A 288,358-nucleotide genomic window follows, 5' to 3' on the forward strand; every position below is an offset into this window, starting at 1 on the left:
AAAATAAATACAGTAAACTACAAAGGAAATCAATATTAGTGAGCTGAAAATTACCATTATTATAGATAACTCATCAGAAAAATTAGCATATGTACATAACAGAAGCAAAAGTGAGTGGATACAGAGAGAAATAATTACCCAAGGTAAAACACATAGATTTTGAGAGATTAGCAGTGTTCTAATTGATGGCAAAAATGATCAAGCATGCATTAGTAGGAACATCTGAAGGAAAAGGGAGAGAACAGGGCAGAGAAAACATTTTGAAGAAACAACCTGTAAATATTTCCTAGATGTTAAAAAACAACAATCATGAACACAAAGAAGGCTAACACCTAACATAAGAAATTGTTGAAAGGAAAAAACAGTGGATCTTGAAAACTGACATTTTAAATATAATGAAAAACCACTAGTAACCATGAGAAACCAGGAAAGGTATAAGAGAGGGCAATCATTATTTTGAAAACAAAGACAAAAAAATAGTTATCTCCAAAATTCTATATACAGTGACAATTTTACTTAAGAAAAAGCCCTACTTGTATTGGACTTAACACTCTCTCAGACCACTTATGCAGTGCAGCACCTTAGTGTTAGAGTCAGGGACCTTTTCAGGAATACGGTAGGATACCCTCAAACACACCGGAAGCTTTTTAATTCCTCTGTATATTCTATTTATTGGGATCATCATGGGTGACAGACAAAAATACACTCTCTAAAAGAAGAATACAAAAATACAGAAGATAATAATACAGAAAGAAATAATGCATGAAAAAAAGGAATGTACCAGAATTGCAACCAAGGCCCTCAGAATGACAGGAGGAAGTCACACGAAAAACTCAATAGTTAAGGAATCACATAGAATAGATACAGGGGGAAAAATGCATGCTGAAATTCTAAGTAGAAGATAAATGAACTGGTCTGGGCTGCTGCCTGTCTTGGTTCTTGCACTCAACTGCAGGAACTACATCCTAACAGGAGTTCCCCAAGCTCCTCCATCAGAACCTCTTCCAGTGCCAGATCTCACACACTGGATGGCCCATGGCCAGCGTGACTTAGTACTCCACCTGTCCTAGCAGGAATAATGGCCATTATTGACCAGCCCTCATCCATTCTGGTTCTTACTGTTGAGTGCTACAGCCCAGCCAAGCCTGGTCCACACCCAGACATAGCTCATACGTGGCTCAGCAGGGGTAAAGACCTAACCTTGCCCATCTTGCACCCTCCCTAGTTCTCACAAGCACCAGTGGGTGCTAGAGTCTAGCCCAGACTGGTACACCCCAGACACAATCCACACCCATGCCAAGGGACACTGTAGTCATTCCCAGGCCAGACCACAGCCTGCATTATAGCCCTTGCAGTCACAAGTGAGAAGCACAGCTCAGCCGGGGTGTTCCCTTAGCTTCCAAACCAAGTCTGTTCTCAGCCACATATATTGCACATGAGAGTGGTTGCTCTGACCCAGATGGCATAGACCCTCACTTGTCTTGTTCTTTGCTTTTGGATGCTGTATCCTGGTCTGACCAGGCTGGTCCCTAGTCCTAACTCTCACTGGCAGGCCCTGCTCAGTTTGCTCCCATCCCTGGCTTATGTAAACCAATAGCTGTGGTTACCTAGCTCAGCATGATCTGCACTCCACCCTGACTTTGCCTTTGCCAGTAGGCTAAGGTTTGCTCAGCCCTGCCTAGTCCACCTCCTTCCAAAACTGACCCATACACTTGCCAATGGGTGCAGTTACATTGCCCAGCCTGCCCAACACCCAGGCCTGGACCATGTGCTTACCAGCAGGAGCTATGATCCACTAGGGGAGTTTCCCAAATTTCCCCACTAGGCCCATTCCCAGTTCCAGATCTCACATGCCAGCAGGTGCTGGGCCCTTGATCGGCATAGCCTTTTTGCTCCATCCTGGGCTTTGTATGGCCTGGTGAACGTTGCAGCCTAGTCCGCCCCACACCTGTTTTAGGGTGCACATGTGGGTGCTGCAGCCTGGACCTGCCCAACCTGTTCCCAGCCCCAGTACCTGTGAGTGTCAGTGGGTTCCATGGTCATGCCTAGCTCAGTCCTTTGCTACCCCACTCTTAAGCTAACCAGTGGGATTTGCAATTCCACAGGGTTAGGCCCACATATCCCCCACAGAATCTACACCAGACCTGGTCCTCTTGCATGCTAGTTAGTGTCATGGTCTAGCCTAATGTGACTCATCCCCTGTTCCCATAGTCACTGTCAGGTACTGGGATCTAGCCGTGCCAGACAGGCCCTCAGCCCTAGCTTTCATGTGGGCTGGTGTGGTCAGCAGTGTTCCATGCTAACAAGTCAGGCTCAGTTCTGCCATGTGGGCTGGTGCATTGGTCTAATCCATAAAGGTCTTCTGGCTTCTCCCCTCGAACTGCCAGGTCTCAGTCCCATCACTACCTGCAAGTACAGTGGCCTTGTCATTGGTAGTCCCTCAGGAGTCATTCTTCCCCTGCAACATACTTCCATGGTGGTCCTCCTTACCCCATATCCCCTTGCTCCTTTTCCAAATCAATCCACAATCCTTGTACGCAAGAGTACATGGGTTCTCCAGCCAAGTCTTTAGAAACCCAGTGGGTGCTGTGCTGATCTGGAGCTCTGCCGCCAATCAGAGTCCCAAGCTTCTGGCATATGTCTTGACCTGGTGCCTTAACCTTCCACACACCCAATATAAAGGCCTATTGAAGTTCTCCAGGCCTGGTCCACCAGCACACCAGGACAGTGTGCTAACCTGGGATCTCTCCCCTCCCCTCTCCTCACCTTGCCCAGGGCCAACCGTAGGGGAAATCCCCAGGTTCACTCTATCTGCCTAAAGGTGAGCTCCCAGGTCCCCACATGCCCCACCGGTGCTATGCCGCAGCCCTTGCTCCACCCAAGCCTACATCCTCAGACCCACAGGCCACCACAATTGATGGCAGTTGACCTCTTCCAAGATGGCTTGGCATGGGAATGACAGCAGTAACAGTCAATATTTTATAAACAAAATTTGTCATCTGGAATGTCAGGTTGTCTCGATGATATCAACATTTCATATTGGAGCTACAATTTAAATCCCAGTTACACTGCTTCCCATCCTGCTAGTGCCTGGGAAGACAGTGGAAGATGATCCAAGTATTTGGGTTCCTGTCACACATGGGAGACTCTGAATAGAGTCCCTAACTCCTGGTTTCAATTTGGCCAATTCTTGACTGTTGTGGCCACTGGGGGAGTACACCAGTGGAGGATGATCTCTCTCCTTCTTTTTAAATAAATCTCAAATCCAACAATTTAATTCTTACCTCAAGAAATGAAGTTCTTGGTGGGGTAGTCTAGTGGCTAAATTCCAGCCTTGCATTAACCAGTATCCCATATGGATGCCGATTCTAATTCCAACAGCCCAGCTTCTCATCCAGCTCCCTGCTTGTGGCCTGGAAAAGCAGTCAAGGATGGCCCAAAGCCCTGGGACCCAGCACCCGTGTGGGAGACCTAGAAGAAGCTCTGGGCTCCTAACTTTAGATCAGCTCAGCTCCAGCCACTGCGGCTGCTTGAGGAATGAATCATCAGGCGGAAGATCTTCCCCTCTGTCTCTCTTCCACTCTGTATTTCTGACTTTGCAATAAAGATAAAACAAATCTTTAAAAAAAAAAGATGAAAACATATCTCTACACAAAGATGTATACAAATGTTTAAAACAGATTATTTACAATAGCAAAAACTGGAAGCAGCACATTACCCATCAATTGATAAGTGGATGAAACAGACTTTGTTATATCCAAGTAGTATTTTGGTAGCATGAACTCACAAAATAACAATGGACCTCAGCAGAATGTACTTAAATGAAGGAAGTTAGAGATAATGAATTAATATGCTAGTAACTACATATATATTAAATTCTGGAGGAAGCCAAACTAGTTCACCAGTGTTTGACGGGGTTGGGGAAGACAGTGATGGTTACGAAAGAGAAAGAGAACATCTTCAAGATGATAAATATTTAAATTTCATCTGCATGGTGTTTACACAGTTGTATAGTTACCAAATTTCAGCAAAATGTACATTTAATTATGGAGAATGCACCTTAACCTAAAAAAAGGTTGGCAAAAATTTTGGCAAACAAATAAACTAAAGCTGTTTTGTTTACTGTATTTTCAACAATAACAATATTTAGCATAAGTGGTTATATGCATAAAGGCAAGTCACTCTTACTATGATAGGATGTAACTACTCAGAAAGAATTACATTTTATGCAGTAAGAATCATTAAACTGACATAGATGCATACTATAGATGGTAAAAATTTTAAAGGTACAATTTCTGAAATACTTGTTCATTGATAAGATCCGATTTCCAAGAAGACCTCTCCAGAGAAACCCACGAAATTTTCCCTCCAACATACCCAGGTGTATGTGCATCTATTCCAGGGATTCGAAGTCACAGCTGATTAATATAAGAAAGTTCCAGGTTAAATCGCACTTGGAAGTTGAATCTTAAATTTGAACACATGCTGCTCAGTTGAATACCAGTGATGGAGAAAAAGTGGGTTGAAATTATAGTATTTCCCCACCTGCTACGTGTTTTGCTAATAACAATCACTGAGAAAAAATAAAAATGAGAGAAGCAAAGCTTATATTTATTCATGTAATTATATTTATAACTCACAGCTTTTTCCATAAATATAGTGCAATCCTATGAAGTCATCATGAGACACCATGGTCTATGTAGAAAAACAATTTCTTCACTGTGATTGATTACTTATTGTCATTCCAACTCATTACTATGTGTATCACAGCACTCTCCTCCTTTACTTTCTACCCCAGCATCCAAATACTGATTTTGTTCAGAGTGTGACAGTTTTTCATTTATGGAACTATCATTAAAGTACTGTAGGTAAGGCTTCTACCTGTGACCCAAGTGCTGGTTCAAGTATTGGCTGATCCATTTCCCGTCCACTTCCGTGCTAATTCACCTGGGAAAGCAACAGAAGTTGATCTGAGTGCTTGGACCCCCATGACCCATGTGGGAGACCTAGATGGAGTTTCAACTCATGGTTTTAGCCTGGAACCACTTGAAGTGTAAACCAGCAGATGAAATACGTATCTGTCTGTCTGTGTGCCTTTCTTTCTTTTTCTCTTTCACCTCCTTTCTCTGTCCTTCTGCCATTCAAATAAGAAATCTTTAAAAAATGGTTGTACTTTAGGAGACAGATGTTAATGCCTCATGGTTGATATTCCTGGCCCATACTGGAGTGCTTGTTTCAGTCCTGACTCTTCCTCATTCCAGCTCCCTCTCTGTGCAATGCAGATGGCAACAGATAATGACTCAAGTACACATCTTTATCACCCACATGGAGGTTTCAGGCTGAATTCTAGATCCCTGGCTTTGGCATCTCCTAGCTTTGTAGGTGTTTAAGGGAAAGAGGGATCCCCGTGTCTGTCAAATAAATACATAAATATTTAATATTTCGCACTTAAATATTTCTGTTTACCACCTTTTAGCCCATTTTGGACAATGAGAGACAAGTGAAACTATTTGCGTCTCCTTGGCATTCCTGGAACAGGCATTTTTTCTGATGAAATAATGGTATATTCAGATGAAACCTGCTTTTTGTATTATGCTTTCATTGTGTGCTGAGAAAAATGCACAATGCTTATAAGAGGAATAGATTCCTCAATCATGGGAATGAAAGCCACATTCTGAGAATTGGAAGGGAATTCGAATATATAGGAATTAGAAACTGATTTAAAAAAAAAAAAAGAAAACTATGACCAGCAAAAGGTCATGATATCTGCAAGCTCTGTTAAGAGATTCTTAGACATGGTTGCTTAAGATGATGAGTTTTGACATCATGACAGTGTTGAGAAGTTCACAGTTCAAGGATCACCACCCGGAAGAGAAGAAAGGCAGGGGAACTTCCAGAAGAGGATGAAGCTGGAATTGGAGTTGCATGTCTAGGAGATGTCATCAGGGAGCACACTCTTCAGGGAGTCTCTGGATCAGAAAATGCCAATGTTTATTACAATTTGAGATCCAGTAACCATAAGTCTTATATTCCCTTTTGTAAGCAGATTTGGGATGAGGTTTTTGGAGTATGAAAATTAGGCAGCTGGGTCCTACGCGGTAGGGGAGTAAATGTCCATGCCCATACTGGAGGCTAAATCCTCACCTTGATCCTCTAGGATCCCATATGGGTGCTGATTCATGTTCTGGCTGCCTCACTTCATTTGAGCAAATTTCCAGGAATGGAATGACTGGGTTACATGGTCAATCTATTTTCAGATCTCTATGGAACCTCTGTTCTACCTTCCACAATAGCTGTATTAGTTTATATTCCACCAACAGTGGATTAGGAGACTTTTTTGACCACATCCTCATCAGCACATATATTTTTTTAAATTTTTTGGATGATTGCCATCTTAACTGAGAAGAGGTGAAACCTCATTGTGATTTTTATATGCATTTCTCTGATGGTTGGTCATCCGAAGCATTTTTTTCATGTGTCTTTTGGCCATTTGCATTTCATCCCTTGAAAACTGGTGGATTGTTTCATCTGCCGATTTCTTAACTGAGTTGTTTTAGTAAGTTTCCTGAGCTCTTTATAGGTCCTGTATATTCCTCATCAGTTGCATAATTTGCAAATATATTTCTCCCATTCTTTTGGTTACCTTTTCATTTCCATTGCAGCATAGAAGCTTTTTAGCTTGATGTAACCCTATTTATCTATTTTGTTGTTGTTTCCTGGCTTCTGGAGTCTTTTCCAAGATGTCTGTCTATACCAATGTCTTGCAGTTTGTGATGCTTTCCTGCAGTAATCTGACGGTATCAGGTTTAGACCCTTGATTCTTTTTGACTTGATTTTTGTATTAGTGGTAAGGCAGGGGTCTTGTTTCATACTTTTACATGCATCAATCCAATTTTCCCAACACAATTTGCTTAAGAGACTGCCCTTCCAGCAAAGGTTGATTTTACCTCATTTGTCAAAGATCAATGGATATATTCTGTTTTATTTGTGGAAGTGTATCTATTTCTATGGATATTTCTGTATCTGTTTCTGAAATACAATGTATTTGAATCATGTCAGAATAACAAACTACTGACATTATTCAGGTAATGTAAGATACATGGCTTCATAAGCTGACTTAATATATGGGCTTCACTGAAAAAAAAGTTGTGTTTATTCTTAGAGACTGCAACTGAAATGTGTGTTTTTTTTCTAATGATGAGAAGTTATCAAGATTTGAAATCATTTCCATACTTCAATCTCAGCAGCTTCCTCATATGTCCCCTCTATTTATGTATCTTAGTCAAGGATAAACTTCTCAAAATTATTTCAGTTAAGCCACATAGAGAGTAGACACTTTGAAATTTGTGAGTAGGCTCCAATCTACTTCATCTGGGGGTAGACTCTGCAGGATGCGCTGGGGAGAGTGCTCTGCCAGTGACGCTGCTGCAGCCAGTCCAAGGTGAACCAGATTTCCAGCAGGGAACTAGAGAGAAACCCCTTGTACAAGAGCAGAACAGCTGCCTCTATGTGCTTTTCTGGTTCTGTTTATAGCTTGATCCTGCAAGAGGAAAGTGACCCAGGAAACTCTGTGGTAACACAGCTGTAGATATGTTTCTCTGCTTGAAGGGAAATTCTTTACTATGTATGTGTGTATGCAAGTAATACATGTAATATATAATACATGTATGTGTGTTTTATGTATGCAATACATATAATTTAGACTCTTATGGATGCATATTTTAATTATGCATTGGCCTAAATCAATTCAAGTTGTTACAATATACCAAGACTTAATAAGTGCCAGTCAATATTCTAGTACTTTGTTGGTGGGTACTACAAAAAAAAAAATCATGGAAAATGGAATCAATCTATTTGGGTGCAAGAAACTTGATAGGTGAATATGGAATTTTGAAATATGCATTTTCACATATTTTATGAAGTACCTTTGTACGAATTAGCTTATTCAACCCTCACACTAGCCATAAGGCATTAATGCCCACTTACAGATGAAAACATTGAATGGCAAGCTAATAAACAACTTAAACCAAACCACAGAGATGATCGTTTATTATTCCAGCATTTGAAACCTGGCAGTTTCATTCCAAGCCTTCACTCTTAACTCTTAATGGATTATATGCAGTAATTTATTTAATTTTATAGTCCTCTGACCTACCCTTCCCGCCACCACCTTTTCCCCACCTATCCTCAAGCATGAAAATAAAAGAAAGACAAACAAGGAAATACGGAAGGCCCCAACCCGATAGACAGGTGATGTATATGGACAACTAGGTTCTAAATTGAGGTCCAAAGCCAAAGAACAGGACCAAGCAGCAGCTGGAAGTGTAGATCTGGATGCTGGACTGATTTTTCTGTAGAACCAACAAGGCTTCCACCAAGACCTCCTTTGGGAATGACGTCAGGTTTAGAAAAACAGGCAGAAAAATATTTAGCTACCAAAACTAAAGATAAAGTTGAAGTTGGAATACTGTTTTAAACTCTAAGATGAGGGAGGAAGAGGATAGAAGAAGTAAGTCTAAGAAGATACTGGATGCAGGAATGTGGGTGAGCTCATTGATTTACATTTCATGCTCCATAGAGTGAGTGGCCAGCATGTTTGAGCACCTTACTCAGTGTGACCCAGTGAGTACGTGTGGAGCCAGTGCTGTGTCCTAAAGTCCCTTCTCTACTGCCCACTGGTGTCCTTTCCATGAAGCCTGCTTGCTTCCTGACTAGGCAGATGATCAGGCTCCATGAATACTGAGGATCGTACATGAAAAAGTACCCTTGTGACGTGGGAAGTTGCCTGTAGAACTGTACTATCACATGAAAATGCATTTCAAACCTATGGAGCAAAACAATATCAGTGTTAAAATTCACTTCTCTCCTTGGAGCCCGTGACTAGACTAGGTGCTGATATGGACTGTTGTCATTTTGTTGCATTGCCAGTCATCCTGTGGAAAGTGAGCCCTGCTCAGAGCCTAGTTGTTGGGATATCTGATTCAGGTTGGGCCAAAGAGATATCTGATACAGTCAGTGTTCTTCACTAAGAATTTTGTAACCAGAAGAGGTAAAGAGGGTCGCTCTCTGATGGGAGAAGCTATGCAATATGAGATGTGGAAGCCAGAAGTAGCCATGATTTCTACACATGGTGGAATTCAATCTTTGGGGGAAAGATGATGATGATGATGATGTGGTGTGTGTGTGTACCTCTATGAGAGGAGAGAGAGGAAGAGATAGAGGGAGAGATAAAGACAGAGATAGAGACAGAGAGAGAGAGAGAGAGATTCAAGCTCAGCCAAGATTCTGCAGTCCCTTCATTGTGAAACCCGGATATGTGTCTGCATGCTCATAAGTTGGTCTTACTATTTACCCAGTGCATTTCTTTAATTACACAAGAAACTGAAATGGTTGCTTTTTGGCAAATTCTTTTTTTTGCCAAGCTATTATGTCACTTGGTGTCTATATTGAATTGTATTTTATTAAAACATCTTCACTTCTCCTTCAAGATTTTTCTTAAATTTTTTATTGGAAAGTTAGATTTACAGAGAGAAGGAGAGACAGATATGTCTGCTGGTTCACTCCCCAAGTTGCCACAATGGCTGTGGCTGAGCAAATCCAAAGCCAGGAGCCAGAAGTTTCTGCTGGGTCTCCCATGTAAGTACAGGCTCTCAGGGCTTTGGGCTGTCCTATATTGCTTTACCAGGCCACAAGCAGGGAGCTGGATGGGAAGTAGAGCAGTGGGAACACAAACCAGCACTTATGTGGGATATCAATGCAAGTTAGTTGAAGATTTAGCTGGTATGCTAACTGCACCGGGCCCCATTGCTTTTTTTAAACAAAATATCCACCTATGCCCTTTTCCATGGACTTGCCCTCATTTGGTGTGGCAGACTTGTAAGTTTACCCCTGCTCTATTCATTTCAAGGATTGGCCTTGTGACCCTCTCAGGTTGCATTGACAAAATGACAAGGTGGCAGCTGAGGCAGAACCTTCAAGAGTTGGATGTACATCACCGTGCTTAAGAGTCTGCCTTCCACCATGGGAACCAAGGGAATACAGGCCTCTGTTCCATCTTAACCCCCAAGAATAAACAAACAGGTGAAGCATACCAATTCCTATCTAATGTATCAACACAGACCCCAAACCACAAGACACAAGACTGTAATCAGCCAACTCTGGAGGTGGGATATGTGTGACAAACACACTTTCAATTTTGTAAGTCTGAAACTTTATGATTGTTACAGATATTACTTCTGCAAAAGCTGTTATGTTAGAATAATAGTCTTGAGCAATTTTCTTTGAGCATAATAATTTACTTGCTACTAGTATTTGAGAATTGGCCTACCCCTAATTTTGTAGTTAAGAGACTGAGTCTAGGAAGGCATAAATAACTTCCCCGAAGCTCTGAAAGAGCTAGGAGTTAACACAAGGTGTCTTCCAAGAGTTTATAAAATGCATATTATGAGAAAACTACACGTGGATATCAAAATTTCTTGCACTCAGGAAGCATATGTAATTCTATTTTCCATGTTTCTAGAAACCATGCTCTTATACACGGCCTCGAAGATGGATCAAATTTCTGCAACCCACATGCATAGCATGTTCAGCTTCTATGCCTGGGGAAATATGACCTGACTTAGAACATATCTAAATTGTTGCTTTATTATGAACTTTAATACTCATAATTGACAATGTTCTATACATAGTACTCCTTACAAAGTTATCCTGTTCTGTAAAGGTGCAAATACATTTCTGAAAGTCAATTTAAACTATTGAGTAAATAAAGTAGATAGTATTTATTTGGGTTGTTAAATATTTTGTTCCCCTTTGAAATAGCGATTATTGAATCATTTTTCTTTTCTCAGACATTTCCTAGAATATTAAAATCATATTAAATTTACAAAATTAGGTTTGTATGCATTTTTTCCTGGAAATTATGTAAAAGTGAATTATATCTATGTAATAATTTGAATAATAGCAACAAACTATGTCAGCAGGGGAGCTTTTCTGGCAATTAACAGATGATTTTAAATAACAACTGATGATTCAGTGGCATTCCTAAGTATTATTTTTGAAAAGTGTTAGATGTTTTACTGAACAGTTTCAGGACTAATTGTTATCATTGCTACTTTTAGAAACATAGCACAGTATTAAGTGACAGTTTGTTCTGCTATCATCATACTTGCTTAATTTATGCAAGTGAGGGAATTATCTGTCCTTAGTGAAATTGTTCATTGGTGGCCCACTGGGATACAAGAAAGGAGGAGGAGGGAAAGAGAAAACCTTGCCCGTGAGGGGATCCCCTTGATGCCTTAGTGCATGGCTCACTGGGTGCCCATGCATTAGCACCTTGGAATGAAAGTATAAAACAATTTGTGGAACAATTTTATATTATGTTGATAAAAGGGGAAAATTCTGGAAACATATTTAAACTCTCCCCTCTTAACCTATTCCCCAACATAAGTATCCTTTTTGGGAGGGTATCTCAAGAGAATTTGGAGGTTCCCCCACTTGAGTTCTTCCTTATTATCAGTAGGAGGTTGACCCCAAACAGTAGATGGTATTGTTAAATATGTAAAGCCTTAACTACCTGTTGGTTAGGTTGATGATTTTTGACTTCCTAAACTCTTCAACCTATTAGAGACAATATTTTCATAATCTGCATGGAAAGAATTAGGATTTGGTTATTAACACAGCATGCAACTGGAGGTATGGAGGCAAAAATCAGAAGCACCCTGCCTGAGATGGTAGAAATACTTAAGGATTTCTGATGTATTTCTCTCTCTTCTCTGTCTCTCTCTGCCTGTCTCTCTCCTCTCTTCTTCTCTCTCTCCCTACTCTCTCTTCACGTTCTCCTCCCCCTTCTCTCTTTTGCCTTTCTCTCCCCATTCTCTGTCTCTCCTTCCCTGCCTCTCTCCCCTCCTCCTCACTCTCTCTCACTTTATCCTAGACACAGCTGCTAGCGCAGTTGGATCAGAGAAAGCCCTCTCAGATGCTGCTGCTGCACAGTCGTTGTAACTTACTGTGGTTTGTAATCAGACTTTAGGTAAATACCCTAGGCAATGCAATGAGTGCCGACGTGACTTATGATCTCTGTGGGTTCCAGAATCAAGGAGGCTGCCATTTGGTTAAGAACTGGAGGAATCTAGTTGCAACCACAAACAGTGGCAGGTGAAAGATATTAGCAAAGCCTGCATGAATTTGAATACGATGTAGTTGAAAGATGGAACTTAAGCACTAACACAAAGCCTTTCTTATTCTTTCTGGCATCCCCATTTGGGTCACTTTAGGACGGTGCCAATTTTTCTCAATGGAGCTTTTTAGGATTACACAAAATTTTTAGTTCAAACAACAGAATAAGCTGTTGTTTACCATTTTCAAGGTCACCTATAGAAGGTGTTCTCTCTTGGTTGAAATGGGATCTGTATCTCTGTTAACTGTTTCATAAGATTTAACTAGTATATAGAGTTGTGTTTTGGAAAAAGTATAAAGAGATTTCAAAAAATATTCTCTATTAATAGGAATAGATTGAAGACACATTGTACATATTTTTGAGGGACATTTCCCCCCCAAATCACTTATAAATTTATTTTCCCCAAAATAAGGAAATGTGCTATTATTATCATGCCTAAGCACTATCTTTTTATCTAAAAAGAAGCCAACACAATCCTGCACCTACTCCTCTGGTCTGGAGCTTATTAAATGTGTTCTCCAATGTTTTCTGTGAGGCTTTGTTTGAATCCATGTTTATTTCTAAGTAAGCTGTGATCTCACATATCATTAGTGTTTTATCGACAACACTAGGCTCCAGCAAAAGTGATCATCCATCATAAACACAGCATAACAGTTTAACTGAAGCCAACATAGAATATTTGCAAGGAAACTAGTTAGCGTACATACAAGTCCATGCCTGTTCTGTTAATGGGTGACATTTTGAACAAAAGAGCTGTCAGACCCTCCTGTGAATAAAGGGGCTTAATCATGGCAAGAATTAGTGCACAGGACAGGTGATTATGTGTTGGAAATGTGCCAGAAACGGGACCAGCTGCACTGCTGAGCATTATTTGTAATCTCGGTAATTACAGCTTTGGAAGAAAAATGATTTGGGATTAGAAAACCCAGGGTTGGAAAGAGAAGTAAACAAAACCCACATACAAACCATTTATTTCCACAATAGAGGTCTCAACAAATGGTAGAAGTTCAACCCCATTATGAATTTAAGTTCATCCCGCTTCTCCCCAGTTCAACAATGCAGGAATATAATCACGCCTTTTCTTCTTTTCCCAAAGTCCAATTATAGTGTCTCCTTGCAAATAAAATAAGCCTTCAACCATCTACTTACTAATTTGAGATAAGAATTACTTCTAAAATTATTTAGCTATAATATCTAAAGCCACTCAAGAAAGTTGGGACCCAGTAGAAAAGACTTTTCTCATGTCAGATATTTGACTATCTGTGGTATATATTTGATTACTTTCTGTTGGAGTCTATAAGAAGAGATAATTCTTTCAAATCTGGGACCACTTGTACAGAGAGATTCAGTTAAAACTTTGGAGAATTCTAGACACCAGAGAATGGAAAGCGATGCAGAAAAATGAAAAAAAAATTAACAAAGTTTTACATTTTACAGTCAGTGAACTATATTCTATTCTCCACTTTGACTTAGATTTCAATAATAGTGGAACAGAATGGAAGAAACAACTTTGTCTCTGGTGTTCAAAATATTACTTCAAGTCTTTCTGTATTCTTACCATCCATATGGTTATTAAAACAAAACATAATCATAGCATCATAGCTTTCCTTATGTGTTTTAATTTTGTTATGATTAATTTTGCAATAATTTCAAACTTTCAAAAAGATACAAAAATATCATTAGCTGTTTTAAGCACATTCACAGTTGTTTACAATTTGCTATATTTGACTCAGCATTCCCTCAATAAATATTTATTGATATAGCATATTTTTCTAAAATTTTTGAGAGTATGTGGAACCATTGGACCCATTTATTTCTAGATACTGCATAGTATATTTTCTAAGGCTGTTTCTTCTTAAATCAACCACAGGACAGTGTTTGCAATTGGAAATTTAACATTAATACAGTATTATCTGAGTTGCACAAATTTTGTAATATCATAGTTCAGCCATATGTAGGTAATTATATTTTTAAAATATTTATTTATTTTTATTGGAAAGGCGGATATACAGAGAGGAGGAGAGACAGAGAGGAAGATCTTCTGTCCAATGGTTCACTGCCCAAGTGAGCGCAACAGCTGGAGCTGAGTCAATCCAAAGTCAGGAGGCAGGAGCTTCTTCCACATGGGTGCAGGGTCCCAATGCATTGGGTTGTCCTTTACTGCTTTCCCTGGCCACAAGCAGGGAACTGGATGGGAAGCAGGGCTGCTGGGATTAGAACTGGTGCCCATATGGGATCCTGGTTCTTGCAAGGTGAGGACTTTAACCACTACGCTATCACGCTGGGCCCAGGTAATTATATTTTATCATGAAAGATCTAATCCAATATTACAAATTATGCTTTATTCTCCTTTATTCTCCTTTAGTTCACTTTCCTTTATATCAAAGCACTTGACCACATATTTTGCAGATGGCTATTTTTTAAAAAGATTTATTTTATTTTTTATTGGAAAGGCGGATATACAGAGAGGAAGATCTTCCGTCTGATGATTCACTCCCCAAGTGAGCGCAATGGCTGATACTATGCCAAACCAAAGCCAGGAGCCTCTTCCGGGTCTCCCAATCGGGTGCAGGGTCCCAAAGCTTTGGGCCGTCCTCAACTGCTTTCCTGGGCCACAGGCAGGGAGCTTGAAGGGAAGCAGGGCTGCCGGGATTAGAACTGGTGCCCATATGGGATCTCGGGCGTGCAAGGCGAGGACTTTAACCATTGTGCCATTGCGCCGGGCCCACAGATGGCTATTTTGAAAAACAATGAGCATTTATTTTATAGAATGCTTCTCATTTAAGGCATGCCTATTTCCTCATGATTAGAGTCATTATGAACATTATCAGGTTTACCACTAAAATGGTATTGTATCTGTCAGTGCATTGTTCAAGGAGGCAAATGGATTGGTGTGTTCAAATTGATGATTTTAGCTTTGGTTTCTTAATAAGGATAGTGTGGTCCATAATATTGTGTGATAAAGTTGCTGTTTTTCTTCTGGCTAACAATGTGTGAAGAGATACTTGGAGATAATGTAAAAATCTTGATTCTCACCAAATTTTTCATGATTTAACATCCACTGATGGCTTTCCTAACTGTACCATTACTTCTACATTAGTTGATATTCTACCTTAAGGAAGGAAATCCCATCTTCCTTCGGTCCATAGGTTCATACTATAGTCATTATGATCCATTATTTATTTTGATGACCTAAACTCTCACACTGAGTAAGTAGAAATCTCTTTAAACTAGCATCTCTTTTTGACTTGATGATGTCATTTTTACTTCCTTATCATTTTATTAGGGGTCCAGCATTGAAATAGAAACTATAGGAGATCGACACGTGGACAAATAGACAGATATCTAGAAAACCAACCAGCTAGCTAGATATAAAAAAGACTCATTGCCCAAAATTGGCATATGTGACTGTGGCACTGTCTGGGAAACCTGGAGGGTACTTCAGCAGGCTGGCAATGCTCAAGCTGAAGCTGAGGCTTAGGGTGCAAAGGCGATTGCCTTTCTCTTGAGGAAAGCATTAGTTATACTCCTAAGGCATTTTCACTGGTCAGAACTTTTAGAATACCCCTTGTACTCAAAGACAATTGATTGTAGATGTTAATCACATCTGCACAAACCTGCAGCATAAAAAGTAAATACATGCATGGTTGAGTAACTTGAATTACAGCATAGCTGAGCAGACACATGAAATGGTCATACTTCTAGCATGCGATCTTTCAATTTCAGCTTACGCTTTCCTTTCCAGTCTTGGAATCACGTTTTTCTCTTTGAAAATCTGGCTTCTGTAACTGGGCCATCATGGTAAAAACCAAGATCTGATTACCAGGTGCTCATTGTATTTGTGTTGCAATTTATTTAAGCCACATGGAATATCATTTTTCTCTAGTGTAAGTTCATGAATTAAAACTTCTCCTCCCTTTTTTTTTGCCTGATAATTACTTCATTTCAACATTAATTTTTTAAAAAAATTTTGTGAGATATTTTATTCTGACCATTGTTGCTGATGTAAAAGAAACCATCATTAGTATTATTACAGATTTATACAACATATCATTTTTCTTTGGCTGATTTCCCGAGTTTTTTTTAAGTGTCCAGCAATTTAACCATGATACATTGAATATTTCTCTCTCTCTCTCTTCCCTGCTCCTCTCTTTCTCTCTCTTCCTCTCCTACCTTCATCCCTCATTCCCTTCTTTCTTTTTTAAAAAGTTCTTTCTTGGGATGTAACGTCATTTTCTTTCACTACATATGAAAACTTGTTGATCATTTTTTTCTCAAAATTGCGTTATTTGTCATTTTCTTCCTTCTTTCTTCTTGGAGCTGCAATTACAAATTTTATAATGACTTTGATTTTACACAACAAGGCTCAGTTTATTTTTCCCCATATTTTTTCTCTTTACACATTTGATTTCTCTTAAAATCCACAAAGACTTTCTTTCACTATATCCCCAAAAGTTGACAAACCCACTCAGTAACTATTTTTATATGTCTTACTTTTTATCGTTTAGAGTTTCCACTTGGTTCTTTTTCTGTTGTTTCCATTAGTCTGCACAATCTCCTCCTCCCAGTTCTGTCCAATTTTGCTGATCATCTCTTCTCTTAGGTTATTGATATTAATTTAAAGTTCTTTTCCTTCAAATTCTGACATCTTTGTTTTCTTGGAATCTGTTACTATGTACTGTTTTTCCCTTCACCATTGTTCTTTATTTCTTATTTCATGCCCTATCCAGCAACTTTTTTGTTATGGAGTTGGCATTTTTATTGATTCACTCATTTTTAAAGACAGACTATGTTATTTTTCTTATCTCTGTAGATTTTTATTCTAGCAGGAACTAACTCTATTGAAATTAACCTCCAAGCTCTTCTGGGATGAACAGCAGCTAGAAAAGCTCAATTCTTTGCCTTCCATTTATTGCTATTCACTAGGAACATGGGTGTGTCTTCAGTGCATGCAAAATTTAGGCTTTAGCCAAGGGTAAGAAAAGTCAGATAAAATTTTTAAAGTTTCTGTTCTGTGAGTCTCTAGTTTCTGGTAATTCTCATTTACCCTCTGTGTGTTTTCAGCATCTCAAAATTCCATCCCCTAACTCCTCAAGTCAATGAAAGAAAAATCCTGCTATAGTTCAATCTCATTCCATGTAGAGTGTGATAGAGCAATGAACAAAAAAGTTCTGTTAATTCAGTCTATCACAGTCTCATCTTCTGGGGATAGGGTTTTCCCAGTTTCTATGTGTTTCAGTTGCTCTACCTTGCCTACATATAATTTTTTAATACTTTAAAATATTTTGAACAAAGTTTCTCTTTGTTATTTGCAGGTAGTGTTTCAATATAAAATAATGTACTTACTAACATTGTAATATTCACTACATAATTTTATCTTTTATAATTTTTACTTTTTAAAAGGATTTATTTACTTATTTGAAAAACAAAGTTATAGGGAAAGAGGTGGTGGGGTTGGGGTGACTTTCATTCGTTGATTCACTTCTCAAACAGCCTAACATCTAGGACTGAACCAGGCCCAAGACAGGAGCTTCATCTGGGTCCTCCATGTGGTGACAAGGGCACAAAGTCATCATCTGCTGCTTACCCAGGTTATTAGTATGCAGCTGGATCAGAAGTGCAGCAGACAGGACATTAACTGGTGCCCATATTGAAAGCTGGCTTTGCAAATGGAAGCTTGACTTGCTTGGCTGTAATGGTGCCCCTCACTACAAACGTTTGAAGATGGCACCTTTGAAATGTAAACAGTATATTTAGTTATATAAGTATACTGAATATTGTGCTACTATCTTCTAATGATAGGTATTACCTGTCTAATTACATTAAGTTTCTCTGTCCTGTATTTCTCTGTGGTCCAAAAGTCTTTATAATGAGGAATGTTTATATCCTGCCATAAACCCGTTCAAGTGTGTTTATTAGAAGTTATGAATCATTAAAGAGCCAACAAGCAGAATGTCACCCACCTGGTATTTCCATAAAAACTTCATTGACATGCAAACAAGTTCATTTATTTACATACCATTGGTATCTGATTTCACATCACAGTGGAAGAATTGAGTAGTTGTAACAGACTGTATCTTTAGCAAATGTTGTTAACTTAAAAGAGTGAAGGGAGCCATGAGCCAAGGAATGCCAGCCAAGGAAAAGCGTTCCCCTTTTTAGCCTCTGCAAGGAATATATATATACACCAGTACCCATATGTTATGAGGACTATGTAAAACTTCCATGTTATATGTTACCTCATAGCTATGAGGTAACATATTTGTACTAATTTAAGACACCAAGTTTATGATGATTTATTATATAGCGGCAATAGAAAACAAATTTATTCACATGCTCATATACTGTACCATCATGTTCACTAGGAAAGATTCATTTCCAAATTACTTAAGAATTTCACAATGAATTAGCTAAGCACAGGGCAGAGCAGAGTATGTCTCGCTGAATCAGCTTTATTTTTGTAGCAACACATTTGCAGCAGGTACTTTTCTCTCTGTTTCTGCCATCTGTGATGCCTGAATCATTATGAAAAAATCATTATGAAAAAAATTCGTGTGTGAAAGGCAATTCTAAAGATGTTCACTGGTTATGGTTGCCAAGGAAACCATTTTACTTGGTAATCAGTGTATTTAGTATGTCTCTGTTACTTAGCTCCTAAAGATGCCAGTGCAGATAGAATGCATGGAAAACACAAGAGAGGAAAAATTAAGAATGAAATATTGGCTTCAGCAAAAGTAAACCTGAATAATTTATTTCCCAGGTAGCTGAAAAAAATTAAAGTAATAAATGATTTTTTTTTTTTGGTGCAAATTGATGGAGTGAGATCAATTCTTCAATAGCAGACTGGAAGGACTATGCAAGGGCCTGCGGATTCTCTTACAATGCCTTGAGGTTCAGGGCACAGCTTGCCCAGTAGCAGGCCAAGGTTCTCTTTTCAAAAGCTCCCTCACCTTCCCCTTTCTGCTTCCCTGTCTCTCTCTCTCTCCAGACCAGCATTTTTCCTTCTCAGAATGCCTTTTCAATCCTAAGTGTTAGGTTCCATTGACTGTCACATTGAATCACAGCTTTTTTTTTTAATACAACTGAGGGAATGGATCCCTGGGGAGACTGAGTAACTTACTACCACTTGGAAATAAAGGAAATGAAAGAAATCAGCAGGAAAGGGTGGGGTACCAGGGAACAGTTTGGTGGGCTGTGTTTTGAGACCTTTGGGATAATTTTTCTTAGACAACACAAAGTTGACTCCATGGCTTGATCATTTTAAAAGATGGCCATTTGAATTATGCTAGAGTGAAACAACGGCCCTTAGTGTGCTGTTATATTTCTCAAATTATCAAGGGCTAGTTCCTGTGATATGTTTTTGTTTTAGGGTCATTCATGCTGGTTCCAAGTGTCAGAACCTCAGGGATTTCACATTTGCACATCAATGCAGTTGCGTTCATTTCCTGCATTGTAATAATCTTGAAGTGCATGGTCTTGAAAATGATTAAATCTGAAATCTTGTTGGTTAGAGAGATAGTCATGCAAAACTGACACAAAATAACAAAAAGAAGAGCAAACCAAGAGATTTTAATTCTTTTTGGGGAAGTAGAGAAATACAGTTGGACAAATAAGTGTAATGCGCTCTTGTGTATATTCCATTCAATGTGAATTTTACTTTCACATCACTTTTTGAACATGCAGTGCCTGAGCTCTATTGTTACAAAACAAGAAGTGCAAGGCAGGATCTATCATCTAGTTTGCTTTTCAATAGCTAATAAAAGTAAAAACAAATTTGATTTTGAAGATTTGTTATAAAATCCTTAAAATTTATAAATAAGGGTACACCAGCAATAAAACTTGTGGAAGGTTTATAATAGAGAAGATAAAGGCCCAGTTCTGGGTACTAGGCTGCTATGGACAAGTGCAAAGTGAGCTGCCACATGTATCAATGTCTGTCATCTGTCTCTGTCATTCAACGGATGAAACTAAATCAATAAACATTTTTTAAAGTTACTAGAGAGATGTATGACTATATCTTTTCTTACGGTAATTATATCTGAGTTAGAAATGAGGGTTTCCTGATAATGTTTCATGATTCTCAATGGGTTGATGTTTGAGGCAGTTTAAGTAACTTGAAGATATGGATCTAATTATCACAAACATATCCATCTTTTTAGAGAAGTTGAGGTTTTCCTGAGAGGTATAGGAGGTACTTCAACAAGCTCACAGAAAATGGAATTACAGGGAAACTACCTGTTAAGGTAGCTGTGGATCTTTCCATCTGCTGGTTCACTCCCCAGGCAGCCACAACAGCCAGAGCTGATCTGATCAGGAAATGGAGCAGCTGGGGCCCATGCTGTGCGCGAGGTGAGGACTTTGGCCACTAGGCTGGCACGCCCGGTCCAGGTACCTATGTCTTATATCAGAGGTTTTAGTTTGACACCAACATTGACTCCTGTCTCGTGTTCCCTGCTAACACAGACTTTGGGAGGCAGCGCTGTTAGCTTGGGTAATCTGGTTCCTGCTACAAATGTGAGAGACATAGAATGAGTTCTCGTCACTTGACTTCACCTTCTAGCTGCTGTGGGCAATTGGAGAATAACCCGGTGGCTGAGAAGTGTTTCAATCTCTCTGTTTCTGTACCTCGGCCTCCCAAACAGATAAATTTTTATATAACACGTGTTTATTTTGTTGGTAAATATTTCAAACCCATGCACTTCCTCAACTTCAAAATTTACACTTCATACATTAACTATCCCATACTATCTTTCACATTTAACACAATAATACCAATAAATACAAAACCTTAATACCACAACCCACATAAAACACTTAATATCTCTAATTAATAAAATCAATATATTATTATAACAAAAAATCTAAATACCTATATTTAAAGTTTGAGCTTCTGGCTGTGGCATTGACCAGGAATAGCCCTGGTGATTGCAGGCATTTTGGAAGCGAACTGGTGGATTTTAGTAACTTCTCTTTGTATCTCTGTTTCTATGTCACTTGGCCTTCAAATAGTAAAAATTGAAGGGAATCCGTGCCCTCTGCTTCACCCTGGCTAATTATTCTCCATCAGTTTAAGCAGGTTTCATCTTGCTTTCCACCCCCCCCCCCCAAAAAAGTTTTCACTTTAAGGCTCTCAAATCTGACAGGGAAAGGACATACACCTGAGAATGCACATATATCCATGAATAATTTTATATATTATCATAGGTATTTAGATTAAACCAAGTGTAAATTCACTGTCTCCCACTCTAACATCCATTACCAAATATACTGTTCATCTACAACCTCTCAGTGTTGTTTATCTGTGAATTTCTGTTGCAACAATGAGACTCTTCTTTCTACCAATCACTAGTTATTCACTTACTTAAACATCAAATTCCACTACACATTCTGACAGCAGTATCAGAATTATAAACCTGCTATTGAAAGCCTGTGGTTATCAAGTAAAGCATAGTGCTTAGGTACAACAGCCTTTCCATTATTTGTTTCTTTTAATGTTCAGTTTTAACTGAATATATTCATTTGCAATATTACTAAATTCAGTACTACCAGAACTCCTCCCCAATTTCTTAGTGAGGTTGTTTCACACATCTTAAATACTATTATGTTATTTTGTCATATTCCACCTTCCATCAAGAATTCCATTCCAGAATTCTTGACTGCTTACATAATTTTCTCAAAACTTGTGTTGGAGGTCAGCACAATAGCTCAATTGTTTGATCCTCCCCTCACAAGCACCAGTTCATTTCTTGGCTCCTTGATTTCCCATCCAGCTCCTTACTTATGACCTGGGAAAGTAGTGTATGATGGCCCAAAGCCTTGGGACCCTGCATCCATTTAGGAGACCGCGAAGAGGCTCCTGGCTCATGGATTTGGATCCACTAAGCTCTGGCCTTGTGGCCATTTGGGGAGTGAATCAGTGGATAGAAAATGTTTCTCCTTGTCTTTGTCTCTGTAAATCTGCCTTTGCAACAAAAATAAATACACCTTGAAAGAACACTTGTGTGTATTAAGGTTCACTTTTTGTTTTAGAAACGCTTACTGATTGTGACAAAGGCATAATATCATACCTCTGTCATTACAATATCAAAAGAATATTTTACTACCCCCAAATCCCCTGTGTTTTGTCGATTCACCCTCCCCACCTTTCTATTTCTTCTCTGCCAATTGCTTATCTTTTCCTTGCTGAGATGCTGATGTCTTTTCTAGCATGTGGGGTAATTGAAAGTGTTCAGTATATAACCTCCAAGACTGTCTTGAAGTAAACATATTTAGCAATATACATTTAAATTTTACTCATATTCTTTTTTGGCTTGATAGTTCCTTTTTACCATTAAATAAATTGATGTTATTAAGATATACCACACTTTATATTTCTATTGTCTTTCTGTCATATATTATAAAATTATATTCCTGTGCCACTGGTGCTTCGTAATATAATATCAACCGCTGATATCAGCCTACTCCTGCTCTTGGGGCTTTTAGTTCACACACACAGACACACACACACACACACACACACACACACACACACACACATCAAAAACTCATGCAGACATTTGGCTCAGTGGTTAAGAAATATTAGGGCTTGCCAACATTTAACTGGGAATGTTTATATTTGAGTCCCACCTTGCTTTTGATTTGGTTTCCTGCCATTGTGCACCCTGGGAGGCAGTAAGTGATGTCTTAGTACTTGAGTTACTGAACCCACATGGGTGACCCAGATTGGGTTCCTGGCTCCTTCTGGCCCACTCCAGTTTTGCAGGCATTTGGGAAGTGGACCACAGATGGAAAGTCATTGTCTCCATGCTTCTTAAATAAATAAATAGATAATTTTTAATCTCATGGAAATGTTGAAGCAAAAGATAATATATTTTCTATCAACTCTTAGAACAATCTGTGCACACATGTGTGAATCCATGTTTATTATATGTTTTTCATCTTAGGACTCCTACATTTCCTTGAAAAACTAGGTTCTTAATAAATATGCAATAGTTATCTTAATTTCTGATCATTTTTGTTGCTCTGATCTCATTGTTGTGTGAAATCACAGTTATTTCATTAAAAATTAGTATCCTAATACTATATAGCTCTCTGTCATCATCCTCTGGAGCTGTGATATGTTGAGGTGTGGGGGAAAGGGAATATTTCATAGCCTTGTGATGACTTCTCTGACATTGGCTGTGTCTATTATCATGGGCTGATACTTTGCATGTGTCTCGTACAATTTTAATTTTGGATTTCCTTTGGGAACACAAGAAAACAGGTTATTGTATTTCTTTTGCACAATGAGACAGGGTTCTGGCCAACTCTTTTCTACCAAAGAGTAGACTTTGTTATAAACAAGTCTGACTTGATAGTGGCCATGAGTCCTGTCCCAGAGAGGACCTTATTGAATCTTTACCAGGATACCTGATAGTTCCTGAAATTAAAGGAATCCAAGTGTAAGCCACCCCTAACATTGTAACCCCCAGGAATCTCACTCTCACAGTACTCACTACTCAGCCTGCAACTCTGGACTACCTGTTCAATGCTCTTACTGATGTACAGCTCTTGTGGCTTCTCCTGCAGCTTAGCCAATCTCAGATGGACTCCTTGGATTCTCCTAGTCTTCAGATTGTGAGATGTTGGTTTGATTTTCAGCCCTTGGATGGATTCAGGTGAAGTCATTTCTTATTAGACCATCTCCAGTTTGCTTAGTTTTGGAGAGAAAACATGACTTCTAAATTCTTTCCATATCAGAACTTAAATCACAAGTAGTTCCCTTTTTGTTTTGTCTTGGTTTATCTTTAGTTGAAGTCTGTTTCTGAAGCTGGAAGATTAAAAAAAAAAAGATCATTACAAAGAAATTAGAAGCTATTTTTAGCAACATTTTTCTGGACAAGAACTAAGTCTCAAGTCACATTTTTTTATCTTCTTTATGGAAACCACTTACAAAATGAACTCAAAATGGTGATTTTGAATATGTATGTCCCCCTTTTCTTTTGCTTTTATATTCACCACAATGTGAGTCTCTTGTTTAGAGTTCACTGGGTTTGATTTACAAAATTTATATGTTTCTACATTTTTTTCCTAGTACTTATAGATTGCCAAAGAATATCCAGGCCATCTACAAGCTTTTTCCTATCATTATTTATCCCTGCTTTCTCTAAAATTCTATCTCAAGAATCATCATCTTTAAAAGGCCCTATTTCCATTTCTGTTCACAGAAACTTTACCTTTGTGTTGCTGATGGAGGTTGGTGCTCTTACATTTGGATGGGAACTTTTTAATAGTGAGCTAGCTAGGAATGACATGGTTGGCTTTGATGGAAAAGGTCTCGAATCTTCACTCCCATGATGAGATTTTTTTCTTTGACAAATGAAATCTATTTTTTTTTGAGAAATTGTGATTTTTCATGAAAAAGAAAATGTCTAGAAAGGTTGTCTGTTCATGAAAGAGCTTCAGTGTGATCTAGCTTTCCATTATGTAACACAATGTTGTGCACTGCTTGACAGATTTCATAGCTTGGACAAAATCCTCCCTTTGCCTTTTCCCTCTCTTGCTTGGTCTGGTCTGGGCTTCTGAGACACTCTCAGGATCTCTAATCTGAAATGATCCCAAACTTTATTTTTGATAGCTAATTATAAATATAAAGAGACAAAGGGAGATGGTAAAAGTGAAAGAGAGAGGATGAATGGGGGAAGGAAAGAATGAGTAAGAGAGAAACGGCTGCAGTCCTGAAATGCCTACAATTCTGCAATGGCCAGGACTTGGATGGACCAAAGCCAGGAGCCAGGATCTCAATACAGAGCTTCCAAGTGATAAACAATGGTGCAATTACTTCCACTTTCATCTACTGCCTCCAAGAGTCTGCATAAGCAGGAAGCTTCAGTCATGACTGGAACTGGGACTTGAAACCAGGCACTCTGAAATGAAATCCAGATGTCAATATCCCAAGTGGTCACATATCTGTCTCTGCAAACTGCAACTTTTTGATGATATGGTTTTGGGACCTGATGCCATAAGTAAATAACTATGCCTGATCTCATGGAATGGGTCACAATTAAAACACACAGACATTAGAAATGTTGCTTTAAGTTTCCTTCAGGCAATTTACACAAAGTATGTATGAAACATAAATGAGTTTCATGTTTGAACTTCAGTTACCATGCCTAGATGTGTTATGATACATACAACCTCCCCCTCCCCTGCAATATTTTAGATAATGTATATTCAGTTTGCCCCTTGTAGAATAACTGGCTCATTATATATGCAATGAGGCAAAAGAGAACTGATTGTGATGCAGTCCACTTTTGCTTCTGGTCAAGGTGATCAAATGAATTTTGTATTCATATTGGTAAGAAACTTGATACTGGAGTGCTTACTATGAGAAATCCTTTAAAAAGCACAAATTTATTCAGGAAAGGCATTTTCCTTTAAATGTAATAGTCTGCATAATTTTCTAAAGCTGCCAGAAGCACACCAAACAATGAAACTTTCTAGAGGGCACTTTATATTTTCAGAGCAAAGCCCTGGGTAAGAGACTTCAAGGTGTAGTGAGGCTTGAGAACTCAAAGTTTAAGAAGATAAAAGGCAATGAAAAAGAGGGCTGAGGGGAAAAGCAGGTTGTACTTTGTTGCGATTACTGAACAAGACATTTTCAAAGGGAATTTCTGCACAGCAAAAGAACACAGAAGGTAAATATGGCTGTTCTGGCCGTGAGAAAAAGGATCACGTTTTACTAAAAAATTTCTTTCTCCCTGTGTTTAAGCCACACACGAACTACTAAATGCATATTGCTTGCATTTCTGAGTCAAATGGGAGCACGTTTTCTTCCCAGTTTGCAACTGGAGAAGTGGTTGGTTTGCTTATCAACCTATATTTTGGCTTTCACAATTTAAACTTTTACGGCTCTGTATTTCCTAATCCCTGGCTTGTTGGCAGCACTAGTCTAAGTTTCGACAAGTCCCTGAACAAAAAAAGAGAGTTTTCATTCATACAAATCCATTTAATTTGTAAGTTTGACTTCCAAATTGTACTTCTGTCCTTCCTGTAACTTCAGTTCTCAGAAACTGTTTTGTCTTGTTCAGCAGAGTTTTGAAAAACCTGGCTCTAGCATTTTTATTTTTATTATTAAAATGATGAACTAACTGTGAAATGTGAACAACTATTTGTTTTATCCTTAATTCCAAAATTGTAATACTGTTATAACCAGAAGTAGATCATTGAAAAGACAGAAAAACATCCACCTGAATTAATATAGGTAATATTGAGGCCAGTTGTGTGATGCAGGTTAGGCTGCCTCCTGAAGCACTGGCATCCCATTTGGGCTTTGGTTTGAGTCGTGGCTGCTCCACTTCCTATCAAGCTCCCAGCTAACAGGTCTAGGAGTGTAGTGGAAGATGGCCCAAGTCCTTGGGTTCTGCCATCCAAGTGAAAAACCTGGAATGAGCTCCTGGCTCCTTGCTTCTGATTTAACCATGTCTCAGTCCTGGCCATTGCCACCACTTTAGGAGTGAAGCAGTGTATAATATCTCTCTCTTTCTGTGTCTCTTTCTCTACCTCTATAATTATCCCTTCCAAAATAAACAAATAAATCCTTATAGGTAGTACTTTTCTTTTGCTAAGGACTTTATTTATTGTATTATTCTATTGGTTATGGCTACTGGATATTGAACACACTATCTACTGGGTTAATCGCTTAGCATGCATGAGCCCATACTATACATTATAAGAGAAAACCGAAATTACCCTCAATTTACTAGTAAGCAAACCACATGGTTTCTTACTGAGGTAAATGAATGTTGGCTGAACCACATGGAAGTTAAGTCTTGAGAGTTGTAAGCTTTAAGTGGAGAGACAGAATTCAAAAGCAGGAAGACAATAAAGAGAAAAATTCAGAATCTCACATGTAGTTGTATCATTTAAGTTTTTCATGTGGAAAATGTTCTGCGGGTAATAAAACTATTAAGCAACAAGTTCAATTGAGAAAAATTAACTGCGTGTATAACATATCACACATCTTCTCTTGTTTTTATTAGTCTGTCTAGTGTCAACCATGAATGAGTCAGGACGATAGGAACAGTGAACAGAATAGTCCTTAGTTATTGAGTTTATGCTATCTGCTAGGCATCGTGATGTCATTCTCAAATGGGTTGTCTTGCTTTAGTCTCACAACAGGGAATCAACGCTGTGGCACAGCTTGCAACTCCAGCAATTCCACATCAGAACTCCTGTTCGAGTTCCAAGCCTTTGCTGCCCATAGGAGTCCCTGCCAATGCATCTGGGAAAGTAGTGGGAAATGGATCAAGTGCTCAGGTTCCTGTCACTCATTATGGGAGACTCAAATAAAGCTCTGGGCTCCCAGCTTTGAGCTAGACTAGTTTTGTCTGCTATGGCCCCTTGGGGAGTGATGCAATGACTGGAAAAATTTCCCTCCCTCTCTCCCTGTCACCCCCTTTTCAAAAAATAAATAAATATAAACTCTTAAAATTTTTTGCCACACTGCCTGGTGCATAGCCTAGTAGCTAAATATTTGCTTTTTACACCTGGGATCCTATATAGATGTTGTCCTGGCTGCCACTTCCTATCCAGCTGTCTGCTTATAGCCTAGAAAGCAATAGAGGATGGCCCAAGGCCTTGAGACACGGCACCCATATGGGAGACCCAGAGGCGGCTCTTAGCCTCAGTTCAGCCCAGCTGTGGCCATAAAGCCATTTGAGGAGTGAACCAGTGGATGGAGGATCTTTTTCCCAAAACATTGGGACCCTGCACGCACATGGGAGACCTGGAAGAAGCTCCTGACTCAGGCTTCAGACTGGATCAGCTGAGATTCGGCCATTGCAGCCAGTTGAGGAGTGATTGAGTGGACAAAAGATCTTTCTCTCTGTATCTCCTTCTCTCTGTGTATCTGACTTTCCAATAAAGAGAAATAAATCTTTAACAAATTACCAAAAACTGCAGAATAGAATCCTTGATTATCCCTACCTAATGAGAAGGAAAATGAAGCTTTCCAAGAATAGTTTGACCTTAATCCTAGTTAAGAAAATGGGTATAGCACACCCAGTGTGTGTTTCTCATATTTTTGCAGTTTGATTTTTTAGAGCACTAATCTTTGGACATGTGATTAGAACAAGAATTATGGGTCAAATATATATTTAAGGCAAAAAATAGATTTATACAAAGATTGTAATTGGATTCTACTTCTCATTTGTTGTTCTTTTTTAAGTTCACAGTCAAATTGTATAAAAGCAGAATCCCCACTTATCCTTAAGTAAAAATAGAAGTATCCTTACCTAAAGTAATGAGGAATTTTAAATTATATACAGACCTGTCTGATCACAGTCCAGTATAAAGTTACAAGTATTGACTTGGTTCTCCCATCTGAAGACAAATTGTCCTCAGACATTTTAATATGTGCTATATTTAAATCAAGCGTCACACAAGAAAGTATATTACATACCCATTTGTACATAAGCGCTACACTTAGAATAAAAAAGGTGCAGGTGGGGAGAACATATCCTCGTCCATTTTCTTTTCAAGTATTTACTTATATGTCAGGCAAAATGATAAAAAAAGAATGAGAGAGAGAGATCTTCAATCCATTGGTTTGCTCCCCAAATGGTCTCAATAGTTGGGATAGCATGCACACAAGTGCTTGAGTCATTATGCACTGCCTTTTCCGAGTGTACATTAGCAGGAAGCTGGATGGGAAGCATAGGAGCCAGGACTCAAATGTCCATTGTCCTATGGACGCAGGCGTTCCACACAGCACCTTAACCTGATGCACCACAATATCAACCCCTGTTTTTCATATATATATATATATAATGAAAAAATGCAATGATTAACTAAATCCAGCAGCTTTTACCCAATTTAGAACTTGGTAATTAATATGATTGATAGGTGCTCACTAAACTCCACCTGATGGGGTTCATGCCCTGTGGAGTTTTTTTCCCTTGAAGGTGGGCAGCACATGTCATTAGGTCCTAAGCAGTAGAAAATCAGAAAAGTGATGAGATCTCTCTTCCTTCCTAGTCTGGACCTTATGGCCAGAATAATTTGGATTATGACACATGTAAGATTGCCTTTCCTAGAGACATTCTAGTGGAACTCTTTGCAGGCATGGAAGAAGTAGCTGCCATGAGGTAAATGCCAATGCTGAAGAAACTCATTTGTCAAGGAGCGGAACACAGGTTCTAGGAACTGAAGGTGGGCTCCAGGAAGAAACTGAATCCTTCATTTTCTGCAGCCACCAGAACACAAATTCTGCCAAAAATCATACTGCTTAGAAACAAATCTTCCCAGGGCACTTCTGATAAAATCCAATCAAAGCTTGATTGAAACCTCTGGAGACCAGGAACCTGAGGCTGTGGATGAATAGAAACAGGGGGATGACAGATATGCATGTAAACTACTGCATTTGCAGCAATTTGTTAATATAAACACCCAGCCATATACTCACTCCAGATAAATTTTGCCGAGACTAATAGGTGTGATGTTGCAAATGAAATTGTGGCTGAGCTGTCCGTGACCCCCTGGGTGAGGCTAATCCTTCACTATTCCCACTAGATCCAATTCTAACTCGCCTTCTGAGGGATCCTGCCTCATTACTTCTCCCTCTCTGGCCCTATTGTTTTCACTCTCTGTGTTGGGTTATGTCGTTACTATCAGGTTAAGATGCCCAAAAATATCTCCATGCTCTAATCCTATGAAATAATATGTAAGCATTACCTTACAGGAAAAGGTTTCTTTGTAGATGTGATGAAGACTCTTGAGAGGGGAGATGATCTTGAGTTCTTCAGTAATCGCATGTATCCTCATGCAGAACAGGCAAATGGATACTTGCAATGAGATGGCTACAGATAAGCAGCACCAAATACGGAACATGCAGATTGTTCCAAGGGAGCACGACTCTGAAGTCACTTTGATTTTGGTCCTTCAACCTCTAGAATTGTGAGACAATCAGCTTCTCATTTTGTGCTAATTTGCTATAGCAGCTGTAGACACTAACCCAGTTTACAAATGATTGTTTCTCCCATTACACATAGAAAGAAAACTGTCTTAACTATATTGTCCCCTCCAGATACCATATTTTTCCTTGTAGGGGAATTCATCAAAGCATTTCCTGCAATTAATGACTGTAATTTGTCTCCTCTTATCCTCTCTTGAACGTATTTTTCTTCTCACTTTTGCCAGTGACTTTTTAAAAATATATTTATTTTTATTGCAAACTCAGTTATACAGAGACGAAGAGACAGAGGGAAAGATCTTCCATCCGATAATCACTCCCCTAGCATCTGCAACAGGCAGAGCTTAGCCGATCCAAAGCCAGCAGCCTGGAGTTTCATCCAGGTCTCCCATGGGGGTGCAGGAACTCAAGGCTTTGGGCAGTCCTCGACTGCTGTCCCAGGCCACAAGCAGGGAGCTGGATGGAAAGTGGGACTGCCAGAACTAGAACCAGTGCCCATATGGGATCCTGGCTCATGCAAGGTGAGGATGCTATCATGCTGGGCCCTGCCAGTGACTCCTACGTTGCTAAAGGCAACCGTCATGGCTTCTCCGTGTATCCCAAGGATCACTTTCCTCATTATACACACTGAAATGTGGTCTTTATTCAACTCCCAGTTCATGGCACAGACCTGGTTTCCTTACCTGCTTGCTCTTGTTCTTCTATGCTGGTTCTACTTGCTGTATTTACTGATTTGAAATCTCAAAATAAGTTACTTTTTTATTGTTAATAGCATTGTATTATGTGATACAATTTTAATAAGTTACTTTTTAAAAAATACCTGCAACAAATGATCTTTCTGTTCCTGGACCAGGGCAGTCCTGAAGAAGATCTGATTATGGCTTTGATCAGAGAATCCGAGAAATGGCTTGTTCTCCATGACCATGATGCCTCCTTTGATTTTACGATCTATTATTTTACTATGTTGTCTGCACCCCACCCACAGCCTCCTGACCTTCCTACCTGTTCTCCAGTCACATCTTACTGCTCTATCTTCCTGAAAGTCAGTTCCCCTGAGAGTTTCACATTTGAACCGTCATTACTATAGATCTTAATTCAAGTGACACATTCCCAACAACAGTTTTCCTGGCTGCTATCAGTAGCCCCCCTAAAATATTCCCCAGGCACATTCCTTAACACTTATCATCCGGTAACTTGCTTGAAATTTGCTTATTTGTTACCTAGTACCCCCAGTGGAACATTGGTTTCTCTAGGGCAGTAGATTTGATTTATTAGAGTGGTGCCTGACACCCAGTAGCACCCATTAAATACTGTGAAATATATGGGTCTATGTAGCATGTTGCTTGGAAGCATATAAATAACATGAAATCACAGGCAAAATAAATGGATTGTTAACAGACAAATTAAGAGCAAGGTCACTATAAAAACCCACAGAGCTAAGATATAATTATCAGGTTAGCAAAGTGGTGATTACAAGAAAAATTGGGCTCACATTTTCAAAAGCAATGTTTATCTTCCTCTGTGATGCAAAATCTGCACTATGTCTTTCAAATGATTCTGCGAGGTGAAGCAGGGGCTTTTTAATTTTTCTTTCATTTAATTGATATTTCCATCATTCATATTGTGACATTGAATCTTCCTTTTCTTTCTTTTTTGTCATAGAGACAAGCCTAGTTGTTGCAAACATAGTCAGCAGGGACTAACATGATTCTGAGAAATAATGGAGAAAAAACTCCCATTCATGTCTCTGCATTCAGAACATTGGGCTAAGCTGGGAAGCTAAGAACACAGCAGCATATTGTGTTTCCCAATTAAGGCAGCTGCTCCACACCTAGTATAACCTTAGTGGACATTTCTTTGTTGATAGGAACTAGCTTCGATTTCACATATATATATGTGTATATATGTATATATATATATATATATATATATGTATGTATTAATGATGCTATTCTCTGAGATTTCCCTCACCCCCTCCCATATTGCTTTCCCCCCACTGATTTCCCCTATATTGTTACAATAGTATAGTCCTTCAAAAACACCCATGAGTCCATCATCTGTTATTTAAGTGTATCTTGACGCTACAGGTATGAACAATGGCAGAGTCTGGCATCTTATTGTCAAGATACATTTAACAATTTTATTGGGAGTCCATCTTTGAAGTAGAAATGTGTACTGTATTGTATCTTCACATCTGGTTATGATAGTATGTATTACGCAGTTACTGTACATCCCTTTAAGTAAAAAGTCACATGTAAAACAACAGCAAGAAAATAGAAATTTACAGCAAGAAAAATCATGAAATTAAATAACATGCTACTGAATGATGAATATGTTGCTGAAGAAATGAAAAAGGAAATCAAAAACCTTCTTGGAGAAAATGATGCTGTTGTATGACCTATGAGTCAGTGCAGCATTTAATAAGAAAAAAGAAACTATTTGGAAGAATGAAAATAAAAACAAAAATATCAAAACCCAGACTTGTTCTCCAGGTAACACAGTCATTTGATTCCATCCCTTCTTTGTCTGAAAAAGGAGCCAGCGAAGGAGCTGTTTTTTTATTATGAGTTTTCAATTATCACAATCATAGCCCCATAAAAACAAAGATAAGAAGCACTTGGGCTATAATGTGCTACTAAATTGCCATATTTATTCATTACCTGGCATGAGACATGCAAATGACTTTATTGTCCTTTAGAAAGACGGTGAGAATCTTGTTGGTGAGGGGAACAAAAGCAATATTACAGTTTCTGTTCATTCCTTTGTTAAAAAAGATAAACATTAGTAATTTTTCATCAGTGAGGAAGTTTATGATTGATTTTCAGGGGGAACAAAGGGAGAAACTAAGCGAAGCTTCCAATTAGATTCACGAGTTGATGGCTCCCACCTTCTCTAAGGCCTTCAGATGCAACTGACCCTTCTCTGCTCTTGGCTGCCACAGTGGCTTGCAGCAACTATATTGCAATTGCTGATTTCAAAACATAAGTGAAGTTTTGGGTCCCCCAGAAGGAACTGTGAAACCTGATACAGTAAATGAGCCAAAAAGCAGAAAAACTTAAAGAATAATAAAAATATCTTCTTCCAAATCACTAGGGAAGCCTACAAGCCCCCTCAGGAAACAAATGGCTCCCTTTTCCAGCAATATTTCTTGGTAAAGTGTTTTTATAAATACAGCATTTTTCTTCGGAGCAGCTGGAATAACTGATGTCTAGATTTTTGTCTTATTTTAAAGTAAAATGTAAAAGAAGAAGCAAACAATCACAGATAGGTTTTTTTCCCCCTCTACTCACTGGCTATTTAATTAAAATATGAAGGTCGCTTTAAAGAATGAACACTTTGGAGCATTAGAGATTTTCAAGTGATTGGGGCTGTTATATTAGTTATTCCAATTATACAAGGTGAGGCAATGTTCAGTCATTTGAAAAGTAGAAAAAGGTAGGAAAGACAATGATTCCACCTGCATTGACATTACTTGATTGGAATGAAGTAACCGAAAATATGTGGGAATGAGCTCATAAACACTGTTATGTATTCACTGCCCATAAATGGCCAGTGTGACAGCACATTAGCACACCTGCTGAGGGCACAGATGCAGTGCCAGCTCACTTGCCAAATGCACTATACATTCTCAGCCTAACTGTTGTTCTGTGTAAGTTGGTGGAAGGAAGCATGTGTCTAGGAGCCAGAGGGTTAGGATTATCATAGACCTTGCTCAGCTCTGCTTCCAAGGACCCACTTAGGGAATGTGGTCTTCTGGTTCCCACCATTTCGGGTGAAACATTTAGAGAGGCTGGTACTTAAGCATCTCCTCCCCTTTCATCTGAAGGCACAGCAGTGCCCTACTGAATTCTAGACTGCTACCACACTTTGCATACTTGAGACACTCAAGCATTGGACAGCCAAGGAAGGATAACTGGCCTTGATCATCAAGACGAGGGAGGGCTGCTCTCCTACAACAGGAAGAGAAGGTAACGTGTGGCTTCCAGGTGGCCCAGTTGGATACCTCTGTATTCTTTGCTCAATGTGGAGGTGAATAGACAGTCCAGGACAGATGGTATGCAGGATTGAAGGGTTATAGTTGGGTGTTGTGATCATGCCACAGTCAAGTCGATGAGAGCCAAGGTGCTGGAGTATGGTTTGGGGAGCCTAGAAGAAGGAAGAGAGTGAATACCAGTCACAACCTTGGCATCAGCAGTGGCCATCAGAGGCTGTTGTGTGTGACATGGACATTCCTCTTTGAGGTATCCTGAAGAAGACAGTCACTGCAAACTCCTGAAGGAGTTGGTCACTATCAGCTGTAAAATGGTGGGTCCATTTGATGCAAAGCCTATATTACGGTGCACACCAAGGGACCCTGCTCAGTGTATTCCGGGATGAAGGACATATGCCCCATTTACTGGCAGCCAGCCACAAGCTGTCAGCTCCTGAAAGAACAGTTGCAGCCCCAAAGTCCCTCCACCTGGTGGAGGCAGGAGCGTGAACGTCTATACATGGCTTCTTTGGCTGGGCTGTGTGTGCTGCATTACTCTTTGCTGGGCTAGCAAAGGCTCTGTTTTCCTGCCTCGCAGTTTGGCTTTTCCTACACAATTGTGCTTCCTTATTCTCCCATCCATGTTTATTCATCCATAACAAATATCTAATGCTTGTAACTCCATTTTGGTGTTTGCCTCTGGGTAACCTTCTCTGCAACAGTTGCCACCACTGACTTCACAGGTGTTGTTAAGACCATGATGTCGAGTGGGAACTGTGCACAATGCTGCTGTCCAGCATCACCAGATAGGATGCCTCTGCATAGCACCAACCTGGAAAAATATCCAAAGCCAAAACTTCAAGCATGGTTTCAATTGATTGCACATCATTTTGCACCATCCAATTGAACCACTGGATTTCAGAGACTGTAAAGATACCAGAATTTCCAGGTAGATAGATGTAGGACAAAATGAGGATGCTCAACATCAATGATCAAAATTTTGCCATGTTAGGAAGTTTCTGGTTACAAAGCCAACAAAGCTGGATCAAGATATTGGTTGACACAGCTGAAAGCCTAGCACATACGGGAAGATGCTGATTCAGCTGATCAGCAGACATGGTCATGGCACAGATCACTAACATCTTAACCAATTGTGCATCTTTACAACATTTAGTTACCAACACAAATTGCTGGTTCTTATTTCATGGTTTAGGAAAATGGGTCATTGTATTCTAGTAGAAACTGTTGTTGAGATTGGAAAGATGGACTCAGTTCTCTTTGAAGATTTCATAAATGCTGTTGATCATATCAACAAATGCACATATTTTCCTATAGTTACATAGAATTGAAGTATGTGTTTGACCCAATTAAGAGCTTTTAGATCCCTGCTAAAAGAATGCTTGCAATGTAAACTTGGTAATTTTAGGCATAATTTCTCATTAGTATATTCTTTAAAAATATTAACTGAATTCAGAAGTTTTCTACTATATGCCATTTTTAAGATTTATTTATTTGTTTTTATTGGAAAGGCAGATATACTGAGAGAGGGAGAGACAGAAAGATCCATCTGCTGGTTTGTTTCCCAAGTGGCCACACTGGCTTGGGCTGAGCTGATTTGAAGCTAGGAGTCTGGAACTTCTTCCAGGTCTCCCACACAGGTGCAGGGTCCAAGGCTTTGGGCCATCCTCATCTGCCTTCCTAGGCTACAGGCAGGGAGCTTGATGGGAAGTGGAGCAACCATGGCACGAACCGGTGCCCATATGGGATGCCGGTGCAAGCAAGGCGAAGGCTTTAGCCACTAGGCCCTATATGCCATTTTCTGTTTGGTGTTTTCCACATATTTTCCCTGGATTCAAATCCTGATTTTGCCATTTACTGATGACATGACCTTAAAAATGGCATGTCAGTCAATTGCTCTTTGCCTCAGTTTCCCATCTGTAAAGAAAAAATAACCAGTAAATAAGTAAGCAATATATGCCAGGAGCTTCAAATAACACGAGCTCATAAACTCTCCAAGAATGTTATCTGTTGCTGTGTTTGGTGATGAGTTGTGTAGCCTGTTGCTATTCCTTTGTCTCAATGAAGAGTAAACACACTTCTTTATTACTTGTAGGACAATTTGGACAGAAAAAGCAATTTTAAATTTCATGCTTCACTGATGTTCCATTACTCAGGACAGGATACAGATATGAGATAGTTCACATTGTTGAGACAACACAGTGTAAAGGACTTTTATCTCCTGGAAAAACAGAGGCAGGTTTGATGGCACTGCATCAGCAATGCCACTAAGTTCTGACAGAAAACCACAAAGTCCACATTCAATGAATTTCTCCTTCTGTGATTCAAATTCAATGATTTTGCACAATGACACTACAGATCTTCTGAAATTTTAGTAGCAGTAGAAATTAGTCCTCAAATATTACCCAAAGCATTATAAGAAGAAATTGAAACACTGGACTTATTTAATCATCAAAAATAAAAAAAGAATCTCCAACTTAAATATCCTTAAGATAACGTGGCACAATATTATGGTAAGAAGAATTTCAGTTTGATTTTGTTTTTGTGAAATTTTAATTGCTTTATTTGATAAGATGGAAAGGAGAGAGTATATGAAAAAAGTCAATCTGATCACTCCTCAAATACTCTGAATGGCTGTGGCTGGGCCAGGCCAAAGACAGAACCTGGGAAGTCAAATGGAGTGTTCCAGGTGGGTCTTAGGGACCCAAGTATTGGAATCATCACTTCTGTCTCTTTGAATCTGTGTTAGCAGGAAACTGGAGTCCAGACCTGGAGCTGATCACCAAACCCTGACATACAGCACAAGCTTAATTGTCACTAGATCAGATTGCCAGTCATCAGGAGGTAATGCCTGAAGAACTAGACAGGATCCAGGTGATAAACATGAAGAAGTTGAGATTAGGCATAGCACTGATAAGGAATTCTTGAATCTCAGTTACTTCATTGTTTTCCTGTTGAAAATGCTACAATATGTGACAATATAGAAAATCACAGAAATGAAATGAGTTTCCAAGAGTTTCAAGATTTCCTGGGAGCATACACAAATGGCAATGAATTCTATTCTGAATTTACACCCTAGAAAGAAATGGAAGAGACGAAATTACTCTAATTGGATTTTCTTCACAACATTGTTAGACTAAGTCTTGCTTTTGCAAAAATGTGCGTGGATCATTAATCATAACCTAGGAACTGAAAACAGAAAGATCTTTAGCCATGATCAAATGAATATAAAAAAGCATGGAATATTTAGGTTTGGGTTATATGGGTGCTTATTACTGACTCACCTCCAAAATATCCTAAATCAATTCCATTTACCAAGTGGGAAGTCTCATTTCACCCCGAAACATTTTGCCTTTGACATCAATAGCACAATAACTCTCTCAAAACTTCTCAGGAGTTCCTTTGGGATGGAGCATCAGCAGTGTTTCAGGCCTTTTAAGAATGTTCAGGCCACAAGGACCTGAATGTCAAGAGCCCTTGCAAGTCCAGCCATTGCTACATTGCAGTAAGATTTTTCTAAGAATAATCATATTTGTGAAGAGCAGAGTATTGCAATTGAAAAGTGATTTCAAAGAGGTTGAGACAAAGAGAATTTGCAAAAGACAGAATGGAGGAGGATTACATAACCTATTTTGTAACAATAATATTTGGTTAAAACAGTAACGATGAGGGTGTCATCAGTTGAATGTTGATGGGCAGATGTCCTTGCCAAAGAACTTTTTGTTATATTGTGGTTGTCTTTGTGCAATGCGATGGTTCTGGCAGATGCTGTATTACTATCAGGCAATCACGGGAGGACCCTTCTGTGTAAAAGCCCTTGGTTTTACCAATGTATTTCCTGGTTGGGTTGTCATGAGTGACTCCATTTTGATGCTGACAGCTTTTGCACTGGCTTTCATGTCCCAAGTGAAGCCAAGGTGCTTTGAGGGGAGTAGGGCGTGCTTGTTATTTTCTGGGGGCAGGTCTCTGGAATGGGGTGTTTATAAAGTTCTAGAGACAAAAGCAATTTGTCTCAGTACGAAGATGGGTTTAAGGTACAGAATTTAAGTTTTCATTAGCAGCTTTTTTTTTTCTTTTTGATGATGTTTACATAGTTGATCAGGGTGGGAAGGATCAAGGGTTAGGGAAAATTGGGTGTACTCATTTCCAAATTTTCTGAATCTTTGTGTTACTGGGGGAAGATGGGAGATAAAGGGAGAAGCCATACCCATCTTTCCTACCACCCCAATACCTGGTAGTGAGGAACCCATCCTATATCAACCCAGGGTCCCGATGTGGTGCACACAGCATTCTGCCCAAGTGGTTTGGATATTTCTGAAATGCTGGCAATCTGATTGATCCAAGGATCAGGAACCCCCACACTAACCATAATGTCCACTGGCTGACATAGTTGACCTTAGAGCTTCCATTAGCCCAGATTTTTGCTGTCACCATTGAGCTGGGATAGTTGTCCAAATCACTTCATTCTCCTTCCCTTGCTGTGGTACCAGATCTCCTCTGCATGCCCCAGTGGGCTGTCATATTCTCCATGCACTTCAGAGCCTGCCATCTACTGCTCCATCTTTTCCATTGAAGAGGATTGGTTCTCACAGGTGGGCTGAAAGATATGAGCTAAGTGACCTTGGTCCTACTGGATCCCCCACCCCAGAGCTCATGAATCCAGTACCCACCATGCAGGCACACCCAAGGACCCAAGCCAGGGGACCTGGGCCCTGACAGATTCCTCCCCTCAGGGCTCACAGACGTGGCACCCACCACATCAGTGGCCCAGGGATCTAGTGGCCCACCACATCTAGTGACCCAGGTGACCAAGGTTCCGCTAGACGCCCCCCCCCCAATTCCTGGGGTTCACAGACCTGGCACTCACTGTCTCCAGATTGGCATGGCTAGCCTCTCCTTGGCATCCACATGTGCATTGTGTAGCCTGGCTTGGTCAAGCTGCCTGCAGTTCAACTTCCTGCTGGTGGGTGCTACAGCCTAACTCAGCCCAGCCAGCCCCCTGTCCTTACCCTAAGGTGAACTGGCTGCTGTTGTGGCCTGAACCAGACCCTTCTACACCCTGTTCTGGCTCTCAGATCTACCAGGTGATGTTATGAACTGACCCAGCCTGGTCCATCCCCAGACCTGAGCCACATGCATGTCAGTGGGTACTGTAACTTGGCATGTTCTGGGCTTGCTTTTTGGTCTTACACTCACCTGCAGATACTGCATCCTGTCAAAGGAGTTTCCATAGCTCCTCTATCAGGCCTCTTCCTAGTGGCAGATCTCATGCACACCAGTGGGTTCTTGGCCAAGGTTGACTTTGTCCACTTCATGTTCTGGCAGGAACAGTGTCCTTTCTCTTAATGTTGGATATTGCAGCCCAGCCACACTTGGTCCACAACAAGACAGAGTTCTTATGTGGCTCAGCAGGAGTTGAGACATAGTCTAGCCCATTTTATACCCACCCTGGCTCTCATGATTACCAATGGGTGCTGGAGTCTAGTCCAATCTGATCCTTCCCAGATCCAGTCCACACCCATGCCAAGGAAGACTGCAGGCATGTCCAGCCCAGCCCTATGTCCCAATTCTGGCTCTCATGCTCACCAGTGGGAACCCCAACCTTAGCTCCCCAATCAGGCCTGTTCCTAGCCACAACTCTTGCATGTGCCAACAGAGATTGCAGTTACACAGAGGTGAGCCCGCTTACCCCTCACAGATTCTGCCCCCAAACCTGATTCTCTCACATGCTGGTTATTGTCACGGCCCAGCCTGACATTAGTGGTTCCCTGTTCTGACTCTCATCAGTGCGTACTGTGAGATAGGCCCTGCTAGACAGTCCTCCAGCCCTAACTTTAGTGTGAGGCAGTGAGTGGTATTTAGTGATGGTCGATGCTAACTACCCCAGCTCAGGTCTCCCACCTGAGCTGGTAATTCTGTCTGACCCTTAAAAGTTCTCCTATCCCCATGTCCAAACTGCTCAGTCTCAGCCCCCTCACTTACCTGTATGTACAGTGGTTTTGTCTATGGAATTTCCTCAGTAGTAATTCCTCACCTGAACATGAACTGTCAGGTCCCCACTCACCTCTCCGTGGGCAATCCCCCCGAACCCCTGTAAGCCCACCCTCAAGTCTCTAGAGCATGCTGCTGGGCTTCACCTGGTGCCATTGGCACCCAGGAAGCCAGCCTGACAGGTGGGTAGAGGGCCTGACACAGGAGCCATCCTCAGTAGCTGCCTGAGTGATAGGTAGAGAGCCCTAGCCAGGACCAAGGAGCAGCAGATTTTATAGCCATGTTTTATATGTAATTTTTTTACATTTACATTTTTTACATTTCATTATGTAAACCCACGTACTTTTAGCCTGATCCTAATTTTTTTTTATCAAGATGATGCCCTCATACATATAAAATAAGATGTGAAAAACATTATGTTGTGTTTTGAGACTTTTATTCTGTTTTATATTAACAGCAGGAATCTGCTGTACAGTATTTTACTACCTAGAAATTTCTAAAGCTAATTTCAGAATCACAAAGCTTATAATCATCTGAATTCATAATCCTTCATAATTTGTTAGACCCTTTGCATTTTCAAAGATTTATTTATTTATAAGGTGAAGTTACAGAGGCAGACAGATAGAGACAGTGAGATCTTCCATCTGTAGATTCACTCTGCAAAAGGCTGCAGTAGCTGTTGCTGGGCCAGTCTCAAACCAGGAGCCAGGAGCTTCCTCCGGGTCATCTATGGGGTTGAGAGGCTCAAGAACCTGGGTCACCCTCTACTGCTTTCCCAAGCTCATTAAAAGGGAGATGGATCAGAATTGAAATAGCTGTGACAGGAACTTGCACCCATTTGAGATTCTAGCACGATAGGCAGCAGCTTTGCTTGCTAAGCCACAGCACCGGTCCTGGCCTTTTGTATTTGAGGTTGCAGAACCAAAAATATGTGTCTTTGCATGTAGAACAAATTGCAAATATGTTTTGTTCCAAAAATAGAAGCTGTGTCTTTGAGATTTTTATCCTAGAAATTCATTTGGCCCTGCAGGAATATCTCAGCACATGACATTTTCCCACAGTTTCACAATTCTTCTGAGAACTTCTCTTCATCCCCCAAACTGAACTTGCTTACAGATCCATCAGGCAAGCAGTCAAGAGAGAAAATTTCCATATTTCCCATTTATGCTTAAACATTATATCCACAAGGGCCTGTAATCTGTCGTTCAATACAAATCTCTGTGGGGTTCCAGGATGTTTGGAGCACCTGGAGAGTCTCTTGCAGGTATGTGGTGCTTTGCTACGCTGTCTTGAGAAATGAGGCAGAGATGCATTGAGCAACCTTGCCACAGTGAGTTACAGGAAGATGCTGTGCTGTGTCTTTGGAGAGCAGGAAACACCTCGCCCTGCCGTTTGAAAAGTGATGAAATGCTCTTACTCCAGACAAGGATGTGGGTTATGAAATATGCTGTCTGTGCTCAGCAGATTGCCACAGAATGTGCAAAGCAGTGAAATAGGATTCCCCTATCAGTTCCAGACATGCAGAAGTAATCTTTTGCCTTTCTGCTTTGTGGTCTACTTCACATCAGATCACACTTTAGCCTTTCACATTTCACTCCCGATGTTCTTTAGGTATAAGAACGACCAAGTACTTATTTCAAGTCCCAGATGAATGTCACTCTTTCCTCATCCTGATCAAGCGAAGCACTGCATTTTGGAACCCAGTATTACCTGAATGAGCCTGAAATCCTGAGATGTGGGGCCTGATGGGATACGCAAGTGGCTAAATCCTTGATTTGCATCTGTGGGGATCCCACATGAGCACTGGTTCATGTCCCTGTTCCTCCACTTCCCATCCAGCTCCCTGCTTGTGGCTTGGGAAAGCAGTAGAGGATGGCCCAAGCTTAGGACCCTGTATCCACATGGGAGACCCGGAAGCTTATTTGCCTTTCCGATAAAAAATAAAGATTAAATAAATATTTTTAAAAATCCTCAGATGTGCTCCTAATATGGGCCAAGTATCAATTTCCTGGCTTTTGGCTGTGAAAGGCTTTTTCAGGAAAAGCATCAACTCAGCGGTTTGCTCAGCTGAACCTCTTTACATGCTTAAATATGTTGCTTTTGCTGCTGACTGGTGAAAATCAAATAGGATCCTTTGGTCTTTGCAAATCTGCTCGGTGACTGTGGGGGTTTTAGTTCCAAGTGGCAGAGCTGGGAAAATTAAGAGAAAAATGTTAACTTTCATCATGCCAGGGGTCCTGCTCTGTGCTGCCCCCCCATATAGAAGTGTCCCCTAGCTTTGATTGCATTGCAGACTAGCAGGAAGGTGCCTGCAAACCTTCTGTGCATCCCCAACTACATTGTTTCCCACCATTCATATCCAGATGTAGCCAGCTGGGCCAGAATGATCAACTTTTACAGTTTGCCTCAACTGCATCTTCTGGATCATTCAAATATTAGTGCTTAGGGTGCAGAGACGTTGGATAAATATCATTTCGCAACAACAAACAAGAAGTCTGAAACCATTAACATTAGAATGTAAATTGTAAATTCCCCAAGGTCTGAGATGGCTGGAGTTAAGGAGAGTCAGTTATAGTGAGGTGAATACCAGAAGGCTCAATAAACAGCTTATCGTGGAGATCACAATCTTAAAGCACAGATACAAGACCAGTGGTATGCACAGACGGGAGACGGATGGTATTCTCCTAGCAGCCAGTAGCCATGAACCATTCTTCATATCAAGGAAGGACAATACATTTTTCCAAAACACTAGATGAAATTATTGCTGTCTTATGCTGTGTAACTGTCTGGATGTTATCAGGGGCTTTGGGAATTCATTTACCCCGCTTGGCTGAGCACTGACCTAAGATCCTGACTTTCCAACAATGTAAATAGTCCTTCTAGCAGACTGGAGAGGTTCGTTAGCCATTTCTTATTCAAGGGATTGCATGCTTGAGTGCAAAAAACGTCTCCCTCTCACAGTTTTCAACATGAGATTCAGAAAATGCAAGTTCAATCTCGATGATATATAGTCATGCATCGCCTAACAATAGGACATGTGCTCAAAAGTATGCTCTTTTGTGGTTTCCACCTGGATGGAGCAAATCAATTGTTGGCCATGGCATCCTTAAGATAGTCAAGTAACATAGCAAGCATGAGATGTGTGAGTTTGCCACAGCATATAGTTTTATAATAAACTTCTTAAAATAAGTAGGAGTAGATTCTGCATTGAGGATAAAATGTATAATATGATAAATATAAGAACCAGTTATGTATTGCCACGATCAAATGATACACACTACACTTGAGTGTATGTGCTACACTCTCATGATTGGCAGTCACATGTTTGCACCAGCATCACCATCAACATTTGCATTATGGTGCTACCATGGCTACAAGGTCACTGGGCTACAGAAACTTTTTAGTGTTGTTATAATCCTATGGGACCATTGTTTTCCATGCTGTGTATCATTGAGCAAAGCAGGTGATGTGGTGGTATGTGACTGTATATACCCGCAAAACTGAAACAGAGTTCTCTGAGCTTCCTCAAACTTTGCTGCAGGGTTTGACAGCACAATCTGGCACTAATAGTTTGCATGTCTTGTCTTTATCAGAAATACAGCAAGAGCTCGAACATTGGGTTAGTTGCTTTTCATTGACCTAAACAATAACTGTGCTATGAAATTTACTAACAGACATTTATTGAATTGTGAAAAAAAGGGTTACACATTTATTTTAATTCCATAAAGCTCCATGAATTAGGCATTATTCTGATTTATGTAAAAAATAACATTCTTGCCCAAGATCACATGGCTAATTAGCACACAGTCACATTTTTAGAACAGATTAGTTTGATTCCAAAGTGCGGGCACTCAACCTTGAAGCTAAACCTGTGCTGTGTGCTGTCAGAGTCACATGACCATTAGCTACCTGTGACTATTGAGCAGGTGGTATGAGAGACATGGCTGGTCCAAGTTAAAATATATTAAGAGTGTAAAATAATGCCAGATTTCAAATACTTCACAATCAGGAAACAAATAAAATATAATAGCTCAATCTTTTAATGTGTTGGTTAAATGTTGAGATGTTGCTGCTGCAAATATATTGAAATAAACGGAATTTAAAATTTAATTTTTCATTTTAAAAATATGACTGCTAGAAAATTTATACAAATGTATGTGTTCTTCATTTTATTAATTTCCAAGGTACAAAGTTGTGATAACCTGTATCCTATTTATAAGCACATAAATTTACATACAAACATTATTTTGAATTAGGAAACATCTTTTTTCTTTCTTCCAAAAATAATGGTGCTGTTTAAAATAAAGTGTTTAAGGTTAGTTTTTCCCATTTGTCATTTACATAAAGATGAAATACAGTTTTGTGTTTTAGTTTTTTAATTAAATTTTTCTCTTTCAAGACCAGAATGTAATTAGCTTCTATTGCTTTAGTTTTCTTCGAGTCTATGATTTGGCTTTGTCTGGTTTTAAACATGACAGGAAAAGGGTACATAAAACACATCTTCTCCATGAGTACAATGTTTGCTCTTTTAAGTTCTCTTTTGTACTTTACTTATTCATTTTAAAAGTATGCATAGTTCTGCAGAGCCTTTGTGAAATTCTTGCACATGGTGGGAGAAGCCCAGCAAAGAGCCACAACTTTACACACAGTGTTTAAATTTGTGTCACTCAACATGCAGGAGCATGACATTCAGAATGTTACACTTAATACAGTCAAAACAACACTTGCCAGAGAATACAGTGTGTATATGTAACCGTTGAAAATCACATCATTATCTTAGGAAGACCGTGTTATGTTGTCCTAACCTTGAAAGCTCAATTCTGTAGCCAGTGGATCCATTGCGTCTCAAGTCCAGATGCATACTACCTTTCTGGGAATCTGAAGCTCAAACATTATTGTCCATTTTCTTGCTGTCCACAGAGATGAGAATTCAAAACAGAGGCAGACTCTGTTGCACAAGTGAGGGGAGGCCTTCAAGTCAGACAGTGAATACACATTCCTGTGTGAGTGTTACTCACCGTGAGACACTTACCTGAGTTGGCTACCTGGAGAAAGTATGAGAGAAGGCCAAGGAAGGACCAACTACAATGGAAGAAAATCAAAAGGCTAGAATGAGCACTCCCACTTGTTATTTCCATTTACAGTATACAGAGTGGTCATCTAATTGAATATAAAAAATGTGAACTTGGGGCAGGGTTTAGTTTTCTGTGAGCTTATCTGGGAGTCTTATGTTTTCTCCACATGTGGCCATCATGGTTCCCTCTCTTTCTTGTGTAGAAGAAGCAAGTGCATCATGGTAAAATGGGTGTGCTGAGCTAACATGTAAGGAGTAGTTGTAATGCAGGAATGGAGACAGAAATTGTGGCAAAAGTCTTTCAATTCAATTATTCTTACCTAATATTCCTGTTTATGTCTCCCACATTACTACTTTTTCAAAGCATCAGACATTGGAACACTTAAAAATCATAGCAAGGAGCAGTATTTAGCCCAACAATCAAAATGTCTTCATCACACATTGAAATACTTTGACCAATACCTCTATGTGCTTGTTTGCTCTAGATTTCTCATTAATATATAGCCTGGAAGGTTGTGATGATAGTTTGAACACTACTTTTCCTTCCACTCATGGGAGATTTGAATTACTTGGAGGCTCTTGATTTAAGGTCCATACCCAGCCATTGTGGGCAGTTGGGAAGTGTGCTCCCTGGTGGATGAGAGTCCTTTCTGCCAGTCCGTTTGTCAGAGTTAAAATTTCAGCAAAATCCTGTGGCAAATGTATCACATCAATGTCCACCTCAACTCAACAAAACATAACTCTAAACCCACCTTAATGCTACAGGCAAAACAGAAAAATAGAGATTGATGGAGCAAATTCCACTTCTGTCTGAGCTGGAAATTCTGTGTTCAGAAACTAATCTGATCCTAGAAGAATGAAGATTTCAGCAATGGATCTCCCTTCCATAACCAGGTTTTTCTCTTTTAATATTTATTTATTTTAGGGCAAAGGCAGGTACACAGAGAAAATGAGACAGAGAGGAAAATTTCCCATCTGCTGATTCATTCCCCAAATGGCCACAGAAGCCTGAACTGAACTGATCTGAAGCCATGAGCCAGGAACTTCTTCTGGATCTCCCTCACAGTTCAGGGTCCAAGGCTTTGGGCCATCCTCTACCAGGCCACAAGCAGGGAGCTGGAAAAGAAGTGGAGCAGCGAGGACTTGAACTGGTGGCCATTTTGAATTGCAGCATATGCAAGGCAAGGATTTAGTTACAAGGATATCATGCCTGGCCCAATCATCAGGGGATTTTTGTTTTTGTTTTAGCAACTGGGTTATTTTTAGTGACTTGTTTGAAAGACAGAGGGAATGAGAGAGAGAGAGAGACAGAGAGAGAGAGATCCTTCATCCACTAGTTCACTCCCTGAATGCCTATAACAGCTGGAACTGGGCCAGTCCAAAACTCAGAGCCAGGAGTCTCCTCTGGGTCCTCCACTTGGAAACATGGTCACAAACACTTGGGGCCACCCTCTGCTGCTTTTCCAGATGCACCACAGGGAGCTGGATCAGAAGTGGAGCAGCCAAATGCTCACATGAGATGCTGGCACCACAGGCAGAGTTTCAGCCTGGTGCACCACAGCACTGCCCCACTGTCAGATTTTCATGTGAAAGGAATTAGAGTTTCTCTCTTCTTGCAAGGCAACCTTCTTTGTGTTATTTATAGTTGAACAAATGATTTAATCACATGATAGATTCAGAATCTGAGTTCAGTATGTCAGTGATGACAGAGTTCACACATTTCACAATATTTTATTAGTTCTTGGTCAACAAGTAATGTAGAAAAGGCAACTAAGCCTGCTGCAAGTACAAACCAAACCAAAACACAGACTTCTCACCAGAGATGGTACAGTGGACCAAACTGCTGGGTGACTAAGTCTATTCTTAGCAATCATACGATAGCTCAATAGAAAAAGCCATATATAAAATACCATTCAGTTGAATCTCTTTATCCAAGATACTGTGCGTGGTATCATTTCCTTCTCATTATAGAGTATTTATCTCCAAAAGAATGAAATAATGGCTTCATTGGTGCAGAAAAGATGCTTATAAACAATTGGAGAGTTTGCATTGATCTGTTGAATATTCCCTTAATTATTTTCAAGGGAAGATAAGGACACACTGTTTTCAATATGCAACACATTATAAAAGCAGTTTTTGCACTCTCCATTTATATCTAGCAGCATAGCCATTTATTTTCATTTGCAAATACTCTAGAGGACAGAAAATACCTTCGGAGCAGTTAGCTTTCTTTACTTGGAATTTGACAGGATGCCTTTGAGAACTGTTTCCAAATATTTGGGTACTTCAGAGTGTCTGTCTTCTTTACTTGGTAATTGTGTGTGTGTGTCTTTTGAAACAGTAAATATTTACAGAGTAGGTGGGGTAAAGCAACCCCTTGCAGACACTGTGTCTAAATTGAATTATTATTTAGTAAAGTCAGGAATAACCTTGAATTTCTGGGGTTTATGTGATGCAGAAAAATGTGGTTAGCATGACACCTGAATTTCCCACCTTGTACGCATGAGTTACAAGATGTACAAACCCACGTAAAGGTCTCCCTTTGATCCATCCCGCCCCCTTTTGCCCCATGGAAACTAACATTTTAAATGTTCATGGGAGTGGCCTTGACCAGGCACTTAGCAATGAAACTAGCCTTTTGGAGCTAAGATTATCACTGCATCTCCTTATTCTGTGTTTACTGCTTCTTCTCCTAATTTGGTAATAGAAGAATTTGAAACAGAGAAAAATGTAGTTTTTCTGGGCATTTTGTTTTAGCGCTATGATATTAAAAGAGCTTTCAATGTTTGCATGAATACAATGCCCTGCATAAATTATGTCAATAAACTGCCTGTCTTTATTTCTAAGTATTAATATATTAAAATGAGTCCACACAAATGTGCTAGTTATAACATTTAATTTCTGCTGAAACACTGAAACTAATATATATTCTTAATTTGAAAAAAGAAATATTTTTGAGACTATCAGACTTATTAAATCATAGTATATATGAGGGATTTTGGAAAGTTTACATAAAATGTGCATTATGGAAAAACTGGACATGGTCTTTTAAAACTTCTCATCAAAATATATGTATATTTTGCTTCTGGATCTCCATGAACTTTCTAAAGTTTCCTCATATTTGTACTACAGAATTATCTTTCCCCAGAAGATAATTTCTATTAGCTCGTCAAAAAGGTGGATGAATGAAAAGTATAGCAATGAGAGTATTCCCATAGCAATGTAGTTAGAAGCATGGGAAAGAGATCCAGGTTGCTGGCCTCCAAAGACCCATGCTGCTTCTTGCTTACATGGTATATTAAGCATGTGTGCCTCTGTTTCTTCATATGCTATTTGGATATCAAAATAAGACCTACCTCACAGGGTTGGTGAGTAGATTATATTTGTTCATATAAGTAAGAGTTCAGAAAGTAGGTGGTAGCTGCAAGATAAAAAATCCAGAATAATATAGTTGCTATTTTTTGTAAACCTGGTAGTAATGGGAAAATAGTTTGACACCTCCTTAAATGTCATGGCAACTTATCTGCTAAAGTTGGACTTTTAAAAATTAATTATTTGTTGAAAGTCACAAAGGAGAGAAACAGACATCTTCTATCCACTGGTCCACTCCAGAATTGCTCCAAAAGCTGGGTTGGGCCAGGGTAAAACCTGTGTCTTAGACCTTAATCCAGGTCTTCCACATGGACAAAAAGGATACAACTATTCAGGACATCACTACCATCTGGCAGGATGTGCATTTGCAGGAAGCTGGACCCAGGAGCAGAGCTGGAACGGAAACATAGACACTCCAGTTTGGGCTGTATCTTAACCACTACACCAAGTATCCACCCCTACATGTGATCCTAGCTGTTAGAAGACCTATCATGTCACCAAAAACTTTTTCCGCTGATAGTTCAAACCAAATGCAACATCAAAGTATCTGGGTAGCATTAGCTGATATATATATATATTTTTTTTAATTGCAAAGTCAGATATACAGAGAGGAGGAAGGACAGGGAGGCAGATTTTCCATTCGTTGATTCAATCCCCAAGTGCCCGCAATGGCAGGAGCTGAGCCAGTCTGAAGCCAGGAGCCTGGAGCTTCTTCCAGGTCTCCCACGCCGGTGCAGGGTCCAAAGGCTTTGGGCTGTCCTCGACTGCTTTCCCAGGCCACAAACAGGGAGCTGGATGGGAAGAAGGGCCGCTGGGAGTAGAACTGGTTCCCATATGGGATCCTGCAAGGCTATGACTTTAGCTGCTAAGCTGTTGGCTGATGTTCAAAGAAGAGGTGGGAATAAATATGTGGAAAAGTCGGAAAAGCCATCCACCTGAACTACTCAATTTTATATTTTCATCACTTAAACATAGTCCTGTTTAGATTATTAAATTGGGTCACTTATGAATGTCAATGTTTTGGTTAACTTAGAAAATATTAACATTTTTCTAATGATATTTTTCTGGATCCACATTTAATCTGACATGCAGAAACCAATTTTTAGCTCAAGAGTTATGATGCTAATAAGTGAAAGATAAAAAGTTTTTATTGATTAATTGAAACATAAAAATCTGAAGTAATTAAAGTCATAAAAGTTCTCCATTCTACAGTCTAGGAAAGTCTCTAAATCCCAGTTTAATTTTTCTTGTTATCTAGAATATTCAGTTAAAATAAAGAGGAAATATTCTTGACTGGGCTGTTATGTATACAGTTTGTATCCTTTTTTCTACACTTTACATATCATCAATTAAATCAGTGTTTCCAAAGCTGCTTTGTTTTTGCCTTAAGTTCAATAGAGTTTAGATTTAAAATAAGGAACTGAATATATATCAATCAAATATAAAAGAGCAAATAACTATTTCATCAATAAATCTAGCTAGGAAATGAGTTATTATGAAAATAAGACTTCATTAACAACAAAAGTCATTTTTTTTAAGAAGGTGGAACTTTACAATCTTCCTTGTAAAGAAAATCCTAATTGTAAATGGTTAGGAAATTATAGTTACGTATTGTTTGTAAGAATTCATTTATGTTTGTCAATGTGTGAGAACTGAAGTATTTGAATAGAACACATCTGGCATGCACATATTGCAAGAAAAAATGAATATGAGAGTAAAAATTCAAATTTGTTTCTAATGCTCCTAAGTAATATTCACAGCTGGTCCATGACAAATTATGATTGTTTCTTCTTCTCCATCCTCACCATACCCTCCTCCACAAATACAGGGTGAAGGACAGGGAGCTTCCTCTTTGTCAGCTTTCCTCTCATTCTCCCGGATGCCCCCACTGGAGAGCTTTTCCTCCATACTGCATTGTTGTGAATATTTGACCTTGCTTTGTAACATTTCATTATTGCTGGCCAAATCTAATCTTGATGAATGCTACATGTTTCTTGACTATACTAAAATCAGGCCTAAGACAGTTACCAGAATTACAACCATTAAACTTCCATCTACATGCCCATCCTTCAGCTGTCAATGGATCATATTTCTGATCACAATGAAACACATTGCTGGAACTGTGTCTTCAGTTGTCTTCTCTCCCAGGTTTACATCCCTTGACTTGTGTTCAATATTTTCCTACCTTTATCTTCCGGAATGCTTTTATTGAATCAAAATTACCTTGGAATAAACCAAGGTCTACTGAGAAATTTTCCATTCTATTTCTCTCACGTTTTCCTCTACCTCCTCACCTGTCCAATAGCCATCACTGGAAGTTTTATTTATGAGACAGACTTTTCCTGTCGATACTATTTGACTCAGATGACAAATGTCACTGCTTAGAGCTCTGTGATTTTGAAACCCTTAGCTTGCTTCACAAGTGAAGAAAATGGGGAGAAGATATGCCAACTCGGATTACATGCCCCCTTCTAGAACCTCCCACAACACCTTCAAGTTCCTAGGACCCTAGAACAACCTGTTGAACGCTGTTTCCAAGACCTGCCTCATCATCGCACGGAACATATACCCCCAAGGTGGACATTTCCACTCACAGTTAGAAGGGTTATGAACCTTTTGGTCTGAGATAGCCTCAGGCATATGCAGGAGGCTTCTAACACACGGGATGAGGCCAGAGTGGGCAGAGGGAGGTGGAAGAACACAGGCAGCCAGGTGTCCACACAGCCACTTTCATAGAATTATGAGAATTCATGCTGTGAAAATGTCATGCATGGATTTCAATGTTTTTGCACAGAAATAAGCTAGTCTTTTAATTCCATTTTCCATGAACTATCTGAAATACTTTGGTATGGCATTTGGCCGTGCTGGATCCTTTAAAGCTGTCCTGTTCTTACATTTTCTGTTTTATTTCATGGATTCACCTCTTTCTGATACAAGTTTTTCATTTGCTGTCCCTTGTTTCACAATAACCTCAAATGCCAGCTTTTTCTCTATCACTCCTCTCTTACTGCAATGCTCCCTTTCTATCTTCCTTATTCTGGAATCAGTGCTTTATGGCTCTGCTTTCTACCCTGCAGGTCCTGAAATGTTGAGTAAACCAGGCCATCTAACTGTAGAGCTCAAGTCTGATCAAAAACATAGCTTGATCCCTGAGTTGCTCCCAGATCTCTGATCATAGCCCAGTTATACCTCCTCCCTCTACGCCTTCAACAAATAATACAAAAATGTTGGTAGATGGTGACACTTTAGAACAGAATTAATACATTTTTTTCTATAGTGACTTTGTATCTCGACTCACTTTTTTAGCTTTAATAGAGCTTTTGTGAATTCATAAGGATTTTTATAAGAAAACCAACATATCTGGTAACAGATTTGGTTTCACTTCTTCTTTTAGAACCTGAGTACTTTCTATTTTCTATTCTTGCCAACTCTCTCTGGCTGGAATATCCTGTTCAACGAGGCCAGCATTGTTCCTGTGATGTCAGTGATGAGTTTTGCACAGTGCTGTTTAGCAGACTGTGATGGTTCCTTTCAGTTTTAGTCGAGTATTTTTCCCACACGAAGTATTGGGTTTTGTCAAGTATGGTTTTTGTGTCTATTGAACATATCATGTTGTGCATTCTTTTGTCATTTATTATGATAATATCAATATTACACTTATTGGATGACTCACCTTACTTTTCTTGGTTAAATCTCAATTCATTATGGTATATTATTTTTATATACAAGTATCCATCACATAATGATGTTTCAGTCAATGATGAGCAGCATACATAATGATGCTCCCACAAGATTATATCATCTTGTGATGTTATGGCTGTCATAATTCGTGTAAGTACATTCAGGTTGCTCGGAAAATGATAAATAAATGATACATTTCTCAGAACACATTCCTATTAAGTGATACATGGCTGTAACGCTGATTAGTTTGAGATGTTTGTTGAACATTTTTGAGCTTGAATTCATTAGAAACATTTGCTGTAGTTTTTTTAAAAAAATATTTTATTTATTTGAAAAGCAAGTTACAGAGAGAATGAGAAGGGGAGATGGAGAAAGAAAGAGAGAGAGAGAGAGAGAGAGAAAATCCTCCACTTGCTGGTTCACTCTTGAAGTGATTGCAATAGCCACTGCTAGGTCATGGTTGACCACATGGTATCTGGGACCCAAGTACTAGAGCCATTTTCTGTGGTGTTCCCAGGGACATTAGCAGGAAGATGGATTGTTCCTTCAACATTTTGTATATATTTAAAATAACTTATGTAAAGGTTTTCTCTGTGTCCAGTTGACACAGGGATTGTTTATACTGATATGTTTTTTCCTTGTGTGCTTGCCATATTTTCCTATTCTTGGCCAGTCTCAAAATGTTATGTTACGTTTCAAATAATATCATGGAAAAACTGGAAATTAGTTATCTCCCCCCGCCCCCTGCACGTTAAGCCAGTTTATTACCATTGGAGCTATCGTTCTGTGTTTACTGACCTGTTTCTTGATCTGTATTCTGTTTAGACTTTGTAGTTGTGTTGTTGAAGTCTGGTTAGCTCATTTATCAGCTAATGATTAGTCAGCAATTATCTTCCCAATAGGAACCAATTGTCCCAATATTTGCTGAGGGTTCCATGTGTGACTTGGGTGTGTGTTTCCAGCACTCAGACAGCCAGTTTCAACACTGACCTGACTTTCACTTATTGGTGGTACAGAACCATAGGGTTAACCCTAGGGCTTTCTCTCTCTGAGCTGCATACAGGCCTTCACATGTATGTGTCCTTCTACAGTCCCAGGAGTATGTTGTAAGTTTCAAAGCCCACAGTAGATATCTTCTGCTCCACTGTTTCTTATTGAACATTTTGGTCAGGCCTATGTCCCAACTGTAATCTTCTACTTGAGGCAGCTGTGAATGTTCATGTGCCTATAATTGCTTGCACAAATATACCAAGGGAAAAGACTGGTTATATTGACTAAGCTCTGAGTCAAGTCAAATAACGCTGGCTTTCTAATCAGAGTATTCCCAGCAAATCCCAGGCAGGCCAAGTAATGGCAATACCCTGGGAATTGAACTACAGGGGGCTCTGACAGCCCCATTTGTTTCTGCCAGTGGCTGCCGAGCTGCTCTCCACTTCTGACTTCCGTCAATTTTCAAGACCATATCAGAGCTCAGAAAGCAAGAAGGAAATGCAGTCAATGTGAAGGCCACGTTGCTGAGAAGGAGCTACTTTAAAAACCTGAATAGATGGGCCCGGCGCCATGGCCTAGCACCTTGAGCACCCTGGGGATCCCATATGGGCTCCAATTCTAATCCCAGCAGCTCCACTTCCCATCCAGCTCCCTGCTTGCGGCCTGAAAAATCAGTTGAGGACAGCCCAAAGCCTTGGGACCCTGCACCCCTGTGGGAGACCTGGAGGAAGTTCCTGGCTCCAGGTTTTGGATTGACACAGCACTGACCATTACGGCCACTTGGGCAGTGAACCATCGGGCTGTAGAGCTTCCTCTCTGTCTCTCCTCCTCTCTGTATATGTGACTTTCCAAAACAAAATATGTGTGTATGTGTGTGTGTGTATGTGTGTGTGTGTGTGTGTGTGTGTGTGTGTGTGTGTGTGTGTGTGTGTGTGTGTAAACCAGAATAGATTATTATCAGACTGCTGTAGACTTTGAAAAAAGTTGATGCTGACCATCTTCTATTAGTGTTCTTGTTGCTTTTTATGAGTGTGAGTCTTGGGAGAGCCTCGCCTCGCTCTATCTGGTAATATGTCACCCCCCTTTGATTCTGATTGAAACAGTACCTAACTGAAATTCCGTGTTGAATTTATAAGAAAAATCCCTCTTAAGTCTTCCCTGCTTGCTTTTTGTCTTTAGTTAATTATAGTATCCTTTTTAAAAAGCTCCCCATTTTTTTTCAGCTTCTTAATTCTATGTGAAAACTGTTCTTTCTTTCACCTTTCTCTTTTGGTATTTGAAGCCAGGGACACAGGAACTCCACCAGGTAGAGCATTGCCCTTGCTGCTCACTTTGTCCAAAGACTCACCTGCCTCTGGCCTCTGATTTGCAGTTGCTTTGTTTCAGCCTCTGCCCTTCAAGGTGGTCCTCTCTGCTTTTTTTTCTGAAATTCACCTTGCCAGGCAGGGACTACTTCCAGATTGTGTCTGTTTCCAAACCTGCTGCTCTCAAGCTGCTCCTGCAGTTTGCAAGGCTATTTCATTCTTGCACTCTGTATTCAACTTGGTGATTTTTCAAGGGCAAAGGCGTTCACACTGGGATCTGCAGAGCTTGGCTTGTGGAGGGGTATGGGTACTGAGGAGGATGGGAGAGACCATGGGAAGAGCTCCAAGCCCCAGTCACTGCTTGTCATCAGGATCAAATCCACTTAGTTTTATCGGCTTTCTTTGTTTAAGCCTCTCTGTAACACTCCTTTTTAACAAAGTGTTTTCATGATGAAAGGCAAAAAAAAAAATCAGTTTGAAATGGTCCTTGTCTCAGGAAAACAATTCCATTGTTGCCACAAGTAAGACTGACTAAATACACAAAAAGAAAAGCCCTACTAAATAACCTCTAGTTCTTAGGATCATTGTAAGACTGCTGCAGTCTCTAGAGCACCACACATGAAAGTTAAGCCTTTTCTTTTATGGACAAGGAAACTGAAGTCTGTAAAGGATCTACCCAAAATGAAGCAATGGTGCAGCAGGAGCTGGAAGCTGACACAGTGTGTTGGCAGAGGTAGGTCTGTCTCTGACTCCTCCACGTGTTTCTCAGTTCTTAGCATGGAAGTTCTCAGTTCACAGGCTTTGCCCATTTCTGTTGTTAGTAACACAATGCCACAGCCTGAGAAAGTTACAGTTCTGTCCAAGGTCAGGGAGGATTCTGAGTGGAGGATATCATGTGGCAAGAAACAAGGAGAGAGAGAGAGAGAGAGAGAGAGAGAGAGAGAGAGAGAGAGAGAGAGAGGTTCTTGCTATTCTGATAAAGCTGCCAGTGCACAAACTCAGAGGCCCTACATTGAAGATCCTTTCCTACCCTAGTGGCTTCCAAAATAGCCCTCCTCCAAAACCTAGAAGTTGGGCGCACTTTTAATCCTAGACTTCTGTGCCAGCCTAAGCCCTGCCTAGTTCCACTTGCCATGGGCTGTCTTTTGTTGTTTATTTCTGGGGTGTTTGTCATTAGGCAAGCCCTTCTTTTCACAAGGACACTTCTGCTACTATGAAAACTTCACTCACCTCCAGAGAAAGAGAGTAGTTATTACTAATTAGGGAAAGTCATGTTGAAGATCAAATCAACCTCCTTATAAGGAAGGAAGTTGGGGAATCTGTGGAGTTGGGGTAATTGGAATAGAACTGGACAAAAGAAAGTGAAAGACGCCCCCCTCTGACTCCCGGAGGTCAGTCTCCTTCTTCTACTCAGGGCTTCAACTGAGTTGGGAAGTATCTCCCACTTTCTGGAGGGCAATGCGCTTTTTGACAATTCGCCAACTGAAATGGTGATCTCATCCAAAACACCCCACAAGTTGATATATGAAATTAACCATTACACCTAGTTTCTAACATCAAATCCAGAACAATTCGGATACCACAGGGGAAAGTGACTCTGCAGTCTGTTTCAGTGAATAGTTTTAATTCATTTCTACTCAGCCCAAAGCATTCTTGCTCTTCCTGATCTAAACTTTATGAACCTTCACATTTACCTCGCTATCACATAGTACAAAGGGATTGACATTCTAAAGTTTCAGTGTGCTAGCTTACTCAGAGTTGTCTGGTTGTCTGGTTTTAGAGGCAATCCTTGATGAAAGGCTCTCTTGCATTTCTCACCGTTATCCAGTTGTCATCTTTTGACCAAAGGATAACTGATTTATTTTTTTTTTTCAGAGAATTTCAGTACATCTTTTGAGGATGGAAAGTCTTTGATCATTTGATGGCTCTTACATAACCAAGTTTAACAATAATATACAGAGTTTCAACCTCTGTGAGCAGTGAGATTCCTCGCTGCAGAATGCCTCATCCTGAACACAGATCTTTTCCACATTGAGTCAGCACAACTGATCTTCAGTGATAGCAAATCCATCAGTATGGCAGAGATCAGTCAGACTCAGGTCCTTCTTTCAAAGTATATAGGTCCAATCTTTTATGATTGACTCATTTCACTGAGCATAATGATCTCTATTTGGGACCACCTGGTTGTAAATAGTATAATTTCATTCTTTTTAATAGCTGAATAATATTCCATGGAGTAGATGTACCATAGTTTCTTTAACCACTCTTCTTTGAATGCACATCTGGATTGTTTCCTTGTCTTTGCTATTGTAGATTGTGCTGCTGCAAATATAGGATTACAGATCCCCTTCTCATATGTGCATTTAATTTCTTTGTGTTATATTCCTAGGAGTGGGATAGCTGGGTCATATGCCAGGTTTATTTGCAATTTTCCAAGCACTCTTCATACTGATTTCCACAATGGTTGTACTAGCCTACACTCCCACCAGCAGTGAAGGAGGGTGCCTTTCTCCCCACATCCATGCCAGCAGTATTGTTAGTTAGGTTCTAAATGTAAGCCAGTCTCAATGGAGTTAGTGAAATGAATCAATCACAAAAGAACAAATACCATATGTTCTCTCTTATACGAGGAAATCAACATGGAAAGCGTAACCTCAATAATCCAATCCATACTTTTTTTGTTTGCTTTTTTGGCTGTATCCCGTGTGTTTTGATGTTTTTTTTTTTATTTCAGTTTGGTTTATTGCAAATAACTTCTTTTCTCTTGTTTAATTCATCACAGACTCATGGATTATATGATGGCATCATTTTTCCCAAGAGACTTTTGTGTTTCCTTTTTGTCACCCATGTGTTGGTTACTCAGCGGCACATTTTTTCATGATGCTGTGATTTGTTGTTGATTTTATTGTTATTATTGTTGTGGATATTCTAAGTCATACCAGTTGTTGACATTGTTTCTTGGCTTCTCAATTATGGAAATGTATGTGATGGAGTACTGGGGGTCTATCAAATACAGATATGAGGGTATAATGGAAAATGCATCCCTGCTTCCAGAGGAAAGATGGATCCCAATGAAATTGTGTAGACAATGGGATGCTGGACTGTCTGACATTGTCTGAACCAACAATGTTGGGGTACACTTAAATAAGAGACTGATAGAATTATGATTCCTTTTGATGGACTACACTATTGCAACAAATGGGAATAATCTGATGGGGGTAAGGGTTTGTGGGGGAATCCCAGCCTATATGAAATTGTACCACATAATTCAAAATTCAAAATAAAAATATATTAAAACTGAAAAAAACCCAAAGTATATAGGTCTATTCTGTAAGTGCCAGGTGCACTGTCACTGTGAAGAGATTATGAAAGATGTAATTAGAGGTTTCTTCATCCAAAGGAAAAGAAACAAATTCTCCCTGAGAGTGTTCATTTATTTAAGGGTGCATCAAAGCCTTGTTGCAAAAATTGAAACACAACGTTAGTTTAGAGATATGTGTTTAGCTTAGCAATTAGTTTGCCTGAGTCCTACATTGAAGTACCTGAGTTTGACATCCAGCTTTCTCAGGCTATCTCTAGGAGGCAGCAGTGCTGTTATAAGTAATTGTATTCTTGGATTGAATTTCCGACATTTCCAGCCCTGGCCCAGTCTCAGCTACTGTGGGTATTTCAGAAGTAAACCAACACTCCATTTCCCTCCCGAGTGTGGAGACTGCAAGAGGCAAGGAGAAAACCCCACAGGAAGAAGAATGGGCATACGCTCAGCCAAGTACATCTTCATCAAGAACAACAGAAAAAGAAGGGAAAAAACGAAAGAGATCAAAGAAAAATGGCAATGTTTCCTCCCCTAAAAAAAAAGGCAGAGCATAGTGAAAACCCAAAACCTCGGAAGAAGATACCAGTTCCTCCAATACCTATGAATCTGACCTGGTTCACAGAGACATTTTGTGGGCCTGGGGTCAAGAGTTGAGGTTAAGCACTAAAGGGCCCAAAATAAATCTATATAAGTAAGTATGTGAATATGCTTTCCCACACTAGAAGACCTGTTTACAGGATATTCCCACGACAGCAAAGGAGGTCAAGGTCAAAACACCATCACAAATAAAATCAAAGATGGAAAAAGATGAAATTAGAATATCAAGATTTAAAGGACACGGCTTTCTATCTTCATCTCTGGCATCATCTGCTTTCTTGAGGAGTAGGGAGCCCAAGAAATCATAACTGATGTTGATGTAAATCCAAGGCCCATATCCCCCACACACTCGCCTCACCTCTCCAAGAAGTACTGTTCATCTTCCAGCAGTTATGTCACTACAAGCAACTTTTGAAAGGCACCCTTAGAGTCTCCACAGTCCTTAGCAGGGGCCTCTCCGAGTCCAGTACGTTGGCTGTGACTGTTGCCTGCCTGGACATCATCCTGAACCTCCCACTGTCATGGGAAGCCAAAACTGTGCCCTCTTGTGTCTGCACTCCACGCCTGGCAGACAGTTCACAGCTGAAGCAGTGCACCCTGCCCACTCAGCGTGTAGTCCATGAAAGACCAAACTTGTGTGCTCTTCCACAACTTGTAAATATTCAAGTTGTCAGTGTTCTATGATAAAAAGTCACAGATTTACGGTATCACCTATACAAAGGGTCCTTAAAAATTCACAGCAAATGTATTATAAAAAGGAACAAACGTGGGTTTCAGAATTTCCTGAGAGAGAGACAGATCTTTCACCCACTGGTTCACTCTCCAAATGGCCTCAGTTATTCAGGCTGGATCATTTTGAAGCCAAAGCCTGGAATTTCCACCCTGGTCTTTCACATGGGTGGCAGAGACCTTAAATCTTGGAGCATCATCTGGTGCTTTATCAGGTGCATTAGCAGGAAGCTGAATTGAAAATAGTGCTGCCAGTACTCAAAACAGCAGTCCAATAAAGATACCAAAATCATATGTGGTGGCTTAACTGGCAGGAAAATTTTTGGATTACCTTCAAGTTTTCAGACTTCAGAAAAGACCTGTGTTCTATCTGTTCCATATTATTAGAGAGAAGTAGTATGTTTAAAACCCTACTAAGAGGAATTCAGCACAATACTGTGTCTTACCCAATGGTAAATGCATTGCTGAAAGCATATCATGGCTGTCAAGTTGCGCATATAGGAGAAAATGAAAAATAATCAAAGGCGGCTAAAACATTTATTTATTTATTTGTACAAAGGATCCATGTGGCTTCTATTGAAGTAGGTGTATGGGGTAAAAGTACAGACACCACAGTGCCCAAAGTGTCACTGACTGAGAGCAACAGAAACAGCTGGCTTTCTGTGTACAACATCAATTTCTATCTTTGCTTTTGACAGCTTTTTAAAGAAAGACCCTAATTTCATACTTTTCTAACATTACTCCAAAAATCACTTTGATGTTATCCTCATGTATTGTGTGATAAAGAAGTATCTTAGGGAATAAATTACAAGCTGGTTGAAAAACCTACTTTGAAGAACTTAGAATCGCTTGAAGTCTCATGGTGCGATCATTCTTGGTGCCTTAGCTAAGCTATAGTTTAGAACTTTGAAAATGTTGTTGTCTGCATTGCTTACTACGAATTCAAGCTATCAGGTACACTGTTAATAGATAGTATCTCCCTCCATCTGTAATTCTGTTGAATATAAACCAGTCAGAACTCTGTCCAGATCAGTAATAGCTATTGGAGCTGATTCAGTGAGAATTTGTGCTATCTATATACAAGGATAAAGAAGGCTTGATATTCATTCTCAAGACATTACTAAGCTGGTGACAGAGAAAGTCTCATTATGAATATTTGCCACCAGACTCCACGTGTACAGTGACAAGTGTAAATAAAGGAAATGTCTATTTAGAGGAAGGGGCACAAATTGATAAAAATTAAAATTATACAGAACGTAGGCTGTGAGGTTTCACATTTCAGAATCAATCCATTAGTGGCCATTTTATTAATTGAATTGGTTACAATTGACCTTTTGAAAAAGCAATTGTTGGTGGGTCTCAGGACGGGGTGTCTCATGCCTGGATCCCGGACGGCCGCCATGGGCACATGGTGAGCCGTCCTCCCCGGGCCTGCTGGGTTTCGGGGGCCGCTTCCTTCGGGGTGAGTAGACCGAGGGGGGGAGGCCTCCGGGACTGGGCAGGTCCGGGGCCCACCCGCCGCCTTCATGGGGCGGTGAATGGGATTTGGGAGGGGCGCGACCTTGGGCCTGGGTTATTTAAACCTCCAGCTGCCTCCTGGCAGCTGGTGGGTCTCAGGACGGGGCGTCTCATGCCTGGATCCCGGACGGCCGCCATGGGCACATGGTGAGCCGTCCTCCCCGGGCGGCCAGTGCGCCATTGGTGCCAGGCTCCGCCTGCTGGCCGCCCGGCTGGGGAGCTCTGGGGATTTGGTTCTTTGAGTTGCTGCTTAATTAGCTCCAGGTTGAACCCATTGTGCTTCTTGGACCTGAAAGAGGCAGTAACTCTTCCTTAGCAAAACTTGTAATCACTAATAATTCTGAGCACCAAATACCAGTCATGCAGAAGCTATGGCTTGGGGCTTGCCCTGCACAAGTAGCTCCAACAGTTGGCCAATGTGTCAACTGGTAATGGAACAGAGTAGATTAGGCACGACTGAGCAAACCTTAGCCCACAAGTAAAACTAGAAACCAGGAGGGAGCAGAGGTCATGCCGAGCTAGGCTCTTGTACCTGCTGGTCTGTGGGAGCCTGGGACGCTAAGCCACAGTGTCTAAGGCAGAGTTCGGGACAGGGGAGGGGTTGTGCCAAGCTGAGTCAGAGCATCCATTGGCAGGCATGTGATCTATGCCTGGGAACGGACCCGGTTGGGGAGCAAAGGGGACAACCCTAGCTGGGCTGAGGTTCCCACCAAGAGGCGCGTGGCCTGGAAGGGGGCTGCGTTCTGATCTGGAAACAGTTGTAGTCTCCCTTGGCACAAGTGTGGACTGGGATTGGATGCACCGAACCGGGCCGGACCCCGACTCCCCCTGGTGTTCTGGAGGACCAGGGCAGATGTGGGATGGACTAGGCAGGGTCTCAAACCCCTACTGAGCCATGTGTGAGCCATACGTGGGTATGGACAAACCATGGCTGGGCTGGAACATCCAACAGCAAGAACCAGATTGGGTTGAAGGCCAGTCAGGAAAAGCCACAGTTCCTGCTATGACAGGAGGTGGACTGAGTAGGGTTGGCTCATGGACCCACTGGTAAGCGTGAAACCTGGCATTGGGAGAGGTTCTGATGGAGGAGCCTGGGCAACTCCTCTGGCAGGACACAGACCCAGCAGGTAAACGCAAGAAACATGATAGGAAACAGCCCAGAAAAGGCCATGGAAACCTACCCACTGGCATACAGTTGGCAGACGTGGGGGCAAGACCAGGCTGAATCTGTCCACATCATCCACTGGCAAATCCAGGCACCAGTGTGGGTCGACCCAGGTTCGGTCGCAACAAAGACTAGTGCACATTATGGAATGCCGAGGTGAGGTTGCCTGTACCAGAAGGGACCGCAGCGCCCAACCAGCCTGAGAACAAGCAAGGAAGTGGGCAGAGCTGGCAGGGGAATAAGGGAGGGTTCCTTTGCTGGACAGCTACTTCCGCAGGAGAGCATGGGCTGGGATGGGGGCAGACCAGACTAGGCAGAGCTACCACACCTGTGCGCCTCATGTGGACTAGATCAGGGAAAAGCCAGGCTGGGCGGATTATTCCTACTGGTGCAAACAAAATTAAAGTGGGCGAGGTTTGTTTGGGCAGCATCAACTGGAATCTGGGAGTGGGAGAGGCCTGGGAGGGAAATAGTGGGCTCATCCCTCTTGGGTTACCACTTCCACGGGAGGACATAAAACTAAGACAGCGGCTGGGGTGGAATGGGATGTGGGACAGACTGGATTACTGCTACACTTACTGGCAAACCAGGGTAGGGGGTGGGCCTGGTTGGGGTTATTGTGGGTCGCTCCAACCTAGGCTACAGCTCCCGCTGGTTTATGTGAGGGCCAAGTATGTGCTGGGCAGAACCAGACTGGACTGCAACACCCATTGGCTCCAGTGGAAGACGGGAGTGAAAACAGAACCAACCCAGGAATTGCAACCACCAGCTGATTGGAGCGATGGACGGTGCCAGGCCCTGTACTTGTTAGCACATACAAGAAGTTTCTTTGGAGATCTTCCTAATCTAAATGCTGGACTCAGAACCATAACAAAGAAAAGAGAGAAGACAGAACGGGTCAACCAACCATCTAAGCTATGATGGACTATGTCAATCAGTGGATTTTTCAAAGACCTCATAGTGCTTGGAGCGGCAAGATTGACAGCGATTCATAACTGTTGCAATATCAAAACCACTTGAGCAAGAACCTCAGAGCATGCCCTACACCCGGGACTTGGGGAGGGTGGGAAATTGGGTGGGCCTTCTCCCTTAATACCCCCCTTTTAAACATGAAGGTAACAATATGGAAAACATATTAGTATTATCCACTTTCCTGTAGCCCTTGAACCTTCTTACCCTAATTAACTATGTAAAGAATGTCAAAATAAAATTTATTAATTAAAAAAAAAAAAAAAAAAAAAAAAAAAGCAATTGTTGGGCCCAGTGTGATGGCTTCATGGCTAAACCTTGCCTTGCATGCTTCAGGACACCTCATGGGTGCCAGTTCGTGTTGCATTTGCTCCACTTCCAGCTCTCTGCTTGTGGCCTGGGACAGTATTTGGGGATGGCCCAAATCCTTGGGACACTGCACCCATATAGGACACCCACTGTTCTGTTCCTGCTGCTCCACTTACAATCCAGCTCTCTGATAATGTGCCTGGGAAAAAGTAGAAGATGGCCACACATGCCGTAGACCCAGATGCGACTTGGAGCCTGGCTTCCACCTGCCTCAACCATGATCTTTGGGACCATTTGGAGTGAACAGATGGGTGGAAGATTTCTCCCTTTCTTACCCTTTCCCTCGCTCCCTAACTGTGACTTTCAAATAATTAAATAAATCTTATACAAATGTTTAAGTTAAATTGCTCTTTAATGAAGCCAAATAGTTGATGTGTGAGTTGGATCTTATGTTTGGATTCTCCAGAGGGGCAAAACAAATAGACAGAGATTGATAGACACAGATGATAGAGCTGGATAGGTATGTAGATAGACAGACTGATGGAAGTGTGGTACATCACAGGTAACTAGCTCAGATCAATTATGGAAGCTGAGAAGTACAAAGGTTTCCATACTTGTAAGTCTATGGTAGAACTCTGGTTGAGGTCAAAGCGCAGACACTTGGTGGAATTATCAGCTTTGACATGTCAGAGAATCAAGAGTTATAACTTAAAAGGACAAACAAAAAAGGGCGTCCCAGCTGAAAAGGAAACAGAATTCACTTTTCCTCTGCAATTTGTTCTATTTGGGCCCTCAAATAATTGTATGATTCTGAGCTACATGGGCTGATGGTCAGTCTTCTTTATTCAGTCTACTGGTTCAAATGTCAATTTCTTCCAGAAACTTTCAGACACACCCAGAAATAATACTTTACCAGCTATATGGGCATTCCTTAAGCCAGTCAATCAGCTACTGAATCTTAGCCATCATAAATCTCATTTTTATTAAATTTCCCAATGATTTTGATCACGTAATTATCTCCTTTGTTTTCTGTTTCATTTTTCATTCTTCTCTCTGAGATCATGACCATTAATGAATATTCTATAATGATTCTCATAAAATGCTTTTCTCAGTCTTCATTCACTTTAACTACAATTTAAGTTCTCTATGGTTTAATAATCATTCATTTAGAAATCTCCGTCTCTGGTTGGCACCATGGCTTAGCACGTTAATTGGTTCTGGCATCTCATAGGGGCATTGGGCTGAGTCCTGGCTACTCCACTTCTGAACCAGCTCCCGGCTAAAGTGCCCAGAATAGGAGCAGAGGATAACCCAAGTTCCTACAACCACATGGGAGACCCAGAAGTTCCTGACTCTTGACTTCAGACTGATCCATATCACACCATTTGAGTCATTTGAGGAGTGAACCAGATGATTTAAGACTTCTTTATCTCTCGCTCTTGCTCTCAATAATTCTGCCTTTCAAATAAATAATTTTTCAAAAAGCCTTGTCTCTACCAATTTTTTACACATCTTCACAATGATTTCTCCCCTTGAGTTGCTCTCCAGCTTTACCCAGGTATCCAGACTGAAAATGTAATTATCAAGATCGTTGTAGTCAGTACCTCCAGACTGTATGCCATGGGGATCCCTTTTTCCTGCTAAAACGCTTCCTTCTTTCACCATTCAGAACACGTAGTTCTTCTTTACTTCTTATCCCATGTCAGTCTTCATTGCTTGTCCCTCTTCTTTTCAGTTACTAGTTGTAGAAGATTTCAGAGCTCAGGGCTTGGTCTGCACACCTCTTCTTTACACACTGTTATTTGATATAGGAAATTGCCTGGTTCTATGGATTTAAATGCCATATATACTCTGATATTTAGAAAATTTACATCTCCAGCGCACATTTTCCTGAATTCTGTGGCTGCTTCCCTAACAAGCATTTCAAACCTCACAAAGCCACATGAAGCTTCTTGTGTTCTTGCTCTTCCAAAATAACCACTGCATGAGCAAAGCTTATCAATTCTTCCTTTGAAATACACCCAGGCTGGCTCTTTCTTAGCACCAAGGCCTCATTCTCTTGATCTTTTCCTCCCCAACATCTCTGGTCTGGTCTGCTTTGCCTCTAATTTTACCCCTTACCTCTCTTCCTTCACAATTCTACCAATTCATATTTTAAATGCAGGTTAGTTTATGCCCTTTTCATGCTGTAACTATTCAGTAGGCTCCTATGCAGAGAACAGAATCAAAGGTTTTTTCACATGATTGTTGCCCATCATGTTCTGATTTTGATCTTTCTGACTTCACCTTAAAGTTAGTGTCACTTGCTGACTATTGCCTCATCATCAGTTTCAATGCTGTTTTTTTACATTAAATGTCTTCCCCATCACAATGTTGTATGTGCTCTGGCTCCCATGTTTGGCAGTCTTGCAACACTCTAAGTCCAATATCATAGCCTCAGAGAAATCTCTTTTACCTCACATCTTTCTTTATCTAAACCATCCTACATCAACTGCTTTGCCTCATTTTTCTTTATTTTTCACTGCTGCCTTGTCATTACTGTTTAATTTTATTCCCCAAATCCTCCTTTGACTAATTCATGCCTGTGCAATGGGCTAGAACTTAATTTATGTAAGAAACTTACAGTAACTATTATTCGAGTGAGTAAATAAAATTGTTATTATCAAATTTCATGTTATTTATAATTATTACAAGAACATAAGTAAACTCTTGCAAATTTAGCCATCAACAAAAAAAGAGATAGTTGTATTCTATGAAATGTTGCAATGTAGATTTCAATAATGACTTGGATTATTTTAGTGAATCTTTATGCTTCACTTTTAGGTTAACTTTTCTGTGAAGACTTTCTGATGTGGCAAAGATCCCTTGGTCCATTATGTTTGTAGATGCTAGCAGACTTGACCAAGACTTATGTTGGGGAGTTGAAGATTTAAGTGAACTAGAGCAGATACTTAAGTGTTTAAGATGCTGTGTATATTACCCACATCCCACATCAGAGTGCCTGAGCTCAACTTCCAATTCTGCTTCTGACTCCACTTTTTATAGTATGCACTTTAGAAAGGAATAGGTGATGGTCCAAGTACTCAGGTCACTGCTACTCATGTCAGAGATCATAATTGAATCTCTAGCTCTAGGGTTTTGCCAAGCCACCACAAGCCGTTGTGAGCATTTGAGGGTTGAATCAGTGGATGAGAATATCTCTTATTCTCTTTATCTCTTCTTTCCTCTCATTGACTCTCCTTCCTCTCTTCTCCTGCTCTGTGATTTATAAATGTTTTTAAAACTAATAAATAAAAATTAAGAAAATGACTAAGTTATCTGTCTGCACCACATATAGTAGTGGGAAGAGGTAGAAGCTGGTCCTTTGGGGACATGTTTTGCCTGTGTAGGAGATATTTAGTTTTTTGAATTATCTAAGTTATGCACAGTCACCACATGCATCAACAATCTGATAGGAAACATTGTATGTTTGCTCTGAGAAATTCTTAAAGGGGATGAAAACCCTCATGGAAATACTAACTTCTGTGAGCTGCTAACTCAGGGAGGTAAAATTTCCCTTCACTAAAGATCTCTCCAGGTCATACGTTGTCATGTGAAGCTCAGAAACTCTATGTATTCTTTATTTCTGTAGACAAAGTGCGTGAAAAAAAGTAAAATCATAGCTTCAGCACTAATGCGATAAACTGATGTTTTAATATTCGTTGAACTACAATAAAGAAAACTGACATTCAGATGAGAAAATACTAACCATCTGAAAAAAAAACACATGCTAATAATGCATGATTGAGAATTTACTCTCAAAATAGCTTAAGTACCCGCATGTGCATTTGATTATCTCCAATTCCTGTACTCTGTGCTGCCTTTGCTTTTTTCCCCATGGAGACATTTTTCATGATCATAATTCTGATATACCAACAATCTCACATCTTCAATACTTACAGTGTCACAGAGGAAGCTGGCATAAACCCGATAGGAAATGAACTACAGTTCTGATTTTATCCCAACAGGAAAGAAGATATGTTTATAATTTCCCGGTAGGAAATCAGATCTATTTCTCTGCTTAGCTTGACAAGATGATGGTATATCTTTTCCCTCTCTATTAACTTAGCATCAAAATAATGGCAACTCAAATAAACAGTAGCAGACTTCTAATGTCAATCAAAATAGATGCTAATCTCACTTCTGTCAGTTTCTCTGAACTCAAGCTCATTACTGGAAGTATTTCTTTCCTCATTGTGAAAATCAAACAGAAAGAAAATGCTGGGCTGCATATTTTATCATATCATTTCAACTGAAGATTTATAGCCTCACATTTTCCCCCCAAACTGTCTGTATCTAATCCAGCCCTCCAGTGGTAGCTGGAAGGTTATATGTGAAATAAGTGGTGTATTGCTTCTATTTGCCAGTAAACATGAGCATAAATCTATGCAAAAGTGAAACCTAAAATCAAATTTCCAGGCTCAACCTCATTTAATTTGTGGAGGTAGCGTCAGAATAATTTTCCCCTGGGTTACATTCTGTTGCTTTCCAAGTTAAAAAAAAAATGAGCTGGATGATGAAATGATTCAGGACTATTTTTTCCTCAGCAACAAAAATGGACTTTACGAGGGAAGGCACCTGATTTACTAACAGCAGCTCTCTCTCAGTAAGGACCGTTGCCAAGGGCTCCAGATGTGCTGCACTAGAGATGCTCCTTCCAGGAGGGTTTCATCAAAGCACTGTGAACTACAGTGACGCTTCCTGGAAGAGTTTAGGCATGAAGAGGGAACTGCAACTGGCACCCAAGGCCGGTCTAGGCTTTCCAGAGGACATCCCTGGATTCTTCATTGGCAAACTGTCTTCATCCTGGGTGGATGGCATAAGATGGAACTAAAATCTAAGATTTAAAAATATTGTATTTGGCTTTTATTAAAAGAACAAAGAAAGAATAAATTGACAAACCATACAGGGGATGAGAAAATACACAAGAAAAATGGTATCAATTCTGTATTTTCAGGCAAATGGTTCTATATCTGTCCATTTATCTACTGTCCATCTATGTATCCATTTATTCTCTATCATATATCAACTCCAGAGAACACACACTTGTCAGGCAAAATGATTTTAGAGAACACGGTATCTGAAAAAAATTTATCCAACCAATAATTACACTTTTTGAACAATAGCTGTGCAGCAAGTTAGATAATGATGCTACTTAAAGCTTACTGAAACAATTTTATTGAAAACATGTTTGCAAAAGAGGATGACTTGATTTTTCTATAGTTCAAATTATTCTGCTGTTTTCACTGTGTTCTTGTACAAGATCCTTCCAATATTTTCTTAATTTCATGGCCTGCCTATCAGTGAAACCTGAGGAGGATGAGAGTAGATCCTAAGTTTATCCACACTGCTGTGACTGCTTCAGACAAGAGGGGCAGCTAATAATTAAGTTAAATGGAACAATAAAATATTTTCAAGTGTTCTTTGTAGGTATCCTATCAATTACAAATAGTGGCTGTTTTTATTTAATTTCACTTTTAATGTTTTAATTTTTTCAATTTTGAGTTACAATCTAAAGTTTTGGTATATATATATATACTGTAATATACTGGTATATATATATACTGTTTCAATTAGTGTAAACATGCCTAACTCAGTGGCATTATTTAATGTTTTCATTCTTCTTAAATTGTTTTGCATCTTGAATATCTCATGACTTACAAATTAGCTTTCCTTTTGATCTTATGAATATTAACATTAAAAAATGTTAGGGTTGATTGATCAAAATGTACCTTTTATGCTTGCATATCTCTTATATTTCTGCTATTGCAGATAGAAAGAAGAGAAAATTAAATTCTAAACCTTCTCAGGTGTTTCAAGATTATTCAGTGTGATAAAGTCCAAGTGAAATCTACACTAACCTGAAGAACTAACAAATCAAATACCATAAAATCATAACCCAAGCCAACTGCTAAGCAATTCGTTAAGTTTCCATGTGAAGGAATACAGAAAGCCATGGTTTTACTCTCCCAGGCACAATGTCGCACAGGTTACTAACACTTAAACCTGATCCTCATTACTGGTTAGAAAATTTAGAACACGAGTTTAGCTCTGGGTTCATTAATGTGAGATGAGAAAACTACTGGGGTTAGAAACAAGCTACTTTGGTCTTTTGGTACAGTGGTTTGAGCTGACATTTGTGCATATCATATCCTGTATCAGAATACTAATTCAACTCCTTGCTATTCCACTTGCAATCCAGCTTCTGCTTAATGCACCTGGGTAAACTACAGAAGCGCCAAGCTCTTAGGTCTCTGTTGGCCATATGGAAGACCCAGATGTTCCTGGATCCTAGCTTTGGCCTGCAGGCATTGGGAGTCAATTAGTAGATGAAAGATATTTTTTTCTCTTACACTGTCTCATTTTTCTCTTTCAGACAACCTTATTATTTTAAAAGGGAAACAAAGTAAAATGATTTTCCTAAGTAAGCTTTCTCTGTTAGCATGTTTTATCAGGAAAAAAAATCAAGAAAATGGTAAGGTTGTAAACAAAATGAAAAAGTTGTAAAAGCAGGTGAGAATAATCCTCATTATGGGTGCAAAACAAGTAAGTCTACCATGGCACAATTAATTTCTGAAAAAGCCAGCTTCCAGAAAAATTGAAATTGCATTGCTTATGGTCCAGGAATAAAGAATAGAATTCATATTTGCTATTATGCAACAATGTCCAAGCTATGATTTTAGAATCTATGGCACGAATTGTGTTGACTAAAATAAAAATTTCCCAAAGAAATATTTGTTTTAAAAATTGATTTAGTTGGGCCAGTACTGATCTCTGCTGCTAGTATCAATATCGTGTATGGGGGAAGGTTCATGTCCTGGCTGGCCCACTTCTGATCCAGCTCCCTGGTTATGGCCTGGTAAAGCAGTGGAGGATGGCCTAAGTCACTGGGACCCTGCACCTGTGGGAGAGATCTGAAGGAAGCTCCTGACTCCTGACTTTGGATTGGTTCATCTCTGGGCATTATGGTAATGAAGGCAGTGAATCAGCAGATGGAAGACCTCTCTTTCTCTCTCCTCTCTCTGTAAAAAACTGCCTTTCAAATAAAAATAAATAAATCTTCTTTAAAAATGCTGTTAATGTCAATGGTCAAGAAGTGCCTCAACAGTTTTTTGTTTGTTTTGCAATGAATGCTAATGTGATACTGCCACTCTGGAGAGCTTATTCTTTAAAAAGTAGTTATGGGCCCAGCACGGTGGCCTAGTGGCTAAAGTCCTCATTTTGAACACGCCAGGATCCCATGTGGGCACTTGTTCTAATCTCAGCAGCCTCGCTTCCCATTCAGCTCCTTGCCTTTGGCCTGGGAAAGCAGTAGAGGAAAGCCCAAAGCCTTGGGACCCTGCACCCGTGTAGGAGACCTAGAAGAGCTCCTGGCTTCAGATTGGCACAGCTATGGCGTTTGCAGTCACTTGGGGAGTGAATCATCGGATGGAAGATCTTCTTCTCTGTCTCTCCTCTTCTCTGTATATCTGTTTATCTTTCCAATAAAAGAAAAGTAGTCCTAAGAAACATTTAACAATCTGTCTATTTTGATCATTACAAAATACACAAGAGGAAGTGATATTTGCTACTGAGTCAAATAAATATATAATGATCAACTCTTTGGCTTGATGTGGAAATTGTCCTGATTTCTTGCATTTATCTTCATCTTTGGTGGAAATAAATTCACCATGGTCAATTATGACTGCAAAGGTGATGGAGTTTGGAAGAGATGCACAGATAGAAGAACTGCTGTTCTGTATGCTACATGAAAATGTAGTAAAGACGTTAGAAAGTCTTGGGTTATAAATATTCATACCATCTACATATCATAAAGTAATATATCATATAATAACATGTCATGTAATTTTTAATAACACAGTGTTTACCAAGATCAAAACATTTGAAAATTTAATAATTGACTAGTCGGCTTCTTTTTATGCACTTGATCTTAAATCTTTATTTTAACCCCCAAAATGGAAAGACATAAGCGCCCATCACATCAACATGTACACCAAAAAATGTAAGGTACAGGTAATGAAAATGTGGTATTTCTTCACAATAAGACAGAATAAACTATTTGCACAGGCAGCAGCCTATATGAGTTTTATTAAGCTGGGGTGAGAGAAGCTGAATGCAGAGGACTACAGATATATATATGGGCATGATTCTGTTTACATGCAATTCTGGAAAATGCAGACTGATTTAAAGGGATAGCTGGGCCGAGCATCGGGGAGTAGCTTGTCTGTGTCCAAGTGCTTGGGAAACCACTTGAGTCACCTGAGTGCTGTATGTATTTACTGCGCTCAGGGCGTGGGGTCGGGCACAGGAGTCATGGAAGCATATCGTTTGTATGGAGACAGCTTTCTGTGCACAAATTCTGCTTCGGTAAAATTGACACACATAAGGGAGTAATTCCAGACATACAAAACTTTATGAATTGCACCTTGTTATCAATTTGTCATCCTCAGAAATTCCCATTAGACAGTAAAGATCACATTAAAGAGGGAATGGCGTATTTACTTTGTGATTGGTTCCTTGTAATCAATTCTATGGTGCTTGACTGTGATATGGACTTAGTCGTTCCTCAGCTGTCATGCTTTGTATATACCTCATCTAACACATACCTATCTGCAGGTGTACAGACGCTTGGAATTTATGTAGAATAGTGATACATACTAGCCTTACATAGGAACCGTGAAACCAGACACAACTTAGGAAAAACCTAAATGTGCAGTGCAGTGAAGAAATCTGTTTAAAAATATGGAATACTTCACGAGTTTGAGTGTCATCCTTGCGCAGGGGCCATGCTAATCTTCCCTGTATTGTTCCAGTTTTAGTATATGTGCTGCCAAAGTGAGCACGATTTGGCATTTTTTTACATGGGTGAAAAGTGAACTTAAAAATTCTTTTCCCTATTTACTTTCCATTTCTATCTATTTGTTTTTGTTTTATTTGAAAGGGCGAAAGACACAGAGAGGGAGAGACAAGAACAGATCCCTCATCCAATGTTTTACTCTATAATTGCTCATGATAGCTAGATCTGAACCTGGCTAAAGCCAACAGTCTAGTCCTCAGTGATTGCTTCCGACATGGATAATGCTGATTCCCAGGGTGTATATTAGCAGGAAATGGGAATTGGAAACAAAACAGGGATTCAAATACTGGCACCCCATTATGAGACATGAGCTATCCAAATGGTATAACTGCTGAAAATGTCTCCTAACTGCCATTATCTCGCCTATCAAGTTCATTATATGGTTTTGTTAGATCAATGATAGAATAATTCCAATCTCATTATGTTGCTGGTATGTACGATGCATCTGGAATACTATAGGAATACAACAATTTTTTTTGAGTGACAGATAAATAGGCACATATCACAGTAATACTGAACACTGTTTATGCTGAAGATCTATTTTTAAAAACACATTATTTTTAAAAAGATTTATTTATTTTTATTTGAAAGGCTGACTTACACAGATAAGAAGAGACACAGAGAGAAAGATCTTCCATCCACTGATCCATTCCCCAAATGTTTGCAACAGCTAGAGCTAAGCTGATACAATGTTAGGAACCAGGAATTTCTTCTAGGTCTCCCACATGGCTGAAGGTGCCCAAGGACCTGAGCCTCTACTGCTTTCCTAGGACATAAGCAGGGAGCTGGATTGAAAGCGAAGCAGCCAGGACACAAAGTGGTGCCCATTTGGAATGCCAAGCCTGCAAGTTCGGAGGATTAACATATTGAGCCATTGTTGGGTCCCCCAAAATAAAGATTCTTTCATTGGTTCCCTTTCTGCCTGACAGTCAAAGGTCTTCCTTGGCTGCATTGGAGGATTTTGTGTTCTGGCATTATCTTTTGTTCATTGGAACTGGCCACCTCAGCTCCCAGGCCACGAGCTACTGCTATACCAAAATGTGCACTCTTTTTGGTTTGTGCTCCATGCTGATTAACTATGTGCTATTACTCCTAAAATTGCCTTGATACACATCTGCCTCTTCCTTCTTAGCTCCTCTTACTCTAACTTCCTAAATTAAGAGGGTAATTTGTGGCAGAACAAAATATTTTATAGACTTTATTTTTTATGCAGATCACAATGGCTGCTCCTACAATTTGCTGAAGGCATCGTATCTGTGGCTTTACTTTAGGTAATTAGCTGCAAAAAGCAATATTCTTACAAATAGTGCACCTCATCTTTCTAAATTGAAACTAAGTTAAAAATGTGAACCACAACAAGATGATTTGTTATCCAAGAATATCTCACTGTGCAGGGGTTTGCAATGTTAAGATTGATACAAACCATTCCACATAACACATCACATGTAGTTTTAGTGGTTCCATCACTCCAAGCTTCATAATAGATAGATACTATAAAAGGAAAAGTCAGGACCAATATATAGATTTAAGTATTCAACGATAAATCTAACTTTAGGAGACAGGAAAAACTCAAGCTGTCTTTTTTTGTCTTAATTTTGCTGAATCAGGAGCCTTGAGAATTAAAAATTAGGTCGAAACTCAAATTATTATTTTTAGATGTATTTATTTTTATTTATTTGAAAAGCAAAAGGGATGAGAGAAAGCTAGTTCATTCTCAAAATGCCACATTCAGAGCTTAACTAGGTCTGAAACAACCCAGCTTCCACGTAAGTGGCCACAACTCAAGTACTTGAGCCATCATCTGCCACTTCCCAGGATGCACCTTCACAGGAATCTGGATCAGAAGAGGAGCAGTGGCTCCATCAGGCACCCTGAAGCAGGACGCAGGTGTCGTTAACACCAAGACAAGCATTTTCCCTTATGAATGGCTTTTCTAAACAAACTGAATACTAGAAAATCTAACATTACTTTGTGTAACTAATATCTCTATAGAGTTACTTAAGGAAATTTAAATCAATTACTTTGCTCCACTTGTAATTATTTAGCAAAATTTGGAAGACAATGATTTTGTTCCCCTGTGATTTCATTTACAAAAAAAGAAATTTTAATATTTCAGCAGTAGGAATAAAACTGAACTTTGAAGGGGTCAATTGTAGTTCAGAATTTGGAAGAAACATTTAAGTGAGTCTGGAGCTTACCTGGTATAACACATGTGCTTCTTCTATCCACTTTTAGAATAACACCTTAGAGCAAATAAAACCAGCTGTGTAAATGAAAAATTAAAATTGGATGTTTAGAACAGTTCCTTATACTAAAGAATCAGTCACAAATTCATTCTATTCCTGCTGTGTCTAAATGTCAACAAATTGGTACCAACACCCCATGAGTTTCTATCATCAGAACATCTCTGAGGACAAATGCTAATGTGTTTCCAAAATTCTTCCCTAGCAGGGTTATGACACATGAGAAAGTAAGTAGGTTTATAGATGGGTAGAAGATAGGTAGTTAGAAAATAGATAGATATGATATAGATAGATAATATGTATAGATGACAGAACTATAGATATTCAAAGATGAAGAGTAAGTAATATGACTAAAAGCTGCAAATGAAATTTTATCATTGGAAATATAATAAAATATAAAGAATAAACTGACAATGCATTCCATTTCAACCAATTTGTGAACATAGAAAAAATTAACAGCTCATTAAAATTGACTTTGGACTTCTATTGTTTACTAATAAAATCATGCATTTTGTTTACAAATTCTAACTAAATAATCTGAAAATATCAACCAAAAATATGGATAATTTAAGATTAGCACTTCAATGATATCATTTCATATGAAACATAAAACGTTTGAGATCAGTCTATAATCCTATTGTTGAACAAGGCTATGCATAATATAAAATAAATGATGTGTCTTGATCATCTACATCATCCGTGTGTCTCACATGGATGCCATCAGAGTCATAATCATCTCTTTTGCAGCAGCAGTCCATTCTAGTTCACACGATTATATTATGCCAACATCCCTCAAGCCCCAGGTATGAGATAAAAGATGTTGCATTCTCAGAGACTTTCTCTGGGCTCTCTCATCCTTTTTTGGCAGCAAGTTTTACAGTAGCATTTCCACAGAAACAAGGGATCACCCCTGAGCCAGCTCTGTCTTATGATTGATCCTAACAGCCCATGGTGTGTCCACTGGCAACATTGTCACTTGGCAGTCTCACTATCCAATCCTCAAGTGTTCCATCTATTCCAGAACTTTGTGGCACAGGGAAACTTTGATTCTTCCTGCAAAAGGCAGTTCTCTATTGCAGGGTATTGAGGATAAGTACTTCAGCTTTTGAGTTCACGACTGCCACACAACAGATTCTCCAGAACTCTTGGGTCTTCTGAGCTATTGGCCCAAGTAGCAGGGCAGACCTTGAGCAGAGATCTTCATCTCAATATAGGCAGATTTTCAAGCCGTCATTAGAGCAGTAGCCTCAAGTATATTATACTACTTTCACAGCCAACTGGAAGGAATACAACACTTAGTATCGTGACCTTTATCCTCAGAGTGGCTTGTCCAGACTATTGGATCTCTTAACACTCTATAATGAGTACAGAAACTCATCCTATGTTTGTAAAGTTTATTTCACAGTTGTTGTCACCTTGTGTCCTTCTAGAGCACCTTGAGTACTTTCTACTTTTTATTTACTAGGCCCTCTCTCTCTGCAACATTGTCAACGTAGTAGACCAGTTCAGTATCCTCAGAAAATTGGAGTCGCTAGAGGCTGAATTATCTACAACACTATAAGGGCAAACGTGATATCTTCTACTTAATTGTGTATATTATTTATTCCTCATTATTTTAAAAACATTTTTCATGGTATTAAATATTCTTTGAAATACAGATTTTAGGAGTAGATGGTTAGCTTGATGATTAAATAGCCAGATCTGAGATTGGAGTGTCTGGGTTTGATTTTTTGTCTCCAGTTCTTGATTTTGGTTTCTGATCAGCATGTGTTCAAAGCCAACAATGATTTCGCAAGTAGTTGGGTTGCTACCACTCATGTAGGGAGACCTGGATTGTTTGTACTGCCACTGGCTCCAGCCTTAGCCCTGCTCCAGTCATTCAGAGTGTTTCAGACTTGAAATAGAAAATGGGAGCTCATTGCCTGTGTCAGTCAATGTCTTTGTCTCTGTGTCTCTACCTCTTAGGTCTATATATAGTTGAACATTTTCATATGTTTATGGGATATACTTTTTTCTAGAGCTCCATGACAAGTTGCCAACATAATCTCCAACCACACTATTTGCTGTTTTTGTAGACATTAAGTCTTCTCATCTTGAGATTGGCAACACCCTCCAAACAATTTAAGACTCTAATCTCTTATCAGATTTTCATCAGAAATAAGATTTGCTCCCTTCAATTTAACCAGATATTTAAGAAGCCCATTTAATAATTACTCTCTGAGGAGTTTAATTATACTAACACTATAGGGTGAGTCCTTGCACTGTAGGATGAGCCTTGCGCTGTTACCCTTTCTTCTTACTCTCACACCACCAGCCCAGCAAGACCTGCTTGGCTAAATAACATAGACCTAATGCTTACCTCCATTCTTCTAAACTTTGTCCAAGTTTTCACTATATTTCTTTAATCATTACTGGAGATGGGATGAGGGAAGTGGTGTTGTTTACTTGTAACTATACTATTGGAATGCATTAATATAATGTATTAATAATAACGAAATGAAAATTGGATGATGCTATGTGTAACAGCATGGATGAATCTGACATAGTGTTGAGTAAAGGAAGCTGCTCATGTCAGTGTTGTACAAGTATTTTTGCGACTAGCTTCCCCCATACACTATGGATCTCTCTGGTCTTGGATTTCATGTCAGAAGTAAATAGGGGTTGCCTCTGTATAGGAGGATTTTAACTGGAAGGAACTTAAATAAGCCTTTCAGGAGGCTGGAGATATCTTGTTGCTTAATCTAGAGGAGGCTATCATTCAAGATACCCATAGGTATTTTCAAGTGAGACTGCTCAATCTTGCCATATGTATGACATATCTCAATAAAGTTTGACCAAAACAAAAGAATGTGTTCTTACACAAGCCTTCTATGAGAAGACTGCCAAAGAATTAGTGGACTGTTTTTTTTAAACTTGGATGTTTCTGAATGATGATGACATTTCTAATACTGTATAATTTCTTTTGTATAACTTTCATTGTAGGGTTGCTATGCCCTAGTTTAATTTCCAGAAAAATGTGATTTCTAGTTAGAGTCTTCACAATTCATAAACATAAGTTGTCAAGCCAGTATTTTCATAGATTTTTAAATACCAAAAAGCCAATTACATTATAATAAATGTACACTTGTTTTTTTTAAGATTAAATTTTTTTTTTTTTACTGGAAATGAATACTTACAGAGAAAAAGAGAGATAATGGGAAAGAATTTGCATCTGCTGCTTTACTCCACAAATGGCTGTAATGGCAGGAGCTTAGCTGATTGGAAGCCAAGAGCTTCTTCTGGGTCTCCCATATGGGCTCAGGGTCTCAAAGAATTGGGTCATTCTCCACTGCTTTTGCAGGCCATAAGTAGGGAGCTGGATGGGAAGTGGAGCAGCTAGACCATGGACTGGAGATCATATGGGGTGGCAACAGTGGCAAGTGAAGAGCAAGCCCATTGTTCTATGCAACAGCTCATAAATTTCCACCTCTGATGTTTCTTTAGCATCAGTAATTCCAAATATGATATGTCAGAGAACTGTACATTGATTATAACAGACACTAATACAATTAGCAGTATCTGTAACTTTTGAAGTCAGCTCCCATAGGGAAATGCAAAAGTAAGACTGAGAAATTACTCATTTTTCTGAAATTATAAGCATCTAATTTGTAATATTCAAGAATTCTCTATTTTTTAAGTATCTTTTCATCTACTAAATGATATTCTGGGACTGGCATAATGGCTTAACCATCTAATCCTCTGCTTATAAGTACTGGCATTCCATATGGGCTCCAGTTCATGTCCCAGCTCCTTCATTTCTGGTCCAGCTTTCTGTTTATGACAGGCGAACAGTAGAGGATAGCCCAAAGCCTTGGGACCCTGCACCCACATGGGATACCTGGAAATAGCTCCTGGCTCCTGGCTTTGGATTGGCTCAGCACTTGTCATGCCTGCCATTTGGGGAGTGAATCATTGGACAGAAAATCTTTCTCTCTGTCTCTTCTTCTCTCTGTAAATCTGTTTTACAATTAAAATAAATAAATCTTTAAAAATGGATGATACTCTTTTGTGTATATCTTCATTGAGAAGAAAATGTTGTATATTAATGTTTTTATTAGAAAAGTAATTCTAGCCAATGTTAATCAGTTGACATGCTGTAAAACCTTGTAAAATGTGAAATATAAAAGATACTTTACAGGAACAATTTAGGAAATGATGTTTTTTCACTTGAGGGTAATGTTTATACATGATAGAGATACAGGGAAGATGCCCATTGGTACACGAAAAGCTACAAGAAGCATATACTGAAGTAACACCAAGAGAACACATAGCTGAAAGGCAAAAGTTTTATCTCCCATGAAATGCTAACTGGAAGCAAAGCACTGAGTAATGGGGAAAGTAAGAACTATGGACAATTGCATTTTATTGTTTATATATATATTTAAACTATTTTCATTTTCTGTTCTGTGTCTCTGCAGATGTTTATATTTATCTATATGATCATACATCAAAATATTCGTGGAAAATGGAACTAACAGGCTTAGTGAAAAGAATTAAAAGCCATGCGTATGAGGGTTCATCAAAAGGATCATTTGGGACTCAGTGCAATAGTTCAACAGGCTAACCCTCTACCTTCAAGCACCAGCCTCCCATGTGGGTGCCAGTTAGTGTCCTGGATGCTCCACTTCCCATCTAGCTCGGAACACTGTATTCACACGGGAGACCCAGAAGCTCCTGGCTTCCAGTCGGCTAAGCTTCTGCCACTACAGCCGTTTGGGGAGTTAACCAGCAGATGGAAGGTCTGTCTCCTTCTCTCAGTCAATCTGCTTTCCAATAAAAATAAATGAATCTTTTAAGAAAAAAGGTTCATGTGTGTTAAGAACAAGTTATGCATGGATTTTCAAATAATTCTGTACCAAAATAAATTTACCATTTAATTCCATTTCCCATGATCATTTTTAAAAATGTTCATTTATTTTTATTTAAAAGGCAGATTTTACAGAGAGAGAAGAAAACACAAAGGTCTTCCATTTGTTGGTTCACTCCCTAAGTGGCCAAAATGGGTAGAGGTGAGTCAATCTGAAGTCAGGAACCAGGAGCCAGGAGCCAAGAGCCAGGAGCCAGGAGCTTCTTGGTCTCTCACGTGGGTGCAGGTTCCAAAGACTTGAGTCATTTTATGCTGCCATCCTAAGCCATAAGCAGAGAGCTGGATTAGAAGAGAAGCAGCAGGGACACCAATCAACACCCATATAGAATGCCAGCACCGCAGGGTGAATGATTAGCATGCTGTGCCACCTTGCCAGCTCCCATAAACATTTTTCAGTACCCTTCTGTTCTTGAAGTAGTTAACTCTACTGTCTCTTTTATAGGTTATTGAATAAAGTGGAAGGATTGTTGGAGAACAAAAGAAACAACAAACATAACCTTGAATTTTTGGTTCATGATGTCTGTGGTACCAGGTGAGAACACAGGTTGATCACGTTGGGGGAAGTGATGATCACATTTTCTATTAAGAGGGAGTTATTATTATTATTTAAATTTTATTTTTTATGATACAATTCCATAGGCTCTGGGATCCCCTTACTCAATTATCATCATTTTTATTACATTATTATTACATGGTTTCTACTTGCCTGTCTTTAAAAGATCAGCTACAGTGGAAATTAATCTTTATTGCCGTGTCCTGTGTGTGTGTGGTTTGTGTGTGTGTGTGAGAGAGAGAGAGAGAGAAAGTATACACACACACACAGAGGAAAAAATATATATATATATATAGAGGAAATTCCTTATCTTATTGGCTTCAACTAGGCTTCAACCACAGAAGTGGAAAATGTGAGATAGTTGCTTGCAGCTAAAGTTGTGCACATAACAAAAGCCTGTCTGTCATGGATGGAATTGAAAGTTAGTGATGCAAAAACAAAATTCTGTTCTGCTGATGGGTTGTGTGAGAGGCAATTGCTGTATCCACAGTTTCTCATTCTGTGCTATCGTTTCTGGGAGCTATTTGTGGCAGAGGAGTTCCAGTTCTGATTCTTCCACTCTCTGAGTGAACCTGATCTACTCAACACTATTGGTACAAATTTATTTTCTGTCAATCCAAAACTTGCAGCAAAAGCATTCACTAATAAACTACAGAAAGCTGATGACAAACAATAGGTGAAATTGGGGATTTCCTAAAAATTGAAAACAGCCTGATTATGAAGAGTAGAGAGAAAGGGAATTTGCACAGTGAAATGACTAAAAAACTCAGACTAAAGTTTTGGCAGTGATGATTTCTGATTTCTGGGATTATAAGTGGAAATTCTCTTCTTTCTTCTGTCTCTTCCTTCTCATTTTATTTCATCTTTTCAAAACTCCTTCTCTGACATTCTTTTAGCACAAATTAAAGAAGTAAATGCTTTAATGGTTGATGAAATATGAAGCAGGATGAGAATTTAAGTATTTGGAAAAAGAAGAGAGATAAATGGAAAGTGAGAGATTAAGTTAAAAACAAGTTTACTAACTCAAAGTAACACAAGTTCAACTACAGTTAGGGCTATATTATAGATCTTCATTCACTAAAAAATTGAAAAGCTGTGTCAGGCACCTTAGAGGTACTAATGACAAATAAAGGGAATAAGGTGTCTCTATTGCAGCCTAAACAAAAACCAAGTAAAACAACAAATAATTTTAGAAAGCGTTAAATGCCATACACATTACAAAATTATTTGGTATACAGGCATGAAGGACAGGAAGCATGCTTAGCAGGGTTAACGTTGCAGCTGATAGCGGGCTGATAAGGAGCCAGACTCAGGAAGAGCTGATGAATCAAATTTCCGGCATAATGAACCATGTAAGGCCAAAAGCAGACCTGAGCTTGTTACATTCAAGGCAAAGAGGCAAATGATGAGAAGACCACAAGCGTGGTCAGAGATGTAGAAGGGAACATAGTGTGCAATGGCTTTAAAAAATTGAAAGCATAGACTGTGGCCCCACAGGACAGTTTTATTTATAAAAACAACATAGTCAAACACAAAATAAATTTTTAAAAATGTTAGTCTTCTAAATTGCATCCGACACACCAAAGAGACCTTTTATAACACAAGTTGCTGGGCGCCCACCTGCCGAGTTCCTAAACCTTAACTCCAGAATTGGCATGTCTAGCAATTTGCAGCAGTGGCTGCTGCTGCTGTTGGTACAGAAACCACATTTTGAGAACTACTGCTTTAGTATGATACTTTTGGTGATTGACAATAACGTCTTAAGTATACATGGCAGCTATGGACATGGTCAGAAGTAAGATCTCAGATATATTTTGTAGGTAAAGCTAAGTGATTTGAGGTGGGGACAATAAAAAGGAAAGAGTGAATAACTCCAAAATCTGACTTGAATATTCGTGAGGAATGGCAAAGCTTCTTACCAAGATAAAGAAGATTGGGGTATTGTATGTAGAAATTGGGGAATTAAATTAAGAATTTGGTGGTGGTGTAATTTATTTCATCTTTTTGTTTGTTTAAAGTTATGCATATAGTAATAACAAGGGAAAGGCAGGTTTTCGAATGCCATTCATGTGAGATGTTGGAGCTGAATATACAAAGCTCTGGGTAAGTCATCAGCATCTACAGAGAACTGAATGAGGTGAAGAATAAAATCAGGGCAGAGTCATGTTTCCAAAGGAAGCTTTGAAATACTCTGCCATATTTTAAGTTTTGGTAAAACAGTGTAAAGCCATTTGAGAATGAGTAACTAGGAAAGCAAGAGGGATACCAGGAGAGTGTGGGTCAGGCAATGTCAGTAGCAATGTCGTCCTAGTTGCTGTTGTGAACAGAGGAAGATGAGGGCTGAGAAGGCTGAGGGTCATTGTTATCCTCATAAAGGCAGCTGTTTTGTTGACCTGAAAGTGCTGTACGCTTGACTGTAGTGGACTGAGATATGAAAGAGAGAGAGAGAGTAAGATCAGAGATTGTGGGTCATTCATTACAGAAGTTTGGCTCTGATTGGACAGAGGCAAAGGAGTCAGAGTAGTTGGAAGAGGGTATGGGCCACTCTGAGGCAGAGGGCTTGAATGTTGGATGGATATTTTCATATAAGGGATTCCACACCTATCAAGGCCATGCACAGGGAACCTCAGGGATCCATCACAGGAAGAACCAGTTTGCGAGACGGTGAAAGCAAAAGTTGCCTGAGCTTGGAGCTGAGATGCTCCCTGCCTTGCTGCAGAGACTGGCAGCATGTGGTGATGCACACCTGTCTTACTTCCATTGAGAAACATGCTATTTCTCCTTCTCTATCTGAAAACCCCATGAATATAGTAGTTTTTCACTGATGGATAACAGTTTGTCATCAATCTGTGTTTAACAAATTGGGAAGCCACCAGAAGAAATTGACTGGTTGAGAGGTAAATGAAAGGGAATGATAGAAGGAGATGGCTAAAAAAATTTGTGCATTTCGAACAATTTTAAGAACAATAGACAAAGTTGATCTACTGCACACCAAAATATGTTTAATGTCATAGAGGAATACATGTTCCTTTTATAATGTGTTTTACATGAATAACCAAAGTAGAAGGGGTTAGCCAATTTTTTTCTTTCTTTTTAATTTCTTCCATCCTAAGATGTAAATTATTTTCAAAAGACCCTATCACACCTTATTTCAAAACTCATCCATATTTTGTGATTTTATTAGTTAACCTGAGTGCAGAAATTTAGCATCCAATCAAAGCTGCAAGAATTATACACTCAAATTTAAATCATCCCAATACTTAATTTGTTTTTCAAGATAAACCAAATGGCCTGTGATTCAAATGTTTTTAATAAGTTCCATGTTTTTACACTATTAGCCATCTGCTTATGCAGCAGACAAATTGAATACATGTACATTAAATATTCATGAAAATCAAACAAAAATTATTTTCTAGGGGAAGAAAAAACATCTAGACATGCTGCCATACACAAACTTGTAATATTTTGTTGTTAGATGTGTGTCTGTTAAAGGCAAATCAAGTGCTTTGTCCTTTGTTTTAGTAAAAACTACACATGCTGATGATTTTGATTGATTTGTTTAAAATACTGTCTATCTGTTTTTTTTTTTTTTTTTTTTGCAGGAAGCCATGAGGAGCAAAGGTGGCACTTAGAGTTAAACATAATTTTTATTCATGAGTTCTCTTATTCTTTCTTATTCTCTTCTTTTAGATCTTGTGTGTGACAGGTTCGGGGGTTCAATCTCAATAACCATGCAGAAGTTTAGATATTTATTTAAAGCTCTTGCATCTGCAAAATTGCAGCCCAGCTCTTTTGAGAGCTGCCTTTCTTGGAAGCTCGCCAGCACCTCTGGCTTGCTTTTGTATTGGCAGTTCTAGGCAAATTGTCTCTCTTAGGGCATTTTCTCACTTCTGCTTTGAGACCTGGCAGCAAACAAGACAGGCAGGTATTGAGTAAACATTCACATTTTGATAAAGAAAGGAACTGCATTTTCTGCAGTGAGATCAATGGGTTCCACAGACCAGAAAAAAAATATATATATATATAGCTATTTCCAATTAGAAACATTGAACTGTTATAAAATTTGAGTTCTGCAAATGTTTTTAAGTTGTTAGTTTTAATATTCATAAATAACCCTAGTCCTTTGGTTTAAGAATATTTCACATTGTATTATTCTGAGTTGGGAGACATTCTCCATCCAGTTGATCTTCATTGTCTGGTGGAGTGCATTCATGGAAAACTTGCAGTTCCTCTGGGAGCTTCATTTTTCCTCTTTCTACTGAGTCAAAGTTTTGTGTCTGTTTGTTCCTGGGGTACTAGATTCATTATTCAATTGATATTTATTGAACATTTTTTAGGTCTGTAAAACAAACCATCACTTGCCTTCAGTGACACAAACAATAGTTACTCATTCATGTACTGGTCAGATGGATATTTTCTGATCCAAGCAGGCTTTGATAATCTTGGTCTTCAACTATGAAATGGATCCAGGTCAGCTTCATTTGTGTTTCATCTTCCTTAGACCACTGGATCATGTCATGGGTTTGGAGGGTGCACAAAAAAGCAAGTAGATATGTGCAATGTTCCTCCTGCCAAAGAAGGTGCATTGCCTCTGCTGCCTTCAGCCAAGCAACTACAAGCCAAGCAACTCACGTAGCCTCTTTTGCCATCAGCAGCAGGGCACACAATCTGCTTTCTTAGCATTTTGTTGCATAGAAGAGAGTATTTGTTGAGTTGTCATCAGCTTTACACAAGCACCTACCATGTAGCAACCGTTTGTATGCTAAATGAAGAAGCATGTAAATAAACCAAATAAACATGCACCAAGGCATCGAGGGGAAGGATTAAGTGTTTGGTCTCTGCAGTCAGGCAATCAATCAGTTCTGTTTTCCACTTATTAAATCTATAATTATGCAACAATTTTTCATGTCTATAGATTAAATGTGACAATAAAGTACTTATCCTCCAAGGCTTTCATGGGGATTAAACAGATAGTACATCTAAAGTGCTTAATTCAAAATCTCATACAAAATGAACAGAAATACAAGCCATCTTCATCACCAGCAATCCTAAACAGGTTTGTGGTAAATTCTCTCCTAGCACCTATACCATTGCGGTGCTTGCACTGGCTATGCATCTATCTTCCCAACTGAATTTTAGATCTACATGGACTATCATCAGCCTCCCTCCCTAGCTGTAGGCATACTGTTCTCACTCAAAGCCTATTGAGAAAAAAAAAACACTCAAATCCATTTTCCCTCTTGCTATTTACAGTGCTGCTGTTACAACTAGCTGTGGTGAAGGATCTTTTTTTTTTCTCCAGTAATTATTGGTTTATTTCTACTGTGCTGAAGTCCAGTACTTCTTTAATATCTCTTTTCTATTGAGTGAGAAAAGTCTGTTGATACCACTCTTAAGTGACACAGGCATGCCACATAGCTGTCAAAATTTCTAACCGCTTACTGGTTATTTATGAACATATGTCTTTGTGAGCTAGTGATAATCAGTTTGTAGACCAACACCTGTGCATTGACCCACCTTGACTAACACTGCTGCACATTTTGTGTTTCTTCATTATACCATCAGTGAGAAATCGTTATCAAATAAAGTACAGAGATAAGTGGTATGATCTTTTGAACCTACAGATACTCAGAGCCAAAGGAAGTCATACTTTATCATGTCAATGGCTTTTTCTCAGGACATGTGTCTCTTTCTCTCTTTCTAGTCAAATTTACTGTAGGAACAAAATTTCCTGTAGGAACATTATGTCGGGACCAGTGTGATGCCTCAGTTGCCTAATCAACTCCCTTCAAGCACTGGTATCCCAAATGGGCACTGGTTTGTGTCTCTGCTCCTCTGTTTCATCTCCAGCTCCATGTTTATGGCTTGGTATAGCAGTAGAAGGAGGCCCCAAGTCCTTGGGACCCTATAGATGCATGGGAGACCTGGAAGAGCCTCATGGCTCCTGGCTTCAGATAGGTTCATCTCTGGCCATTGCAGCCATTTGGGGAGTGAACCAGTGGATGGAGTATCTTTCTCTATGCCTCTCGTTCTTTCTGTAAATGTGCCTTTCCAATAGAAACAAATAAATCTTTTTAAAAATGAAATAAAGAAAGAAAATAGAAGCTGCTATTGGTATAAGAGTATGAGACTCTCAAATTTTCCCAACTCAAAGGAGTATCCAGCACACTGTTGTGGAAGTCCCCAAGAATACTTGAAATCCTAACATGCCTCCAGCATGGGATTATCAAGCACCAGAAAAAGGTTGTGTCCTTTGTTATGAGGTGTTGATGAGGCTTCCAGTAACATTCATAATGTATACTGTGAACTCAGACAAGAACTATTGCCTGAGCATCAAATATCTATAGGTGTCAAGTAGCTCACTGTGGGACCTAAATGCAGTTCTTCCTAATTAGCCCAGGCACATGCTGTGATGTAGGTCCTACAAGGAACAGGAACAGAGATCCATGATCCAAAAGAGTTGGGAATATGCTGCAGTCCTTGAGTTCACCTTATCTGAACAGCCATTCAGTTGCTTATGTTTGTGATGCCATGACCTTGGCTCTCTTTCTTGTCCAACAACCTTATCTCCTTTGATAGAGAACATCGCAAGTATTCCAATGTTCTTTGGGCAGCATCCTGTAAAGGAACAACTTAAATAATTATTAAAGCATGGATCTAAAGAATTCTTTACACAGAATTCTAGATGGCTCCAAGTCAGAGTTCAAATTCTTTAACCTTATCTACCTTTCTGTGATGTTGCATTCCATTGATAAACACACACAGAGAGGCAATGGGACTGAATGACTGGGGGTTCTTTGTATAAGCTTCATAATTTCATATGTTTGCCTGAAGGGTTCCTGCCTTCATCACTACAGGCACAAAGCTATCCAATCTCCAAATCATATATAATATATGAAATCATGTTGACATCTCAGACCATAATACCTTACACAGAGATCATGGTCATTAACTGTCTACTGAATGAAGATTTCTAGACAAAAGCTTTCTTCTCTTAAAGAACAGACAGTGCCCTTTTGTTATTTATTTCAGCCAATGAGGTCCTAGGTTTCAGGCTGTAGATAAATTCTTACACTAAGTATTTTAAACAAGGTATGGTTTTGGAAATTATGGTTCCAATAAATCATTAAATGAATGGCTACATGATAGATTTTGACCTAATATAAGAGTGGAGGATGGGGCACTTGATGTTTTACATCAGTTTCTGTAAAGATTTATTTTTATTATTTTTTCATTGGAAAGGCGGATATACAGAGAGGAGAGACAGAGAGGAAGATCTTCCATCCGATGATTCACTCCCCAAGTGAGCGCAACGGGCCGATACTATGCCGGTCCGAAGCCAGGAGCCTCTTCCGGGTCTCCCACACGGGTGCAGGTTCCCAAAGCTTTGGGCCGTCCTCAACTGCTTTCCCAGGCCACAGGCAGGGAGCTGGAAGGGAAGTGGGGCTGCCGGGATTAGAACCGGCGCCCATATGGGATCCCGGGCGTGCAAGGCGAGGACCTTTAACCACTTGCGCCACCGCGCCGGGCCCTACATCAGTTTCTAATACACATGGGAGAGTTTTGCCAGTGGAATGAATGTAAGCTTACATTTCTTTGTTCATGTGCCAAATTAAAGATATTGTCATTTCACCCCCACCCCCAAAAATGAAAAGCAAATTTCCAGATCATTCTGTAAACAGATAGTTGCCAGGTGTCTGAAATGGAAGTCTAGGCAGAATACCTCTTTTCTAGAATCACAGAAGTAGCACAATGCTTGGGCAGCTGTGTTACAACTTTCACCAATCACAGACAATGCACTAGAGGTTTGAAGGTCCCTCCCTCCAGTCTGAATGTGAGAAGGGAACCAAGACAGGGTTGGAACTTGAGTCTGTAATCTTTGTCCCCAAGTTCTCACTGCTAGACCTCCCCATATCTGCAGAGGTTATTCCACGTTTGCATTTCTTATATATTTAAGAGAGACACATTGGAGCACTCAGGGAAGACTTGGCTTGGAGCTGAAAGTCTTGGCTGAAGTTTCTGCTTTGATCCTTTTCAATATTAACTGGTGACTAAGTCCCTTAATCTTACTAAACCTGCTTCTGCACTTACAATATGGAATATGGTCTGAATCTCATCTGTATCACAGGGCTCCTATCATGGGGAAAGTCTCTCTGCTCCTTCCTTTCTAATTCCATTACTGACTTGCTAATTACTGACTGAACGTGGTGATACTCTCCTTTCTCTTGCTTAAATCCAGGAGTCCCATGCTGTGGGTTTGTCCTAACACAGCTAATATTAAGTTGGTTCTATTGGTTATGTTAGTATCTGGTTTATGAACTATGTGATTTGTCTTTATTTTTTTTTAAGTTAACTAGTAATTTTTGAGGGGAAAGGATATTGTAAAAGTTTCTATTGCTCATCAAAGATGTATTCACAAATTTTAGCATCCATTAATAACGCTTGCCTGTATCAATAATATCCAAAATACTTCAGACCAGAGATGTTTCAAATTTCAGATTCTTTTTATTTTGTAATATTTTCCTTTATTTAGTGTGATATTTTGGGAAAGGGCACAAAATTTACATGCATTTCATAAACATTGCGTGAATGTCTTTTACTACAATATATTTTTTTTGATGGCCTGTGGCCCATTGCATGAGGAGTACAATTTCCCACTTGTTGGAATCATGTTGTAACTCAACCAGTTTCAGATTTTGTAATATTTTGCATATACAGTTTTTGAGTTAGGAATCTTAAACCTGTACTGTGTTTATGATAAAATGGCAAAATTCTAACTCTATCATTCCTTGACATTCTTGAGTTGCCTCAACTGAATTCCAATTGTAGAGCAATGATTAAAACAAAGGTTTTGTCTTAAGCAACTTATATTGTTTTACACATGCACACATACTTATTTGAGTCACAGAGATCCATAGAGAGAACATGCATCCTCCAATTCCCCGACTCACTCTCCAAATGCAAAAATTGGGATTAGGCAAAGGGCAAAGCCAGGAGCCAGAAAGTTCTTCCAGGCCCTCCATGTGTAGTGCCAAGAGCCCAATTACTTGAGCCATCATTACTTCCTCTCTCAGTCTGCATTAGCAGGAAGCTGGAGACGGGAGCTAGATAGAGGCAGTAATGAAATCTGTGCACTCCTATGTGGGAGATAAGTATCTTAAATAGTAGGCTAAACACATACTTCCTACAAAGCTTCCTATTTATTCAGTGAGTGTTTCTTATTAACTCTGAGCCATGTCCTAGGAAGTATCCAGCACAGGGCAAAATGGGTAACAAAACCTCCTAGTCTCCTTCTTTATGGAGCTCACGTATAAAGTCAAAGATAAGCTACACAGCAGTAAATCAAAAAAGTGTGCAACCACTCGAAGCACCATGGGACCTTAAGCCTGTGGGGTCAGGGAAGGCTGCTTACTGGCCGTAAACAGTGTTTAATCAGAGACTTGCAGATGCAGCAGGGGTTTCATAGTGAGAGGGATTGGAAAGGAAAAGCACATTCTAAGCAAAGGGACTCCTAGAGGTAGAAGTCGGGTACTGCAGCTTTTAGGGAGGCTATCAGCATTGTCCCCTTTTTCCGAGTATACTTGCCTAATAGGGGGGCTTTCCAAAACCGCTCCTGCCATGCACCCATCTTCCTTGGCCCCAAAGAAGGTCTGTAGGCCCCTGTGGATGAATTTTTTTCACAGTGGAAGGAATGTCATGCGTCAGCTTGGTCTTTATGGAGGAAAGATTGCTTGATATTCAGACTCTCATCCGGAGGTAAGCTGTGAAATAGAAATGTGCTTACATCTTGAAGGAAAAGAAAGATCTGTTAGATGTACAGGTTAAGACCTCAACATGAATTTTACTGTAGGAACTCAGGCTTGAAGCTTACACACTGAATTGAGGATGCGCAACTCAAAACCCATAAGAGGTTTCCTAGTTGTGACTATATGTTAGGAATTCTCTTTGAGCGGTTTTCATTATTTTAGTATGTAGACATAGGATATATTTTGTTGACTTTTATTACTATGGTACAAAAAGTACCATAGTAATATTATATTATTATGGTAGAAATATGGTATATACATTACTATGGCATAACATATCAGTCATTATAGTAAGATGGCATCTTCATAAATACATGAAAATGCATATTGTGAATTACATATCAATATGTATTTCAAAATTTCTACACCAAAATTAGTTTATTTTTAAATTTCATTTTTATGAATTGTTTTCAAGCATGCTCATACAGTGTAGGTTAACATAAAATATTACTTTTAATTATAACATATAACAGTATGTTTTAATTATAGTGTAGCATAAAAACTTGGCTTCTACATTCAGTTTTTCATCACAAATAAAAGGTAAGTGGGAGCTGCCTTTGTAAGAGCAGAATAAGCCGCTGACTGCAGAATGCCAGTTTGATTCCTGGCTGCTCTTCTCCACTTTAGATCCAGCTTCTTCCTAATGTACTTGGGAAGGCAACAGAAGATGGCCTAATTACCTGGGCCCCTGCCACTCGGATGGGAGACCCGGATGGAATTCAAGACTTCCAGCTTTGTTCACTCGTAGAGTTGGCTGTTATGGCCAACCAGGGAGTGCAGCAGAGGACGAAATAACTCTGTGTGCATCTCTCCCTCTTCCAGTCATTTGGCCTTTCCAATAAATAAATAAGTAAATAATTATTCTTAAGGGATGTAAAACTATCATGCTCTTTGATTGTAGCTTTATGTTAAAAAAAAAGTGTCTTAAAAGCTAGAGCTTATGCTTGTGTTTAAAGACCAAAAATCATAAAAATTAAAGAATATCTTATTCGTCACTGGCAGTGATAGGGTTGCTGGGCCTCTCATAAAAGCAGATAATACTTTTAAATTGTTCCTCGTAGTTCCTTTAACTCCTTATTCTAGTGGGGTCAAGGGCAAAATTAAACAGAATTATATTGGATATGTGCTTCCAGTGCTTGCTTTGACAATAAATGGATGAGAATTCAAGAGGGCTATAACTCAATACTAACAGTACTTTACGTATTCCCAAACCAGGCAAACTGGGTGTTTTTGAGATGACTGCAGTTGTATGACATTACTACAGGACATGTGTTTTTCAAAAAGCTTGCCGAAATTCGTACATCTCAATGAGGCATACCCTCTGAGTAGTTAGTTATTGAATGAGATGAGACACTCATTCTCACAGAGGTGTGATTTCTTAAAATACTTTGGAGCTGAGTTTTCACATGGGTTCCAAAAATATATTGGGAAACCTCTATAATTATGTCTTATAATAAAAGAAAAATGACATTTGGCAATTCATCTTATCATTCTGTTTGACACAATTCTTTTAAAATATTTGTTCACTTTTATTGGAAAGGCAAATATACACAGAGAAGAGATACAGGGAGAAAGATATTCTGTGCACTGGTTCACTCCCCAATTTGCCGCAATGGTCAGAGCTAAGCTGATCAGAAGTCAAGATCCAAGAGCTCTTCTGGGTATTCCACATGGGTGCAAGTTCCCCAGGCTTTGGGCCATCTCTACTGCTTTCCCAGGTTCCTACAAAGAGCTGTATGGGAAGTGGAGCAGCCAGGACACAAACGAGCACCCAAATAGGATCCTGAGTCATACAAGGCAATTTAGCCACTAGGCTATCACACAGGACCCTGTTTGATATAATTTTAAAATTTGAGGACACTCCATCCAGAGTAGCAATGGACTCCACTAGAGGTCCATGAGTCCTCCAAACTGAAACTCACATAATCTAGGGTCCATGCAAGGACCAAGGAAAGTCATGACAAAGCTGAGCTTTGATGGTGAAAAGAAGAGTTAAGGTGCAAAATTGTATCTAATATTTATTTGTAAGAATGTAAGATTAACAAACCTGTGAGCCAAGACCAAATGCAAGTCTGAATCAAAGCCATCTGCTACTCAGAACAGTTCCTAAAACTGTGTCGTAAGTGGGCCCACAGAAGGGCAGGGATCTGACATCCAGAGATTTCCCTAACTTTGGGCCTCCTGCTGTTTATTGTACCTTTTGATTACATCCCTTTTTCTTCTAATTGATTTCATCTCATGCAGTTTTATTCGTCATGGTCATAGGGACAACAGGCCTTAGGCTGTACCACATATATGTATTGAATGGCCTTGGTGAGTGGTAGACCTTAGGTGTGAGCATCCTGTATGATGTCCACACAGTGACAATTTGCCTAATGATGCTTTTCTCAGGACATATCTCAATTGTTAACTAAGGTATGACTGTCATTCAGTCAGTCATTAATTTTTTCCTTATAATTGCTTATTGTTAGGGAGGCAATGTTTGCTCTTAGAATTATAACAGGAAAAAGGACATAGCCCCATGTGTATGTGACTTCATAGTACAATGGAAAGACACACAAAATTGAGCATTATTTGTGAATTATGGAGAAACCATACTATTTTATTTTTATCATATCAGTTTTTCTTTAACTACTACATTTTGCTGACATGACATAAATGAAGAGGTTAATGTTTCAAAGTGCCCACAGTCTGCCTCGAACAGTTCACCTCTTAATGGAAGGAGACCTGTGACTTGGAAAGGCTGAGTGGTGTTTTGGCTCCAGCCCGGAGCTTTAAACACTGATCCATCATCTCAATGATGCTGCTGGTCCATTCCCTATGGCCTGCAGCAGCACTCTAATGAAGTCTTCCTTTGAGTAGAGTTTCCAAGGAGAACAGGAATCTAAGAAACTGCCTTATACCCTGTGCAATTACTCACTGTCTTCGAACTAACAAACTGCCTTGAAAGCCACCACAGGACTTGGGACAGAACAACTCTGTTAGTTAAAGCAACAGAAAACACAACTGAAGCTAGTGAAAAAATGAGCGTTTTTTTTTTTTTTTCACTAGCCTAGCTGAAAATTGGACATATAAGATTGAGCTGTCAGCCCCTATTCACCCTTGGCTTTTGTGGAAATGGTGGCCCCAGAAACTCTTACTCTTTGTTCCCATAGAGCTTCTCTCTTTTTCTCTTTGGGAGACCTTGGGTAGGGTATAGGGCCCAAAGATGAGACCCTAAATCACAGGCACACCCTCAGTACGTCGGAGAATCAGCTCTTAGCTGAGATGAAGTGGGTGGGTGGAGGGGGAGCTGGAGAAGAGATGACCAAGTAACCTCAGCACCTCATGAAAAGTAGGAGCATGATTTCCGGACATGCCAAGTGCTGGGCACTGCACAGGCAAATCCAATAGTGTCCACAAACATGGCTTCTGAGAATAGAAAGGCATTTCTGAAATTTACATGATTGAAAATTAGTGGTTACCAAGGCAGAGTTGCTGAAGAAAGACCACCTGCACACGGACCTCTCAAATTTAGCTCACTTTTTAATTTTAATTTTATAATTTTTCATTTAAAATTTAGTGAAAGGCAGAGCAACAGAGAGAAAGAGAGAGGGGCAGAAAGAGAGAGCTCACAGCTAGGCCAAGAACAGGAAACTCTCCCCAGGAATGTCACATGGGTGGCAGGAAGCCACTGCTTGAGCAATCACTCCCACTCCCCAGGGTGCATATGAGATGGACGCCAGAATCAGTAGAGTTGCTGAGACTTGAACTCAGGCATTCTAGCATGAGATGTGGACATTCTCATTGGAGTTTAAATGGCTATGTCAAAGTCCACCCCCATACATTCCTATCTATGCAGAGCTTTGCAGTGTAAGGAACCAGGTTTGTATCCTCTGCAGGCTGTTGTGTCCATTCTGCTGAGTTTCCACTGAAGTTGTCACAATCAGAGCCATCAGACCTAGTGAGTGACATTTTTGCTTAAAAAGTATTCAAGAGAGAGGCAAGATGGCAGCATAGGGTACACGACACATTTGGTTTGATGGAGAATCTTTAGACAGGATGAAGCACAAGAAGCAGATTACAGGGGAAAAATAGGGGTCACGCAGTAGGCAGCGGGGGGCGGGGTTACCTGGAGACCCTCTGGACACAGAGAAGTGGCAGCAACAGCAGAGCAGTGCTGCCTTGAACAGAAAAACCCACCAGTGGCCGGAAGACAGTGATCCAGACTCCAGCGCCAGCCAGAAATCTGGAAGTGCCTCGAGTTGGATCTTGTGGCAGCAAGGTGGGAGCTTGGGTACTCACGGGGTCTCAGGAGGAGAATGTAGTCTGAGACCTGCCAATCTTGCTGAATAGTTTGGACCAGCCACAAATGGAGAAAAAGTAGCAGACTCCAGGCACCATCTGGTGTGGAGAAGCAGAGTACAGAGGTGGTGGAATGTCCCAGGAGGGGGTGTTTCTGGCTGATCCCACAAAACTGATCTCGCAGAGAGGGTAGCTCCAGCTTTGCTCCCTGCAGGGTCTATGTGGTCCCCAGAGCTGAAAGTCAGCAGCTCCAAATCAACCTGAACTTAGAAATCAGGCCATTTTCCCAAAATAAGATCCCAACCAATCAGATGGGGCCCAGCTGACCTGAGGTGGCCCGAGAAGGAAGTCAGTAACCCTTATTCCCAATCCTATAAGGAATTTAAGGATCACTCCATTTTCACTGTTTTTGCTTTCTTCAGTCTTTCTGCCTGTGAAATGACCCATACAGCTCAGCTCAGTGGGTCACTTTTTTAAATCTCAAGGTGGAGATTCCAGCATTCTTAAAACATGAATCAAAGCCAATTTGATCTTCAATTATTTTTTTATTATATTTTTGACAATCTTTACATAGTTAATTGGGGTAAAAAGGTTCAAGGCTATAGGAAAGTGGCTAAGACTATTATTTCCATATTGTTTCCTTCATGTTTAAAAGGGGGGAATTAAGGGAGAAGGCCCACCCAATTTCCCACCCTCCCCAGGTCCTGCATGTAGGGTATGCTCCGAGGTTCTTGCTCAAGTGTTTTGATAGTTCACCAGTTATAAATTGCTGCCAATCTTGCCACTCCAAGCACTATGAGGTCTTTGAAGAATCCACCAATTGACATATTCCATCATAGAGTCTCCGTTGCCCTCTATTTCACTGCCAACATATAACTGATATGGTTGATTGACCTGTTTTGTCTTCTCTTTTCTTGGTTAGGGTTCTGAGTCCAGCATTTTGAGTGGGTGCTGGGGACAATAGATGTGATGTTCCAACTAGTTGGGTCTCTGCTAACAACAAGGGAACTCTGCATTATCGATATTTAGCCTGGCCACATCCTGGTTATTGCAGGCATTGAGAAAGTGAACCAGCAAATGGAGATATGTCTTTCTATATATATCTTTCTCTCTGGGCATTTCAGATGAATGAATGAACAAATAAATGAGTTTTAAATAAGCAAACAAACAATGGGATTGTGCAAAAAAATCTTTATTTCCAATAAGTTTACTTCAGTTAGTCAAGTTCAAGAGAGTATCTAGTATACCTGGAATAGCACATGGAAAACTTAAATGAATATTAATTTTGGTAAAAGCATTTTTGAAATCCATGCACAACACTTTTATAATCTGTTTTTTGGGACACTTCATATAAGTACTTAAGGAAATTTCTTTCCTTGACTTCCCACCCTTCTACCCTGCTAAATTCCTTTATGTTTTTATTTCTGCAAAATGAAGAACAATGGAAACCACTGTAGCTGCACATGGCGTTTGACTGTCAGCATTCACAGTGAAAGCAAGAAAGTAGAGTTCAGAACATGGACTGCCCATCCAGCCTTTAATCAAATAACTGTCCATATGCTTTTATCCCACTTGAACAAACATGATTTTTAGAGTAACAATTAATGTACATTAATTTAAAGAACTCAGAAAGTGCTACAAAGTATATCTGTGTTAAACTGAATGCCAGGGTGGGGTATACTGAAAGAGAAAGAAACTGTGTGAATATTTAAATGGTTGAACTTTCCCATTGCTTTCTCAGTGGGACAATTAAACAGAATGATGTGAGGTCTAAACAACATTTTTTTGATAGCAATTAAAAATCAGCAGGCAACAGTCCATCAGGCTGTGAGTGATTAATTGCAGAATGTTCTGCATGATGAGTAATTGTCATACCCTTGCACAGAAGGGCAGGTTAGAAGGAGGGAGCTCTGTGTTGGATGTGGCAGGAAGGCTAGGCAAGGAGCAAGTTTCCATAGGATCTGACCGGGCAGCTGGGACACAGAGATCTAGTTGACTGTGTCATCAGACAGTGAAAGCTATACAATACCTCATCTTTAACTTCATTTCAAAGGAATTTAAGGAGTGAGTTGGAAAATAGCAAACAGTAGGTAGCAAGTGTTTTATTGAGAACACAGAGGCATACACTCCACACACAGCACGAAGTCTACTCAGGTAATAGTAGTCATGTCTGAACTTCGTTTAACTTTATGTGGGGCCAGTGTCATGGCACAAGGGGTAAGTTGTTAGGTAAGCTGTGGGAGGTGACCCATGTACTTGAATCCTCACCACCCACATGTGAGACCCAGACGGATTTCCTGGTTCTTGGCTTCAGCTTGGCCCAGCCTCTGCCATTGCAAACCTTTGGGAAGTCACATAACAGAATGGAGTCTCTCTCTCTCTCTCTCTCTCTCTCTCTCTCTCTGTGTGTGTCTTTCTCTTTCTCTGACGTTCATCTGATTCTTTCACACAAAAAAATATTTGGGGAAATTATTTGAATTGTTTAGTGAAAGGTGAAGTGCATCCTAAGAAAGGGGAGAAATATTCATGGTTTGTCAAGCAAGTATTTCAGGATTTCCTGGAATCCAAATGCTGCTCTTTTTTTGTTACCTGTGTAGACCCAAGAGCTCTGTCATGGAATTTGGTAGATGTGACATTCAGCATGTTAGCTTACTAGAGCAAACATTTCATGAGCTGTTGATGTGCTCCGAATCAGACTTGCTCCCTGAATTGATATGAACTTGGTCCAGGAAGGGGGTTTGTTTATCTTCAGAGAAAGGGAGAGCAAAGTGCCCGGCGCGGTGGCGCAAGTGGTTAAGGTCCTCGCCTTGCACGCCCGGGATCCCATATGGGCACTGGTTCTAATCCAGGCAGCCCCGCTTCCATCCAGCTCCCTGCCTGTGGCCTGGGAAAGCAGTCGAGGACGGCCCAAAGCTTTGGGACCCTGCACCTGCGTGGGAGACCAGGAAGAAGTTCCTAGCATCGGCCGTTGTGCTCACTTGGGGAGTGAATCATCGGACGGAAGATCTTCCTCTCTGTCTCTCCTCTCTGTATATCCGCCTTTCCAATAAAAATAAAATAAATCTTTAAAAAAAAAAAAGAAAGGGAGAGCAAACTCTGTACCTTGTAGATCTTGAGGCCATAGACATTTTTTTCCCCAGATGTGTAAACATTTCCTTTTATCCAAGTCTCAGCAGAATAACCTCAGATTCTATCTTCCCTTGCCTAATAAACTGTCTGATTTCTTCTGATATTCTCAAAACTCAGACACACCTGGCTGGCAGCAGTAATTCTTTAATGAAACAGAGACATATTTGTGTGGCTAATCATTTTCTAAAGCTCAGGGCTCCTCTATGATGATGACAGATTCTGCTGGCAATTGAAATGTCTCTCATGAGAGATAAAGTGCAGCGATGAAGACCCTGACAGCAAGGAGATAATAAGCCTCCCTGCCAGATCACATTTAACTCTCTTGTGAGGACGGACCCATAGAAATGTGGAAGAAATATGGGCATCTCCACTTCAAAGATAACAAAATCGAGGCTTGGGGAATAGGAATGAATTGCTGAATGTGTGCAGCTGGAAGAGTAGGACCTGCAATAACATCCTCTAACCCTCTGTTGCCTTTGGTGCTTGCTAGGAGCAGACAGCTGTGTGAGCTGGGTTTCTAGCTGGATTGCCGAGATGGGATTCTCAGCTCGCAGAAGTTACTGGAAGGGTTTGGTCAAATCCAGTCGCTGTTCTTGGTTTTTTCAGCTCTGGGCAATATTTTCAAAGTTTACTCTATCCACTGTTTTGTTTGTCTCCATCATCTTTTATTCAAAACTGAGCTTTGAGCTTAGAGAGAGTACCAGCTATTGGGAAAATCACTCAAGACAAGAAGCTTGTACTCCATTGTTCCCTTTTGCTTTCTTTTCCCTAAACTTAAAAGTATGAAAAAGCAACCCTATCACCAGTAAATAGGGTTAAGAAAAAATTAGTAGCAGATCAGCCCTACTACCAACTGATTTGAGCAGCATTTCAAATCACCCAAGTAGATAAAAGAGAAAAAGTACAATTTTAATTTTAGAAATAACCATAGTGTAATTCAACCATTCGCGTATTTACGAGCAAAGATTTTCTTAAGAAATCCAACATGTGGCTGCACACAAACACATAATCATTTAAGAGCAGAAAGTACAAAAATCCATCTCAATTATTAAACTGGATTTCTGAAGCATCAGGTGATAAGTGAAATGCAGACAACATTTGGAAACCTGATATACTGTCTAGATCTCATTTCACAGATTTTCTTTAAAGAATTCTCAGCAGATGTAAGCAAGTTTATAAACTCAGAAAGGGGTCTTTGGGTGAGGGTGCAAGTTTGATATCACATATGTTTGAACACTGACATGATCCAAGAAATTCGAAACATGGGTAAAACGCATCAGGCTTTTGTCCAGAGCAAGTGGAGTAATTTTCCTGCAGCCACAGGCATTAGCTCCACATTCCTAAGCCATGTGCAGCTGTCAACTCACTGGGAGAAAATAGGAAAAGCCTTTAGTGGAATAACCACATGCCCCTGAAGTGCCTAAATGAATGCTTCAATGTGTTTCACCAAAATAAAATACTTAGTAGTTTAAATCCTTAAAATTGCCTAGCGCTCTATAGAGGAAACTGATGCGATTGAAACATTTGGAGAGCCTGTCTGCCAGGCTGTACTTATGCTGCACACAAATAACTCACCCAACTGCTGTTCACCATCTATTATGGAAAGGAGGAAACAACCAGAAAATATTATGTAGGCTTGGCTGTCCTCGAAAGCTTCAGCATTACTTACACTAAGGAAGGCAGAACTTGCTAACGCAGGCATTTTAGGAGGTTGTGTGATGTGCGCTTCTTCTTCCATTTAGCCTTTCCCAGTGAAACTTCCATATGTTACTGATTATTAATCACCACACTTGCACTCAGGTGAGGGAGCAATTACATTCACTCATGGCTTGCTCCTACCATCCACCTATCATAGTTGGCAGGTTTCCCAGAGAACAGGATGGTAAATATGTGATTGAAAGGTCAGGGTGCACACACCAAGAGGCTGAGAGGCAACATGTTTCTGAACCAGGTTTGCCCTGAAGATAATCGTCAGGGAGCGCTTTAATGGCTGCTCCCAGTGGAACCACCTTGAAGAAAGGATGGATTCTTATATAAAGGGAAGTTTTAGCATTTTGTAAGGAAAAGTGTTATATTATTCACAGTACCATGGGACAAATATGAGGGCATCAGGATCAAGGTCATGTCTGCAAGTCTTGAGTTATTGACTGTTCTACCTTTCAGAGGCCCTGCTGTGGGCTACAGTAAACACCTAAAGGAATTTCCTCTTTCCCCTTTCTTCTCATGAAGTTAACTGAAAAACAAGTGGGAAACACTTGCTTATAGAAACTCTTTGTACAGAGTCCTCATTCTATACTCCCCTTACCTTAAGCATGCTCTTTTGCTTCTCTCCAATAGGAGAGGAACAAATGTCAGATCCAATTGCCATTTGTAGAATGATGGTGTCAGTGATGGGACGATAAGACCAGAGGAGCTGATTGAAGTTTTACAACTATGGGGTGGGAAAGGGATGTAGGATGAAGAGTTTGGTTTGGATTCACTTGTTTGTATCAGATACATAATATTCACCAAGCATGTGTTAGGTACCAAAGTATGCAATAATGATAAAAGGCGGGCAAGATGGACAATAGAAACATAAATAAGATAATTTCAGAATGTAAAATTCCAGGATAAAAATAAGCAGGATAGGCACATTAACATAAGGAATTAAATAACATAATGTGGTAGAAGGGGACTTCAGAGACAACTGAAGCAGAATTTAAGACTGTAAATGGAACAATGAGAAGGCTGTCAAGATCCTGAAAGTTGGTGAGTTGGGTGAGAAGGACTTATATGCTCTATGAATACAGACTGTGAAGTGCCAGGAGCAAGATGAGAGCAGAGAGAAAGGAGACTGAGAGCAAGGGACATGGTGGAAAAGAGACGTTTCCAAGATCTTACAGGCAGTGGCGTGACATTTTTATTGTGTCATAACTGTAGTGGAAAGCACTGGAAGGTGTTTGGCAGCAGAATGACAATGTGATTTCAGCTCTGTTGAGAGAAGCTCAATGCACTCACTCAGAATCTACAATAACTTTCAGATAAAATAGCCAGGACAGGTGGGGACATTGGAAATGGACAGGTTCCAATCTGCCAACTTTACCACAGCTTTAGGTGCTCTTGAATCTGTGTGTAAATGTTTTCTGGAAATAAGAATTCAAAAGGCTAAAGCTCTTTATTATGATTCTAAAATTTATCAAATTGTTTTCAATGACTGGTAACTATAGCATCCCCATCTGTTTTCTGGTTAGTAATACTGAAAAGTTGGCTAGTGAAATGGAAAAGCATATCCTGACATGTTGTTATGTTCATGAGATTCATTTAGGGGCATTTTTGGACAGACAGAGCCCTGATCCCCAACCCTACAATTCTGACTCAGGAAGTGTATTGTGGAACAAGAGAGTTTGCTTTCTCTTGAGACACTCAGGAAATCAAACATGTTTTGGGGGTACACCCTGAGGAGGCAGATGTTGATGCTGGCTGTTTGACCATGCGTCCTGATGGAACGATAGGTCAGTCTACAATGTCTGCCCATTTGGAAGTTTGGAGGCACTTCAGCTGAGGTCACAGTAGTCAGGATGGCTATGACATGCTTCAACAAAAAATGAATATCACAGTCTCAGTGGCTAATGAGGACATTTATCTCGCAGGGTTTAACTATTCATTCTGAGTTGAGAGTGAAACCTGTACTCTACCTCATTTTCAATCAGAATTACAGTGGAGGCTCTGCTCTCTGGAAATTTACTGGTTGTTGTATCTGGATGAAGAGAATATGGATAATCATGGACTGCCTCATCTATGTCTCAACTGTACATATCACTACCTGTCATGGCTCACTGGTCACATGCAAGGGTATTCAGGGTTGATACAATTTTTCATGAGCCTAGGGAGAGACAGGAACATTTTTTCAAAGCCAGTGCTAATTTCTGCCCCGAGAACGGAGTCATAGGAATCAAGTTTAAAAAAATAATTCCTGAACTCTTGAAAATCCCTGTGTACCTATGGATACTAAAGCTACTAGAATAATATTTAAATAGTGGCAATGATCTCTACCTATGCCAAGAACTTCCTTTAAAACTTGCTTCACCTCTGTTATTTTACACTTGCTAGGGTTAATTTAAAAGTAATGCACCAGGGCCCAGTGCGATAGCATAGTGGTTTAAGTTCTTGCCTTGCAGAATCCCATATGGGAACAGTTCTAATCCCGGCAGCCCTTCTTCCCATCCAGCTCCCTGCTTGTGGCCTGGGAAAATAGTTGAGGATGGCACAAAGCTTTGGGTCCCTGCACCCATGTGGGAGACCTGGAAGAAGTTCCTGGCTCCTGGCTTCAGATTGGATTAGCGCCAGCCGTTGTGGCCACTTGGGAGATCATCAGATGGAAGATCTTCCTCTCTGTCTCTCCTCCTCTCTGTATATCTGACTTTCCAATAACAATAAATAAATCTTTAAAAAAAGTAATGCACCATAGCAGAGAAACTACAGGTCAAATTTTATTTAAACAGCTGATACATAGATTAGGAAACAAGGAACATTGCTTAGAAATACCAACACACTTTGAAACTTAATGGGCTTTGAGCCATCAAAACCAGAAAACATCACCGATGAAAAGTACCCCTAACCTGTGCTAAGCATCACAGTGCATCTCATAGAATTAGCTGTTTGTTCTCCCAACTGTGGGGCTGACTGGGAGCTATAGCTTGCTTATTGCTAGCCTGGGGAAATATACAAGTTCAGCATTTAAAGTATGACCTCTTCTGAATGTGTATTGCTTTCACATTACTATAAAGTTGAAAAATCATTGCCAAGTCCGTAGACTCTGGGGTCATTTGTAATCAAGTCACTTCTGCTTCACATGATGGAATTGCGACCCTACTGCTCCCTGATCCTGGCTCCACTGTGAATCTGTTCCAGCTCCACCTGCTCTAAAGGCCTTGAGAAATGCCACCTCCTTATTTCTCTGGATTTATTTATTCCTGTCAGCAGTAAGATGGAAAGGAATAATTGCTCATTAATGACCCCTCTCCGCAAAGATCTGGGATTTTTAGTGTTGATATGATCAACTTATGATGAATAGTTTTGAGTCACTCGCAAGATAAAAAGTCCAAGATTCCTATTGCAATAATGCTTTAGCTCTGGAGGATGTTTCACAATGTAGCACAATATACTGCAAAGGAGCAAAAGTGACTCCCACCGCACTAGCTGTTAAAAATTTATTCTCACATGCATAGAATGAATCAGGATATCTTTTATTAACATGGGCTTGTTTCATTTTCTTCACTGATTAGACGGGTACCTAGCTCAATGTCAAACGTCTCCTAAGATATATTCTCATTTACTGCTAAAGTTCTTGTGAGAATAAAGTGAGGTGATGTGACAAAAGCCTAGCGCTGTATCTAAGACACACTGAGTAGTTTCATGAATGTAGAATGAAGGAAATTTGGAACTAGTAAAACTGCATCATTTTTTTCATTGTAGCTTTGTATAGTGGTGTGTACCTGGCTGGATTCAGTTCTGTTGGCTTCTGTGAACCTCAAAGAAGTTGAGGTTTTCATTCCAAGAATTCAGATCTTGGCTTTATTTCCTTTTCCAACTGAAACTCTCTGGGATAGAAGTGTGTAAAATGTCATTCAGTTACCAAACACCCGCCTTCCAACTTGCCCACAACAGTAGGATATCTGTCCTCTCTGAGTTTTCATATTCTTTACATGTCATCCTAATGCGCTGAGAAAGATTATTCATGATCAGAGCTGAAGCAAATGTATAGATCAGTGCCCGTTGCATTTTGTAGGTGAAAAAATAGGGACAATATCCTAAAGCAGATGTTGAAGAAAGACATTGCAAAAGGTACAGGCCATCTCCCTCTTGCTTTCCTCTCCTGGGGTGTTGCTAAAGCAGGTGTGTGAGACCTCAACGCAGGAGTACGCCCTCATGAGGGTGACATGTACAGTGGCGCATAGCCAGCCTTGCAGCATGGAGTGCTTCACAGTGCAGCTTGTCCTTGGATGGCATCGAGGCACTCCACAGAAGTCTCATTAATTTTACAGTGTGTTATGTTACGAGTCAAATTTGACATTTTCAAAGAAGCAGTAAGATGAGTCCTCTTTTCTGACTAACAGCCTATTCAGTTCAAGTGCAACCCCCTTGCCCTAGTCATTCCTTCCCCCATTATATCCAGTTTCTGGTTAGAATACACCATATACAGCCTCAAGGTTGGGAGGGACTCAGTGCTGCTAACTCACTCATTGGAGTGTGTTTCTTGCTTGTTGAATTGTGGCCAGACCTTTTTCTTCACTGTTTGCCCTTTGGAAAGTTCTGGAACTTAAAGTCAGGATGTGACTTTAAGGTACAGGACGCTCAAACTGGGCGGAAGGCAATTTAAACAGTCTTGCCTCTTTGAACTCAGTGTGTTCTGTATTATTCATTCTCAAACAGCTGAATCTCTCTCTCTCTTTTTTTTTTTTAATTTATGAGTTACCATTTAGGAAAGAGTGAAATGGCTCAAGCTTTGGCAATTTGAGACAAGTTTATACACACTCATGGCAGATAACACGACCAAAATAAATCTAAGCATCCTTCTGCTTTTAAACACAACTGCCTCCTTTTGTTTTGAACAATGCTATAGAAGGACACAGTTGTGGCTGCACAGTTGAGTTCAAGTCCCATTAAACCCTTACTGTTTCGGGATTCAGATATTTAATTTCCACGGAAAGAAGATCCAGCATTAATGGGGATCGGAACTACCACTTTTATTTTTGTAATATGAATAATTTAGCTCAGAATTTAAACATTATAAGTTCAAAAACAAAAAATCAGTGGACAAATATTAAGCATCTATTATATACTCTGGCCTGCTGGGTTACACATTAATAAAGTTTAGGGCCATGTTTCATATCAGTTTTCCTGGGGATTTGCAAGTTTATTAGGTCAGATATTTCTCCTGGCAAGAAATAAAACATTTTGAGGAAAGAAAAATGACACAAAGATACCATTTAGGGTAGCAAATGTTGCATCATGGCCATGACAAAAATTGCAAGCTGATGGGATAAGGCAGCACAGAAATTCAAAAAGTTTCAGCTGATTTGACAGTTAACCTACATCTTAAAAGAGCAAGCCTCTCTAAGGTCTCAAAGGGATGCTGTGATCCTGGTGGATGGGTGAGCTACTGAATCTCTTGACAACAGTTGTTTTAATATGTGTACAAGTTCTGTGTGAAAATCCTTTCTCTAGGATATGACCCCTCACTCAACTTGTCAATGTGGACTGCACGCTGTGACCCACTTTAGTGGCTTGAATGGGGCACAGGTGTGTTCCTTAGGATGCTGGGTAATAAAGGATATGGTGCTTTCTCCTTGCTCGTTTCTCTGGTAACGCCCTCCAAGAGATGCTATATTGTGAAGACCCTGAAACAACCAGAGATAGTAGCCCATGTTTTCAGAAATTGTGGCCTCTCCTTGACTCTGTGTGAGCTGCCTGAAAATGGGTCCCAGAGCTCCAGTCAAGCCCCAGCTGCCATCTTGTGGCAGTGTCATGACCCACTGTGAGCAAGAAACACTCATCTAAGTCACTGCAGTATTCCGGATGCTCAGAAATGGAAGTGAACAATGCTTAGTGTTTGTGAATGTTGGAGTAATTTGGCAAGCAATGTATCATCAATGCTGCAGGGCGAGTTCCCAAGAGAAATGTGCCTTTGGATGGAACCCACAAGCCTCTCATGGATGGTTAAGGTCAGACTGGAGGATGTTCAACACTGATCTATTAAGCTTGGATTTATCCTATGAGCAGCCTATCCAAACCAAACCATGAGACTGACTGCAGGTAGTTACATGGAAAGAATTGATGATATTATCTTTTGCATGACATGGAATGTGAAATAAATGATTTGGGAGGGAGATGTGGGACTTCCAGTTGGAAAATTCTTTAATTGATCATTTAGGTAAGAAACAGATGATTTAGCAAAAGCAGAGGGGATGGATATGGCAAGACTGTCCTAGGATTAGGTGGCTTCCAGAAGAAAATGGCCTATAGGATCATTTGGTACAATTGTATCTACATCTACATTGTCTAGGGAAAACTGTGAACTATATAATGATACTTGATACTAACATTGTATACACACACACAAATGCATGCAGAAACACACATTCATGAACTATGCAAAAAGAACGTCACTCCAAAGACATTTCTCAATCTCACTATTTCACTCAGGATTTAATATTAAGTAGTTGAAAAGATCTCCTATAGAAACTCTTAATTCAAGAACATAAGGAAAATAATGAGCTCTCACTTTCCAAAGAAGTCCAAAGCCTCACATTTGTCCACCGTACAAATGAGGCCATGGAGGATCAGACTGAATTACAGTGGGGTGCTTTGCCATTTCGTCTAAATTACAGAACACAGTATTGAACCACCGGTGAATTTAAACACACTCTGTGACTAAAATAGCACAACGTGCTATGGTATTAAATTAGCTAGGAAGTTTTCACCTCTCCCCAGAGTGGCTTTCTGGGAAACTACCATCTATCCACAGTATTTCAACAGTCCCAGGAAACAGTGAGTATGCACATTAGTGTTTCATAATCTCACATTTCTACACAAATGGTGAAGGGAGAAAAACTGTAAAGGAACACTTATTTTTATTCTATTATGTTGAATGCAGTGTATCATCACCAGTCAGTGCTGCATTCCTGGCAATTTCTTCAAGACAGTAGGGTTTGCAGGACATTAATGAGGAAGCCAGGAGGAATTAAAAAGCAACAGGAAGTGTCATGAAATTAAATTTGCTTTTCAGAAGGAAAAGTGAATTTGTTGAGAATCATATTATGCATTTCTAAGATCTGCTTTTTAAGCAATGCTTCTTTTCATGCGCATATCATGTAAAACCTTGTAGAAGTAACATTGATCTTCAAATGACTTGTTTCAATAAATATTCATTAAATAATCCATGTATGAATTACGGAAGATAGGCCATGATATCCCTTTGTGGGGCGGGGGGGGGGGCATCTGTATGGTGCTTGAGGAACAGCCTGTGTTGTTGATGGTGGCAGCCCAGCACCTACCTTAATGCCTGAGACAGACGCCCTGAGCAGATGACACTTTGACATAGGAACTGGTGAGTGACTGATTGTGTAGGTTATCACCTGTACAAATAATTCAAGGCCCTATATTACAAATGCATGCTGATGGGAAGGACTCATACATATTTACAACTGAGGAGTTTTTTGGAAGATGTATAAAGTCCTGACGTTTAACAGAAGACAAAAATAACAGAAGTGTGAATGAAGTGAAGAGGCGGCAGTGTATTTTGGGAATGTTGAAGTCACTATTTGAATTGAAGCACAGTGCCATAGCTACGGTTGAGAATATCACTGCTCAGAATAATTGATATGGTGAAAACGAGTCAACAAAATAATGTTCCTCCCAGGGTATCAATAATTCACTTCTGGTTCATAGTCCAAAGTTAAACTTCCAAGGACAGAAAAAAAGGAAAAGACAAAGAGAAACCACCACCATTAGTGCCTGCACCAGAGCTATTTATTAGCATAACTTTTTTTTTTCCTTAAAGATTTCATAACAACTGAAGTATGTACAAAGTCTTACAGAATTTACACCATAAAAAGTTTTCTATTAGCAGATGAAGTCTAAGGTAGCACTGCTGAGAATTTCAGAGCTTGGCGACAAGAGCAATGAAGTGGACCCCTGCTCAGTTCCCTCTCTGCTACCAAACGACCCAGTCAGCTGGTTGACAGCCAACTAACCCACCTGGAGGACAGGTGACTGGGAAAAAAGGGGACAAGCTGATAGGCATCACCACAGACCACAGGGTGGAAAAGTTACAGAGTGTCGTGTTTCTATACTTTCCTACAGGTGTAACAAAAATCCACAGCGGCAGAGAGTAACACAGACTAGACAGAAGCACAAGGCTCGGGTAAGGTTCAGATGGGATGCTCTAGGCTGGTACGGCCGCTATTTCCGTTTCTGTTCACGTCTTCGGACAGCTCAAATCCAAATCAGACCCACTCCTCCCCCCACAGAAAATAACAAGGGGAGAAAGTTCAGAGAAATAGCGTGAAGTTAATAGTTCTTGACAAAAGGAAAGAAAATTAAAAATGAAAGGCATTCAGCATCTGTTTTAGGGTGGCCACACCTGTAAAACCTTAATAATTAGAACTTTCTGAACTGCCTTAAATGAAAACACCAACACCAATCCCCCCGCTCACCCAACTTGGCTACATTCCACCCCTTATCATTGAATCTGATTGTCTGTCTTTCTTCGGGGTCAATATTACACAGAAACACCACCATGTTCACACTAAACCAGACACAAAACACAGCACCGTTGCCTCTCTAAGTGGCACGGGCAATTCCACATGTAAACCATTAACAGCAGGGACACCACTTGATTCCACAGAAAACCCAGCCTGGCTCTCCATTCGCTCAGTCATTTTCCAGTTTGGTAGCAGATCCCACTGATTGCCCTGGCCCTCCCTTGGTTATGGTCTCCCATCGCAGGCAAAGCGGCTTCTTTTTTATTGCAAAAGATTCTGCTGTCAACTTCAAAGCCAGTTGAGAAAACGTTTAATTAAGACACAAGAGCGTGGGATAGAAAAACACAAGAACCACATAAATATTGAAGGGATCGTCTACTGTTTCCGTGTAAACAGTTCTGCTGAAGAGCAAAGCCCTAATCAGATTCTGGCCTGGAACCTTTGGCGGATGAGGTTGCGTTCAGCCAGGCTCGGAGGCAATGGTGGTGAGGAAGCCAGGCCAGTCCCCATGTTGACAGGCATGCAACTTGGAAACATTGCACAACAAGCAACACAAAGAGCCGAGAAGCTCACAACACTTCAAGGTAGACCTCACGACCTTCACGACTGCATATGCACAGACGGACTCCTCCCCTCCCTCTCCACGCTGTCTTACACGTGCGAGACCTTCTGTGACTCGCGCGCCTGCTTGATGCTATACAACCACTTGATGATTCTCGCATTCCTCTCAATGGCGGAGATGCCATAGGGCACCCGATCATTGGCACTGTCGTCATTTCTAAGGTCACTGTTACTGTCCTGGGACTGTTCACAGTCTGAGCTGATCATGCTTGCGCTGCGGAAGTTGAGGGAGATGATGTCAGAGTTAGCCCTTGCAAAGTTCTCCATGCCTAGGTTCTCCAGCTCTTCTGGGTCCAGTCCGCAGTAGTTGAAGAATCTCTCCACGTCGGCGTCCACTCGGAAATACCTGTCACTCAAGTCTGACTTAGAGCGCTGCAGCGAAGGTCTGCGGCTCACTCCACAGGCGGGTTCCACGGGGTCAGCGGCTTCTGGGGACTTCACGGCGCCCGCGATGGAGTTCGCTGTGGCTGTGGCCGCGGCGGTGGCAGCGACCTTAGGTTTGGGAGGCAGGGGAGGAGCGGAGCTGCTGCAGGGGATGGCTTTGAGGGGCTTCACACTGGACACTTTACGGATGTCCGAGGAGCTGTGGGACACGTGCAAGAAGGACTCGGCCGACTGCTCCAGCAGCCTCCTGCTCACGTGCGAGCTGCTCTCCTGCGGGCTGCCGCGCCCAGGCGTTGGGTAGACCTTGAGGGACTCGGCGAAGGAGTGACGGTGCAGGTCACTGGTGTCCGGCCGGTGTGGCGGCCAGTTCCGGGAGCTGTGCTTGTGACCTGAGCCCGAGCTGGAGCCCTCGGAGCTGTTGATGATGTTTTTCAGGATCTCGAGCTTGAGGTTCTCACGCTGCACACCACTCTCAGTCTTGGCGTGGTTGCCGAACACCTTGAGCGTGGGGCTGCCGAGCGCGCGCTTGGAGACAGGACACACCGGTGGCTTGGCCAGCACGGCGGGCTTCACAGGCTCCTGCTTGGCGTTGATGACCTCCTGGCTTTTGACATACTTGGCCTTGTCCGCCTCCAGCCGCTCCACGGCGCTCAGCCGCTTGGGGTTGGGCTCCGCCTGCCTGCGGAAGTAGTCGGGCCCTTTGTTGAGGATACGTAGGGGCACCGCCGAGGTGAAGGTGCCCGCGGGGCTGACCGGCTTCACCATGCTACCTGTGGGCAGCGTCTCCGTGGGCATGGCGGGCGCTCGCTCCCCGGCCGCCGTGGTGGACTTGCTTCTGGGCGCCCCCCGCCGGCCTGAACAGACACATGTACCCGAAGCACAAAGGGCGGCAGGCAGGCGCGTCCTGGACTGGAGCTTTAGCAGCAGCGGCTGCAGAGGCAGCAGTAGCAACAGCAGCAGCGGCGGCGGCTAAGGCGCATCTCACAGCTCAGTTACTGCCGCGGGTGCTGGCCAGCACTTTGCTCCCCTTCCAGGCGGCCCCTGCGTCCTAAAGGCCACAAGTCATAAATTCCTTTAATCTGCTTCACTGCCTCCTTTCTTCTCCCCAAAGGCGGTGGGAGTCTCCTTCCAGGTCTTTGTGCTCCACGGCAGGCAGAGCTGTAACACAAAACAACCAACCGCGGGTTAGGAGGGGCGGGTGACATCATGGCTCTAGCAACAGAGGAACCCCGTGGCGCCCCCTTTCCAGCCTCGGCCGCCCAAGGGTCCCGGCCTCTGACTGCATCCGAGAGTCACCTCCCGGTTAACCGCGCAAGGTGAGCACGCGCCCCTGGTCCGTGGCTGCCAGAGGCCAGGCTTGGAGAGAAGCCCACATCTGTGAAACCTCCCGAGCAGACTCTGCTAGCTGCTGCCCTGGTCAAAAGAGTAGCTTTACTTGGGGGCACATCCCAGGAAATGTGGTTCTGGCAGCTCCTTACAAGCCATCAGGCTGCTATGAATTCCTTCTTGGCTTTAGGGTGCACACATCAGTGAATGAAAATGCAGCGCTCTTGCAGTTTAGCAACACTGACTGCTAGAAATCGGATCTGTCACTGCCACTTGAAAGATCTCTTCCTTAATCTTCAAAAACTGCAAGAAAAAAAAAATGGCTAGACACGGGATTAGTAGGGAGGACAACAGCTTTCTGGGAAACTCCACCTGTTGTCTCACTTTTGCCGAAAACTTTTCTTTGGAAAACCAAGAATGTATGTGATCATCAAAATAAATCCAAATTTATTTTTTTTTTAGTGTTAAAAGTCCTAGAAACACTTCAAGCTGAGCCATCTAAGTAGATAATTTGGATATAAATGTTCATAATTTCTTACATCTAAGGAGTTTCTTAGTGGTAAGCATATTCCCAAAACCCCATAGTTATTCAGAGCATAATCTTGAAATGTCAATTATACCCAAATATATTATTCCATGTTATAGAAGATTCGTGCAACAGTTAAACACTGATGGACTGTAGATATGATTTTTAAATCACCTGACTCTCAAAATAAAAACAGTATAATTGAGCACCCATCAGTATTCCCAATGCAGTTCTAAGTACAAGGAGTCTTCCTACCTCATATACAATATAATGTAACATTTACTCTGGAAGAGATCCTCTCAATCATTGCCTGGTGCTGCCAGCAGGGAACACTGATAAAAACCACTGGTATGCGCATTGGCTGGTGCAGGTTATGGGCTGAATCTAACCCTGCACCACTTGGCACACACAACAGTCAAGTCTGAGGTCACCCCAGGCAAGGTTTCTTGGGGGACTCACAACAAGATCGCTGGACTCAAATCTCATCTGCAGGGGAAAATCACCAAATTTGTGGTCTGACCTCGGAGAGCATGCAACTGGGCCTCCTTAGTTGCTGGCGCCTGTGCAATGGAGACATGCCTAAATGCACACAGGGGACATTGAAGGATAGCACATCTGCATTAGCAGAGGCTGTCAAGTGCCTTGTCAGAGGATGGAAAGCAGAATAGGTTGGACAAGTCTCCTGGCTAAGCTTTGCAGCAGGTGTCTAGGTCTAAGAATGCACACTGAGACGGACTTGGTCAGCCAACAAACCTTGTAAAAGATTTTCTCAACCTCAGTGCAAAGAAGCTGACCACATATCAGAACCATCAAAACCACTCCAGTAATACCCTCAGAACATTTTTTCCCATATTGGAGTCTCTAGGGTGTCATCAAATGACTGTCCCCCATCCCTGGGTGCTGATGTAGTTCAATAAGTGGTTCCCATCCCAGCCCTCCACTAACAGACCAAGAGAATAAAAAGAAAAGAACTGAAACATTTGTCTCACCCACCTTCCTCCATACTTCAGCTCTCACCACTCTGATCAAAGGCCCACATGGGTATGAATCCCTCTCAACTATGTAAACAGTATGAGAAGTAAAAGTAAAATATTTAAAATGACCTTATCAGCTTCCTTGCTTAGTATTAGGACTACTTAAAGAGTAATATGTCATTAAGATGTCAGACAAGCAGTCATGAAATAAAATGGCATTGTATATAAAATCAGCTTCCAGGCAAAAACGAGGAGGAGGGTTCAGGAGTTACTGTTTCTCTTCATCTTCTCTTCACATCAACAACTCATCCATAAAAGGAACTTATAAGGTTCAGCTAGAGAAAATTCTGGTGGTTTGTAAAAGGATCTCTTCTAATAAAAAAAATATTTTTCTTGACAAGATGTGCAAGTCCCCATGGCAATCCCTAAATAATGATTTTCTTTAATTGTGCAGTTCTATTTTGCTACCTCCATTTAGTTGGAGAAAACCCACTTCCTCCCATGAAGATGAAATACGATTACTATTTTACACATATTCTGGATGAAATGCCAGCAGAGAGCTTAGTTCCTCTGCAGGACTCCTGGCTGTGCTTATCAAGCCCTGGCTCCACCTCCCTGGCAAGGTGTCTTGGATGGGCCTCTCCTGGGCAGCAAGGGGATACACCATTCCACTCTTCTACTAAGGGACCTGAGAGCCACAGAAGGCAGAACCGTGGGTGCGGGGCAACCCAGAGAATCAGACCCAGCTCACTTGGCAGACGGCTGTTTTCAGAATACACCATGCTTTCCCTGAGCCGGATAGAATGTGGGGGCTCAGGGAAGGAGAAGCCAAAGTGTACACCTCAAAAGCAAGGACTGTCTATGATCTTTTGCCTGTTTTCTCATTTGCCTTGTAAGCCAGAATTCCTCTTCCCCAAGGTATCTCATGGAAACCAGACCCTCCATTCTTCAAAGCCAGCCATAAAACCTAAAAATATCACTGCAATATTCCCTAGCCTTGCTGTGGAAGAACCGCTCATAAAGAACTCTCACTGCCTTGCTTGACTGTAGGTCACAGACCTCCATTCTAGATCTTGGACTTTATCCAGAAGGAGGAATACTGTGTAGAAGGGCTGAAACTAGACCGGCCTTTCTGGCTTTCTTCACTCAGTCTATTAGCATTATCTTCCACTCTTTGTGACCAATCACATCCTGCCTGGTTATCCATGCTATATGCAACCTAAGTGTAAAAATGCAGAATTCATTCTGGATATCTGGGTCTTTAATCAGAAGGTTCTCATGTCACATAAAATGGTGATGAAATGACAATGACTTTCACCATCCCATTTTCCACTCCTATGGTAACATCCACAGTATGTCTGCATCTCTTCCCTCCACAGAAGCCCCGGTGCGGTGCTGCAGGGACAGAGTGCAGGACAAGACTGAGAGCAACAGTCATCACCTTTGTGCCTAAGGTCCAAAGCAGACTTGCAGTGAACAGGAAGATGGCCAAGTGAACAGACAGAAACACAGCTCGGTAAGTGGCAGGAGGCAGAGGTTATATCCCTTTTCCTGCAGCATCAGTTGGATGAGTAGATTCCTACGATCCTTCCTCACTGCAAAATAATGTCTTTCTCAGCAGCTAAGAATAAAGGAGTTATTTCTGCTCCAAAATGGAACACAAATAAATACCAGGGAGTGACTGAACTTTACCTTGTATCCTGCATTTAGAATTCACAGGAAAATGTTCTGAATGATGAGTTAGTTATTAACTAGCATTCATAGGCATTCAAGCTCATGTTGGCTGTGAAATTTCTCTCGCCCTCTTTTCTTATAGCTCTACCATGTTAGTATATGAAGGCCAGCCCACCGCCTCGGACCCTATAGCTGTGAAGATGGGCTTTGGTATACCTGACAGCATAAAACTAACTCCGGTAAGAACAGCTAATTGGAAGACTCAAAAATAAAAGAAAACTGGTTGCTATTTTATTATAAGCAGGTACATTCAAAGCTCCTTACCTCTTTTATCCAGTAAGTGAAACCTATTTTAAAAAGAACCAAGGCAGAGGTGGGTGTTTGGCATGTCTCTGAAGACAACAGTTGGTATTACATTCCATATTACAGTACTGAGTTTCAAGTCTCAGTTCTGCCCCTTAAACCAGCTTCCTACTAATGCACAAAACTCTGAAGATGGTAAGTTATGGCTCACATTACTGAGTCACTGCTATCTATATGAAAGCCCCAGAAGGCATTCTAACTCATGGTTTCAGCCTGGCCCTGCTCTGGCACTCCCCCCCTCCCTGTTTCTCTGCCCCTTATCTAAATATATCTATGTATATATACTTACAAACCATTTTTTACTACATTCTACTCCTTTTAATTCCCATTTGAGTATTTTTATAAAATGGTAAAAAGGATTAGCGAAAGAAAGCTTGGCAGAGCTGAGTTGCACAATGACTCCTTGCATCAGGCTTAATAGTGAGATGGTCTGGGGGTGGGTTAAAGGGGTCCCACCAGCTGTAGGGGTGAGGTGGTCGGTGGGGGAGAGGGACAGAAGACACTGAAGTGTGCAGGAGAAATTGCTTTAAGGTTCCCAAATGCCTGCAAGAGCCAGGGCTAGTGCAGGCCAAATCCAAGGGCCAGGAAATCAATATGGTCATCCCGCAAGGATAACAGGGAGGCAAATACACGAGGCATCAGTTGCTGCATTCTCATTGGCACTGTTAGTAAGAAACTGGAATTGGAAGGGAAGTGGGACTTAATCATATGCATGTAAACATGGGATGCAGGTACTCCAAGCAGGGTCTCAACTGCTGTATCTGAAAACACCATCGGTGGCTTTTGAACTTGAGTGTGCCAGTACATGGTTTCCTTAATACTGACTCAAGAACTCTGGGAGAATCCCCTGACTCTGTGATTCTCCCCATGCGGTGCCTTTGAGTAGCAAGGAGAAAAGCAGGAAACCTGCCTCTGTGCTAACACGTGCCCTAGTAGGAGCCCAAGTACTTCTAGCAGAGTGGAAACACATCCAAGTGCCTTGTCACTCTTCTTAAAAAATTTTTTATCTTCATTTGAAAAGCTGTTACCAGAGGGTGGGGGAGGGGTGGAGGTGGATGGGAGAAGTCAGTCCACTGCCTCATTCACCACATAGCTGCACTAGGGCTGGGTCAGGCTGAAGCCAAGGACTTCTGTGTCTTCCAAGTGGGTGAATGGGCCTAAACAGTTGGACCACTTTCCACTGCTTTCCTGGTGCATTAGCAGGGAGCAGGATAGGAAGTGGAACATCAGGAATTGACCAGCATCCACATGGGATGCTGGTATTATAAGTAGCAAGGTAACCTGCTGCATTTGTCCCAGTCTCTTTCCTCTCTCAAACCCGCTAGTTCATTTCCCAAATGGCCACAACCAGCCTGAGTGGACCCAATCTGAAGCCAGAACTCGAAGATTCTTTAAGGTATCCCATGTGTGTTCAAGGTTCCAAGCTTCTACTGCTGTTGGTCCAGCTTCCACTGTTTTCCCAGATAGTATGTAGGGAGCTGGATCAAAGTGGAGCAGTTGAGATATACATCCATATGAGATGCTGGTGCTTGGGAGTGGAGGATCAGCCTGTGGAGTCACTGTACAGGCCCCAGCCCTTCTTGTCTTTTAAGTGTACAAGTCTGGAGGTATTTAAGGCATAGATGTAACAATGTCAGAGAATAATCAAGTTTTCAAAACCAAACTGTCCTGAATTTTCCTCATTTCCAATCTGCCAATGCTCGCAAGAGCAATTAACTAAACATGTTGAGGTTTATCTGATGCTTAATGCAGAGGTATTGCTGCATGCTGGGTCCAAGAAGGCCGGCAGAATCAGGAGGCGGTTAGGGGCAGAAAAGGAACTTTAAGGCACACAGCTTCTGTGAACAAATGTTAGCGCCAAAATTCCTGCAATCCTGGGAATCTGAGCCTCAAGCCTGTGAGGTCAGGCAGATCACTGGCTGGGAGAGAAAAGGGGCCCCCAGCTAAGGGCTGCCATGGGAACATGGCTCCCTGTGAGTACAAATGCAAACCAAGAGCTCTGCATAAACTACTGGTGCCAACTCTCATATTCCACAGCACCCTGGGCCAAATGTGGTCTGCTGTTCTCTTAGGTCTCCTCTAAACAGTTCTGAGAAATCAAATGAAAAAGATAGCTAATTCGTCACCAGTCTGTACATTTTAAGCAGTTAAGAAAACATTGGATTTAAGGCAAGGAGTAAAAGAATGAGACACAATCCCGTATTCATCCACAGAAGTTTCTGAGGGCTTGAAGACTCACCACTTCTCCTGTGTGTTATGACAGAAGAGTGCTTACAACTGTTTTAAAGATCAAGCCTGACTAATTCATTCTAAGCCATCTAACATCTCAATGTTTTCATTTTCTTATCTATAAACATGAACACGTTGGAACTGGTCATCTGGAAAATGCCTTCAACTCAAATACTCTTGAAGATAAATAGAAAAAAAGCAGAAATTTCCTTCTGAGTTTAGGAAGCATTCTCAGGAACAGATTCCTCTACTTAGAGATCAGATGCCGAAACTTTTATAATGCATGTAAACCTGTCCTATGAAACACTGTTTTTTGATTTGCTGGTCACAGTATCCGTGGTGACTGACTTTAAGCACACAACTATTTGAGTAGGCTTTACTCTCCTGTTCATGTTTCCCTTCCTGCCTTTTTTAAAAGTTGTATTTATTTATTTGAGAAGTGGAGTCTCTCTCTCTCTCTTTCTCTCTCTCTCTCTCTCTCTCTCTCTCACACACACACACACACACCTACCTACACACATATAGGGCAGGGGAAGAGGAATCAATCTCCCATCCATTGCTTCACTACCCAGTGGTCATAATGCCCTGCCAGACTAGGCCAGGGGCCTGGAACTCCATTCAGATCTTGCAAGAGGATAGCAGAATCCCAAGTACTTGGCCCATCACTTAATGCCTTCACAGGGACATCAGCAGGAAACTGGATGGAAAGAGAGCAGTTAGGCCTCAAATCAGCATTCCAAAATGATACCAGTGGAGGCTTAGTAACCCCTATTATGCTACAATACCAGCCTCAGAGTCACACCCTTGTCTTAGAAATAAAGATGGAATTTCATATTATCATGTTCCCTTCAATTCTTTGCACATGTTGAGCAAAAGCACTCAAATAGAGGAGTATTTACAAAGTATGGGCTGGCTTCAATCTTTTGATTGGTACCTCCTATTGACTGAGCAACACGTGCAAGATGCCAGCAAGCAGAAAATCATGAAGCAATTACAAAAAAGATTTGAAATGCATTGGGTGAATAATAACTGATTAATTAAAAAAACAAGTGCATTGGGATAGTGGAAAAGACTTAAAGACAAAGGAAGCATAGAATGAAAACAGGCACAGAATTTGAGAGCATAGGTGACAAAGGCAACACAACTGTATTTATGAAATATTCTGGAAATAGCATCAGGTGTCCAGTACAGTTCACAGCAAACAGTGGTGAGAACCTGCTGGGAGTGGGGTAGGGGCAGAGTGGCACCGAATTTTATGCAGACAGTAATGGAAGACTGGATAATTAAGCATCAGCCTCTTGGGCAGCCTTGTATTTTGAAGAAATGTTCACTTCAGCAGTGTGAAGACAAATGAAGAGAGTAGGTGTGGTTCCTGAGACCAGTCAGAGCAGACCACCGAGAGGAGACGGCAGCTTGGGCTTCAGTATTGTCCCAAGTGGACATTCTTGTTGGTTTGAAACTTGGCTGTGCCCAGGAGTGGCTAAGCAGCCTGGGCTGGGTTATTAGACTTTCCTGTGCCTCAGGCCTCTCATCTGGAAAATGGGGATACTAACAGTATGCATCTCATCAAGAAGGATAAAGAAGAGCCCAGATTCTAATCCTGACATTCTTTTCAGGGAGAAAAGAGAAGACTGACATATTTAAGAGATGTTCACTAGTGGCACCAGGTAAAACGTAGAAGTGGACAGAGTGTGGAAGTTGTGGAGTTGCATGTAGAGAGCCATTCCAGGAATCTAGTATGATTAGAGAAAGTGGTATGTCCAAAGGGCATAATCTCCTACATTCTTTATCCTCTTTGGAACCGCAGGCTCCTGCCCGACAGAATCACACAGTTCCTTACCCGCAAAGCAGAGGTGCCCATTCACACCTCTGCTGTTCCCAGTGTCTGAGATGTTTTCAACCAAGAGGGTTTGACAAAACTTATCATTGCTGTAATGCACATTACAGGGCAGGGATATCTCTCAACAAATGGAAAACTCTATACCCGACTTCATGTGACAGTTCACAGAATGCAGGTGCACTAAAGCTCTTGCAAGAATCAGAAAAATTACATCTCAGAGCAAAATCTACTCACAAAGCCCACTTAGTGCCTTCACTCAAGCAAGTATAACTATTCCATGGGGGCAATTACTTGTTTTTTAAAAACTTATGTATTTTTATGGGAAATGCAAATTTACATAGAGGAGACACAGAGAGAAAGATCTTCTGTCCACAGATTCACTGCAATGAACAGAGCTGAGCCAATCCAAAGCCAAGAGCCAAGAGCTTCTTGGTCTCCCACAAGGCATAGGGTTCCAAGGATTTGGGCTATCCTCTAATGCTTTCCCAGGCCACAAGGAGAGAGCTGAATGGGAAGTGGAGAAGCCAGAATATGAACCAGTGCTCATTTGGGATCCTGGCATATGCAAGGTAAGGATTTAGCCACTGGCCCATGGCTCCAGGCACCATTTATATATTTAAATGAGTAAAGTATGTCATGTTTTTTGGCATCTTCTCTTAGCAAATAACCACTTTTATTAATCCCTTTTGCACTGTGCAAGTAACATGGAAAGAATACAAAAGTAAGAGAGGATGATGGAGGTGAAACACAGGGCAGTAAACAGCATGCATCAGAAAAGACTGAATTCACCTGTCATAAACTGGATAGAAGTGAAGAAGCTAGAAGGCCGAGCACCTGGAAACATTACGCAGAAACCTGCACCGTTCCAGGATTTGGGATTTTTTTCACTTACTGCCTGAGTTGCTTCCTTCCTATCGCCGCGGTAAAACCTGCACCATCCATAATTCTGATGGCCAAATCTTCTCCCACTAACCTCTACGTTTCCATCACAATCTGTCTGAAGCCGCAGGTAAACTAATCTGCCTTTCAACTACACTATCTGCGTATACTCTGAATCCACAAATTTTATTCCTAATAATTCAACTTTGGAGATTCAACTTTTTCAAGTTTATTCTTTCAGTTGGTTAAGCATGTCTTCCAATGTTATTTAATATAAAAAAAAAACCTCAGTGTCCTACATTTACACTATTGTGTCTTAATTAGGCATTTAATTTTCCACAAGATGAGCAAGCCATTTCCCTACTTTTTTTTTTTTTAGCAACCTCTTAAGTCATGTTGCTTTCAACACAAGCACTTTATACGACCAGAGGATGAAAAGCAGATGTTGGAATGAGATGCCTGAAGGGGGGTTCAAGGTTTATTTTCTAGCATTTTTATGGCCATGGATGAAGAAGTGGCCATTCAGATGGCTCTCATATGGTGTGTGGAGGCACATGTGCTCTAGCCCCAAGCTCACATAGGATTTCTGAGCAATGAGGGAAGATATGTTGATATCATTGAGTACGTGCAAGTTTAGTAACTCTAATTTGAAAATCCAAAATGAACCAAAATCAGAAACTTTGGGCAGGGACATCTCACAAAAAATGGAAAATTCTACACCTGATTTCATCGCACAGATCATAGCCAGAATGCAAGTTCAATAAAACTCCTGCCTACAAATATTCTCAAGCTATGTGTATGAAGCTTCTGTGAACCATAAATGGGTTTCATGCTAAGACCTGGGTCCCCTCTCTGAGCTATCTCATTATGTATATATGCAAATAGGTAAAAATTTGGAGAAATCGGAAATACTTCTGATCCCCTGCATTTAAGATAAGGGGTCTCTGCGTTGGCAGTGTCATCACAATATCCTCCAGGGGGCGCTCCAAACCGAGTGAGTCTAAGAGGCAAAGAAACGGCAAGGTTGCTGGGACAAGAAGCAACTTCCCCTAAGAAGAATTACATCAGGGAAGGCAGCTCCTCCCTCAGTGCTGGATGGACAACATTTGGGCCATTCAGGAAGCCTGGCACAAATGCCTGGAGCTCATCAGGCTTCAAACTGGCTTATCATGGAGTCTGTGAGGTCTGAGAGTCACTCTATCATTCACTCTTTAACCAGGCCTGGGTTAGACAGCTGCATTTCCATGAGCATTTCCAAGGGGAGGTTTTTCTGGAAGAGAGGTGGGCCTGAGAGTATAGTCAAAGGAGATTCCCCAAAGAAAGCCAACACGTGCATGTCTACATTAAGCTCTGCAGGAGAGGGCTGTGACGAGCATCAGCCTGGGCAAAGATGTAACTGCCTGCAGGAAATCCACGAACCCCCAAAGAAAATCAGCTCTGAAATGTACCATGTCCGTAAGGACTCGCAGAACCCAGCAGCAATTGGCAAGGTAGAACCATGTTACATGCGCCTTAACACTCTTCCAGTACCCTGCAAATCACACTCCCACACAGGGTCTGCCTGTGTGAGATTAAAAGTGACACCTCATTATGAGTGGGAGAGGAGCTGGAACAAGAAAAGAGGGAATAAACAATGTATATTCAGTCCCCTCCTCCTCTAAGGTTTCCAAGCCAGTGCAGGTCTGAGCCTGGAGAGAGAGAGAGGCTAAGCGAAACTGGATGAGAGGCTGGAGCTTGGATGGTGACTCTGGGCAGGATTCTTACATTCCTGAAACTGATCTGAAGATGTTAAATTATTGAACATGAACTGAAAAGGTGATAGGTCCTGTCTGCGATTACATCCAGGGATAGCAAAGAAAATTCAATGAGGGAGAATTCTTAGGCCATGGGGAAAAGAATGCCTTTGCCTTCCTATCTGTCACCTAACACATCCAGACAAACTATTTAGAAGGGTACATCCAGCTTCCTCAGGTGTATTGCTTGCTTACCTGCCACCTTGGCATGTGCATCCTGGCTCTGGAGAATGTCCTTGTGAACACAACGTCTCAAGTTGCCCTCTCTATTCAAAGTCAGACCCAGGGACCAACTGCACTGTGTTAATAATGATGATGCCTGAGTCAGATGTTGTGGTCCTGTGGGTTATGCTGCCACTTACAAGTTTACAATTGATGATGAGTCCTGTCTGCTCCACTTCAGATCCAGCTTCTTGCTTATGCACCTAAGAAAGGAGCCACATGACAGTGCACGTCCTCAACCCCTGGCGCCTGGCTTCCGGTTGCCAGCACTTGAGAAACAGCAGATGGAAGATTGAGTACTCTCTCTTTTAGTCTCTCTGAGTCTCTCTATCCCTCTATCTCTCCCCCTTTCTCTGTCACTCTGCCTTTCAAAATTAAAAAAGCAAGCAAACAAATAAAAAAACTCTTTAAAAAATAATCATCATGCTTCTTCTAGCACCAAGGGCTGGTGTGAGAATTCCATGAGTAACACATTGCAAACTGCTCCCAGTGGAAATGAGGTCTGAGTCTGTTCAGTCAATGTAGGCTATTATTAAATGTTGCCCCTGGTATCTGCAACTTAGCCCTCATAATCACCATCATCAGATTTCAAGCTTTACGGTAGCTGAATGATCTTTTGTCTTAAAATGATCCCATTACATTCAAACGATAGAGCTTGTGCTATTCCTGTCAGAGTACACTGACTGCGCAGTTTCTGGATGAAGGGTCATTCGCATGACCCCATTTTTATTTGAGTTACAAAAAAAGATATGTAGTTTCCAATTTCAAAGCAAACAGTTATGTGAGTGAAACACACTAGAGTAAATAGTGAGTCCATTATTAAAAATGAAATCAAGCCTAAAGCTGGAAGGAGAAAAACAAGAGGTCACATCTCAACTCATGACGGATTCTTTACATTAATGTCACTCCTCAAGGTCACTCAGCAAACTCTTACAAAAGCTTCTTTTTCACTGGTAAGTAAATCCCTTATAAGCAATGTAACTGCTTTCTCTTAAAATATTTTCCTCTTATTTTGCACAATTAAAATCAAACAGACTCAGAAGGAAACAATCATGTTTCTGATTCAACCTTCTTCCTTGGCTCAAGTTAAAAACCTGTAGTTTCAGGAGTGTCTCCCAACGGCTATAGAGGTGGAGGAATCCTGCCTTTTATCTGGCATTCTAGAAATTGATGCTGTGTGATTCTAGTGCCAAAAGATTGCTCAGTGTTAAGAATATAATGATTTCCTTGATGTAAACTATTGGGGGTAATTAAAAAGCAGGGCCATTAACCTTCCTCATGAAAACCCAACAGGACTGCCTGGACTTAGCCAAACAGACTGAGAGTAATCTCACATTCTGCCAGTCTTGGTTTCTCCCATAAAGAGTTTTATGCAGCTGCATGTTTCTGTAACAATCTGAGGCCATGACCAGACTCTGAATGCATGTGGAATTCAGGGGCCCATGGTTATGGTTTGAGGAATAGTCTGGATGTTCTCCAAAAGCCCATGTATTGGAAAGCGCTGTTAGTGCCTAATGACCTGATGTCAGTGCTCAATGGACTAACAGTCCAGACTTGATCTCATTATGGCACCTAGGAGAGGGCACTGTGGGAGACCTTTAGGTTGATTCTCTGGAGCTTACCTTCCAAAGGACAGGACTGCTTATAACCATATTTGCTTTATTTCCCTGCTGGCCACCGGATCCTCCCTCCTCACATGTGCCTTAATTCATGGCTGCTGTGACACATCAGACCAATGCAGTGGGCCTAATCGTGTCCTGTGAACTTTCAACAATGAGCCTAAACAAATCTTTTCTGTTATGTTTGCCACTCTGATATTTCAGCTGAAGGAACCATAGGCTGACTGACACAATCACCGTCCCTGTCTAGGGACACTCCACTCAAACTGCAGCTTCCATTTGACGGAGTCAGAGTGAATTGGTCATGTACACATGGTGGGCATATTTGCAAGCAGCAGTATTAACTATTTAATCAGCTTTATAATTGGACACTCTAGGGGCATGCCATGAGGCACCTAAGGACTGGGCTGAGCTGCCATTCAGAACGGATAGTCTGGTCCTCCTGCTATAAAAGAAAGGGCAAGCGCTGTGGGGAGCCACACAGAGCCCTCACCAGGCCCCAGAACTGTGTACACATGGAAACACGCATCCAGTTTCTTCACCAATATTGACTTCAATATTTGCCCTTCTGTCCTAAGGTAACTGTAGTGCATGTGATACGAAAGATGATGATGGCAATATAGACAGAAAATGTCTTTCTGAAAAAAATTGAATTTCACCTGAATAGCTTGAGGCAACGGACAACATTTAATCTAACACAAATACTAAAACACGTATTATAATAAAATTTGGAAACACTTAAGCTCAGGGGGAGAAAAAGGAATGAACATTTTTGGGAAGTTCATCAAGTCTGCTGTGAGTCTATTATACAAATGACTGCATCAATGAAGTTAAGAGGGACAGGCATTTGATGTATTAGTTAAGATGATGCTTTAGACACCCACAGCCATTATCCATGGCTGGGGTCAAGTTTATGTTCTAATTCCAGCTTCCTGACAATGTGGACCCTAAGAAGCAGTAGGTACTAGTTAAAGATCATGGTTCCCTTTCACTCATCAGTGATTTGGAATTAATTTCTGGTTGGCAGCTTTAACCTGGTCTTGGTTATTGCTTGGCATCTGGGAAGTGAGCTAGCAGATGACAGATGTTTGTCTCTATTTTGCTTGCTCTTTCTCTGCCTTTCAAATATATAAAAATGAATACAAATAAATTGCATTTTAAAACTGCCCCTTAATAACAGTTATTTCATACTAAGCCGATAATAGTGTCCTCAGATTTGTATGAGTGTTCTTCACAAGTTTTAAGATTCAATCCTGCTAATACAGACATCTTCTGATTTCTTGAAAATATCCTTGAAAATGCGCTGACTCTACTTAACCCATGGCATGTCCCAGTTGAGCCTCATGGTGTCCTGCAGGTAATGGGTTGCAGCTGGGGGATGGACAAGGAACCCTGCTCATTACACCTGCCCAGCATCTCCAAGGAGGGCTGGATTCACAGCACCAGCTTCGGAAAATGTTAAATTAAAAAAAAAAAACACTTGAACTGCACTTCTGGTAAAAATGTGTCACTTTCACATTATGAATTTTAAGTTGGAGCATCCTATGTCGGCAATGGTGTGTCTGTAAAACAGTTTTTATTAGTCCCATTCACAGATGAGGAAACTGGTATCAGAAGACACCATGAAAGTTGTCCAGTATTTTAGCTACTACTAACTGGCAGCTTGGAAGGGTGAGACCTCCTGTTCCGCCTCAGGTGTCCCACTGTTCAGGAAAGAGGCATGAAAAGCTGCATGCGCTTCTAATGATTTGTATTTAACGAATACAGACCAGGTACCCACACAATTATATCTAAGTTCCTAAAATTAGTTCTTTTGGCTATTCACTGCTTACCACTCAGCCTCCTCTAGAAAAGGAAAGAAGAATGGTTATTTTCGGCATTTGGTTATTACCACGTAACAATGCTTCTCATTAATGGGTTTTAAATGCACAAGTAAAAAAGGTGACAAGTTTAGAAACCATAGTTCATTAGTTTTGAATTTCTTTATACTGCTGACATCAGACATATCTGAGTTTGATGAACTTAAAAATGAAAATAGTGGGAGATATTTTTGAAAGATTGAAAAGCAATATAAGATTAGGGTTTCATTTAATCATATTGCACATGGAATTTGACAATGGAAACACATGTTCTTAATTGTTATTTTTATAAAAGTCACAGGCTATGTATATTATAGACATTCACTAAAATGTTTACTGAGCTGAACTAAGATGCTAAACATTCAAAGAAAGTTGATAGGAAGTCTTCAAAAAGTTCTTTAAAATTAGGATCACAAAAAACTATGCACAGATTTCAAAACAATGTACCCAACAAGTGTATCTTTCAACTTAATTTTTCCACAAACTTCTTGAAATGTGCTCATATAGTAAAATCCTATTAAATGGGCTAGATTAAAAGCTTGGGAGGTGAAGACAGGAATGTTTGAAATTCTGGCACGGTGCTCAATGTACTTCGTTTTTTATTATAATCACGGCCCAACTGCACACAAACTGTTTTTCTGCAACTTAAGGGACGCATTAGCAATTGGTTGAGCTTAGAACACAAATGAGGCAAAGGAGAAACTGTAAAGAGAAATCAACAGCAGGTAAAATTTATAGCAAAATCAGCAGGTTTACTTAGAAAAATACTATGTTTGATCTACTCTGCCAAAGAACACATAGAATTATTCTCCATTCCTTGAAGAGCTCTCAGTACTGCAGCTGTAAGAACAACTAGTTCTTGGACTCAAGTGTACTCTGAAAATATAAACAGCTTTCCCCCCATTCCTAAGGGCTCCAAATGAGCTGGGAGATAAATAATAATCTTCAAAATAAGACATGTCAGATGACAGACACCGATTTCCCACAGCACAGATTTTACCCTTTTTATAGCACTTAACACATCCCAGATGAAATCATTTTCAAGCCTAGAATTGTACAAGGTAAGGCCTCACCACCATTTGCATCTAAAATATTATTTTGAGATTCAAGTCACAAGGAGCTCGGGAGTGACTAATAAATTCATTCCACCTTGCCCATGCCCCTAGCAGCTCTGCCCAAGAGCTGGGCAGATAAAAAGCAAGAGGCGGCAAGGCAGCTTGCTGGACCTAAGATGTAGGCAGTCCTCAGGACGGGGTGGAGTGACCATTGACGGAAGGCACCTAGCTCTGGGTCTGCAGCTGTAGGCTCCTTCCTTCTGTTCATTTCCTTTTCAAGGTCTCTGATGCTTGAATTCACATTCCATCATCCCAAGGGTCTTTTAAGCTAAAGAAAGGCCGCCAAACTCAACAGCAAACCTTATATGACCTGCATATTTATGCCATCCTTCCTCCTATAATCCGGCTTCCCCATCACGTAGGGGAGCAATAACCTACACCTGAGGGCAGTTGCCTGGCCATGCCAGCCCCCTGTGTAGCAACCAAGGCCAGGGGAAAGCACAGTGCAGAATCTCTCCTTGGAAGTGTCTTCTGACCAGGGCTCAACTCAGGATGTGTCCTTGACTCAGGACAAGGTTAGGTACACCTAAGCACTTCATTATCGATGCATTACCAAAATGGCTTTGCTTCCTTCCCCACCTCTTTAACCCTGCTGTCAAAAAGAAAAAGAAAAGGTGAGAGCACTCAATCTAAAATCTTCATCAAAAGCCCTCTGATAAATATGTGGAAAAAAAAAACTACAGACGTTGTTGGGCGAACACATCAAGGTTTGCTCGAGTCTGCAACGTGTGTCCTCAACACGGGGGTGGGGGGTGGGGGGACATCTTTTCTTTATGCTTTCCTGTTAAAACGCTATGACACATCTCTGCCTGTCCTGATTAACCTTCCAGGCTCTCATTTCTGTTTACAAAAGCAAACACTGAGAGAGGGAGTTGCCTGCTCAAAATTTTGTCTCTATCAGCCACTCATTTTGTTGTACAATGGGAAATGAGGCTTTCTGCTCTGCTTTAATGAAAAGAGAATAATTGGGCTTGGGCTAAAAGGTACCTGCTGATGATTAGTGTTTTGTGACCTCTTAGGCTTTTGGATTCTGGGCACAGTCATCTGATGTCCCAGATCAGTAGCAACTGTTTCATGGATGCCTTTCAGTTATCAAACCTCGGATGCGTGGCTTGCAGAACTTGCATTTTCCATTCCTACCTAACAAGGAACACTGGACCTGATGATCATATAGGGAAACAAATGGCTAGGAGGTTTTACCAGAGTTGCATCAAGTTGGGGAGCTGGAGGAAATTGCTGTCCTTTCAGATCTGCCTGAATTCTCAGTCTGGTCCCTTGCTGCCTTGAATAGTTATGGAAAGAAGCCCTGGCCTCAGCAGTGCAGATGGGCCAGCTCTGGACATCAGCCCACAAGGAAGGGCGGAGAAAGCAGAGGCAGCCCGTCTAACCACCTCCAGGCATCCCACACAAAACCACTCACCCACCGTAGTGGAACGCAGGCACACATGTGCCAGGAGAAACTGTGGCTCCTAGTGCAGGTTATGCCACAGGATAAAGTGAGGAGGGGCAGTGGGAGGCAGGAGGAGGTTCTGCAACCTTTCTGAGGAGAGGCATTCATCAGACACTAAAACGTTGGCCTAATGAATCCAATATGAGGCAGTGACAATAAAAGCTCTTTGTTTGGTGAGATTCTCCAAGGGGCCCTCAAAATGTCACAACACCCACCTTGCTGGAAAATAAGTATTCTAATATATTTCTGAAGAAATGAGAGTATATTCTCAGCAACAGAAAAATAACAGTCTGGTCATGACCTGATCAAAAAATTCAGTTATATTTCCAAAGCCCGAGCTTACCGTGAGCGTGACCTAGACAAGGGCACAGTTCTTGATCAGAGACTCACTCAGAACAACAGAGATGATTCCCAGGAGTTCTGCCCTCAAAGGAATAACCTCCCAATGCAGAAGGCCAAAGTGCAGCAGCCGGTTATCTGCACATTCAGAGTCTACTGAACATCTACTCTGTGCCAGGCAGTGAAGCAAACGAATAAGAGATGGAACCATTCAGAAGCAAGTACACTTAATTCTGGAAAGGGAAGCAGAGCTGGGGTTTGCTAAGGTAAGAGTTGACTTCAACAGGAAGATTCTAGTATAAAGAAGACTGATAGAACTCCAGGAAAGAAAAGAAGACACAAGGGAGACAGTGAGTGCAGGCAGCTTGTCCGACAGGAGGCGACTGGAGGTGGCACACAGAGTCGGGAGAGGGTGTTTATTTCTTAACAGTGGAAATGTTAGCATTTGTATGTTTATGGGCAGGATGCAGCAGAATGGAAAACACAGGTGATGGAAGGTAGACTTCAGCAAATCATGGAGCACTGGGCCTGAAAATGTGAGTCCAAAACTTTAGCGCAGGAGTTTCAAAATGAATGGCTTAGAGGTGTCAGAAGGTTCAATGCAAATATCTGTAACTGGTCTGTGACATCAAGCTATGAAGGAAAGTCAGGGGAAGAGAGTCACTATTGGCTGAGGAATGCACTCTACTAACTTCGCAGACCCCAAGGGTGGACTAAGGGCAAAGAATGTGGTGGAAAAGGATGAGAAGACAACAGAGATGATGCTGAGGTCTGGTCTGAGACACTGATGAGTCAGCAGGAAAGATTACTGACTCCCAGAGAGGTAAGACTTCATAATAACTGGAAACTGAAACTCTGTACTTGCCGGAAACCTTCATCTGCTAAAAGCCAGTAACTCAATCATCCACACACACTTGGAGAAAGCATTGCTTCTGTAAAGTTAAAGATCACCAATGAGGAGCCAGGCACCCTGTGGGCCAAGAGCTAATAGCTAAAGGCAAAACTTGAGCAAGGACTCCCCAGGTGTCTAGGCCTTGAATGTTCTAGCATATGAATGGGACAGACAGAACATTGTCTTTGTGGGAAGCTCAGGCATTCACACACATTGCAAGGAACAAAGACCACAGTGAAGAGCAGAGGTAGTGAGAGTCTGCGGTGGATTTCAATGGAGAGCAAGGATTGGCATGGAAAGGAGAAGCAAGGGGTGGGGGAGCAAACTGCTAAGGTTCCACAGTCAGAAAACAGAAATTTCCACACTGGTTCCACCAAATCCTTACCTGAGCCATGGGAGTGATAATAAGATGCGCTATACCACAGAGAGCAAGAAATGTTAGTACTGTTCCTTAAAAAAAGAGTTTACACATTTATTTATTTGAAAGGAGTTAATAACAAAGAAAAAAAGAAACAGAAATCTTTCTTCTGCAGGTATACTCCCCAGATGTTACAGAAGCCAGGTCAAAGTCAGGAGCCAGCAGTTTCTTCCAGGTCTCCCATGTGGCATTCTAAGGACTTGAGCCAACTTCTACTGCTTTCCCCAAGCACATTAGCAGAGAGCTGGATCAGAAGTGGAGCAGCCAGGACTTGAAACAGTGCCATAAGGGAATCCTGCATTGCAACCGGTGACTTCACCTGCTATGGCACAATGGCAGACCCAAACACTAATCCTTTTTAATGGACAAGAAAGTACTATGAGATTGACAATTGTAGAAGCAGTTGATAGTTTAAAGCAAAAATTCTGAGTAGTTAGAACTGCCCAAGACTGGAATTAACTGCTCTGTAAAGGAGTGAGTTTTTCTTGTTGTTGTTGTTTGTTTGTTTGTTTTTTATGCCCAGAGGCAGGAAGACTATCCAGGAAATTTTATAGTAATTTCTTTGAGAAGGTCAAGTTTATTCCCATAAGGTCTATGTTTTTTCTTTATATTTTTGGAAACATTTTTGGTTGCTTAGACTAGATTTACTACTGTCAATGCAAGAATAAAACAATGTGAAGACATAAGTTTAAAGTATAGTAAGTAATTAAGCGTTAAAAGAATAATTGTAACAAGATATAAAATAAAGTGGCAAGAAGATGCCTGATGGATGGATAAATAAAATATACATTAATGAGTGGGAGGGATAAGGAAGTGGATGGAGGCTGGGAGGGGAGGCCCTTGATAAGCTGTTATTCCTCACTGTTCTGGCAGCCATGGACCTGTGCCACGGTTGATCTCTTCCATTCTTCAGAGCTCCCAATGTCAGGTGCTTCCAGTGTAGCATGCTTTCACGTAGACAATGCATACAGTGAATTCAATGGTGATCAGGCTCTGAATCTACTCCATGGGAGTTTGAAAGTAGATCACCAGGCAAGAGTCATTTACTGAACTATGGGATGATGCACAGGGATGAGAAAGGAGGGGGCCAGTGCCTGGATGGTTCTATAATAAACAATACTAAAGGCTATATTTGCATGTAATGTGGCAGTTTATTTTTGAAATCATCCTCTTCCAAATTCATTCAAGATGTTGAACCACAATTGAAATTCAATAACCAAGTCATTCAATCCTCCATTCAGGCTCTGGGATACTGGGGGCAGAAGACACTGGCTCAGGAGTATAATGCTGCCAGAGACCACTGGATGTTCTGTTGGCATCTCCAAGAGACTAATCTGATTCACGTAACTTCCCTTCAACAAGCTTAGAGGCAAATGAATTCGTCCTCTTTCATTTAATAGCACTAAAGGCAGATGGAGACCTTTATACTCACTTTACTCAGGAAAGCCCTCTGGATTTGTCGTTGAGTCATTCCTAGTACTCGAGGAAGCCGAGCTTCCTATGCTTGCATCTAGAAAAACATTTCAATGAATGGGGCCAATATAACTTTCAAGGGTCAATTACTGACTTTATCAAACTAACTACTTACCAAGACTAAATATTTTATGCAAGGGACATTTTTTTTTGAATTTTTACAAAGGCATATTTGAAAAGTAAACATCTCTCTCAAAAAACATTTAAGTACTTCATTTCTGGTCTCTGGATAGATACACCTTAGTAGGCAACTTCAACTTTGTAAAATTATGACCAATAGTCTAAAACAACTGCTTCCCTGGACACCTAGGAAAAGCAATGTGTCACTCCAAACCGCACCTCCCGCTTGGAGGGCAAGATACAGAAATATCTATAGTCATCCTTCTGAGGCAGATGGGAAGGAGTAAAATCTCCCTCAAAAAAAGTTTGTGTGTGTGTGTGTGTTTCCTGAAAAGCATCCATCAAATGTTCCCTTGTGGCTGGACTTCATCAGAATATTTGAGTTCAGTTTTCTATCCAGAATTTCTTGTGGACTGGGAATTTATAGTGGACTGAGTATCCCCAAAACTGTTCCCCACAGGGCATGAGGGGATGAAGTGGTATAAGGATTATAATGATTTTTCAAAAAGCAACTTTCTCCATGAGAGGACTCAGTTTGAGTACCCTGCTAGAACCAAGGAAGATCCCCAATGGGTCAGCAGTCCCAGAAAGGGGCCCGGAGTCCTGAACTCAGACATGGGACTTTTTGGGACCCCAATTTGAATCCTGTGTTCTGGCTCTGTGATCCTGGCTGTGAACATTCTTTATATGAATGTCTACTTTCCCAACTGTTTAAAGAAGGTAAAAAAGTTGTTTGTGAAGTTTACATACAAGATGGAAAGGCTGGAAGGTACTTGGTCTATGGCTGGGCCTATAGAACTCACAAAAAAAAAAAAAAAAAAAAAAAAGAAAAGAGAAGAAAAGAAAAGAAATGCATCAGACCAGAATCTGAATGAGTAAAAAGTAAATCTTTCTGAGGTTTGAAGCTTTCATTAAACTTGTTTACCAATGGGAAGAGAACAACATATTTGTTACATTCTTCCAGTACAAAAACAAAGTAGTCACACCTCTGCATTTGTACAGATCTTTGCTTTTTAATCATCATTTTAGAGTTTTTAACCCATTAGTCCTAGGGGTGATTATTAAATTTATACTTAATTAATTTATTTTCTGATCAGCTGTAAATGCTACTATTTTTTTTAAAAAACTTATTTTTATTGCAAAGTCAAATATACAGAGAAGAGACAGAGAGGAAGATCTTTCATTCGATGATTCAGTCCAAGCTGCGCAGATCTGAAGCCAGGAGCCAGGAACTTCTTCCAGGTCTCCCACAAGGGTGCAGGGTCCCAAGGCTTTGGGCTGTACTCGACTGTTTTCCCAGGCCACAAGCAGGAAGCTGGATGGGAAGCAGGGCTGCCAGGATTAGAACTGGTGCCCATATGGGATCCTGGCGCATTCAAGGCCCTCGAGGACTTTAGCCAATAGGCTACCACAAAAGGCCCCCTACTATCTTTTTAAACATCAATTTCTGTTGCTGGGGTGTGGAAATATACAACTGACTTCTATTTGTTGGTCCTATATCCTGCAACTTTTTTTGCTAAATTCATTCCTCAGTTTTATGGCTTTTTTTTTTCTCTCACTTCTGCAGATCCCTTGAGATTTTTTTATGTATATATCATTACTGATAATACAGACAAGTATGAAGAAGTAGGTGTTAAAAAAGAGGACCATATGAATACAAGGGAGAGGAGCAACAGTGAGTATCAAGCAAAATTTCTCATCTCTTTTTTTGCAAACACACACACAGGATCATTCAAAACTTTATATGCAAACTCTAAAAAAAGAAGACTCCAGGAGAATTTCTCTACCTGATTTTAAGACTTACTATGCAGGCACAGGAATCATGATTGTGTGGCATGATGCAAGGACAGACATATCCATCAAAGGAACACAGGAGAGGACCCCACATCAGTCCTATACAAGTGCAGCCATCTTATTTTTGGTAAAGGTACAAAAGCAACTCATAGAGGAAGAAGACTGTGCAATAAGTACTGCTCAAACAACTCAATAGCCATGGGTCAAAACACTAACTCAGAAAAAAAAAATCTTAGATTGAACTGTGAAATATAAAACTTCATAATTTTCAGATCACACTGAAGAAAATCCTCAAGTCGTGGCGTTTAAGGAGGCGTTACCAGACATGACAGGAAAAGCACAATTCACAGGAAAAAAGAGCGAGAAATCTGCCTAATCAAAACTTAAAAATATATACTCTCCTTGAAAGATCCTGTTATAGGGATGAAAAAGGCAAGCAGAAAACTGAGAGAATAATACATATCCAACAGAGAACCAATCAAGAAAAATGTAAAGAGCTCTCAATACTTAAGATTTAAAGGGAGGATATATGAAAGGTGAATACTCATCTCTATACATGAAAACATCATCAATGGCACTAGCCGTTAAGCTCTATCACCACTGAGCTTTTACTACTCAATTGTAAGAGCATTTAAGAAAAAATAAAATAGGGATCCCATCAAATAGATGCTGCATCACTGTACTCAGCAGTGGGTACATAAAACATCAGAGCCATGTTGGAAAACATTAGGGTAGCTTCTTGCAAAAACTGAGGCAGGCATCGTGATACACAACATTAAATTGTTGGTTGGGATACTTGTATATCATACCAGGGTGTTAGTGCCTCCACTTCCGAATCCAGCATCTTGCTAATGTGCCTGTAATGCAACAGAAGACAGCACAAGTACTTGGGCTGCTGTGACTCACATGCGAGACACAGATGGTGTTCCTAGCTCCTGACTCCTGGCTTCTGCAGGTATCGGAGGACTGAATCAGAGGACAATTTGTTTTCTCTCTCTCTTCCTCCCTCTCAGTCACCCTGTCTTCCAAATAAATAAATACATCTTTTTTAAAAACCAAACCCTAAAACTATACTTCCTACACAGTGGCATTCCTATACACTACTCTTGAAAAATAAAAACTGTTCCCACCCTCCAAAACCCCTACACACATCTGTTCACAGTGCTTTATTTAGAATATTCCATAACTGAGATTGGCGCTGTGACACAGTGGGTAAAGCCTGGCCTGCATGCCAGCATGCCATAAGGACACCAGTTTGTGTCCCCACTGCCACACTTCCATTCCAGCTCTCTGTGAATGGCCTGGGAAAAAGCAGCAGAAGATGGGCCTGGTGTCTGGATCCCTGATACTATGCATGTGGGAGACCAGATGAAGCACCTGGCTCCTGGCTTCAGCCTGGTTCAATGGTGGCTGTTTGGAGCATCTGGGGAGTAGAAAAATGGAAGGAAGATTTCTCTCTCATTGTAATTCTGACTTTCAAATAAATAAACATTTGTTTTTAGGTATACTTCATAACTAGAAACAGCAAAAGTGTCTCCTAATAGACAAACAGTTCATTAACTCAGGTTTATCTATAACACAAAATGGTCTTCATTAATTCTGTGCTTAAAATGACCATTTTAATAGGGATGTGTGTTGCAAAGTGCCTGGTAAAGTTTGAAAAACAACATACACTTTGAAAAGTGAAGATTCCATTAAATGCAAAAATATCTTCTGGTATCGGTGATGTAAACAAGGCAGTTTTCTTCTCCTCTGGCACCTCTTAAAATAAGCCAGGCTAGCTTAGGATGTACCTTCCCTACCTTCCACTTCCCTTCACACCCACGGCTATTTAGGGCATGAGTAAACAGAAAAAAGCAAAAAAAGATTAAATGGAGCAGAGTGAAATTGAGTCCTAACCTCTACTTACAACCTGCAAACCAAGAATGAAACCTCTTAGCAATGGTGACCACTTATCAAATAATTTATTTAATTGCTATCAGTGCTTTGCTGTCATGGATGCTAGAGGCTTCACAATGTCATGGTCCCTTAGGAATGGAAGATATTTGACTGCAGGGTGGCTGACTAATCCAACTAATCCAGTAGAGAAGTTTTACTAGGATCTGAAGCCTCTCATCAGCAGAGCAGAAGCTGATATTAATTATTCAGCCCAGAAAACAAGATATTCCTGGGAAGTCTGGCTTTCCCCCACGCCAACTGCCTCGAAAAACCAACTGGGACAGATGAAAAGGACATGAAGTGAAGCAGATTAGCTAAGATATAAGCGAAAATATAAAATGAAGGAGACATTTTGCCTCCATGGATATGTTATCCTCCTCATTTGTAGAGTCAGAAGAACACATTCTCTGTATAAATAGAACAAAATTGAATCCCTGTCACAGGCACTCTTAATTAACCTAGAAATCTGCTTCTATTTTGTCTTCCAGAGAAAGTCTGCAGAGCAAAAAAACTGTATCTCAGAATCTACAATCAGGACAGCTATGAACACAAGTTTGGCACAGCTGACAAATATTTCTCAATTAATAATTCATAAAGCAGAAGTCATATAAGGCTACTCTCTGCAGTCCTCTTCAAAGACCATCCGAGAAAGGAGACCACCAGAGTTTAGTACCACAGTCACGGTTAACAAATAATGTACAGTCGCTATTGCTGGATGAGATCTACGCTACATTCATGGTGTTCATGTGCTACTAGATTTAGCATTTTATGAGCAACATGTTATGTTTTTAAATGTATACTTATTTTGTATTAGTTATTTGTTTCAAACAGAGAGAGAGAACGAGAGAGAGAGAGAGAGAGAGAGAGAGAGAGATCTACTCTCCCATCACTCCTCAAATGACCACAGCCAGGGCCAGGTCAAAGTCCGAAGCTAGGAATTTATCCTGGCCTTCCACGTGGGATGGGCCACTATCTGTGTCTTCCCAGGCACAGTGTCAGGGAGTTAGAACAGAAACAGAGAGCCCCTGGCTGGAATGAGCATTCCAACGTGGTAACTGGCATTGCAAGTTGCAACTTACTCTCTGAATTACAATGCTGGTTCCCACACTGTATAGTCTGCAGCATCATATATAGAAAACCAGTTCATGAGCCTTATCACCATCTTTTGAATAATATGAAATATATATAAAGATAATGATTTTTAAAAATTAGCTAAATGTTACTTGTGGTTCAAAACAGTAACATGATTTCTTTAATCTATTCTCTTTCCCAAAACACTATTAAGAAAATGGGCAGAAAGATCAAAAGAGGGACAAGCAGATGACCAAGGTATAACTGAGCTTACAAAAAAGCAGATCTCTCTGAGGACCTGAGAGAATTCCAATGAAGAGCCAGTGCATTTGTGTGGAACACCCCTTAACTCCCAACACTGGATATGGGAGTACAAATAGTCCAAATTCTGAGATTAGAAAAAAAGCTCCAAATCCAGCAGCTGTGGGCTCCCTAGTCCTCCATCCAACAAGGCAAAGAGGCCAGTTTCCCATGACACTTTCTGCTAGCTCCTAGGAATCCATGTGTGCACAAACACCTAAAAAGCAGAAAGCAGGGCACCTGCAGAGCAGTGGAGCCTTCAGCTGCCTGCTCTGCTGAGCAGCGGCAGGAACAGGAGGACCCAGTTCACTAACCAGGAAGGAATTTTCTTTCCCTGAAGAAACTGATTAGGCCCAGGAAGAGGTAGTTTTCAGGCAGCACCTGCTGAAGTCAGGGCTTCTAAGGTGTGGAAAGATAGAGCAGGATTCCTTTTAGCTTAGGTATCAAGCAATGTTCACCTTCACCCACTGAGATCCTGGCTGGATTGTGAGGTGCTTCCTTTTAAATGTTAATAGACAGCCAAGCCTCTGACCTGAAAACCAGAGATGCAAATAATCACACAGACAAAGACCTGGAGGAAAGTGAGATATTCAAAGGAGAATTTCAAAGGATCCTGGGCATCACCTAGTGAAATGAGTGGACTTATGGCAGCCCTAAACTAAAAAGCAAATGCTCTTTAAAAACAAGACATAAAAAGGCAAAAATTATCTCTGGAAATTAAATATATAATTGGAATAGGGAGATTCGACAGCAGGGAATTGAAGAAAATTAAACAACTGTCCTTGAAAATAAAGAAAAATGTAACAATTAACAACAGGGAGGGGAAAGATGATAAACATCAGATGAACATCAAAGAATTCATCCAGCATGTCCAATGATCAAGTAATAAACATCCTGGGTGAAATAAGCAGGGAATGTTGGACAGGAGAAATTTAGGAAGTAAAACTTTAAAAAGTCAGGTGGAAGGATTCAGGCATTCAAGGTCAAAATCTCAGCTTAAAGAACAAACAAACAAACAAACAAACAAACAAAATCCACAATAAGGCAGGGCACTGTGCAATGTCAGAGCATCAGGGCTAAAGAGAAGATCTTAAAAAGCTTCTAAATTGAAAAAAAGCAGCACATTCCAACACTGCAATAGCGTTGTGAGACCAGCACTTGATGTCTTTAAAATGGAGGGGCATGTTTATTTTAGGGGAAATGATTAACCTGAGTTTTCTACAGCTCACACCATGCTTCTTCAAGCACGTGGATAGAACAAGGATGTTTGCAGATGTTCAGGGACTTAGAAACAGGCCTCCCAGGTACACTTTGTACAGAGGATGCACTTCAGGGAGATGAGAAGGGTAAACCTAGGACAAAGACATGCAGATCAGGTGATGCCAGAATCTTATGCACCACAGCCAAAGGTGGTTCTAGTCCTGTGCTGTCGGGAAGACGGGGCACAGCAGCTGGTGAACAGTGCAGTGGGAGTTGGCTCAGGAGTGATGCTGGGAACAGAGCTGCAGAAGGCACATCCACATAGGAGCATATGCGAAACATCACTCAGGGGCTTAGGGCAGAAAGGCTGGAACTTTGGGGGAAAATGCCTCCAGGACTATTAGAAAACACAGACCAAATGTGGCTGTTCCCTGTAAAACAGTGATGGCTTTCTACAAAAAGGGAGATATAATGATGCATTAACTACACAGAATGTGCAGCTATTTTTCTGTTAAAATAAAGTTGAACTTAAATAGCAAACCAATTACGAATGCTGTAAATTTTATATAATTTTATATAATTTCTGCTGTCTGGAATATTCCCGTGATTCAAAGAGAAAAAAAAACAGGAAAAAAAATAGAGTTAAAACATGACTCCAGGTCTTACATTCAGTTTGATGCACATCTTTTATATTCAGAAATTTATAAATAAAGCATTCTCTGATAAATGTTTGCAATCTGGGAAACTAATATCGACGAAAACTGAAATGCTTTTCCTTCCTTTGATGATTTCTACCAGATTGCTCAGACCCACATGAGAACACATCAAAGGCATTGTGATGCTGTTCTCTGAGTGAGGCAGCTGAAGATGCATACACAGTACGTGCATATGGATGATCTAAGGAATCAGCAAGCCTCTGGTTTTTGTCTTCTCAGCCCTTGCTCTGACAGTACTTCCTCAGACCTGGTGGCCATGCTGCATCTGGTTTCCCTTCACTCTCACGCTATGATGATTGTAATTTTGCCACTAACTTAAATCTCTGTTTACTGTCTGCCTTTTGCACCAGAATGTACACTGACTGCATCAGGACTCTAGCACGCCTGTTATCTACCGTAGTATTTCCACCATCTTTTTTTTTTTTAAAAGGTTTTTATTATGTTTTTATTGGAAAGGCGGATATACAGAGAGGAGAGACAGAGAGGAAGGTCTTCCGTCCAATGATTCACTCCCCAAGTGAGCGCAACGGCCGGTGCTATGCCGATCCGAAGCCAGGAGCCTCTTCCGGGTCTCCCACGCAGGTGCAGGCTCCCAAAGCTTTGGGCTGTCCTCAACTGCTTTCTCGGGCCACAGGCAGGGAGCTGGAAGGGAAGCGGGGCTGCCGGGATAGAACCGGCGCCCATATGGGATCCTGGGCGTGCAAGGCGAGGACCTTAACCACTTGCGCCACTCCGTGCCGGGCCCTCCACCATCTTTAAACGACAGAACAATGACACCTCTCCTAGGTCTGCATGTATCCCGTATTCTCACCAACTTCATACTGTGTATCCCTGAACATAGTGGCTCTCTTGGGGGCATTCTGACCCACAAACCTGCAAATTTCCATTTCACACAGGTGTGAAATGTGTGCCACGGATGGCAAAGTTTCAACAGACACTGATTCCAGCCACCCCTCCAGGGTTTTCAGTGTCTATTCCCTATTCTGGGCTTCAATATCCTTGGGAACTTCCAAGGTGTGTACTTCAAACATATTATCCATTATCACTTAGCTCTTGGGTAACAGATCAAAACCTTAACAACACAGATTGTTGGTCCCACCCTTTGAGCTCTCAAGCACTATCCATCTCTGCAGTGGAAGGACAGCCACTTCTGGGATGCAATCCAGCTCATCTCCCAACACTAAAATAAGTAAACTAGCAAAGCACAGTTATTAAAATGAAGTAATATTGAATATAAAGCAAGCTCATCTTCCAACACTAAAATAAATGATAGACAAAGATGTTCCCCTGATGAAATGCTAGGGACATTTGCAAGATGCTGTGCCTAGCATTACTTCTGGCAGACAATGGGTATCAGTAAAGCTACTCTCAGATTCCTTATAGAAGACTTCCTTACTCACTGCTCAGGGGCACATTTCTAGGATGGTAGATTCTTGTTCACCATCACAGACAAACGTTAACTGAATTTGTAAGTCACACAGACGTTGGCTTAACCCTGGGCCCTGTTTTGTACTACATGAATGTCCAAGAAGGAGGCTATTTCCTCAAATCTGTCTCAAATCTCTTTATATCACAACTATAACAATCACAGCTGAGTACACCAGATGGCTAAAATCTTAGAATGAGATCATACTGAGTGGGCATTGGGACAACAGGGTGAAACACCACTTGGCACTTCCCTATCCCCTACAACAGTGCTTGAGTCCTGGGTACTCTTCTTCCAATCCAGCTCCCTGCTAACATACCTGAGAAATAGCAGATGCTGGTTTAAATATCTGTTATCAGTCACCCATTTGCAAAACCAGACCGAATTCTTGATTCATGGCTTTGATCTAGCCCAGCCTAGGCTATCAAAGCCATCTAGGAGATGAGCCTACAGCTCTCTCTCTTTCTCTCTCTCTCTCTTTCTCTCTCTCTCTCTTTATCTCTCTCTCTCTCCCCTCCTCCATCAGCCAGCCTTTCAAATGTAATTTTCAACCAATCTTTAAAAAGAAATGAGATAATATATGCACAAAGCAAAAGATCCACTTAGCCAGAGCAAGGTGAGCTGTCACCTGTTTTAACACATGCCAATGGGGAAGCAAAGCAGCCCTGGGAGATGTATGTAATCAGTAAATGGGAACAACTATAGCCAACAAGTGGTCTGGCACATTCCATATCAGCTACAAAAACACTACAAGTGTCCCAAGCAAAGGGCAAGAGCATGTTTAAATCAATTTTGCAAATTCTTACCATTGAGAATCAAGTTATTTGCAGTGTTAGATCTTCTGTCACAATGAGAAACTTCTTTACCATGATCCCTCCACCATGGTTTGCATGTTGGTTCTGCCTCAAAATTCAACACAATGATACTCACAGGTGGAATCTTTAAAGGGGATGCTTTAGGAGGCCATGACAGTGGAACCTCATGACTGGGATTATCAACTCTCTAAAGGAGGCTTTGAGAGAGTGTTTGCCTCCTTGTTGCATATAAGGGCATAGCTAGAGGGCACCAGCTATGAGCAGAGAGCTCTCAGTAGATACTGAATCCTTTAGTCTCTCAGTCTTGGACTTTACAGCCTTCAGAACCACAAGCAATGTATATCTGTGGCCTCTTAATGACGTGATTTTGTGACAGCAACTGATATAGAAATGGATGTAGATACACCTCAAATACAAATAAACAGGAAAACAAGTTAAAAGACTAGTGAAAACACACGATGCACACACTGTCTGGCAATGCTTCTGACTGGCTCCCACTGGATTTCAGTGCAGTTACGTGGAAACAGTGGGAAGCAAAGGCATGGACTGGGGTGCTTATTTTCCAGCTTCCAAGAAATCCTATTATCCAAGCTGTTCAGAAAAACTATGAATACTATCAATTCTGAATGCTTAAACTAATATGTAAGAATAGTGTCCGTAGGGAATGTTGAAATGATAATTTAAAATGGGACTGTAAGGCTAGATGCACAAATATGGCTGAGCGGTTTTTAAAATTTATCATTATGATTATTGCTGTTTGTTTTAAGACAGTGGAAGAAAACAGTTTCTACCTCTACCTCAGATGCAAAAAAGTAAAACCTCATGAAGCTGCAACCATAAAGGGGGGGAGGGCTTGGAAAAAATCTTGTTTGCCTAGCACAAGAGAAAATGGGAATCTTTTAACTTTAAATGGCCTAGTAGACACTCCGAACTGATGCGACAGTATCCTGCTGCTTTGCAACTGAAAATTTGAATGTGCTGACTTCCTTATCCCCTGTACAGCCAACCCGGAAGCATGTGGAGCCTGAGCTGAGCCAAGGCTTTCCATCCCTATGCTCTACAAAGCACCCTACAAGGCATTAGGTTTCACTCCCTTTATTTATACCTTCAACAGCCAGAGCCGGTCAAGCCAAAACCAGGAGGCATGAACTCAACCTGGTATTTCACACGGCTGGGGAGGACCCAAGTACTTGAGCCATCTTCCCTGACCTTTCATGTGCATTAGTAACAAGCTGGATCTGAAATGGAGCAGACAGAATTAAAACCAGTGCTCAGATATGAGATCCTGGCACCACAAGCAATGGCTTCACTCACTGCACTAAAACATAGGCCCCTCATGAATCATACATACATAAAAATATATTTAATCTTTTCCGTTTTCTGTAAGAGGTTAGTAGAGAACCTAAGTTTCTACTTTTTATTAAATTAAATGCAGATTAGGAGAGGAAATTACAAAAATGCCTTCTGGTAAGAAAGATAGACTATGTTTATTAATACACATACTCACTGGGTACACTTCACATGTTAACATTATTACAGAAATAACACTCTGTGCCAGCACTGTTCTAAGGTGTTTTGCAAATATATTAACACATTGATTTCCACAATGACTCTATAAGGTAGGAGTTATGACTATCCTTCAGTGTACAAAGAAAAAGATGCAGTGCGACAAAAATGCTCAGCCTTTTTTCCAGGAAGACTCAGTCTCGCTCAGCTAGAAAGAGGTGGCACTATGACACGGCCACAGCAAGGTGGCTCTACACACAATGCTTCCATGCACTGTGCTTCCCAGGATAACCATCAGGCACAAGAAGAAATGGAAATGCTGACAGACCAGGCTTCCCAGACTTTGAGCAGTTGTTCGTAATACTCTACTTACATCTGAAGTCAGCAGCATCTTGGCTCTCCACTTTGTAAATTTTCTTTTTTCTTGAATAGTAGCTCATAGAAATCCTCTTTGCTCCTGTCCCTTGGACCAGCTGCCACCATGAAAGCAGCACGTGGAATTCCATCAGCCTTCTCAATAACGCAGCTGACCTTCTGTGTTATCAGCCTTAGAACAACCACTTCACTCAGATTCCCTGATTGGATTACCTGCTGCTGTTCCCACATCCCCTTCTCCATCCCTTAAGAGAATGGACAAAGTTACACAAAAATGCTGTAAAATAAACCAGCCATGAAAGAGCTCTTTGCTTTCTGCCAGCCCGTGTGCTCCTGGGATATGCACTCTCTGGCCTTCCCACTTGTTTTTCTATAGGTCTTTAGGAAAGAAGTAGGCTTAGAATACTGCCGGACACTCCTGGGTGCTGTGTGAACTGCATTAAGGATAAGCTTTAAGTGGCTTTCAGTGAACAAACCATTCTCAGTGCTCTACAATCTGTTCTGTCCTACAGCCTCTGGAACAATGGTTTCTGCCTGTGAAATATAAGCATTTTGGGAAAGGAAAAAATGATGAAACTTACTTGCCTTTTTCTTATCACCTCCTAAGAAGCTACATAATTATTCATTTTTAAACCTTGGTTTGCTTTCACACATATCCAAATTTTAGTATGGGGAAGGCCTTCCAAACAGAGCAATTTATTTTAAAAGTAGGAAAAGTACTAAGGAATATATCTGGTCTGAATTTTAGGGTGGCATATTTATATGTTTACAAACTTATATATTTCATAGATGATGTAGTACACAGATCCTTCTCATTTTAGATTCTGCTCTATTAGTCAAGGCAGGAAAGTTCTCAGTGAAACGGAGACATCTGAGCAAAGTTGTGGAGGAGGAAAAGGTGCAATCACAGAGGTGCTGGAAAAATAGTAGTGTAGAGGCCTGGAGTCCTGTGTGTTGGCTGCATGAGGGAGGCTGGAGGGCCAGCAACATGACCCTGGGTGCTATGAGGATTGTGGTTATCTCCAAGTGGAACAGGACTCAACTGGGAGGTTATCAAGGCAAGAACAGCTCAGAGACATCATTTGAAGGGAGCTCGATGCTTTGGACTGCACGGTCGAGAAAAGAGGCTATTGCCATGACCTATGGGACTTGAGCCATGAAAGCAGTGGTGAGGTAGTAAAAACTGGTTATAAAGATTCATGTTACAGGTGAAGCAAAAGGACAGTCATGCATCTATATCAATATTCAGTTTTTCTGTTTGTTTGTTTTGAGAAATTTTGATCTGCTTTGTTCCTGGTATCCCCGTGGCACAGAACATTACCAGTGCAGAGTTTACAAATACCTGTTCAGTGGGAAAACGAACCTACCAGAACCAAAGGACTTCCAAGTGGCTGGGCTAAGATTTAACTCTGCTTTTTACCTTTAAGTCCCAATGCAGAGTCACTTACTCTACTAACCTGACTTTTTAGCAAGAACAATTTTTTTTAAAGATTTATTTATTTTTACTGCAAAGTCAGAATACAGAAAAGAGGAGAGACAGAGAGGAAGATCTTCTGTCTCCAATAGGCAACAATGGCTGGAGCTGATCCAATCTGAAGCCAGGAGCCTGGAGTCTCTTCCAAGTCTCCCACGTGGGTGCAGGGCCCCAAGGCTTTGGGCCATCCTGGACTGCTCTCCCAGGCCACAAGCAGGGAGCTAGATGGGAAGCAGGGTTGCAGTGATTAAAACCGGTGCCCATATGGAATTCCAGCATATTCAAGGTGAGAACTTTAGCACTAGGCTACCATGCCAGGCCCAAGAACGAAGTTTTCTCCTCTACTCAGAGCTACACTTAGCATAATGCATTAGCCAACATCTGCATAGGTACATTGCCAGACAAACAATTCATTATACAGTACTGACATCCAGGAGGGTAAAGTCAGAAATCATTGAAAATCTCAAAAAGTTTTACATACTTCAACTTGCTCTTTGTATGTGTGTAGAATTCACTATCAAGGAAGTAAAGAAACACTCTTACTAATAGCACTTTTAGTTAGAGAAAAGACATACAAGGAGAATTGCTTTTTGTAGTGCTAGAGAAATGGGGGAAATGATCTATATAGTTTTTCCAACGTTGGACAGTATAGGCCCAAATTGGTAAGTAATGAACTATTTTGGAAAATAGTTAAGTCAGAGATAGGAACAAAGAGCATTTGCCTAGACCTCAATTTGTAATGCAAATACAATTAAAAACAAACCATTAGGGCCCACCTTGGGAGGCTAGTGGTTGAAGTTTTCCCTTTGCATGCACTGGGATCCTATACAGGAACTGGTTCATATCCAAGCTGCTCCACTTCCCATCTAGCTCCTTGCTTGTGGCATGGGAAAGCAATACAGGACAGCCCAAAGCCTTGGGACCCTGCACCATGTGGGAGGCCTGGAAGAAGCTCCTGGCTCCTGGCTTCAGATCACATCAGCTCTGATAGTTGCAGCCACTTGGGGAGTGAATCAGAGGATGGAAGATCTTTCTCTCTGTAAATCTGACTTTTCAATAAAAATAAACAAACAACAACAAAAACATAAACAACAACAGCAACAACCACAAGACAGCAACTAACTTTCTGTCCAGAACAGGTAATCCTCAAAACACTAGTATTCTAGAGTTTTGTTTTAATTAAGCTCTTCCTTAATTCATCCTTTCATCAGAGCGCAACCCTGGAGGCACTTGCTGTACTTACCTCTGTCCCGTTACGTGACTAGGTAAATGTCCTTCAACAGTTAATCAAGTTTCCCCATGTGTACAAAGAGATGAAATGCCACTCATTTGTTAGGATTAGGAAGTCAGGATTCAATACCTTGACGGGCAGGAAACATGTGAAGTATCTCCACTGGATAAGGGAGACCCCTGTATGTCTACAGCCTTTCAAACTTTTTAATTTCTTTGACTTCATACTGGGAATCTTTGCATCATATAACTCAAGAGAGAGGCAGTTCTAATAGCATTATAAAAAGACATGCAGCTACTTAGGCCACTGTGAGCATCCACGTGACAATAGGAGCCACAAGAGTTGTGAAATACTTGAGAGTGCTATTCATATGTTGAGTCTTACAGACAACTAGAGCTTTCAATGAAAATCTGGAGAATTTGTGCAAATGTGCAATTTGTTCTTACAAATCAATACCAGAGCAAGTAATTATCCACCATAGTAACTTCTGAGAGACAGTAAGTATAGTCCTTAGTAGTAATTTTCCAGACACGTACGGTCCTTTCCTGAATTCAAAGGACAGATCACAGACAGACTCTATCAGGACTTCTGATTTTTGTTTCACCTTACAGCAAGAAGCTAGGAAAATAGTGTCTCCCTGTACAAATATCAGCCTTGAGTTATTGGTGAGTCTTTCTCCTCTTAAGGGACAGGGCATGCTCATTAAAGACCTAGAGGTCAAGTAAGAGCAAACTTATTAAGCGTGCAAATGACATTAATGGCAGTGCAGTTGTCAGTTCCTTTAAAAGGCAGGATACCAAACTAGAAAGAGAAAGGGCTGTGAATGAGCAGGAGACTTCTAACAATGATGGAACACTGGGAAGTCACTTTGGCTCCTTTGACATTTGTCTTCCTTCTTTGCTTTATGACAGTTTAGCTAACACATGAATCTAAATCAATTACAGATAGGAAAAAAAAAAAAAACAACACTATGAACTGCCTTCAAAGATCTGTGCCCAGAAAAGGCTTTTTCAAGAATGAATATCTCCCAGAGATATACTTCTTACGCTCTTTTCTAAATGTGGCTCCTTCCGAACTTTGCATTGAAACCTAGTCACCAAAATAGTCCTGTCCAGAGAACAGGGAACAGCATTAGAATGATTTGGCTTTGTTGATCCACTCCTAGAGACAGAGTTCTCGCCTTCATAAAAGGTTGAAGAAAACAGATTTTCCTTTCTCTCAACAAACACCAAATCTGCAACCCTCTGGATCCAAGATGGGCCAGCCTGATCAAGTTCCGAGAAATGTGTTTCCTATAATTTCCAGTTTAGGTATTTTGTTACAGCAGCCTTAAGGGACTAAGACATTCACTTTACAGAAAACTTCAAAAGATACTTTTAACATCATAAAGCCTGATAATACTTCCTCTGGAAATGCTGTTCGGAACATACTGCTGGCAATCATACCCAGATTTAATGGAAGCCAGCAGTCATCTGTAACATTACAGGCCAGGACTGAATGCCAAGAGGGTGGTGCCAAAATCCACCAGATGCTAGGCCGAGTGAACCCTCAGCAGTCTCCTGTCCCGTCGAACCACAACCAGGCAAAGTGAGTAAGGTTGTTAAGGAACCCAACTACAGATGCTCAAGTTGAGACACCAATGACTTAGACCCTGGGAGAGTCCTTTAGATAAGGTGAAATTCATGATGCTTCAATCAAAATGTCTTAGACCTCACTTATAAACACTACTCAGGAAGCTGTTGGTGCAAAGATACTAAAGTGACATTCCTATGTTGTTTCAGTTTTAAGTTGTACTAAAAGTAACTCAAACAAAATGATATTTTTAGCCCTCGCCTTCTTCTGGAAAGGTATCTAATCCTAACTGAACATCCACTGCTGGTTGAATTTATTTCATTGGCCTCAGTAAAACAGGGCATAGACAAGGTCCAGCACAAGGCCAGGCACAAGCTGGATACTAAGTCAATGGCTGAATGAGCACAGAGCTAAATGTCAATTACTCTGTATTATATGAGATGTGAGAGTGAGGGGCTTGGACCTAGGAAAGCGTTTATGTCCTTTTCTATAGTTTGCTTAACTCAGCACTATTGGTGGAATCTTACACGCAGTTTATATACTTAGGCTCTGCATACTGATACTTCATATCATTATGTTGATTACCACAAAATGCACAAACGCTATCTTCAAATATCAACATAAGGTTTTCTGTTCTCCGCATGAAACAATGCCATCAACTACTGTCATTATCCTCATACTCAGATGTCCCCGACACCTGCATAATTATTCCTATTTCTCCATTGCTTGAAAATTCCAATTTCCATATTATACTAAAAAAAACAGACTATTAAGTGTTTAAAATTAAAAAAACATAAAATTTTCTTTAAATATAGGCTAACAATAGGATAACACATACAAACTTAGAAGAGTATATTTTTGAGCTGTTATAGAGTGATACCTGATTTTGATCAGAGAATCATTTTCTTAAAATTTCGTTTATTTATTTAATTTAATTTTATTTCAAGGGTAGATACACACAGCATCTGCTGTGACCATACCAGTTAGGTTTGGGCTGGGCTGAACCCAGGAGCCCCCCCCCCAAAAAATCAATCTTAGTCTCCCATATGAGCAGCAGGAATTTAGCTACTCGATTCATTACCTGTTGCCCCCCAGAGTGCATAGGGTACACATTAGCAGGAAGCTGACATCCAGAGCACAGCCAGGACTTGAATCCAGATAGTCAACATGGGATGTGGGTATCCCAAGGTCATGGTGACAACTGTACCAAAAGCCTGTATCTAGAGTTATTTTTAAGTTCATAGGCAGACAAGGGTTGAGGCTGGTAAAAAAAAATCAATGTATACATTTGGAAGGCTGCTTTGCATTGTAAAATGATACACACAGACGTTTACCTCACTAGAAAACACAAGGAACAGCCATGGTGGCTCAGTAGGTTAAACCTCTAATTAGGCTGCCCTCATTCTATATCACAGTGCATGGGTTCAAGTCCCAGCTCCTATTCAGGTCCAGTTCCCAGCTTAATGCACACATTGGGAGGCAGAAAGTGATGAACTGAGCACTGTGCTTCATTTCATCCACAGGGGAAACATGGATGAAGTCCTGCTTTTTGTTTCAGCCTGGCCAAGTCTTGGCTATTGTGGGCTTTTTTTTTTTTTTTTTTTTTGACAGTGTATCAGCAGATGGAAATTAATCTCTCTCACTCACTTGCTCTGAATCTCTATCTGGTTTGCCTTTCAAATAATCATTTAAAAACTCAAAATAAAATATGTTAACAATGCTAATTCATTTACATTAGTCAAAAGCCTAACATCTGTTTTAACATAACATTTATGAATCACTAAAATGAGATCAACTATGCAATCACATCGGTGTTAGAGAATGAGAAATAAATTTCAAAAAAAAACCCCTGAAAATAAAAGTGATTGTATAAATCTAATTGCCCATCTCCTGTTTTTCTGAAAAGTTTCTTAAATGGAAATAGGACACTTGGCCAATAACACAATTAAGATTAAGTTTTCCAATATTTTTCTCTTAATAAAATAATTCTTAATTAATAAGATAACTCTTAGTTAAATTCTTAAAATTTAAATTGGAAGACATAAACTTGCTTTTTTAGTTCTATTGTATAGGATAGTGAATATAGATAATAACGGGATATGGTACATTTTTACATTATGAAGAAATAGGAGGGCTGAGACTGTGGCACAAGTGGATTCGTTTGCTGCTTTTGATGCTTCCACTTCCGGGTGCTGACGCAAGTCCCAGTTTATCTGCTCTTTTTGTTTTTAAGATTTATTTTATTTTTATTGCAAATTTGGATATACACAGAGAGGAGAAAAGACAAAGAGAGAGACAGAGAGGAAAATCTTCCATCCGATGATTCACTCCTCCAGTGACCACAATGGCTGGAGCTGTGTCAATCGAAAGCCAGGAGCCAGAAACCTCCTCCAGGTCTACCATGCAGCTGAAGGGTCCCAAGGCTTGGAGCCATCCTCAACTGCTTTCCCAGGCCACAAGCAGGGAGCTGGGTGGGAAGCAGGGCTGCTGGGATTAGAACTGGCACCCATATGAGATCCTGGAGCACATTCAAGGCGAGGCCACCACACTGGGCCCAGTTTATCTGCTTCTGATTCAGCTCCCTACTCCTGTACCTGGGAAAGAAGTGGAAGAATACCCAACACTGTGGCCCCTTGCTACTTCCATGGGAGACCTGGATGGAGCTCTTGGCTCCTGGTTATGGCCTGGCTAAGCCATGGCTGTGGTAGCCAACTGAGGGATGAACCAGTAAATGGAAGATCTCTCTGTCACTATCTTTCAAAACCAATAATAATTTTTAAAATAAATAAATAGAATTGTCCAGAATTAATTTTGAATATTTGCACTAGAAAACAAAGTTAAGTATTTGAGGTGAAGATATGTTAGCTGTTTGATTTAATTATTTCATATGCTATGCATAAATGATAACACTCTTACAGATTTCATACATTTATACAATTATAAACTGTTAATTTACAATAAAAAGAGGTTGTAAAAAAGTGCTTTAAGTCTGAATTAACTTTTCAGATTCTGTAAATTAATTCAATATCTGCTTTATCTGTTCAACCATGATCCTAACACATATGCCTTCTGAGTCACTCTAATCAGCCTTTGATTCTCTGAAGAAATTTAACTTTTAGTGTTATTATTCAGTGTCTTTGCTTTTCATCCTCTATAATTTAAAATGTATAATAGTGTCATAAGTAAATTCTCCTTTGCATAAACACAGATTTTTTTCTTCTTCATGACATTAAGTAGCACTTGCTGGTTTGGGGCACATTAGATTAATAAGCACATTCCCTTGGCCCAATTAAATCAGTATGAGAATATAAGGTTTCTTGAGTAAATAAACCCAAACAGCCCACACAGGAAATAAGGCTCCTGAATAGCAGGTTTAATTCCTGTTAACTCCAAACCATAGTTTACTTGGTGTGGACAGTGGCTTCAGGCTTTTGTGCAGTTCTACATCTCAATTGTCCAAGCAATTCTCTTCTCCTTGTGTTGTTCCATAATGATAGAAGGTTCAACCTAGTGAACACTGAGGGTTTCATGTCCCAAATTTCCCATTTGGCCCTGTCTGAGCCATTTCTGACAGTCTCCAAGTAAGTCAGCTGAGTAAGTCAGGGTAAACTGTCTTCCCTCATTCCTGTAATAAATTAGCTGCACAGAAAGGCAGGTTAATGATGCCAAGGCAGCAGGGTGTAGTTCAGTGTAAGGGTCAGCAATCAAGGCCAGCCCATGGCTCTGGCAATGCCACAGACTTCTGCATCCCTGATATCACTGGCAATTCCTGCTGGTCCTCTGGATTCCCAGTCAGTGTCCTGGGCACCTTGCCACTGTCCACAACTCCTGACCTCATTTCCTTGTCTGTTGCTCTTCAACCAAGGTGGCAGAGTGCTCAACTTGTGTGGAGAATGAACTAAGAAAAATTCCCTCCTGTCTACACTGCCATCTTGCACAGTCACCAGAATGTGGAGAAGCGCTTGTGGCAGCTTCCATCCCGCAGAAAACAAAATATTCATTTTTTGGCGCTATTATTTTTCCTTTTTTTGGTGATCACTAAATAAATTAACCACTGAAGTCTCTAAGGTTTCTACATGCAAAGTTCAACATGGCCAAATATATGCAGCAAAAAAATTATTCCTGTAAATATCACTTTGCTGGGTTAGCTCTCATCCGCACTCTTCCTGAAATTGTCCTTGTTTATGGATGTCAGTAAAGCAAACTTGCCAAAGACCTTTAAAGTCAACATTTCCACCTGCTCTCCTTACAAACATGGGTATCTTCATATTACACAGTCGTTCCTGGCAGGAATTACCACCTCAAGCTGAGACAAATTCTTCTGGAGTAAGGCCTTTGGAGTGCTTTTTGGGCAAAGCTGATAAATATAATAAAAACAGATCACATGAAAAACTACAGGCAAATTCAAAAGGGCTAATCCATAAAAGAAGAAAATCAACTAAATGTCCTTGGTACGTGTCTTATGAAACCACTTTTGTAAAACAATGGAAGAGGCTGCCTGGAAAGTCCAACTCCCCACTCTCAAATTCCGAGTTGTGTTTAAATTAGCTTCATTCCCTGAACATGATTAAAACAACCTTTAAAGGCACAAACACTCCCCAAATAAGGCTTATCATTACGGCATGTAACCAAGCATGCTGTTGGTAGGAGGCCCCTCTGAGCAGGGGATAATGACACCGTATCCACTGTGGGTATGCTGCGGGCACTGGGAGTAATCTGTAGAACTGTAATCAGGGTTCTTTTCTCTGACACAGACCATAGCACAGGATCTGATGCATTAAAAAATAATCCAGAGGCTCTTAGTATTATGCATTACACTAACTTCCTTCAAAACCATCCCAGTTTGAGGTTTTTAAATCATAGGGATATACTGTAATGTTGAATGCTGTACAACAATTTTAATTATTTTGGACTTTCCAAACTCAAAACATTCTACATGCAGACTACAAAATATACAACAAACTCCACATCTTGTTGACTTTAACTAGCAAACAAGGCTGCATTTCTCACCCGAGGGCCTGGACAGTCACTAGAAGTTGCTTTATATAAAGCAGCTATTTAACTCTGCGGCTGGTACACCAGAGTAGAGCCTTTACTAAAATGAAAAGAACAAAACTATTATTTCAAAAAGTATTTTGCTGAAAAGCACCGCAGAAATATGAGTCTTTATTTAATTTCTGGGCTTTCTGAAAATTAAACCTAACAAACATTAGAAGGTCAAACATATTTGCCAAGCGCAAGAACATCTATTACTCTGTAATTGCTCTCATAAAAGGCTAAGGAATTACTTAAAACACTGACAATATTAAGCAGGGCTATGAACTGATTTTAGTAATTCAAGGTCCAAATGACAACAGGATTTGACCATTTTTCACTACAGATTTTCCTTGCTCTTTGCAAGGTTATTACTATAATACATGTAATGATATAAGCTGAAACAGCAAAATGTTCTTGGTGATCAGAACAAAAAATGAGTTATTGTTTGACTTAAGAAATTCTGCCAAAACTTTAAAACTCTCACCCATTGTGCATAGTTAAAACACAGGGAAATGATTACTACATTCTAAAACACTGCAATTGATGAAATAAGCATACTGAGAATTTCTTATTTCTTGGTAAAGAATTATCAAGAGGTGTATGGATGGCGCTTGCCTTCTCCATCTTGTCATGCAGCATGCGATTTAAAGTGAGCATCTTTTCCAGGCTTTGATTGACTGTCCTTTCCAAGTCTGGATTAGCTTCTAACACTGAATCCTTTTGTTTTTAAAGTCATGAATAGTTAGCTACCTCTGAGAACTCCCATACTAGGAAGGCTTTTGATGGTGTCATTTCCTCTGGGACATTGTCACCCTATTTGTCACAAACACATTTCTCATCTATCCTGATAAGTCTCTTCCACCATGTTCTTCTCTACTTATCCAGAGTCTGTCAACACAAGGATTAGAACAATGGCAGTGACACACTCACTACTGTGCTATTGCTTCTGCAAACATTTGGCTGGAACTTGACCTGTGACACCATCACTATCATTACTCTGCTATTTCCCATCTTTGTTGGCCAATTCCTTTTTGTATGTATCAGTTCGTAAAAATTTCACAAGCACAATCACCATAAGGCAAGGAAGCAATACAACTGCAACCTATTCTGTTTGTGTGTGAACTAACAGATGCACTCGGACCTATCACTGACAGTGCTGGAAACAAATGATAAAATTGGACACTGACAATGTTGAGCTTTTGCCATTGATGTAGTGATGTATGGACCCTAAGATCTGCATTTGTGCAACTACAGTTAATACACAACGTGACTACAATTTGAATTGTGGGGTTGGACAACTGGTTTCACTTAAGTAAAACTGGTAATAAATTCATGTTGACTGGAACCATGTAAGGCAAAATGTTATGACTGGACAAAATTCAAATGCACTACACACGTGTTCCAACTCTATGGGATAAAACACTACATTTGGTATTTATTTATTCTGGGGTAACAACCAAATTCCCAAATTTCACATAAACTTACTAAGTAGTAAAAGACATCTGAATATAGGAAAAGATGAGTATACCTAACAAATAAATCAATTGCCTTTTTATATAAAAATTGACCACAAAAGCAACAATATATACTACATGCTTTATATTCCATCTTCTCACTTATTCTGTAACTGAAGTTTACAGAAGTTTAACCAGCTGGCTTGCCAAGATCACCCTATTCCTTGTTAATCTTATGGTTGGTGGAATGCAGGTGTATACAGCTCCACAATCATTCTTCAAACTTACATAGTCTGGAGGTCAAATTAATTTTAGGAAAGCAGCAAGAGTCTTTGATGCTACCCCTTTTTCTGAATGGGTAAGGCAATACTAAAGCACCTAATTTGACTTGTTGAATTCAGTTCTCGGGCTGTAGAGTTGATGGGCACCCATTGCAGAAAGCTCTGTTCTCTTAGAAGATGCTCCAGGAAACAAAGACTTTATTTCTTTAAACAACTGCACATACACAAACCTACCACCTAAGATGCAGCTGTTGCAATGTGACTCAATTAAACTTGGCACTTACTCCTCGGAGAAGAACTTTAGATTGTATCCATTAATAAAGTACTTTTCCATCCTTAAAAAGAATCAGTGAGTTCTGGAATCTGAGAAATTTTCTGGAATATTTTTTCAAGTGATGTAATTTACTCTAATTGATTGTATTTGCACATAAAATGCAACTTCAAATATTTAATGAATAATATAAAAGGGATTAACTATGATATCTTGACAACATCAACCAGGGACCAACACTCTGGCATAGCAGGTAAAGCTGCTGCCTGCAGCATCAGCATCCCATATGGGCACTGATCAGCATCCTGGCTGCTCCATTTCCAATCCAGATTCTTGCCAACTTCCTGGGAAAGCAGTGGAAAATGGCACAAGTACTGGGTCCAAGTATCTGTGGAAGACTTGGAACAAGCTCCTAGCTCCAGTCTGACCTACCTCTGCCCGCTGCAGTCCTTTTGGGGCAGAACTATTATATGAAGAACTCTCTCTGTCTTCCCTTCTCTCTCTCTGTAACTCTGCTTTTTGAATAAAAACATATAAAGCTTTAAAATAGAAGTAAAATTATCAGTTGGGAAACTGTTGGGATTAATTATTTTAATAGTACTCAAATATTGTCACATAATAAACATTGCAAGAAAAGTTTTTATGTTGAATTTCATGCATTTAAAAATCATATCATCATTGCTTTGTAAAAAAATTCTATACAACTTATAAGCTCTAGTCTTTTTCTTCAGCCTTAGTTGCAAAGGGTCAGGCTAGCAAGTGGTTGGCAAGTAAAGAGACTCACGGCCATGTGTTGTAGAATGACAGGCTGTCTCATGAATAACTATCAGGTAGCTGATTTCACCATTGTGGAAACATCATAACAGGCACTCAAACAAACCTCATAGGTACACGTCAACCACTTTACGAGGTCTCCAGATGCAGTCAAGAGTCCCAGCGAACAAATATGAGACACAGGAGGCTGCTGCTCACAGAACACACCATACCATTTTATAGTCAACTATTCTTTTTACAAGTGGAAGGTGTGCACTTTAAAATAATGAAAAAGTAAATACAGAAGCCAGTAACGTTTATTTATGATGGAGCATTATCACTGGACTGGATCGTAGGTACTGTGTTTTTATATTAGGTTGCAATGCAGGAAGTTTGTTTATAGCAGTATCACTGCAAACAGGAGTAATGCATTTTGCTTCGACATTATGGTGGCTATAACACCACTGTGCAACTTTTCAGTTCCATCACAATCTTACGGAATCACTGCCTAGATTTACATGAGGTTCATCATCGCACTCATTACACTGGGTGGCACATGACATTTCATTGCTATCTGTGGTTTCAGCAGATGATTTTCCACTTTGTCCTGTGCTCTAACACCCCCTCAGCGCTTGATAATCCTTTTCACTAAGTCTTCTCTCAAGTTGTTACACATCAGCTTATAGAGTCTTTGCAGCAATTCTTGGAGAAGAATGATTGGATTACAGTGACTGCTTCTACCATGATTCCATACTATGCAGCCAAGGAACATCTTACCAACCTAGTTATTAAGTTGAAAGACTAGCATTGTGTAAAAAAAGAAAAGCACAAAATATGAATGTGCACAGCAGCCAAGGTTAAGATGTTGGATGAGAGTTCACATAGGCCACTCTTAGCATTAGTTCAGTTAGCAAACATGTGTAGACTAAGAGCAACTCACAGCAATGACAGGTGTGCAAAGAACAAGATAGCTATAGCTGCTACAAAAGTGTTCTGGCTGGGCAAGGCCATCAGACAAATATACTGCAGAGTGACTAAGGATGTGATAGATTTAGGAAGAAAAGGGGCTTTCTAGAAGTGGTGACACTAGAACTGGACTTCAAAGGCCAGGAAGGTCACTTGAATCATTACTCTCATTCATATATATTCCATGGAATCCCAGGTTAGGAAATGGAGGGAGGGGTTCTAAATGAAAACTATTTTGACTTATTTTTATTCCTTTGTATCTCCTAGGAGAGGCTGATGTGGTAAAAATCATGGGAGCCTATTACCAAGATTGGCTTATATCCTGCGATAAAACACACGTGATTGCCTACAGAAATACAAGGACGCTAAGTTGACGCAAAGTGAAGTGAGAAAAAATTCTTTTGGTGCAAAATTTCTTTAAAATCCATGCATACAAAGGTTTCAAAAGGTCATGGAAAGTTGGTGTTGTAACACAGCACACTAAGTCACAACTTGGAAAGCCAGCATCCCATATCAACAGTGTCGATTTGAATCCCATCTGCACAACTGCTGGTTTGACGTCCTCTTAATGTGCATTGGAAGGCAGTACAACATAACCCAACCAGCTGAGTCCCTGCTACCCATGTAGCAGATCTGAATGGAGTTCCTGGCTCCTGGCTTCAGCTGAATCCAGGCCTCCACTACTGTGGCACTTTTTGGAATAAAACAAGAGAAAAAATCTCAGACTCACTCTCTTTGAAAGAAGAAAGGGTGGAAAGCAGAAAAAGAGAAAAGGAAGGAGGAAGGGAAAAAGGATGGAAGGAAGAAAAAAAGAAAGAAGGGAGGAAAGAAAGAAGAAAGGAAGGAAGAAGAATTGGAGAAGAGAGGGGGTAAAGAAAGGAGGGAAAGGAGGGAGGGAGGTAGGAAGGAGGGAAGAAAGGAAGAAAGAAAGAAAAGGGAGGGAGAGAGTGAGAGAAAGAGATGGAAAAGGAGGGAGGGAGAGAGAGAGAAGAGAAAGAAAAGAAAAAAAGAAAGAAAACTATGCATACATTTCTGAATGTTTACAACAGAACAAAAGTAATTTTAATTCCATGTCCGTGATTTTTTTAAGGACCCTTGTTCACTTGCACACATCACTTTCTATATGTTGCATCAACTCAGTCAACTGCATAACCCTCTATGTGCCTCCTTAACAAACTTGAACTAATTTTGAGATTTCAGTCTTTCCTACATTTTTGTTTTGTTTTGTTTTGTTTTTGCCTTGCAAAGCTATATAATGCAGTGGCTCTTTCTATGACAGACTTTCCAAAGCACATGTGTGACTGTGTTCCCAACATTTAAATCTTCCTGGTTTTGAAGTCACTACCCTGAGTGACTGACCAATGTCCGTCTTAGTTGACTGATGGCAGGGGCTCCTGTATCATAAACTGTGCTGAATAGTGTGGGCTGGCCTAGTGGCTAAAGTTGTCGCCTTGCACACACCAAGATTCCATATGGACACGAGTTTGTGTCCAGTCTGCCCTGCTTCCCATCCAGCTCCCTGCTTGTGTCCTGGGGCAAAGGAGTCGAGGTCAATCCAAAGCCTTGGGATCCTGCACCCACGTGGGAAACCCAGTAGACGCTTCTGGTACCTGGCTCCTGGCTTCTGATCAGCTCAGCTCTGGCCACTAAGGCCACTTACGGTTTTAATCAACAGACAGAAGATCTTTCTCTCTGTCTCTGCTCTTCTCTGTATATCTGACTTTCCAATAAAAATAAATAAATCTTAAAAAAAAAAGAATGTGGGCTGCGGTCAGGGTAGCATTGAGACACACAGAGGGAGTTAAGCTGCCACTTGTGACACCAACATAAAAGTGCTGGTTCCAGTCTCAGCTGTTCTGTTTCCTTACGCAGTTCGCTGCTACCCATGGGGCAACCTTGATGGGAGTTCTGGGTACCTGGCTTCAGACCGGCCCCAGCTGTCTGACCGTCTTGGGGAGTCAACCAACTCCCTCACTTCCTCTGTCTCTTCTGTCACCTTTCAAATAAATATATAGATAAATCTTTTAAAAGCAAAAGTGAGCGGGACAGAAGTGAGGATTTGCAGGTTCCCACAAAGGAGCGATGGGAAACTCAGGCAAGTGTAAAGTGAGAAAACATGCAAAATGAGAACAGAGACAGCACAGTGTACAGTGTCCACGGGACAGAGGCTGCTGATTGAGGCAGACCAGGAAGCTACCACAGCTACAGCACAGGAACACGAGGTAGGCCATGAAGGCCTCAGAGAAATAAATTCATTTCTGCAAAAAAATACAGTTAGCTTCATACTAACACCTGCTCAAATAATTTTTTTCTATAATTAAGGAATCATTTTGGCTGGTCTACAGTGACTTGTCACATTAAAAAATTATACTGTTCATGGTTACTGTTGTGGCATAGTGAGTTAAGCTTCCACCTGTGACTAGCATCCCATGGGAGTACTAGTCCAAGGCCCAGATGCACCACTTCTGATGCAGCTCCCTGCTAATCTGCTTGGGAAAGCAACAGAGGATGACCAGGGGCTTGGGCCCTGGAACCATGAACCCAGGAGCAAGCAGGGAGAAGTTCCTGGGGCTTGGCTTTAGCGTGGCCCACCTGGTCACTGCAGCCATGTGGGGTAAAGCAGTGGATGAAAGATCTCTTCCTATGCCTTTGTCACTATGCCTTTCATATAAACAAAAATAGATCCTTTAAAAAAGCTTTCATCAATTAATTTAGAATAATGTGAATGTCACACATGAAGAATACACTATTTTTCACCATGAACTCCAGTAGTTCCTCAAACACTGAAGACAGAGTATACAATAAGAAATCAGCGTGCTGTGGATGGATCATTTTCCACTTTTTGACTCTCAAAAAGGAATAAACGGAATGGTAGAACTTTTCATTTCCTGCCCTGTATCATCTTTCCCAAATTCCGTCAGGAAGAGGTGCTCTTTCCACATGCAGGGCAGGATGATTCCCTAGGAATGACAGGGGACAGCGACAAAGTGATCTGCAGCCTGCGTCTCCTAAGAACCTAGCTCGGCTGTCACATAAACACGTTCCTGGAAAGTGTTGGTAAAGAGTCAGTCCTGTAGAATCAAAGAAGCAGTAAGATGTGATGATCTGGAAAACAGAACTGGAAGAAGCATGCAGACCTGGCTCAGTGGCAGAGTAGCTTAAGCTACCGCTAGCAATGCTAGCATCCCCTATCAAAGTGTGGGTCCAAGGGCCTGGTGCAGTAGCCTAGTGGCTGAAGTCCTCACTTCGGATGCACCTGGATCCCATGTGGGTGCCGGTTCTAATCCGAGGTAGCCCTGCTTCCCATCCATCTCCCTGCTTGTGGCCTAAGAAAAGCAGTCAAGGATGGCCCAAGGCCTTGGGACCCTACACCTGCATGGGAGACCTGGAGGAGGTTCCTGGGCTCCTGGCTTCGGATCAGCTCAGCTCTGGTCACTGTGGCCGCTTGGGGAGTGAATCATCGGATGGAAGATCTTCCTCTCTGTCTCTCCTCCTCTCTGTATATCTGACTTTATAATAAAAAAATAATAATAAATCTTTTTTTTTTTTAAGTGTGGGTTCAAGTCCCAGCTACTCTGATCCGATTCCCTGCTAATGCTCCAAAGAAGGCAGCTTGTCATGTCCCAAGTGCTTGAGCCCTGTCACCTATGTAAGAAGACTAGCATAGGAGTCTTGGCTCAACACTGGTTGCAGGAACAACAAATCAAAGCAAATACTGTCCAGGGGCTTTTGGGAGCTCCTAGCCAACAGTGTCAAGGGGTCTGGGGGCCTGTTGATGTGCAACAATCTAAGTATGCAGAGCCTGCTCACAGTGCTTCCACCAAGGATCACAAAGCCATCAGGGCAAGAGTAGTCTGGCTGGCTATCAGGGTCTCTCACCCCGTGGCCAGGAAAGTGAAGATTGTCTGTTCTTTTGAGTTTTTGAAGTAGGGCTTGAGCACCTTGTAAACAGCAGAAATATCCCTACAAGCTGGCACATGCTCCCCTCCAGATCCTGCTCTAGTGTTTCCTCCTTGGAGTTAATGAAGATTGCACATTGAAACTCCAACCAGGACAGTTGCTACTGCCTCAAAGTAGTCAAGCACTTGTCCGTACCTTCTGGATACTAGGTACCAAGGGGCATAGACAGTGGCAAACCACCAAACATCATCTATCATATAGAACCGTAACTGTCTTACTGACCGGTGACCACAATTTACTATGAAGACATTGCACTCCAGTTACCACTGAGAAACTGATTCCTGAAACATGGAAAATATCAGACTGTGGAGATGATTAGTTTATGTCTGGACTAGACGTCAATATATCTCTAACTCATAATACTGTGGTTTATTCTGATTGAATATGCAATCTGATCATCATGTTTAAAATAGAAAGCAAAGGGCCACTTTGGAATTAAAATGAAATTACCTTTTGATGAAAAGGTTAAAAAGATATTTGGAAATTTCACTGATAGTTGAAGCTAATGAGACTGCTGGCAAAAAGTTAGGAACAGTGAATTTATTCTTTGAATGAGGTTAAGATAGTATGATCATGAATACGCAGGCTCTCCAAGTACTTGAATTATCAAACAGCTTAGCAAAGGTATCCAAGGTGTAAACACTCAGGCTGTATGCCCGACATTTTGTTTGGTTTGCATTTTAGGTTCAAATACAGATCTACTTTTAAAATCACTGAATAGATCTACAATATAAAGTAACTTTTACTCTAAGACGAAGTATTTGGGGTAGAATTATGTCCCCAGAATTCATATGTGGAAGTCTCAAACTCCAGTACCTCAAAATACAAGTAAATCTGGAAATGGAGCCATTGTAGACATAATCTGTTAAACAGAGATGATGCAGAAGAAGGCTCTTGGTCCTCTAGGATTGGGGCCCCTTGAAAGGGGAATATTTGGAAACAGGCATAGATACAGGGAGGAGATCATGCAAAGGCAAGGGCTTACGAGGAGACACGGGATGTTCCTACAACCCTAGGCCTATCAGAGACTGCCACAAACCACCTGAACTGGGATGAGCCAACCTTGCTAACATCTTGATTTTGGACTTCCAGTTTCCCAACACACAAGACAATACATTTCCCGCTGTTCCAACAGCCAGTGTGTGACACATGGCTTCAACAGCCCCAGGAAAGTAACATAATATGTGAAACATATTCAGCTGAGAACCAATCCTGCATGCTCTATGCCCTCCGCAGGAGCTTGCTCAACTTCAGAAGGTGTCTGACCACAAGCACACTGAGCAAGTCAAGAATGCCAGGCTAACATCAGGAAGGTCCTTTTCCAAGTATCGGAGGAAGCAGGAGAGACACTCTGGGAAGAAGCACTGCCGTGGTCACAGTGTGCCAAGTGCTCTGCTGCTGCATGTTCCAAGGTTCCGGGGGGAGGGGCTTGTAACTCCCGACCTCCAGGAGAAGTGCTTTCCTAGAATTTAAACTTCATGAGAAAAGGAATGGTCGAGGAAGGATGGGAGGGAAAAGAAAGGGAAGACACTTTCACAGTGACTGAAGGAAAAATGTGATGTTTCTGATTGTTCATCAGCAAGCACGAAGTACAAAAGCAAATGAAGAGATCCACAGACTCAGAGATAAAATTTAAATGAAAAAAAAAAAACACATGTTCTGATGGAGAAGCAGAGGTGATAAAGCAACCACAGATTTAACAGCAACTCATGCTAGGAGAAACAGCCAACCATTTAACACAGAGCTTTCGTGACCCCGACTTCATATGCCTAATGTTAAATAATAGAAAATATATTAAAAATAGTAAAAGGAAATATGTAAGATAGGTGGGCCTTTCGGCACAGTGAGTTGAACTGCTGTCTGGGGTGCCTTGAAGCCCAGATCAGGCTGTTCATTAAGAGTTCCAGCTCCGCCAGTTACAATACAGTGCTCTGTTACTGTGCCTGCATAGGCAACAGATGATCCGCTAAGTGCTGGGGACTCTGCCACTCACACAGCAAACCTGGATGCAATCCCCGACCTCCGCCCACACTGCTGCAGGCATTGGATGAACCAGCAGATGGAGGGCCTCTCTGTTCTGCTGCTTTCTCTTTCTGTCACTCTGCCTTTCAAATAAAAATGAATACATATTTTCAAAATAGATACTCTGAAAGGAACAGCAATGTAATTAATATAATACATATAAATAAAATTCTGTAAGATATTTAATGTTACATAAAAATAAAATTACATTTAAATATTTATATGTGTATATGTATACATACATATATACATATATATGTATATATATTTATATTTAAATTAACACTTTATACTAAAATGCATATAAATAAAATAATGAAATGCTCATACATATTTTTAAATAATAATGTGTTTCTAAAATAATTAAATGTCTCCAAATTAATGTGATCCACAGGAACAGTAATAGATCTCAAGGGTTGTAGGATCAGAACTGAATTATTTATTTTTTTTCTGAATTATTTATTAAGCAAGAATCCAGCAATAATCCTGGAAAAACTTCCTTTGCTTAAAGTTTTGAAACTGTATCTAAATACTGAAATCAGCTTGATTTTTAATATTTTAAACTTTATTATGCTTTAGATGCGCACTTAGATATTTGAAGTGCATCAATTCTGATCTCTGTTTCTTTGGGTATTTCTGCACATCCCTCAGAAGGTCCTAGCATCTCACTAGAAAATGAACTGGAATAGAAACACTTCACACAAAAGTCCCTCTCTGTAGATAAAGTAAGTGATGAGCACCCGGACCCCACAGGGCATAATCCATACAACATTTTTCCCTACGGAGGCTAGAAGTTAAAATGATAAACAGTGAAATAGGATTAAATAACACTACGGGGGGGAGCATTGTGGTGCAGCCTCAGCAGGTTAAGCTACCACATGGGATAGCTGCTCCATTTCCAATGAAACTCCAGTTAATGTGCCTGGAAAATCAAGAGAAGATGGGTCAAAAACTTGGGATCCTGTCACCCACATGGGAGATCCAGATGGTATTAGAGGCTCCTGTTTCTGGCTGGCCTGGAACTGCCTGATGTGGTCATTTAAAGAGAGAACTAAAGGATGGCAGATTTCTTTTGTTACATCTCTCCCTTTCTGTCACTCCATCTTTCAAGTACATGTTTAAAACAATACCAGAATAAAATTTCATTCTTCCACATGAATCTAACAACAAGTTCCAAACTGCGATGTGGAAGAAGTAAGGCCCCATGGCAGCATGCAAGTGGGAGCTTACTAGCAGAGTTATGGTTTCATCATTATCAGTACAATGCAGAGTAAACCTTTCTAAATCAGAAGAATGCATTTGCAATGTGATAGGAATGCTTTTCCTCCCATGATTGCAACTATTAAAAAGCCAGATATGAATCTTAGAATTACTTCTATTTCTTTAATACTAGTATAGAGTTAAGATTTCTGGAACTAGCTAGAGGGTTTAGAAACTAGTAAATTGTTGCCATGGTGACTGGTGTGCTCTGCCAAGGAGAGATCATTTCTCACATTCCCTGTATCCCAGAGACCACACAGAAGGAGAACAGAGATCCATGCTTCAGATTTTCAGGGCCAGTATCAACAATGATTTCTGCTAAGATTTTTTTTTTAGGGAAGTGCTACATAAGGCATCAGCATGAATGATTAAAAGTTACCCAAGCTTTGTGTTTTCTGTTGCCAACAGTCAGGGTACACATGTTCTGATAGAGAAGCAGAGGTGATAAAGCAACTACAGATTTAACAGCAACTCATGCTAGGAGAAACAGCCAACCATTTCTATACTCCTGGAGTGATGGGAGGCAGAAAGCAAGATGAGTGCAAGTCGTCTGTGTTGCAGAAAGTGGCTGTCATCCTGTAGAGGCTCTATGTTGGCACTAATGCCCCAGCAGAGGAGAGAATCCACCTACACTCAGAGAAGGGAGGGAACAGCCACTGGTTGGAGAACTGTGTCATCCAGGCTCCAGAATCTCAACTAAGTGGTCAAATTCCAGAATGAAGAGACTATTTGCTGGACACATTATACAAAATATGTTCATTCTGTTTCAAACGCTAACTCTGCCCAAGGAGATGAGCAGGAAAGCACCTTATTTACGTTGTGGAAAGGGTAACATCTGGCCCGCTACAGGAACTGTTTTGGTGAATCCCAGAGCTGATAATTGTAGCAGTGCCCTCGATAAGGAAAGCAGATCTATGACTATGCCTGGGATGGTCCACCCACTCGAACAGAAGGTGGCCCGGCAGGGGTGTCTACTTCCTCATCTGCACCAAGGGGGTGGTGTGAGGATCAAGTGAGAGAAAGCCCATATTCATGCTAAAAAAAAAGGATGAAATGTATCATAAGCACTCAGTAAAGATTAACTCTTTCATTTACTATTGGTATCACTAATGCTGCTAATGTTAAACATTAGACAATGTTCTCTACTAGGCCCTGTAAGGGCGGGTGGGTAAACTCGACAAAGGGTGAATCGTGAAATAAAACAAGTGGTATGCTTAAGGGAATTCCCTAAAGGATGTGCTGATTTAGGCTTTGTTTCTGAGTTAAAAATTGTTAATTGGAGGGTTTCCACTGACACTAGGCTAATGTATGAGAAGAGCAAAAAACATATTACTGATTCTAAAGGATTCCAGAGTAGAGAAAATAGTTTTTATAGTAAAAGCCATTTCTGCCCCAGCTATCAGCAACTGCCTAGGTTGCCTTGTACACAGGCAAGTGTTACACTGCTGGGAGAAAAGAGGCTAGTGGCTGGCATGCATGCTGAGTCTGGGTAATGCCAAATTTCTGTTAACAATACCAGTGTACCAGCATAATTGCCTCTCTCTCTATCTTTTTCTACACACACACACACACACACATTTGTGATATTTTAAGATAAGTGTGGAAGGTGGGGAATGCCAGGCAGGACATGTCATTATCCTCCTCAAAGGGGTGCTGTGGATTGTCTGGTGCCTGGGGGAAGGGGCTCTGGGGGTGTATTGGAGTGGGAGCAGCTGAGAGCACTTTTCAACTAAACTGCAGTATCTGTCAGTATTGAGGACAGTCTACAGTGGGCTGACTGGGCTGGGCAGCAGTACCCTTTGGTTTGCGTGAGATATGGCACTAGGGCAGAACTGACCAGGCAACTCGATCTACCAGCATGTATGCTAACTGGTTCAGATAATGGGCCGAACCTGACTCTGCACCAGCTGCTGCACACCAAGAGTCAAGTGTGAGGTCATCCCAGGCAAGGTTTCTTAGAGGACTCCCCAACTAGACTGCTGGACTCAAATCCCAGCCACAGGGGAAAATTACAGAATGTGTGGTCTGACATGGAGTGTATGTGTTGGGACTGGGCCTCCTCCGTTGCTGATGCCTGGAAAGAGGACAGCATGTCCAGATATACATGGCGTGCATGATGACCAACTCACGTAGGCCAGCAGGGGCCGTCAACTGCTTCATCAGAAGATGGAAAGCAGAACAAGTTGTACAATTCCGTTGATGAAGCTTTGCAGCATGTTTCTGGGTCTATGGATGCACTAACATGGATGTTGTAAACTAACAGACCTTGGAAAGATTTTCCCAACCCTGGAGCAATGAATCCAACTTTTCAGAGCTATTACCACTCAGGTAATACCACAGTAACACTCTTTTCCATAACTGGTTTCTAAGGAATCATCAAAAGACCATTCCCCATCTTAGGGTGCTGATCTAGTCTGACAGCAAAAAAGCAGACTCCTCCCTGTGGACACAGGAGAGAAAAAGAATAAAGGGAAAAAAAGAGAAACAACTGTCCCAACCACCTTCCTCTCTATATCTGACCCTTCCCACCATTATCAGAGGCGGCATGGGTATGCAGCCTTCTCAAGTATGTAAACAATATTAAAAAGAAACAAAAATTTAAAAAAATTGGTGATACCTTATTCTACACAATGCTTTCTTCTAAAATAGTTGGGGAAGGACCATCCCACAGGATGTATAAAGTGTGTAAAATCAATCCATCTGGCCTAGCCAAAGAGTAAGTTGACATTCAGTAACTCAACAGCAGAGTCATTTTGAAGTTGATACTTTTGTATAGCCTAGGAATGATGTTGTAAACATCTAAATGGTTCTTGGCAGAAGACTGTTGCTTACCTCCATTGTAAAAGATCTGATCAAATTATAAAACAGAGCTGCACGAACTTTCTTTGGAACAACTTTAATTCAGAAGTAAAACATGTTATAATATGTACATGTTTACAGTACACTCTGAAGTACAGCTCTTTCTCAAATTCTATCATGGCACTATTTGGGAAACTTACTTTATCCTCCCAGAAAGTGCCTTTGCAAATTGGGGCAACCATTTCGAACCTTACTGAAGTAAATCATGATTGCTAACAGAGAAAGAGGGACAAGGAAGGGAAAGGTAGTTGGGTAGAAGGTTGTATTTGTATTCAGATTCTCGTACAGAAGAGCAAAATCTATAAAACAAAGCCACTCATCAGTAGATTAAACCAGAGAAGTAATTAGTGTGGCTCTAAGACACCATGTTTGAAGCACTGCAAAGGAAGCGGGTCATAATCAAACAACAGCACTGCTCATCCCCTACAGACATCCAAAGCAGCCGAGGTTAATAGAGAGCTTTTATTTTCTCAGAACTGTCGACATTTTAGTTAGCCACTTATGACCTTCACGTGACAAACCGGTTTAAAATTCATGTGGATGATGCAAAACTGAAGCCCCTGACCGCAGAATGGCTGTGGAGTAAAACCACTCATCTATGAAAGTTTTTATGTTAGCTGTTCCTGCCCCTTGTTATATCACCAGATTGTCTTTTTAAAACCAAATCTTTATTGCAGAGTTTTAAAAACCACTGCAGACACAATATTCAAGGCACTCATCTCTGTCAAAATCAGTATTTATATACATAAGAGCAATAAAACTGTTGTAACTGGAAAGATGTCAGATTTATAAGGGATGGCATTTACAAGGCAGCAAACTGATATGCATGGGCTTCGCCTTGTGAACCCTTTGATCAAAAAGAATTAAAAGCTGAAAAGTGACCTTGGTGGTTTTTGGAACGTGGTGATAACTTCCCTCACCTCCTCTCAGGGAGAGGATGCTACTGAACCAAGGGTGAAGGCATTAACTGTGAAGTGCTGCTCAATGTCCTCAAACTTCCACCCCGATTCTAGTGCATGCTTTCAACCAAAATCATAAACCTTGCTGATGTTTGGAAAGTACGGGAAATAGAATTTGGTTCATTCAATTAAGTATACATAATTAAAGTATCCCACGAAAACAAGCATATACAATCCCTCTCCTCAAATGTTTTCCAAGAAATAAGATAATGTGCAATATATCATAGAGGAATTCAGAACTCAGAAATTAATCATAAGAGATGGGGAATTCTGTCTGGAAATGTCATCTTACTGCCGGAACCCTAAATTTGATATATGACTAGAAACATCACCTGGAATTGGGAATTCATCAAGTCAGCAAATAATGAAGACAGGCAGGGAGTGACTAAGAAGCAGCAAAGGTGCTTTATTTTGCACATGCTCCCATTTTCTGCATTTAGGAAAATGAATTAGCATAGAAACCAAATTGTGATTACTCTTTAAAATAAATTCTAAAACACTGATAATTTAGCATATTAGAACAAGTGTAAAAAGAAGTAATTTTATATGCCATATGTTATGACATATTTCATAATACATATTCATTTTGAATTGCATTTCATTTTTACTTTTTAAAGGGTTATTTATTTTTATTTGAAAGGTGGGTTTACAGAGACAAAAAGATTTTCCATCTGCTGGTTCACTCCCCAAATGACTGCAATGGCCAGAACTAAGCCAATCTCAAAACAGGAACCATCAGTTTCCTGGATCTCACATGCAGGTAAAGGGTCCCAAGCCTTTGGGCTGTCCTCCACTTCTTTCTCAGGCCACAAGCAGGGAGCCAATTGGAAGTGGAGCAGCTGGGACACAAACCGACATTCACATAAGATGCTGGAACCTATAGTCAGAGGATTAGCCTTCTGAGCTGTTGAATCTTCCCCTGAATTACATTTTAACAATGTATATCAGGCTCATCCCCTAAACCAGCTAAAATCATGTACTTGCTTGAGTTTTACTCCTGGACAGTTTCTATGTCTCGCCCAACAGATAACTCTGTTGAGACGCCTCAAGTTAATTTTATAAGCCAAATCCCATTTTTCTATTGATAATTCACTCCCGTCTTATTATCCCACTGACACTTTACTCTTGTTTGTGTTACCTGCACTGATTTTTAAATTGGCACTGGCCCCTAAAGACTACAGCTTAGAAAGTAATAACAACCTTGATATTTGGTAGGATTCAAAGTATTTTTCAGCTGCACAAGATTTCCCCAAAGCAAAGATGAACTGGCGCATCAGTGTGTAAAACACATGCCAAATCTTTCAGGCTGAAGGAGGGCTCTGCATCTCAATCTCCATCATCCTTGAAACTCCTAAGATCGCAGGAAACACAGCTTAGACATGGCTCATGTTGTTTAATTTGCTAACATATTGTGGAGCCCAAGAGCTACTGGTTTCAGAGACAGGTCTAGTTTGGAGTTGCAATGCAGGAGCAGGTGAATGGGTTTATACCTTGGCTTTATCTGTTTTTGACCTTCACAACACATACGAATCATTTTTCTCTGATACGAATGTTGCCTCGTCCATCAAACTGAAATAACTGTCGGCAACTCACAAAGCTGTTGAAATAAAAGTGCTTTGTAATTGGGTAACTGCTGCTGTATTAGGAGCCTCCAACCAGACAGCTACTTTCTTACAGCGACCAAAGCCAAGTGACTAAAGTCGAGTGAGCATGGCCCTATTGCCTGCTGGGTGACCTGCAATAGACTCCTGCTAAGGGTGGGGTGACAGGGAGCAACATTCTCCTTGGGGTCACTATTCGATTCACATGCCTGAAGCAGGTCTCATGGTTCACATCTGTAGTAAGTTCTTTTGTTCAAAGAAACTTGTGGTAAATTTCACCTGCTGAAAGAATGACTTTTCTACATAGGAAGGAAATGTTTACCTCGGAAACCTTTAAAGCCCCTGGAAACTGAAGCCAGCCCCACTCCATGCTGGATGGTTAAAAGGGACAGAATGTGCAATCTAACAACATGGGCTGGAATCTCACCCCAGAGCCACTTGCTGTATGTTCAAAATATACAAGTAGGAATGTTCTGGGTTTCAATTTGTGGACTGTTTGCACAAACATAATGAGATAACTTGTGGAACAGGACCAAAATCTAAACAGAATGCATCTGTGTTTCATACACACTTCATATATTTAACCCACTTCACACTTTTTAAAAGTAATTATGTATGAAATAAAGCATCATGGTATGAAGTTCACTTGCAGTATAATCTAAACCCTCAACAAAAAGGTTGAGTTTTGGGATATTTGAAATCTCAGATTTTTAGAGTAAGGATGCCCCCTGCTAGGAAGAGAGAGATGACACACATTTATTAGTTATCCCCCAGGATTAGTCCCTGGGAAATGTCCAATAAACAGTACGCATAATACTGTCCCACGAGCTTCTTAAGGGTGCAATATAATGGAAGTCACTATATTCTGGAGTTGTCAGTCCATTAACATTCCACTGTCTTTACTAGGAAACATACTAGAGGTGAAATGCATTCTTAGAGTATCACCATCTGCCACATTCAACCTCAGGGCCTGGAAACCACAAGTGGTGATGGTGGAAGTATTTTGCATAGACCAACAGTACTGCACATGCTTAAAACAGAAGAACTTTTCTACAGAACATCCCAAGCAGCACATCCTGGGTCCTACATAGGTATGAAACCAAGCGCCTAACAAGAGCTAAGTTATTGCCTTCAGACAGAACACTTCAGAGTACTTCAAAGCTATGTTGTTAATATTCTTAAAAATAAGATATCAACTGGATGCAAATGACTAATAATTATAAAATGCTCTGAACCACAGTTGTTGTGTTTAGAATTGCTAATAGTGCAAACATGGATAATGTCAAGTATCATTACTAAGGTACAATGAGAAACCCTAAAATGGTACAGATTTGGCATAAAATGTTTTCAAGTGATCTCTTAATTTTCTGTTTCTTAATGGGAGAGTTCGAGTTACATATTCATGTAATTCTTCTTTATTGGAATTAGCATGCTTTAATAGAATGCTTTAATGACCATCGTCTGTTAAAAATAACAAAGATGCTCTCCGTGGCTTTAAATGAGGCCATTTGCTTTGGGCCAACCCTCTTCCAGACTGCCTTCGAAGAGCTGAAGGCTGTGTGGCAGAGCCACCACTGCACACAGGTGGGTGCAGGGCAGAGGGCTGCTTCGTGTTCTGGCAGCCAGTGTCCAGGACTGCAGTGTGGAGTAAGTCACGGCTCAAAAGCAGAATGCAGCATGTTATATAACAGGCAAGCCTCCCTTGGAAGGTTCAAGGTAGAGAAACAGACATCTGGAGGAGGCAGGGAGTGAACAGCCTAAGCTCCTTTCTAAATAAATGTGCCAGGTGTTTTAAAGGAGAATCCCACACACTCTCTCAAACTGAAGGTAAACTTGCTCATACCAAGTTGAACACATGGATGTTTTGGTTCTACAAGCCCACTGAGTCAAATTCTTCAATTCAACCTCTAAATGTATCAGCTTTCCAAGATTTCCGATTGACTAAATGGAAAGATATACTTCTTTTCCTTAGAAAGGGTTACCCTTCCTCTCCTTAAAACTACAACATGAAGGACAAATAAGAGTAGGAGTGTAAATGGAGACAAAGCCCTGCTTTCCCATCCTGTTATTGTTGTTTGCTGTTAGAGTCTTAGTAAGGATATAGAACCCAAGAATGATGCAGAGCACATAGCAGAAAATCACAGCTCTGACCCCCTGGCCTCCCGTGCACCTTGTGAGACAAAGTGCCCATAAGGAGGATCCTGGAGAGGTATAGGATGAAGGCTACTCTCTATGCTATGTTTAAAACTAAATACAAGTAAGTGAGGATAATTGTGATCATTCTCTTAGTAATGACAAGCGCCCCTTCTGGCACCTGACAGTAACAACCTGAGACATACCCAAGCGAATAGCTTAACAATGAAGCTTTTGCATTCACAACAGAGTGGAGTGGCTTATGTGGCTTTATGTTTTCCATTGGAAACTCACATTTAAAAACTTGCAGACTGGGACTGGCACTGGGGAATAGCCATTAAGCCACATTCAGTAACCTTCAGTTGCAGGATCAATCCTAGTTACCCTACTTTAAATCCAGTTCCCTGCTCATGTACAAGAGCTTGGGTTCTGCCATCCAAGTGGGAGATGCAAATAAAGCTCTCGCTTTCCACTTGATCAGTTCTGGCTGTTATGTACATTTGGAGAATGAAACAACAAGTAAAATATCTCTCTCTTCCCTCCCTCCCCCCATAACTCTTTATAACTCTGACAAATAAACAAATAAACAAATCTTAAAAATCAAACAATGGCCTAAGTCACTGATGGAAGAAAAGAAACCTAAAGAATGTTATAAAAATCACATAAAGGAGAAGCATTAAAATGAGTCACTCTGAAACTTATCATAGTCCAACTGCCACTGAAATGATGCTTCAAGCAGCATTGAGTCAGAAGCTCACTATCAATGCGTCTGGTGAACTCTGGATTCCCTCCACTGTATAGTATACTTCATTGAAAGGGTGGCCAGGGAAGTCCTGGTCACAGCACTCAAAGGAGCCCTGTCACTCAGCAAAGAGTCCCAGCATGCCTAACAAGTCAGAGAACAGACCCTGGGCATCTGCTAACATTAACCAAACATTAGAAGATAGTCTCATAGTGTGTGTACTCAGATGCCACGTAGCAGGGCCACCAAGGAACTTGCTACAGAATCCACTCATATGACCAGAGCTCCATCCTGTCTGAAACTGAATACTTTTCAGGACCTCCCGACATTTTTTTCACTTCCAAGAACAGCACTCAAAGTAGCTCTTCCACCCAGAATGAGTTTTCAACTGCAAAGTTTATATCCCTTCAGAGAAATGCCTGAGGATGTTGACATCCAAGGGCAGGAAAGTTTCTTAATCATTTAAATTCCAATGTGTACTAGGTACTGGAGATAAATGCAATTCAGGGCTCCTATCTACTGCTTCACCTCTAAATGCCTGCCAACAGCAGGAGTTGGACTGGTACTAAGGCTTAGAGACAGAAATTCAATATGAGTCCTCCATGTGGGTGGCAGAAACCGAAATACCTGAGCCATCACTTCTGCATTAGCAGGAAACTGGAGTTAGGCGCCAAAGCTAGTCTCTAACCCAAGGACTCCAGGACAGGATGCAGGTGTGTTAAGTGCTAATGCAGATGTCTGTCCCACAGATGGCTCTGATGGAATGAAGACTGGATTAATACACAGAACGAACATCTGGCTAATGTGGGAGCAGTGTGGCCAGCCAATGTGTTATATTCTTCACCAGTCCTGATGTGTGGTCTTTTGAGGTGGTACCTCCCACAAATTCCAGAATGTAGGCACAGAGTGAACTTGGAGTCAACCACAAATAACTGAATCTCTGTGAATCCTTAGGGAGCAATCAATTTGAGCTAAAAAAGAAAATTGTGTGTGACCTGGATTCTGTAAACAAAACTACATTTTAAATGTGGTTGAAGCAACCAGATTTAAGGAGCCTTTTCCACAAAGCTAATTATTCCTTGATTACTCCTTCTTCCCACTAAAGTTCAAGTCCAAGTTCTTCTAATTGCATGTCATGATGTTCAGCTGCAACAAGATCTAAGTAACTCTTCTTTTGCCTCTTTTGTTTCTGCTTTTATTTTTTTCCACTTCTTCCACCAGTATATCTCTCTACCTTTCAATGTAGTCTCCCTGTCATGGATTGTATTGGAAGATGCTACCATCAAGGCTGGTGAGAGGCAGTGTTTAAAGGGGGAGTTTAAGCGACAGGCATATGGCATAACAGTTACTATGCCACTTGGAAAGACCGCGTCCCACATCAGAATGCAGGGTTCAAGTTTTGGCTCTGGTTCTCATTCCAGCTTCCTGCTAACTGGGAATTAGCAACGATGACTCAAAGCCTTGGGTCCCTGCTAGTGATGTTAGACACCTGGATCCTGAGTTCACAGCCCTGGCTGCCAGAGGCATTTGAAATTGGAACCAAAGAGAAGAGATCTTGGATTGTCTGTCTCTGCTTTTCAAATAATAATTCCAAAAAGGCAGGTGAAGAACATTTAATGATTTTCATATGCAAAAAATTTCAGTCCTATTACATTCCACAAAACATTTTTAATCCTCTTGCTTTGCATTCTACCTCCCCTGAATGTGTGGAGAGAAGCAGAAGACATTCACTATCACATTGAACACATGTATCATCTATATACTGATGCACCAAAACACATACATGGCTGTTGCTGTTGGAATCATATGGCACTCTTAGTACACAGAATGTAAATTCTGAATGAATGGAGTTTTAAGCCTAAGAAGTCTTCCCTCCCCTAGGAGAGGAAGTCTAAAGTAAGTGTCCAGGTCAGGAAAATCCTAATTGTGTTTCCCGTAGCAATGCTCAATGCTGACTGTAGGTCTGTATTACCTTCTGGAATGGATGGTTATTTTCCTCCAGAATGTGTTTATACTTGTAGGTTAAGACGTCACTTTAGGGACAGGAAATATTCATACTGCCTTAAGGCACTGTTTTTGATGATCACATCCCATGTCTAAATGTCTGGCTTGAGTCCCAAATACTCTCCTTCTGATGAAGCTTCCTGCTAACACATACCCTGGGAGAAAACAGATGATGGTTCAAGTACTTGGGTCTGAATCATCCATGTGGGAGACCCAGATGGAATTCTAGACTTCTAGTTTTGGATTGGCTAAACCTTGGCTATTGCTGAAATTGGGAAAGTGAATCAGTAGATAGAATATCTCTGTCTCCTTATCTATCAAATAAAATGAAAATGAGTAAGTTTAGAAAGTTTTGGAAGATGTCACATGGGATCAGAATTGCAGCACAATAGCAGTTAACCTGCTACCCACAACACCAGCATCTCACATGTGTGCTGGTTCCAGTCGGATTTTTCCACTTCTGAACCAGCTCCCTGGTAATGTGCTGGGAAAGCACCAAAAGACAGCCCAAGTGTTCACATCTCTGCCATCCACATGGCAAACTCAGTTGCAGTTCAAGGTTACTGGTTTTGGCTAGGCCCTTGCAGCCAGCTGGGGAATATACAGCTGTCTGTCTGTCTTTCCCTTCCTGTCTGTAACAGCCTTTTAAATAAATAGGTCTTAGTAGAAAAAGAAATGGCATTTACTATAGTTCGGGGCATTTAAGAATGAAGATCAGCTTTCTACTCTGTGCTGTTGAATGACACTTTCATTTTCATGTAGGGCTCTTGGGGCCCGGGTGTCACTTCATCCCTCAGTCAAGAAATTCACCAATCAGTCCATGGGGCAGCGGTGATGCTGTGAAACAGGCTAGCAGCCCCTCTATGCTTTGAGTCTCAGCCCCTGATCTCCCAGCTTGGACAGCACCAGATAGATAGCCCTTGCTTAATCATCTCCTTATACTTGAGAGCCCATGTCACTTTAAGGGAAAACGTCAAAATAAATTCACAATCTGAGAAACGACACTCAGAGGTATTTCAAAAAGTTAGTGGAACACAGACGTAAAAGGTACCTTTACTTAGGTGCAAACAACCTGAAATCTGGGCAAAGGACAGTGTTCACAAAGTTCACAACACATCATTACTTATGAAAATATAATGCATGGATTTCGAAATCTTTGAAGCAAAACTGACTTCTCTTTTAATTCTATACTCTATGCGCTTTGAGGGATACTCTCCTATAAATGCTTAAGTACAGCAAATAACAATTTTAAGACTACTTTTCTATGAAGTTCTTGAAGGAACAGTGGGATAAATAAATGAGAAAAATACTCAAATTCTCATTTTTCAAAAAAAAAAAAAAGAAGGTGACTATTGAAATAGGCCTTAAACAAACTACTGGACTTCAGAAGAGGGGAAATGTAAGTTATTTCCTGGCACAAAGCCCTTAAAGTTGGATGAGCCAGGTGTGAAGAGAATGAAAGCATAATGCATATAGAATGAGCACCACTAATCACAAAATCCAAACTTTCTGAGAGCAAACCTGATACTCCAGGTGCAAAATTCTATAATATAAAACTATATTTCATATGCAGAATTATTTTTTAAAAACATCATATAGCATCATCTTTGGGGTAGATATACAAAGAGAACATAAAACTTAAACCAAGTTTAGGTCTAGGTTTTTCCCTTTCCTAAGATAACTATCATAAATATGGAAGTACAAGAAATTTTGAGACGTGAAACATTTCTAGTTTCAAGCATTTTGCATCAGGGATACTCAGCAGGTGCTGGGTTTAGATAAGTATTGTGAATCCAGAAGTGGGGTGGCTGGAGAAGTTAAATTGGACCAATAGAAATTTGGGAGAAATAAGGTTTGGGAGCAGGGAAACAACACAATGAGAATAGTGTTTGTAGAGGAGTTTTCTGCTCACTGAATTGACTATTGTGAGAGCAGAGATCAAGTGAATGTGGCTGATACACAGCTAAATGGCTAACAGAGAAGTCTGTAGATGAAGAGATGGCTGTGCCAATACACACAGGCTGGGAGAAAAGATTAGCAAAGTATCCTGACAGCCCCTTGGTGAGGATTCATCCCAAGGCAGATCATTCAATGCACTGTCATGGTGAAAGCTGCCTCTATCTGATTGAGAATGAGGCTGAGCTGAATTTTAACACTGTACTAGGAGGGCATGCATTTGATCTAGCGGTTAAAACACTGCTTAGGACACTAGTGTCATTCAACAGAGGACCTGGCTTTAAATCCTGGCTCCCTGCTTGATTCCAGTGTCTTGTCAAGGCCCTGGAGGCAGCAGGAGACAGCTCACATAGTTGGGTCCTTGCCAGCTATGTGAGACACCTGGGTTGAGTCCCTAGTGCCTGGCCTCGGCCCCAGCCATTGCAGACAATTGGAAAGTAACCTAGCCAATGAAAACTAATACACACATGTACATTCACCCTCTCTAAAGTAAATAAATTTTAAGTATCCTACAAAAAAATTAGACCTTTGAGACTCAAGACAGGGCAAGGGATGATTTTTTTTTTTCACAAGAACAAAGCAAATCCTTTTATTCAATGTCATTTTTTTTTTTTATTAATTGCATTGCATTAAGTGACACAGAGTTATGGGCACTGGGGTTCCCCCACCCCTCCCCGAACCCTTTCCCCATGGTGGATTTCTCCACCTTGCTGCGTTACCACAGTTCAAATTCAGTTGAGGTTCTTTTGTTGGAAGTATTTACCAAGCATAAAGTCCAGTGTCTTATTATCCTAGTGGGTGCAATGATTTCTTGGTGAGACCATCTCTGGTCCGAAGGTAAAGCCAGCAAATTATCATCCCAATCAATTAAAAGCCCGAACATAACATCAACAGCCATTTACAACCTTATGGCATTAATTGACATGGTATTGATTAATAGTATGTTGATAGGAAAATGCGGTTTCTTTACTACAAAGGGATGAATGTTTCAACACAGTGGTGGGCCAACACCCCGAGAAGCTCTGCGTTTAGTAAGCATGTCCACCATCACCCAGAGACTACCACACAAGGAGAGTAGAGGGGCTATCTCTACCTGGCTGAAGACAGAAGGGGTGGAAATGGTAATAAATCCAGACTAGAATTATTTTCAGGTTTTCTGTTGTATCCATGAAGACCAATGCATCAAAAATACAGAATATTTAACCAAGTTTTACGCGACACAATGGAAGAGAGAGTCCTGACAAACACACACCACCACAGCTCTCTGTGTTCTCAGAACACATGACTCCCTTCTTCACTCACAACTAGCAGACAGAAGCAGACACCAGAGAGGGTGGGAAGCAAACAGGCAGGTTTGGGAGTTGCAGCTATTCCTCAGGCAGAACTGCAATCATGGGGCACATCCTTCCTTCTAACCTGGGTGATATTCCAAGTCACTTTCTCTCACTCTGTGACTTTTCTACCTCTTCCTTCTCTAACTGAAGACTTCCCTGGTTTCTGCGGAATCATTCTAATATCTTATCAATGACCCATGTTTCCTTGTAACATTCCCATTCTACCCTCTCCACTGCCTCACTTCCATTGATCATTTTCTCGTTGCATTGCTGATCCCGTCATTGTGAAGGAATCAAATGCTGAGGATTCTCCAGGGATTTGGATAGACTTGGACTTCTTACTACTTGTTTGCCGAACCACAGGGTGACGTTGGACTCCAACCTCCCCCACCTGCAACAGGAGGATTCTAACACCTGTCTCTGTACGGCCAGTGAGAATGGCAGTTGAAGCCTGCAGGTCTCTGGCAGAGTCACAGGGCAGTCCTTTCAGACAGAACAGCCTCCACCTAGCCTTCCTCCTCCCCTTTATTCTTTACAAGGAAACCATTGACTACATGCACAGTGACCCAGCTCATTGCAGCATTAACAAGTAACAAAAACAACTACCACCAAGAAAGCAATGTACCAATGGTATCACAGAATTTGTCTTCTTTTTTATGAAAATCTGTCATTTAGATGTCAATAAACCTAGTGGTAATTCAACATTTAAATCATACTCATTCTTGAACATGATAATAAATGTGTAAACAATCCTCAAACTCTTGAATGTCTGAATAACAGGTACCAAATTCTCAAAATTCATTAAATTCTCTGATACTTTCTATTAGAGTAGTCTTTTTTAGGAAAGGACTTCTCAATGTAGCCACCTTTGCAAAATCCTATTCAATTTTTATGAATAGAAAAACATGAAAACGCTTAGCTTAGTGTTATGGAATAGTGAATCAAGCTACCATCTGCAAGGGCAGCAGATCTTATGAGCATCGGCTTATGTCCTGGTCGCTTCCTTCAGATCCAGCTCCCTGCTAATGCACCTAGTAAGTATCAGAAGATGGCCCAAATGCCTGGGCCCCTTTCACCCACGTGGGCAAGCAGGGTAACTTTTCCAGGCTCCTGATATCAGCTTGCCCCAGGTTCAGCCATTTGGGCCATCTTGGAAGAAAACCAGTGGAAAAATCTCTCCCTTTCTCTATCCTCGTCTCTATATCTGTCTCCATAACTCTTGCTTTTCAAATAAAGCATAAATAAACATATCCCATTTTTTTGTTTGTTTAACCTATTTTTAAAAGTCAGAACTCCTTATTTCTTTCCCCATTGTCCTCTCTTTCCCTTTTTGTTTAAGAGTGTGGGTGGGCACGTCTGTTTTCCCACTTCTTCTGGAGATTGAGCTCAAGGTCAGCTGACGTGGCCTCAGAGGACTCACATCTGACCCCACCAGGCAACCTGAGCTCTGAGTCATTCCTCTGGCAAAGTGCTGATCTGGGAAAGTTAGAGCTGCTGTCGTGAAAGGAAGATGAGTCAGGGCAAGAACAAACCACCAGTGGTGGAGGGCCAGAAGCAGGAAACATTAGATGGGGAAAGAAAGGTGCTTGAGTAAAAGTAGCACTGTTTTGATCAGGACCATTTAACATTAAAAAAAAAAAGGTATAAGGGTTGTTAGGCTCCCAGTTATCTCAGGTAGAGACCCAAGCACTCAGAGCATAAAAGAGCAAAAATTGGCCCCAGAGAAGTTTTGAAAAGGGAACCTTTCAAGTAGAAACTGACTTTATCATTTGCTTAAGTTTGATTAAGATAACAAGAGTCTAAACACAAAGGGAGCCTTCTAGCCTGTTTTCTGCATTTGCAATCCTTTGAATAAGGTCCAAGGATCAGTGTTTGCATATTCCTTTCAAAAGCACTGGCACATACATTTCTCAGGAAGTTTCAAGTGTTAGGATGATTAAATTCGAAAAAAACCTGGCTGCAAGAAAATTACAAGATCATTTTGTTTCATGCCTTCCTTTCCTTTTTTTAGCTGCCTTAAAACAAGAACCGCATTACGAGAAAAGACCCAACCATTCCTTTAAAAAGTCATCTTCATCGGCCATGTAAACATTTCTGTGTCCTCTCTGTGGACCCCAGCAATCATATTACACCCCAACTCTAGAACAAAGCTCAGGGAAGTGTCAGCACATTTTAAAAATTGTCATCAAATCAAAATGCATAACAGACGGACTTTTAAATATCTGTAAAATTTGCTGATAAACAAAACACAGCATACAACAAACAGTAACTTGTATAAGACTCTAGAAGGTGCATCCTGCAATCCTTTGGAACAGCAGCTGACCATCCCTGGCACGCTGGTCCTGGCAGCGATCTTGGACAGTCAGAGACTTCTTCCTGTCAATATTTTAATGATTTTTTTTTTTTTACTTTGGCAGATAGCAAAAAGGTTCTTTGTCTTAATGCCTTAATGACGCAGGTTTTCAGAGAATCAATAGCTCTGCTCAGAGTGGATCAAAGCAAAGTACTATACTCACCTGAAAAGGGAACGAATGTTTCAGGGATGATAAGCAGAGATCATGAGGAAGTCTTCTTTTCTTACAAGTCTCTGCAGCAGGGAAAGCTAAAAAAAGGAACAAAATGAATTACCATTGTCTTCTATTTAACAAGAATTGGCATACTATTACACCAAGTCACAGAGAATGGTAATTCTTCTAAAATCAGGCCAATACATAAAAAAAAAAAAAAACAGACAGATGGCCAACACAACAGTAAATGCAAAATACTCATTTTCACCTAGTTCATGTAGAAGCAGTGTCTCGCTTACTTCAATGACTGGTTTTGTGTTATTTTTTTTTAACAGACACTTAACCATAGCACTATATGGTAAAAAGAATATAATGACAAGTTGCGGAAAGTCATATAAAAAGCATTTTACACAAATGCCATCTTATTTCCAGGACTGTGACAGAGTGTTGGCATTTCAAAGGGCGCTGGGCCCAGCTGGTCTGCAGGTGCAGGGCAGGTGAGGGTTGCATGAGCATCACCCAGCTGCCTGGTGCATACCTCCCGGATGCAACAGGAGCACCTCTCATTGGCATTAAGGCTTCCATGCTAGAAACCATTCATTCATTCATTCAACCAGTACTGCCCAAGCACTTTCACGAATCATTAAAAGCTCTGGGGGTTAAGATAAAGATCTGTGACCTTACAGGAGTTTACATTCCAGAAGGGAGAGACTAAAACAAACAAGCACAATAGATAGAACTCAGAATGACTCACTGAGATGGCTTCATTTGAGCCAAATGCTACAGATAATGTGAGAAGAAGCCACCAGCTATTTGGGAAGCAAATTCCAAGAGTTGGAGCAGCCATGACCAGAGCTCTTCTGTTGAGCAAGTAGCAGGGGGTTGGTCTGGCTGGGGGAGGGGTAAGAGGGAAGTGAAAAGGGTAAATGACAGGTGGCAACAGATGAGCCAAACCCTAGAAAACAGGTGGTGAGGAAAGCAGGTGGCAAGGACAGAAAGGCCTGGAATCCAGATCCTGAGTGAGTACTGAAAAGGTGGATAGAACAAAAGCTGGCTGGGAGAGAAAGAATCAAGAGACCAAAGTACAGCAGAATGGAGAGGTTGCTTGAAGGTCTACAAGGTCATGCTCTTTGAGGGAATGCTCCCAATCCAGGCAGCAGGGTGGGGTAAGGAGAGATTACCCCAGGCAGTGCCAATCTAAGTGTGGAAACCAGGCTGGGGTCCAGTCTTAGGCAGAGTAAGGTAATCCTGAATGTACCCCTGCAGAAGTGGAAGTGCAATATCCCATCTTCATGTAGAGCCTGCACCTACCTAGCAAAGACTTTCCTTCAAATTTGGCAAGATATAAGAAATCTCTAAATCCAATTAAATGTGTACAAATCCAGATGCAAGGTAAAATCCAAGTGCTAGAATCTAAACCCAGATTTGACAGGCCAGTCTTTCACAAGCATATACCAAACAGATGACTTTTAAAAGTCTATAAGCATTCAAGAACAGATGGTAATTCCTTGCTACGCAAATCAGTTCAAAGACAATCACAAAATTACAACAGTAATGAAAGTCTTCTGAGCTCCAAGATACCTTTCCAAACTGCTAGGTGTATGCTTGAAAAGTTTCAGATCCTACATGATACAAGTCTGTTAAAGAAAACAGGTCCATGCAACAGTCTAGTGGGTGCTCTGAGAACAATTAGTAGAGAAAAGGAAAAAAAGAATACTTCATGCTGATTATATATCACATATAAGAGGATATGATGGAACTTGAAAATGTGAAACACAACTGTTGAGACCACATTGCTCCTATATCCCCTTAGCAGTGTCTCGAGCAAGTGTTCCAAGATATGTGGGCGAGGGCATTTAGGAAAGCAGAAAAGGCACCAGCTGTGACACCTGCACCCCTTATTAGAGTGTCCTGGTTCCACTCCCAGCTCCACTCCTGATGCCTGCTTCCCACTGATGCATATGCAAGGAGAGGCAGGGGGTAGAGATCTAGCAGCTAGGTCCCTACAGCCCATGCGGGTGACTAGAATGTAGCTCCCTACTCTTGGCCTGTTTACTGCTCCAGGTCTGGCTGTTGTAGGAATTTGCAGAGTGAATTGCTAAACAGGAGTTGTCTCTGTCTGTCAAATAAACAAAGTAAGTTGTAAAAAAAAAAAAAAAAAGCTGGGTGGGGCCAGTGTTATAGCATATCCTATTTACGCCTCTGCTGGTAATCCCAGCATCTTCTATGGACACTAATTCTACTCCCAGGTGCTCCACCTCCAACCCAACTTTCTGCTAATGCCCTGGCAAAGTAGCAGAAGTGCTTTGGCGCCTACACACACAAAAGAGCCCCACAAGAAATTCCTGGTTTTGGCTTCAGTCAGGCCCATCTCCAGCCATTTTAGCCATTTGGGGAGTGAACCAGTTGATACAAGATCTCTCTTTGTCTGTCCTTCACTCTCTGTCACTCTGCCTTTAAAATAAAAATAGATTTATCTTTGAAAAATAACACAGCGGGCAATAGTGAGTGGGCTTGGAGACCATCTCTCTTCAGAGAGCTCTTCTGGCACCCCTTTTCTCTGTTGCTAGAGAACAGGTAGTCCTTTCTTGGGATCACCAAGCTAAATGCCCAGGTCTGCTCCCTGAATCTTTAAGCATAAGTTAATTTCACCCCCTTTTTTTTTGCACCAAAATAAACTTATCTTTTAATTCCATTTGGCACTGACCTTTAAAACGTATGCTGCTGCTTCCCTTTCTCAGTAGGCGCTTTTTGTGGAAAGGGCTAGTGGCATCTTTTATTTTTTTTTAAGATTTATTTATTTTTATTGGAAAGGTAGAGTTAGAAGAAAGAGAGAGATGGGGTGGATCTTCCATTCTATGGTTTACTCCCTAAAGGGACATAACATAACAGCTACGGCCAGAGCTGGACCAGTGCAAAACCAGGAGCCAAGAGCTTCTTCTGGGCCAATGTGGATCCTCCACTGCACTCTCAGGCCATTCTCAGGGAGCTGGATTGGAAGTGGAGCCACCATAACCTGAACCAACACACGTAGAATGCTGGTGCCACAGGTGGAGGTTTAGTGTGCTATGCCATGGCACCAGCCTCATCTTTCTCTCCTTAAAGCTTATTACAGAACAAAAATGTAAAAAAAAAACAATTGACTGTATTTAAATAATGAGTCAAATGCATATTTAATTATTTTCCATTTAGGCAAATTTAGCACAATCAACCCTGAAATATTTACCAATTAGTTTCTAATGACAGACCTGTCCAAGTTCATTTAAGATACCCAAACTGTCAGGCACAAAGTCACTCATAACGTTACCATACAGCCCTGACATCCAACACTGCATAATGCCCATTGTTCCTTTATTACAGCACTTTTTCAGGACTTGTTCCCCTCTATTTTATGGGAAATGAATTTCAGTTTTTAACCCAATTACTACTTTTCCTGCTATGATTCTATAAGAGTACTTGAAAAAAAAAAAAACAGAATTAAAAGATAAGTTCTGTGGCAGAAAAAATGTTTGAAACCCAGGTATCAGCGGAATCTTCAAAAAATCATTTAAAAGGTATATTGTAAAATTACTATGCATGTTTTTAAAATCTTTGTTGCACAAAACCAAACTTACCTTTTAGGTTCCATTTTTATGAACTTTTTAAAGTATAAAACCTAGAAAGTTATCAGTCACAACATAACCTTTTAAATTACCTTTTAAATTTTTACTTCACTTGTAAGTCAGAGAGACAGAGACAAAAGACAGGCAGACATCCCTGTGTGCACATGAAACAGGGAAGCTGGATTAAAAGTAGAGGAGCTGGGACTCAAGCCAGACATTCCACAGTCTCAAAGTGCATCTCACCTTGCAGTCCAAATGCTCATCTCGTAGGTAACTACATGTTTATGTTGGTGCTGACAGACCTATCTTAGAATGATCAGTAATTTCCTTTTGGAGCAGATATTTGACCAAGCATTAAGATGCCAATGTTCCACAGCGGAGTGCTTGTGTTGAACCCTAACTTCCAACTCATGATTGCAACTTCCAGTTAGTGTGGACCCTGGTCGGCAGCAGGCAGCAGTGATGGCTCAGGAAGTAAGATTTCTGCCATTTCTATGGAGGGCTGGACTCAGTTTCCAGCTCCTGATTTTGCTGGCATTTGGGGTAATGAACCATCAGACTCTCTCTCTTTCTCTCACTCTCTTTCTCCCGTTCCCTCTTCCCCTCCATCTCAAATAAATGAAACTTTTTTTTAATAATCTAAAATAATGCTATTCTCTTATTAGTGCAGAAATAGGAATTATAAAAAAGGAAAGGAGTTTTTTTTAAGTTAAGATGTAATACTTCAGAAAATAAAAGTGCATATCTTAGTTACTATGCAAAAATATAGATAACATTTATGTAGTCCTTCTATAAAAACGCCTCGCTAGGATATGCTAAAAGGCCCTTTGGGATATCATATTAGCAGTGTATTATACAACACAGAAACATATGGATACTTAAATAATTTTTAAGCAATTCCTTGTAAGCAATATGAAAAGCAGTCTCAAGAAAGGGCATCACTGAGAACTACTTCCCAGCTTTTCTATGTCACTCAGCCCAACACTCTGCTCATAAAACAAGAGCTGTGCAGTATTGGTGTGTACAGTGTTTTCAGAGCAGATGAAGGAAGGGCAGTAAGAACACAGTTTTAAAGCGATCTACTTCCTAGAAATTCTCTGACAAAAGCAATTTACAGAGCATTTTAGAAGCTAGAGAGACAGAATAAACAACAGCACTAAACCACATGCGTATATCCTTCCATCTGAGTCTGTTGATTACGTGGACAGGTTTTCTCCGCTCCTCATCCTCCACCACAGACAAGAAACAGAGTAAAACAGGGGAAGATCAGGGCTTTGCAAGGAGAGCACTGACACTGGCACTGACACTACTCTTTTGGTCACTTGTGTGCACTGGTCTGAGCTGGGAACAGGTGTGGTTTGTATCCTGGGAGTGATAATGTAACGCAGAACAACTGTTCTCACTCCTGTTGCCAACTAAGGTGCCTGAGTCCTGAAAACTGAACTACCTGCTCCAAGTCACAGAGTCCCTGGGTGAGGGACAGCCATCCCACCACCAACTGTTCTTAGAGAAAACACACTATTACAGTCCATAGCAGACTTTCCCAATCTCCTTGCTTTTAGTCCTGAAAACTGAGATTTGAGTGCATTTTGACAGCGGAAGACAGGTCACCTAAGAGAATAAAAGCAGGAGAGAATGTGGGTGGTGGACTGAGGCATAATTAGCATCCCAAAAGTTCTCCTCTGCCAGGGAATACACAGAAACCATTTAAAATGGACATAGTTCTAGACGAGAGTGGTTATTTTAGCACAATATTTAAATGTGCACGCTGGGCTTAGGGGGAACAAAAAAATAAGTCCTGCCGAGTGTCTGGAAGCAGCAGGGCCCTTGGTTGATAGCAGACGCATAGTGGCAGCCAGCCAGCTGTGTGACTGTGACTCAATGCACAAGTTTTAATGGAATCCACAGTCTGATACTGGAAGGGCATCAATTTCTAAGTTTCAGGACTAAGTGGAGGCAGGAGTTCTTCGGAGTATAATATGGAGTTGTGCAGTAGACACACACTGAAAACCAAGCATCCATCCTTGCATTCATTTGGGATTCCTCAATCAGAGCCTTACCCACTTAAATATTTCTCTTTCAGAATGTACCATCTGGATGACAGGATCTCTGATTATTGGTTTAGGAGGCCACTGACGGTAACAAAAAACATCGCCGGACAGTGTTCAAAGTAAGTGGCATGCACCCTACCTTGCTGCAATTTTCTTTTAACTTTAAAGGCAGGGTCCTTCTGAAACAAAGCCAGCAGTCAAAAATCCCTTCTAGGCACAGCTGATTACACACCTACAGGTATTTCTGGCAGGATAGTGTAGGCTAACATTGTTTACATGGAAGAGGCGTCGAGAAATCTACAAAAGGTGAGACAAAGAAAGCCAGCCAAAATGAAGGCTGCACACATGTTTGAAGAAACAATAGCATACTACTTCTGCTACCACCCAGCGTTAGCATCAGGAGCGTCACTGCCAGTCCTCACCAAACTGTGCTTCGCTAAATTCTCCTGGTGGGCTATTATTCAGCAGCGTGTGGACTCAAGGCAAAGTCGACCAGGTCCTGAAACGCCACCACCAAGCCGCCTATGTTGATGCAACATCAGGCTTGCCGAAACACAGGGGAGCCAATAAGAATCACTCCTCAAGCACATGCACTCTGGAATGCAGGTGAAAACAATGTCCCTTCTGGAAGAAGGAGGCTGTTTACCAGCACAGCATCTCAGGGAAGACTTCTTTTGGTATGGAATACAGGAGTCCACATGGGATTCACAAAGCAAGATCAAATTAAATGGATGACACGATGAACATGCTTCATTTCATGCATCGCTGTGCTTGCTGTGAGACATAAAGACTTAAAAATAATTACCATGAACAGAAACTCCTGCACCGATCTCCGCTTGCAGCTGGCGGCCCTCACCCACCGATGCTCTACAACAAAGACGGCCGCCTGCTCTTCCGTGCCTTATTCCTTCTTTAAGGTTAGCAGCCCAGCACCTCGCCACTGTGAGAACACAGGATGGTACCTCTGTATCTATGTCTCTAATGCAGCATAAAGATTACTGTGGAAACCTATCACACGGGCGAGCAGCAACACCAGCCACCAATGAGGAGGAGGCACATGCAGAATCCAGCACATGCTCTCTAAGGCTCAGGCTGTCACCAGCGTTTAGCAGCCTGCTAATCTAATTATAGCTAGTTTGCTACCGAGCAGCTACTGGAACAGAGCACAGGAGCAAGCCCAATTTTAATAAATTAAAACCCACAGGAAAAAATCATCTTGATGTCCTTTCCTGTTGGGGATTAACGTGGCACTTCATCAACTGTAAGTGATTTTTAAAGTGCATCCTTAATTTTGCTTCAATCTCGAGAAACAAAGAGTGGTTGAATCAATGGACCGTAATGCCAAGCTTACGCGTGCTCTTCAGATTCCAGCACTCAGCAAAAAAAGAATCAAATCAACACCGTGAAACCACTAGTGGTCATGGGAGAAGAGCGAGTCTCACTTTATTTATCCTGGTTAGAGATTTGCCACTCCCTTGTCATAAAACGTGAGTTAATCATTCTCCAATAGAGTTTGAAATGCCATGCAAATATCCATGCACAGTGGCAGAGTGCTAATCAAGATGTCAAAAATCATAATCCTGGTGACAATGATTAGCAAGAATTGAGAACTACAAGCGAGAGAAAGGGAACTCAGAAGTCATTGTTCCAGGGGAAAATAAATGAAAGGAGATCTGCATTGTGGCACTGAAGATAAGCAACGCTGATATCTCAAATCAGGGTGCTGATTTCAGTTCCTGCTATTCTACTTTTGATTCAACTTCCTGCTAATGTACCTGGAAAGGCAGTAAAAAATGGCTCAAGAACTCAGCACCTAAAACTGACAAGCAGGACATGTGTGGAACTTTCAGCTCCTGGCTTCCACCAGGTCCAGCCTGGCAGGCTGTTTGGGGAGGTAGCAAGCAGGCAGACTTTTTTTCTCTTTTTCCCTGCCTCTCTCTACCTTTATAATAAATAAAATTAATATTTAAAAATAAAAGAACTGTACACTCCACAATTTAATGGCACCACTCATTCTAAAAGCCAAGTACACAGTCTGATGTGTAGGAACAAAGCATGCAATCTAATAGCAGGATTGCTTGGACTGAAGTTCTAAATCTACCACTTGGCAGCTGTGTGACCCTGGACATGTCACTGAATATCTCAGCATGTGAGAGAAAATAAGAGGTGTCTGTAGGAGCAGTTATTGTCAGTGAATTCTAAGCATTTAGCACAGAGCCTGGAGCAGATGGGCGGTTTCAAGTGAGTTCTCAGTGAAACCATGGTTAAACAGTAGTGATCTTCTCACAACCCTATGTTGTGTGCCTTCCTCTCCAGTAGCACCAAACTCAAACTCTTTGTGCCTCACTGCACAGTGGGTCAGACGCACCATTCAGACTTAATGAATGGTAACAAGCTAACAGCAGACAGGATCCATCACACAAAATCAGTATTGGCACTCACCATAGCAAGCAGTGATCACCAGTTCTACTTGATTCTATGAGACATTTTCTAATGTTTGTGGGAAAATGGAATAAAAATGCTTGAGTACAAAAAAGCATTAAAATCCAGGCATACGAGAAATCTTCCAAAAGTACATACAATGAAAAGACTGCATAGATTTAAAATGCTCATATAAAAATAAAATTGTGTTTTAGTTCCATTTTTAGCAAACTTTTCACGTTATCCTCTATATGAACTAATCTTAGAAGGAATTTTCGTAAAAACATGAAGTTACATGTTATTAAGAATGTGTAGCAAAGATTAGATAATATGTATTTTTCAAAAATATATTCTATGGAATGTAAAATGGGGGCAAAGTCTGTGATGAGACATTAGCTCAAACTTAAAACGAATTCATGTGGAAGCAGGAGATAAGTCACCTATACAAACATAATTCTCTGACAGCTTATTTATCTATTAGTTTCTTATTAAAATGATTTGTTTCTTCTCAATAGGTTTTACAGAATTAACGATCCTGGACAAACATCAATGTATTTTTTTATTCCCAGGAACTGGGTATTTTACCAGTCAAATTCCAATCCAATGACAAAATGTAAACTTCTCATTTCTGTAGCTTGTTTCTCTTTGATTTCTACTTGAAAACCTTTGCAAAAACCTGACAGGCTCACCAGACATTATGACTTGCTCCAAGAAACCAAATATTCCCAGGGATTAGTCAGTAGCTTTGGGAAAGAGCACTAAAGGGCATTCCATCCTTCAATCACCGTGCACCACAAACTACAGAGACATAAACCAGTGAAAGGGCGAGCATGGCCCATAAACTTCAAGAGAAAGCACAGAAACTCATGGACTGCAGATTAAACCCTGGGGGAGAAATGCTGACCTCCCGGATCAGCAGCACAGAGACAGCCTTGTTGCAGCTGACCACTGTGTGTACTGTGGGAGATCCTAGTCTAGTCAGCATCATCAGCAGCTAAAACTTGGAGAGTAACTGGTTGTGGAAGTTTGGCCCTAGAAGCTACCAGGATACAGACTAGTAACACTTCCTAGCATTTATCTAGAAATCATCTAATAGCTTCTGCCCTCACCTTCATTTAACAGATTGTCTGCTCAAAACAGGCACTAAAAAGCTGTATGATTAATTTGCTGCATGCCTGTTTTTTATAAGACATTAAATAAGACACTGAATGAGGGAAGGTACTGCTTTTTCTTAGATCTTACTCTTTTGAAGTGTTCAAATTCAGCGTTCAAACTAATGGTTCATTCATTATTGAACCATTATGGGGGAATTTATATGTAAATAGATATATAGATGTAAATATATAGATGTCTATGCAAAAATTTTTAAACCTCTGGGAAAAAGCCCTTGTTTCTGAACTCATCTTTGATTCTGAAAAATGATGTATTTACTCAGTAAAAAGTTTGGGGCACATTCCATATTAGAAGACTTGTGCTTAAGCCTAAGAATTTTGCAAGGGTAAGATGGAGGTTTGGATTACTAAGGGAGCTTTCATTCTTGCAAAGGTTAAGTGATTAGCTAATGAAAGATAATGATGGGGAACTGCAGGGCAGTGTAGGAGTCTGGGAAGGCTCATGAATGGTGATGGAGATGGCCAGTGTGAGGTCTGGCTGCCTTTCTTTGGTTGGGATGTGGTTAGGGACTGGCAAGGGTTGTGAAAGACATGAAGAAGCCAAGAAGAACACAAAAATGAGAGGAACAAGGTGATGCCAAGCCCTACAAAAGCCTGATTGCTGATGGAATCCTTCTAGACCTCCTTCTTTCCAGTAATAGATTCTCATTATTTTCCATGTCAAAGCCATCAGCTACGCTGTGTTGCTGAGAGAATGAGAACCTGCACATTTCATACCTGCTCCATGGGGTGAGGAGCAGCCATCACAAAAACTGGCAGCTTCTCTGTGAGGGTTTCTTCTGTTCCTCTATTCCAACAATGCCAACAGGCCAACTAGATCAAATGCTTTGACATTGTAAAGGATATGTCACACACAGTGCGGTGCATTCTTTGAGAATCTCCACGTAATGAGATTTTTCTTATTTTTCTCAATCTAGATATCAGGAAACTGCCCTGTTTAGTTATTAGCATTGCTCAGGAGCTGCTGATTCCATCAGTTCCTAGTTTGCTTCTCTTTTCAGTTAACATTATGTTTGCTCCTACACAAATACTGCACTGAAACAATGGCAGCTCTTGAGGGTACCTCTGCACTGCTTGTCAAAACTCAAGGCATATAATCACACATGAGAGTATGCTGCTTTATTAAAAAAGGCAAATATTCATAGTGAATGTCAAGTACATAAGTACACATGGTACAATGTCCCTAATTATGCTTTAGTATTCATAATTGTGAATGTATGGCTTTTATTTTTATCCAAATAAATATCTAATTACAGAACATAATTTTTAACGAAATTTATCTAGGGTCATTTTGAAGCTTTTCCAAGCATATCAATAGAGGATAATAAAGCAGCTATCATGCAAAAGGTCATATGGTGAATGATATGGCTTGACAGAGATGATATTCGGTCTCAACAATATCACTTATCACCACACACTAAGGACAGGCAATGTGATACAACTGGCTATATTGTGGCTTGGGATACTCATGTCTCATATCTGAGCTCATGCCAGCTTAAGAACCTGCCGCTCCACTTCTGATCCAGCTTCCTGCAAAAGTGTCTGAGAAGCAGTGAATATTGGCTTCCTGACACCTCGAAATCCTGCCATCCAGATGGCAAGATCCAGATTGAGTTTCCAGCTCCTGGTTTCAACCTGGCCGAATGCTGGCAATCTGAAGAGTGAACTGGCAATTAAAACACCTTTCTCTTTCTCTCTCTATTTTTCTCTCAATGAAGTAAATAAATACACCTAAAAATATGTATCAGCACAAACTTCTCTACACTTCATTATATTTTATCCCAACTTCATCACTGTCTAACTGGGAATTATGGGTAAATTATGTAACTTCTCTACATTTCAGTGTTCTTTTGTTCTTTTTTTGAAAATGAGAGTTACAGAGACAAGGAAGAGGGCAGGGAGAGTTACAAGGAGAGAGAAAAACCTCCTACCCACTGGTTCATTATGGTCACAACGGTCCCAGTGAAGCCCAAAGCCAGGAGCTTCATCTGGATCTCCCACATGTGTGGCAAGGTCCCAGGTACTTGGGTCATGTTCTGCTGCTTCTCCCAGCCTAGGTCGCAGGGAGCAGGACTGAAGGTGGATCAGCCAGTTCATGAATCAGCACTCACATGGGATGCCAACAACGCAGGTGGTAGTTGTTCCTCTGCGTCATAACACTAGCCCCCATTTCAATTGTTTGCAAAACATTTCATAGTTTTCCTATACCCACCTCAGGGGAAATCCAAAAGTGGCACATTTTAAATGAGTAGCCCCTCTAAAATCTTAGGCTGGACACTGCTGCTATACCATGCCCTGTGGTCCTCTGGTCTAGCCAGTCTATACCATGCAGCTCAGCTTCAGGAGCCAAATACTATGTGACAGGCTCAGCAAATAGTACATTGATAGTGCTAACTACTTTTAGCTATCACCCAAACCATTGGATTGAGAACTGAAAGTTCAGCTAGGAACTCAGCCAATTTGCTGATTATTATTAGACATTAGGATAAGCTTGTGTTGGCATTGGGCAAGTCCTCATTGGCAAATAAGTCTCCTATATTTCATTCCTTAGCTATTTGGATGATGCTCTTGCTTTAGCTAAATACATTATCATATACTTGGGAAAATCTGTCCAGATTAAATCTTGGAAAGAAGCCAGTGGAAGGAAGTGATGAGGAAGATGGAAACTTATTTTTTTGGTTATAAAATCTGAAACATTTGCATGGTTCCAAATTAAGTGAAACACTGGTTGTTTCTGAGGCTTTACTGATTGTTCCTGTCACAGTGAAAATTTAAGATAAGGTAAATCAGAGTCATCTGTCTATTCTGACAATATTTTTACTTCCACAGCATTAAAAATCTAGTGAATCATAACTGAGTATCATTAATAGATAATGGCTCAATGGGTTTCACATAGTAGAAAGATATTTGCATGTACATGTGTGCATTTTATAGGTTATTTTATTGTATCTAGGGACGAATTTTTAAGTTCCACAATAGAAATTAATGTGCAAATGGGATTTAACAGAAATTTGCCTTCAAGCAAATTGAGCTGTATCCCATTTTTACCATTAAGTATGTAATTACCTGTAACGCCAAGGTTTTTATTTTCTCTTATTGAGAATAATCACCCCCACTTTCTTTTTATAATGCTAAGTTTCTCCAGAAAATGAAAATTTTTCCATATCTAGGTTTCCTCTATTTTTATTGCTACTATTTACATTCAATAATAAAGGTACAGATCCTTTTCTTTTCAGAAGGTAAACAGCTTTTTATTACATAATCGTGCTAAAGCAGTGACAATCATTATGGAACCTTTTTCATTTCAGGAGTGTTAGTCTTCTGCAGTATTTACCTAAATTCTGTGATTTTTCACAGAAAAAAAAATAGTGTCCTACAAGAATGAAGAAGGAATCTGAAAAGAAGTACTCTTTGAAAATATGAACACCAGAATGGTTTCTAAATAAAGAAGAAAATCTGTGTCACTTCTTTAAAGGGCTTTCTTAGGTGAACAACTGAGATTTTGGGGCATAACGGAAAGAAAAAAAAGAAAAGAAAAAAAAAGCAGGTGCTCCAAACATTTCTGGAACAGTGTGTAATCGCTGGTGCTGTGTGGAAGTCAGTTTTGCACACGTGGATTCTTTCAATGTAGGGTGGTGCCTTTTCTAAGCCCAGTCAATCAGCGGATTGAGAAAAATGCACACAGGAAAGGTAAGTTTCCTCTGCTGTATTATTTTTATTTGCTATTACCTTTGAAACCACATAAGATTTAAAGGACATGAATTTACCTTAAGGAGACTTTGTTGGGTTTCTCCTTTCATTGATTTTCAAAGTCAGATTACAATCCAATTTAAATTTCAAGGGATTCCATTCGATTCCCTGTGATTGACTGCTTATGATCTTTGTCAAGTCAATGCTCCCAGTCAGGGAACAGCTATTTTAATTTCAGTGCAGATGTACCGAATTTTCATTCCTCTCACCTGGAAAGTAAATGATAAATATCGTTTGTTTTTATCAGAAAGTCTGAGCCAAGCCTACACAAGAGGTTTGAATATCAAGACTTACAAATGCATGTCCAGAACACTCTACAACAGGATAAATGGTACCACATACCTAAGAAGTTAGTGGGGAATCAAGACAGCAGTTCAGGGGGATGATGACAGAAATAGCCCACTTGATATCTTGATGACACTTGGCACTGCTAGTAACAGCCCAAAGCTTTTTACAGATCTCACCATCTTCCCCAATGAATATGTGTGCACTTTAATTGTATTTGTACTGTTTAAGATCAAAAGCAATTTGAGTATGGGCTCTAAATCAGCACCCAGCTTTACAAACATGGTACCTGGGAATTCATTACAGTGAAGACACCAGTCGGTATGTACAGGGGCAGAGAGGGACGTTCTTGGTTCATTTCATTCTGCCTACATTGGGTGCAGCTCATGCATACCAACATAGAGAATCATGGCTTCTCAGGGGCAAGAAAGCAGGAAATCACACCGGCTGACCCCTCCACAGTTGGTTCACCTGATGAGAATTATTGCTCCAACCATCATCCTTCAGACAACCTAGCTGGCAAAACAGGACCCTGCACTGATGAACAGGAAGGACAGAGAAGGAAGAGGCTTTTTGAATAAACTGTCTTCTTTTCTAAAATGTTCCCATTGTCAGCAACAGAACTTACACAGAACTCTTTCTATGCCTTTGTTACTTTGTAACACAATTTCTGTTCTCCAAAAATATACTGTGTGCTATTTACCACTTGGGAGGATATATTTTACAGGGGGAACAAACCCCTCCATTGGCAACCAAAAAAAGCAATGCCAAAGCACCATTAAAGCATTGGTTATCCAGAATTATGAGGCTAATTGGAATTCCAGTTACTCAATTCAGTTTTTCTTCTAGACTTATTCATTTCAGGCCACTCTGCACTCTGTGCTCACCCAAGCCTTTCTTTTCAGTTTTATTCTCTGACCTAAATCCCAGTGAAATGCAGTGTACTACACCACATTTCTCATATTTGAACAAACTGAAGTCATCCAACTGCATAACACATTCCACCAGCAAAATTCAATGTCAGAATCATGTTTCAGCAATGTTTCACATTCTTTGGAAATGTGAGCCACTGAGAGGAATCTACAAGGTTAGGTTATCTGTGTTCACACTGATAAGACAGTTCTCATCCTGAACAGCAGGGCCAAGTTGTTCCGTGAAGATACTGAAACCCAACATTGTATCGTTAGGAATAAGAACACCAAAGAAGGGACAGAGAAGGGCAAAAAACAGACCCACATATGTAAAACTGACTTTTGACAAACGCATTTGAATAATTAAATGCAAAATGAAAAATATTTTTCAGTAAATAGGACAACTAGACAATCATTTGTTAAAAAATAATACTGAACCCCTACCTTACACCAAACATATTTGTGGGAAAGATAACAGACATATAGGCTAAAAAGTTAGTGTAATCAGAAAAAAACTAGATTATCTTTATCACCTTTTAGTAAGTAGAAATTTTCAAGTGTTACAGAAACCATTAATTGCAAAACAAAGAATGATACACATTAGCCTTTAAGAAAATCTGTTCACCAGATGACTTTTAAGGAAATAAAAAAAACCCAGAAAACATCAAAATGCAAAATATAAGCACATGAACACAATGTATCATAGCCAGCAAATGATTATCACTCAAAAGGTAATAATCCAATCAATGTTGGTGGGGATAAAGAACAACTGAAACACACAAACTCTACCGATGAGAAAGCCTATTGGTATCTTATAAACTGACCCAAAATGCCACCTGTATTATCCAAAATGGAGGCAAACATACGTTCACAAAAAACCTCAGTCAACTATATTTATAACAATTTTATTCAAAGCACACAACTGGAAATAACTGAAATGTGCATTCAACAGGAGGATTGCAGTACATTCACACAAGGAATGTACACACACAATACAAGTGTGTGTGAAAGGCATGCCTGACAGATTCAGCACAGAAAATGAACCCCAAAGGCAGAAGAATGAATAAGGAATCCGCACAGAAAGTACTTAGTGGACGACTCCAATTACATCACACAAAGACAGTTCCAGCTAATTTATGTAACAGACTGAAGAACAATGATTTCAAGTGCTAACAGGAAGAAACACCTAGAAAGTGCTAAGAGAGAATTTACTGGGAGATAGAACTGTCCTTTATTAATGTGATTAGTTGAAGATGCATATTCATCAGAGCTAACTGAACTTTGCATTTAAGATTGGTAAATTATACCTTTAAAAAACTATTGTTGTATAAAAGACCAATGCAGTATTATTACAAAGTTTTAAAGAAGATTTTCTTCCTGCTTTTTTAATCCTATAGCTTTCCCAGGCCACAAGCATGGAGACAGATGGGAAGCAGAGCAGCCCAGATACAAACCAGTGTCCATATATGGGATCCTGGCAGGTGCAAGGCAAGGATTTCGCCCCTAGGCTATTGCACCAGGCCCACTTTTATAATCCTAACAAAAATATCTGAAATTTTACTGAATCCTTCTCTCTTATCAACATACAATGCATTATAAAATGAATGCATTTATATAGAAAAATACATGACTCAATCACACACAGCAATGAGTTTATGGGTTTGACTGTTCTATTGCGCTTTTAAAAAGTTTTGCTTTAATTTTTTAATTTTACATCTTTTTATTTTTTAAGGGATTTATTAATACATGAGATTTGTAGGATCACGGTAAATTCATGATCATTACAACAACTCCAGTTTTAGGTTAATATGATACAACTACAAACGGAACAGATTCAATGTAGTTCATAGATATCCATCGAGCCTTAACACTGAATTTAAATTAAAATGACTTCAGAATAATTTTTCTCAATTTCTACACAGGCCTTGTTTCAGCACTAACTACTATTAACATGCATTTAAACACTTTTTAGTTTGTGCTTTCAACTAATATAAAACTAAAGAGACAGATATAAGTTGAAAACACAAACTAAAAAATGTTTCTCATCTGTCCCATGTTTGTAATAAAGCAGTTTTTCTTTGAGAAAGCATATTTTATGCAAATATAGCATACTCAATAGCACAACTCAATGCTGAGCATCTTAAGGTAGCTTTCAAAAGAGTCTGGGGTCCTATTCCATGCCAGATACCTGAATTTAGACTCACTTCGTAAAGACCTAGTTGCTTCATAAATAGAGTTGCCACAAAAGCTATGTGGCAGCTTCAAGAAGGGAGGGGAAGGGGAAGCCACACCCCTCAGAACTGAGGGAAAATCCTGGTTGTAGAGATTTCAGAAAACAATGATAAAGACACAATGTAGACCTTTTAAAACATGCTAGGGACTAAAGCTCGTATCCATGGGATAAACGGTTCCCCATTACCCGATAACGGAGGACACAGGGCAATTCAAAGCTGTGCAAGCTGGCAGCCACCTCTGCTGAGTGAAGGAGCCGGTGTAGAGTAACACAAGCTCCAGGAGAGTTATTCATTCAGCCACAGGACAGGAATAGCTGACCTTTGTGGATTGTTTTCTAAATGCGCCTGGCCTTATGCTAAAACGTATTGATCATTTAATCTCTGCAACTTTCCTACCAAGCTGACACTCTCACCATTTCAGAGTCAAGGAAACTAATGGAGGGAAGATTAATGCCTTTCTTAAGGCCACCAAGTTGATCAGGATAGTGGGGGTTTACACATTGAGCTCCAAGACATGCCTTTGAACCAGAAGCCATAGAAATGCTGCCTTGGCCTTCCCAGGAGCTTAGTAGAAGTGCTGGAAGGAAACAAGATGGGGAAAGAAGATTCACAACTTACAACAATCCATTTAAGAGAATATGGACCCTTTAAGTGAGTAACAGAAGTATAATAGAGAAAGTAAATTAGGAGTAAAAATCCTAATTATTACAAAAGTACTGTGGTTTTTCTAGGAATTACAGATAAGCAAACTTACTAAAAACGGTATATTTTGCTCAGTAAACACATGCTGTGTGCAGGGGTGTGTGCAAGTGTGTTGGTTTTTCTTGGACCTTTTAGAAGTGCTGTATTTCCTTTTCCTTACAGCAGGCGGTGTTCCCAGGGTCCTTGGCTGGCTGCCAGGGAGAAGCAGCCTGCCAAGGAGTGTCTCTGTGGCTTTCCCACTTGTGCTCATGAAAAGGAGAGCAGGACCCAGACAGGGCTGGCAGTGGGGAGAGAGCCCTCCATGCAACCTGCCCGATCAGGGAGGCAAGTCCAGTCCATTCTCAAGGCAGTGTCCTTGCCATCCCTAGTCATGGTGCAAATAGGTAATTTACACCAAGAAGCAATTCAATTTCATGGCACTAAACACGATTCTCTGTTGTCCTCACTTTAGAGTAGAAATAAAGGCAGCTTATTATTCTCCCTAAAAATGTTAGCCTTTACTACTTTGAGCTTTGTGTTCCACCTGTGCCCAGAAAGTATAAGACAGAACTTGCAATGATATTACTGGGTTCCAGACTATGTGACAACACTCCACAATGACAGTGAGGTGGGAATAGAAACTGCCCTGGGAGAGAGAGAATGGGATCAACTGTCACTACTTTCAAGACACACTGCCATCAAAATCAATAATAAACTGAACATCAGTTCAAATATGTTGTGCATTGACATTCAAACTCAATTGACTTACCAGTAACAAAGTTAAAATATTTGCAGACACAAACACACATACACATATGCACATACACACGCCCATCTGCACAGGAATCTGAGCAAAGTAAGTCCCCAATAGATTTTAACCCAACTAAATTCAATCTTCATGTTAGGCCATAAACATGTCTTCATGGGTGATAACGTAAGACAGATCTTAAGAGATATGTGAATTACACATTCATTAAGATTTGAGTCTTAAATATTATCAAGCTCTATGGGAATGCAACCTAATATTTTGATATAAAATGCTGGTGTTCTATTTTAGACACACTCAATCCCTTTTATCTTAATAGATACTAAAATAATAGTTAAATTTGTAAAGTTTAAACACCTGTGAAAATCAAAATGCTACTAGAAAGTCAAACACTTATATTTTATTTATTTTAACCCACTGGTTAAATCCCTCCTAATAAATTTAAAAATTGAGTGATATCTGTTATTCCAAACTTATTTGAGGACTGAAAAACTTTAAATGAAAAAGACCACTGGCTGGCACTTTTTTCTAAAGAGCCAGAGAGTAAGTACATTATGTCGTACAGATGACTATTAAACCAACCAAATGATACACACAGGATTGGTAGTATCTGTATGCCAATAACATTTTACTTATAAAAAAAGGGCTGGAGTTGGACCATGGGCCATGGTTTGGCAATCTTCAACCTGGATTGGACTAAATTATTGTGTGGAGTTAATGTATTGAAAATTGAGCAACTCCTTTTTTCCAACAGTGCGATGCTCAATATGGACCACGTTCCCCTGAGTTTCTGAAAAGTGTCAATCTTTCAACCACGAAACCTAAGACTTGAGAGCATCTTATCTTTTCTTGCCCAGAGCATGTCCCATGTGTGACTCTTGATGGTTAAAGAGAGGGTTCTACTTACAAAAGGATGCTTCATTTAACCAGGAATGGCTCTCAACAAGCCCCGCGCACCTACAAAAGAAAACAGTCACTTCTGTCATTTAAGAATACAACTGGTTCACTCAACTTCAAAAGGATACTGAAAATGTCATGCTTTTCAAAGACACAGAAAACAGTAAGGGAAGCAAAGTGTGTTGAATCCTCCTCAAATGACAGGAAGGAATTTCTATCTACAGGCTAAAGTTAAATTATTTAAAATGTAGTCTTTAGATGAGAAGTAATAAAATTTATATGCCAAAAAGGAGCATATCCTAAAATAGGAAAAAAAAGAAAAACACAAAAAGTGCTGTGCAGAGGACAGGAAGAGTGAACAGATTTAAAATGGAACATGCTCACACAAGACCACCAGCATTACATATCCACCCACTGGTCAGACCCAAGCAAATGCTCACGATGGGTCAAGTGAATATTTCTTGGGAGACCTCTAACTCTGCAAATTCGGCTGCCTGCTCTCTGGCCACACCACTAACTTATCCTAGGTAACAAGATAGTTGAAAGCCTTGGGTTGGTGACTTCATCACAGATCGCAAACCACCAGACACACAAACTCTCAAAGGTCACTGTATGGAGTTCTCTTTCAGAGCAAGAGAGGGTATGAGTAATTATCTTAGTTTCCAAAGATCTCATTTCACCTTCTCTGTGGTTCTTTTTAAAAATTGCTCACTCTAAGAATTACCAATCATCTGGAGCAATTCAAGACTGAATAGATCATGTGATACCATTATGTGGAAAAATGGGAAAGCAACAAGAAAAGCAACCAAGAAGTTGCTAAGAAATATTTGCCAGCTTTTCAAAAGTTTATTTACTTATTTATTTGAAAGGCAGAGACAGAAGGATTCAGACAGCAATTTTCCATTGACTGATTCACCCTCAAAAGACTATAATAGCTGGGTTGAACCAGGCTAATGCTAGGAGCCAGAAACTCAATCCAGATCTCCCCACACGAGTGTCAAGGATCCAATTATCTGAGTCATCACCTGCTACCTCACAGATTTTACACTAAGAGGAAACTGGAATCAAGGGCAGAGCCAGGATTTTAACCAAAGGACTCCCATATTGCACATGGGCATACAACTAATGTCTTAATTGCTATGTCAAATGCTTCATCTTAATTTTTAAGATACATGTACACAAATAAATATGCAACAACTTGCAAAAGAAATGGATGAAATAAACGGACTGCTTATGCAAAAATGTATCCACAGGTACAAGTCTTTCACTTTGGGGGACATAATTCTCCCACTGCCTAGCATCCATCCAAGCCTCTAGGCAGAGACATACTGTCCACGGTTACTCAGACAGAAAATACTCTCGCTGTCGAATATTCTGGGCTTGCAGTGTCAGTCGTTTCCACTAAATCCAGCTGCAAGTAATAAAAGTAATAAAGCAAATTGATTCCAACTAACAATGGATCTTGTAAATCCCATTTTGAAGTTTAGGGTGAAATAGAGTTCCCCTGTCACATACATATAGGCTCTACACTTTTTGATTCAACCAACCATGGACAATCAAAAAATGTGTGTCTATACTGAATGTGTGCAGAATTTATCATCCCCTAAATAACAAAACAATTTTTAAAATGGCTCTTCAAAGAATTTGTGGAAATTTTATTTTAAAAAATGCATGTTCATCAAATTTTATGAATCAGAATATATTTCCTTTAAATTCCATTTTCCATATATGTTTGTTGATGAACACTCATGTTCACAAAGCACATACACTATAATGCACACTCTATACATGCGTTGTAGAGATGACTATTTGGGGGTTGTCTATGTGTTACATGCAAATATTTTGCCATTTTTAAGGGACTTGAGCACTGAAGGACTTTGGTATCCAAGAAAGTTAAAGAACTAGGCTCTGGTGTACACCCAGGATGACCATACATGAATGCTTGCTCTTATCACCTGAGGCTGGAAGAAGACTTCCAATCTGTGCTTTGTTTCAGGAAGCAGGGATCTGGCCTCTTGGTGCTGACTACTCCTTGCTGGGGTAGAATCTTCCCAAAAGAGGTCAAATACAGATTCATACCACCAAACCCTAGGTATGATATTTCAAAATGTATATTTAACAAAAATGTAAATTTTGTAAGTGAACTGAAGTTCCAGAAAGGAACAGATGAACATTTTAAGTCAAGTCAAGTACTTTAGAAGGATATATATTAGAAGACAGAAAAAATGTTGTGATTGTGCCTGGTTTGATAGCCTAGTGGCTAAATCCTTGCCTTGCACATGAGCTAATATGGATGTTGGTTCATGTCCCAGATGCCTCACTTCCCATCTTGCTACTTGCTTGTGGCCTGAGAAATCAGTAGAGGATGGCCTAAAGCCCTGGGATCCTGCACACACGTGGGAGACCCCGAAGAAGCTCCCAGTTCCTGGCTTTGGATTGGCTCAGGTCTGGCAGTTGTGGCCATCTGGGGAGTGAAACGGTGGATGGAAGATCTTTCTTTCTGTATCTTCTCCCTGTATATCTGCCTTTCCAACAAAAATTAGTAAATCATTAAACAAAATCATTGTGATTGACAGGCCCTGCATTTTGGCAAAGTGGATGGGCCCACTGCCTATGACATTCCATCCCATATAGGCACCAGTTTGACTCTGAGCCACTCCACTTCTGACTCAGTGTCCTGTTGATCCATCTGGTAAGGCAGTGAGAAGGGCCCACATGCTTGGCTACTGCATCCACCATGGGAGGTCAGGAGAAAGCCGAGGCTTGGTTTTGGCCTGACCCAACCCTGGACACTGTGGCCAATTGGTCGCGTATACTAGAGAATGGAGAATATCTCTCTTTCCCTTTCTCTTTCTCTCTGCTTATCAAATAAACCTTCTTGAAAAAATAATTGCGATTAAATAGCCTGAAAACACTTTTAACAGCACCAGGATCCTGGACTTAAGCTTTTTATCTATATGTCTACAGTGACTTAGAAACACTGACTCATGGCTTTCGATGCCGTACATGTGCTCAGAACACCATACTAGTCTCTCCCAAAGTCAACTCACTCCTTTCTCCATTTTCATGTCATTCACATCTCAACCAGAAAACTTCCAGAAACTCTGCACAGTACACTCATCTCTAGCTAGGTACTGGTAGTGTCTTATTTCAGTACCAAAAACACTGGAACCACCCTTCACGTTCCTTCCATCCAACACAAGTTGTCATGAAACCTCACCCACATCCTCAATTTTGAAAATGTTCCTGGACTCTGACTCTCCTCATCACTTGATACCAATTTTTGTTCCCAGTTCCTGCACCCATCCCAGCAGTCTCTCTATCCTGACTCCTCAATGCTCTAGCCCCTCTGCAGTCATCTCAGCACAGAAACTTTGGGGGAGCCTCTCAAAACCAAGGCTCTGTCCAACAGTCCGACACCTCAAGGGATTCCTACCACCTTCATGCAAAAATCACACCCACAACTATCCAACGGCTCTTTCCCTTCTGGCTCTAAGTGAACATTCCAACTTCACCTCCATCAGTTGGATACTGTCCTTCCCACTCTGTAACCCAAAATTTCAATGCTCCTTCAACCTCTGCCACCTCTGCCAGTATCTCCTACTCCAAGGGCTTCTTCTACTGCCCGAAACTCACTCCCACAACTTGTCTTGACCCACGCATCCCACCCTGAAAAGTTTTCTGTGACTCCATCTCTATTAATTTTCTACTGCTTTATAACCACCTCCGCCACTCAAAACACCATCAATTATTATCATACTGTTTCCAAGGATCAAGGGTCAGCTATATCTTACTGGGTTCTAGAATCAAGACATCATCTGGGCTGCTCCACTATTAGGATGCACCATGTTAGTACAGGTGCTTGAAGACTGCAGTCCTTCCACACTAGAGTGTGTGCATCTGAATGTGAGCCAAAGCCACATTCAGCAAAGTCCCCACTACAGTGGTCCCCAAAGGCGCACTGGATGGAACACTGACAAGTTTGGCAAGGCCAACATACATATTCCAGGCTGCTGAAACATGGTCCTCTAGAAAATAATCTTGTCGAGCAGTGAAATCCATCACTCTCACCACACTCCACTTAACCTCACACCCAGGCCACACAAGACTGCTTACCAGACTTTATCAAATCACCTGCAGGGTTTTAATCCATCCAGGTCCCTGCTTTATTTTTTATTGATCATACTATTTTACCACTTGCAGCATCAAACACATTCTGTTTCTTCTTCTGTGTTCCCTGTTTCATCTGACTGAAAGACAGTCATGCAGGGCTTAAGGACAAGGATATGCTCTGAGAAGTGTGTATTAAACACACCAATCATCGTGTGGACATCGCAGAGTGCATTTACACAAAACTAACTGGGTGAGGTCAATCACGCTACATGGTCTATTTCTGCGATTCAGAGACACAGTAAATATGAGCTGCATGAAGCTGCTGCCAAGTCACAATTTGCAGTTTTACAGTCAACTTTATTTTTATTAAGTATAAGGTATAAACTGAAGTAATGATTCAGTAGAAATATAAATCAATAACATAGTCACTTATTATCACTATTCAAGAACTATGTACTATACACAATTATATGTGCCCTACTTTCATGTTAGTGGCCATGTAATAAATGTGTTTATACCAGCATTACCACAAACAGGTGAGTAAGATTATGTTGGCATGATGTTGGGTAATATGAATGTTTCAGTTTCACTGTAACCCTAAGGGACCACTACTGCACATGTGTTCTTTCATCAACAGAAATACTGTTATGCAGTGCATGAGTGTGCAAGCTTCAAATGGATGTAACTTTGCATTGCAGTGCTCTCAGCCTGCAGAACAATGCCTGGTTCAGGGAAGGTTATCAATACACAGGGCTGCTGTAAAAATATCAGCATCTCAACATCTTGGATTTTACTCTTCATCTACAGATTACTGAGAACTGTTCCTACTGTCATTACACTGCATCAGAACTTTCAGTCACCAAAGATGAAATTAAATGTGATCCCTCCCATGGTAACAGAGCGATCTAGTTTTATTTTCATTTCAACTTCCATTGCAAACGTGGAAAATATCAACCAACTATGCAGTGAGAACTCCGCACTGAATATTTGTAAAACCAGCATTTTATACTTATGTGAAAACAGATGTGCTCACTCTCCTATTCCCAGGCTCACAAATTTTTTTTTAATTTTTTTTTAAAAATTTGCAATTCCACAGTGGAAAGAATGGGAAGTCAAAGCCAGGATTCTATGCAGTGTTGACTCTGTGAGTATGTGATGAGGCTGGTGGTTCAACAAAGGAGTACGGCATTCAGAAGCAATGAACATCCTATCACTAGAGTAATAAATGTTATAGAACCATTACCCATCTCATTTAAAGAACTGTTGCTCTTTTACAAGAGATAGAGGAGCATGTAAGGCCAAATGCCATAAACGCAAAGTAAAGCTCCTTATAAATTACACATTTGGTATTCATTTTAACCAATATGTTTCTGGCTAGCAACTGTTTTTAGATGATTTTAGAATCCCCAAATGTATATGCACTTAAAATGTTACTCATAAACCCAAGTGCCATTGCATGCTTTGCAATCAATTCATAATTTATCTGACAACACACCCTCAAAGTAACAGCCATATGATTTTTCACAAAAGAAAGGCAAGGCAGATGATCCCAGGTCCAAAACAATCGCCTGGTTTTCTCTTTCACAAAACTCTTCCTCATCCGTAGTTTTGCCTTCCATAATTCCAGTTAACCCTGGCTAACCACATTCCAAAAGTAATAACTGGAAAGCTTTAGAAGTAAACAATCCCTGAATTTTAAAGCCCATGCTACTCTGAGTAGTATGCCTTGCTCAGTGCCACCCAGGATGTAAATTAACTCTTTGTATAATGTACCCACACAGCATATGCCACCTGCCTGTTACTTTGGAACTGGCTTTGCAGATGCACTGTTGTGTTATCTCAGTGCTGTGTTCAGGTAGCTCTTAATTTTTTTTAGAGGGAGGTAACCCTTATTTTAATTACACTCCAAATCTTAAGAGTAGTGATGAGTACAAATCAACTATGCCAAGGAGAAGCCATAAGGTCCCCCCTTTGAGTGGAGAGTTCTTAACTTCACAGGGAATACAGTATATTTTGGGCTGTGGTACCATCTTGGTTTCAGGCATCAACTGGAGATCCTGGAATATATCCCTAGTAGTGAGGTGGAAATTTCCAGATTTTTTCTAACTTCCCCACATCTTAGTATCTTTGTTACTACTAATGCTTCTCAAGAATCATGATGTTTTTCTAAATCTTTTTTGCCCAGAGATCTATGAACATTCACTTGGAACTCTCAGCAGATTTTTACTTCTGACATTCCCCCTCCTACAAGCTATAAAAATTTCTATATCAATTGCCATAAGCAGTGTTTTGGTTAAGTCATTTTCCTTTCTGAAAAACTCAAGGCAATCTTCAATGGCCCAGCTGGCGCAATACAGTGCACTGCTCTGGTCTCACATAGCAAGTTCTTAGCCTAGCTGAAACTCTTCACCTGAGCCTGCTTGGTTTGTGTGCTCACTGAAAGATGCATAATTAACAAATCCTCATCCAGCCACAATTAGTCTGAGGTGATGGTTCAAATTATAAGATCAGGTAAAGAAAATCACAGGCAACAGGCACAGACGTTTTCAGCAGCAGCAAAAGTGCTGATTTATAGAGTGCTCACATCCCATAATTCAAGTGCTGGAAGAGGCATCCTGACTCCACTTCTCATTCCACTTTCCTGCCAGTGTGCACCATGGGAAACAGCAGATGAATTAAGCAGCCAGGTCTCTGCCACACACATGGGAGACCTGGATTGAAATCTGTGCTCTTGGCCTCAGCCTGACCCAACACGGGCCATTGCAGGCATTTGCGGGGTGAATCAGCAGATGGCAGATCTCTTTCCTGCCTCTCTCCTTCTCTCTGCCTTCCAAATAAGAATGCATTCAAATATTTAATTAACAAGTCACAGGTGTCAGTTCTCCTGCCCTACTGTGAATTACTAACATCCCTGCACACAAAGGACAGAACTACTTTTTTTTGTAGAAACAGAGCAATGTTAGGAAAATAATCCATAAAGTATGGTGTCCAAGAATCTCAGAACTAGCATTCTCAGAAAATGAAGTTTTTGTGCGGGCAGGATCTAAGAAGGCCAAGGATTTCCCATGCATTGGGTGTCCTGTGTAATCTTTAGGACAGTAAATATCACAGATTTTTCTCTGTGATTAGTGAAAACCAGGAGCTTTGCTGCACAAGGGAGAATTGACAAGAGGTCCTATTGTTCAGTACAGTGTTACTAAGGACACATATAAAAAGTAATAATAACAAATACAAAGGCAAGTGATTGTGACTCCTAGAAAACTCTAAAACCTGAGAGCAGCACTGACTGCACAGAGACCACCACCTTCTCAACACCCGAATGAGCTTAGGTGCAGGTTCTTTGCATGGCCTCACCTGGCCAATCTTCCCTTTGAAGTCTCGACAGGCAGCCCAGTTGAGATACTGTGGATATCAGGCATACAGTATGGCTGAGAGATGGATGCTATTTGTGGAAATGTGTTAGACAACCAGTGAAAACACACATGCTTCTCCTCTCAGTCTCTCCTTAAGACACAAAAAACGACACTGTCCTAAAAGTGTCTCATAGCACTGTCAGCTGTCCTCCTAGACAAGATTGTGCAGTCCACAAAGGGACAAGGAAGAGGAGAAAGGCCCTCCAAGGAAAAGTCCATCCTGCAAAACACCATGAAGCCTGAGTAGGACAGAACACACAAACCTTTGATGAAAGTGACAGTTTACAAGATCAACAAACAGACATTTTTCAGACATGTTAAGATGGGGATTAGACACTCTGTGACATTTTAATGTTAATATCAATGGTAGGAACATCAGCAATATAATTTACTTAAGCTTCAATGACACATAATGTTAAACTATTCATTTTTTATTCAACAAAACATTAGCCAGTACTCCACTACAGATGCAGCATCCTTGGTAAGTATTTATGAAAAATTTCTAGAGAATATTAATTAAAAATATGCCATAAAGAGATTTTTACAAGAAAAGGAAACAGTAGAGGATGTTTTGCCATTGCTTTGCCTTAGGAGTAAACAATAACTAAATATAATATTCTGCATGTCAAGGTTTCCAAAATCAATCTTGCTGTTATTTCAACTTACAGATACATGCTCAGTATCTACTCTAAGCTACACATCAACAAAGCACAGACTAATAAGTTAGTCCACACAGTCTATTAGGAGAAAGGGGAGCCAGAGTCATGATGCAGTAGGTTAATTCACTTCTGCTGACACTGGCATCCCCCATCAGAGCACTGATTCTAGTTTGACTCTTCTACCTGCAATGCAGCTCCAGCCCAAAGAGTCGGGGAAAAGAGTGGACAATGGCTCAATTGCCCAGGCTCCAATCAGCCACATGGGACACTTGGATGGAATTCCTGGTTCTGGGGTTCAGCTCAGCCTAGTCCAGACTTAAATATCTGCAACATGTTGGTGAAAGAACCAGTGCATAGATTTGGAAGATGTCTTTCTCTCCAGCCTCTCTAATGTTTCCCCTCTCTGTCACGCTGCTTTTCAAATAAATAAATAAAAACAAATAAATAAATCTTTAGGAGAAAGATGTAAGTATATCAGGAATTCCCATCTGTTCAGTATTAGTGGTACATAGAAAACATAAGGTAGCTCAGGAATTGCAGGAAGTATAATATTACATGGGTAATGAGTTAATTAAGGAAGTGTCAGTCTACACCCATCCATCCATCCATCTATCCATTCATCCCTGGATATACCCAACACCATTGAATCATAGAAAGATCTGATATCTGTTGTGTGCCTAAGGACAAAAAAAACCAACCCAAAACAAAACAAAACAAAGAAAAAACCTGCACTATTTCTCCTAACAAAATTGTCTTTCCAAGAAATATTTGCAACAGGACAGATGTGGGGGCACAGTGGATTGAAGTGCTATTTGGGATGCCCATATCGCATGGGTAGGGGATCCAAGCATTGTGCAAGTCCCAGTGACTTCTCCTCAGGTTCTGATTGCTCTTCATATGCTGGGAAGCAACAGGTGATGGCTCGAACTCTGGGCCCCTTCCACTCATATAAGGGACATGCATGGGGTTTGTGACTCTTCAGAGAGACAGGCTCTGGCTATTGCAGCCATTTGGAGAGTGAACACTGAGACACTTTCTCTCTATCCTGTTAGATAAATAAATCTTTCCCAAACATGTCTATCTATTATAGGCTGTTTAAATATGAAGGACAGTTGACAGTTTTTAATGTGATGCAATGAAATCTTCACATTTCAAACACAACATTCTGAATACCATGAAATACTACCTACTCATGCAAATGGAAAATTGTTTAATTCACTGAATTTTAAAAGCCCCCAACTATGAAGTTTTATTAAAACCAGACAGATTCTCTAAGAACTCTTTACCTAAACCAAATATACTAAAAGTTTCATTCCTGATGCAGCAATGTAAAATGGTAATTATATTCATGAAATGATAGCATATTTTAAACTGGAAATGATCAGTGTTGAGTCAAATAACACATACAAGGTATTTATCCTATTAGTCCTCCAGAACTATAGGAAAAAAATGAAAATCATTTATTTTTCAAAGATTTATTCATGTATGTATGTATTTAGTTAGTTAGTTAAAGGGCAGAGTGAGAAACAGAGAGACCTCATATCCATTGGTTCACTCTACATTCCCAATAGCCAGAATGACTAGGGCTGGTCTAGCATGCAACAGCAGCCTGCTACCCCAAGCCGGTCTCTTATGTGAGTGGCATGGGCCCATGTATCCCACCGTCATCCAGTGCTTTCCTGGACACATTTGCAGGGAACTGGATCTGAAGCTGAGCAGCAGGGACTTGGAGTCAGCACTACCATATCGAATGCTGGTGTTACAGAAGGCAGCTCACTGGAACACAATGCTGATCGCAAGAAATGAAAATTTTCATTCTCATTATTTTACAATGATTTTTATTAAATGAGAGATCTCACAATCATCCATGTCCCATTTGGCTTTTTTTTTTTTTTAATGAGCTATACCAGCCACGGAAATATAGCTAATTGACACATAGGAAAGCAGTAACATAAAACAGAAATAAGCACTGCTGACAATTATGAGGACAAGACAAAAAATCCTTAGAAAGATAGAGTTAAAACATACAAGTTTGGGAAGGCTGTCTGGTCTAGCAGTCAAAACATCAGTTAAGAGGCCCACCTCCCTTTCCAGGGTGCTTGGATTTAATCAATCCCTGAATCTAATTCCCAATCCCAGCCTCTACCTTATGTACATCTTGGCAGGTAGTGGCGAGGGCTCGTTTAATTGGGTCCCTGCCACCAACACAGCATACTGGGACTGAGTTACCAGGTTCTGCTTCTGGCTGCAGCCAGGCCCTGACTGCTGTGAACAGTTGGGGAGTAAGCCAACAGATGGGCACTCTGTTTCTCTCTCTGCCTCCTAAATTAAACAGGCAGCTTTTTATCATACATAAAAATCTTCACTATCACATTTACAAAGGATTTGACAAGTTCTTGGAAAAGAATATCATGAAAAAAACTATGCATGGATTTCCATTTTTTGCACAAAAATAATTTTGTTTTTAATACCATCTTCTACAAACTATTTGAAGTTCTCTCATAAATCCTACAACTCTGACATGATAAATCAGTGACAAGATAAATATGAGTTTTTTGCAATACTGAAAAAGGGAGCAAGAGTAGAGGGACAGGGCAGGCAAGAATTGTGGAGAAGGAGGGCAGAGCACAGAGCACCACAGGCTCCGTCAGGAGGGGAGGTGCTAAGGTACACCTCCTCTGAAGCAATGGGGAAGTCCCCTGGTGACACAGTGTCCTGGATCAATGGCTTAAAACATTCCAACTACTGTAATGGTGAGACAGAAGTTCATAATATTCACTCCTCTTAAACGAAGAATATTCTGCAGCACCAAAACAACCTCTAAAACTGGCAATAATGATGTAGTCAATAGTCCTATCTTTAATTGTCATAATGACGAGAGATAATTTTCCTAAAGATGTCTGCATATGCTGAAAATTTGAAAAATGCATCAAAGTGCAAGAAAAGCCACTGCAAAATCAAGGTTGCTGCATGCTTTACAGCTGCCTTTACTTTTTCTTTAGCCTGAAGTATAGCTAAGTACCCTCAAGTTTCATGTGGAGTTGAAGAATAACTAAGCCAAGTATTTGAAATGAACACTAAATTTCCTCAGCACACACATAGCCTAAGGAATGCATATCTTGAAGCCTTTACAGCAATAACTGTCCTGGAGAAGTTGAAAGGATTTAAAACAAGGAGTCACAAGCTTAAACGAAGTCCTTCTTTGATGCAATTTTTTTTCTAAAGTCTCAAATCGGTCACCAAGCATACTAACGCCTACATAGAAGAGCTATTTTTAACAACTCTAAAAGCTCAGGATTCTTTATGCACAGTCAACAGCCCAGAAAAAGCTCTCACTCTTACAAGAGGTTTACCCAAACAAGTATAAACTGTGCAAACTTAGCATTTCTCTACTACTGACGGATAGGAATTACTTTGCCAAATGCTTACTGATCACCATGATTGATTTGCATGACCGGAAAAAAGTGGGGGTGGGAAGACAAAGAGACAAAACAAGAAAAAAAAAAAGATGATGCAGTACAATGCATCCAGTGAGGGCCGCAGCATCTCTGATCAGCTTCTGATCATCAGAGCCTAGACCACAACCCAGACCCAGTGGGCTCTGATGGATACATGGAAAACAGGAAGAGATCATGTTTTCATTTTACACTGAAACTTCCACAGAAAACAGAAACAGTGACTTCCAGGAATACCCTTTATGCAGCTCCAGTGTACGAGAGCTTACGACACATGTCCTCAGCAAACACAGAGCGCAGAACCAAAGCTTCAGGCACAAAAGTCAATCTCTCCTTAAACACAGGATGGCAGCCCTTGCCGAGGACATAAGAATTACCTTCCCATTTGAACTCCTGCGGAAATTTTGTGCTACTCCTCAAGAAAAAAAAAAAAGAAAAGAAAAGAAAAGCCCAGTATTGCATCTTTCTGCTGTTTCCACTCTTTCATTGTGTACATTAGAAAGAAATCTGCAGTGTTTTCACTTTCAACCTAAAGAGCTTCATTCCTAGAATGCAATGTCAGTATCATTTGGTAATGTCCCTGCCATTACCAGTACTTTCTCTTCCTAATTCTTCCATCCAACTTACTCTTGCCTTGAAAGCTTGTTAACATTGAGTCTGTGGGGAAAAGCAAAGAGAGATTCTCACACACACGCACACACACAGAAAGAGAAAGAGAGCGAGAGAGAAAGAGAGAGAGAGGGAGAGGATGAGTGAGAGAGAAATCTTACAACCATTGCTACATTGCTCAAATGTGCATGACGGCCAAGGCTGGCCCAGGCAAAACTCCAGGGGCCCAAGCACTTGGGCCATCTTTAGCTGCTTTCCCAACCACATCAGCACGGAGCTGGATCAGCAGCAAAGCAGCCAAGACTTGAAGTGGAGCTCTTATATGAAACACTAGGTTTCAAGTGATGGTTTATCCCACTACACCACAAAACTGGTCCTAGCTCTACAAATCTTTTATCTCATAATTACAAGACATAACAGTCTCTTCAATTCTAACAGACCATAAGACCCTATTTATGATGAGGCCAATTCTCCACTATTCATAAAACATATGAATAAAAACATATTATACAAGCACTCAGACTATGAAAGGCATAGTCAACTACACAATAACACCGTTCACCATAAGACCACAGTTAGTTGTAGCATTTAAAAATAGCCCTAGCTGCCTGATTCACTCACTCCTGATCACTTCTTTAAAAAGTGAGTATAAACTAATGATACAATTTTAAGATTTAAGAAATGCTCCTGTTCCATCATAAATATACACACCTTTGTCTCTCTACTCTGAGACCTCAAAGTTCAACTGGCAAAGAAATCACACACACAGGCACTGCAAAAAGTTCATGAAAAATGAAATTAAGCATTTATTTTGCTGCAGGAAAATCTTAAAATACATAAAGTATTTCTTCTGTTTAAAGATTTGTTTATTTGAAAATAAGAATTAGAGAGTAGATACAGATAGAAAGCAATCCACTGACTTGCTCCTCAAAAGACCACAACGGTAGGGGCTGAACTAACATCAAATTAGGAGCCTAGAACTCCATTCTGGTCTCCCTTGTGACTGCAGGGGTCCAAGCACTTACATCATCTCCCACTGCTTTCCCAGATGCCTTTTTAAGGAACTCCTCTGGAAGAGAACACCTGGGACTTGAACTGGCACCCATAGGGGATTCCTGCATTACAGGTAGCAACTTAAAGAACTGCAGTATAACACCAGCTCCAGCTTCTTCAAGGTAAGCATTGTCCAGTTAACTTTTTAAAAGGTTTTATTTACTGACTTCTGTGTTTGTTTAAAAGACAACACAACAGGGCCCGGCGTGGTGGCGCAGTGGTTAAGGTCCTCACCTTGCAAGCCCGGGATCCCATATGGGCACTGGTTCTAATTCCGGCAGCCCCGCCTCCCATCCAGCTCCCTGCCTGTGGCCCGGGGAAAAAACTCCAGGACAGCTCAAGGCTTTGGGACCCTGCACCCACGTGGGAGACCCGGAAGAGGCTCCTGGCTTCGGACCGGCATAGCACCGACCATTGCGCTCACTTGGGGAGTGAATCATTGGACGGAAGATCTTCCTCTCTGTCTCTCCTCTCTGTGTATCTGCCTTTCCAATAAAAATAAAATAAATCTTAAAAAAAAAAAAAAAAGACAACACAACAGAGAGATCTTTCAGCCACTGGTTTACAATTGCCAGGGCTAGGCCAAGAGAAGGCCGGAAGCTTGCAACACCATTCAGTCTTAGAGTTTCTGAAATTATTTGCTGTGTTCCCAGACGCATCAGTCAGGATTAGAAGTGGAGAATTCAGGATTCAAACTGCATCCATAGAACATGCTGGTATGGTAAGTGATAGCTCAACCAAGTGAAGCAATGGGCTTCACTTCATTTTTAAAGATCTAGCCTGTGTATTCGTATGTGTGTGTGTGTGTGTGTCTGTGATTAAGAATTTCTATATCTTATGTTTGTTAATAGGTGACTACATTGAGCTTGATAAATAGTCTTGGTACATACAAAGCAGAATGAAAATAATACACATAATCATGGGTCGTGACTTTACATGTGACATTTAATGCCTCTGGGCCTCAGTTTCCTCACTTGTGAGATGGATGATTCTCGAATGTCCACACAATATACAAAAGCTTGGGGCTGGCACCATGGAATATTGAGGCTAATCCTCCACCTGTAATGCTAGCATCCCATTTGGGCACCAGTTTGTTTCCTGGCTGCTCCACTTCAGATCCAGCTCCCTGCTAAAAGCCTGGGAAAGCAACAGAAGATGATTCAAGCTCTTGGGCTCTTGCACCCATGTGGGAGATGTGGAAGAAGCTCCTGGTTCCCAGCTTTGGATAAGCCCAGCTCTGGACTCTGTGGCCACTTGGGGAGGGAATTAGTGGATGCAAAATCTGTGTCTCTCAATCTGTTACTCTGACTTTCAAGTAAAATAAATAAATATATTAAAGTATATACAAAAGATTTAAAAATCTACAAATTTTAGACTTGCTGATACTAATTTTTAAAGATTATTGATACTATTTTTTATTTTAAATCTTTAGTTGTACATTAACATACAAGGTTACATCTAAGGATTGATGAAAAAATTGAATATGAAGGTTGAGTTTATTTTGGTACGAAAGCTTTTGAAATCCACACAGTTTTTTCAAATGTACAGTTTCAATAACTTTTTGAAGAACCCTCATATACATGGATTTCAAACACTTTCAATTTACTAAAACACATTTTAATTCAATCTTCTGTGAGCTTTTTGGAGTAACTTTACATAGTACAGATTAGTGTAGACAATTAATTGCATGAAACAGAAACTCAGTTATACCTAACCTGGTGACATTGTGTTTAATGTGTCATAATGTGGCAAGCAATGCTCAACAAATAGCAAATATTTTCTTCTTTATGATGCTTTTGCTAAAAGGAAGAAAAATTGTCTGATAATGCCTGAAAAGTTTATATCCTAAAAAATTCCTATACTGAACCCTAGTAACCAAGTGATGCAGCTGCCGCCCCTTTCCTCTATAGGAGAGCACACAGAAGGAGGTATCTACTATGAGCAAGCCAGACGCTGAACCTGCTGTTGCCTTGATCTTACACTTCAGTCTCCAGAACTGTGAATAATGCATTTTGTTTTATATAATCTTTGCAGACTAAGGTATTTTGTCAACAGTCTGATTACACAATAACATACGCTTTAGAGGAATGCTTCCCTTTGCATTACAACTTTGTCATAACCCCTTCAGACAGGAACACTCCTCAGTGCACACCCCATACTAGAGTGACCTTTGAATTTTAATCATTAGATAAAATACAAATTTCTGTAACTGACTAGTAGAGATGGCCATCAGAATTCAGGGCTCTGAGGCTTCAAGGCCCAATATAGAATGGGTCTGATTTCTGAGAAGAACCAAACCGTGGGCCTATAGTGTTGTCCACAACTTATATCAGTTTTTCTGGGCTCTAAGTCCATCTCTGGTTTCCAAACCCCACTTCCTGTTACTGTACACTTGAGGAGGCCGCAGTGGAGACCCAAGTAATTGGCTACTACCACCAATGTAGGAGCCTTGGATTAAGTTCCAAGCTTCAGTACTTCTCTGACTCTGGCCAATGCCAGTAAATGAGGATGAAATAATCAAACAGCATTCTCTTTCATGTTCTCGATAGCTCCCAAATAAACAGTAAGTTTCAAAAGACAGTATTTATAAATGTGAGAATTCACAGGAAACAGGTAAGATGTAGGCCTCCAGATGTCACAGCTTATAGTCCAATGAGTAAATAGCTCAATTCCTTCATTATCTGACTATTATTGAGTACCTGCTCTATGCCAGGACCTGGGGTTAGAGCAGGCAAATCAAAGAACTCTCCACCTTCCAGACACCTAAGTTTCTCCCAGTTAGCTTTCTAGCTAAATAAAAATACAGCAGGGGCATGCATTGATCTCCAGGTTTAAGTTATTAATTAAGATACCCCCATCCTATCATCAATGACCTTTGTCAAGTGTTAGCTACTCTATGTTTGGTCCAGCTTCCTACTAAAGCACATTTGGGAGACAGAGATTGGGATCTTGTTCACATGGGAGATAGACTGAGTTTCATGCACTTAGCTTCAGCCTGCTCAACCCTGGGTATTGCGAGGATTTGTGAAATGAATGAGTGAATGCAAAATCAGTTCTTTTTCTCTCTTTCTCTGGCTTTCAACTAAATGAAAATTAAAAAAAACACACAGAGAGAGATAGGAGAATGTGATAATGCTGTCAGACACAAGACACTACTGACTTCCTGCTGTGTTGTCCTGATTCCTGTTGACATACGCAACCCAGTTTTGAGCAGTTAATAGAGGGGAATTCATGTGTGCTACACATTGTAGGCCAAATGCTATGACCTCCTTCCTAAATAAATGTAGCAATAACCACCCTAATTGCAATGACCTACACCACTTTGCCTACCAGCAGAATACAATTAATTTCACCTCACTAATTTTTAAAATAACTTTTTAGCAGACTATTAAGCTTTGCCTTTTAACTAATTAAAGCTGCCTCCAAAAAGAGCTTTTTTATGTTAGGTGGTTAACTCGTTATTTCCTAAAACTTAAAAGAGTAAGTACTACGTAGACACCAGTTAATACTGAACACATCTGATAAAACAGATGTAAGGATTTGTTTCAATTCATTCACACAATACTCTGCCATGTCTCATGAGAGGTGTACTTCATCAAAGAGCATCTACGAATCTCTAAAGCCCACTTCAAGCAAGAGTTTGGTTCCTCTGTACCCGAATGATGTCTTAACTCGTTCAAAACAGTTTTCCATTTGTAATTGGATGAACTTTCAGTTTGTAAAAATTATTGCTCTGGTTGCTTTGTTACAAGTAACATCCACAATCTACCCCATTAACGCTCATATAAATTAGACATGAGCATATGTGCTTATCTTGATCTTCTGTTGTGATTCTTACAGCTTACTTACCTAGTAGCTGTTGCATTTATGTGGACATTTTAATATCCAGAAACTTACTCTGTACAATAATACACTTATTTTTTAATTCACACATTTTAACCAATTGGTAGCTATGATGCACTGAAGTGAATTTACAAAGCATGAACTGTTATCACAAGAAAATCAGTTTCTCACATAGCCAGGAAAGGAGGCACAGACAGCTGTTCACTGTGAACATGTGAACATGTCATCACCATGGTGTTCCAGAGGAGTAACACTACAGGACAGCGTGTGATTCCCTCATCTAAGTGTACCTGCTATGTCTCAGCAGCACAAATGCACAGCTAGGAACTTAGCTTGAGCATCACTCCCCAGCAGCAAAGACACTGCATGCTATGAAAGACCCCAAGACAAATGCAAGCACCACAGAAATAAAACTAATTCTCACTAATATAAATTTCTCCCATTAGAGGGTAAATATCTACTCAGATCATCAAACCAAGTGAAAACTCAGAAAACTACATATTAATTTTTGAAGAGACAGAAGAACAGAACTCTGCAGCCAGGCTGTGCTCACACCTTCTATCACTACATAAATCCCACAACCCAGGATAAGCTGATTTACTCCTGTGTACCTTACTTGTTTCATGCGAAAAATGGCTTAGGAGAAGAATTGCAGGGAGAGCTGCAATGAGAATGTTAGGGAACATGAAACAACTATAACAGAATCTGAAGAGCCAAGTATTCACACTGGTTGTCAGTACCAACGATTCAGAAAGGCAAAGCAGGGAGGGCTGAAGTTTCTTCTGCCCTGTGTTCTCCAGTGCATGATTTCTCCCAGTCTGCAAAGGAAAGTTCGTAATATACAGGAAGGTTTCCATGAGACCACATCGTTTCACATTTGAACATCCTGACTTGAGTTAATACAGTAGTAGTTCTGCCTTCTCTGTGGTTTCAGTCACCCACAATCGGCCATGCTCCAAAAATCAATGGAAAACTCCAGAAGCGAGCAATTTATAAGCTTTAAATTGTGCTGCATTCAGAGAAAGAACACATTCACTTAACTTTTATTATGGAATATTATTATAACTTTTCTAGAGTTGTTTTTTTTTAAATTTTCCTGTATCTACCTAATAAATTCAATTTCATCACTGAATGTATATAAAACACACAGTATAGTATATATATGAATTGATATTAGCCTAAATTTTTGGCATCTACTGGGTTCTTATACAACTCATTCCAGGGACAAGGGAGCACTAGAATATTTGGTGTGAAAAGCAAACTCCCAAACAACTGAGTACCCTGGTTCCTGACACAGCCTTTGTCATGCCATGCCTGGACCTAGGCATCATTGCTGCTACACCTGGGCAGGCCTTTATCGGCCACCACTCCTCTTGAGTAGGGACACTCCCTATAGACAAACAGACCCTGCTTATATAAATAACTGCCAATAAGTCTCCAGTCCTGGGAGTCAAAACTGTGAAAAATCTCTTGCATATTGTACTGGTGAGATGTTTGCTGCTTTCATTCAAGTTCTCTAAATATCAGCCAATCCTTGGTGCCCTGCACACCCACCTCAGAAAATCAGCTCATTCAATGCAGTGCAAACAGCGCCCAGTCCTGGTGGCCTGAGAGAGGAGGGTAAATTCCTGAAGACTGCCAAGTGCCCCAGGTGGGAAGGACCTGGGCACTTCTGTAGATTCTAGTGGTACAGCTAGAAAAGAGGAAATGCTGAAAGGTTGACTAGCAGACATTTTCTGTCTACTTCAATTCTCATACAAGGCTACCAAGACAGGATAACCCATTTTGATGCATGTTAATAATGTTTTTAGTTGGCAGGAAGAGAACCACACACAGGAACATTTTCTTAAACAGAATTAATTTTAGGTAACAGCTCATGCTTGACTCACACCCGTTCTCATGGGCTCTTATGGGCAAATGCAGTCCAATCAACAATGGTGCATATATTTACTGCCCCAAGTTCCTCTTTATTGCTGATTATCTCTTCTAAGAATAAGACAGGAAAATCCTATTAGGAAAAAAAATAAAATCCTATTGTAAAAAAACAAGGTAAACCTCAAAAAGAGGAAGTGTATTGTATTAATCTGTGCATATGCAGCCCAAGGAACAAAGTACTCCACATCACCTTGTGTGCCTAATGCTGACATAGCATTCACAATCGTCAATATTGTTGGATCTAGCCAGAAAATCAGGAAGAAATGTCCAAACGATATATCTCAACAGCTTAATAAAAATGCATATGCTCTATTTTTAAATTAATTAACATCTGCGATTTTAAAATGTCTTCTTCATAAATGTAATTAGTGCAATCCACTGAATCAAGTGCGTGAAAAAGAAAGAACAGGAGCTTTTGGTCCAATAGCATTCCCTGTTCAAATTCACTGCCTGATTATAACAGTCAAATGAAAATTTCTACGTCTTGAGGAAACGCAGAAATCAAAATCTATTTTCATCATCCTCTTCACATGGAACAAGAGGAAATTGTGGCTTGCAAAGTTCATAGAGTGCGCCCGAGGCCACGGTCTACATAGAAGAGAGATAGACCCTTACTTGTTTCATACCAGAAAGCCAGAGTACAAAAAATTCCTTTCAGTTCTTAATTCTACTAGCACAAACTTCCTGGCTAACAGCACAAATTAGCTGACTGTTAACTATTTGGAAGGCAGGTCACTACGGGACTACCAAAACCTACAGGTGAAATTGAGACAGTGGAGACAAATGCATTAATTTAAGGAAATACTTATCAAATGGTTAATACCAGGAATCTCTGTTGAACCCAAATCTTTTCCCACAATTCAGTGTAGCACAAGACAGCAATGCCACAGGAGGATGACAGTTGCTTAGCCCCAGCTTGGGTGAATTTCAGCATCTAGGGTAATACCCTTATTGTCTTCCCCACCAGGCAACAGGACTTCCGCACTAAGCATTTCTATGACTGTGGTTCATACCACACAGGCAGGAGCTAGGGAGAAGTGACAACTCCAGCTTTGGGACAGGACATGCAGCATCATAAAAGGACATTTCCTAACACACTTATAGGATCACCACTTCTTAAAGTTACACAGCCATGAAAGCCTGCTTTGAATGCAGACAGAATGATAGAAAATGATAAGAGAGTGGGCAGTATCATCAAGTTACAGAATAAAGGGAGGTCTGACTACTTGGTGAATAGAATACCTTTCACTTACTTCTGAGGTTTTTCTGGGCAATTAGGACTTTCCTTTTTATAAATCTTTACTTTTAAAACATGTTCATTCATCACTATACTGTATTTTTTCACAGTAAACCACTATATGCCTGTATGTAACTCAAAGAAGGATAGTAGTGAAAGAGAGTATTTCCTAAGTGGACATTTGCAGCCTCATGAAAAACCAGGTATAAACCCATACATGTGAATACACACACACACACACACACACACACACACACACACACACACACACACTGGTTTGCTTTTTAACTCATCTCCTATGATCTTAATGAAAGTTTCTAGATTGCTAAATTAAATAGTTTTTAAAATATTTGCTTGCTTGTTAGAGAGAACCACCTAGTGAGAGAATTTCTGTTCCCTGGTTCACTCCCCAAATGCTCGATCCTGCCTGGGGCAGAGGCCAAGAGCTGGGAACTAAACATAGACCACCCTCCTAAGTGACAGGAAGGTCATCACTAAAAGTCATCAGCAGTGCCCTACAGGGTTCTGCAGTAGCAAAAAGGTAGTTAAGCGTCAAGCAAAATACTAAGCCTAGACACTCCATTAAGAGATATGGTCATCCTAACCAGCATTTAAACCACTAGGCAGAACTCATACCCCTTTACTATAGTTTAAAAATTCATAATGTAAATATTAGCAAAAATAGAAACACATCCTTTTAGACTACATAGAAGTAAGCAAGAATCCTAAAACAGGAATGCTTGTGTTTTCTGGTGCCAACATTCTTCCTATGTGGCCACTGTTATCCACAATTGAGTCTCTTTCTCCAGGACTAATGTAGGGGATACTACTCCAAAGCTCGTGATCTCCAAGTATGCCTGCAACAGTGACAAGATAATGGGCAGCAACCATAATGTAGCATACACATACATCAAGTGCTCACCAAACCCCTTACATGAGCTTTTCTTCATGAAGATATTTCAGACATCAGGAAAATATAATGTTTTTAAAAATCTAACTGCTTCTGCTGGCTTTATATTCAATAAATAAACTGTTACAGAATGCAGAAGAGTTTTGGACAAACTGGGTCCAAATCAAGAGTAAAGAAAAAGACATTATTTTGCAAAAGTCAGAAAAAAGAAGCAGGGTAGAGTTCATCCAAAGACAACAGAATTGAGTGTAGGACAAAAGATGACCTTTAAAGTCGATGCATGACCTAGCTCTAGGAACCCTGAACTTGAACCACCATCAAAGGAAGGACAGGGATTCAACTCTGAGATTCCAGCCTGCACTAGCCATCAACAGATAAACCTGGTACCTAAATGGCTTATGAAACACAAATTATTTTTTAATGCCTTCTTTCATTGTGTGAAAGGAGTAACCAGTGAATGAGAATTCAAGGTCATGGATATATGAAGGGATCCTACATTGACACAATTTTTCCTGCATGGATACTGAGAAGTTTCATAGGGAAGGGAAGGAGAGTGGAGCTTGAGACAAAGACCCTGGTCATGAGTACAAACTTAGGTAGTTGAGGTTAACATCTACCCCTGCCTTGGACAACCAGCCAGGAAGCTGAACACAGGCCACTTATTTAGAGGAAGATAACTCTTTGCAGTGTGAGCATGACTCAGACACAAGAGGCTCTCAGAGTGAGAATGATTCTGGGCCACAAGAGAGGCTGGTCCAGCTAGGTGAATCCTCACCCGATCCCAACCAAAGCATCCAACACCAGGGATGGATAAGGCCTTCATCAGCTCCCTCCTGGACTTTCTGTTAAAAAGAAACTAATCAGGCCAATAAGGTGATAAATTTATAGAGAAACACAGAGTTAGATAGCAACTCTGTAGAATGAACCGTATGCTTCTCAAAGACTAGGGCCATGTCCTTTCAGCAGAGTATTGTGGATACTCATGTGCACCCGTTACAGGAACCAACGAATAAGCACCTACACACAGTAAAGCTGTTGAGGAAATTCACGAATGGTGAACATTTCCCAGGACCAGAAAAATCTCTGCATTTTGATTCAGCTGCTAAGGTAAGTCACCACCTCATTATGACTTGGTGCACTTACTTCTTTCTATTTGTTTGTTTTTAGTTTTACTAGTTCATTCTCTAGATGTCCACAACTGAAGATGTGCTAAGCCAAAATGAAGAACCAGAGTAGCTCTCCCATGCTTGTGGCAAGAACTCCAGTTCTTGAGCTATCACCTTCTTCCTTTCAAGCACAAGTAGCAAGAAATTGAAATCAGAGTGGAAGCAGCATTCAAACCCAGGCACCCCAAGCATCTTAAGCACTGGACTAAATGCTTACTGCCCTTCATAGATATTTTAGTTAGACAAAGCATATCTTAATTAAGAATAAATAAAGGAGGAGGCTGTGCAATGGTTGTAACTGGCTAATTCTCCACCTATAAGCACCAGGATCCTACATGGATACCAGTTCCTGTTATGGCTGCTATACTTCCCATCCAGTTCCCTGCTTGTGGCCTAAAAGATTGGGACCCTGCAACTCTGTGTGAAAGCCAGAGGAAGCTCCTGGCTTCAGGTCAGCTAATCTCTGGCCAATGCAGCCATCTGGGGACTGAACCAGTGGATGAAAGAGCTTTCTCTCTACCTCTCCTCTCTGCAAAAATCTGCATTTTCTAAATGAATAAATAAAGTCAGAAGAAATAGTAAAAAAAAAAATTAAAAACTCAAGCAGGTAAATTTGCAATTTTCCCTTTTAGACACTTCCTGATATCATATGTGAAGTATGATACACTTTGGAACAAAAGAAGTGTCACCAACAAACAACCCAGTTCTGATGGTGAGGAATAACAGCATCTTTGACAACCGATCAAGAGGAAATTATACCTGAGCCTTAATATTTAAGGATAAAGAGGCTCAAACTCACAAATACGTCATCAGTCATCAATCAGCTAGGGCAGGAGGGCCTGCTTTCTTAAGAAGTAACACCAAACTCCTAATAGCACCTTTTGGAGATTAATTTGCAAAAACTGGATGAGCTGTTAAGCAGAACAATCTGGAATTCATTTAGTCCAGTACACCCTGTATGTCAACCCCAGACAGTCCTTGGTTATATCATGCCTCTTTGATGCCTATCTGTGCAGCTAACAGACTGCAAAGAAAGCAGAGCTGCCTGAGATGAAATGCTACCTGCTGCAGGTGTAGGCAGAGGGAGAAATCAAGATGATCCCAAGGCCTGGGGGCCTGGATAGCAATGAGAAAGGGAGAAAAGCAATGTCTGGTTTTCAGTATAATCAAGTGAGAAGCCACGTCAAGAATCACTGCCAGGGACAGTGAGGCCACTGAAACAATTGAAAGGGACTATGAACAGCACCCCTTGCATCATAGTGACTACCAGGTGCAACTTAAACTGGAAACACCATGAATCAAACCAAACTTAAAGCTCTTTTTTGAGGATGACACATTCTCTAAATGATACATTTACAAGTATGTGACATAAAGCAGGCTTTGTAGAAGATTCATCTGGTGAATCTAGACTATAGACTCTGGTGAGAAATGTTTGACATTTCTGTACTTTAATGCATTGACATAAAAAAAAAAGAACAACTTTAGTGGTGTCATTAATGGTTCCAAAAAGCTTAAAAATCTTAATATAGCATCAGATATTTCTTTCCTTCTACAAAACAATGAAACTAATGATAATACATGAGAAGATAATTAGATACCAATCAGGGAAACTATTTAGAAAAATCTAACTTGCATTAATTGAAAAAAATACATATACTCAGTCCTTAGAAAAGAAAAAGTTAAATTTAAGAGTCTGAAGGATTTGTACATGACTCCATATTACAATATATTCATCCTTATATTGTTTGTCTTTAGTGGCCAAAAGCAGATAAGCAAACAAACTCAGTGAGAGCTGCAACTAAAGGTTCCCTCTGCAGTGTGTATGTGTGTACGTGTGTGTGTGTGTGTGTGTGTGTGTGTGTGTGTGTGTATGTGTGTGAGAGAGAAAAAGAGAGAGAGAGAGAGTCAGGAGAGAGGGAGATCTCACCAACTTATATCATCACCATTTAGAGGAATGATGTATCTATATTTCTTGCTTTTCAGAAACTTTCAGCATAGACCTCCCATGAAAGGATGTCAAAAGGCATTATCACAAGAGAGTAAAACAATGACACAAACACATGTGTATTTCAACCAAAGACATGTGTAGATAATGGATTCTAATGTTAATTGAAATATTGTATCTCTATTCTTATTGGTGTTGAAATTTAATAATATTCCAAGAATATACTTTCCTTTATATTTATGAAATGGATACTAATAAGAGCTAAACAGTTTTCACAAAATTTAACACTTTTAAATGTTTGTGCATCTTATTATTTGTAAATGGAGAAGGGAAAAGGAGACAAGGAATGAGAGAAAGGGAAAGACAAAGAAAGAGGTAGAAATTGAAGGAGAGAGAGATGGCTTTTCCACCTCCGGGAGCACTCCTCAATGCCTATAGCAGCCATATGTGGTACAGGCCGAAGCCAGGAAACTGGAACTCCACCCAAAACTCCCACGTGTACAGCAGGACTCCATTCACTCACTACAGTCCCAGGAACATTAGCAGGAAGCTGGATAAGAAGCAGAACAGCTAGGACCCAAATTTGCATTTAAAGAAGTGCTGCTGTAATATGGGTCCCAGAATTTAGCTTTTTGCAACAGCCAAAGTTTTCATGAATGAATATTTGTGCTCCAAATATGAACAGTGATTTAATAAACTACTGTTGAAATTACAGAATTTGTAACTGTTCTTTCCCTTAATTGTTAGATATTAGCCTGCATTCCACGTCATCATATTCATCCTGTTCTGAACACAACTGTCAACACCATTATCATCCTGCCATGATGACTGAGGATTCACCTGAAAGTACATGCACTGTGCCCTCCCAACATATTTTACAGATATCACCTCATTCAATGCCTACTGCAGTCCTGAGAGGCACATATCAGTATCTCTGTTCTGCAGAGGGTCACAGCAACAAAAATTATTGCACAAGCACAGTGCCCCTAACCTGAACTGCTTAGGTGAAGTAGTATTTAGATTATGGAATGTTTACATATACATAACGAAAAACTGCTTCATATGCACATCATGTACACAGCTGGAAGTTAGTTCTCCGTTGTACAGTACTGACACTGTAACTCAGCAGGGGTGTAGAATTCACCATTTGTGGTCAGGTTGGTGCTCAGGAAGAATTTTTTTTAAGGATTTATTTATTTATATTGGAACAGTAGATTTACAGAGAGAAAGATCTTTTATCTGTTACTTCACTCTGCAAATGGTCGCAACAGTCAGAGCTGAGCCAATGTGAAACCAGGAGCCAAAAGCTTTCTTTTGGCTCCAACACAGGTGCAGGGGTCCAAAGCTTTGGGTCATTCTCCACTGATCTCCTAGGACACAAGCAGGGAGCTAAAGGGGAAATAGAACAGTGAGGACACAGACTGGCACCCATAAGGGATCCTGGTGCTTGCAAGGTGAAAATCAGCCAGTTAAAATATGGGGCTCTGGGTCTGGTGCAGTAGACTAGCGACTAAAGTCCTCACCTTGCATGTGCTGAGATCCCATATGGTCACTGGTTCTAATCCCAGAGGCCCTACTTCCCATTCAGCTCCCTGCTTGTGGCCTAAGAAAGCAGTTGAGGACTGCACAAAGCTTTGCGACCCTGCACCCACATGGGAGACCCCAAAACAGCTCCAGGCTCCTTGCTTCGGACTGGCTCAGCTCCAGCTATTGCGGCAGCTTGGGGAGTGAATCAATAAATGCAAGTCTCTGTCTTCTTCCCTGTCTCTCCTGTCTGTATATCTAACTTTGTAATAAAAATAAAATAAATCTTCTAAAATAGATATTATGATATATTGATTTTGGAAAATATGTTGGATTTCAGCTCTGCAGACTGGGGAGGTTCAACCTATATTAACTACTTCAAATATGCCAAACCCTGTGGTAGCTTGGTCCCCTAATTTTCACAATAATTCTAGAATACTTCTGGTTTGTTTGTTTTTATTTTTTGTTTGTTTTATTAGTTAACTTACAACCTATATATCATGTTAGTCTTTGAGCAAAAATCCACCAGTCTACATTCAGTGAGGATGTTCATATATTCTCTAGTTGGGGAATAAATACCACAATGATGTGGTTCACCTACTCCCATGAGGGGTTCTGATGACAACTGTCTAAACTGCAGATGTTAACTACCTAGAGTGTTTAGAATTGCAAACAATACTCAGGGAATCCCAGAGAGGGTTGGGAAAATTGCATGCATCTTGGGGCTAATGGAGATAGAGAGGGTGAGGGGCAGGAGCCAGGACCAGCCTCTGCATCCAGCCATGGCACTATGGCAGCAGCATCTGCACTACTCCAGCAAACATCAAAGTTAAGGGCAGGGCGTGGACAGCTCTTTTAATCAAGTTGTTCCTGCCAGGGCATGAAATGTAAGGATAAAGCACAGGCACTGAGAACAGTAACCAATACACAAAGGGCAGACTCCAGAAATGCTTGCTAGTGACACCTATGAAGGGAAGAAGGAGGAAGGCAATGGAGGAGAGAAGGAAGGAAAAGTGAGGAAGAATGACAAAGTTGAGGATCACAGGGATGGGATATGGGATCTTTTGTGCAGCTAAGGATGAGTTATATTTAGGATCAGACAGATACATCTTTAATAATTATAAATGTAATTACCTTGTTATTTCCCTTTTAGCTTTATGGAGTCTTCTCAGCTTGTAATCCAAGATTCAAAAAGAGGAGCAGTGTTCTGCACGTCTGCTTTTGGAATTTCTAAAAGGAAAAGAACACAGATTAAAAATTAGGCTGGGGAATGAAAATGATTAAAAAGTATCACTCAAGAGAAACTGGTTGAGTAATGGAGACAGTTTCCTAATAATCCAGGGAAAACTTGGATTCCAAATCCTTTTCTCTAATTTAGCTGCCCTAACAAACTTTAAATTGGTTCCAGAAGAAAATAAACAATGGAGTATTAGGTAGCCTTTGTTTGTGTATTTAATGGAGAGGAAACCAAATGAGAGCCTGTGTAAGGAGGCTAGCCTGGGAAGCTCAGGCTTGCAACACTCCAATGTCAACATCACTAAATGGGACTCCTCCATCTGTCCAGTTTACAGAACTTGCAGGAAATGACAGCCTCCCACAACTCAGAAAAGGGTAAGAACTGTGAGCCATTAATGTTTGAAAGGAAAGAAAATACTAAAAGGTTACTTTGCTCACCCTATCTCTCAAATGCAGTTTGCATTTAAACTCACAAACAAGGACACATTCCTGCATCTCTGGGAGCTGCTTCCTGGGACAGATGCTGGAGTCCACAGTAAGCAATTTTCAAGAATACAATTTAACAATTTCAAGAGGAAAAAAATCGCTTACCCAGCTCAGTTTGAGTTCAAGCAACAATGTGACTCCAAGTTACAGAGAGGGAAATAAACTGAAGCTCTTTGAGGGGAAGGGGCTTGCCTAGGCCCAACTAGCAGACATGTGACTGCTTTGCATGTACTTATAGATACTTGCATAAACCATGAAAGTGACTGTTTTACAGACATCTGGTAACTTGAGAGAAAACAGTGTGGTAGCAATTAAAATTGGCTTGTTTTCCTGCATCTGCTTTCAGCACCAATGCCATCAGCGCAAACCAGTGTATCTTTGTTTACTTGGGAGGGGGAGCAAGCAGAAGGGAGTAAAAGGGTGCTGAGTGCCAATGGAAACCCCTTTAGGAGATCCCCTATGTATTTTGCATTGTTAGAGAAGAACCAATATCAAAACATTTTAAGGAAGTACCTAGGATGCCAACAGTTGATGGCAAAGGATAATTCACTCAGATTTGTGTCAGATTCCTAACCAGCATCATCTTTCCAGGGTAATGTGTAAGAAACATTATGCGAAATGTTTATGATTCAGACTGCAAATCTTGACCTAAATTTTGTCAAAGTATCTTCAAGTAACAACATGGACTAGTACTTCTGTTACTTTCTAACTTTCGAAACAGACTTCTCTCCTGCACCATAACCTAACAAGGCTGGACAAGCACGTTAAATATCACTGCTAACACTGAAGTAGAAACCCTAAATTCTATGGCTCTGATTGCATTGATACTTACACTCGCAAATCTCATCCACTTGCTAAAATAAAATGCCAAGGGTACTTTCAAACACTTGTGGAAAAATAGCTTCAAAGACACGTTTTTTTCTAGTGTGAAAAATTTTTAAATCTATGCATAGCTTTTTCATAATACATATTTTCCATGAAACCCACTCAGATTTGGGATTTCAGAAATCAAAATTAATTTTTAAAATCACATTGTTATGAAAAAATAATCAAATATGTTTGATTCCCATTCAAATAAGTTTGTTCTTCACAACAAGACAAAGGGGCTTGTAGTAATACAATGTACACTCAGGATCTTTTGTTTGGGCCAAAACTTTTAAACAAAATTTCCTTTCCATTCACTTTTTTGTTGTCTTCTCCACTGTTTACATGGTGTGGTAAGGTGCATGGGATTTGAAGAAAAGCACAAAATGGTCACCTGCTTCTTGCAGAAAGACAACTGGAGTACGCAAGAGGGCATTTCCAGGGGCATGAGAGGCAGGGTTTCCACAGAGAGGTACGTGACTGGGAGTGTGGCAAGCTAGGAAAGTTACATGTGGTTTTCCCAAGAAACTGAGTTCACAGATGTGGCTGAAGGAAAACGCATATGCAAGGAAACAAGAAAGATAAACCAAAGCAGGCCAACATGACAGGAAAACAGCTCCACAAATGTCCAAATAGTTAAAAAAAAAACACATCAGGAAACCAAAAAATCATGAAGGAGATTCCTTTCTTGAAACTGCAACAGCAAAAAAAAAAAAAAATGTTGTCCCCATATTTCTTCACACAGACCCACTAACAGTATTAAAATCCATTGCTAAACAACAACCCGCACTAACGGGATGCAGGTGGGGTGTAGGGAGGGGGCAGGGCTGGGTAAGATGTCCAAACACATTTTCAACAAAGAAAAAAAAATCCCACATATGCAAATGTAGATATCTTCAATGGGTAATTCATACTAAAGCCTTAATTAGATACTATAACACACCAGTAAGAATTGCTAAACTTCAAAAGATTTGAAAATACCCAGTATTTGCAAGGATAATGGAGCAACTGGTATTCACATTTAATTATGTTAGAAAGTACAAACAAGCACATTGGGAAACAATTTGGCAGTTTCTTATTAAGTTAAGCTCATATTTATCTATGACCTAACAATTCCACTTCTCAGTATATACCCATGAGAAACTCAAACACTGATTCCACACACAGATAAAAATGTTCATTGCAGCCTTAGTCATGAGAGCCCTAAACTGAAAGAACACAAATGTTCACCAACTGGTGAATGAACAAGCAAGTTTTTGATGTGTTACACACGCAACTACTCACTGATAAAAATGCAACAGTTACTGATACCCAAAACAACATAAAATTTTCACAACAAAAAATGATAAATGTGAATATAGCTATGTTTACTAATGGTGTCAACATTAGACAATTTATGTATGTCAAAATATCGGCTGGTACCACACAAATATTTACAATTTTATGCACCAATTAAAAATAAACTCAGAAAAAAACCTTAAGAGAAGTATATCAAAGGAAAGAAGGAACAAAAATTGTAATGCATAATATCAATAATATGAAATTTTGCAAAAGACATCAATAACACAATAAGAAGGAAAGAAATTAACTGCAAAGAGATATAACATGATAGTCTGAGGTGAGAGAAACAGTTCAGATGTAATCGGCACAGGATCCTGCACATTCTGCAAATTCACTGCCTGTACTGTATCTTTAAAAATCACTAAATTAATGAGTTAGTGCCATGGCCTGTTAGACTGAGCCTCTCTTTGCAGCACCAGCATTTCATATTGGTCTTGGTTCACGTCCAGCTCAACTTCCAATCTAGGTTCTTTCTTGTGGCCTGGGAAAGCAGTGGAGGATGACCAAGTCCTAGGGGCTCCCTACCCACATGGAAGATCTGGAAGAAGCTCCTAGCTCCTGCCCAGCTCCAGCTGTTGGGCCCATTTGGGGAACGAACCAACAGTCAGTCTCTCTCTTTTTCTCTCTCTCTCTCACTCCCTCCTTCCCCCTTCCCTCCTTTTCTCTGTGCTTTCAAATATTTTTTAATCTTTTTTAAAGAATCATTAAATCTAACTTCATGTATATTATACTTCACAAGGGTGATTTTAAAGGAATTCAGTGCAGCCACTATTTATCTTCACAATTTTTTGACTTCCTAATAAGCCCTTACATTCCTTCAGCTATGGTCTAACATCTCCAACTGCATAAGGATTATCATTAATGATGGCCAAGTATTTAAAGTCCATCAAGAAATAAAAATGGGCAGTTACACCTACAGGGAGACTATCTTATTCCATTGTTCTATGCTTTCTGGTAGGCTATGGATTTCAACAAAAACAGCCTGATAATATTCAGTCAATGATCTCTGTTCCATGTGAAAGTAAACTTCCTACAGCTTTGGTGATAAAGAAATGGTAGCATCCAGAATAGAGAAAACTTAACAAAACATGTATAGAAAACAAACAAAAAAAAGAAGTGCAGATACTTACAGAAGTAAAAGCAATTTTTACATTAACTTCAAAACTATTCTTAAAAGTACTTTGATAAGGTAAGTGGAAAACATCGCTTAAGTATCCACAGACTTTGTCCTTCATTATACTAGGAATGCTAATATAACGTAAATGAAGATTGAAGAACATTGAAATCATAGATGATGAAGGCAAGCTTAAAAATGGATAGATTGTTATGCAATAGAATCACAATTCTGAATTGATAAGTTGGAACAATATTGTAATATTGATGTGAAATATTAGTCAAAAAACCATCATACTATGTTTATTCAATCAATCTTTCCTGAGGGGTATCCCCCACCATACCAGATGGAGACAAAAATGACAAAAATGGAGTCATAAGAAAGTCCTTGCTCTTAAAAAAAATCAAAGCACATATTTTAAAGATTTATTTATTTATTATTCAAAATATAAGACAACATAGCAGAGACATAGAGGGAGAGCTCTTCCATCCCCTGGTTCATTCTCCAGATGGCCACAACAGCCAAGGCTGTACCGGGTCAATACCAGGAACCAGGAACTCCATCCAGGTCTCCCACGTGGATGGCAGTGGCCCAAGCAATTGAGCCACTTCCGCTGCCTTCACAAGGGCACTATTAGGAAGTTGAACTGGAAATACAGCAGCCAGGTCTCAAACTGCCCCTGGTATGTGGGATTCCAGTGTCACAATCAGCAGCTTTATACCACTGTACAACAGCATCAGTCTTCCTTTACCAAAAAATTAAGTAACCACTTTCCACAGTGGAAGTTAAAACCTATGTGAGGAAAAGTCTACAAATCTGAGTTTATCACTAAATTGTGGTCTCACTAAGTACAGCATAAAAACCAGTGAAATACTAGGTTCAACTATCAGACCTACTGCATTCAGTACAAATATATATAAGTACTACCTGTGTGCTATAAACTGATCAACCTGTTGAAGGGTTCAAGCAATTTCTACCTTGTTCTCAAATGACTAATAGGAAGCCCCTTCCAAAGCCAGCTTACCATTATTGTGTAGCCAACCCTCCAGAGCTAAAGTTCTTACATGATATACCTATCACTCCAAACTATAAATGTTAAAGATGATTAATCCTAAAAAACTAAGGTGTAGAACATATGAAGGGGACCAAGAAATATTGGTAGCAATTGGAGAAAGGCCTGGTAAATGGTGCAAGGTAAATGGCCTTGAGGCAGAAGACATATCATTTGCAGTACTTTCAGTTACAGAGAAGGAATCTGGCTCCTGATCACAGCATTCCAGCAACTGAACTATCTCAAATTTTAACAAACTACATCAAATGTAGGGAGGTCTGGCAGCAACTAGAATTAGGAATACTACAATTGTTATAGCTAATCTTAATTTGCCACCTAAAATCATTACCATTGCTTCGCAAGCATTTCCCCACACCCAGGCTTTCAACCTCTACTCTTTGTCATATGCAGCTATGATCATGCCCCTTGCCCCTCTGCCAATATATTAGCGCTGCAGTCTTACAGCACATTCTGTTACTTATAGCAGGATAGGAAACTCTTTTCCTGCCAAGGTCCATTTGGATAATTGTAACATCATTCACTAGTCACAGAAAATTGGCAACTTAAAAATGAGCCTGATACAGATGTATTGCATGTAAAAGTTCCACCTGTGGTTGCCTTGGTAGGGCCAAGCTACATGATTCTATGGGCCTTATGTGGCCAATGGAGCTAGCACTGCACATCCCCTCCCTGACCTAGGTGATCAAAGCTGAACAACTCAAGATTGTAGCAAGGCCCCTATAGATTTAGCAACATCTGCTCTTGGCACAGCTGTTTTGATGTACTGTGGTGCCCTTTCAATCAGCACATGCATTCCCAAATAACTCCCTGTCTGAACTTGTCCTCATGTATGTCTGAACACACAAACCCTTTTATTCTTAGTCCAATCAATCACATTTTTGAGAATCCTTTCCTGTCTCTCCAACCTTTTATCCCATTTCCCTCTTTATACCCACCTTACTTGTCTCATCAAAACATTCACCCCAAATAGAAAGATTACCTACAGCTGGATCCACTCAACCATGAACCCCTGCCTAGTTACCTTAATCCCCACATTGTGAAATTTGATGTATAATTTCTGAATGAGTCAGGGATTCTGAGATAACAGTTAACTTTTTTTTTTTCCCTTTTAACATCTAGTCTGATGTTATAACCATCACCAGTGCATCATGGGTAATGCAGCAGCATGGGCAATGCAGCAGCCCCAACAAATGCGCTGCCATCCTTAAGTCACAAGGTGAACAACCTGAAATCAGAAGGTGACCAACTCTCTGAAGGATCCAGGCTGTCCTAACTTTCAGGAATAGGTATAGAAACCAAAATGATTACCTAGTGAATGTCCCTGGGCATTTCAAATTCAGTTTGGTTCAAATCCTGCCAAAAACATTTGACCCTGAGTAAACAACTTAATGTCTCAAATGCCCCACTTCCACATCTACAAAATAAAGGTAATTAAGTCCCTGCCACAAAGAATCATTGAAATATTTAAATGTTAGTATATTACACAAGAGGATGTAAAATAGTATGTAGATATCAAAATACTAGAAATAGAATTGCTGTCTGATCTAGCAATCCCACCACTGGGTATATACTAAAAAGACATGAAAGCTTTCTATCAAAGACACACCTGTTCTACCATGTTAATCACGCCACTATTCATGGAATAAACCATACAGCCAAGATACTAACTCAGCCAAGGTATCCACCATCAGATGAACGGACAAAGAAATGTTGGTATATGTACACGATGGGATACCTACCATTCATCCATTAAAAAATTAAATCCCATTATTTGCAGCAAATTAATGGAACTGGCAGACAGAGTGAACTAAACAAAAACCAGAAAGACAAATATTGCATGATCTTTCTAACTGTAGAAGTCAATTTTTAATACCTAAAAATCCTTTTAAATCTATTTGAACACAGATGGTTGACTACCGCAGGCTTAGAGGGATACAAAAAGTCTGAATTATAAAAACAAAAGGAGGCTGGCTAAAGTTCATCCAAGTATTATGAGTTATCAAGAACAGGGGAAATTAGATGTTGGGTACATCAGAACTCTACTGTGTAATTTTGATTCTATAAATTTAAGAATATTCTAAAATTAAAAAATAAAACATTGAAAGAACTAACCAACAAGAGACTTACACAGAGCAAATGTTCACTGGAACTTGGCTGACTTCTCAGAAGCAGTACAGTACATGACCAAGGAGTGAGGTCCTGGCCTAAATTACTACTCGTCATGAGCTTTGGGTTAAGTGATATCAGGAAATTCATTTTTTCATAGAATAATGGAAAGAATATCTATTTTGGAGGAAGGTATTATTAACAAATTAATACATGTAAAAATGCCAAGCACACAGGCATCAATGCAAAGATATTTCTTCCACTCTACTTTGTTCATGAATCATAGATTTCTACCTAATCAGACAAATTTTCTTCCCAACACAGGCAGGATTATACAATGCAAGGCATTTACTTGAGGTTCAAACCAAACTACCTCACGGTAATTCACCTCATATTCCACAATGACTCCTAAAAAGGAGACTTTTATGTATTCCAATATTTTATTCATCTGGACTCGGCTGAAACAGATGCCTGTATTTCTCTGCATTTGACAAAAGAGAAAAGCAGCACTGAAAAGTTCCATTAAATTTAGCCCAATATAGCCCATCACTTTTGCTTATTGATTCTCTATAAACAGCAACACTTAAGAGGCCTACATATGGACAGAGAAATGTTGGATCCAAGACATTTCTGAAAAACGGCATGACGGAAAAACCCATAAAATGCTTACTGCAGTGTCTGTATCGCACATTTCATAAAGGGTAAGTGTATCTGGTTACAAATCAAAGATAAATGGACCTTGTTGCAAAACATACCATTTATACTCATACAAGCAACACATAAAGACAAACATAAACCTAGCACACTTTAACTGAGTATGCACAATTAATAATTGCCGTTTACTAGGATTTCAATGATTGTGAGTCAGTGGCTAGAAATAACAACTCAAAAAAATAATAAAATCATAAAGCAATCCAAGACTAGCAGCCCACATTTCACGAGCAGCTGGGTAGCACTGCTATTATGATTCTGACTCATGAATACAAATCCGAGGGACTGTGATGTACTCCATGGGGTCATTTCGCTATGTCAGGGAGTTGGATGCAAAGAGACAAGGGGAGCCACCACCTTCGAAAATCTTTATAAGAGGCAGGTGTTAAGACTTGGCTGGTTTTTCCATCCCTTGGGACACCTGCACACCACCTCAGAGTACCTGCTTTAGTCCCAGCTCTGCTGCTTGTGATCCAAGGACAAAACACGATGGCTCAAATGCTTGGGAGCCTTACACATACATGGGAGACCCAGACGGACACCAGGACTGGGTTACAGACTTCAGACCAGTTCGGTTTTGGCCATCTAGGAAGTAAACTAGCTGACGTAAGATCACTTTGTCTCTGGAAATAAATATCTTTTTAAAACATCGTTGAACTTCAATAACACCAGAGATTTCCTAAATCCAAAATACATTAACAAAGACTTACTCTTTGGTCACTCCAGCTCTTTCTAAATATCTCTCTGCCCAGAAGAAAGTGGCAAAAACCATGTACTGTGTAGTTAATCACATTTCTACATTCAAAACCCCTTATTAACCTCCATTATGGAAGTTATTTCCCTAAGGAAAAAAAAAGAAGTAAAACTCCCTACCACCTAAGCCAGAAAGCATTTATCTCATTTGGCAGCTGATCTTTGCATTTCTATTTTTAAAACGACAATGTATTAAATCTAGTCACTCTCTTGCTTGCAAAATAAAAATTTAAAAATTGCATAATATTTTTTCAGCAATGCCATAACATCTTGCCAAGAAATTATGTCAATAAATTGTTTTCCACTCTGATAATAAACTGGCAATTTCCCATTCCTCAAAGCATTGCCAAACACCAAAGAAAGTTTTGATGAAATTTAAGTATACATTTTCTATCTTCTTCCAAAAATACAGAAAATCTCCACAATATCATGATCCTTGGGACCAGAGGTTTGAAGCCTCACCTAAGCTTTCTGAAAGATCCACAGGCTGCTCTGCATGTGGCAGCTTTCCCATGCTTTTCTCTGCTCCGTGAGAGACTAACCGCCATCGAACATGCCCTCGGCACGGGCTCTCAGGTTAGAAGTACAGTCAGGGCCCTCTTCCAGGGCTTTCCAGATGGCAAAGATTTCCGAGCAGAGAATCTCTACTCCTGATGCTCCTTCAGAAAAATGATTAACCTCAAGAAGCCAAAGTAGTACAACACCAACATCAACAGTGGCATTCTCTGCTATCCTAGACAATGTATTACACGCCTTTGTTAAAGGATGTTTTATTGAAACATGTTTTCCTTACATTTCTCAAACTGTAATAAAATATACATATTGTAAAATTTACCATTGCAGCCATTATTAAGTACCATTCAGTGCACCAACTCTATTGTGCCATCACTACCACTGTCTACCCCGAAAACTATCTTCCGTGGTTTTGTAACCCACTAGTCCCAGATCCCCCAGGCCCTAGCAACCATCACTCAACTTTCTGCCTATAAGGATCAGATACTGCACATCACCAGAATCCCTTTGTGACTGGCCAATTTCACTCGGCTTGACATGTTAGAGTTTCGTCATGGTACAGCATATGCCTGCTGGGCTTGTCCTCCTACTCTTGGCGTTAAGAACAGAAACACAGAGCCAAAGAATTCTCACCATTGAAACCCTTTTTTATCGCACTAAAGCCCCATGCTCATGAACCAAAGCCTGGCTACAGGCAAGACCAAAACCGAGTCCCCACAAACAGAAGGTGCTCATGTTCCCTTCTCAGGGAACAGCACAGGACTCTTCAACGCCTGCTCCCAGCAACTGCAGGATGCCAGTGAGCCAAACCACACAGCATATCTGTCAGATCAGTTGGGGTTAGATTTTCTGGGCCACTGAACTTTCCATGTTTAAAGTCTGCTGTTCGCATTAGTGAAATTAATGCCAACAGAAATGACTTGCAGAAAGTTTTTACTATGAATAAATTTCCAGTTAATGTCTCTATTACATTACAGCCAACTTTACTATCTTAATCGTGACACTAAATTGTACAAAATATAATACAAACTACTCCATAGGATATAAACATGTATTATACCACCCTTTCTAGCACCCTTTAGCTGTAAAGCCTTAGTGTCTCAACTGTATCATATGTTCCACGTAACTGAATTTCTCCATGTCCATCATGCTCTACTCTCAAATCAATAAATCTAATAACTACAATAAAGTAGATATCAGATAAAACACTACTTGTTCATCAATAAGTGGTTGAAAATACAATAATTATAGCTTAGAGCTTCAAAGTGCACATTTCCGTCAAATGGTCCCAAACTGAAATCTCATTTCTTCTACTCACAGTTGTTCTGAATATTAAATGACATTGCGTTTAATACCATTGCTAGAATACTTGAAACAGAGTTAGTAAACAGTTACAATTCACCAATTGGAAGTAGAAATGCAGAGGTCGGTGCTGTGGCACAATGCTAAGCCTCTGCATGTGGCACTAGCATCCCACATGGGCACTGTTTGTGTCCTAGATGCTTCACTACAATTCAGCCACCAGCTTGTGGCTTGGGAAAGTCCTTGGGACCCTGCATCCACAAGGGAGTCCTGGAAGACGCTCCTGGCTCCTGCCTCAAATCTGCTCAGCTCCAGCCACTGAGGCCATTTGGGAAGCGAGGCAGCAGATGGAAGACCTTTCCCTCAGTGTCCCTCTTCTCTCTCTGTAAAATCTGACTTGCAAATATAAATAAACAAAATTTTTAAAAAGAAATAGAAACACAGTCAACCCATTTTATGCATGTGTCTAGTTTTTATGTTTTATAACTCAAATGAGAAGGAACAGCTTCTTAACTAAAAAGCGTCCCTGAGCAATCCAAAAGACCCACATTTGGTTCTATTTTTCCCCTTTCAGATTTTCCAATTTTGGTGGAAGAACTAGTAACCAGTGGTGGCTCTTCAGCACAGGCACAGATAAAAAGGAAACAACTGGAAGACTGTTACTGTAGCTCATTTGTCTGGGAAATGTTTCCTGTTGTTCAACAAGAACCCACAGACAGACAATTCACACTGATGGGGACTCCAGAAGCTGCTGGGAAGGAAAAGAAGAAACATACAAGGGGTAACCCTTCAGGAGCCCCGAGACACAGGAAAAAGACATACAATGTAATCTTCAAATGTCCCTGCCCAGTCTTACTTATTTCCCAGCTCACTGAGTGCTGTGCAAGCTTCTATACAAAACAGGCTACCGAAACATCAGGCACCAAACAAGGCTCACTTGAACGCTTCATTAGAATGTATTTCAACCAATCAGAGAAACTTCCTCCTTTTGAACCATAAAACCCGCATTCACAGCCCTTTGCTGGCAGCCCCATCAGGCACAGCACCTCCAGGCTACCAGCATCTTCCTTGGCTTTTTAAAACTTCTTTTGCTTTGTTTATTCTTCCTTGTCTATGTGCCTTGTTCTTCAAGGTCATGAGCTACAGAACCTAGCAGAGAGGAGAAGCAATAACATAGAAACCTGCAGCACGCCTAGATAAATCTGGCAGAATAGCTGTGACCCAAGAGAGGAGAGCCTGTTAACACAGAGCTGCAACACACAGATTTGTACAATGGGAGCTGTGCCATTTCTAAGGAATCCAGTAAAAGGAATTTTTTACATTTTTGGGAGATGAGTAACAGACCCAAGCTGTAAGGAGCCACGGTCTCCTCCTTTCACTATTCCTACAACACTTTTGTGTACCTGTTTGAAAAAAAAGATTTAGTTATTTTACTTATTTATTTTTATTGGAAAGTTACACATACAGAGAGGAGAGACAGAGAGGAAGATCTTCCATCTGCTGATTCACTCCCCCTCCCCCCCAGGGGTTGCAATGGCTGGAGCTGAGTTGATCTGAAGCCAAGAGCCAGGAGTTTCTTCCAAGTCTCCGACACAGTTTCAGGGTCCCCAGATTCTGGGCCATCCTCAACTGCTTCCCCAGCCACAAGCAAGGAGCTGGATGGGAAGCAGGGCCACTGGGACACAAAACTGGCAGCCATAATGGGATCCTGGCACATGAAAGGCAAGAATTAAAGTCGCTAGGCTACTGTGCCAGGCCATGTGTACCTGTTTTAAAAAATGCTTAGGAGACCACATTTAATTAGGATAAGGAGTACATGAAAGGCCTTTAGTATTATCAGAATAAGAAATTTTACCTGAGAAAATGGAAAAACCGTACTTCTTAATGAGTCACAGAAAATAAAAAATTCAAAGAAGCCACGATGACCTTATTTGGCCAAGACAAAGCCAGTACTCAGTGAGCTAAAGTCATCCAGTTACTTTAGCCTAGAGAGATAACTAGGAATGGAGAGAAAGCCTCACATGATGGTATGAACTAGGGCGGGAAGCTGAAGAACAAAAATGCAAATACAATTTTTATTACAAAGTCTTCTAATAGATCCCTCCCTTTCCCTACTCCAACAGTAGAAGAAGCCAGTGGTGGAGAGGCAAGAAAGGCAAGAGAAACAATATAGCACAAAGACTCTCACTGTATTTCCATCTGTGAATCTAACCAAACATAAAAAAGATTTACAGGTGTAGTCAATCCCTTTCTCAGCTAAAGTGCTGACAGAAACTGTTCCTAATGACTGATCGATATGAACCCATGTGCATCTCAAGCCTCAGCTGAATTCTAAGGGCTCTAAGCGTGCAGGCCTTGCCCTATCAAGAACAACAGAGGACACAGGGAATCCATTTGCTTGGGCTGTCCCCAAAGCATCTGCCTCAGGCAGGGACTGTTCAAGAAAAGTTTCATTTCTTTGGGACAAAACAAGAAAGAAAGAAGGTAGATATGCCTAAACTGCCTTCTGGAATAGCAGTTTGCTGGGTTTTTGTAGCAAAAGTTAAGGGAGTGTCCATGATGCAGGAAAGTGAGCTGGGAGAGAGAGCCTAGCCGAGAGCTGGAGGAAGCACAGTGTCCAGCACACAATTTATACATTGTATACTGAAAGCTTGTATCCTGACTGGTTCCTGAGGCTGTCTTTCTTTGGTGCAGAACTCCCTCTGAGGATAATGTTGCAAAATAAGCTTTCCTGCAGTATCCTCTGACCTACACACAAAGTCTCAAGCCGCCTAAGGAATCTATTCTTGTCTTAACCCTATAGGTTGACTCAAGAAGAAAAAATTTGCAATTTTATGAAATCAAAATATTGTTTTATGGTTTTATATATGTGTATGATATCTTTGATTCCAACAGTTTTGATCTGCAACACCTGGAATACAATTTTTACAATTATAAAACATAAAATAAACAGTAAACGTAAACCACAACTAAGATTAAAAACAGTAAGGACCATCACAGATGACTCAGCAAATCACATTAGTATTCAACAGCTTTAAAAAACTACAACAAGGGCCCAGCACAGTAGTCTAGTTGAAGTCCTCACCTTGAATGCACCAGGATCCCATATGGTTGCTCCATTTCCCTTCAATATCCCTGCTTGTGGTCTGGAAAAGCAGTAGAGGATAACCCAAAGCCTTGGAAACTTGCACCCACATGGGAGACCCAGAAGAAGTTCCTAACTCGTGGCTTCGGATCAGCTCAGCTCTGGCCATTGTGGCCACTTGGGGAGTGAACCAGCAGATGGAAGATCTTTTTCTCTGTCTCTTATTCTCTTTGCAAATCTGACTTTCCAATAAGAACAAATAAATATTTAAAAAAAAACTATAACAAAATTGTTAAATAATATATAGAAAGATAAGGATCTAATTGATAAAGAATGAAATACTTCAGAACAAACACAGAAACTCTAGAATTAAATAAAAACTGAGGCTAAAATTATAATCTTTGAAAAAAAACATTAATTGATGGGTTTGATAACTGTACATTGCAGGAAAAATGAATCAGCCTACTTAAGTTTCCTAAAGACAAAAAGAGAAGGAATAATGGAGAAAAGCAAAGTAAAATAGTATCAAATAATAAAACATGAATAATTACATGAGAAAAGAAAAGTATAAAATTGTAATTGTCTGAAGTTAAACACTTGAAGAAATGTGACTGAAATGTACCAAAGTAGGATGTGGAGGTGGAGGGATTTAACCTGCCAAGAACAAAGATCAACGAATTCCAAAGCAGCCAAATTTAAAGAAAAAGTCACATAGGCATATCATGGTTGAATCACTGAAATTAAAAAAAAAAGCAACTTTAAAGCAAGAGGGGAAAAAAAGATATCCCAAGCAAGGAAAAAGAGGGTAGCAATGACAGCAACTGGTGAGGAACAAGGCAAACTGGAATATAAGATCGTGACCATTTACAAGAGACTGGGGCAAAATTTCCCAACTTAGACTAAAGGCAAATCGAAGCATACAGCTAAATGAAAGCCATCAAATGTCATCATTGGCAGATCAATACCACAAATTCACAGAGAGGTAGCTGTTCAGGCCAAGGGGAAATAAGCTGAAATCAAAAAACTCAATATCAACAGAACGGAAAGCAGAACACAAACATGGTATGTGCACGTGAGCACGCAAATGTGTGCGTACACATGTACGTATCTTCACATTTTAAAAAGATAATTGGTTGCAAAGCAAAAAATAGTGCGTGTTGACATTCAGAACAGAATGCATATAGAAGAAAAATATACGACAAGACAATAAATAAACACCATTGTAAGATTACAACATTGTGGATTAGTACAGTATGAATTTGAGTAGACAGCGATTGGGCTTCTGAGTATCTAACATAAACAAAAATAAAACAAATGTAAAAATTCTACAGAGCGAAGAAGATAACATACAAAATACACGTGGCTAGTCCAAAATGACACGGGGATAAGCATAAAATAGTGCAGACAACTACAACACAAATGAAACTTAAAAATCAAATGTGCCAATCTATCATATTAATGTGTTACAGTAAATGTAAATGGGTTAAATATTTCGATTTAAAAATGGGAAGATTTTTTCCAGACTAAATAAAAAGAATTATTCTACCATGAGCTATTTATACGAAAAAGTATGTAGATAAGATAAAATGAGCAGAATAAAAACAAAGTTTGTAAATATATACGTAGCAGTCTCCTATGTACACACTAACCATAAAGAAGCTTGTGTGGCTACATTAATAACACATAGACATCCAGCTAAGAAGTATTCTCAGAGGTAAGTGCTTGATTATCACATAAGTTAAAAAAAAATGTGGGGCGGGGAGCCAATTCAGCACAAATACAAAATACAATATAGTTTTAAATGTGTATGTGCCTGATTATATAACTTGAAGCTAAGCGAAAAAAAAAAAGTATGAAACTGAAGAGCTAAGCATACAAATTCACATCATATTTGAGGTTTTTGGCAGTCTGAACTCATCAACGAATAGTACAGCAAAAAAAAAATCAGCATGGACATGAAAACAAAGATAATGAGTATTTGAAAATAAAAATAATATACTAGCATGCACATTATCTTCTTCACACTCTATAGCTCTATGATTCCATAGAGAGAATAATGGAATGAGAAGAACAGGCTCATTCTACGCACTCCAAACTCCCCTAACTGGCATACTAGATTTATCTATTTTTCACATCTTCCCCCAACTCGAGTATTTCACACCTGTTTTATGCTCAATCTCTTCACTTGGTCTGTCCCATTTGGCCAGAATTTTCCTCTTGAATGTCTTGCCCTACACTCCACTTCCAACCTACTATCTTTTCCCCAAAGCAGCTAGATCTGATTAGGTGTGAGTGTCTCCTTCAGGAAAGCACTTCTGGACATACCCTGTTCCCCCTCTTAAGGCTGAGATCACTCTGGAAACACCACCATTCCTCTTACTCAAGTCTAGCCTTTTCACTAGTGCATGCATTTCTGAAGAACACAAGACACCACAGGTATATCTAGTTGGTGCATATCTTGGCACACAGTTGCACTTTAGAATACTTAGAATTAGACAACTCACAAATCAGGGGTGTTACTTAAGATTATCCTTCAGTCTCTTCTCTGGTCAGGAATATGACCTGTAAACAGGACAGTTCAACCAGCAACACCAAAGGCTCAAAGTTGGAAGAAACTAAATACCCAATCCGTTAATGAGTCTCAAATCTCCAGTCACACACCTGAGCCGCCTTGAACACAGAGTCAACAGGGTCTCGCCAGCTGCCTAATAAGTCTCAAACCAGAACTTCTCAGGTAAGAAACCCCAAATCCGTTAAGAAAAATGAAGACAGGAAATATGTACCATTGACCCACTAAATCTGAGTAACATTTGTTTTGGAACAACAGATAATACAGATAATACTTTTTTGACATGTTATGTTTTTTTCTTTTTTTTCTTTTTAATTCTGGATGTGTATATGTTCAAACTGATATAAGAAAAAGCAATTCAGGATATGTACTCCAAAAGTCCAATGGAAACATGAGTGAACTGAGTAGTAATATCATCTGAGCTGCCTCACTGGGTAGAGAGAATGTTTTTTGCTACTGCGCCTGTGAAGCAGAGCTGTCTCTCAGCAGGGACATGATAGTTATCCAAGCGCACCTGGGAGTTGTAGCACACCAGTTCCTACAAAGGAAGAGTGAGATCCCAAAGCAAGACCCAAGATCTCTGATACAGAAGAACAGGTGCAGTGCTGCTACAACATCTGAATAAAAAACACTATATTCAAAGGTAGGATTCTGACTCAAATCTATCCAGTCACAAAGCTGAGGATGTCAGAAAGCAGAGTATTTGTATTCTATCAAAACACAATTTCTTCTTAAAATAAAAAGTGAAGATCACAGGCTTGCTTCGAAATGTCTAGGATGCTTCAAAGCAAAAATAATATCGAACAGATATTTTAATTGTGAAAAGAGATTCAGACTAAATATAAATGCAAAAAAAAAAAAAGTTAAAGGAACCATTTTGTGCATATGGCTTCTTGGGAGAAAGCACTGAAGGTTTCTAACAGGAAGGTGGCACCATAGCTCAACTACTCCAGAACTTTCATTGCCCTTTGGGCGCTCTGTGGCATTTTCCCACAAGACACTCACCTTTGTAATCCTACCTCCTGCCCAAGACGCTACAGTTTGCAGCTTGCAGAGGCTCAAAGCTGTCAGTCTGCACCTCTCTAATAAGGACATCACCCAGATCAGCTCAGCATTATCAGGAGACACACAAGAAATGTACTTTCCTAGATCCTCCTCCATACCTCTAAAATCAACTCCAGGACAGCCACAATTTATGTGTGAACAGCAATGCCCTCATGACTCAGATTGCTAATGTCGGCAAAGCACTGACACAGATCCAGGGTTCTAGGGGCGACCTGGCATCAGCCACACCAGAGTGATCTCTCTACAGGGATCACTGGTTCCCACTCAGAACAGAAGGCCTGGAAACTACAGATTCGCAGCTGCTTCTGGGGCCACGGTTTGGACTTCCAACTTGAAAGCCATTTTTAAATGTTTTGTGTATTTAAAAGGCAGGAGAGAAAGACAGAGAGAGAGACAGAGAGAGAGAGACATCTCCTATAATCTAGTGCACACTCTCTAATACCTTTAGCAGCCAGGAGTGGGACAGCCCAAAGTTAGGAGCTAGGAATTCATCCATGTCTCCCATGCAGGTGGAAGGAACCAACTACGAAAACCATAACCTGCTGCCCCTCAAGGTAGGAAAGTGGGAGCTGCAATGAAGATCAGAGCCCAGACTTGAAATCGAGTACTCCAATTCAGGACACGACTGTCAACATCTGACAACTGTTAGGCCAGTTTTACCCTGACAGTTCAGAGAGAAGAGAAGGCAAAAGCATATTCTTTATGAGCCAACACTAGGACCATAACACATGCTCAGCTTCTGTTCATAGTAAGGCCTCAGCTCCAGTCATATCCTGGTCAAGAAAACAGCCCTTCCAGAAGCAAAGGCAGAAATTTCACTCCTCCTGCACCCTACCACCGGCATTTATCAGTTTCCTTCGGTGTTAAGGAGAAAAGTGACCTCGCTTTTCCACACTGTGCCCCTGAGAGTGCCCTGAGCAGCCTGTGAATTCAGCAGTGCAGCTTTGAGAGTTTCTATGGCATGATGAAATAAACCCAAAATGAGAAAAAAAAAAAAAAGAGGAGGCTGCAAATCGCAACAACGACTGTAGTTTGTGGGTAAGGTCGGTGTAGGCCAGGACAAAATACTGTCAGCCTCTATGTGCAGGATCAGAAAGCTGACTGTTCAGTCCCAACGAAATGCCGTACCGGCCCCACGGCAGCCCATATTTGCCTGGTTTGTCTCTGACCTTCCATTAAATTGAAGCACATCTTGCTACCGCTTTCTCTCTTGGGTCTTTATTCAGGAATATGGAGAACACACACAAGGCACTAATCCTTCCAGCCAAGAAAGTAACAGTGACCAACTGCTGACAGAGCCCCAGCATGCACCCAGCTTGGACCGAGGACAGCACCCCATTACCAGCCTCGTTCTCTGGGTCCAAGGATAGCCACGGAACACATCCCAAACCTTTTCCCTCTGTGCTCTTGCCTTACATTCTGTGCTTCCATCATGTACTTTTGATCCACTTTCTGCAAAGATTTCTGCAATGTCTGGTGTCTGCCACCTTGTTCAGCATTGACATAAATCTATTGGTAAGTAAAGGCCAACCAGTGTTCATTTCAGGGAGCTCCATTGGTTCTACACACAGTCTTTCAGGAGGCTGAGACAGGTTAAGGAAATCTACGTCAAGCCTTCAACAGCCTCTCCTGTACCTCGGGAGAAGGTGGTGTTGTTAAAAGTGATGGCCAAGTTGGAGCAAGTGCTTGGGCCTCTGTGACACCACACACTGGAACCACCTAAACAAGGCCCAGAGCCAGCACTAAGCTATCTTTCAGATTTTCTACTCAGAAGAAACCATTCAATGGGAAAACCTTATTTATTTCCTTGGGATTCAATAAAACTTTGACTTTGCAATGGGGACTTCTGATTATTTTGTGTCACCGACAATCATGTCATTAGCCCCAAATATGTATTCTCTAAAACACCCCAGGCATCAGAGGATGTGTTTCTAATGTAATTCAAACACACTACTACCAGAACTGTTCTGCTCTTTCAGCATAGCAACATGATGAAAGGGGTGAAACTGTGAAGCTTGCTTGGCATGATTCGCTCTTGATGAACCCATTTCTGCTTTCAACTATTACTACTTTCCTTTTCTAAAAGTACACAACCATCTGTTCAATGTTTTGTTCTAGAACATTGCCAAGGAAATGGATTAGAATCAAGGAATTGCAGAGCCTAGAATGGCATCATCATATGGAAATATAATGAAACCATGAATGCGAACCACAGGTGTTCGCTTCAGTTTTCTCACAGCCATCCTATAAAGTATACAGAAACAGGTGAAATTAATGAAGATGATGTGTTCACTTTAACACACAAGACCCAGGTGGTTTTTCCTTTGCAGTTCAGCTTTCTGGTTCCCTGTGGGTCCAGCACGGTAGCCTAGCAGCTACATTTCTTGCCTTGCAAGCACTGGATTCCATATAGGTGCCAGTTCATGTCTCAGCAGCCCTACTTCCCATCCAGCTCCCTGCTTGTGGCCTGGGAAAGCAGCCAAGGATGGCCCAAAGCCTTGGGACCCTGCACCCATGTGGGAGACCCAGAAGAGCCTCCTGGCTTCTGGGTTCGGCTCACCTCAGCTCCAGCCATTGCAGCCACTTGGGGAATGAATCATTGGATGGAGGATCTTCCTCTCTGTCTCTCCTCCTCTCTGTTTATCTGACTTTCTAATAAAAATAAAATAAATCTTAAAAAAAAAAAAACCCTCTTCCCTGTGACTTACTGGTCACTCTCCTGGACGGTGACACAGCCGCAGCATTGGTCACATGGCCACCCACACTGTCACAGATCCCGGGACTCTGTATTCAACTGCTGCCTGTGTGGGATTTTAGCCCTAAAGCAACTCCTAAGCAAAAGAGGGACAGGTGTGGAACTGTAAGAAAGCCCTGAATATTCTAGACAAGTAAGAGTCAAATGGAATTCTTGGGCACTTTGAGCTTTAGTTAGATGCAAGTGGGTAAACGATGCTTCACCTCTTGAAACCAAGTGCCTCAGAAATCAAAACTGCAATTGTGTATAAGCAGAAATGCCCCGACTTACTGGAACTACAAAACGACACAGTGAACACGCAAAAATGACGCATTAGCAAAGTATCACAAACAATGTTAGGAACAATTATATGTCAAGGGCCTGTTTCAATACAACATTATCGTTATTATTATGACTACTTATATATCCTAATGAAGGGGGAAGCCATTTGTGAATAAGCAAGTGTTTTTGAGAAGATGATATGGCACTGCCTTCTTCACAACCAACTTGTCAAGCAACACATGGCTACTACGCCGTCAATTAACTAACTTCTGGTGAAACAAATAAGATTTTTGAGTTTCAAAAATATCGCCCTTCCTGGCTGAAATGTGAAAACCAAGTAAAAATGCAAACTATAAATGAGATGTAATTTCCAGTGTGTAAGTCTTGTCTGACCCCAATGCTTTTCTCCCACAAATCAAACTTGCTCTGCAGAAATAAAAACGCTGTTTCACAGGAGACACTCACAAAGCCAAAAACTCACCTGGAATGCAGCCACTGCTGAAATCACAGAAGGAAGTACAGGTGAGGCAAGGAAGAGCATCCTGTTGTCACCACTGCTGAGAAAGCCAACAGGACCTGGAGAACGGGGAGCCTGGCCTCAACACTCCATATACGGAAACAAAGTGCAGAAAAGACTTTCACCAAATGTTTTCTTTAAAAAAAAAACTGTTATTTGTTATTACTGGAAAGTCAGACATACAGAGAGGAAGAGAGACAGAAAGAAAGATCTTACGTCCGATGAGTCACCCCTCAAGTGGCCCCAATGGCCGGAGCTGAGCTGAAGCCAGGAGCCAGAAGCCTCTTCTGGGTCTCACATGTGGTTGTAAGGGCCCAAGGCCTTGGGCCATCCTCGACTACCTTCCCAGGCTACGAGCAGGGAGCTGATGGGAAGCAGGGCCGCCAGGACATGAATACCCAGTGCCCATATGGGATCTCGGTGCTTGCAAGGCGAGGACTTTAGCCACTAGGCTACTGCCCCAGGCCCCACAAAATGTTTTTAAACATTGGCCTGAACCATGAGCCCCTTCAATGACGTTTCATGTGTCTCTCCGCCCAGACCACGGGAACCACGGTATATGGTAAAGTATTACTTATGGCTGTGCTCTGGAGAGATGAGCAAAGAACTCAGTAAAGCAGATGTCCCTCCTCAATGTAGGGGGGCATCACCAAACAGGTAGAAGATCCAAGCAGAACACAGAGGTGCAGAGAGTTGAGATTCTCTTTGTCTACCCAAACGTTTGCGCTGACAAGTCTGTGTTTCCTCTTGCTGGGCCATTTCCTACCGCTCTGTTCTCTGGGTCTCCTGCTGCAGAGAGCAGGTGATGGCATTTCTCAGCCTCCCCAGTCACTTGAACCAATCCACATGTGTGTCCTACTTGGTTCCATTTCTCCAAAGAAGCATAACTAGTAGAAGGTAAATAAATGTAAATAACACTCTCTAGTAAAGTGAAAAAAATAAAAGATAAAATGAAAAGACTTCAGTATTCCAGACTCAGGAAGTATAAAGATATCTGACAATGATGCGTTGGTATACTTAGTCAGAAGGTCTTGTGATGAGGTCTCATTATTACTAATTGCAGAACCTCAACCGAGAAAGCTTCACGCTGAAATGATCTTGTGGAAGTATCAACGGTGGGTTAACAAAGAAGATCACTCAGTCCTGTGCCAGAAAATTCTGGAAGGAAAATTACCTTTAGGAGAAACCAGAGAAACAAATGACACCGGAGGAGATGAAACACGTCTCGCTCATGTGAGGACAGAGCTGCTTCCAACTGGAGCAGATGCTAGCTCAATGTTCCCAACACGTTCAAAGAAAATCCATACAGAATCAGTTTCCAACAACACTGATAGACCACAGGTATTCTTTGGTAGTATCAAAAAGAATATCTCAGCGTTGATGTCCATGGCACTGTAGCCTAATCCTGCGCCGGCATCCCACATGGGTGCAGGATCTAGTCCTCTCTGCACCACTCCCAATCCAGCTCTGCTAACGGCCTGAGAAAGCAGTGGAGAAGGGCATAAGGCCTAGGACTCCTACATTCACGTGGGACAACCAGGAAAAGCTCCTGGATCCCAGCTTTGAATGAGCCCAGCTCTAGCTGCTCTGACCATTTGGGGAGTGATCCAGCAAACAGATCTCTCTCTCTTCATGTCTCTCCCTGTCTCTCTGTAACACTGACTTCCAAGTCAAAACAAATAAATCTCAAAAAGAAATTCTCTGAACTAGCATGGAATGCCTATTTAAAAGAATGAAATATGTTCCTCCTTAAACACCAGAAACATACAATCACTAACAAGAACTAGAAGGCAATAAAATCATCATTAAAGAAAAAAGTTACTAGACTATCTGTATACTCAAACACGATAACCATATTGACCAAAACGTGATAAGACGATTTACAATCCCCAACAGGGCTCCTGTAAATCAGAACAAAGCAAGCAGCAGCTGTAGAGAGCACACATACACAAAGGCACACAAAAAACCAACACGATGATCTTTCTCATGGTCACTAAACAAGAACAAAATTTATAGAGAAGAAAAACATCTGACTTTAAAAAATCACAACATTCCAATTGATGATCATTTGAAAGCACACAGGGCAGGGCCAGATGCAAAGGATTTTTTCAAATAATGCCCAACTCCCAGTTAAGTAGACAATGCATCTCCCTGTGCACTGGGCTGTTAGTGTTGTAGTCAGAACACAGAAGTGCAAGAAGGATTCCTGGCCATTGCCCAACATTGCTGAGTCTCTATCTTCAGTTTTCTATTTATTTGAAAGGTGGAGAGTCACACAGAGATTTTCTATAGCTGGTTCACTCTCCTTAGGCCCACAGAAGTCAACCTTGGGCCAGGCTGAAGCCAGAGACCCAGAATTTATTCTAGGTCTCCTACATGAGTGGCAAGAATGCAACTACTTAAATCACCACATGCCACCTTCCAGAATGTTCATTAGCAGAAAGCTGGAATCAGAAGTGGAGCTGCAACTTGAACCCAGGGACTCCAGTATGGTAAGCAGACGTCCCAAACAGCAGCTTCGTTGCAATACCAGATACTTACCCTACAGTCTACAGAGAAGATGTATTATTCCCACAGTGGCCAAGGCAAAGAACTAACACATTTGCAAATATCAGTGACCAAATGCACATATATCTAAACTTCTGGAGTGTCTATACAAAGGTTCAAAGTTAAGTCTCCGCATTTGACTCACTAAACATTATCCAAAGAGTGTTGCCAATAAGCAAATATCCTGGAAAATTGAACAAAACGAATATTTCCTTTTTAAATATTTCTTTATTTAATCAAAAAGCAGAGTTGCAGAGACTGAAGAAGAGCCAGGAAAAGAGAGATAAAGAGAGATGGGGAGGGGTAGGGTAACAGAGAGAGAGAGGAGCCTTCCATCAGCTGCTTCATTTCCCAAAAGCAAATGGCACAATAGCCAGGACTTGGCCAGGTTGATGCCAGGAAGTCAAAACGTCATGAGGCCTCCCAAGTAGGTGGCAGAGACCTCAATAATTGAGCTGTCTTCTATTTTCCCAGGTGCGTTAGCAGGAAACTACATCTGAAACAGAACAGCTGCAACGCTAACTTATGCCCATACAGAATGCTAACAACGCAAGTAGCAATTTTAACACCTCACCACAACTCCTGTCCCCACATATGACTTATATCTAGCCCCCACATATGATTTATATCTAAAATGAAGAGGCCTCCTTTTGAAAATTACGGCAGTGTCAAAACCAATGCAACAATGAGACTTAAGAAAAATCCACGATCCACAATTACAGCTGTTCTGTGTCAAAACGGGACTTGTCCCAGGAGTATTTAGTGATTCCAACCTCTGGAATAAACAGAGCACAATTTAGCGCCCTTTCATGAAAGTAATTGTTTATTACATAACAAATGGGGTGTCTGTACACTGACTTCCCAGGCATTAGGTAAGGTTTCATCTTGAACACCAAGCAGGTTACATCTTCTAAAAAGCCAAGGGCATGACAATAAGCCTGTCCCATGATCCAAAAAAAAAAAAAATCCAGGTTTCCAAAAAATAACTGCCCCCTCTACTCCAAAAGTATCCCATCAGAAACTGCCTGGAAGCTGTTCAAAAGGCCTCAGGTTTATACAACTGGACTAGAAAGCCAGTAATCTCACAGTGCAAAACACAAAGGTGAAAGAACCCTTCCAATTCAGCACCAAGCTGCTGGCCAGTCTTCATGCAGCCTTTATGTGAAAGATGGAGCCCATAGCATATGGTCACAACCAAGGCACTGCAGATACAGTAGTCTTATAGGGCTACATTCAACTTGTGGAAATGCACCATTGATATGCAAACCAAGTGTGCAATTTCAGTAAGGAATGAAGGTTGTGAACAAAATAAAACAGGGCAAGCAAGAAGATACTGCCTGGAGAAGAAGCTGCTTTAGCTCTGCCAGGTCAAGACACGTCTGAAAATATCTTTTGTCCTGGGACCAGTATGATGTGCCTAAAGGAGCCAGATGAAAAGATGAAAACAGAGACACAAAACAGCAACTAACTCCATTAAGTGTTCAACATGTTGCAAGCATCATTTACTTAACACTTAAAGTAATCCTAGAGTAGGTAATACAATCATACCCATCTTACAGCTAAGGAAGCAGAGGTTCTGGAAGCCTCAGTAATCTACCCACACAAACAGACTCAACTGTAAGTCCTGTCTCCCGATCACCTACCACCACCCATCTACTGGCCTACGACTAGGTTTCTGGCTGGAGGATCACCAAACCCTCACCTTTTTCCATTTCTAATGGTGTAACAGCAGGAAATCAAGCTAGGAATTCCCAGATCGGTGTGCATTTAGGGCCAGTCACAGACACTGTCCAGACCTTGAACGTGCACACAGGGTCAGCATATCCTCTTGGACTCTGTAAATTCAAGCCTTCCTGGGCTGTTTCTGTGACATGAACATCTATAATGCACATGGGATAGTATAATAAAATGAACCCTCTACACCTTTTTTAAGCACTGGAAAGACTATTTACATTACCACAGTTTTTTTTCCTCCAGCTTCTGATCTTGAGTTAGGTTCTGCCATAAGGCATGACCTAATTTCCCAGGTTCCTTGAATACAAGCTCCAAATTGTATTATTCAGGTACAAATAGTAATAAGATGCAAATTAGCAAGACCTCTTGGCTTCATCTCCAGAACACAGAATGCTTCTCCAATTGTAAGACACATACGTCTTTCTGTGTCAGTGCCTCCTGAGATAGGGCTCCATATCCCAGTGTCACAACTTAACAAGCAGTGTGTTCTGTTTCTCAGTGGTACCCAGCAAGATGCATCTCAAATCAGTGGTGTACCAGGGCAGGAGGTACGCCTATCTTGGTGCATGCTCAGATCGTTCCAGCTCCTGCAGAGCTGGCCCCTGTCTCTGCCTTTCGCCAGCAGTCAGGTCTTCACACCACAGTCAGAGAGAGGCTCCCAATCCACAGAACAAATCCTGACCCACCTTCCATCACATCACTCTCACTAAAGAAAAATAGAACCGTCAGACTTTCGATTCAGAAAGGTCAACTGATGTGGTTCCTTTGCGGCTATCTGTGCCTCCTCTCAAAAGGCACTTTATACCTGCCATGGTTCCTGTGCCTATGCTCCCAGACCTTCCAGGGCTTTCCTTCTTTACACTTAAATCTCAGCTCTATGTCTCCAACAGATCTTAAGACCATCCAGCACAAATGGAAAAGCCACTCCAATTTCTGAACACACTTACTGCTGCTTTAGAGGCAGGAGTTTGGTCTACTGAAATATCTGGGTTTGGATCCCAACTCCACTTCTTTTATACTTTTTTTTTAAGAATTTTTTTTAAAGATTTATATTTATTATTTTTTTATTGGAAAGGCGGATATACAGAGAGGAGAGACAGAGAGGAAGATCTTCCGTCCGATGATTCACTCCCCAAGTGAGCACAACGGCCGATGCTGTGCCGATCCGAAGCCAGGAGGCTCTCCCGGGTCTCCCACGCCGGTGCAGGGTCCCAAAGCTTTGGGCCGTCCTCGACTGCTTTCCCAGGCCACAGGCAGGGAGCTGGAAGGGAAGTGGGGCTGCGGGGATTAGAACCGGCGCCCATATGGGATCCTGGGCATGCAAGGCGAGGACTTAACCACTTGCGCCACTGCGCCGGGCCCTATTTTTTTTTTTTTTTTTTACTGCAAACTCAGATATACAGAGAGAAGAAGCAACAGAGATGAAGAACCTCCATCTGATGATTCACTTCCCAAGTGACCACAATGGCTGAGCTGTGCCAATCTAAAGCCAGGAGCCTGGAGCTCCATCCGGGTCTCTCATGCAGGTACAGGATCCCAAGGCTTTGAAGTGTCCTCAACTGCTTTTCCAAGCCACAAGCAGGGAGCTGGATGGAAAGCAGGGCTGCCGGGATTAGAACTGGTGCCCAAATGGGATCCCAGCGCATTCAAGGAGAGGACTTTAGGCGCTAAGCCACCACCCAACTTCGCTTAGCCAGGCCCCCAACTTCGCTTCTAACTAATACATGTACTGTGACGCAGCAGACAATGGTTCAAGTACTTGGGTAACTGCCACTTGGGTGGCAAACCCAGATGGAGTTTCTGACTCCTGCCTTTGACCTGACCCAGCCCCAGATGTTGGAGACATTTTGAGAGTGAACCAGCAGATGGAAGATTTCTGTCTCTCTCTGTCCACCTATTTTCCTACCTTTCAAATAAATGGAAGTAAGTAAATAAATACTTTTAATATGCTTTTTTAAATGTTAATTTTTCACTTTTTAAAGACTTCTTTATTGTTTATTTGAAAAGCAAATTTTATAGCAGGACAAGGAGAGACAGAGATCTTCCATTTGGTGGTTCACTCCCCAATTGGCTGCAATGACCAGAAATGGGAATATTTGAAGCCAGAAGTCAGAATCTTCTTTCATGTCTCCCACACGAGTGCAGGAACCAAAGGACCTGTGTCAGCCTCCCTTGCTTTCCCAGGCCTTAACCATGGAGCTGGTTTGGCAGTGGAGCAGCCAGAGTACGAAATACACCCACATGGTACACCAGTGCTAAACACAGATGCCTGTTGTGTTAGCACAACAGCCCCAGCTCTTCATTTTGTAAACTGTGTGTTTCTCTGTCTTACACCATAAAGCCTCAAAAGAGCAAGCCTGTCTCTCACTGCCCCTCTCTCTTCCTGGTGCCCCATCTATTAAAGCATCTTCCGTTAATATCTACCTCCATAAAACAATAACGGAACAAATGAGCAAACTGCATTCTTTGGCATAACTGCCAGTTTTGCTACTCAGTTCCAGCTAATGAGACAAGAAATTTGTTCACAAAAACACTCAGTTAGAAGACCTCCTGGCTTCTTCCTGGAAAGGACAAGGCACTAACATTTAGCGTTTATGAGGAAACACACTGTGCACCTTCCCACACATTAATAGCCTTAACTGGCACTGCACAATCTCAAAGCCCCCTTGCCGTGACACGTGAGATATACCACAGGACTGACACTCTTCCAGAAACATGCCTTACCAAATGACACACTGCTGCCTTTCCGTTTGGTATTCACCTTTGAACCGCTATCTAAAGTGTTTGCAATTTTCAAATCTCAGCTGCAACACCAGCTTAAAACGGTTTAATCAACCCATGCTCACCTTGTACAGTTTATATCACAAAACAAACCAGGGAAAAGATAGTAACCTACTATTAAAGTTGCCCAGGAAAACGAAAGCACAAACAAGGTCTCTGATTTTGAGAGCTGTGTTCTGGAGTTATCATCCTTACGAGGCCCAAATTTCACCCAGTGTCTTCTCTTCTTACAAGGAAACCCAGGTATCAAAATCTACAAGTACAGGGCTTAGCTTCTTTAATATTACAATAAGAAGGGTCAGTCAGAGCAAAATCAGGTGCTTTAATAACAAGGTGAAAAAGAATTTCCCACCAGTCAAAAGTCTTGCTATGATCTTCACTCGCTCTAGTTAATCATTTGTAGGATGACATTCACAAACAACAACAACAACAAAAAAAAAACCCGCTAAATTTCCAATTAACTTCCCAGAATCTTGCATGCCAATCATCCCATGATGCATCCTGTCAAAGTGTTGATTCAATGTATGATTAGCTTTTCTGATAAACACATTGGGCATAATCTGTGTTTGCCTCTAAACAGTTTTCAAATATTACTTCTTTGATCATTTCGTTTTCAACACAAATATACGGCATCACCATTTTCCAGTTAAAACTGGGATTTGTCTCGAGTGCAAAATAAAAATTTCAAATAAATACATAGAATGACAATTTGTTACAGTATTTCATTGATTGTCATCTTCCCTTCTGATGTTTGTAAGTCACCAAAATAAATGGACCTACTTTAATCCAAGGGAAAGAATGCAAATGGAGGCAAGGGAGCTGTGACTGTTTGCAGATCACCTGAGCCATGAAGCCAAAACAGGGCAACCTTCCTTACACTTTAAAATCTCAGCCACCTGAAGTAGTGCTTACACAGTTCAATGAAGTTAAACCTGCCGCGGCACTCTCCAACCTCCCTAAAATTAGTGGTCCTTAACAAGGTAAGGTGAGGTAGACACCAGGAAACAAAACCGGCTTCAGTTCTCTTATGTTGGACTCTTTGATGGTTGCATGCTACACCTGAAATCCTCGGTAAGTCACTGAGTTATCAAGAGGTGTTCATATCAGACCCAAGGGGTCCATAGTGAATAACGCCAACAGTGGTATGCACAAAGCAGAAGTGCTTTTGCTCCTGCACAGGAGAAGGACCTGGGGACACAGAAGACAGCAGCACCTTGCTATTGCCTGGCTGTGTGACTGCAGACAGTCCCTGGAGGGACTGCAGAAAGACAGACTGCAGACAGAAAGACAGACTTAACTGCAGAAAGACAGAAGAGGTCTGGCTCAGTGAAGGAGACACTTCGCATCTCCAACCGGGGCAGTTCCACAAACCCTGCTGTGCTGATGAACCAGAAGATCCTTTTTCTAATGTATTTTCCAACCCTGACGCTTGTTCTGTACAGAGTGAATCTCTTTTCCTTGGTTGAGTCATGACTGCAAAGCTTCAGAAGCTTCATCCTGATTACCAGTCCTGATTGCATCATACCAGGACCCAGCAAAGTAGCACGATTTAGGAGATACATGACCTGACCCTCGAAAGTTGTTTTCTTAAATAAATTCACAACGCAAGTAGGTTTCTTCTCAGTTGTTTCCTCTCCTCTAAGTGTTTACCATTGCAGGAAAAAAAAAAGTCTGGGTTAACTGAGGTCCTCCAAATTGAAGTGACCAATCGGATCCTAATACAGAAAAATGAGAATGAACAGTACATTAGCTAAGTAATATTTCTACAAGCATTAGTCATCTAACATCTACAATACCCTGGTTTTCAAAAGGAAAAGCCTGGTCAACAGCCTACAAAAAGTCCAAACCACAGAAAGCTATTTTAAAAAACACAAAACCTTTCTTCCTAAAAAGAGTGCTAGACAGTGTCTGTGAAATGAGAATAGGGTTTTGGGAGGCGCAGGCAATGGGTCTGCTAAATTAATCCCTGTTGGTCCACCAAGATTATCCACAGCACCACCTACTGCCCCACTGCTATGTCTACAGCAGCTGCAGCTCAGGCCCCAACAGTTAACACCATGCCTTGTGCAGCTATGCAAGTTATTCAGGAAAGAAAGAAGTTTGGCCACGGGGGAGGGTTAGGTGAGGGAAAGTGGGACAAGAATGATTTGTCCTGATCAACGCATAGTTAGCAGATATCTGTAATTTGCTTTTATCACAGTGGGACCCACCTCTGTTGTGCCAACAAGTCCTCCCAAGTAGGAAGTACTATTCTAGTACTAGACACAACAGCAGAGGGGGGCTGGGGACGGATGCAGACCCCAGCTTTTCCCTAATACCCAGGCCTCTGCTTAGGAAACTGGGCCACGAAGGATTACAAAGTCTCCTTACTAAGAAATGTACTAGCACTAAGGTTGGGCTCATGGCTGTGCCCTCTTCTTTCCAGGCTTGCTCCAGGATGGGTTCTAAATCAGATCACATCTATCAACAGAGGTAGCAGTTTGCTAGGCACAGGCCAACCAACCAATCACCCTCATCTCCAACTGGAATCAAACTAAGGACTTCAACACAACATGATGCTAAAGACCCAGGATAACAACAAAACCAAAATCATCATTGAAAAAATAAAAAAACATATGGGCCAATAGTGAAAAATAAAAGATCTCACTGCTGATGCTTACTTAGTGCTGTAAGCCAGGCCCCGCTCTAAATGTCTGACAAATCATGAGAGTGACACAGCACTGCCTCCTTCCCGTTCAACTAGTGACTTCATGGTGCACCACCATTAGCAATACCACAGAAGAAGCATCTTGATGCAAAGCTGTGAGATTTCACCACTGAAAAAGTTCAGCTGACCATGAAGTTGTCTATGAACATAACTATCCTTATTACTTAGTTTTTCTGAATGGCCAGAGGTTTGCAAAGCCAAAAGTAAGTACAACAAATTAATAAAGATACTCCCAGGGAGTGACTCCAAACAGAACCTGGGGGTGGAAAGGGTTATCTTCCACACCAACCAAGGAAAAGAAAATGGAAGTCATCCTTATCGTATTGCGAAAGTGTTTCTTCTACAATCATATCCACGTCTTCAAAAATAGAACAAGATGCGGTTCCAGCTCCCGACACGAGATGTTATCACAGATGTGTGCCAGATTTTTCACAGGACATAAGTTGGCCATGAAGAAAACCCACAGTTCATCTGTAACGTAGACAACCTCGGTGTGTGCGTGTGTGTGAACAAGCCCGAAGCACAATGGAAAGGGTTAACAATCTGCGTACCAGGTGCTTTGTTACCATCTTCAGAATTCACTCAAGCAGGTTATAGTATCTCCTAGGTTTTCTCCACAAACCAGCTTAGGAGAGACTTGTCACTGCCATTTACACAGTGCAGCTCCGGATTTCAGGACCACACGAGGGCACCGGGCAGGGCAGGACAGGGCAGGACAGGGCAGGCACTGGGCTCCCACAGCCTGCATGTGTTTTGGTGCCAGTTATGAACTCCGCGGGGTCATGTGGGCAGGAATAAGCCAAGGGCAATTTAATTATACCTCAAATCTGTATGCTTTCAAAGAAAGTAGAAACCACTGAGGCACTGGAGGGAATAACCCCAGAGACAAAAAACTTTCGGAGCCCTGGAATCTGTCTGCCCTCCAGTCACTCCCAGCCAGGCACGAGATAGCTGATATTCCCAAGGTATCTGGCAGGGAAATCAGAGACGGTGCAAGGAGCAGTGGCCGAGAGCCCCTGTCCCTCGCTGACCTGCTCCTCCACAGTCAACTCGCAGGCGCACCTTCGGGGCCCAGTCCTATTCCACAGCGTCGCCGGCTTCACCTGGCGCTGAGCGCACGGTAGTCGGGACGCTGTGTCTCCTGAAAATGCTGGCCGGGGTCTGCCTGTGCCAACCAAACCCCCATCCGGCTTGGACGGAGACCCGGGCCGGGCTGGGAGGCTGCAGGCGCAGAGCCGGCTTCGCTCCGCCCGCGCGCGGCTTCGGCATTGTCCACTGTCGGAGCGTAGAGCGGCCACCCGACCCGGACCTCAAATCGGCTGCAGCCCTCTCCTCCCCCAGGGCCCAATCTTACCTCAGCCGTGCTCCCTGGCTCGGGGCGATGCGGGCCGAGCCGGCGGCCAGGCTTCCAGGAGAATGGCGAGGTGGGAAGAGTCGGGGCCCAAGGAGGACTGAGGACCGACCGACCGCGGGCAGTAGGGGCCGCAGAGTCCTCACCGCGCCGCCGACGCCACCGCGGGGTTGCGCACAGGGAGCGGACGGGGTTGGCCAAGCCGGCCCAGGACGCGCGGCCGCGGAGGGCCCAGCTGGCGGCGGCCGCGGTGGTTCGCTCTGCACCGAGTGGGAGGGCTCAGGCAGGCTCCGCTGGAGAGCGAGGGAGGGAACTTGGAGGGACTTGCTGCGGCCGAGAGCGCGTGTCCCTGAGCCAGGGGGACACGCCCCTAGGGGGCCCCGCCCCGCCTCGCCTCCATCCCGCCCCATCCACTCGCCCCGCCCAAGCCCCTCCACCCCGCCCCAACCCCTCCTGCACCTGCGCCCAGGTGGAGATGCCACCAGCTCTGGGGCTGTGACCCCAGTTCAGGTCATACCACTCGCGACCTGGAGCCTGAGTGTGATAACTCGCATGGTTAGCCAACCCGTGCAGATCGTCTTGATTCTGGGCAACGGTCTCTGGTTAATTTTATATACTTAAGTGGGCCATTTCAGTATTATTTGCAGGTTTCATTTCTAGAGTCATTTTCTACATGTTTAAGTAAAATAGTGCAATAGAGTAAAATAGGAAATCTCAGGCAAGAAGTGCTGCCCATGGGCCAGCTGATATTTTGCATTAAGTAAATGTTTGGAGTGCTTCATTATTCATCTTATAATACATTTCCTTAACACGTTTAGAATTTTTTAAAATATTTTCTTAATAACTTGGTTGGTTTTCTTCAGGGACAATATCTTGCTTTAGGAAGACTAGACAGTTTTACCCCTAGGAACTCTAAAATAAGAAGTCTTATTTACCAAGTGACTGAATTTAACTGAGATAGGAACTCACGATAATAATTTCTCCTCAAAAATATTTAGCAAAGATTTTCTCTGGCTTTTTACAACATTAGAAATACAATTGCAGGGCCCGGCGGCATGGCCTAGCGGCTAAAGTCCTCACCTTGAACACGCCAGGATCCCATATGAACGCCGGTTCTAATCCCGGCAGCTCCAGTTCCCATTCAGCTCCCTGCTTGTGGCCTGGGAAAGCAGTCGAAGACAGCCCAAAGCCTTGGGACCCTGCACCCGTGTGGGATACCCGGAAGAAGTTCCTGGATCTTGGCTTCGGACCGGCATAGCATTGGCCATTGTGCTCACTTGGGGAGTGAATCATCGGACGGAAGATCTTCCTGTCTCTCCTCCTCTCTGTATATCTGACTTTCCAATAAATAAATAAATCTTTATAAAAAAAGAAAAAGAAATACAATTGCATCCACTTTATTTTCTCTAAAAGACTCTCTGCCTATTCAGGTAACTAAATTATGCGAGTATTGTTTCATTACAAGTCAGAAATTATCAAATAAATAAGGGTCAGAGTTGCAAAATAGAGTTGTGGCTATTTGCAAGAGGATCAAGTTAAGAAAGTGAGATGACACTGAGTTCTACGTGTAAGTTTCCTGTGGCATATACTGTCTTCTCTATTGACTCCACAAATATAATAATGGAATAGGGTCAGTTTCCTTCAGTCCCACAGCAAATGGAACCAGATGCGCCCTTCCAAATAGACCTTAAAACATACACACAATCACACATATGCACACGCAAGCAAATACTACTTCTTTGCCTCCGCTCCTGAGTATGGGAGTTTTGTCCATGCCATGTCAGGAGACCAACCAGTCAGAGTGCATCTCAACCCCTGGGTAGAGAGACAGGAGTGAAGACACATGGAGTAGAAGGGAAAATGGGGATCTTATTTCAGACTAGGACAGCTGCAACTCAGCCTGGACTTTACTCACTTACAGTAGCTAGAGGTGTCTCACCAGGGAAGAAAAACAAGCAAGCACGAGTAAAACCAGTCAAAACTCCTTGGCTCCGAGAAAATGCAGCTATATGCTGTCTTTCTAGGAGCCTGCAATTCTGTGCGTCTCCCATGTGGGTGGATGATGCGCTAGTTCTCTGGCCATTGACCATCGATCAGAAGCAATATAGCTGGGACTGACACGGGAACTCAAATCTGCAAGTGTAGGGAACAACAGCTCACTCACTGTTGTTCCCATAACAGCGGCCCCCTAAGTTGTCTTTCTTCCTTTTAGCATTTTCATGTAGATTTATTTTCAACATAGCCAATCAAAGTCACAGAAGATTTCCCTATGATCCAGGATTTTATCAATAGCAATATAACCAGTGAATTCTTTTCAATGATCTTCATTAATTCTCAATAACAGAGTATATGCTAAGGAGGCCTTTCAGTAAGAAGTCCTACTTTTGATAAAAGTCAGGTTCTCATGTAGGGTGTTACAAATTCTCAAGGTAGATTTAATATCCGCACACTTCCACATCTATCCCAAATCCAATAAAAGATGGGGCTAAAGAACCAGAGGGAAAATAACACAGCATCTATCCCAAACATCCTTGTAAATATTTTTCTTATCTATCACTCCAATAAAACATGCTCTCATAACCCCCAATTCTTGCTGGAAGAGGACATTTCTTTCTGTTCAGATTAGAAATTTAAAGGCCTGCAGCAAGTTTTTGAGACTGTTGAAATTAATTTGTTGTTCTGAATGTTACAACTGAGTGCTGTTCAGAAGTAGGGCATCGGTATATGGTTGGAATTCTTTTGTTTCAAGGATTTCTGTCTCTTAAAAAGTATGTAACAATATTAGACTGGTACTAAAATGATCATCCATGCATTAATCACTAAGTCACTACAACATTATCACAGGTCACTGCACATAGTGGGAGTACAAGTGTTCCTAGTTTTTGCGTGAACTGAAGCACAAGAAGGGATTGTATTGCCTCTACACCTCTGACCATGGCATTCTTTCAAGAAAAAAAATGTGATACTGAACAACTGTACATTCCAAGTTTTTACTGGTTTTTCCCAGGATGGATATATACGTAGTCTTCTACAAAACTTGTGGAATTTCCAATACCCACAAAGGAGTGAGAATGTAGCAAAATCAGATGCAAAAAATGTATACAAGAGTATACAGGGTACAAGTATCTCCAAAACCAAGACATTGCAGATTAGATTGGACATTAGATTGGACATTGGAATCCAAGCCTAGCTCAGACTGACACTTGCTGAAAGGACTGACTGATATCCCCAGGTAACATTTCTGTTAATCTGTAGTTCTGAAGAACCTAAGTGTTTTCTGCTTTGGTGATTTCCGCATTGCTTGGCTGTGTGCTGTGTGAACTGCAAGCCTGACAGTCTACGGTGATACCTGGCAGGTCTGGTAGGCAGAGTACTCCTCAGGAAGGAGACCCCTGGTGTGCTTGTTAGGTAAGTTGCTCACTGCCCTATAGTCTACGAGTTTGTACTATTTGAAAGTCGCTTGCTTCAAACCCACCAAAAGAAGCCTGCCAACTTGCTCTTTTTAAAAGTTAACAGATCAACTAGTCATTCATGACTGAATAATTATATGGAATTGGCCTGAAATATATAAAAACCCAATGCTGTTCAAACCCAGGCCCTTCTTCTGCCGTTTCTGCTGGTTCGGCTGTTACTGCTCCCCTATTCCTCGGGGCAGAGGTGGCAGCTGGGAGCCTAGGTTAGCTTGAATAAACTGTCTTTATGCGTTGGCGTAGCTTCAGACTCCTGATGATTTTCTGGGGATCCCAAAATCTAGGCACAACAGTTCCTCTAATAGTTCTGTGATGTTGGTACCTATGTCCTTGCCCAAGAGTAATACAGCAATCTCTCAGCTAATCTGGGCTCGCACAGAGCTGACCTGGAATTGCTGCCTAACCCATTGCTTTTCATAGCACCACACTGGTCACTGGCAGTGTACCTGACTAGAGCAGTTCCTAGCCTGGGAGGTAGAAGGCTTGCAAGGAAGACACAGGCACGTGTGCATTTTCCAAATCTGTCTGCAAGAGATTGTGAGGATTGGTCATAGTGGTGGCAGAGAAATATCTGTGACCATGAGCTCTTCATTGTGCAGATAAAAATTTGGAAAACACAGCCATGCTAGGCACACATGCGGCGTGGACTTCGAATTGTATGTAAAAATCAAAGTTAATGATTAGACAAGCTCCATGTTTCTTGTCTCCTTACCTCCAGGTATTCCTAGGTTATGGATGAAGCAATGTGAACCTTCAGAGGGAAGAAATATTTCCCCAGAAGCAATTACACTAAAGGAAAGGGGGCGTCTTCTGGCCAGGCCCAGATAAAGTAACCCTCAATGAAAAAAAGCATTATCAGTTGCTGGACCAACATAAGCTCTGCACTCTGCAACAGTCCCTGGGCTAGCTACTTCTGTTTGTTTCAGTTTAGGCTAATGAACAAAGGAATTCTGATCTTCATCTTATCAAATAAAAGCTATCATTTATTAGATGTTTAGACTGTGCTCGGCAATCCACATTCTTTTTTTTTTTTTTTTTTTTGACTTGCAACTCTCCTGACATAAAGGTTATGATTCCCGTTTTATGAACAACAAGTTCAGCCCTGGGAAATGCGAGTGACACATCCAGTGTCACAGAGTTAGCAATTAGAGGATTTAAAGGCTGGTCTGTGTGACCCCAAAGCCTGTATATCTTACCCTTTAAATCAACTTGCCTGTGAATCACAGAAATCCCTCCAATGACACAGTCTCTAGATGTTGGAGGCTATTTACATTTGAATGTATTGCATTTTCATGAAATCTGAATTTATTGGATGTAGCTTAAATTCACGGAGTTAAAGTTCTTAAATTCTAAATGTAAATGAGTTCAATGCTCTCAGTCATACTACCACCTTTTAAGTGGTCAGTAGCCACATACAGTTGTTCATTACTTTTCTGGATAGAGAAGATTAGGAAGTGGATGAGGAGGGAGCAACCTCTAAACCTGCAAAACTGTCATGGAAAATAATTTAAAAAAAATTTTTTTTTAAACACCACTCGTCATTGCAGCAAGTTGTACAGGAAGACATGGATGCCTCATGGTGCTTGTAACATCAGTGTTTTGTGTGACTGGATTTCCTGGGTAAATCACTCAAATCCCACTGGTGCCATTGGATGATGTCAAACATATATAATTCATCTCTGTGCCTGTCTTGATATACTGAAGAGAGGGCTGCTGTTGGCGCACAGGGCAAGGAGCCCACCCTCACTGCGCTCATGTGGCGTGCCTGGAGCGTACCCTTCTGTCTCCTGCCTCTGCTGTTTCTAGTTCCCATCCTAATGTTTCATTCTTACAGAGTACGCTCTGTCATTGGACTAGTTACGGTACTTGGCAATAGTGTGCATCAGCTGCTTCCATCCATCAGCACGCATTCTCTTTGTTGCATAGGTCCATGTCTCCACCTACCACTATATATTGACTCTATTATTTTTATTTTTGAGTTGGACCTCTTTTGTGATCTTCAGAACAGCTTTTTTTTTCTTTTTTTTCTTTCTGGTTCCCTCAAGCCTCACCTTAGATCAGGACTCGGCTGTGAGCCAGCAGTGGTTCATGAACCACATGGGACTGCTCTGGAACAACTTTAGTGTAGAAAGAGAAATCTGTCCTGCAGCTTTCACATCAACTTGACATTGCATTGTACAATATTGTTTTGAGCTTCATGCACACTAAGTGATACGTAAGTAAAAGACTATAAGGGCCTAGAAATTAAAACCCAACAAAAAATAAATCCCAGAAAAATAAATCCATACTTGATTGAGCCTGGGTATCTCTGCACTTGGTTATACCCTACATCGCTAGTACTTTTCACTGTCAGCTGTCAGCTGTCAAAATTCAAGCCATTATCCCCAAATACATTAGGCAAGTTCCAGACAGAAACCGGGAGTCTAACATAGGGAATTGCATACAAACGTGTTACAGGAGCTAAAAGGACAGACATGGAAGGGTGACTTAACCTGGATTTTGGCAAGAGCAGGAAACTGTTGCCAGGAGAGCACAGATAAAGGGAGCAGAGAGCCTGGCACCCTGGAGATAGAGCTAATCAACAACAAGGACTAACAAAGGCTGACTCCAGCCCACCAAAGCCCACCATGGAAGACACAGATACTGTCTGCTTAATTGAATTGAACCGAAATAAATTGATTTTCCTACTCTGTTACTGACACCAAGCAGACTGAAACATTCCTGAGGCATTTTAGCTTTCCAGCTATTACATGTTAACAAACGAATTAAGCAGAGGGCAGTGAAATTGTTGAGATGCTTTCCATCTATCAAATGCATCTATACTTGAGATATTGTGTCCGTTTCCATGAAATAAACAAGTGATCTCTTTTTATTTGGATTTTTATTTGGATCAAAACTTTCACCTGTTTCCAAATTTTCAAAGATTTTGAAAGAATTATGCAACCAAAATTTGTCCTGATTGTTTATGACATAATTAGATCCGTGTATAAACCTTCCATATTTTCTCAGAAAATGTAAAAGAAGACATTTGAGGCATAGGGTGTTTCTTTTAATCTCATTTATTTTTATCTATTTGAAAGGAAGAGAGGCGGAGAGAATGCCTCCATCTGCTGGTTTACTCCAAATTTGCCTGCATCAGTTCAGAATTCCATAGAAGCCAGAAGCCAGGAACTCCACCCAGGTCTCCCACACGGGTTGTAGGACCCCAAGTACTGCAGTCTGTCATCCGCTTCCTCCCAGGGAAGCACACTAGCAGCATACTGTAGTGGACGATGAAGGCAATATGCTGATCCCGATCATGTGATATGGAATGTGATATCCCAAGCTGCAGCTTCCACTGCTGTGCCATTCCAGCCTGGAGGAGTCTTCTTAAACTGTGAGGAAATGTACTTAGAACATTAGGCCACTTACTTATAGCCCATTTATTTGGAGCACTGCTCAGTGATTCTCATTTTCCCTACAATCAAACATCAAGGGTGGCATGAAAAACTGCAGCCCCTAACTTCAGTCAAACCTCTTCCTAATCAAATATTAAACCAGTTCATTAGTCACTAGATAAATGAGTCAATTTGAACTTTTCTCCCCTCTTCTACTGTTGTGGAGTAGAGATAGTAATGAACAAAATAGATAATGAGCAGGAAAAACGAGGAGAAAAGGACAAGGAGGGGCTTGGAGGTCTCAGAGCCACAGATGGTGCCAACATACAGAAGCCATTGTCATCTATTAAACACATTGAAAGTAGGTACGTAGATCAGGAGCATTGTGTATTTCTTTCCCTGAACTCTTCTGAATGTGTTTGCTACAATTTCTAAATGCTTGGTAAAGATATATTCAGAGTGTCATGTAGGTATTCTGCTTTTCAGTCATCTGTTGTTAACCTAAAGCATAAGCAATGGTATTTCTCTCCTTTTGGTGTTTTCACTCATACATTATATCTTTCTTCATCTAGTACGAAAGCTTTTCCAGGTCTACACATAATCACATAGCCCATCAGGTGCATTCTTTATGCTCTGTTCTACAATTGTTCTTCTATTCCACTAAAGTGGTAAAAAATCAATCATTCTAACAGTGGATTAATGACATTACTTCATTTTATTCACACGTACCCTTAATTTTCTCCTAGCTTCAGTGTCAACAGCCCAAGTTTTTAAGTAAATGGCCTTTGAGAACATCAACACTTGCAAATTCCCAGCCTGTTCGTCATAGGAAAGGAATGGAATAAAGGAATGAGGTGGGGGTGGCGGGAAATAAAGGAATGAAGAGACAGATGAATGGAGAGGGGAGAGGGTGTCTCCGTTTTATGTATTGCTCAGTTCACCAGTTCACTCCATCCATAAAGTTTTCTCTACACTCTTCTGAAGAACATACAGAAAGACTAAATGCAGGTTGTGTTGCACACAATGCCACTGTGGTTTGTCCGAAGGAAGTGTGGATGCACATGCAGTTAGCACAGTCTGCCAAAGTAATGCTGTGGTACACGGATGGTGACCCATAACACACAGATCCTCTGCTGATATCCTCTCCCTCCTACTTAGTCATTAGTTAGACATTGTGTGTTTCATAGTAAGCAGAAAATTTAAATACAAACACCCTCTTATAGTTGTGAAGCATAAAACCCCACTAATAAATTTTGGAGGGGCACAATTTTTCAAACTTGTAGTAAACACGTTAAGCACTTTGTTCTTAGAAGGCCTTCCTAGGTTACATCAGATCTCTTGGTTTATTTCTCAGAACTGAAACTGCACTAGGCACTGATCAATTAAATGCTTTACTTGTAAACATGGTCTTGGGTAGCTCTAAACTGCGTGAGAACAGAGGATGCAGTTAAGTTAAGCCCTCTTGAAATTTCCCACACTATTTAGCAACATCACAGCAGTTGCCAAAAATGCATCAGTGGTTCATTGAAGAAAACACTAAGGCCTTTCAAAAACTTCAGAGAAAAATGGAAACAAAAGCTATTTCTTTGAATGCAAATGTATACATAAAAGTATGGATTTCTAAAGCACCAAAATAAGCTGATATCTTTAGCTCTAGTTTCCACAGGCCTTAGGCGTATGCTCATATGTGCTCTGCTAGAGTTACAATTCTTGTGTCACTTCATCTAGGTGGAATTCTCATCTCTAGAAACTGGTGTGGAGGCTCCACTACAACATTGCCAGCACAACCAAGTCATGAGCATAGGATGCATTGTCAACCTGGATAAACTGCTAGTCTGAGTGCAGCCACAAGCAGCTGCCAGAACATCTTCCACAGCTGGGGACCCACAACAGAATCCAGAATAGATTGAAAATGGGGAGTTCATGGAAGATTTAGCTCTTCTCTGGATTCCAAAAGATTCCTGAAGCCACATACCTAAGGAGGGGACTAACACGGTGTTCTTATTCCTCCCCAATGAGCAAGGTGTTAATCCGTCTCTACAGGCAATTGCTGTTTTTGAGAAAAGAGTTGTGAGGATGATTTTGAACCAAATAAGGTGGAAGTCACACAGGCAGAGCTATAGGAATGGTGGCGAAGCCACAGGAAAGTGGACTTTTCGGAATGCTAGAAACCTGAAGATCTAGATATATTCTGGAGGTATCTGACAACTGACTCTGCTTTTTGCACTGCCCGCTCCGCCCCTGCCCCAGCTGCATGCACACATAAGCACATGCTCTTGCAGAAAACGGTCCAAGTTCTTGGCTCCCTCCATCTATGTAGAAGACCTGAAAGAAACTCAGGGTTCCTGGCTTCAGTCTTGCTCAACCCCCATCCACTGTGGGCATTTGAGGAATGGATCAGTGGATGGATCTTTCTCTCTGTCTCTTTGTAATTCTGCCTACAGACAAATAAATAGTCTTTCCTTTTAATTAAAAAACAACATAAACAGAAGAACTCTTATTGAGCTTGCCAGATCCTGAGACTTGCTTTCCTAAACAGCCTGAGTTGCACGTACAGCACATTATATTTTTTGTTAATTACATCGGGTTAATTGAAGTACACACACACACACATATCCTTTCTTCATCTGTCTATAAGCTGCCTGGAATATTGTATCTTCCATTGAACTTTAAAAATACCAGATGACTTTAAAACTTTCATGGAAATAAAATTTAAAATGTTAATTTTAGCACAAAAAGTAAATCCATTTATTTTTCATAATGTACATTATCCATGAGTAATTTGAAGATCACCCTTTGTGTACAAAGTTTGTTATATGATCACTTACAATATGCTGTTTGCCTTGAGCTCAACTAAGATACTGCTAAAGTTAAAATCCTCATACGAGAAAGTGGCCTGTAAGTCTATATGTACAGCAGCGCAATCCATAATAGTAAAGATATTGAAACATCCCAGATGACAGTTGAAAGAGGAACAAATAAACTGTGGTACTTTTACTCCATGGAACACTACTCAGCCATTAAAAAGAATAAAATTCTAGCATTTACAACAAAATGGCCTCAACTAAAGCCAACTATGCTCAGTGAAATAAGCCAATCCCAAAGGGGCAAATGTTACATATTTGCTCTGATAGATGGTAACCTTCATGCAAAATACAAGATTAGTACATACATATATGTAAAAATACATGAACATAGAGTTATCTAGAGGAACTTTATTTATCTAGTTGGAGACAAGTATGCCATGAAGTGAAAATACACTGCAATATGCATCTCTACTCCCACATCAAAGATGGACTCCCAATGAAACTGTTAAATATATTTTGACAACAGAATGCCAGACTTTCTACTATTGCTTATACCTACAATATCATGATACACTTAAATAGCAGAAAGATGGACTTCTGGCTGATTTTGAGGGACTATATTATTGTCATAATATAGAAAAAAACAATTAGGTGGGAGGAATGAGGAGGATGAAACAGGAATTCCTGAGCCTAAGGAATGTATTATAAAAACTAAAAGTAAAAATAAACAATGCTTTTTTGTTTGTTTTCCTGCACTTCAACCTTTTTGAAAAAGTTTTGTACGCTTTTTCTACTAACATGCTAAATAATAAATTTTGATTTCATATGATTAAATAATATTTAATGGATAGTTACAGAGCCGGAAACTAACCCGGAACATACACAGTCATGAATAGCTGCCTAGCAAGAAACATGCTTTGAGAAATGTGCTACTCAGCAATTTCATTGCTTTGCCAGCAGCACAGAGCGTTCTTACACAAACCTAGATGGGCTAGGTCAATCACTTCTTGTGACCTCTTGATTGTTGGTTGGCTCAACATAGCATATTGTTTTATAGTAAACATGTTTTATAGGTAGAAGGAAGGCACTCTAAATAATGATAAAAAATTATAACAATATGTAAATAAACCAGTATCATAGCTATTTACTGTCATTGTCAGGAGCTGTGTGTTATACATAATTGCATATTCTGTACTTTATGGCCACATGGCAATGCTGTGACAGTTATGATGTCACTAAGTCACAGAAATTATCAGGTCCATTATAATCTGATGATACCATCATTGCATAAACAGCCCATCACTGAATGAAATACTGCTATGCATTGCATGATTACTAATGTAAACACTCGTAAACTTTCATTAACTGAAGAGATTAAAAACTATTTTTTTTTCAGATTCATCTATTTGAAAGTTAGTGGGACAGAGAAAGAGATCTTCCACCCACTGGCTGAATCTTCAAATGGTTGCAACAGCAAGTGCTGGGCCAGGCCAAAGCAGGAAAACAGGAATTTCATCCAATTCTCCAACATGGCTGGCAGAAGCCTACACACTGGGGGGATCATCTGCTGCTCTCCCAAGTGCATTAGCAGGGAACTGGATCAGAGATAAAACAGATGCGGCTTGCATTGGTACCCCTTAGAGGGGATACTGGAGTCCCAAATGACAGCTGAATCTTACTGGACCACAACACTGGCCTCAGCACAAAGTAATTTTGACTTTCTCAAATGATGATCTTATTTGCTAACTAGAACTTCACTATAAAACTCTTGTCCTATTTTGAAATGTAAGCTTTAGACAGCATTATATATTTCAATCACTATAATACTGTCTATTTGTAGACAGTTTAAGCAGTGAAAAATAACTAATACTTGGCTGCTGGTCACAGTTTTTGTGTTAGATATCTCTTTCTGATAGATAATGTGATTTGTAAGGCCATTGCCCTTTTGGGCATCATGGATCATCTGTAAGATTGACCAGACATCCTTCACACTCTTCAATCTGCTTACTGAAGAGTAGTACTGGAGTTGAAAATTTGACATCATCCTTCTCCACAGAGACTTGCTTCTGCAGAGTCTGTCTGTGAACCACATAGCCAACACTGTTCTGCTATGTGCACCATGACATTCGTGACATCCCCTTGTAGCAATGTACTCTGTGACTCTGGTGGCAGAGAATTTTATTTTGTGGATTTCTTCTGACATGGTCAGAAAATGAAATAAAATAAGTTTGATTGATTCTGGGTCAAAAGTTCATCATAAAGAAGGTGTTAAAAGGATCATAAACTTGTGAGGTCTGCATAAATTTGTTTCATTCTCTTTCCCCAATAACAGTAGTGAAGCTATGCTGTCTCAACTGGCAAAGTTGTAAAATTACTATGGTAAGCAAATCTGGTATTGTCACAACTAAGGAGTTTTCCTCTTTGTCTTTTCTAACAGACAGTTCCAATTTACTTCACATACTCCCATAGTGTAATGTCCTCAGTATACCAAAAGATATTTTTCCAAAGTTTTGGAATTAGAATTGTTTGGGAAGAGAAGAAAAAGGAAATACATTTATTTTTTAGAAGAGCTTTAAGCAAAACAGATATTAATTATATAGAAAAATTCAGTGTATTGTGCATTTATCATAAAGTATTTGGCAGAGAGCAAAAGCCATCTATGTTATATGATGCTGTAACTGTACCCTGAAGTAGGAAGGACTTACTGTATTTTTCCACATGTTGAGGTAAACCACATAATGTGCAAGTAGTAGCATAACTCCAGCCACAAATATGCCTGAATATTTCCAAATTCTGTTTCCTTAACTTACTTGGATTCTTTTATTTTGCAATGATAAGAAAAGTTTCGAAACTCTTTAAAGACACTTTTGAATGTTTCAAAGAAAAGGAATTCTCAATTAATTTATAAAATTTCTTGGATGGCAGCAGTAGCAGAAATATCTTGGGTTCCTTAACAAATAAGAAGTGAAGACTGTCAATCATTTATAAAAATATTACTAATAGACTATTAAAGAACTTTAAACAATCACATGTTGAAGGTCATATTTGTGTGAGCATAATAAATAGATTGAGAATTTATAAGCAAGTTGAGGGTTTAGCAGTTATGTGCTGGACAAACTCTAAGCATAAAAATTATATGTAATATTGCTTTTGCAAGAGCAATCCAGAATTAGGAGAAAGGCATTAATGGAAAATGCAAAATAAATGGTCACATTAAAAAGGGTTCACTCACTCCTTAATATCTTTATTAATTTAGTGGACACTTATTGCAAAGCATCATTGTCTAGTCAGTGCTTAAGGCTCTGAAAACTTGCTGGTGCTCATGTGACACAGAAAAAAAAATGGAATAATTATACACAAACGCAATCATTTCAAGCCATGATGATTTTTTTTGTTTGTTTTAAACAAATGACTATAAAAGAATGACATTTAATTAGGTGGCCCAGAAGGTCTTACTAAGAAACTAGATGGAACTACCTAAGCCAAAAAAAAAAAAAAAAAGCCATTACAAAGGCAGGAATAAGCTGTGTGTTTGAGAAAAAGGCAGATGAGGGTCTTTTATTTTTATTTTTATTTATTTGTACTGAAAAGACAGATTTATAGAGAGAAAGAGAGACAAAGAATTCCATCCACTAGCTCACTCCCCAAATAACCATAACAGTCAGAACTGAGCTGATCCAAAGCCAGAAAACAGGAGCTTCCTCCTGGGCTGTCACGTGTGTGCAGAATCTCAAGGTTTTGGCAATTCTCTGCTGCCTTTCTAGGCCACCAACCTTTTGCTCCAGTAAAACTGGAAAGAAATATTTGGAAAACAATGTTAACTTTAATCTTAATAGTGTAATCTGTTTCGCCCAGCCTTTCTCATAGGGTTTTAAAGGTAGAGAGTCTATGAGAATTGAAATAGGGCACAGGAGGACTTAAAGGAGAGGCAGTATAAAGTTTTGAGAGTTTGGCTGGAAGACTAGACAGCAGGCTGATAACTTGTACATTTCTGTGACGGATTAGGAATGAAGAACGGACATTAATTAGAAATAGAAAATGTTCTACTTTGCAATCAGGAAGAATTCTGTGGATTTAAGAAGCAAAACAATTCAGTATTATTTTGAGTCTAGTAGCCCCATAAGACTAAGTTGGAAAACAATTAATTCTGGGTAATTAAGGTCATATATCAAAAGCAGAGGGCCTCAGGATTCTCCAGGCTTAAACAGGGTTATATGTCTACTAAATACATTAAAATTCCCAATTTCCAAATGTGATTAAATATGGGCCAAAATGCACCAGAAATGAAGTAGATTCTATTGGGGCTCTAGTAAGCAGTTTAGTCCGGTTAACAGTACAGAAGAGAGGAAAAGAGATTTTATCACACAAATGTGAAATTTTCATAATTGTGGGCCTTGTTCAATGGTTCAGTGGCTAAGTTCTTTCTTTGCCTGCACTGGGATCCCATATGAACACCAGTTTGTGTCCCAGCTGCTCCATTTCCCATCCAGCTTCCTGCTGCTATCCTGCGAAAGCAGTAGACAAGCAAAATGGTCCAAATTAAAACTAGAAAATCTTTTCATTAAAAGGTATGTCAAAGAATAGAAGGCATTTAATTTCTGTGTGATGACAAAGGCTCATACGCAAAATACAATTGGATAAATAACAAAGTAGTATGTGTAAATACTTGAATGAACATTCACCAAAAGAAAATGTACCGAAAGCTCGCAGTAAGTGATTCAGTCTTAGCAATAGCCTGGAGAATACAAAATTGTGCAGTGTATATTATCACAACACAAGCACATGGATGGTTAAATCTAAAAATAAAGACGAGAAGCTGTCAAGGTGTGAAACAGCTGCGGCACTGACATACAGCAGTTAAGGGGTACACGTTTGTGCTTGCACTTCATCAGCCTTGGCTGAAGAGGAGCATGCCCGTCGCCTGAGATTCAGCAATTCTGTCTCTATGTTTATGCCTTAAGACACATGAACTTATGTGAACCAAAAGACATAAACAAGAATGTCCATAGCAGCAATATTTATAAGAGCCAAACATTGGAAAAAAACAGAAAAAGGCCAAACAAATAACTGGACCCTCCACAGTAGAATGGAAAAACAGAATACAAATAACAGGAAAAGAAATTAGCTCTATGTAGATGAAATCACACAGAACTCATGAGCAGATCATTGTTCAAGGAAGCCATATATATTAAAAAAAAGTGTCATAGATTCTACTTACATGATGCTACACAATGAGCAAAACTGTTAAATTGCTTCAGAAGTGAAAGCAGGGGTTAAAGCTGGATAATAGGTTAGCATTAATAGTTGGAAGACTTCAAGAGAACCTTAAAAGTTGCTGGAAATTTGGGGCCAGGTGTGGTGGCCTAGTGGCTAAAGTCCTCGTCCTGAGCATGCCAGGATCCCATATGGGTGACAGTTCTAATTCTGGCAGCCCCACTTTCCACCCAGCTCCCTGCTTGAAGCCTGGGAAAGAAGTCAAGGACAGCCCAAAGCCTTGGAACCCTGTACCCGCGTGGGAGACCTGGAGAAGGCTCTTGGCTCCTGACTTCAGATTGGCTCAGCTCCAGCCGTTGTGGTCACTTTGGGAGTGAATCATCACAAGGAAGATCTTCCTTTTCGTCCTCCTCTCTGTATATCTGACTTTTCAATAAAAATAAATACATCTTTAAAATAACAACAATAATAATAATAATAAATAAATCTTAAAAAAGAATTGTTAGGGCCCGGCGCGGTGGCGCAAGTGGTTAAGGTCCTCGCCTTGCACGCCCGGGATCCCATATGGGCGCCGGTTCTAATCCTGGCAGCCCCGCTTCCCTTCCAGCTCCCTGCCTGTGGCCTGGGAAAGCAGTCGAGGACGGCCCAAAGCTTTGGGACCCTGCACCGGCGTGGGAGACCCAGAAGAGGCTCCTGGCTTCTGATCGGCATTGCATCGGCCCGTTGCACTCACTTGGGGAGTGAATCATTGGACGGAAGATCTTCCTCTCTGTCTCTCCTCTCTGTATATCCGCCTTTCCAATGAAAAAATAATAAAAATAAATCTTTAAAAAAAAAGAATTGTTAGAAATTTGATATTTTAATGGATAGTGGTTATATAATTTAAGATTTATATATTATATATAATATATAAAACTGTAAACTTGTCTATAAGCTATACTTAAAATATAAACAAATATATGTATATATATATATGCTACATTTTAGATGAAATTTATAAAATGTTGAAAGAGTTACATAATATAAATTGTCTAAACATAGCCAAATATATTTCAGGAGCTATGAAGCTGTGTATAATGAAGCAAAATCCCTCAAAAGGGAAAGCTTAATTCTAACTCTAAAGAGACATCAATGGGCTGGAACCATAAACCACACTTATATAGTGAAGTTCGATACAAGAATAAAATCAGTCTTATGTGTTTAAAGGATCAACAAATAGGCCTCTGTACATAACCAATAATTCATATTAAATAGGTACAGGGAATATTTCTGTGATTTAAATGTCCCTAGGATAATAGTAGCTAAAGGTTAACAGTGGCCCTTAAGTGATTCACCTTAACTTTTATCTACAGTAAGTGTAAAGATGTTACAAATAGAATCTTAAGACCAAAAGAGTCAGCCAACCTATTGCAAAAGTGAAACTATTTTCCAGGAAGTGTTAAAAATCCATGACATTGAATTAGAGTTACAATGTGAGCCTGAAGCTGTTTGGTCAAATGAGATGGAGGAAAGCTGCCCTCTGCCAAGAATGAAGGTGGGAATTCAGCAATTTCTCTTTACTTCCTGCTAGCCAAAACAGAAAATAAGAGTCTTCACTATTCAGAGAACACACCACGACCTCCTAATTTGTTCTCCCTTTCACCAATGACTCTTTGTAGTTTGCAGGAAAAGGTTGATATTGCCACTTTTGAAAAGAAGAAGGAAAGAAGTTGAATATGGAGCCCACAGCACATACTCTGAGTCTAGGCAAAGTCTAAATTTGAAGAGCCTGGTTGCTATTTGTGAATGTCAACAAATATTGTCATAGAAACAGAATTAAACAGAAGAAAACACCAGTTATGTTCCAGTTGAACTTCATACAAAGAAAAACTGCCTGACTTTGATAAATACAATGAAAGCGATGCTACAAAGTAATATGAAAAAACAACTTGTAGGAGATGGGCAGAAAATGGTGCTGTTTAAGGTGGAAATCTCTCCAAAGAGGTCATCTCTGAGCTGTGATCTGCCCCAATGGAACCAGTGCAGGGACACAGCCCTGGACAGGGAGAAGTAGTGCAAAGGCAGGAATCCAGGAATTAGACGAAGAACAGAAAGCAAGTTAATATAGGTTTATGCTCTTCTCCTCTTTCTTCTTCAAAGTTCAGCTAATTTTGTTTACTTTTATTATTTGTGACAATTTTATTTCCATTTTGCACAATTCTTTTTTTTTTCTTTAAAGACAGGGAAAGCAAAGACAGACAAAGATAAACAGAGAGAATCCACCCACTGTTTCAGTCCTCAAATGGCCATTATGGCCAGTGCCGAATCCGTTTGAAGCCCAAAGTCTTAAGCTTCTTTCAGGTTTACAGCACGGGTCCAGGAGCTCAAGGCCTTGGGTCATCCTCTACTGCCTTCCCAGGCCATTAGTAAGGAGATGGATCAGAAGTAGAGCAACTGAGACATAAACCAGAGCTGGTCTGGGATGCTGGTGCTGCAGACGAAGGGTTAACTTGCTATGCTACCATGCTGGCCCCTGCACAATTCTAACTTGTCATAAGTGCACTTTTTTTCCAAGCTTGTGTAATTTGTAATTAATAAGCTTGTATTCTACAAGGGAACTTCAAAAAGTTCTGTTATTTGCTAATATTTTAGCTAGGACTATGTCACAGACAATTCAGAGAAAAATCAAATTGAGGTCCTATTTCTAGATAAATTTTCACACATTACAAAGGGACTTGCAAATGTTCGAAACTATGTCATTTTCATTAGCAATTATAATGACTTATATATTATAATAATCATATAATTATATTTATATATCATGATTGTATTATAATTATAATGATAATAATATATATAATATTTCTACTATTAGTAACTATATTGGCATACACTAAGGAACACCTAATCCATGAGGTCATAGGATTTGATTTGCAGGGAGGGGGAGGTTCTGTAAATAATCTTCAGAATATTGTAGATAGGAGGACTGGAGAAAGGTAAACAAATGAATGCGTTGAAAACCCTGCTACAAAGCAGAGCAGATAGGCCCGAGTCTCACTGTAGGCACCAGAATTCTTCAGAATTGGATGAAAACAAGTTATTCTTTCCTGGCCCCTGAGGTTTCCCAGAGTTACCTTGTGAATCACTCTGATGCTTTCAACCATTATGCTTTGTGTGTGTTCTGAGCATTCCTAAACTAAATCTCTACCATCACTGTATGCCTGTAATGCTCCTTCTCATTTCCCACATCTCCTAAATATGTACACATTTTTCTAAGACTATGGGTTACCAATCTTTGCTTCCCTAACTCTGGTCTTAAGCCAGGCTAGCTAGGCTACTTCTTTCCTTCTTAGCTTCCTCAAGTTTTAAGGGCCGCCACTTCTTTCACACTCTTTAAGGAAAAACTGGGAGCTTCTCATTTGCCATCCATTCCCCTTTGATCTTTCACACTTGAGTCACAGACATCCACCCATGCTGTGAATCTAATGACATAAGTCTTTTCCACAAGCCTAAGTCTTCAATGGCTTTCTTCAAGGGAATTTCATAAAGTCTGTGGAAAATAGAATTAACCGGTATTTATTTTGCTGCAAAATCTTTGGAAAATTTTTCATTTTCCACAAACTTTTAAAAAATGTCTCTGAAAACATTTCAATAGTTGTGCAGAATTTGTAAGTAATTAAGCAGTTTCAATTAAATATTGAGGCCATTTTTTATTTTACATAAAGTGAACAAACTTCATGTATTACATATAGGCAGATTTAAAAGCATAATGATACCTGAAGCATGTCTTATACCCTATTGTCACGGTGGTGAGAATACCAATTCTCTGCAGAAGGGTGAGTGAATAATGTAAGAGAATAAGCAGGGAATCTGGATATGTTGTGTTTCACATAATTTATTGAAGGGTGACTTCAGCAGAGGAGAACCTGCTTACTCAGCCATTCTTATCATTGCCATTTGGGCTGATGAACAAATAGGCTATGGTTGTTATTCATGGGCTTGGCATCATGGACTTCCACTCATAGAGGCTGATTTTAGTGTCCCATCTGCAGCAGTCCAACACTGAGTTCTGTGTCCGAGGATGATCACTCAGCTATCTGGTACCAAGCTGATTAATTTGGGCTATTCTTATTGTGGAATGATAGAGCTTTACTCTCGCTTCAATGGACAATTGCTCTAGACATGGTCTTGCTTTTGCTCCCCACAGATTTTCACATCAGAATAAAGTTACCATTTAATTTCATTTTATTTCACCTGAAACTACTTGCCATGGACATTCAGAATGTCTGTGATTCACTCAACATGAAATTTACTTCATAGCTATTGTGCAAGGGGCCAATGCATATGGAATTCATTGGTCCCGCCATCTTCTCCACTACCATAGAGCAACTGATGCATGGGTTTTTGTATCACTTAGGTGATAATACCTTGAGGAATTGAAGAAATTTCCTCCAGGATGTTGTATATGCTCAAAAGCAGGGATTTCTTCCCTACTTAGCCTTCAAACATTCAGGAATCAGGGATTGGAAATGGCTTTCAGTAGCATTTAGTGATCCACAAGGAAAACATATCTTCTCTCTCTGCAAATTTTAAACTATGTTTATCTAATGGTCTATATTTCTTTTTTTTTTTTATTATTATTGTTGCTTACATTGTATTATGTAGTACAGCTCCATAGGCGCTGGGGATTCCCCCCACCCCTCCCACACCCCTCCCCCCATGGTGGATTCCTCCACCTTGTTGCATAACCATAGATCAAGTTCAGTTGAGATTCATTGCTTGCAAACACATGCCTAGCATAAAGTTCCGTGTCCTATTGTCCAGATGAGCGAGGTTTCTATCCTGGGCCACAATAGTGTTCCATTGAACTGGACATTGAGACTGTCACCATTGAGAGGAGGCACTTTGAGATCCTCAAGCTGATGCAACAACAGGCAGGGGAAGACAGTTACTGTATTGGCTGGGTTGATTGATGACAAGCATTTAGCGGCAATTAGCTTACTACAGCACAGTGGGGGGTGGAGGTATAGCCGGAATTCAGGACATTCCCATGGGCATTTTTAGTGCTTTCAAATCCTGATATTGAAGTTAACAGAAACTACAAAAACTTAGTTCAGATATGGCTGTTAATACCCATAGCTCAGGATACTAAAGAGGAAAGAAATTAACACAGATGAGGCACTCCCTGAAAGCAAAGGAAATATAAAATAGGTAGGAGCAGAACTTAATTACACCCATAGCTACAACCACGTGACCAGAGAACTGTGTGCTGTAACAGTTGAGTCGTCGTACCTTATTCGAATAGAGATGTGTGCATGTGTATTAAACAGTATCTTTGTTTTCTTCTTTTTTCCCAAACTTCTGGTTTGTGAGCATATACTAATGACAGTTTACCTTGCATTTCAGTATTTATATTGCAATTTATTAAACGAGGGGTGTGACTCAGCCAGAAGAAGAAAGACCATCACCCTCAGATAATGGGGAAACATTTACCCTGGTTTTTTTTTTTTTAAGATTTTTTTTTTTTATTGGAAAGGCAGATATACATAGAGGAGGAGAGACAGAGGGGAAGATCTTCTGTCCGATGATTCACTCCCCAAGTGAGCGCAACAGCCGATGCTATGCTGATCTGAAGCCAGGATCCAGGAACTTCTTCCAGGCCTCCCACACAGGTGCAGGGTCCCAAGGCTTTGGGCCATCCTCGACTGCTTTCCCAGGCCACAAGCAGGGAGCTGGATGGGAAGTGCAGCTGCCGGGATTAGAACCAGCATCCATATGGGATCCTGGCGCGTTCAAGGCAAGGACTTTAGCCGCTAGGCCACGCTGCTGGGCCCATTTACCCTGTTTTTATTGTTTGTTTAATATTTGGTGGAAACATAATTTGGTTGTTGCTTCTTTTTGGAAACGAAGCACAGTCTAAATTGGTACGTATTAGCGACAAGTTGACAAAGAGTGAACCCAAGTTGTTTGGTATTGTGCCAACGTGTCTAACATCCTGGAATCCTCTGCACTGTGTATTTCCAGTTAGGGTGGACCTTGGGATGTGTTTTCAGGCAAAGCTTGAACACAGAAGTGAGGAGGCAGAAAATGTGAATGTATGATTGAACATTTGTGTAGAAACGTGTAGCTTACTCCTGCTATTGTTCATCAGCTGGCCTTGCTTTTGGGTTTGGGTAACACTTAGGCATGGAATGATTCTCCTCATTTGAATCATCCTCATACTTTTACTGAGTGCCAGAAAAGTCTTGAATACATTAATTAAGGTGTTAGCTTTTCTTGGAGAATGTATTGTTCATTACGTTAATGCAATGAGAACAGATAGGTCCAGTGTATCTTCATGGTTCCAGCAGCTCACACTACCAAGTTCCAGCTAGTTCTGATAAAGTCCAACTCTTCACCTGTGTTCTTCGGGTTCCAGTATTAACCATAATTGCAGTGACACAGCTTTCCACAATTGCATTATATCAAAATTCTGCTAAATGTCCACACATACAGAGGACTTTATATGAAGTATATACAGTGGGAAAACTATGCATTTATGTCTAAACATTTGCACCAAAATAAACTTTTTTCCCCTGTCACACACCCACCTGGGTGGAATTTTCTTTCAATTTATGTTATTATTTTATGATGCAGTTCCATGAGTTCAGGGATGTTCCTTCCCACTTCCCTCAAAGTCTCTCCCCCTAAACATTTTATCCCCTATATCATTACAACAGTATAGTCCTTCATAATTAACAAAACTCAATCATTCTGCTATTTAAGTGCATCCTGACATTGTAGGTACAGACAATGGCAGACAGTCCGCATCCTATTCCTTAAGGTATATTTAACGCGTTCAATGGGAGTATTTTGTACATGATTCGGTATGGTTATATGCCCTATTTTTTCCCGTTGAGACTTGTCTGAAGTAGCATGACTTGGTTGTTTGGTAAGTTTACATTTAACTGTTTAAGAAACATCATCATGATCTCAAAATGTTTTTACATTCTTGTCAAATTCATTTTATATTTCTGCTACAAGTGCCTGAGAGTTCCTGTTGCTACATATTTTTGTTACCACAGGACAAGGAGCTCACAGTGGGGTGTCATTATTATATCATATTGTGTTTAAATCACATCAGGATCATTGATAATGAGCATTTTGTAATGTGCATATTGTCTCTTTTTGTGTAATATATTCAATTATTTTAAAATAGGATTATCCAGTATTAATCTCAAACATTTTATGTGTTTTTTCTGAGTCCTCTGAATTTTCATCATAAATATTTTTTTCAGTGTTTATCATTTCATTTTTGATTCCTTTCTGATGTCTTTCAAATAATGAAGTCTCAAATTTTCAGTACATCACTTTTTCTTGTTTCTCTTTTCATGTTTTTAGTAATCTAACATATTTTTGCCTAAAACAAGCTTTCAAAGATTTTATTACTACATTTTATTCTAAGAAATTCACTGCATTAGATTTAGCTCTACCACCAATTTTGAGATAATTTTTATTTATTTCATGAAGCACTGAGATCTATTTTCCTTTTTTCACACATATAGCCAGTTAAGCTGCATACTGTCATTTGTTAAAAACTCTAAGATTTCTTCCATTGAATTTGCTTGTTATGTTTGCTTAAGCAAACTGATAATAAATGCATGAGTTCATCTACAGAATATGGAGAAATAATAAGTGTTTCTATGAATATCCTACATTCTGAACATTAGTACATTCTGTTCCACTGATCTGTAGGTGAAATTTCTCACTAATACCAAATTTCCTTTACTGCTACAAAGTTAGACTGAACCCTAATATTAAGTAGGATAAGCTTCTGATATTTTTCATTTGTTACACAATAGTTTCATCTGTCACAACCCAGTTTATTTTAGTGAGTATTTTAAGTTTTTAATTTTCACAAAATGACTAGTTTTGATTGATGGAGATTATGTTAAATCTACAGATCAATTTGGGGAAATTTACATGTTTACTATGTTGTCCTTCAGTCCATGAGTAGAGTGTCATATATCTCCCTCCATCTGTTTACTGAGAGCTTCTCTATTCCCTGGGTATGGTTGGTGTGGTTTAGGGTGTGAAGGAGCTTAACATCTTTGTGAGATTTATTTGCATGTTTCTCTGACACTCAAGTTTCCATCAGTGGAGGACCATTCTTACAATGTGGGCATGAGTATTTCAGTTTTATTTCAGGTTCATACCTCACACAAAGGCAAGTATTCTAGGTATACAGATAGGAAAGGGATTTATTAACTTTAAAAGAAACTATACATGCATGTGAGCTGCTACACATGAGAAATATCAGCTATGAGTGGGCTAGTGGATTGCCTGGGGAATAGAGAATGTGGAAGAAAGACAGCACCTAAATAGCAAAAAGAGAGAATTGCCTAGTCAAGATCTATTTTTGAGAAAGGGAGTGGTGGCTCTATAGGCATGAAGTAGTCTAGGAATTTTATAGTACTTCCACAAATCTATATGAAGCTTAATATCCATATTTTCATGTGGCCCACTATTTTCGGTCTCAGATGTAGCTGGTGCATCCAGGGAAATAGATTATTTGACTAACAGGTAAAAGGACAGCATTATCTTTTGGGTTTGCAGAAACTTCTAGCTCACATGATCTAAAATGGCTGCCTAGTTACAGCAGATCAATTTTCAGTTCTCCTAGTGCTCTCCATACTGACTTCCATAGAGGTTGTATTGGCCTACACTTCCAACAACAGTAAAGCAGGGTACCTTTCTCGCCATATCCATGCCAGCAAGTGTTGTTAGTAGAGTTCTGAATGTTGGCCAATCTAATTGGATTTAGGTGGAAGTTCAGTGTTGTTTTCATATGTAGTTCTCTGACAGCTAAGGAGTCTGGGAATTTTTTTTATATGTCTATTAGCTATTTGAATCTCTTCTTTTGAAAAACATCTGTTCATTTCCTTCTCCCATTTCTTCACAGGATTGCTTGATTTGCTGTCACTGAGTTTCTGAAGCTCTTTGTAAATCGTGGATATTTATTTGTTCCCTATCGGTTGTATAGCATGCAAAGATTTTCCCCCATTCCGTTGGTTGCTTCTTCACTTTGCTGATTATTTCCTTTGCTGTACAGAAGCCTCCCAGCTTGAGGCAATCCCATTTATAAAGTTTGGCTTCAACTACCTGTGCTTTTGGTGAGTTTCAAAGAAGTCTTTCACAATTCATACAATTTGTATTTCCTATGCTTTTCTCTAACAGTTCGATGGTTTCTGAGTCCTTGATCATTTAGAGCTGATTTTTGTGTAAAGTGGGAGTCTTGCTTCTTACCTCTGCAGGCATGAAAACAACACAGATGCCTGTCCAAAAAGAAGTGGATCAAGAAACTGGTATATCTACTCTGTGGAGTACTTCTCAGCCACTAAAAAGAATGAAATTCTTCCATTTACAACCAAAACACCCCAACTAGAGAACATTATGCTCAGTGAAATATGTCAATCCCAAAAGACAGATATCATTTGTTCTCTCTGATATAAGAAAACCATCATGGAAAATACAAGATCAATAGCTCTTTCAATACTGTTTTGCTATATCTCAGGGGGTGTGATATTTTTGCTTTTATTTTTATTTCTTCAAACAATTTTTTTCATTATTAGTTTCTTTACTGACTTCATATGTCACACATTAGCATTGTTCGCTTCAAAGGTTTTGATTTTCTTACTCATTGCTTCAGCAAAACATTGGTTATTCAGTAGCATGTTATTTAACTTCATATTGTTGTAAATTTTAGATTTTTCTCTCTGTTTTTGATTGTGTTTTATGGCTTTTCATTGACAGGGATGTATGGCAACTGTTTAGTAGTGACTATCACATACAGCTGTGAAGACAGAATGAAGTATATATTTGTACTTCCAAATCAAAGTTAATAACAAACTGAAAACTAAACTCAAGTCTATTAACATTTGAATAGATAAACCATGGTATAGTTGTACAATGCAATACAACTCAGCAATAAAAATAATCGAACTGTTGTCATACACAACAGACCTAATGATGGTTTAACTCATTTTTCTGAGCATAAGAAGCCAAACCAGGGATCTTGTTTCTGCAAGATCCTAGGACATGCTAACTAACAGTCCATTGGGATAGTTAATAGGTTGGTAGTTTTCTGGATAAAGGCTTTAAGGATGGATCAATTACCAAATTTCTAGACAACTTTACTGGATGATGAAAATGTTTTCATGATTATGATTACAATTTCAAGGATATATACAGATGTCAGAACTGACCAAACTGTATATTTTACATTTGTAAAATTTTGTACCTTCTGATTACAGCACAGAGGGTTGTGAAAACAAAACAAAAAAACAAAACATAAAATGACTAATATTGATTTAGTAATTTCTGTAGCTTTGCAGGCATTTGTAGTGAACAAATTAACTACCTCATTTATTGCACAAATATACATATATATCATAAACAAATTCATATAAGTGCAAATATACCATTTATATAAAAATACATTACATTCCTTCTAACAGCATCTCTCATTTCCTTTAGTTACTGACTTCCTCCCACTGCAACCACAGAGACACGGCTGTGTGACCCAGGTCATGCTGATCCTGTTACTCCCTCTGCTTTCACAGATTGGCATATGTAATGCAAGCCATGCTGCGCTGTTGTGTTTCAAGAATCATGCAGAGATAATGGAGGAGAAGACAGTTTCTTTTTTATAACTGCATTTACACAAAATGAACAAATTTCATGTGTTCCAGAATACAGATTTTAGAGTATAGTGATAGTTCCCACATTATCCTCCTTACTATCCACATTCCTCACCCACTCTTCTTATTCCCTGTTTCTCTCTATCTTTAAAAATTTTACTATAGCATGCTTTCATTTCACTTTGGAATACTCCATACAAAACAAGACAAAACCTACTCTTTCTCAGGAGTATAGACAAAGTCTGTAGACAATCATCAAATCTCCAAAAGTCCTGCACTGAAAGTTCTTAAGATGTGTGTACAGGGTTGCTGGAAGATTTGTTCTGCATCCAGGTGGAGGACATCAGTACAAAAGTGTCCTGCCTAAAGGACAGATGCAGGAGGCGACAGAGGGATGAGGGAGTGGGAGGAAAAGGGGAGAAGGAAACCAAAAAAGGAGAGAGGAAGGAAAACCAGGTGAAAGAAGGAACAAAAAGAGGGAGGAGAGATGCTTGGGCATATGATGCATAAAGTACCTCGGAAAATACCTGAAAATGGAATTAGAATATATTTGAATGCAAAAATTGAAATCTCTGTAGTTTTTCATAATACATTTTTATGAACTTTCTGAAACTGTTGTACACATGACTTCAAAAATTCTTTGTATCTAAAAAAATTGCATCTTTTAATTCCACCGTTCTGCACAGCTTTTTAAATCCCCTGAAGTGGCTCCAGGGCATCACCTCTGCCCTTTACCAAAAGAGATTATCTGAGCTAAAGACATGTCCCTGTTTGACGTAAAATAATTTAAGTCTCTGTCCTTCAGACAAGAGTCTTAGCTAATATGATGTGACTCATTGTGCTTTAAGACTGAGAGGGAGAAGTGAGCCTGGTGCTCTTCTCTTTCACCTGCCTCATTCTTGCTTAGAAAGTAATTGTGGTGCAGACTTGGTAAATGAAAGCTGAGATTCCTTAGCGTGCATTTTTTTTTTTACAGACTTCTTTTTTTTTTTTTCTGACATGGGATATTTTTTTCTGAAAGTTTCTTTGCCTTGTAGGATGTGGGCTGTATATTTTGCTGGCAGCTTCAATCTCAGGTGGGCAAGAGATTAAAATGTAAGATGAACGAATTAGCTTGGGAAGAGATGATGGGAGTAAATCAAAAGACACTCCTAATTTCAGCTTCCTTGATTACATTGTTCTGGCCTAACCGTGGAATGATCCACGACATTCCATTGAGCCTTACTCATAGTTAGCAGTGATGTTTTGTCCCAGAGCATAGCATTTGCTATCTTTAGTTTACTCTGCAATCTATGTATCCTCTGAGGAAACCAAAGGAAATTTGGGGAAAAGTGAATCGATTGGTACTCAGATCCCTCTTTGTTACGGGACCGCTGGCAAGTGGCTCATGTGTGTGTTAGCTCTTGCATCCATCCCACCTGCAGTCTGGAAATGCAATCTTTCATTGGTGTTTCACTGCTACAGAAACCCAAAGAGGGACTTACACCCGCAAGGCATACTCTGTACCTTGGTCTGTGATCTCTGTACATTTAGCCCTGTTCCTAAAAGGTCAGAAGCAGAGCATAGCAAAAAGCTATGCTAAAATGAAGAGTTTCTGCACACAGAAGCTGAATTTAGGGGATTGAGTTCTCATGGATCCTCTCTTTTGGTTGGTGTTCCCTGACCCTGCTACACCCACCTCACCTCAGCAGAAGGTAGCTAAAAAGGTCAGTAACAGTGAGAGGCTGACAGAGCCTGAGAAAAGGCAGAGAACAGGACTAGCTCCAGGATTATTTCTATTTGGGAGCTTAGCACATATTTTCCCCAGGGGTTTCCGGTTTCATAATTTAATCATGCCTACAAGGAAACACTCTTACCTGATTTTAGACTTACCGAAGGAACATCATCTGAGAGTTATAACACAATTCTGTAAACCTCTTGTATTACACTTCTCTAATAGGAATGCATGTGCTTATTTAGGGGCAAAACAACCTACAGGGAACACTTGGAGAACTCAGCTGGGGAAAATGTGCAATGCAACTAAGTCTGAAAAGCTCATCTGTTGACTCTGTCACCCACAGGCTCCAGAGACTCGCTCTAAGATCCTGACCACGTCCTTAAAACTCATAGCAAAGGAAATCATATGAAATTTGCAGTCAGAATACTTTCACAAATACTGAATTTTTTTTCATTATATTATGTCATAAGATCTGCTTTTCATAACAAACACCAATTACCCTTTTGCTGGATGCTAACTCTGTTTTTGTATTTACGTGTAGAGAATTTATCCTTGAAGAATGGATTTCTCAATGAGCTCTAATTTTATACCGTGAAACTCAGAACATGAAACAATACACAGCAAACTTTTATTCTTGGTTAATGCTCCTTGATTTTACATGCTGACTAAACTCAGAACATAGCATGCAATTAATAAATTGTGTAAAGCATGTTTTATTTTAAACATATGTGCCTAAAATACATTAAAAGGTAATTAAATTTAGATCTGTGAGATCAAGACCTTACAGACTCTAAAATAATTATAGGTGAATTTATGACATAGTTTTGAATTTGTAAATTTTAATTGCTTCCATAATGCTTCTAAACACTATTTATGTGACTTAGGAATTATATATGTATGTAGCTTGCTGGTGTTTTACAAAGCTATTGTGAATATGATTTATTTATAAAAAAAAAGTAAGGAAACTATATTGTTAATCCTTGTGACTCAGTCATAAATCTTTACTGTTTTGCAGTGAATAATGCTGAATATACTTTCCACTGCAGTTCATTCTCTTGGGATTTAGTCACTTTACAATCTTAAGATTATATTAATGCTCCTAGGTAAACCAGATGTTCATTAGGCTCTGTAATGGAAGGTCTTGTCAAAACGTGTGTATGTGTGTCTGCACATGTGTATATGTGTGTCTGTGCATGTGTGTATGTGTGTCTGCACATATGTATATGTGTGTCTGTGCATGTGTGTCTGCACGTATGTATATGTGTGTCTGTGCATGTGTATATATGTGTGCCTGTGCACGTGTGTATATGTGTGTCTGTGTGTCTGTGCATGTGTGTATGTGTGTGTCTGTGTGTTTGTGCATGTGTATGTGTGTGTCTATGTGTCTGTGCATGTGTATATGTGTGTCTGTGCATGTGTGTATGTATGTGTGTGTGTCTGTGCATGTGTATGTGTGTCTGTGCATGTGTGTATGTGTGTCTGTGCATGTGTATGCGTGTCTGCACGTGTGTATATGTGTGTCTATGCATGTGTATGTGTTCTCCTGAGTGGAAATTTGCATATTTGCTTTAGTTTGTTCTTTCTGCAAAAATGATTAGTGATAAAGTTTTTCTAGTGATTTATTTATTCTCATATTTAATCAGAACATAGCTCTATTAAGAGACAATACTGGACAAAATGTGAGAAAATATGATTGATTATGTCTGGCAACTGTTTCAGCAATGTTTTTCTGTCTTTGTATGCTTTCAAACAGTAAATGACATTTATCATGAAATCCTTGAAGCTATTGGGTTAGATTTATGAAAATGACCCAAAGATATTCTTCTGTATTCAGATACAACAATCAAGCAGAAAGTTCAGTATGTGGAGAAAACCATGTATGTAAGACAAATAATACAAGGGACTTAACTAAAATCATTTTCATGTAAACTGTTTTAATATAAAACACATATAAGATTTCAGCATTACTGATTGTATTAGCTTTTCACTGATATTTCATATATGTTCAGTTATTCATAATGTTGAACAATAGTGTTGGCTAAATATATATGCATCTGCCTATTTTCTTTGTATAATGCAAAATCTTCACGCACAGATACTGAAGGACATGGTCAGCCAATAAGGAGAAGGTGACTTACAGATCATGAGGTCTTAGGAGTTATGGAAATACCTCCCCCTGCCTTTTTTTTTCAGAAAGGATGGGAAGAACTGGGAGAATAAGGGCATCATTTCAGTGCTCTGACCTGCATAGTAAGAAATGAGTTTTTCTTTGCTGTCTTACCTCGGTCAATTTGCACTGAATCATACACTGGGTGATTTAAGCCACATTGATTTCTCCCACGTCTAGAGGCTGAGAGTTCAAAGTGCTCACCTATTTGGCTTCTATGAAGGCTTCCCACCTGGCTTGTGGATTGCTGTCTTTTTGCTATGGTGAAGAAAGAGAAAGCATTCCAGTCTCCTTTTCTTCTTACAAACAGGCTAATGATACTGTGGTGGCCCCATTGTTGCGGCCTCATCTCTTAAATGAGAGCCCTACTCCCAATATCACATGGGAGTTACAGTTGCAAAGTGTGAATACCGGGAGACATAAACATGCAATCTGTAAAAATCCCCCTTTAGCAATTCAAGTGTAGTACTATTTTGATATAATTCTATTGATAATCTAGCTCTTCTAAATGGCAACCTGACTATTACCATATTTTAGCATATATCAATGACTTGGAACAACTTTTTTTTTTTTGCTTATCTTGCATCAGTTATTGAGTTCACAGATTAACACTATGTCAAACTGTCCATCATTTCTAATTTATCCACTGCAAAGATTTTTTTTCTTAACAAGTGTTTGCATATAGAACAATATATCATATTAAAGCTTTACTCTTAAAATTCTGTGATTTCATTATCCAAGATCATTTTAAAAAACTAGTTAACTAAGTATTTCATTGTTATAGTGCATTAGCTTTTGTAATATTCTAAATATGCTATATAAAACAAAGATTACAATTTCTACATAAAACTTTTCTATGAGAAATTCTAGCCTGTCTGAATTTACTATTGAATCAGATCAATCATAATTTATATCCAATAAAGGTGGACTACTAGGCTGTTGCTGTAAAGATTAGAAAACCGGAAACTTGAAACTGAAAGTTGAGTTAGGAATGGCAGTTGGCAGGAGTTTTCAAAATAAAAAAGGAAGAAAAATAAGTAAGAATGCAAAAGGTATTCAGTTCTTTCTTGCAATTCCATCTGTTTGTGATGTTGGTGGATTGTGCTTTCCTGGGATGGTTTTCAAAATATAGCTTTGCTGAGAGGAAATTCATGCAGCATACGATTCATTCACTTAACGTATGTACGATATTCAGTGACTCAATGGCTTTTAGTAGAATCGTAGTTTCTGTGCTTGACTTTAAATGTTACTCAGCCCTGTCTGAATTTACTGTGAGCGCTTTTACTCATTCCTGGCTTCATCTTGATAGCTCCAAACTGGTGTTCGCCCTGGTCTTTCTCCGTGTCAATTAATAACATTATCTCACACCTTTTGTTTAGCTGACAAGTAAAGAAATGACATAAATAAATAAATATCTCAAATCTCTTTCATCCTCTGCCAAACAATGTCTCTGAAGTCAGCCTCACCTAATCCAAGCCTCATTTCAGGCTCAAGGAGTTGTCAGTTGCACTGGTACAAAGGCCCTGTGAGCGATTTGCTGCCAGAAGGCCTTTCCCCACTTTGGTTGACTCTCCTATCCTCCCCAAATCCAAGATCATGTCCCTCTTTCTTTTTGGCACGTCTGGTGTCCTCCAACAACTAGAAAGCAAATCTAGATTATTTGGCTTTCAGGTACTTCCCCACCTGGCATTCATCTGTATTTTCCTCATTCTTGCTCTTTACGCTAAGTTAAATCCCCAAATTTCTGTCCACCCTGAAACTGTTCCACATCACTGGACCTCAGAGCATTTGTGAATGTGAGAGAATAATTTCCTTTATATTAAGGTTGCCTTTTTTCTATGCTGAGAGGAACTCTTATATATTCCTCAAACACAAACATACAATATCAGCCAAGAAAACTATTTCCTGAGTGTCCAAAACTGTTTTAAAATTCTGAAAGCCACTGGGTCAATTTTTGTGCAATTATGTCTTTCCACACGGAGAAAACAGTGTAATATGGCCCAAGTTCCTTTCTGTTGACAAGGGAAGTTCAGAGGCTCTCTTGTCTAACTCAGCACATGTTATTGTTCTCAATTCAAAGTGGAACTCAATGTGCAGTTCTAAATGGAAGAAAACCAGTGTCTTATCCATCACCCTAAAGATGGTATCACATTTATCAATGACTGGCTAGAACTCTTTTTGAAGATTAACCTGATTTTGTGATTTTAATTTCAAGCTGGTTTCTCTTCTTTCTTTTTTCTTCAGTAATTAAAAATAGTCCTTCCACTAAATAGAAATTAAGGCATCTGGTCTCTGTTTTAAACCAAGTTTATACATAGCTGAGTAGAGGGCAAGAAGATTCGTTCTTTGGGTAACAAACCTTGCAGCTGGGCAAGTCAATGAAAAGATTAAGGGAATGGGAGAGTTGGAAGGTAAGACTAAGATAGCAGAATCCTCATTCAGTTTATTGAGAGAACTATGATATACTGTCTGACATTAAATTTGAAGTATGTTATAAAAAATCCATTCCTTAGCAAATGCTTACATTATACTAACCAGATGGTATTTTTTGCTTTTTAAGATTTTTTTAACCTTTACATTTATACTTGGTTTATATGGAGTCATTTGCATTTTAATGAAACAAATTTGCAACAGAAGACTGCAGCTGATATAGGTTAGCAGCTCTGTGTACCCACAGACATTTCTAGGTGGGAGATGTCCTCTTTGCTGACACATCCCTCCACTTCAGTGGTCTGTTTTCTTGCCCAATGACCCTGACTTGAATGTTATCTCATCCTACTTGTGGGTGGAAAATGAAAGAAAAGAATCCCAGGGACAGCCAACCCATAACTTCTGGATACAAGTCTGATTAAAAACGCACTAAACTGAAATTATCAAACACTGAGTCTTGTGAAATCAGTGAGTCATAAGGGAATTATCATTAGTAAGAGAAGAACTCAATGAATTAATCAGCACGGGCCATGTTCAAACATAAGTTACGAAGAATGAGTGCCTTTAGAGCTAAACATTGATTATTTGCTAAAAATTACAGACAAATGCCCAGGGTCAGAGACAGGATGAGAAGGAAGAACTTCGAATTTGCTTGGTGTTCAGTTGCAGCTATGTTATGTATATTCCTGTTACAACTCCATTCCAATCCTTGTTCCTCAGTAAATCTCTGTTCCCTGCAACAAAATAGGCCTTGCAAAAATACCAATGGTCTGATACCATTTCTATAATTTTTCCTGTGGTAAAGCAAATAGGGAATACTATTTCCAAATCCTTTGCTCTGAGAAAAGTGTATCTATGCAACATTCTCTGATTCAGCTCAACACTGATTTTATGGCCCTCTGTGTGTTGACATCTGTGCAAGTGAAATTTAACTCCATGTATACTTACATGTCCCTAAATTAAAATTAGTATCTTTTTAAATACCGTGGTACCATTAGTATGTTTGTGACTTCTTGGCATATGCAAGTAAAATTTACTAAATTTTACTTACTTATTATTTATTTATTTTAACTTGAAAGGTAGACACAAACATACACAGGACGGTCATGGATCTTTCAGGTACCGGCTGTAGCTGAGATAGAACATCACGGGCTCAGAACTCCAGGACTCTCAAGTATATGGCAAGGAGCCAAAATGTTCTGCCTCCCAGGATGTGTCAGCAGGAAACTTCTTTGGAAGTAGAGCAGCTTTCCTGTTCGTGATTAAATTAAAGATGTTAATCTGGGGAAATGACTGCGGAGTACCCCGCTGAGCTTTAAAGATGATCACCCGATGCCTGTTAAAGAGAGGCTGAGGCTAGCGGTACAAGGCTGAGTGGAAGGTGATGTGATCGCAGAGGTAGAGATTGGAATGCTGTGGCCACACATCAAATGATGCAGGCACCCCCCAGACACTGGAAGTGGTAAGCAATTGATTCTCTCATAGGGTCTCTAGAGGAAACCAGGTTCTTTTGCTAGTACTTTGAGTTTGTTCCACTGAAGCTGATTGTCACATTCTGACCTCCAGGACTGTGGGAGAGTTTGTTTCTTTTGCTCTGAGGAACCCACTTTGAAATAATGTGTCTCAGGCATTTTGTTGAGAGGCATAGGCTTGCCTTTGTCAGTGATGAGAAAATGGGAGCTCTCAGTCATACAGCAGGACTGAGAGGAGCTTCTGGCGAAGAATCTCTGAGGTAAGCCCAGAACGCAAAGATTTGCTCCAGCTGGGGTTGTCAGTGCACAGCGAGTTCCTGGGCTTGGGTAACTGCTTTTAGCACCAAGTTCACTGGCTACAGATCACCCCTAAATTCTGGTTGAAGGATTGTGCTACCTGCCCCAGGCTGATTTGAGTCTCTAAAATTTGCATCAGCTTTAAGCCACAGAGATCCTTCTGGACTGGTGCTATGTGTTCAATGTTTATAGACTTTAACAATAACCTGAGAGCGTGGGTAAACAGAACATGCTCCGTGGAAAATAGGTATGTGTGAGGGGCCCTGTCTGCAGAAGGTGACACTGCTGGCTGGCAGTGTGGCTTTTGGTGTGTAGCATCTGGAAATCTTGCATAACATACAGATTTTGTTTTTAGTGTTCCAACAACAGCATGGTGTGATAATGATGGTTTCGGACATCACTGTCTAGTTCCTGATGCTAGCAAT

The 288,358-nt window shown here is 40.5% G+C and overlaps 1 protein-coding gene, 1 long non-coding RNA gene and 1 other non-coding gene across 4 annotated transcripts; all 3 read right to left on the bottom strand.

Annotated features, from left to right (window-relative positions):
• Positions 1–71,903: 71,903 nt before the first annotated feature.
• On the bottom strand, positions 71,904–72,010 carry LOC121151397. Its single transcript, XR_005883159.1, has one exon. It is a non-coding gene; the product is annotated as a U6 spliceosomal RNA (small nuclear RNA).
• A 34,429-nt stretch (positions 72,011–106,439) lies between these two features.
• FAM110B (family with sequence similarity 110 member B) lies at positions 106,440–108,989 on the bottom strand. Its single transcript, XM_040972699.1, has one exon. The coding sequence runs from the start codon at positions 108,987–108,989 to the stop codon at positions 107,841–107,843; it is 1,149 nt and encodes a 382-aa protein (XP_040828633.1). The 3' UTR covers positions 106,440–107,840.
• A 74-nt stretch (positions 108,990–109,063) lies between these two features.
• On the bottom strand, positions 109,064–222,680 carry LOC121151262. 2 transcript variants are annotated; one of them, XR_005883145.1, is made up of 4 exons: positions 222,589–222,680; positions 195,603–195,652; positions 176,832–176,917; positions 109,064–109,352 (listed from the first exon to the last, which is right to left on the bottom strand). It is a non-coding gene; the product is annotated as an uncharacterized LOC121151262 (long non-coding RNA). The 2 variants fall into 2 exon arrangements; XR_005883144.1 differs by lacking the exon at positions 109,064–109,352 and having other exon boundaries at positions 176,424–176,917.
• Positions 222,681–288,358: the final 65,678 nt, after the last annotated feature.

The sequence above is a fragment of the Ochotona curzoniae genome, unplaced genomic scaffold (assembly GCF_017591425.1).
Source record: "Ochotona curzoniae isolate NIBS_2020 unplaced genomic scaffold, NIBS_Ocur_1.0 contig_2318, whole genome shotgun sequence".
Classification (NCBI taxonomy): Eukaryota; Metazoa; Chordata; class Mammalia; order Lagomorpha; family Ochotonidae; genus Ochotona; species Ochotona curzoniae.

Coding starts and splice junctions, on each gene's coding strand:
- FAM110B (XM_040972699.1), bottom strand. CDS start 108,989: ATGCCCACGGAGACGCTGCCCACAGGTAGCATGGTGAAGCCGGTCAGC.